This window comes from Lepidochelys kempii, chromosome 6 (assembly GCF_965140265.1).
Source record: "Lepidochelys kempii isolate rLepKem1 chromosome 6, rLepKem1.hap2, whole genome shotgun sequence".
Classification (NCBI taxonomy): Eukaryota; Metazoa; Chordata; order Testudines; family Cheloniidae; genus Lepidochelys; species Lepidochelys kempii.
The window spans coordinates 118,140,761-118,428,680 of NC_133261.1; the positions used below are offsets into that span (position 1 = coordinate 118,140,761).

The following is a 287,920-nucleotide window of genomic DNA, read 5'->3' on the forward strand; positions in this document are numbered from 1 at the left end:
CCCCCGGGGGTCAAACTGGGATTGGGTCTTCTCCCAGCGCTCCAGTCTGGAGGGCTGCAATTCGGGCTCTCTTGGTTAAGGGTCCCCATCTTGACCTGGGCCACATACTGTTCACTTACAGAACTAGCATGGAGACATTCCTTTCTCAACAACCTTGTCTCCCCAACAAGCTGGCCAAACACAGCCACTTGGTTATAGGACTGTTTAAATTTCTTAACAGCTTTCACTCCATCTGAGACCTTCTCAAAGCTATCCATAATGGATCTTTCAACAGGAAAGTCAGTGGCTTCATTCACAACAGAAAATTTCTGGCTGTTAGGAACTGAAACTTTCTTGATTAAATCACTTTCACACCCTTCAGTTGCAGTAAACTACCATGAGGATTTATTTCCCTAGGGCTTTTCTATGCAACAATTCACCCTTCACAGAAATTCTGCCCTTACCCTCTTTACCTAGGGCTTGCTCTAGAGGAACACTTTCCTGAGCAACGACAGACTCTTTCTGGGTCTCACTTACATCCAGAATTACCTCTGGTCCATAAGGCGGATTCCTACACAATCCCCTTTTGGGCAAACTTACAGACTTCCTAGATAAAAGGTTAGAAGCATTCTCCTTTCCTTTGCCACACACAAGCTCAGGAATCTTTTCCTTCTTGCTACAGGTTTCCACACCCTCAGTAGGTAACACAATCAAATCACCTTTATGCTCTCCTTGTGACCTGGCTAGGATCTCACTCTGATTAGACAGAATCTACGCTACAAGCACTATAGTGGCTCAGCTGTGGTGCTCCACCTATGCCGCTGTGGTCTAGATGCTTGCCACAGTGATGGAAGGGTTTTTCTGTCGCTGTAGGAAATCTACCTCTTCGAGAGGCAATAGCTAGGTTGATGGAAGAATTCTTCTGGCAGCCTAGCTGCATCCACAGTGAGGATTAGGTCTACCAAACTTCATTGGACAGGGCACAAAATTGTTCACCACCCTGAGCAATGTAGGTAGGCCGACCTAAGTTTTAGGTCTAGACCAGGCCTGAGACTGAAGACTTTAGGAGACCTACATCAAGGAGGAAGCTCCTGTCTCCAGGGTGGTATTTTGTGGGGAACCTTGCAATTACAATATATGCTGGATTGCTTGAGGAGGTTTGCATCAGCCATCCATGATAGAGGTAGAGAATTATCCTCCATTATATGGTACTATGTGCTCTTTGGGAGGACGATACCACAACCCTAGGCTTGGTCATGTGCCCAACTTTTTAACCAGTCAGATTGGTTATAAAAATCCAAGCGATTGAGAAATTAAAGTGTTGTTCTGAAAGTCTAGCAGATTTCATTCTTGTTCAGGAGGAAAAAAAAGGAATTTAAATAGGGAGTGAGGAAGGAAGAGAGAGGTTGGTACACAAAGCCATTCCAAAAGCATATAACTGGAAATGCTTGAAACAATTAATTAGTTGTACAAAACTGTAGGAAGCCTCAGGGTAAACTTAGAAACCCTACTGCAGCCTGATTAAAAGAGAGAGGCTATCCTAAAAGTTGGTACAGCTGAGTATTTCCATTTCTCAATTGCAATAAAAACGAACCAGATTTCACAGATAGGCTAATGGCCTACTGGGTCCATTCCTGTGCTGCACCCATGCTGAACTGTTCCATGTTGTATGTTGAGTGCTTTGTCCAGTTGAGTTGTGACTGAACAATGTGACTGAACAATGGAATTGTGACTGAACAATGGAAAGTAGGACTAGTCCATTAGGCTGTAACTCTTCCATACCTAATGGAATTCACTGTTATGAAACGTTTCCTGATCTTTAGCCTGAATATCTTTGATCAGCTCCCAGACTGCTGCGCTGGGCATCACAACATGGGGAATAGATGGCCAGCCCTCTGTGGAGAAAGAGGTGGTTAGGGACTATTTAGAAAAGCTGGATGTGCACAAATCCATGGGGCCGGACGAGTTGCATCCGAGAGTGCTAAAGGAATTGGCGGCTGTGATTGCAGAGCCATTGGCCATTATCTTTGAAAACTCGTGGCGAACCGGGGAAGTCCCGGATGGCTGGAAAAAGGCTAATGTAGTGCCAATCTTTAAAAAAGGGAAGAAGGAGGATCCTGGGAACTACAGGCCAGTCAGCCTCACCTCAGTCCCTGGAAAAATCATGGAGCAGATCCTCAAGGAATCAATCCTGAAGCACTTACATGAGAGGAAAGTGATCAGGAACAGTCAGCATGGATTCACCAAGGGAAGGTCATGCCTGACTAATCTAATCGCGTTCTATGATGAGATTACTGGTTCTGTGGATGAAGGGAAAGCAGTGAATGTATTGTTTCTTGACTTTAGCAAAGCTTTTGACACGGTCTCCCACAGTATTCTTGTCAGCAAGTTAAAGAAGTACGGGCTGGATGAATGCACTATAAGGTGGGTAGAAAGTTGGCTAGATTGTTGGGCTCAACGGGTAGTGATCAATGGCTCCATGTCTAGTTGGCAGCCGGTGTCAAGTGGAGTGCCCCAGGGGTCGGTCCTGGGGCCGGTTTTGTTCAATATCTTCATAAATGATCTGGAGGATGGTGTGGATTGCACTCTCAGCAAATTTGCGGATGATACTAAACTGGGAGGAGTGGTTGATACGCTGGAGGGCAGGGATAGTATACAGAGGGACCTAGACAAATTGGAGGATTGGGCCAAAAGAAATCTGATGAGGTTCAATAAGGATAAGTGCAGGGTCCTGCACTTAGGACGGAAGAATCCCATGCACTGCTACAGACTAGGGACCGAATGGCTAGGCAGCAGTTCTGCGGAAAAGGACCTAGGGGTGACAGTGGACAAGAAGCTGGATATGAGTCAGCAGTGTGCCCTTGTTGCCAAGAAGGCCACTGGCATTTTGGGATATATAAGTAGGGGCATAGCGAGCAGATCAAGGGACGTGATCGTTCCCCTCTATTCGACATTGGTGAGGCCTCATCTGGAGTACTGTGTCCAGTTTTGGGCCCCACACTACAAGAAGGATGTGGATAAATTGGAGAGAGTCCAGCGAAGGGCAACAAAAATGATTAGGGGTCTGGAACACATGACTTATGAGGAGAGGCTGAGGGAACTGGGATTGTTTAGTCTGCAGAAGAGAAGAATGAGGGGGGATTTGATAGCTGCTTTCAACTACCTGAGAGGTGGTTCCAGAGAGGATGGTTCTAGACTATTCTCAGTGGTAGAAGATGACAGGACAAGGAGTAATGGTCTCAAGTTGCAGTGCAGGAGGTTTAGGTTGGATATTAGGAAAAACTTCTTCACTAGGAGGGTGGTGAAACACTGGAATGCATTACCTAGGGAGGTGGTAGAATCTCCTTCCTTAGAAGTTTTTAAGGTCAGGCTTGACAAAGCCCTGGCTGGGATGATTTAATTGGGGATTGGTCCTGCTTTGAGCAGGGGGTTGGACTAGATGACCTCCTGAGGTCCCTTCCAACCCTGATATTCTATGATTCTATGATCAGTTTTACTCCTTTACTCTGAACTATAGTCTGTCAGACCTTTTCTCTGCTTAGTGTTTACTCTAGTCAAATACATGTAGATCTCATCATCTTCTCCTGCTTAGCTGTCCAGTGAAGCTATAAATATTATTTTTAATCTCCCTCCCCATGACCAGTCCCTTCAATCTTTTAACTTTGAAAGAGATGCATGATACTGGCCTTAAAACAGTACTAGGAGACAGAAATGCCTAAATTAGAATACTAAGAATGTTTCTCATCTGTGTTTCATGTCAAGTTGTAACCTCTCTCTTTTGTATTTCTCACCTGTAAAATAAGTGCCATGCTACTTACTTTCCTTACAGAATAGTGAAGAACACTTGTTCGGCAAGCACAAAGTTTGGTGCTATTTTTTTTTTTTATTGTCCTTGTCTGAATTTCCTCTAATTTGTCAAAATCTTTCTTGTATTGAGGAACACAGAAATCTACATTGTTCTAACTGCAGTTTCACTAGAGTCACATAGATACAGACTGCCACCACATCCTGGTCTTAGACATGATATCGTGTTGCCAACTCTCATAATTTTATCATGAATCTCATAGTATCTCGTATTTTTAAAGCCCCAGCTCCTGGAGTCATGTGATTAGATGAGAATCTCAACTTCCATTTTTATTAAAAAAAAGTTTCTAGCTCCCCATGACTGCAGAAAAAAAAAAGCTTGAAAATATGAAAACTAAGAAGCTTAGAAAAAAATCAGAAGGCAAATAAACTCCCACCCAATTTATTTTTGAGTCTTATGATTTTTAAGCTAATCTCATAATTTTTTGGTGGGGAGGAGCTCGTTCATGGTTTGTGAATGTTTGGATTTGGCAATACTGCTTATTGCTTGACAAGAAGCACTGTTTCAAATGATGCTATGTAAGGAAAGCAAGATGTTGGGCCTAATGAAAGAATTACTGGGTGAAATTGTATGGCCTCAGTTACACAGGAAGTCAGATTAGATGCTCATAATGGTCCATTCTGTCCTTAAAATACATGAATCTATAAGCAAATGTTCACTTGCCTCACAACAGCAACTCAAAGCTTTATAAAAGTTTGCAAAGAACTCAGCACAGGTTAACTTCCTGATGGGAGAAGAATTTTTTAACCCATTTGTGGGATTTTGTTTTAAGTAACAGGAATGGGAAATACCCACTAATTTAGGAGATGTAGGGAGAAGAGCTTGTCTTTAAAATATGATAATGTTTACAAGTTCCGTTCCCTGAAGATCTTACAACCTAAACAGACAATGTACAGAAGGAATGGATGTTATGTGATTGTTGTGAAGTTGAGCATTTGCGGTTTTAAATCCATATTACTTGTTTGCATTTGCTGTGCTTTGCATGCTGGGGATGGAAGTGGTTTGCACACCTTTTGGAGGAGATGTATTAAGGAGGAACATAGTGGAAAAGATAGGGAAGATTCTAGGGAAGTAGGCCCAGAGGCAAGAATTGGACAACACCAACATTGGTAAACTGAGCAGCTTGGGGAACGTAGAAGAGTGAGCAAGAGTGAGCGGAGCTTTGCAGGAGCTCAGTTGTACAGGTTGCCATGGCAAGAAAAAGAAGCTTAAATTTCATGAGGATGGCAAAAGAAAGTTAATGAGGGGAAATGAAGAGCGGTTACTCACCAGAGCAACCAACTTTTACTGCTGGGAGAAAGTTGTTTCAGCTGAGAAGTAACCTATATAAAAAAAAATGTTTTGCAAACGTGGAAAGGTGAAGTTCACCAGGGGTCTCAAACACGCGGCCCGCAGGGTTATTTTCTGCGGCCCACCAACTCCCTGCGGCCCCCCCGTTCCCGGCCAATGGGAGCGTCGGAGGAGGTACCTGGAGGAGCGGCCAGGGCAACACACAGACCCCTGTGCCCTCCCCCACTCCTACAGGTCCCGGCTGCTTCCCGGAGCGGCACGGGGCAGGGTGGGCAGGCAGGGAGCCTGTCCAGCCCCCAGTGCGTGCCGGGCTGGACCCGCCCCCCCAAACTCCTCCTGCAGCTGAACCCCCTGCCCTGAGCCCCCTGCTGCACCCCACACCCCTCCTGCACCCTGACCTGAGCCCCCTGCTGCACCCCTCCTGCACTCCAACCCCCTACCCTGAGCCACCTGCTGCACCCCTCCTGCACCCCAACCCCCTGCCCTGAGCCGCCTGCTGCACCCTGCACCCTGACCCCAAGCCCCCTGATGCACCCTGCTCCCCTCCTGCACCCCCTGGGGGCAGGGAAGGGGTGGGAAGAGGTGGGGCAGGGGTGGGGCCTCACGGAAGGGGTGGAGTGGGGGCAGGGCCGGGGCAGCGGGTTAATGGTGCGGCCCTCAGGCCAATGTACTTGTCCTCATGTGGCCCTCGTGGTCATCTGAGTTTGAGACCCCGACCTAGAGCAAGTTGCTGGAGCATAGCAGTATACTAGAATCTGCAGTAACCAGTGTGTAAAAGCCCCTTGCATCTAATTCACTATAGGTATGTTTGCTCATTTTGGAATGAAACAATGTGTGATTAATGCAGTTTTAAAGCATTGCTTTTCATATTACTGTGCACCTTAATATGTGCATTAAACCTCAGTAGCAGATATTCCTCTGGGTCCAACCTTAGCCTCTATATTCAAAACTCAGCAAATAATAAGAGTAGGAGGATAGATGTGGATTTTACTCCCAAACTGTGGTATCCAGATGTTGATACAATAGAATGATTTTTGAAGTCAATGCACATCTTGTTTGTCAAGATACAACTCTTCAAAAATGAGCATCAGAACAACACTCCTATTGAGCAAACATACCATATTGTTCCTATTTGCACTAAAATTACATGATTTAATAGAAAGATCTTGTTCATGTTATGCAGTTTACAGAAGCTATCTACACTTATAGATAATCAGTGGAACAATACTATGTAAAACACCATTTGCCTGATTAGAAATGCCCTCCATTTTAGAAACAAAGAAGGCTCTAAATTACAGATTTTGTCCACTACAACCAATCACACAAAAAAGCAACCAAAATCAAACATTCCTACGAATCAAGAGATGAAGGAATCAGAAATTTGCAAGAATGCATCATAAAAGATGGGATATGCAAGGATTTTTTGGGGGGATTTATTTACAGCAAATATATTACAATAAAAAAGCTGAACATGGCTCATATTGTGGTTGTGTAAAAGAAGATACATATGCTTACACTGAACAGTTGTAATTCTCTTAGCACTAACTGAATCAAATGTGTAGACTCAATACAAAAATAAAAAGTAGTACTGGGCAAAGGACACATTAACAGCATACATCTGTGGACAAGAGTTTCAATACAATCCAAAAAGAATACAGACAAGCGATCAGGATGGCAAGAACTTTTTAGATGAACATGTAGCCCACAACATAAGGCTGTCTGGCACCATTTAAGATCTGCTGTATTGAACACAGTGTCTTTAAAAGAATGTCATACAAGATTAAGACACAGAAAATGCAATTATCCTGGTGAACAATCTTGTTACTTTCTTTATTCCTCTTTCATATTTTATTCCCACAATAGTAATGTGTGTTAGAGAGGCTTCATGGCAGACAAATACAATGCAACAGCCGGAGGGTTTTGCCTGTCAAAGTGACTTGCAGCAAGAGACATCTATGCTTTATACAGATATGTATCTCACGTGGGTTCAAAGATCTAAGAACAACACATGCTGAAGCCTTATAATCTCTCTTCATTATCATTAGAATCCTGAATAAAGCAGGGTCCAAATTACTCCAAGGGAATCCAGGCTACAATACAGCAAAACGTCTTCTGCAAGGTCACTATGATACATTAACAGTAGTAAACAGAGTTAATGCTACGTTAACCTTTTTACATTTTCATAAGTGGTTATAAAAACAGAAACTAGCATCTTCTAATCTGTTTACATTTCCTGAGCTTAGTTAAATCACAAAGGAAGGAAACTTATAAAAATCCCAGCTAGTCACCAGCAAATTAAACATGTATGCAACTGGTTTGAAAATCTTTATATTCTCCCTATTTGACACAACGGCCCTTCCCTTTTCATTTAGGCTCCTATACAAGGGTATATAGAGTTAAATTCACTAGCAATGCTGGGATGCTATGGAACTGTTGGGCTTTTTGTCCTCTCTAAGTGCCTTTATGGTAGATTGTGAGATAGCATGTTCTGACTGAATCTTATGAGAGCACCCAAAACCCCTGCAAGTATTTTCCCCTCCTAAATGGAGAAGCACCCTTTGCCTCCAGTTTGGAAAATAAAGCTTCCAGAAACCCAACCCATTACTGAAATTCTCATTTCCCATTTGTCTGTTTTGAGTGTAGTGGACTCCACTGTGCTCCCCAGTCTAATGAGCCACTGCCCTGGCAGCTGGTTTAGTATTCCACTGGGGGTGGGTGGGAGGGGCGTAAAAAAACTATGAAAATCTACACCGAAAAATGTGAGAGAGAATCTCAGCAATAAATAACTCATCTTAGTGGCTTCTTCAAGAGCCAACACTACACCTTTGAGACAAGAGGGTATTCTATCCTCCGGGAGTCAATACGCATGTTTATTTCTGGTGTATAAAATAATTTGTGCCTTGGAGTAAAATCCAGATTTTGAGAATATACTGGGAACAATACTGCTCTTGGGCAGAGTGCTGCAATATTCAAATTCAACCTAACTGGCCTAGGTAGGTATACCATAGATTTGCAGAGGCATAATGCACCTGGGTTGGTATTTTTAAAATTATTATGATGTAACAGCGTGATTTTGCATTCTGGTGCAGAAAGAAAAGGTTTAACTCCATAACTTAATTCTCAGAGCAGCATTTGTGTAGTTACCAAAGCACCAGAAAACATCTGTAGCTTTTCTTATAGAGTACCAGCTTTTCCCATAAGAATTACACTAAGTCTCCTCTTTCCAACCGCACAAATCTTTCCAAAGCCCATTAATTTTGCTACCCAAACTCTGCAACAGCACATGCCGTCTCACAGCCATTGCAGAAACAGGGCTCAAAAATATCGAGCAGACACATACTAGCCAAAGCATTACATTGACTAGCCAAGCCAATATTAAAATTGTGTCCCAATGAAGCCCTGTGTGGGATCAAGGACCTGCTGCTCATCTTACCTCTCCCCTCCCTCCACCCCCTTTTACTGGCTGTCAGGAGGGAAGGTCAAGTGTCTCTGCCCTCTTTAATGTCACTGGAAGTCTGGACAGCACTGTTTCCGTCTCTGTCAGCCCAGCTGGTGGTGATCAAAGGAGCTGCTCAATCTCCTTCTCCTCGGGCTCCTGGGAGAAGCACCAACATCCAACTTCCCTTTCCGTGTGTGAGGCACATTTTTCCAGCTCCCCAGTCAGAGCTGAGGGAAGAGGAGGATGGTGTTTCTGTGATGAGTGTTCTGCCTAATAATAAATGGGGTGCTTCTCACCAGTGTGGGAGAGAGTAGATTCAAACTCTGACCTGTAGCAGCCCTGCTCAGGGAAGACTGTTTTGCTAAGAGATGTGTAACCCTAACCTTCCCTGAGCTGGGCTGGGTCTGGCAGATGGTGCAGCTTCCTTGACCGTCAACAGCCAGGTGAGAAAGACAAAAATGTCAGAACTCCATTGGCTCCCAAAATCATTAAGGTGTTGATCCAAAGCATATTAATGTCCACCGGAGTCTTTCCGCAGACTTCAGTGAGCTTTGGATCAGGCCCTAAAGGTGAGGGCAGAGGGAGGTCAGGGTTGATGGAGTTGAATCTGCCAACACCAGGCCTGATTTTATCCCACAGAGCTAGAATTCAGATGAGTTGTTCTATTTTGGGATCAGACAGCGTGTTGAAGTGTTAGTGTGTTGAAGTGTAGGATTTCAGAGGCCTGAGTCCTGGCAATAATGCTGTTAGTTACTGTATAAAACGAAAGTCAAGCTGAGCCAATCAGGTTGCCCTATGGGTGACCTTTAATTTACCAATAAAAAAGTTAAATAAATTAAATTAAACTTCAGTCAAATCAGAAACTAGCTTATTTACACAAAAAGCTCAGCTTTTTTCTTCTTTTTTTTTTATTTAAAAACCCCTAGACCTTTAGAGATAGGCTGTTCTCTGTGTGGCTGCAACACAGAGCAAGTCTGGTCCCTAACCCAGCCAGAATGCGGCAGGTCACTAACAGTAGCAATAGTCACCCTACTGCACCAACCTCCACCATCACATCCATAGCAGTCCTGTGACACCACAGCAGCATAGTCATGCAGAGTCACCGGAATGAATTTGGCCACAGCAGTGTCTCCTGCTCTCCCTATAGATGCTTTGCCTTTATCCAACCATTTTTTCCACAAATACTTCTTCAGCATTTACAGAGCAGTAGAAACCACCCTTCTGTGACAATGTTCTCTTCTACTGTCAGCATCTCTTGAGGAACACACGACTTTATTATTAATGTACGTAAGCACATATTTAGCTTCTGAGGATTAATTTAATTTAAAGAGATACTGCCATAGAATTATATCTTTTCCCTTAATTTATTTACTTTTGGAAGAGTATCAAGTAGGGAAGCTTGTATACAATGGCAGAGTCACATTAATAATAAAGATTAGATTATCCATTTTTCTCATTATAGCATTATGAGAGAATTAACACCGGTATAGTTCAAAGATGTATGTGGAGGTTTTACTTACTTTATAATTTATTCCTCTTCTATACGTTACTTTTCAGTAGCATGCCTGAAGCAGGATCAAATGAGAGACATGTAGTTTCTAACCACAACATACTCTGCATACAGGCTATTTTTCTTTGTTCTCTGGAAACATTACTTCCATTAATTCCTTCCTCAAAACATGATCCAAAAAAAATTTCAAGTACAATAAACCCAAACTTTATTGCTGGGTTATAGGTCAATGTAAACTGACCAGAATCAACACTCAACTAAAATTCGCTTTACAAAAGTCAGGATTGTTCAGTTACGTCTGCAGATCACAGACAGCTTCTTTCACCATTCATAAAGTCATTGGAATCACAAATTACTACATCTCCTTTGGAAGCAAACAGGACTAATAAGCGTCATCATCGTCCATATCACAGCCGTAATCTGAAACATATAGAGAAAAAGGTTTATAGAAAAGAAAATGTTCCCAAGAATAAGAAAAGTGCAATGAAAATATTACAGCTGTCAAACTATAAATTCAAGCAGTCTCTATGCTGTGTAACAAGTTGGTATGTTTTTAATTAACCAAACAACAAACTCATACATTTTCTTAAGGCTAAGGAGAAAATCTGCTATATGCTCTCCTTAATGAACTCAAAAATACTTGTGAGCCTACATGTATATGTCTAGCACTGCACTTATTAAGAAAGGCTCTTTATGGAGCCTTAGGACCCTAATTTCACGGAGACTTGGCACATAGATATGCGAAATATTCAGCTTAGTTTAGAGGCTAAAGAGATCAAACTTGATTGTCAAAAGTAAATTGGAACATGGAGGTAGATAATCATGCCCCCTTGTAATGCACATTGCCATTTAACTAAACATGAGCGCCAAGAAAAAAATGAATTTGTTTAAATCATTGAAGGATTTCTAAACAGAACCTACCCAGACTCATAGGCAGCTCCAGAACACCCTTCTGTGCCCAAAGATTCCCAAGAAGCAAAATGTCACCCAACAACAAACTTCAACTAGGACATCTGGCTTCAGAAGTCCTGGATCCAGTAGTACTACAAACAGAAACTCTTAGTGTATGTCTACACTGGAATTATAACCCATGGCAGGCTCATGTCAGCTGACTCAAGGCAGAGGCTACAGGGATGTTTAACTGCCATATAAACTTCTGGGCTCAGGCTGGCGCCCAGGCTCTAGGACCCTGTGAGAGGAGAGGGTTGCAGAGCTCAGGTTGCAGCCTGAGCCAGAACGTCTACACCACAATTAAATAGCCCAGCAGCCCGAGCCCGAGTCAGCTGCAGTATAGACATACCCTAAATGGCCAGTTGTGCCTCTTTGCCAATCATTACCCAGAATCCTTTCTGTGTACAGCTATTTAAGAGCAGTGCGGATTTCTGAGGTCTAGGGAAAAAACAAGACATTTGTACGTGCTTCTGTATAAACCAATTTCTTTTCTGCATATTTCACAAATTAACCAGACAAAAATCTCCTTGTTGCAAAATGGACCCTAACTTTTACTATTATATGTGACTGTTTAGTAAATTTAATCTTTATCTTCCACCATCAGTGGGAGGAGATGTGGTGCAGGGTTTCATGCAGAGACACAAGCTAATGAATGCTCTGCAGAAAAAACAAATGTAATCCAAAGTGATTTGTACAGAAAGGGCTAAGTTCATCACCTGAATCTCCTGCAGTTCCCCTCCACTTATCAGGGAGGTCTAAGACCCACGAGTAGACAAACAAAACAGTTCTTTTGCTGGCAGTACATTCTGAACACCTCAATTTTAATTCTGGCAACATTCCTAATTTATTTTTCTTAATAATGCAAATACTCAGCTCTTTCAGCTGCAGTAGAGAACCAGAGAGAGGGTAGTGCAATGTTCTCAGAATGCTTTAAAAATAGTAACACAAAGGAGAAAAAATGCTCAGTGACCTTTAAACTACTTTGCGGGCTTTATTACTACTATTTTTAAACACAGATCCACCCACCCAGATGGGTGCACTTTCTTGGGAACATAATCCTAATAATAAACACTAGTGACAAAGTATTTTTCCTTTGGTTCAGAAATTATTTTCCAGTCAGAAATCAACCTAAAAGCAACACATTCCTTTATGATCAATCCATAGATATTACAAAAAAGCTTCATCAAAGTCTGCAGCTGAAGTAACAGTGATGGGGAGGCTTGAACAATAAATCAATGCTCCAGCACAAACCTTCTTCCCACTTTGCTTTAGCGTATTGCATCATTCTATTTTAAGATAATTTTTGCATACATCCGAAGATTAAAATGTAAGAGGAAGTTTCAAATAAAGAATCAATCCAGCCTTGTCCAACTATGAAATACCACTGCAGAGAGGGTATCAATGTTTCCTGTCAATACAGAAACCTGCTTAAATGATGGCTTCTAGTTGAGAGTCACAAGGGGGGTTTAGGTACCTAACTGCCATTTAGGCATGCAAGTCCAATATTTACATTCTCAAAAATCCCGCTCAAGCTGCTGCCTAGCCCTGTAGGGGCCTAGGCTTCCACTGGTAAAATCCCCTAGACACCTACATTTCTGCATGCACATAGCCACCTCAGTCTTGACACCACTGAGCAACTTGCTGCCTAAGCTCCAGCAGGATTCACAAACTAGGCGTTCACCACCTATCATGCTGGGGGGCCAGCTTGGTAGATGTGCTCAGAGGCTGCCTTGGAGCACATCTACCAGATTGGGCCCCATGCAAACCATAGCCAGAGAAGTCGGTGGTGATGCTTCCCCGCCCCCCCCCCCCCTTTTTATGTAATAACCCAGCAGTTACAGCACTCACACAGCATGTGGGAGACTCAGGTTCAAATCCCCACTCTGCCTGATGTGGAGCGGGGACCTGAATGCAAGTCTTGCACCTCCCAGGTTAGAGCCCTAACCACTGGTTTATAGAGTCATACACACACCTTCTCTGGCACAATGAATATATAATTATTTATACAAAGTGGCACAGCTTGAGATTGAGAGATACCCACTCCAGAACAGCTCATAACCCAGTGGTTGGGGCAAACACCTGAGATGTAGGAAACCCACCATTCAAGCCCCTGTTCCAAATAAGGCAGCATGGGTATCGGAACACAGGTTTTCCACATCCCGGGTCCACGCTCTAACATGAGGCCATTGGGGGTAAGCAACACCACCTCCTCCTCAGTTTTTCTTGAAGAAAGGACTGTCCTAGCTTACGCATCCATAAGTCCACGCCAGGGTTCATGGCTGTGAATCCGGAGTGGAGGTAGGCGTCCATCTCCCTTTGAGTGGCAGGGCTTAGGCCCCACCCTTCTCGTCAGCATTTCCTGCTGGCTAGCTTAGGCAGCTCCCTGCTCAGGGTGCTGGCTTCTGTGAAACCCCTTTTTTAGGCCCCTCACTGTCCCTGTGCATCATACAGGGAGCCTAGCTGCCTAACTCGGGGTCGTGAATTCCACTTGGTAGCAGGACAATGTAGGCACTGTGATGCTCAGCCTAAGTCCTCTTTGTGAATCCCACCCACAGACCTTAATACACACGTGGTTTAGTGAATAGAATACACTGGCTGTGATTCCCGTTTCACAATATGTTTGGTAAAGTCCTCACTTTTCATGACATTTAACCCAGAGATGATGTTTGAAGACTCATCTAATACTGAGGGCTTGTCTACTACACCTGAGAGTTATTCCAGAATAAGGCAGAAAGTGAATTTAAAGTGGAGTAGCTATTCGGGAATAACCCGTGTGTAGACAAGCCAGTATCCTACAGCTAGGATCCCAGGATTTTATTATGGGAAGCCCTCCAGGAAGTTGCACTGTGGCATTAAGGGGTAAATCCTGCTTCTTGCTGCTGGAGTATGTGAGCCTCTAGGAGGACTCCTGCATGGTAGGAATTAGGGGGCAGGGGTGAAGAGACTGAGCAGAGGGATCTTTACATCCAGAGTGCTGCAGTGACACAGATCACCAGCCAGAACTGTTAAAGAAAAATGTAATTTGGATATCAAGTTTTTACTGAAAGCAAATAAAAAGATTTATTTACTGAAGTAAGAATCACCGTGAGCCAAAGCCTTGCTCTTGGTGTCTGACATGTTTAGCTGTTTGCTAAAGTTACCTTTTCATTATTAAAGAAAAAGCACTTTTAAATGTATGCTAAATTATCCTGTACGTGGGGTTAAAACCCCCAGCAGTGAGGAGGGGCCTGTGCAAGCTCACTGCACCACCTAAGCCTCACCCAGGGGCTGTGCAGGGGATGGATGGACAGAGAAGCCGTGCAGGGATACCTGTGACCCCTGCCCCAGACACGCTGTGGAAAGGATCTCCATACCAGCCCTGCACAGTCCAGCATCACACCGATTAGCACTGTTCTAATCATACCCATCACCACTTTGGGTGTTCACATTTCATCTGGTACCTCAAGTTAGCACTGCTGTGGCCTTTTTTTCAAAAATAGCTAATATTTTTTATTTCTCCAATAGCTCTTTAAGAATAAAGCAGCGGTTCTCAAACTGTGGGTTGGGACCCCAAAGTGGGTCTAACGCCAGGGCTGGCATTAGACTTACTGGGGCCCAGGGCCAAAGCCCAAGCCTGAAGACTTCAGCCCTTGGTGGCAGGGCTAAGGGTTACAGGCCCCTCGCCTGGGGCTGAAGACCTTGGGCTATGGCTTTGGCCCCAGGGTGGGCTCAGGCTTTGTTCCCCGCTCCTGGGGTCATGTAGTATTTTTTGTTGTCAGAAAGGGATCGTGATGCAATGAAGTTTGAGAACCCCTAGAATAAAGAGTCCTTTACAAAGAACAGAAGTTGGTCTGGTAATTTCTGCGTCTTCACAATTGTGCACAGTCAATAGGTCGCACTATCTAAAATCAAGACCTACCATTTCCTCCCATTAACTGAAGTGCACTCATGCAGTGATCATCCTCTTCTTCTATTTCTTCTTCCTCAACTTCTTCCTCATGGTTATATGATACCGGTCCACTCTCTACCAGAACATTCTCTGGTTTTTCAAGCTCTGGCCCTTCTGTCTGTGAAACTGGAAAGGTTACCTGTGAACAAGAGAGGGGGATACTAAAGTATACCATTCCTTGTAGCCAACTCTTTTCCCTTAAAATCTCCAAATGAAAGGGTCAGAGCAGCTGGCACTATTGTCCTCTAACAAAGCCAAAGCCCAGCCTAAGAAGCTTAACACTTCTGGGGAACATTCAACGTCCACGGTGGAAAGTACTGTGAATGTGCACGAGAAAGAAATGTTCAGATTTCAAGTATTTCAAAGCCCCGCAAATACTCAAAGTGAAACAGTCAAATAGAGTGAAAGAAAAACACAACCCTCTCACAAGTGCAAGGTAAAACTAGCTTAAGGTGCTTTCGCAGAGCTCTGTGGGGAAGCTTGCAGAGTTTTCCTTCATTATGTTTGGTTCAGATAAGGGCTATTACACAGTGGCACCGCTATTATCACTTTAATGAGAGCAAAATGCACTCTGATATCAGAAAAAAATGATGTGTATTAGTTTTGACAGATCAGGCTGGATTTTCTCGGAGCAGAACCCAGAGCGTGACAATAATTCTCATTAGACAACACTGTTAATAGTGTAATAGAATAACACATTAGCTACACAAACTGGCACCTCTAGGTTATCAGAACAGTGGGTTGGGAACTGGTGGCTCCAAGAGCACATGCCAAGGGTCTACAAAGAGCTGACTGTTCACATCGTGCTGTCTAAACTTTTTCAGAGATGAGAAGTCTCTCTTATTGCTGCTAAGGCCTGCAATTCAGCAAGGCTTGGCAGGAAATGGTTTCCTCATCTGGTGAAGAATTTTGAGATTTTCAACATTTTTCCCATTCAGCACAGGGATGAATCCAAAACAGAGAGAGGGACCCATGCCAGAGCAACCAATTGCCTGGTGGTCAGGGAACTCACCTGGGAAGTGCTCTGCCACGTTTCGAGGAGGGACTTGAACTCAAGTCTCCCACATTTCAGGTGAGTACCTTGACCACCAGGCTTACTGGCTATTCTGAGGTCAGGCTTTCAATCTCTCTTGTTGGAGGTGTTCCACTTTGCATCAATAATTCAACAGAAATTGGAGCAGGGACTTGAACCTGGGTATCCCACATCCCAGGTGAATGCCCTGATGACTGGGCTAAGATGTCCTCTGGGAATGGGACAGCGAGGCAATACCTCCAGGGTAGGAGAGGGTAAAAAGACCTAGCAGCTGGGAAGAAATTCCAAGGAGCAGAGATGGGGACCAAGCATCAGGAAAGCACATGCAGTAGAAGATGAGGATTAGGCAACAAGGAGGCATTTGTAGAGATGATGAGAAGGAGAAAGGGGGGTAAAGTGGGAAAAGAGCATGAGCAATGGAGCAAGCAGGGAGGGAGGAAAACCCAGCAGGGAGATGGAGACCAAAGGAAAAGCAAAAGACGACACTGTCGCTTGTGTCTGAGCTGTGGAAAGTAGTAGCCACGTGAAATTGGCTTCAGTTCCCTGATTCAGCACCACCGGACCCTAAGCCAGAGCAGGAGGGGCCTTGCTCTAATTGAGGTTACTGGAATACTTCCCCCTGCAGCCGTGGAGCTCAGCCCTTCCAGGCCCCTCCCTCTTCTCCCATTTACAGAGGGGAAGCTGGTAGAGGAGGTAGCTATGCTGTCTCCAGCAACTCTGTGATGCTGGATTTTCTCTTTTGCCCAGAGGATATCTCCAGAGAATCTGGCACAGTATGATTAACTCTTGCAGAACTGAGAATGTATATATTACTTGCCACTAGTCATCACCAGGAAAGACTGAAAAGATTGGGACTGTTTACATTCGAAAGAAGATGAATAAGAGGGGACATATTAGAAGTATGTAAAATAATGTATGGTATGGAGAAGTCAGACTGGGAACTTCTATTCTTCCTGTCTCTTTAAACCAGAAGGGGACATTCAAATGAATTAAAAGGCAGCAAATTCAAAACTGATAAAAGGAAACACTCCTTCACACAGTGTGCAATTAAACTGGGGAACTTATTGCCACATCAGGCCATTAAGACCAAAACCATAGCAAGATTCAGAAAGGCATTAGCTATTTATATGAATAACAAGAATATCCAGAGTTATAATAGTTAATGTTAAACCACTTTGGAGGGGATATTAAGCACTAGGCTTAAGCCAAAGTAGAGGTTAGGAGGAAGATTTTTTGCACCTTCTGAATTATCCAGTGCAGGCTGCTCCTGGAGACAGGATCTGATTCAGCATGGCAATTCCTCTCTTATTTGTGCTACAGTAACTCTTAGGGGCCCCAAACAAAATCAGAGCCCCATTGTTCTAGGCACTGTATGACATTGTAACGGAAAACCCCTATCCCAAAAATCTCACCATCTAATTACTCAAATATCAAATTCCACCCAAACCTGTGAGAAATCAAGCTGATCACACAGGCAAACTAAGGATTCCATCTTAGATTTTCTAAGGGCTTGTCTACACTTACAGCAGTGCAGCTGCGCGGCTCTGGTGCTTAGTGAAGATGCGCCCTATGCCAATAGGAGATCTTCTCCTATCAGTATAGGTACTCCTCCTCCCCAATAAGCCCTCCTGTCAACATAGCACCATGTGCACCAGGAGTTTGGTCGGTATAACTGCGTCGCTCAGGGCTGTGGATTATATAAATTTCATTAGACTGAAGTACGTCTGTAGTGTAGACCAGGACAAAGTCACCGAAGAGATTCCTCCAATAGCTCATTGATTGGTTTCTGCACGCCCATTATTTTTAACAGGGACTGGGTACCCAAATCACAGAGAAAACAATCTCTATGTAGAAATAAATCTTACTGTTATTTAGATTTGAATTCCTTTCCTTTCAGTTTATCATGTTTCACCCATCACCACTTTTCCCATACAGAATTATCAAACGGACAACTCCTAAGGTTTTAGGCAAGAGAAATAATAGACAATAGTTTCAGGAAAAACATCGTCTTAATTTATACTAATTTTTATGCTAAAAGTTTCCATCTGCTCTAAAAATTTTCACTAAAGAATGGATGAATATAAAGGAGCTACAACTGATTCATTGTTTATTAAAATTGCACCATCCTAATTAAAATATGACCTTCTTCTAATTATCATGTCCATTTCCAGGCTGTTACAGCGCTAAAAATGTGCAGGTTTTTCTAATGAGCACAGCATAAAAAGTGAAAATGTATTTCCCCAGGCATTATATCAAACTGTTTCTTAAAATAATGTTTTAACCTTTTTAAAACTAGGGTGTCAAACAAATTCCTTTCACCAAACTTCCTGAATCAGTCTCCAGAAAATTTGAACTTTAGTATGGCTTTTAAACTCACATATTTTTTATGGGGTTGTGGAAACATGTTAAATGATCAAAGTTAACTAGAAAATTTTCAAAATGGTGTCAGATTTCACAGTTATATAAAAAAAGATGAATGGCTGACTCAGTTTGTAAATTAGTAATATAGATTTTACATTGTTATGTAACAGTTTAGTCTCTGAATATGGACAACAATTTTAATTTACTGTACTTGTATACACATGTGTAAACATATTTCACAAAGACAGAGTGTAAAGGAGGAGAACATAAGAATGACCCTACTGGGTCAGACCAAAGGTCCATCTAGCCCAGTATCTTGTCTTCCGACAATGGCCAATGCCAGGTGCCCCAGAGGGAATGAACAGGTAATCATCAGGTGATCCATTCCCTGTCACTCATTCCTAGCTTCTAGCAAACAGAGGCTAGGGACACCATCCCTGCCCATCCTGGCCAACTGCTATTGATGGACCTATCCTCCATGAATGTATCTAGTTCTTTTTTGAACCCTGTTATAGTCTTGGCCTTCACAACATCCTCTGGCAAAGAGTTCCACAGGTTGACTGTACATTGTGTGAAGAAATACTTCCTTTTTTTTGTTTTAAACCTGCTGCCTATTAATTTCATTTGGTAACCCCTAGTTCTTGTGTTCTGAGAAGGAAGTAAATAACACTTCCTTATTTACTTTCTTCCAGTCATGATTTTATATACCTCTATCATGTCCCTTCTTAGTCGTCTCTTTTCCAAGCTGAAAAGTCCCAATCTTGTTAATCTCTCCTCATAAGGAAGCTGTTCCATACCCCTAATAATTTTTGTTGCCCTTTTCTGAACCGTTTCCAATTCCAATATATCTCTTTGAGATGGGGTGACCACATCTGCACACAGTATTCAAGATGTGGGTGTACCATGGATTTATATAGAGGCAATATGATATTTTCTGTCTTATTATCTATCACTTTCTTAATGACTCCCAACATTCTGTTCGCGTTTTTGACAGCCGCTGCACATTGAGTGGATGTTTTCAGAGAACTGTCCACAATGACTCCAAGATCTCTTTCTTGAGACCCCATCATTTTATATGTATACTTGGGATTATGTTTTCCAAATGTGCATTACTTTGCATTTATCAACATTGAATTTCATCTGCCATTTTGTTGCCCAGTCACCCAGTTTTGAGAGATCCTTTTTCTAGCTCTTTGCAGTCTGCCAGGGACTTAACTATATTGAGTAGTTTTGTATCATCTGCAAATTTTATCATCTCACTGTTTACCCCTTTTTCCAGATGATTTATGAATATGTTGAATAGGACTGGTCCTAGTACAGACCCCTGGGGGACACCACTACTTACCTCTCTCCATTCTGAAAACTGACCATTTATTCCTACCCTTTGTTTCCTATCTTTTAACCAGTTACCAATCCATGAAAGGACCTTCCCTCTTATCCCATAAAAGCTTACTTTGCTTAAGAGCCTTTGGTGAGGGACCTTGTCAAAGGCTTTCTAAAAATACACTATATCCACCGTACCCCCCCCTTGTCCCTTTGTTCACCCCCTCAAAGAATTCTAGCTGATTGGTGAGGCATGATTTCCCTTTAAAAAAACCATGTTGACTCTTCCCCAACAAATTATGTTCATCTATGTGTCTGACAATTTTGTTCTTTACTATAGTTTCAACCAGTTTGCCCAGTACTGAAGTCAGGCTTACCAGCCTGTAAATGCCGGGATCACCTCTGGAGCCCTTTTTAAAAATTGGGGTCACATTAGCTATCCTCCAGTCATTTGGTACAGACGTTGATTTAAATGATAGGTTACAGATTACAGTTAGTTGTTCTGCAATTTTCTATTTGAGTTCCTTCAGAACTCTTGGGTGAATGCCATCTGGTCCTGGTCACTTATTACTGTTCAGTTTACCAATTTGTTCCAAAATCTCCTCTAATGACACCTCAATCTGGGACACTTCCTCATATTTGTCACCTAAAAAGAATGGCTCAGGTTTGGGAATCTCCCTCACATCCTCAGCTGTGTAGACCGATGCAAAGAATTTATTTAGTTTCTCCACAATAGCCTTATCGTCCTTGAGTGTTTGTTTAGCATCTCGATTATCTCGTGGCCCCACTAAGTGGTTAGCAGGCTTCCTGCTTCTGATGTACTTACACAATTTTTTGCTATTACTTTTTGAGTCTTTGGCTAGCTGTTCTTCAAATTCTTTTTTGGCCTTCCTAATTATATTTTTACACTTCATTTGGCAGAGTTTATGCTCCTTTCTATTTTCCTCATTGGGATTTATCTTCCACTTTTTAAAGGATGCCTTTTTGCCTCTCACTGCTTCTTTTACTTTGTTGTTTAGCCAGAGTGGCACTTTTTTGGTTCTCTCACACTTTTTTTAATTTCGGGTTACAATTAAGTTGAGCCTCTATTATGGTGTCTTTAAAAAGTTTCCATGCAGCTTTAAGGGATTTCATTTTTGGCGCTATACCCTTTAATTTCTGTTTTACTAACCTCCTCATTTTTGTGTAGTTCTCCTTTCTGAAATTAAATGCTACTGTGTTGGGCTGCTGTGGTGTTTTCCCCCTCACAGGGATGTTAAATTTAATTAAATTATGGTCAGTATTACCAAGGAGTCCAGCTATATTCACCTTTTGGACCAGATCCTGTGCTCTACTTAGGACTAAATCAGGAATTGCCTCTCCTCTTGTGGGTTCCAGGACTAGCAGTCATTTAAGGTGTCAAGAAACTTTATCTCTGCATCCCGTCCTGAGGTGACATGTACACAGTCAATATGGGGATAGTTGAAAACTCTCATTATTATTGAGTTTTTTATCTTAATAGCCTCTCTAATCTCCCTGAGCATTTCACAGTCACTATCACCATCCTGGTCAGGTGGTCAGTAATATATCCCTACTGCTATATTCTTATTATTGGAGCATGGAATTACTATCTATAGAGATCTTATGGTACAGTTTGGAGGAGTTAGTGACAGCAATCACGACTCACATTTTGGTAGAGAGAGAGAACGCGTGCATGTGTGAGAGAGAGAGAATTACCAAAATGAGTATCGTGAATATGGTCACATAATTATTAAAAAGAAAAGGAGTACTTGTGGCACCTTAGAGACTAACCAATGTATTTGAGCATGAGCTTTTGTGAGCTACAGCTCACTTCTCACGAAAGCTCATGCTCAAATACATTGGTTAGTCTCTAAGGTGCCACAAGTACTCCTTTTCTTTTTGCGAATACAGACTAACACGGCTGTTACTCTGAAACATAATTATTAACAACTCGTCCTCTGCAATATTACAATCTCAAACCAAAATACATAAATATTAAGTTTAATTATTTAGGTTTCAGAGTAACAGCCGTGTTAATCTGTATTCGCAAAAAGAAAAGGAGTACTTGTGGCACCTTAGAGACTAACCAATTTATTAGAGCATAAGCTTTCGTGAGCTACAGCTCAGTTCATCGGATGCATACTGTGGAAAGTGTAGAGGATCTTTTTATATACACACAAAGCATGAAAAAATACCTCCTCCCACCCCGCTCTCCTGCTGGTAATAGCTTATCTAAAGTGATCACTCTCCTTACAATGTGTATGATAATCAAGTTGGGCCATTTCCAGCACAAATCCAGGGTTTAACAAGAACATCTGAGGGGGGGGGGGGTAGGGAAAAACAAGGGGAAATAGGTTACCTTGCATAATGACTTAGCCACTCCCAGTCTCTATTCAAGCCTAAGTTAATTGTATCCAATTTGCAAATGAATTCCAATTCAACAGTTTCTCGCTGGAGTCTGGATTTGAAGTTTTTTTGTTGTAATATAGCAACTTTCATGTCTGTAATCGGGTGACCAGAGAGACTGAAGTGTTCTCCGACTGGTTTATGAATGTTATAATTCTTGACATCTGATTTGTGTCCATTTATTCTTTTACGTAGAGACTGTCCAGTTTGACCAATGTACATGGCAGAGGGGCATTGCTGGGGGTGAGCTGTCACTTCTTCCTCTGCCCCAGGAGCAGACAAGGGAGGGAAACAGGACATCAGAATTACAATTCTCTCCCTGGCTACCTGCTTGCTCCATGGGGGAAGTCATCTACCACTGGTCCTCAACAGGAGTTGATTACTTCCTCCTGTGTGCCAGTTCAGCTCTGCTGGATAATACAGTGAGGGAGTAGGGACAATGCTGCTTACTCCCTGCCACTGCTCTCTTACTCAATTTGTTTGTTTTTTAGAAGCATATGGATGTTATTTCCCCTCTCCCCAAACTGGAATTCCTGTTGAATATATTAAATATGAATAGTTACCTGGTTTATTGAGAGGTTTGTGTTCACAGTTTCACTTACTCTTCCATTCGGAATCCCTATTTTTGTAAAAGCAAATAATTCCAACTGGAAAACAGAGGGCATCATCTTTGCAATGATCCCACTTATTGCTTCTGGCCTGATCAGAGGGACCAATCCTGATCTCTTTGACTCGGAATTTACATTCCCATAACAGATATCAGAATCCGGTCCACTAAGGTTTGTGATAGTTGCCATAATCAATGTTAAGTATTGGATTATGAGTTAAGTCAATTTTCAGATTGCAGTTGTGTAGAAGGGTTCTGGGAGAGGTGGTAAACTTCACATACCTCTTCAGTTGCAGCCTTTTTAGCTAGTTGTGTAGAAATCAAGGGTCTTAATCTGGAAAGAAGAAAAAAGGCGTTGGTGATTATTAGAAAAGTTATATTGTAAATGTAAAAACACAAGGTCAGTTTGACACAGACTGCAGTCACTTGTTCTCTGGCCAAGAGAACAAGTTTGCTAATGTCATCACACTATGTATTTATTTTATCCTTTCAATTTAAAAATATAAAAGAAAGTCTATGCACAAGCCTTACACACAGTTTAACATTAATTAATATTTACATTCAGTAAAACTATCACCTAGCAACTCAATACAATAAAGGATGGTCTAGACATGAAAGTTGATTCGGAATAAGGTAGGGTGTGTTTTTAAAGAGGTTTAGCTATTCCTGATTAACTCCATGTGTGAATGCTCTTATCCCAAAATAATAGTGTCTTATTTTGAATACATTTAATCCATTTCCAAAGTGGATTAATCTTATTTGGAATACAATTAATCAGGAATTATTAATTTAGGAACAGCTAATCAGAAGAACTCCCCATGTAGACAAGCCCTTAGAAAAAAGGCAAGCTAATAAGCACAACAGTAAAACTCCATCCCATACTCCACCCAAAGCCCTTCTTAGCTCTCCCCAAAGGCCCTATAAAATAGATTACTTTTGCCACATGTTCTGAAGGCCAAAAAATTTCTACCCATTGCTGGCCCCTCCCTCTTTTCTGTTATAGTGAGAAGGACAGATTCAGTGAGCCAGATTCTGTTCCTAATTACACCAGTGTAAATCTGGAATCACTTCCCTTTATTTCAGTGAGGTGATTCCAGATTTACACTGATGTATCGAGATTACATCAGTATGGTTTTAACATCTTATATCTAATCTTGAACTAGACAACAGCAAAAAACAAAAGGATCCTACATGAGCTGAAAGAAAGAAATCCTGGAAGCTGAACTTGAGCATATTTTTAAAAGTATTGCATAGCTGGGGAAAGGACCGCAGACACACATTTGGAGATCAGTCTGTATTATTTTGCCACTCAAGTGCTAAGTGTTGTCATTGCGAGTCATTTCAAATCCTGTTTCCTTATTGCTATGAACACTGTTCTCAACTGAGTTCTGGTTGCTTTGTGTCCCCTCTCTTCACCCAGGTATACCCAGCTATAGAGAATGGTTTGCCTGGTACCTAAATTCTGCTCACACAGGTTCCCGGGCATACCTCTGAATGAAGTCTAAGTTTCATTCACAGAGATGTACACCTCCAGAGCTAAGCTTTCATTTAGAGTAAGATGCTTCTTTCCCTCTATTCAGCCACTGATTCTGGCATTCTTTAGCATACAAACAAAGAAGTTGTTCTCCAATTTAAAAAAAGACACTAAATCTGACTATTCTACAGTAGGAAGCAAAACCCCAGAGAATGAGTGGAGAGTTTTAGTCTTCATTATCTGATAGAGAAGAAAATATTAAAATTCAAGAGACAGGCGTTCAGCTAAGAGTCTTCTTTGCAGCGCTTCAGCACATTTTCAGGATACTTGAACATCTGGGGCAGTCCAAAGTGAACTTGTTTTCAGTGCATCCAACCAAGCTGATGTTTGGGCAACATTTCAAAGGCAGAGTCTATGCGCTTGCACCTACAGAGTGATTTGGAATACAACGGTATTCTTTTACAACTATTGTCTGTTGCACTTCATGATTACCAACATCATCATGGAAGAAGATGATACCATTAACCCAGAGAATGTATTTACTCCCTGTAAGTCCCAATGGATCCTTCGACACACAGAGAAAACATTTGAAGGCACAGATACGAATCTTACTCTGTGTCCGACTTCCTCTTTATGCTGCCCCACCTGAGTTATACAACTTTCCTAATATCTGAATATGTGTATTATACTGTTAATCATGGTTTTCTAATACAGAGTACCAATTTAGATGCACACACGCATGAGAATGCAGTAACAATATCAATAGGCTAGATAAATGAAGGTTGCTGGTAAAATATCTGTTACCCTGTATTCACATACTTGAAAAGCAGTAGATATTAAAGCTCTCTATTTGAAAACAGTGTGATTATTGCAATTAACACTCTATCCAAAAATTAGATTTGTTGCCACGTTATTGAGTGACAACATGCCCCCCAAGAATACCCTGAAGCCTTGCCCCTCCCCAGTTAGAACAAGCTATAAAATAAGCCCAGAAGGCACTCAGAATGTTCTGGCCTTTGTTTCAGAGGCAATAATGCATGCGCTTACACTGAACAATACAATCACTGCTACGCTAAGTACACAGTAAATATTCAAGTGTCATTTTAATTACAAATGTTCCCATAATGAAGAAAAAAGGATTCTGACTTGTGAAATCCCTATTTGTAAACTACAACCCTAAACATAAGGAGCCATTCTATTGCACTTTACAACAACGAGAGACTACGTACTCCACAGGCTGTATTCCTCTACTATGTTAGTGTTCAGAAAGCATGTTTATTTCTCAGTAGTAGAAGTACTGCAGTTCTCAGAGCAAGCCAAAAATAATACAGAAAAAACATATATATGAAGTACTGGAAAGACACTGGGCCTGATTCTCCTCTTCCTTCCACTGATCTTACAGTAGTGGGACTCCCCTGACTTCAGCAGAGTTAATCCCAATTTAAGCAAGAGGACCAGGCTCATTAATTAGTATGTATGATCAACAAACACCAGCAGTGAAAAGTGGAGAACTAAAACCATCACACACAGAGATACATTGTGTCAACTTATTTTCCTAAGAGGATAACTTCTTCAATTAAAAAAAAAGTAATTTTGTCTCTTGGCTGGTGATGTCATTATCTCCACAGAGACCCCTAACTATTACTGTACAGAGCACTGAAAAAAGATTTTACAGTGTTTTTTTTTTTTAAATGCCCTGATGCCCTGACCTCCTTAAAACAGAGCAGCTGCTGCCACACCAACCATATGGAACAATAAATTACTGGCTGCCATGGCTACAGATACTGGCTCCTTCTGCAGTCTGATTTAACCAGGGAAGGCTAGAATATTGTAGTGTGCCATCACTGAAGAACAGAGCTGTTTCTGAGGCTTGAGTGGGATAGGGCATTAATGCTCAAATGAGCAGCTTCACAAAAAGAGGACAGCCAAAGTCCTTTATGCCACTTTCAACATGCATGTACCCCCATCAACACGACTACCTCCCCATCTATCCCAGCTCATCAGACTTGCTGAACACTGCGCTTTTGCTGAGCAGAAGAAATACTCTGAATTAGGAGCTGTTTTGTCTCATATGTTTTGTATCATTTCCTGGGTTAAGACGCATTGTGATATACAGCATGATTCTGTTTAAAATATAATACTTTGACAAAAATGAAATGGCTCTCATGATCTTTCTAAATGCTTCTGTAATCATTCATCATTTACTGTATCTTCTGGTTTTATACATTTGCATTATGAACTATGAAACTGACAGAATTAAATATATTAAAAATAAACCACAAAACAAGCAATGTTGTGAATGGTAAAGCAAACCTACAAAAGGAAAAAGATGTACAAACGCCAAGTGCAACATACAGGTTTCAAGCTAATTTTGAAAAATTATTCATATGTTCCAGTCAACCAACATATATAACATGTGAAATTGATACTCTTGACATTTTTTTGGTCAGAAAGTAATGGCACAGTATTTGTTGTTAGTGTCTGCTCACTGTAGAATCTGCTTAGCTCCAGCTTCAGTTAAGACGTACAAGACAGCATCTAGGTTTGTCCTCCAGCGTAACAATTTAAAAGAAGATTCAGTATAATAGAATCTGACAGGGCTGAAGATCACATAAATTGAACTTTCAAAGTGAACAAATGCTTTGAAAAACAAGCTGACTTTTTTAAAAAGTTTTTAAAACAAACTTTTTATTTTGCTTATTACTTAATAAACAAAGATTATATAACACAGTACATAAAACAGAAAGGAAGTTATGGGGCAATACAGATGTGTAATTTATATTAGGTAATTCATCCACCCAGGGGATTATTATACCATAACAATCTCCTCAATTTAATTCTGGAAATAATAGTTTTAGAAAGTCACCAAAAGCTCTCTTACTGCTGAAATTTAATTTAACCCATCCACATAGGAAACCTCTTACTGCTGCTTACCACCCATACTAATGTTATAGACAGAAGGACAGACAGACAATGAATACATGATGGCGTGATGTGATATAATGGGTTTATCATCACGAGTCTGTGATGGCTGTGTTAATCATGAGTGGAGAAACCTTGAGTAAAATTATGCAGGTCATCCGAGACAAGTGCCAATGAAACCTATATAACCATGCCATTCCATCATACATTCTGTAAACACCACATGTGTGGCAGAAAATCTACTGTGAAGTGCTCTAGAGAATTTTATTGGTGTTGTTTTGGCATCGCTCTCAGTTATAAAGCCAGGCTGTCTTTGTACCAGGACCAACTGAACAGACTTCTGCAGAAGGGGAAAACCAACAATTGTAAACATCTCTAACAGTGACATTAAATAGTTTCCAGGTCAAGGATTTAATGGTGTCCCCCCTACTAGAAAGTTGGGAATCTCCTCTTTTCAATAGCGTCAAGCTACTGCTAGCAGCAAACTTTAAGCCTGCCATTGGTTCCAGCCTGCATAGTTGGCTATCCTAAGCCTCAGACCCATGGTATTTTTGCAGAAGGTGAGGGATTGAAGATCCATATTCTCAGGACAGAACAAAACATTTCTCTGGCAGCTTGGAGTCAATGCAACTACTGCTAAGTAGATGGGTTGCAGTCTGAGTGACACTGGCACCTGGCTCTAACCCATACTCTCAACTGTGTAAACTAGCCCAGGTTTAAAGCACCTCCAAACACAGGTTAGAGGTTTTTCTGTGTGGACAAGGGGTCAGGGCAAAGGCTAAAACCTGGGTAAAGAGCCCAGGTGAAAATGTGCAATGAAGACATACCCAGTAAGGAAACAGTAAAGGGGGTAGGCTTTGCAGTGGGGATGCTCTCACCTGGACAAGGCAAAGCAGAGTGGCTCAGAGCCAGATGCTGATCACCTGGGCTAGCGCTAGAGTGAAGACATACCTCAAGAGAAACATCTACTGGTGAAGAATAAAGTCAGCATCTGCGCTGTTTTCCTAAAGACTATTGCATCTTCTTCAGAACAGACAAGCACTCTGCTAATATACAGGTGCCTGGACACATTTTCCATACCTGTTCTTGTGAGTGAGAAGGGAGGAGTGGATAGGGATGAAAGACAAGACTGAATATTTTGCTGTGTACCTGCAGCACTCACTGATCTCCAAGACCTCAAAAAAATGCTGTAAAACATCAACACGGTGTTTTTGTCACTGACCACAACAAGATATTTTCAACTACAAAAATGGAGGGAGTTCAAATATAAAGCCACGGCACTGAGCCTCAAGCAAAAATAAACCAGAGAGCAGATCAAGGAGAGCCTCTATATGTCTCTCACTCTAAGAAATTACTGCAGACCATGGGAAATTGCAATTGCTCTAGGTCAAGAAAGGCTGGCTCTGGTAACTTTACTGCCTTGGCCAATGCACCTACTTTCTGACATTATGAAAGTGGAAGAAAGGGTTGCCACTTTTCTAATTGCTGGTAACCACAACCCCAAGGCCCCAGTCCCTGCTCTGCCTCTTCCCCCAAGGCCCTGCCTCTGATCTGCCCCCTGCTCTGCCTCTTCCTCCAAGGCCCCAACCCACATCGCTCACTACTCTGCCCCGCCCCCCCGGATCATCTCAAGGAGCCTGCCTGCTGCTTGCTTGGCTTTTGGTTCAGGTGCCATTTAGAGTTGCCAGGTCCCCAAAAACCAGGTGCCTGGCAACCCTAAATGGCACCCGGACACAGAAGGTAAAACCCAGACGGGTGGCAACCCTAGTGGAAGACTTTACTGGATTTGTCAATATGGATGCTGATGAACTCACCTCTTGAGAGCTGTCAATAGCGAAAAGTATTTGCAATTTAAAAAAAAAAATCTAGACTTGATCAAAGCCACTATCCAAAAGATGCCATCCCTTTCACCACACCAGCTGGAGCCTTTTCTGCCTGCTCAAATGAAATGGTGGCAGAAAGGCAGATTTGCATCTTATAGGAAAAGCTTCTTGAAACAGAGGAAGCTGTATAGCTGGGTTACAACTTTACTCTGAAAAGTATGTAAAAAACCACACTATGGCTCCAAATCAGTAAGACACACAAACCTGTGCCTCACTTTAAGTATGCAAGTAGTCCCACTTTAAGTGCTTAACTGCCTTGCTGTACTGGGGCCCAAAATGGTTGTGGTATATAAGGCACGTACCTTGAGAAGAAAAAATTTATGGAAATTATATAAGGCAATCTAAACACCAATCATTTTTACATCCTGTGCTTACAGATACGGATAGACAAATCTTTCTAAATTAACAAATCACACAAACACTTCTATAATCTGATTAGAGCTAAATTACATTGTGAAGATGTGTATTTCCAATGGCAAAGTTCTTAACAGTAGGGTTTTTGCCTTTAATTCTGGTACAAATGTATTATCCCAGATGTAGCTGATGAGGTCTACAAGTATTTGTTTTTGGACAGGTGTTTTTGATCAATCTCAACCTCATAAAAACAGATAATGAGGCCAAAGATGAAAAGGAAAAACATCTAGTAATGTGCAGTCTCGGAGAACAATCCACAGAAACTGTTATACCCAAAGGTGATGCAAGATTTATTGTCAGATCTTTCCTGTTTAAAGTATGTGACATTACAAGGACAAATATCATACTAGACATAACATTAAATTACTTCTTCCTCCTCCACTACCTCAGATAATACAACACTGTTTAAACGAGGTGCCGCTTGCAGGTATATGCAGGGGAACACATTAATTTAAGATTCAGGTAACTGTAATTTCATACAAGTAACTCATCAAAGCACAAGGGTATACAGTAGAAACATCCCCCTCTCCCCATGTGTCTGGTATATATTACATTAAAGAGCAATTTCATTGCCAACCATCTGGAAATCAATGTATTCCAAATTTTATTTCATGATTACCAACATTCGTCTTCATAACTCATTTCCAATTATAAGCAATAAATCATTTCTTCTTGCCTCTAATTTATAACAGCCAATTAAGGGAAATCTCTTATTTAAATAGCAAGTATATCTTTACATTACACATATTTTGAGGTACGCACTGAACATGACTACTCAAACAGCCTAATGGCGATATGGTGGTACACATACAAAGGCAAATACCATACTTTGTACTCTCATGACTTGTGTATCTCAGGACTTTGTGCAATTTAAGAGATCAGTGTTACATGACTGATTTAACTGAGATGAAATTGGTAGTTTGCCACCCATGAAACAGCATGTATCTGAGGTAAGTTTCGAGTCATGACCTCCCTAACAGGAATTGCATTAAAAGGAAGAAGTGGGCCAGTAGTGCAGTCTCTTAAACTAATTAATTTTTTAAAATACAGCTATGAGAGTTAAAGTTGAGTCAAGCCAGCTTTAACTTTCACATTGGAAGTCTGTGACAGAATGTACCTGGTATTCACACCCTACACACTATGGTAATAATCTATGTACAAAGTATGCCTTGTGAGTAGGGCTCCGTGACTTCTGCAGGGGCTAGTGTGGCTGAACCCAGGGCCAGCTGCTCAGGTGGCCCCGGGAACAGCCACACCAGCCGCTGCTCCAGGCAGCGGTCCCTGGCAGGCTGGAGCAGCCGCGCAGTCCATGGCCCCCAGCAGCAGGTGCCATTGGCCCCAGGCGCCCTCCCCAGCCCCGGATGCCCCTCAGCAGCAGCCCACTCGCCCCCACCCAAGATTTAATCATAGGTATTTTTAGTATAAGTCATGGACAGGACACAGGCCATGAATTTTTGTTTCTAGCCCGTGACCTGTCCATGACTTATACTAAAAATACCTGTGACTAAATCATAGCCTTACTTGTGAACTATCATTTGAAAACTCATAATTTGCTGGTCATTACTTTCCTGATAAAATGTGCGTGGCAATATTTTATGCGAAGTTATAAGACTCCACTGTACGGTATTACTAACATATATTCCAAACTGAGGTTGCAAAACAGGTCTGTCTCAAACAAAGGAATGTGTGCTCTGCTTAATTTGCATGTAAGCAGTGAACACAGTCATAAAGCAGGAAGGTAAACAAAGAAAGCTCAAACAGGTGAGGAAAAAGCAGCAGTAAACATCCTTCCCCATAGACTTTTTCTCTCCTCGTATCCAGTTGGAAATGTTTTCAAGAAGGGGACAAACTATAAAAAAAAGGGAAAATCCTGCAAGGCACCTTGCCCCCAATTGCATTCAAGGCATCTGAAGCGACAAAGGAAGCATTCGTTGGATTCGTCCTCTGTTTTGAATTTAACATAATTTGTTAAATTAGGCACCAGTTGCCTAACTTTTATCTTTATTTTTCTTGTAATCATTTCTGACTTTTATGCCTCAATACTTGTACTCACTTAAAATCTCTCTCTTTGTAATTAATAAATTTGTTTTATCTAACCCAGTGTGCTTGAACTGAAGTGTCTGGAAACTCCATTTATGGTGACAAGTTATGTGCATATTATTTCTATGAAAGAAATAATACACTTTATATACACTTGTACTGTGCAGGAGAGGTCTGGGCAGCACAGGATACACATTTATGGGTGATGATCTGGGACTGGGTGTGTTGAGGTCACCCTGCAGCATAACCAATGCTGGTTAGAGCCAAGGTGCGGCTGGCTGGCCGGCTGCAGCCCACACACAGACATAGCTGGGAGTGACTTACATGCTGGAGGCTACAGCAGCAAAGCCTTGCAAAGGGTGCCACAGAGCAAGCACTAACAGTAAGCCACAGTAATGTGTGGAGCTAGACTGTGTGCTAACTCGCCCTGCTGTTTTGGGCCCTGTTAGGAATTGTGTGGTGCTTTGCGTGTATGTATGAATGTCACACTGTCAATGCACCAATTAATTTTGTGGTGCTTGCTGTACATCTATGATTATTGCACTGTTTGTGTCACTGATCCTAGGCGTTGTGTCACTCTGAACAGTAACAGGTCAGTGGGTGCTTTTAGTACAGCCCGGCATTCTGCAGCATATATTGAGAATGAGAATAAAGATAAATTATTTTCTAAAAAATAGAATGTTATTGAGTAACAAAACCACTACAGAAAATTCGATATGATGTAAAAGTAAAAGCATCCACCATGCAATCTGCTTGTAGATGGCCACATTCTTACGGCTGGTCCATAGCTGTGCCTACACAGCCTCTTCTCCCCACTTTCCCAGGAGATCCAGAATCTCCTGTCTACTGCAGGTCGGCTGGGCAGCTGCACACAACAATCGAGATCTGCTAGGTGTGCTTGCCACGCTGGACAATCAGGAAAAAGCATTTCAAAAATGTGCTGGGTTTTAACATTTAAAAGGTGGTGGTGGTGATGGTGAGAGAGGGACTGTTGGGTCTCCATGACACCTGGGCAGTGGAGTTCAAAACTGTGACCAGAGAGGACAGTGTTGGCCATTGTGAAAGCTGCTGGAGGACTGTTAGTGTCAACACTCATGCTGCATCAACTTCAGTACATTGACCCTGGCTCAACGCCACTCAGAGAGGTTCTGTTACTGCATCACCCCTAATGGGGTGCTTACATCAGTGGAAGACAAATTTACGTGTAGACACGTGCACAGGTAGACTAACGCAAGATGGCTTACGTCAACCTAACTTTGTTGTGTAAACTAAACCAATATAAACCTGGCTTAAACCAGAACAAGCATGCCCAACACAGCCTATTGCATTGGGCAAATAAAATCAGTTTAAAATCCCATCTTAAGTTAAACCAGTGCACCTAGGTGTTGAACCTTTAAGAAAGGCTTCCTTTGTATAAAATATTAGTCACTGAAGTTACATAAGCATGAACATCAAACAAACAAAAGCGTGACTAAAAATCCTTTTCCCTCCTAATTGCTTAACCTTTCTTCAGCTCTTGTAATGTCACTGAACTAATTCTCCAGTTATCACAGACATCTTCCAGCCTACAAAGGATCTGAATTGTGAACGTAAAAAACAACTCTATTTAAAAAAAAACATAAATCTTGCCATCTTTATTATACTGATTATTGGGATATGGAGCAAGGAAAGTGGGGAAAAAAAGGTTTAGTTGACTGACTAGGCATGGTGAAATTTGTGAAGTATATTACAAATAGGTGCCTCTATGCTGCTTCATTTATATAAAAAGTTTTTTTCCCCATGAAAATCATTTTTGTCAGCAGATTACTCTGTAGTGTCAAGAAGTTTTTCATCATATTTATGATACACAACAGATATTAATGCAACTATAATATGAATGTGTAAAACATGGAACAAATGCTAATCATCTCAAGTAAATCCCTTCTTTTTTACCTCAAAGAATTTTTCACCTCAGCTATTTTAGTTACTTGAAACAGGTACTGTACAAAACAGTGCAGACTGTAAATTCCCCAATATAGTTTAAATCCTTCTACATTCTGAGCTATGTTTGAAGATCAATAAAATTATACTTTTAGGTTAATCCTACTGCATTTTTTTTTATTTTGAACTTATACCTCAGGAACTCTAAACTAAAAATTCACAGTGAAAAGAGAAAAACTGATATACCTAAAAGACCTCAGCTACTTAAAGAAAGAAGCAGAGTGTTTAATTGGGAGGCTACATATGTGCAGAGTCTTTTTAACCTTTTGTGCTGTACACATCCCTCTCCAAAGCAAAAAGAAGATTAAGCCCAGCCTGAAGTCACTACTTCAAAGTCCACTAGTAATAATTTTGCCAATTTGTTTTTCCATTAGAACAAATGTCAACTAAACCAAAAGCATCAATAAATGCATACATTACAGCATGCAAAAAACAATTTGTTGGAATTGTGTCATATCAGGAAAATAAGGAAAACCTTTAACCATTATCAAATTAAGTTTTAAATCAGTGTAAGTTGCTATTTTTGTTTATTTCTTGTTGTCACTGTGCTCATTTTGTTCTGTAGATTTGAAAAACAAGTTCTGAAGAGTCAGCCAACAACAAATGCTAAATTAAAAGGATGGAATCGCTTTTTTTAAACATATGTCCTGAATCTTTTAAGTTTAGATCTGCTGTATTCTGTATATGGGTAAAGAATGCAACAAATGTTTTAGAAGAGTTTAGACCAATGAGACAACTGTCAGTTTTGGACTAACTTGTAAAAAAAAGTCTCCTTTTCCAGTTGTTTTAATTGCCACACTCTGTATTTTCCTTTATCAGCATTGCAGAATCATTCCAGCTGCCTTAATTTTTGCATCTGTAGAGTACCGTGGGAACATTAATACTTGGCAACGCTACATTTAAAGCGTTTAGGATGACTACACAAATCTGTACTTTCCTTTTCTTGGTTGTTTACTGCAGTATTAAAGTAGATGAAGAGATGGAGGAAGTATTTGTTTTAAAATATATATTTTTATATATATATATATATAATGAACTCTTCGGGTATACTGTGCATATTTTCATGGAAGCTTAGGTCTCTCCGAATAAACCATTTTAATGCCACTGAATCAAATTCAACCATATACATGGCAGACTTACATTTAGGAATTAGTTCAGTAGCAGTTCATGACCCTTTGCTTTGAAGTAAACTACAGCACATTAGATCAAGAATTTACTAGCCTAGAACTATAAAGTTTGCCCCAGTATTAATGGAAAAGAAAAGTGTCAAAGTCACAAATAAACTTTCACTGTTACATCTAAGTTTGAGTTTTTGAACATCTTATTTGAAAACGTTAATAGGAGGCTATAGGTATCTATTTATAATTAAACAAGAAAGGTTCATAAGGTCTCCCAGTGAACAAAATTAAAAACCACTTACTTGAAATGTAAGTCATCCAGATACTGCACAAAGCAAGCTATACCCACCAACAGAAAGGCATTAAAAAGCCTTTAAAAGGTAAAGATTGATCTATCCAATATATTCCCTAAACTGATTTATCAAATTCATATCAAATATATATATTCCATGTGAATTCTAACACCCATGCTGAACAGCATGTGGTAGGCCAAATTCCAACTCCCCACTCAATTCCCAGGATATAAATCCAAAATTAACATTGCAAAAGCAGCATGAATGTGGGATGGTATTTTTGCCAACTGCAGCCCTATACAGAGAACCCTTGTGTGTTATGTGACAACAAAGGGTGGCCGGGTCAGAAAGAATGCAGAGTAAATCACACTGACCATGTACCGTGACCATGCCCCAATATTCCTTCTCCATGGCTTCAGCCAGGGTTGACATGCATACTACAAACAGAGTTCATCAACAATTACATCCCACTGTTCCCCTCCTACCTACCTGTGGTACTTCTGTGGCCCCCATTACCACAGTATCTGAGCACCTGACAATCTTTAGTGTATTTATCCTCAACACCTTTGGGAGGTAGGGAGGTGCTTTTTATCTCCATTTTGCAGATGGGGAACTGAGGCAGAGAGACTAAATGACTTGCCAAAGGTCAGAGAGGAAGCCTCAGGCTAGCACCCTAACCACTGAAGTATCCATCCTCTTCCTCTCCTGTCTCTGTGCTTCCCTGAACAAAAGAAATTACCTAGCCTTATATTAATGATATTTTAATCAGCCTCCCTTCACTGGAAAAATTTTCATTAGTAACAAAGTGCAAATAAAGTTGATCACCTCGAAGTTTACCTACTAACCACCTTGGTCAATGAACAAGCTATGTACTTGGTTGCTTTTACATCATCAGCACCTTTGTGGATCCATTTTTCTTTCTTCTTCTTAAGCATATTTTAGTACTGAAATTTATAAACCATGATTCACAAGCTATTTTCTCAGGATGACAGCATCATAAGTAAGAACTGAGAAGCTAGGTGTACGGTATCTGTCAGACAAACACTAAGTTGGCTCTAGCTACTAATATAAATAGCAAAAAAAGGCTTACGTTTATTAGAAACAGATTAAACAAGTTCTAATTCTTTGCAAATGCTAGAACTACTGTAGATACCTAGCCAACTCTAGCACAGCATGAGTTTTAGTTGTCTATCACTGCACATTTAAACACCTAAGGACTCTGAAATAAACGATGAATTGAATTCACCATCAAAAGACAAAATCCATGTTCTAGCTGCCAAAACCTTTAACAGCCTAAACAGAAAATGTCACAAATAATTTTCAGTAACAGTATAAAAATAAAAAACAACATTTTAAAGTCTTAAGGGGATGGATAGATAGACAGATAGACAGATAAATGAATTTTTTAAACAAGAATCATACTTCAATTGGATTGATAAAGCAGAACAAATTAAGAAAAAAATCTAATATGCAATTTTATTTTTAAGCTCTTCAGTTCTGTTAGGCTCATCAGCCTGAGGGACAAAGTCAACAGAGACATTTTTAAAAAGCAGTGCTGTTTTATTTGCATTAGGGTTCTGGGAATCTTCACTGGTGCCAGACAAAATAAAACAAAAACATTTTGAAGGAAAAAGGCCACACAATTAGAAGTGCTGTTTTGGAGGCTTTTCCATCCCATCTTTGACAAAGTCATAAATTATGCCTTAGGTGCACTTTACACACACACACATCCAAAATCATGTTTAGAATATCATTGCACAGGGATCCAAAGACACCTGCAACTTGAGCAGCTTTCGTGGTGCTGGCAGCAGTCTGAAATTCTTGCTGGTTTGGGTGATGTGACTTTGTAAGAGGAGGGAGTTTGTATACTTTGAGGTTCTTTCCTCATTGTGATTTTAACCCGCACTTTCATGCTCCTCCTAAAAAGACCCAGTGGCAGTAAACTCTCAAGGTTTGCAGGGGCTCGTTTGGCAGACATGAATTACTAGCAAGCAATTTATTGCTGCTGAGCTGATGCAGTTTGTCTATTATGCTTAGGGATATTTTTGTATATATTAAAGGATCAAAAATGGGCTGCTTTATAAAGCACCTATATGAACATTTTAAAAAATGGCATTTTCACATTTAGACTCTATAATGAAGTGAAGTTTTGCTGAGCAAGAAGCTGCATATCTTTCAAAAGTATTGTACAAACAAGTTGTTTCCATATAAGTTGTTTTCACATGAGTAAGCAAACTACATCGAACCACCAGCAAAACAAGTTTTACTTTCCTCTCGTGCTTGCTAAAGTAAGAAATCATGAAAAAAAACACACTAAGGTAACTATTTCTGTTTAAAATGAAAAAATGTCCATGAGAATAGTAATTAGAGTTAGGAAATAATTAGTCTTAGATTTGTTTCTGTAAGACAAACAATTTCAAATGGGTCAACAGAAGCAATGTCAGAAAAAGGTCAAGACAATTCTCTTTCACACTAGGGACAGCTGTTGAAATTCACAGTAGTTTTTCTTTGTTGTTGAGAGAAGAGAGATGACTGCAGTCTTAATACCTGAAGTAGTGTATGAGAGTCAAATGCTCATGGAAAATCAGCATCCTATCTACAAACTTCTAAACCATGTTTTCAGTTCTTTTCAAATTACTAATATAATTAACTGAAATTGAATTCTGAGGAAAAAATTTGGCCCTTGTTCAACCCTCTCCCCTCAAAAAATATCACAAATCCTTTTACACCAGATCTGTATTTGGCCCAAGATGATCTCTATCAGCAGCAGTAAAATATAAAGGCCCATGCAGTCAGCCATCACTTTCTCCAAGGACCTCTATTTACTCACTAAGAGTGAAATTCACTCATGGTGCACAGAGCCAGTACAAAGCCCCTCAGCTCCACGTAAACTTTGCACAGGGCTATGTAGGGACAAGCAGCTGCACAGGGTGCCTTTGCATTCCCAACACATTACAAAAACGTTCCCTGTGTTGGCCCCACATAAGCTGCATGGAAGATCACACTGGGGACAGACTATAGAAGGGGCTATGGACTGGTACATACATGAATCCAGCGGTACCAATACCCCATAAAACTGGTGCCAGAGGGCTGCGAACACTAATCCAGGCCTTGGATCCTGACTCCAGGCTGGGGAGGTGGATTTTACCTTCAGAACTCCTCTACCAACATACAGCTTAAATACTCAGGCTTTGTTCTGGTATAGTCACCCAGGCAAAGCCTACCTTCTCCCACTGTCAATTACACATTCCTATATTCAATATTACAGTAATCAGAGGATGCTTCTTGTTGATCAGCTAATAACCAGTCCTGGACAGGAATAAACTCTACAGCCAAAGTCCAGAATAAGATAGTTACTCAGTTTGAGAGGAAGTAACATTAAGACATTATATAACCAGATTCTGTAGCATATAATCAAATTTTAAATTACAATAAAAAAACCTACCAGAAATGCATGTCACACTACAGAAAGGCAAACTGTTACAAAAATGGGAGCCTCTTTATTCTGGAATAACACTGTGGAGCTGTGCGGCCACTGGTTCCTCTGCCAGCAGGGCCAATCAGAGTGGGGCCAGGAGGGCCATTTGGCCTGGGCCTCAAGCTCAAATTTAGACACTTGTAAATTTTTTGGCAAATAAGAAATGTGATTTGGTAACAGACAATGTTTTTGCACAGAAAAAGTCTAGAAAAGCATTTGTTAAATAAAAAAATATTCAAATTATGTCTCACTCTTTTTTGTTGCCTTATTTTGTTTTTGTGTGTCATCATTTTTTATTTTTATTATGGGTAGGGGCCTCAAAACCTGGAAGTGGCCGCGCACCCCCTGGGATCATCTCGCGCACCCCAGTTTGGAGACCACTAGATTAGAGCAGATAACTTCCACAAAGTTATCCACCCAGTCAGAAGGAAGCAGAGAGCAGTGTGTGGCTGCTCTCTTAGCCCTACTACACACACAACTCCTCCCTACCCAAAAAGAGTCCTAACTCCAAAGGCCCCATGCTCCAGCACAGGCAAGGGGACAAGGAACAGCGGTTCTTCCTTCCTGCTAGTTTCTACCTGGGTTCTTTGGCTTCTGCTTTCTCCTCACTCTCAATAGTGAAGGGCATCATACTAGTCAGAGAAATTAGAGGAGACCATTACTCATATCATCTAGCCAGTGCACACGGTCAAGTTTCTTGTTCTTTGTCACAAAAACGATGGGGCTTCAACCTCCCTTTGGAGACTAAACCACAGTCTAATTATAGACTGCACTGTCAAGACATGCTTTTCTGCTATTCCAGTGAAATTTTCCTTTTCTAAGGTTCATCCTTTTACTATTAGTTCTACCCTCCCATACTACCCTATATCATTGTTCTCCACCTTTGCTGTTTGTTTGTTTGTTTCAAGTATTTGTAGATGTTTATGTCATCCCTTAGTCACTCCTGAACCAAACTATACATACTCTGGCAAAGTCAGACCTGACAGCTATGTGTGCTTATAAGTCACCGTCTCCAGACACCATTATTTTTCTCCTCTGAGTTCCCTCTCATTTCTCTATATCTTTCTGGTGCAGACAATCAAACAACTGAACACAACATTCTAGACTCAAAGTTCTACAGGGAAGAACTCTTCTCCTCCCTAATCCATGATGTGATGTTTCTTGCACATATGGCTCAAACTTAGCCTTAATTACAGACTCATATATAATTTGCTGACCACTATCTCCCCCCTGCCCCCATATCTTCCAGTATTATGGTTTCTACAGGTTTCACTCCCATTTATTATGTGCATTTCAGATTTTGATTTTTTTTTGGGTGCATTAGATCAAATTTTTCCACAATGAATCTCACTTTATTTCCTGCCCTTGTTTCTAAAGCCCTCTAGGTGTAGTTGTTTTACATCTTATTCCTTAATGATGTTCAGAACCACACTCAATTTATTGTCTTCTGCTAATTTCATTAACACTGTTCACCCCTTTTTCCAAATAATTTTTGAACACTGGATCTCACATATCATTACACTGTTCCAAACACCTTTGTGCAACTCAATACCACTACTTGTTGTTTGTTTGGGAAAAGATTGTAGCACTGGGGGAAAAAATAAAAAGGACTTGAGTGAGAGAAAGTGCCTGAAAAGTCTGTTTCCTCAAGGAAACAGGAAAACATCAGGAAAACATTAAAGAAGGTGAAAAAACTATATCTGTTAACAACATTAGATCCTGAAAGATTTTGCTTTTTCTCATGACCTGCTTTGTTAGGTATCTGAAGGTAACTTTTGCCAGGAACAGATGGTGTTCAAGCAGTCAACTGGCAAATGATCTAGAAGACAGCACTGAGATGATGTGTGGAAGTCTGGTCAGTTATCCAAATATGGTATGAATAGGAATGCAGCTGCCCAAAAAGCCTTTGTTTCAAAAAGGAAATGTAAGTAGGACAAAGAGAAACCTCTGGGCAAGACATTTTAGGATAAAGATAAACTTGACTGTAGAATAATCACACTTTGTCCCAAGTGAGTCCATCTTCACAGTGGATGTATCAAATAGTCACTGGACCTTTCAACATTAGATAAAGTGGATGAACAATAATTGGACATATACACACAAAAACAGAGCAGTGGATCTTTTAACATCTGGTGGAACACCTCAAAAAATGGAAAAGGGTATTATAATTGAGATGACAGTGCTCAAAAGTACAAACACATCCTAATCCTCTATGCAATACTTTCAGGTGACCAATTAAATGTTATCTAGATTTTCATATCCAGTATGACATTACCCAAAACAATGTACGAGACTTGCAAATCAGGGACTTTACGTATTATCCATATGACCTGGATATGTAAACAAAACCTTTGTTAGAGAGTTAAGACTGAAAGAATGTTTCAGTGGAGTACAGCTAAAATCCAAAAATTTCATTTCATTTACAAAGTTCTATACCTTTAAAAACCCCAAACATTAAAAAGTATGGAAACAAACAGTTAAGGGATCCAGACAGTTACCAATTCTAAAGACTGAGGCTTACCGTCACCCATACACACTTAACATTGCTTCCTAATATAATTTGCAAAAATGTACTTTGAATTGAAAATAAAGTACTAGGAGATTATTCTTCAAGGGTGATCTCCTAGTAATTTGTTACTCTGACCTTTATGTATATTTTTGCTCATTTTTTTAGGTGGCAATGTTACATTTGAGTGGGTGGTCTAAGTCTGGCGGTGTGATGGTGATGTTAAACATATTTATGAGGAAATCATTATCATTCTATTAATACTTTATTGTGCTTTAAGGAACTAAATTGGTACCTCAGTGGAGACTGTTTCATATATGCACCCAAACACTTCAAAGCCTTACAGATATGAATCTATCACACTGAGAATTTAAATGTATATTTTATGGTTTATTTTTTAAAAAATAACAGACCGATACCATTATGTTTAATTAAGATCTAACATACCACTAATATAATTTAGACCCACGAATACAAGGAAATTCATATCTAATGCTGATCACTCTGTCCTTAATTCACCTGTCTGTAGCACACAGATAAGATAAATCATTACAAGGACCATTGCAAAATGTAGATATGAGAGGGGAATTAAGAAGCATATGTCATACCTTCATTTTGAACTGCTTTGTTTGGGGGAGGGGCGGGGGAGTGAGAGATGTTGCTTCAGATGGGCTCAGCAGCATTAGAATCTTGGGTGCTGTATTCTGCAGCAGAAAGACCATATTAAGCTGTTTACTAAAGATAGCCCTGATACACTCTTATTCATCAGGGGATGCTGGGAACAGAGCAGCTGCTCTCATTCAGAGGATGATGTAATTCTCAATGCTGTCAGGAGAAACTCCCTTTTATGCCCTGAGCTTTCACTGTTCTTTGAAAGCAAGCTTCATACTTCTTTCATGTCATCTACCATTTAATGGACGTTCAGACCTCCCTAGATTGAGACATGGCTAATAATCTGTATTTATTTCATGTCACTTACACTTTCCTCCTTGATAACTGACTTGCACATGATTTTCAGGTGAAACTCAAATGCTAACTAACTTTTTCAGCTAAAGCCATAGATTTTGTTGCATAGCTACCATTTTATAAGGCTTTTCCATTTTACAAGCAACAAGCTTCTACTCCTTCTAGCCAAAACGTAAATGCTATCAAAGAGACAGAAACCTAAACACAACACTTTTATAACAATTCACTGTACATCTACTGCAAACAATTAAAAACATTAAAAAATATTAACAAATATTAAAACAAATTACAGACTGACTCAGCAGCAAGCTTCATAAATTCACATTACAATAACCAGTCAAAAAGGAACGGAAAGTGATACATTTCTGGCTCATCTGGACATTGGCAAAAAGCTCCCAAGAAACCTTGTAATTTTTCAAACAAGATCCTAGCCCATCTCACAAGTCAGGTTTCTCTCTGCCAGATGGTCGATAGGAGTGCTAATGGAAAGAATGAAGCTGAAATAAATCTGCCACTTTTAATCAATCACAGGCAACCGTGTCATTGATGAACTGCTCATGATATGACAATCTGCCTTTGGATAGTTATAAGCAAAAACCTGATAAAATGTCATGCCTACATATTTATTGTCAGTATCATATAAATTTAATGAAGGCATTTTTGTGAATTAAACACCATTCATTCACCAGTGATTTCATGAGTCTCTCTGAAACCCACTGGATAGAAAAACAATGTATATACATTTGCAATTACATGCATAGAGTTTCACTGCAGGAACTGAAAATAATCGAAGTTCACAAGACCCTCTGTCATTATCAAGTTTTCAAACAAAGGCCCCGATCCTGCAACCAGACTTATATACGGAACCCCACTGAAGACAAAGATAGCTCCCAAGATCCACTCACGTGAGCTTCAGTGACTGCCAAGGGGCCCCAGGAGTCTGTTCGTATAAATTCAATCACAGGATTGGGCCCTAAAACCAAACTTGTTACTATGTCTACATGCAATATAATGTAGCAGAAACTCATCTATATTTACTAGACACTACTTCTCCCTATTACCCAAATTATAAACTCCCCATAACCTAAGTTATAAATGAAAAGCGCCTCACTGAATTTCATGGTAATTTCATGGCTCCGATCATAAAAATATTTTGACAAAAGATATTCTTTAGCTCCCACTGCCTTTTGCAAAGAACAAAGTACAGACTTTAATTTGTCCAGGTCAATCCTTAATGTTATTTATTCTTGTTCTGCATTTAACTTGATAACATCTGTCCAAGTGTGACTTCACTGGGGAGTTTTGTTTGAATCAGAACAGCACAATCAGCCCCCGAGATCATTTTAAAGAATATTGAACTGTGTGCATGCATGGGTAGAATACTGTTGATCCATTTTATGGAATGATGAGTGCTGAGATGAGTGTCTTGATCTCTTGAAATTTTAAGGGCTGCATTTTTATTCCAGTAATAATACTTGGAGAGACAATCACTTACAGTTATTGTAGACTGCTATGGCACCATAGATTAGCCTCAGAGTACTGATTTTCATGAGACCACGTGGCACATATGTGAATGATCCACACTGTTTAATCAGTGTGTATTTTAGATGTTTCTGAATGATTTTCCCTTTTAAAAATCCTTTTTTTGCTGTGAATTTGTGAGCAGAACAAAAAATACTTATTTTCCTTTCCATGAAGAATGAAAATCTGTTCTAGATTTAAAGAAATATTGTAGTCAAAACATCTAGGACCTACATTAAACACAAAAACAATAAATAATATTAAGACTCACTGTGAGAAGAGACAAATGAAAGCTAAAAACATTCAAACTCAAGGCTGACACGATACAATAATGAAGACCAAAAAGGGAATGATTTGCTGGTCCATTAATATACCTACCTCGCAGGTAGTTGGAAAAGACATCTGAAATATACCTGTCATGTCTTAATGCCATTCTAATGCAACTAGGTTTTAGGGTGACCAGATGTCCAGATTTTATAAGGATAGTTTTGATATTCGGGGCTTTGTCTTATATGGACACCAATTACCCCCCATCAGCTGTCCCGATTTTTCACACTTACAATCTGGGCACCCTACTAGGTTTAAATTATTCTTTAAGAACTCTCTTGAAAATTGGTGCTTCAAAAGCCGGGTGTGCTTTGACCTTTTTCTTATGGTGGTAAATTGAGAATATTTAAAACCACTCCTGATTTATCCTATTAAATGAAAGTAAACTTGAAAGTAGGCCCAACACCTCTGGAGAACGGATGAGAACAGTAGATGGACTACTGGAGAAACATGGCGTTCTTCACGGTTCTGATGTGTGAGAAGCACAAACGAGCAGGCAGCACTCCAGCAAATAGCCACGCCTCCCCTGAGCTCAAACCACTATGCTCAGCAGCTTGCTTCAGGTGGCTGTGCTGCTTTAAGTGTCACTTATTAATTAAAGGTTTCAGAGTAGCAGCTGTGTTAGTCTGTATTCGCAAAAAGAAAAGGAGTACTTGTGGCACCTTAGAGACTAACCAATTTATTTGAGCATAAGCTTTCGTGAGTTACAGCTTATTTCATCATGAAAGCTTATGCTCAGATAAATTTGTTAGTCTTTAAGGTGCCACAAGTCCTCCTTTTCTTTTTATTAATTAAAAACTAAGTTGGGCTTACTGTATATCCAATTTAGTTTAAAGTTTGAGAGAAGCCAGTACTGCTCAAGAAGCAATGCTGAGTACAGCAGCCAGGCAGAATATGGCATCGTGGGGTAGAGGAAAATTCAAGATTTTGGTTGCCTCCGTAGCAAAAGCCTTATTTAATTCAATTTTAAAATTAATGAACATGAAAAAGGGGACTCAGATACAAGGGGCTCAGAGGTCTCTTTGGTTTTTTACTTATCTTATTTAGACAATAAAGAGACTGTGTCTAGTGACAACATGCCATTCTCCCATCCAGGAAATATCCAACCAGGATGCTTCTGAAAACTAATGTCTGAAGTAAATTTTCAAAATACTCTGGAAACGAACACTGCACAACCAGAGACCTTGTCCAAAGACAACCTGATTAAAGGCTACAATCACTACCTACTTCCACTGACCCACTTAACCCTAAATGCCCATCTCAACACCATTGCCCTCCTCAAAAGCTAAATTGTGCAGAAACACAGTCCAGTCTCCTCTACTATTTAACATGCATGGCTGACTACTGGCTGCTACAAAACACCACAAAACAAAATATCAACAATACACTATATATTTCTTTCTGATCTGGAGCAGACAATACAATCACACAAACCCAGGTGCATCAGTGCCTAAAAGTAGAATCATAGAATCATAGAATATCAGGGTTGGAAGGGACCCCAGAAGGTCATCTAGTCCAACCCCCTGCTCAAAGCAGGACCAATTCCCAGTTAAATAATCCCAGCCAGGGCTTTGTCAAGCCTGACCTTAAAAACCTCTAAGGAAGGAGATTCTACCACCTCCCTAGGTAACGCATTCCAGTGTTTCACCACCCTCTTAGTGAAAAAGTTTTTCCTAATATCCAATCTAAACCTCCCCCACTGCAACTTGAGACCATTACTCCTCGTTCTGTCATCTGCTACCATTGAGAACAGTCTAGAGCCATCCTCTTTGGAACCCCCTTTCAGGTAGTTGAAAGCAGCTATCAAATCCCCCCTCATTCTTCTCTTCTGTAGGCTAAACAATCCCAGCTCCCTCAGCCTCTCCTCATAACTCATGTGTTCCAGTCCCCTAATCATTTTTGTTGCCCTTCGCTGGACTCTCTCCAATTTATCCACATCCTTCTTGTAGTGTGGGGCCCAAAACTGGACACAGTACTCCAGATGAGGCCTCACCAATGTCGAATAGCATTAATAAGTAATAAGCATTTGCATGAAAGGCAGCTAGCTCAAGCCAAACTTTTAGTGGGTACTGGTATGGAGAGGAAAGCACACTGACAAATACAGTAAAGTTATATCAGCACTGGAAATCAACAGCAACTGAAAGGAGACTGCAAGTAATCAAGAAATACATCTGAAACAGACACTGGCCTCACTGATAGCCCTCTATAAAATGCATGTCTTTGTTCAGGGTTTCCATTAATCACAGGCCCAACAGTATTTTGACCATCAGTTGGATTTCCCAGTCTCTGGTCTTCACAATATGCTTAATGCTGCATATACACACGTCTCAATCAATGACCCAAAGAGCTTACGGAAGCTACTTAATGCAGGTTTGTGAAACGGTATTTCTGGTTGCTCATTCTGTATTTATACGGACAAAATTCAATGAAGAAAATATTAAAACCTACCCATGGCATATGTTCCTCTTAAAATTCTGTTCATGGTCATCAAGCAATTGCTATTATACAGATATCTAGTTAATTTGCTTAAGGGCTTAAGCAGCTTAAAAAAAACAAACTACTGCTGCCAGACAGTAAGGGCAATATTAAAATTATGTATAAGTGGTACTGCAGCGGTTTTCAAACTTTTTGAGCTGACCCCCCCGCACCCCGCCCTTTGAGTTACAATTTTTGGTTGCACCCCCTCCCAAACCCAGGGGGACTCGGGGTGGAGGTGGCACTCCCTCACCGAGCTCCACCATGCCAGGCTGAGTTGCTGACATCGCTGCTTCCCCTTGGCCCCCCCAAATGTTCCTCCACGCCCACCTAGGTGGGTGTGCCCCACAGTTCAAAAACCTCCATTGTACCGGGAAGTGCCAAAACTCTCATGCTGGCTGGGGGAGGAGTCAGTCATTATACCATCATGGCTGTCCATTGCTTCTCCCTACTCATGAAGAAAGTGAACACTATTGATTGTTCAATGGAGCCTTCCAGCAGTGTCGTACAGTCAACTGCTTGATAACAGGTTGCGCCAAAGTTTCTGCATCTAACACAGGGGTTGGCAAACTATTGCCCGCAGGCTGGATCCAGCCCCTCAGGGCCCCGCACTGCTCCAGGAAGCATCTGGCACCACGTCCCTGCAGCTCCTGGGGGAGGGGGGGGAGAGGGCTGCACACACTGCCCTTGCCTGTGGGTGGCTCCCCCGCAGCTCCCATTGGTCAGGAACGGGGAACTGCATAAGCGACGCCAGGCTAGATCCTGAACCCTTCCTGCACCCCGCACCCCAACCCCCTGCCCTGAGCCCCCTACCTGCACCCCAACCCCCTGCCGCACCCTGCAACCCTCCTGAACCCCAACCCCCTGTCCTGAGCTCCCTGCATCCCTTCTGCACCACAACCCCCTGCCCTGAACCCCTGCTGCACCCCGCACTCCTCCTGCACCCCAATCCCCTGCCTTGAGCCCCCTGCTGCACCTCGCACCCCTCCCTGCACCACGGCCCTGAGCCCCTTCCCGCACTGTGCACCCCAACCCCCTTCCCTGAGCCCCCTCGTACACCCCGCACACCTCCTCTGCCTCAACCCCTGGTCCTGAGCCCCTTCCTGCACACTGTACCCCCTCCTATACCCCGCACTCCCTCCCACACCCCAGCCCTGCATGCAATTTCCCCCACCCAGATGTGGCCCTCGGTCCAAAAAGTTTGCCCACCCCGACCTAACACCTGCATGTGGGCGTGTTATATAAAAGCTATTTAAGGGCCAAATCCAGATTGCCGTGCCATGTGAGAAATTCCATTGATGTCAAGAGGTGCTTGTGTCAGCAAGGCAAACAGGATCTGGCCATAATTCTTACGTTAATTAAAATCTCAAAGTGAAATTGTATTCTATTTTCTTATTACTAACAGCAATAAATAATCACAAAAATCAGTCAACTTCGACGTTTGTTTCTCAATGAACTGAGAAAAAAAAATGCTCCGCTTACAAATAAAAACTCGTTTTTTCTAGTTGCCAGACCTGCAACTTCAACTTGCGATCCAATTGACACATTAGGTTCTTCCCTTGTCATGCATCGCTAGCTGTAAAAGGTTCTGCAAGCTCATTATTTCCAGTTTCACTTGTCTACCAGACAGTGTCAGGAACTATGGGCCCAAGTTCCCACAACCATGCCTGTGGCTAGCTGGCTCAGCCCTCATGTAATGAGCCCACCTGGGCTGCAGCACAATCACCTAATTGGTCAGCCCCCCCAGTTGGCTGCAAGGAGCCTACAGGTCTCCATTTAGACTCAGCAGCAGCAGGTCACTGGCTGCTCCGTGCTTATGTTCACACAGCTGTGATGGCCCTTGTGCCTCCCTTGTTTTCAGCCTTGCTCCTGCCTTGCTTGGTTCCTGGCTCCGACCACTAGGCCTGACCGCCCACACCCTGGTCCATGAGAGGGATTCAAGTTATGCCCTCACTTGGAAGAGCAAGCATACCACGCAGAACTCACAAAGGACTTGTCTGCGCCAGATGTTACTACGCAGCAAGCCAGGGTGTGAATCTAGAGCACGCTACCTTGCTGCGCAGTAACGTCCGGTGTGGCCACTGCTACAATGCTCATACAAAGTTTCATAGTGCAGAACATCGCAGTGCAGCAAGCTACTGCCCTGAGGTTTCACACTGGCATGCCACAGGTAGAAAAGCCCTCAATAATTCTGTTGACGGGGTAGGCTTAAATAGAGACTGGTAGTGGCTAAGTCATTATGCGAGGTAGCCTATTTCCCCTTGTTTTTTCCTAACCCTCCCCGAGACATTCCGGTTAAACTTGGATTTATGCTGGAAATGGCCCACCTTGATTATCATACACATTGTAAGGAGAGTGGTCAGTTTGGATGAGCTATTACCAGCAGGAGAGTGAGTTTGTGTATGGGGGTGAGGGGTGAGAAAACCTGGATTTGTGCTGGAAATGGCCCACCTTGATTATCATGCACATTGTAGGGAGAGTGGTCACTTTGGATAAGCTATTACCAGCAGGAGAGTGAGTTTGTGTGTGTCATTTTTGGGGGAAAAAAAAGGGGGGGGGCGAGAAAACCTGGATTTGTGCTGGAAGTGGCCCACCTTGATTATCATACACATTGTAAAGAGAGTGGTCACTTTGGATGGGTATTACCAGCAGGAGAGTGAGTTGGGGGGTGGGGGCGGAGGGTGAGAAAACCTGGATTTGTGCTGGAAATGGCCCACCTGATGATCACTTTAGATAAGCTATTACCAGCAGGAGAGTGGGATGGGAGGAGGTATTGTTTCATGGTCTCTGTGTATATAATGTCTTCTGCAGTTTCCACAGTATGCATCCGATGAAGTGAGCTGTAGCTCACGAAAGCTCATGCTCAGATAAATTGGTTAGTCTCTAAGGTGACACAAGTACTCCTTTTCTTTTTGAGAAATAACTCCAGCTCACTCTGTCTTAATTGTGCTGGCTCCGCAGTGCTAACAGGAGAAAAGTTATTTTAGTCACTGAAGTGAGTAGAACTGACGCAGAAGCTGGCAGCACCTTACCTATTCCCTGGGGGAGTGACAAGAGGGGCTTTCTAGAACTGGAGTGCTCAGGAGGAACAGCTGTGCATAGGAGTGTCTGCACCTGTGTGCACCACCCCACTCCAAAATACTCCAGCATAAAAAGAGGAATTGGGGCAGGGTTATAAGATCAACAGTTACAGAGGATTTGGGGCCACTGGATCTATCTCAGGGGAAGAGTCAGAGCATCACTGGCTACTACCCAGCCTATCTGGACTTGGGGCAGGTTGTAAGTGAATTACTTTGGTTGCATGTGGCAAAGATAAATTCCACCCAAGAGCTGGAACCTTACAATCCAGCCTAAGAAAGGGGGCAGCACATAGCTGCATTTCATCAGAAACAGGGGACGAACCAGACTGGGATTCAGTCACAGTCTGGTCCCTGCTTCACCCTGGCCGGGGTGTGTAATCAGCACTTGCCCTTTTGATGTCACAGATTATCTCCCCTTCTCCACTGGGGTCTCAATGCTCTTATAGGAGTTCCTGGGAAGGGGACAGACGGACATGAAGCCAGAGTTCTGCACCCCTTCCCACACACCTGCAGGAGAAGAAAGAAACAGCTGCTCCTCCACCCCCCTTGCAGGGTCTCAGGATTTAGGCAGCTATCACAGAGAAAGGGGGCTCCTCACACCCCTTTCTCCCCTCAGCTGGCCTGTAACAAGACTTACAATTGAGCCCCAAAGGATTAACTAGTTAAGAAAACACACACAAGAAAATTAAAATTCTCTTTCCCCTTCTCATGGTGAACGACTGAAACAGGAATAAAATTGCAGAAAGAAAAGGAGTACTTCTGGCACCTTAGAGACTAACACATTTATTTGAGCATAAGCTTTCGTGAGCTACAGCTCACTTCATCGAATGCATTCCTATACATCCTATGCATCCGATGGAGTCAGCTGTAGCTCACGAAAGCTTATGCTCAAATAAATGTGTTAGTCTCTAAGGTGCCACAAGTACTCCTTTTCAATTGCAAATACAGACTAACACAACTGCTACTCTGAAACCAGGAATAAAACTATCAGTACAAACTATGGCTACTTCTACAAGCGCACTGAAGACTTTGAATCTCAGAATTTCCCCTAAGTGTTCCACACTTCAGGAACCATTTCTATTTTAAATGGCAAATTCCAAATTGTAACCCAATTCTAGTAAAAAACAGACTATGCATAAAACATCCATGCTTCCAAATAGCAATTTTAAGAATTTTTATTATAAAAAAATACTAAAGCAGTTTTTGCATACTGTGATGTGCTCAAAGACAGATATTTCATGTGACTTCATTATATTAATATTTAATATATTTGAACAAAAAGTTAGTAATCCACTCTTGGAGATGGTAGACAGGAAACCACTTTGATTTTAAATGAAAATCCTGATTCAATAAAGACAGCAATTCTTCAAAACATTTTCAGACTAATGAAATAAAGAGGCAGGTTATTAATCTATAGAATCAAAGCCCCTGTTTGTTTTCACAATGCAAAGTTTGTAGTCTGCAAGGCTGACCTACAGCAACATGGCTGCTGCTGTATTGTTTGTGTCAGCGGGTGAAGGCTCCTGCGCAGGGAGGCTGCCATGTCCTGATAAATCACTCCAAAGTACAATGGGACTCTCTGAGACAAGAGTCTGTCTGCAATTTCTTTTGATGTTAAGGACTTTCCTAATCTGTCCAGGTTAGACTGAGACAGATGCAGTCAGGGTCTTCAAAGGTCAGCGAAAGGAGGTTTATTTTTAAACAAATAAGCGCCTTCCAGCTAAGCCCTTCCAGCTAGTTAGTCATTTGATACATTTTTAGCTTCGTCAGATATCTTGCATTGTATGAATTTTGAGTTTTGTTACAGATTGCCTACTCCTCAGTTGATATTTGGTACTTTTGGACTACTGTGGCAATAGGAAAATTATTAGTAGCTTTAAATTAGTCCTTTTTTTAAAAAAATGGAATAAAATTCCAAACACTACAGTAGCTCCATGCCTGTGTCTCAGAGTAAAAAAGTTTAGAAATATTTTCATGAAATTCAGTGCACAGTTTATAGGAGTCTATGTTTTATAAAATATTGATTTACAAAAACATCACTGTTTTCTTTAAATATATACTATACTGGCTTGTCAGAAGAATTTAGAAGGGAGTAATTTGTAAAGAAATCTCAAATGGGACCAAAAGTGACACCCTAATTTTTCCCATATAAAAAATTGTCAGGATGTTTAAACAGTACACAATGTGAAATATTTAAATAAGTACTAGTAATGTTGTAAAGTATATGCTATTTACACAAAAAGTGAGACTCCTTGGAAAAGGTATGTGAACACAGAACTTCTAAACTTACTCTTTAAAAACGGTAAGTTGTGCATATTTAAAATATTTTCTTCCTGTATCTCAAAAATACGGAGATCATTAAATATTCCGGTGTGCTTCTTTTTCTTTAATAAACACTACACAAAGTTGTATATGCTTCTTTTACATCAGTATCACCTGTAAAAAGTTTGTGAGCCAGAGTAAACAGACATACTGGTACACACAGTACTTTTATACGGGTTCTCATTCCACACTCATCACTGTAATATCTGAGCATCTTCCAGTAGTATATTAAAGCAACACAACTAACATCCATGATCCATCACAGGTTTGAAAGCAAACAAATGATGTCCCACTGGAGACTGCAGTAATGCTACTGTATTAAATTATTTTCCCCATAGTTTCACTCCAAAACTGTTCCTTTGGTGCAGTTGGTGGAACGACCGATGCCATCTGAGAGCACAAACAAGAGCAAAAACTCTAAGACTCCGAGGCTGCTGCAGTATCACTCCTCTGGGAGACAGATCACGGGCGAACCGATTTCAGGGTCGTGCACCAGACCCTGCTTATGTGCCTCTCCATCTCTACTCTTGCTCTCCAACATAGGCTTCTGGTATACTTCACATGTGACCAGCTCTGCAGTGTAGAAAAAACACGGAGGGAGAGAAAATGCTGTACCTCGACGAAATCAGTGTTTTAAGCACTGTAATTCCTAACGGACTCCTTCCCCTTTTCTCAGGGCCATAAGAAAGTGGGCTCCATCACGGAAGAGGGAAAGAAAGAGGTGTGGCAATGCACTGAAACTACCTCTTTCACACAAGGCCCTCACAATTCCCTAGCATGGCATCTGGGTTGTTCACCTACTGCATAGGAAGGGCAAAATATGGTTCAGAGTTTGATGACTTACGAAAAATAATGAATTAAAAAGCAGAAGCACAGATACATTTTCTGCATAAATCTTCCCCAAGTCATATTCTAGTAACTATTTCAAAATGTTGTGTTCCATATTTAGTAACAAACACAGCAAGGTAAGGCAGAAATCAGTTACCACAAGTGCATGGGAATCATTACTTGGTAATGGAATAGCACTTATATAATGATGACTGAGCTACAGTACACTAACCAATTTACAACTAATTATCTGGATGCTATGAAATACTATGTGAACCAACCACATATGCTCTTGAGTTTTGTAGCAGATCTTTATAATTTCCACCACCACATGAGCTTCAGTTTAAGAACTGCAGTCATAGTTATGTAATTATTAGTAATTCTCTGGACTGGAACTGTATGCAATATCAAGAAACAAAACCCTTTGTGAGATTTTCCTGTCTCATTTGAGTATTAATCTTTGCGGGAAACAAATATGATACAGCATTTAGCAAAAGTTAACATTCTGTACGTTTTATTTGCTGATCCAGTAGGTTTATTCCCCCCCATCTTATATAATGGGCCAGCTAAAAATACTTCAACCATATTTATGTCCAATTTCTAACAAAATGTAAGTTAACCAACATCAGCTGAAAACATCCAACATCAACCTATGCGGGCACACACGCGCATGAGCACAGTCTTTCCCTTCATTAAGGAAACTGAATATACAAGCGATGTATTCTAAAGGTCAACAAATGGGCTCTGCTGGAGTGGGGCCAAGGGGAAGCCAATTCACGAATGCAATTCCACAAAAATCAAGTCGTTGTCAGCTTGAGCCCCCCACTGTCACAGTATGATATGCACCTTCAAGTTCTAATAACCAGTATATGCAATATTTTCTAGGCTTTGGTTTTGTTTGTTTGTCCCCCTGTTTCTAAAGGAAAAAACTCCTCTTATCAGATAAATTGAGTGAAATTTGAAAGAGAAAATCACAAGGCAACACCGAGCATTTTCTAACACTAAAACTGAAAAGTGAGACTAAGCTGATATGAATTGAGGGGCACTTAACACGATTATCATACGAAGTTACCCTGTGGGCTAGAATTGCTCATACACAGTCTTCAATTCAGGAAGAAATTATTTTATAGATAGTCATTAAAATTCATTCTGCATTTTTGAGCTGACCACATGACCTCAAACTGGACCACAGAAGGAGAACATTTCCTTGAATGGAAGGGAAAAGAGTGATATCCAGTTTGTATTAAATAATAAGGATGCTATAGAATTAAGCAGACTTGACCCAAGTCTAGACTCAGAAGTCAACCCAGATCCATATTTTTTTTATTTTTAAATTAAAAATGGTTGAATTATTTTGGATCTTTGGAACCCGCTATGTGGAAGGGCGCACACTTCCACATATTCCCAGAGGTTTCTTTCCCCAGCTTTGAAGGGGTTATTTTTATATCTCATAAACAGATTTGCATTTCACAAACAGCTTGCATTTAGCCATTTTTTTAATTAGGATATTTAAGGGGGCTTCTGCTCACTCAGATAATGTGTTATGTAGGAGAGAGAGAGATTTGTCATGGAATTTTATTCTTTTAAATCCAATATATTCACTATCAGTGATTCCAAGATCCTTTTACCTACCAAAAACAAAAAACCCCAAAGATGAAATAACTAAACTCAACACCATTAACTAACTAGGAAAAAAGGCATCAAAACGTGGAAAAGATTCTGAGACCTACAGCGTATGAAAAAGAACTGAGGGCAGCATGGCCACTCTTTGGTAACCTCACTCCAAATGTCTGATTCTGTGAGACAAAAATGCACTGCCTCAGCAATTACTGTTTGCAAATTGTTCTGCAGTCTGTGGTGCAAAGGCGCAGTCTCTTCACAAACTGAGATCAACAGAAGCAATACTTAAAGGACAACCAAAACCATTCCTGAAATCTTTGTACAATAGCTGGAAAAGGACTAATTTTCTGAAGCTTACAGAATACTTGCACGTGATTGTGTGGAGTTGCTACCAAGATTTTAGGATAACTGTATTATAGTGGGTGTCTGACAAGGCCAGCCCTCAACCCCATCTGATGGGAAAGAAGAGGTGCTGTATTCTTAACTGTAGGCTGTCCTCAGACTGTACTTAGGGGTTCCATCTTTCAAATCAGCCTCTGGATAATAAATGAGATTATAGCAGAGTGCCAGCAATGCTGTAGTTAAGGTTAGGACCAGTTTTCCATTTAAAGTCAACTCTTCTGAGTGCACGAAAATCTGCATCTTTACCTGGATAGCCTTGAAATTTGGTGTGCCTCATGGGGGCATGAGGTTCAGTTACTGAACCAAATTTGGGTCCATTTGACCATGGGATTCCCAAGATACAGCTCCCACAAAAACAGCTTTTCTTAAAATTGATGTGTTGGCAACAATTTTTTCCACACAGATAGAAATCAAACTAGGGCTGAGATCACTGCACCAAGGTCCCAAATGTTTGAGAGTCACCCCAACAGAGTCCATGCCGCCCACTATCCTTTTGGGGGGAATCAGATTACAATGAGTTTGGTTCTCCAGTTAGGTGAGCTTCAGTAGTTCTAAGGTTCTTGCACCAAATAGATTGCACCACACATTTGCAGGGAGAAGGTAAAGGAGTTGAAAAGTAGCTATGACACACAGGCCTTGAATAGCTCAAGGGAGAATGTTGTGGCCATCTCACCTGAGAAGCACATAGGCAATGTGAGTTCAAATCCAACCCTGAAGTCTCAACACACACACCTAGCAGATACTGGAAGGTAAATGAAACAAAAGAAAACCCTTTGTCTCCCACCACGTGGCAGCCACCTGAGTGCTGCAAAGTAAGGTGGGAAGAGCAATGCCTACTACTTCACTCTCTTAGCTGCTGTGTGTACTGGCATACTTTAACCTAGCTGTTGCGGGGAAGGGTAACCATTACTCCAGTCACCTAGCTCTGGTAAGAAGAGGAGTAATATCTGCTGCTCACCTAATTTTAGGTTAAAAATATCAAATTAGATCAATACATCTTAGGTGTACTAAATTTATTTCCCATTTGTCTCCTCTCAACTACTTCCCCATTATAATGGGCTTCCTGGCTCATGAGGCTTGCCAACAATATTAACTGGTCTACACCATCCCTAGGGGCTTTACTAGATCAGTTCTTTGTCAAGTCAACTGTGAGAGAGTGTGTGCATCAGCTCTTTTCAAGGCCTCTGTAAAGACCTCCCCCAGGTAAGTATTTTTAATAGCTTTAAAAAGGCAGCAGGGCAAATACTGACAAGTGGAAAAACCTACTTCTTTGGTTAAGCCACCATTTCGCTCAGGTTTGTTTTTTGTAAATGAAAACAAGATTAAACCAATTTACATAAATGTGTCCCCAGTAAAGGTTACCAAGTTGGAAGATAGTGGCAAGATTTATTTTAAATGGAGGTGCTTGGTAAATGCTAGTTTTACAAAGAAAAAGCATCAGTCATTTTTATTACACTATCCTTTTACTTGGATCTAAATTATAAAATACAGAAGCAAAACTCAAACATGTACACATTACACTACAAACTCACAAAGTATAGATTACAGAGGACGAAGAGTTTAGCTGCCCTTCACAGGGCATCTCATGAAAAACTCCAGGGGATCTATTTACCAATTAGCTAATATCCGAACCAAAAGCCTATTCTATACTGCATATTCACATATGAAGACATGCAGAAAAATCCCCATCGTAAGTGGGCAACAACAATTAGAGTTTCAGCAAACAACCAAATAACCATTTCTAGCATGCTTTAAAAGAGAACACATTCCTGTTAAAGGACACACTTAACAAATATAACATAAAAATAAGCCAGCTGACTGAGAGAAAGATCTTGGAACTACAATCTGAACAAGGTGCTGTCAGCCCCAGCCTCTCTTCTAAAAGGGGGTTCTTCCAAAAGTGAATTTCATGCCAGTGATCCTCTGCTAGTCACCACACAGAACTAAAGCCAGTAGCACAGCAGAAGACCGAAGTAAAACAATCTCTCAGTTTCAGTAATACCTATGAATTCCAAGCCATGTAGCAGACCTCAAAGTTGGGGGAAAGGGGGAGAGAAGAGATACCAAAAGTAAATTACACAAAGAGATGAAGACAGTTCTGAAAAATAAAAATAAATGGTGGAAAAATTAAAGCATATAACACACACATGGAAAAAACTCACAAGTGCTTCAAATCTGTCAAACACATGGGATTGTATCTCTACAAGCTTTTCTCTCACACAAAATCTTTGACCTTCAGGGAATTCCTGAAGAAATACATCTACCTACTGTCCTTTCAGCTAAACCATGAACTTCAAAATGATCTTTTAAATACTACTTTTTCCTAGCACCAGGAGCATAGCCCTAAAAGACCAACTCTTTCCTTGATAATGTAAATTAACAGAGTGCTTTGTTACCTTAAGAATTACATTATTTGCTATTAACATGGTTCATGAGGCTAATTAACAGTACTGTATTTTGAAACACAGCCTTGGTTCTCTCACACACAGAGTATGTCTACCCTGCAATTAAAAACCTATTGCTGGCCTGTGCCGGCTGACTCGGGGGGCTGTTTAACGGAGGTGCAGACATTTGAGCTTGGGCTGGAACCCAGGCTCCAAGACTCTGCAAGGTGAGAGGGGTCCAGAGCTCGGGCTGCAGCCTGAGCCTGAACACGTACACCACAATTAAACAGCCCTTAGCCCAAGCCCCATAAGCCCAAGTCAGCTGGCATGGGCCAGCCATGGGTGTCTAATTGCAGAGCAGACATACCAATATGTATCATCTGACCTTGGTTTCCCAAGTCTAGCTGATTCACCATCTAAGTGAAAACAAGACATGTTAACCAATGCTAATTTTTCAAACACCCAGAAATATCTTGGATTACTAAACTGAAACTCTATTCTGTACAATCCAGGTAATTGATCTGAAAGGTCCTGGATTTGGAAAACTTGAGCTCCACTTACAATACCAATCTCTTACAAAGCTAAATACTGTACACTGAACATATTATACATCCACAAAACAAAACAGCTCCTGGTTGTTTTGAGTATAGAGAAATAAATCACAAGTCATGACAATAGCAAGATAAGCAATAATGAACATCCAGGCTGAGCATATTTACTTAGCTGAGCCTACGGCATTTCCAACACTGAAATGATCTGCTACTTAGTGTTCTAGTTTTATGTCAATTCCATTCCTGTAACTAAAAATAAAGTGCACAGCATAATTTGTTCCATACTATCTATGGTCCTGAATGTGTGGGAAATAGCTGTTTCCCCCCCAGTAAAAGCACCTACATATTCTACTAATCAACCACAGTGCCAAAACTGCATCTGAAGAGGCAAGTTTCCTGATTAAAAGCAGATGAGCAGCTTTTAAGACCCGCTCATTCCTTGTGTATTTTTGCATGTGTCACATTTCAAAAGATCCACTGAAATGAAAGTGACCTGTGAAATGTATGCCAGGCATTTTTGGAAATATTTTGATCAAATATAATCTAGAACTGAAATTTTTAAGCTAATCAGATCAGAAGGCAACGGTCATACTCAAGATAAGCACAAGACAGAATAATGATTTAAATACAAGAAGCAAAATAACTGTCCAGGCAACGGAGCAGCCATTGGGTGCTGAGTACTATGTAATAGTACTACACACTAACTGGGAATTGCAACCTCTTTTAGTGAGAAGGGGAATGTTGGCTAGGATGCTAGGCCGTGAGACAGATTTGGAAACCCAACAGAAATGGGAACAGAACAGATGCTAATTTAACAAGCCACCCCAAGGCTCTAACACTGCAGCACATCCCTAATACTGCACTGCAATGTCAACAATACGTAGGCCATGAATCCATGGATCTTCTGACTCAGTGGCACGACTGCTAGCAACTCAGCCACATTGGCATTGGTTAGCTGTCAGTTAACAAAATGTAGCTACTAGTAGGATCAATAATTACAAGACAGGAGTGAGGCGATAAACAATTTTTGGAAGTAAATTTCAAATATACTCATTCCTGAAAACTCCACTGAGGGCTTTTGCTATCTTTGTAATAAACATGGGTTCGTTTTCTATTATATAGGCACATCCTTTTGTTCAGAACAACCTTATTTTATCAAAAGAGATTTAGCTGGGCTTTGCAATCCTGCTTCATTTCTTCCAAGACAAGTTTTTTGTGAGATTAACTTGACACATTTATTCCCTTGATAATATATCCTGCCCTCTCAGACATCATTGCCAATTTCAAGTACATGGCAATAAATAGGCTTAAAATTTTTTAAAGTAATGACTTGAAAGGCCCTTCAGTTCCCACATTTTCTTGCTACAACATATTTCGCTTCGCAAGTAATGTAGTAACATTTCAGTTCAAGTAAATGTAAACTATTAAAGCTTCCACCAGACCTAGATCCCCTCTTCTATCACACTAAGAATTCAAGGATATAACTTGGTTCAAAATTGGAACTTCAGCACATATAAAGTGGAAGTTATTTGATTAGCCTTGTAAAAAAAAGAATTAACATACTATCCCTATATAATTATGAATCTGTTTCACATTAAAAAAATATTGCTGAAGACCAACTGGGTAATTAAAATTAAGCTGTGGCAACTATTTTGATAGTATTCAGTATAAATCAAACAATTATTCATGTACTAGATCCTAAAAACCCAGACATACTAAGTAGGAGGAGGTTATTGCCTCATTCAGCGTGTCAAAAATAAAATTACTTGACTCTCCAACCAGACAGTAGTCTTGGTATTCACTGGAGACAAAAAATGATATGCAATGAGAAATTTAATTAATCTTCTTTATATAAATAAACCCTCCAAAATTCTCTATTCATTGACTTCAGTACTAATGTTGATGGGAATATTAAGTACAACTCCAGCATATTTCTTGGAAATGCATTCAAATAAAGTATGCTGTTTTCTAAAAAGCATATAATTCATCCAGTTTGTGGTAAAGCAAAACACTCAAAAATCCAACTAGCTTTTGAGAATATTGGTATATTTGATGATGATACTTTACTGAAGTGCAACATCTTTGCTTGGTTCTTAAAAACATCACTAGCCCAACAAAAATCCAGAAACTGCAAACCTAGCTTTCAAATCAGAGTTTGTTTGCTGTTTAGAAAAGTGTAAAAGGGTAGATAAAGTAAATGCTCTTTGGAATTTAATTTTCCTATTAGTTTAACAGTAATTATCATATCACCAATGAAGCTCTATTAAAAAAAACGTTTACCAAGGAAATAAAATTTTAGCTTGTTTCTATGGAACTTTCTTAACACTCCACCTACTTAAATATTTGTTGAGAATCAATAACTATACAACATTATAGCATTTAATTACTTAGCTGTGAAAACACTGAACAAAACCTAGAAGATCTTTTTATATCTTTATTTTAATATATATACCCCCAAGATTTTTATATCTATATTTTAATATATATATATATAAAAAACAAAGTTTCCATTCAAGGGGCTTTAGTTTGAATCTGTTCTTACAAACATGTAGCCTAAAAGGCATAAGGAAATACGGATTTATACTTGCAAGTAAATGACTCACTTTTAAATAGGATTGGGGGGATTCTCTTTTAACTATAATGTTTAACTATAAAGAGAAGTCCTATGATAATCCATTGTATTTTATAGTGTGAAAGATTTAGAAGGGTAGAGAGTTGAAGATGAGCCAGACACTTCCTTGCACTACATACAGTAAAATGACCCTTCCTGTACTATGATGACCTCTGCTAATCATAGAAGTCAAGTAAGCATGAAGAACAATTTCATTTGAGAATGGAGAGCAAGAAAGACTGTTCCAAATTGAAACTCTGCTTCCCATACAAGAATTCTGCTTTAATCACCCACGACCAATACTACTTTCCTCACTTGTCAAGTTCCCAGTAGCTTGGTCTCAGTACTTTTCAATTAGGCCAAAGAATTGAATCAGTACGTCTTTAAAACTTAACTATCATTCAGACTAACTGAAGTATTGGATTAAAGCATGCTGATCTCATAGATGCTTGTGATGCAAGATGCTGCTGCAGATAGATTACTAAATATTTAAGACCTCTAAAGATAAACTAGCAGGATTATAAATCACTGAAAAATAAATAGCAAGCAGAATCTCTGCAAATGTCTTCTGGATACTGGCATATATACTTCATTCATTTTCTAATGAGAAATGTGAAAAGTTTTTATTATTAATTGCATACAAATTACCATGATTATTGTAACACAGGAGAAGTATTTATCCATTCACCTCTCAGAGGAACAATGCTGAATAAAGGAATTTATGCATGACACAACAACAATGCTGAACAAAGGAATTTCTGGATGCCATATAAGATGTTTGGCACTTAGAGAATGGAAGAAAATCAAAAGGAATATCATAAATTTTAATTGTAGGAAATCAAAATAACCTATTTGCTTGCCGAGTTCTCAGTATTGTTTTAGCAGGAACATTACTTTGGAAGTGTAAGCTCTCCTTACTATACATATCTGTATGTGCACACACCCCACCCCACCCAACTCCCACAGGTTTGCTGCAAAATTAACCACATTTGAAAATGGCTAATCAGTGACAGAGAACTCTGCAACCACCCTCAGGATGTGCTTTGAGTACTCAAAAGGGAAAAACAAACATGGTTTTATTACTTTTGGATAATAATGATTTTTTACTACTTTTGGAAAATAATGATTTGTATTTATCTAGACAGCTTTCCATATTGCCTTATTGTTTAATCTAGGGCTTTTTTTTTTTTTTTAAAGTTCTTAGCAAGCTGAAGGGCCTACTCACTTCAACTGGAGCTACAAGGGCTCAGCACTTCTTAGAATCAGGCCCTGAAAATGGTCACGTGACGATGTGGAGGCATTGTCAAAAACCGCCAGGGTATGTCTACACAGCAACTAGACACCAGCAGCTGGCTGGTGCTAGCTGACTTGGGCTCACAGCACTGTTTGTAGACATCTGGATTCAGGCTGGAGTCATAGCTCTGGAACCTTTCCACCTCGGATGGGCCTAGAGCCCAGGCTCCAGCCCTAGTCTAGACGTCTACACAGCCCCGACCCCCACGAACTCAAGTTAGCTGGCACGGGCCAGTTATGGGTGTCTAGCTGCTGTGCAGACATACCCCTAGTGCTAAATGCTCTGCTCTGATATGCAATTGTTTCAAAGTCAATAATACCACCACAATGCAAGGCACCTCCTTTTAATATCAGCATTCATCTTCTGACAACAGAATCAGAGCATTATTTAATTAGATAATGTAACTCCTGGTTTAAGTCTCAGCAAAAGTTTGTTAAACCTAAATATCTTCAGGGTAGTGTGTGTGAAATGCTACAAATTAATCTTGAATGCTTTTTTGCACTTCTCTTTGCTAACAGAAAACACACTACTCTTGGGTTTTTAAGACCTCACCATTATCATCAACTAAATAGGAGACTTATAATATTCTTACTGACATAAAAGGGTCAGGAGGGAGACGAGGAAGTGAGAATGTTGTTATTAAGGGTATTTCTACTATCTTTCCAGGGAAACATTGTATAAGCATGGAGCAAACATGGTAAATAAAAACAAACAAGGAAAAAATAGCAGACAAGGGAGAAAATCTTTGCTATCACAATAATGTATCTTGCAGAATCAAGTCTCCTAGGAATATCGAGGAATTTAAACAGGCCAGATCTCTCTATTTACACGTTTATTCTTAAATTTTGGCTCTTAAACCAAGGGCCAGAATAAACATCTGAACACTATAGACTCTCACTGTGCTTTCTCTATTTAGCTTCTGGGTCCTGTCCTCCACCTATCTTCTGTCCTCTCTTCACCAGTTCAGTCTCTCCCCCTTTCCCATCTTGAACGGACAGTTACCTGGCTCTCTTCCTCTCTCTGCTGCCACCCTCACTCCCTGATGGCAGTGATATTAGCTTCACATTTTTCCCCTGCTGCCGCCTCCAAGCTCCCCCTATTTCTCATCAAACACACATTCCTTCTCCTCCTCCAAAATACATGCATCAGGCTCTTCTCTTACCACTGTATTACTGAAGTACATCTCTAGCCCAACTCCTTCTGCTAGGGCTTTGATTCCTGGTACTCTCACTTCTTTCTCCTCCTAATGTCCTACCCTCAACCCTGGGGGACTTCATCCTCCATATTGAGGACTGTGCTGTTGCTTCCTTCTCACTCCTCCTAGCTGAGCCTGCCACCAGGGATCAACTCCCTCATTCAACTCACACCTTTGAGCTTGTCTTCACCAACAATACACAAACAAACACACACACACCACCCTAGTAGCTCATTCACAATCTTTGTTTCCGCTACCCTCCACATTTTGTTATCAATTGTAATGTTATGCCTAAACTTAGACTATGTTCTTTGTAGGCAGAACCATTAGAAATATATGAGACAAATTAGAAATGACTATGGATAGAAGAAAAGGAGTACTTGTGGCACCTTAGAGACTAACAAATTTATTTGAGCATAAGCTTTTGTGAGCTACAGCTTGCTTCATCGGAAGCTTATGCTCAAATAAATTTGTTAGTCTCTAAGGTGCCACAAGTACTCGTTTTCTTTTTGCGAATACAGACTAACACGGCTGCTACTCTGAAACTTATGCATAGAAGCAGTTCAAATGATTATCTGAAGCAGACTAATTAAACAGTTGAATATTGCAGATAGCACACACCAGTTTCTTCGTATACTTTACTTCTATCCAACAAGTTTGATTATTTTACTCAATAAAACAGGAGTTTTCATCACAGCCTTAAACATTTGCAAGGCCAGACCAGAAAACTGACATGCATATTTACTGTGAAGCTTTATATTTGTTTCAGAGTAACAGCCGTGTTAGTCTGTATTCGCAAAAAGAAAAGGAGGACTTGTGGCACCTTAGAGACTAACCAATTTATTTGAGCATGAGCTTTCGTGAGCTACAGCTCACTTCATCGGATGCATGCCGTGGAAACTGCAGCCTATATTTGTGTCATCAATTAACAATAAAAGCTTGGAATAAAACTAAAATAAAAGCTAATCAAACAAGCTAGCTGCCATAACAGATGGATACTATCTATTTTTTCATATCAAGTGGAAAAGCCAAAACTTCAGCATTTTAGTGTTATGTCTGTGACGATGAAGAAACCAACTTAGAAAGGAAGGACAAGAAATGTCAGAATTACATTAAGAATAGATGTCTGTGGCTGAAAGATTCATATGTGAATTCTGATTGATTCTTTCACACTATGATGGTTAATCCACACAGAAGCTGTCAGCTGATATGTGGTCTGCAAATACGGTTTCATTGTGGCATTGCATGAAAAATAAATAAAGTCAGAGCCCTAACGTTACTTTAGTCTCAAACAAGCGTTACAATATCTACACTGTCTGTACAGAAAGTTGCATAGACAGCCTCTAAGAGATATAAATGAACAATGGCAATACCTTTTCCCCATACTGTTTACAGTGCTGGCTATATTCCTACTGGCAGTAGATTTTCTTCTTGACAGCTTCTTGGTGTTGCTGCTGTCATCAGTGCTGTCGTCCTCTTTCTTTGGTGTGCTACTTCCTTTGCTGTTCAGGTCCTTTAGCACATTATAATTAATTTTACTTGAGATTTTCTTCTGTTCCAACATTTTTTCAATTGCCTCTCCTGCTGTGCTGGCTTGAATTGGCTCCCGCTTTTTTGCGGACTTCTTTGGCTTAATTAAAATATAAAATTAGTGATTTAGATACAATCAAAATAGTTTTAGCAGAACAGAAAGGTGATCTGCAGTGCTGCTGACTCTGGTGTTAGATGACCCAGTAGGCAGCACGGTTCACCTGGGGTCAGTACCAAGCCCATGCCCCAGTATGGTGTTCAGGGTATTGTACTGCTGCAGGTGCCAGGACTGGTACCAGCTGTAAAATGGAGATTCTGGCCATTTGAGGACATTGTAGAGTCCATGTCACTTTTTCCAGAGACAAGGTGTTCGCTTTTGTATCTTTTGCCAAATGCCACCACATGTCATTACAATTGCTCTACTAAATTAACCCATTAGTAACATTCTGCGTTGTTGCCAAAGAGAAACATAGCCTCTTTCTCAAATGTCATCTACAGGGGGGCAGGGTTGTTCCAATGAGAGGAGAGGGGCTCCCATAAAATTTTATAAAATTAGCCAAAAAGTAAATATACATTTCTCCCAAAATATTTGTTTAAAACTAGACCCATATTGGGTTACAACTCTCCCTATAGTTAATTTCTGCAAAGTGAGGATCAAAATTACCATAGGACTCTTGCTCCATGATTCAGTGAAGAAAGCCAACTGGATTACTGAGTTGGCGATCAGTGGGTAAATGGATTGGCATTAATGCTGGCCTCTGAGCAATTACAGGTTCCAGTTAGATGCTAAGCACTACAGTGATGTTCAGTTGGAGGCACTCTTGTGTGGGTCAAAAAGTTGCAAGTCAAAGTCTTTGACTGACACGGCAACCCAGAACTAGAGGTTGAGATGTTACACTCGAAGATCTTTCTGCCTCTATCTGGCAACTGTTCAGGTGAAGAGAGGTCCCATGTCCCCATTCTAAAAGAGTAGGGAATAACTTTGATGTCTTGCCCAACGTTTTCCTTCTCAGAAAAGTTTAACATCTAAATCAGCAGGTGTATTATGCATCATAGCTGTTCTATTTACTTTCATGGGTCAAATGCTACCTTGAAAATCCCAGGCACTTTGTTAATCAAGTTCTGGCCTGAAGTTGTCAGCAACAGAAGGGAGTCAGAGAAAAACTCAACCTTGTCAGAACAAAAAGGTGGGTGTTTGGGCTGTTTCTGTGCCAGAGGATTATGCACAGTTTTGAAAATGACTAGTGCAATGCCATTTGTATGAATGTAGCCTGAATGAGAAACTCTCAAGCATCAAACAGTCTTTCATTGTCTGGTTTACTTTTTATTGTTTAAGTATCTTGGGGGTGGGGACAATGGGAAACGGTGTCTTTTTCATTGGTGTGTTAAAAAAAGACTAATGGAAAACACACACCAAAAACTAATGTAGATTTTAGCTGCATGGGGAAAATTATGCACAGACTGCCTTGTCACTTGGTCAATTACACAAAATACTAATGCTGTAAATTGTGACTATGTGGCCAATTAGACTGCTTTAAACTGCTAAACTCAGAGAGGACAAGCCACTTGTTAACATAAATGTCACATGCTTTATGAAAGGTAGAACAATGACATTCCTTCAAGTTGCTGTAATGGAGATTTGTTCACCTCTTCTTCCAGAAACCATTACTGCAACAATATACAAAAGTGCTGCAGTTGTAGCAAACTCAGAACAAATACAACATGAATGCCTTTTCAAAAAATCAGGAACATTTTAAGAATAGTTTTTAAACAAAGTAATCACCGAGGATAGCAATCATAAATGCAACTGACCATACCATGCAAAAAAAATGGCCACAACTGCAATGCACACAAGTTCCCTACCTAAGAGAGTTCAGGGAGACTGTAAAGTAGAGTATTGGGCTAGAGAAGCAAACAATGCTCAGGCAGGAAAACGTTACAGTCACCATCTGAAAAGCAGTGCTGCAGCACAGTTTCATTAACATTTAGGGGTATGAGAAAAAGCTGAACTGAATTATTGCTTGGATTGCCCTCAGCATCTTCTAAACCACTGTAAGAGGAGTTTCCAGTAAATTTGCAAATGGACACTGTTAAGCACAAGCGGAATATTTAAGTTGTATACCTTGTGTTCCTTATAAATCCCAAGCTCCTTCTCTTTTGCTATTCTTGCTTCTTTCTCTGAAAGATGACAAAAAGATAGCCAGTAGGAAGGACAGGTATCAGATTGCTTTTTGAGACATATGACCAGAGAGAGCATTTCAGTTATTATGCTTCTTACCCTTTTGTTCCTTTAAATAATCCGCATTTTCTTTCATCCACAGTTCTGCTTTTATTTGAGCTTCCGTTTCATCAAGTATATACTAAAAACAAAATAAAGTTCATTTCTTTTCAGTTACTAACCTGAAAATTGTAGGCAAAAATATAGTAAAAAAAAAAAAAAAAATACAGGTAAGAGCAATTCACATTCACCTTATTTTTAGAACTAGATTAATGAAGGAAAGTTTGTTCAAGGGGCAATAATGGGATAGTAAAGAAAGAAGCGACAAACACTAGCTCGCACAATAAGTTAGTATTTTAGTCCTTCCACTTCGGAGATCTGAGTTCATCCAAATTATATTTTCAGTTCTACTCATTCAGTTTAGCTCAAGTCACTGGAGTTGTGTAGGGCAGGGGGACAGACCAGAATGTGGTCCAGAAACTGCAATATTAAAGTGGCATGATGAATCTCATCCTAGCTTTCGGTTATGCAGATTACAATGCCAATCCAATATTAGGTTCAGCACAACTAGTCTTTGTGTAACACTGGTTCCTGATTGCAGGTTGGGAATGAGGAACATTAGCAGAGCTCTGAGGAGAAACTGCAAACTATTACCAATCATCTGTTTAAGAACATTTTTTAAAAAAGTATTTTGTGGATTCATTAAAACAGTAGAGCCAAGCATTGTAAGTTATTAGCACTTAAAACTAATAACTAACAGCTTGATTCTCTAGCATTTTATGTCTTTTACCATTTCAGATTTTCTTCAAAATAAAACATACACTCAAGTAGTTTATGAGAAAAATAATTCAACTTTAATGAAACTGATGCAAGGAGTCGTCTTTCACATTGGGACAAACTTGGAAAAAAAACATTTGTTCTAATACCAGTTTACCTAGCCAATATTTTCTCTGTTTCATTTGTGTGTATTAAATTTGGGTCATAATAATGAACACACACTCACTCATAGCTGAACTATTCACCCTGCTTGCATCAGAGTTATGGCTTCACTGCATAGTCTAGCAGGAAGAGAAGATGGGTTTGTTCCTTCCCAGCTTCTGTTTAAATTATGGATCTATTCTGATGAGTAACTGAAATGGGCATGGAAGGGTTTTGTATTTACGGTTTCTGTTACTTCCATAGCACATTCACTCCTCTCCATATTCTTCCTAACTGCCTGCTTGGGAGACTCAGCCTGGGTGCTGAAAGTCAAGCGGGGCTCTTTCCTGATCATCCATCACCAAAAATAAAGATTCTGCAGATCAGATTATATTCTCAGCTACATGTATGCAACCCCATTGTTTTCAGTTATTTCGGGACACGAAGAGGAATTTATAGCACTGGGTTTTTGGTTTTTTTTTAACTGCAACTTTTATTTGTAAGCTTAGTATGGTCTAGTGGAGAGGGCACCAGCCTGGGAGTCAGGAGACCTGGATTCAGGCACCGACCTGCTGTGTGACCTTGAGCACGTCACTTCAGTGCTTTTGTTTCCCTTTCAGCCACCATTTGTCTATCTTGTATGTTTAAGCTGTGAGGCCGGAACTCTTTCACTGTTTGTACAGCACCTTACACAAGGGCATCCCTACCCTGGGCCTAAAGCTGGGAGAAAATTTTTGGCCCAAACTTTTGCCGTCTCTCCCCTGTCCCAAAAAAGGCAGATTTGGGTCACCTGAAACATTTCATGAATTCATGTCGATACTGGCAAAGTGTTTTAGTGAAAATGAATATCAAAACAGCTCCTTTTTCACATTATCAAAATGGACCATTTTGGTTTTTCAGGCAAGATTCACAAGGCGAGTTAGGCACCATTCACAAAACTGAGGAGGTGGTCATGCCCAATAGCCCAGAGGTTAGAGCACTCATCTGGGATGGGGGAGACCCATTTTGAATTCCTGCTCTGGAGTAGGGATTTGAACCCAGGCCTCCCTACTCCCAGGTGAGTGCCCTCACTACCATGTTACTAACAATTGTGGGATGGGGCTCACAATCTTTCCTGCTGAAGCTGTTTCACTTTGTATGAAATATTTGACTTGTCTGGGCCAGAGAGCGTGCGAGAGACTCTATAGCTCAGTAACCAGGGCACTCTCCTGGGAAAGGAGAGATCTAGGTACAAGGCCCTGCCCCAATGAATATTTAATTGTTTATACAAAGTGGAACAGCTCCAACAGGAGAGACTGAAAGACCCCCAACCCAGAATACACTATATCTTTGCAGCAGACCTAGGTTTGAATACCCACTCGGGAGCAGAGACTGGAACCCAGGTCTCTTGACCCTCATGTAGACACCCTACTCACTGGGCTACTGGCTTTAAAACGGGTGGCGGTACCACAACCCCTCCTCTACTTCATTTCCTTTGCTTTTATTTTTAAAATGTTTACAATGCCAAAAATCAAAACAAAATGTTTCGTTTGATCCAAAACAAAATATTTCTGAATGTTTTGACTAGTCACAAATTTTTTAAAAATTGGCTTCACTTTAACCCAAAACAAAGTTTCCCCCCCCCCCCCCAGTTTTCTGGAACTAACAGCTAACCAAAAAATCAGTTATTCACCCAGCTCTGCTACACTTTACTGTCATACAGGCAAATAAAATAAGCTGAGTAAGGGTTATGGAAATCATTGAGAGCCCAGAACACCATTTTACAGTCTTTTTCCAGGATAGCACCACACCTTGAACATATCTTCAGCGAGTAGCTACGTGATGCATTTAATACTAAATAAAACTTAAGGTCCTTCCTCTCTAAAATAAAATACATTTCCAATAACAATTACTCCAACATGATGAGAAATGGCAGCAGTAACAACATACTACGATTTTGTAATATCTTACAGGGAATGAGTTAGAGTGTAACAGATTGGCCACATGCATTAGTTTTGGTACCAGATTCCCATAACCCTGGGCATTAACTCCTGACCGTCTATATGCATTACAACCAAATTCCATCAAAGTGGGAGGTTGGGGCACAGGAAGATAAACCACATAAGAAAATATTTTTCTTCTAAGATGAGACTGTAGATAGATAGAATAAAAATCTCTCTTACCCTATCTATTTCAGTGTCATCAATTCCACTAAGATCTAGTTCACCATCTCCTGTATTTTCACCTAAATAAAAGCAATATAAATTTTAGTTAAGATGCATATTCATTGAACGTCCACTCCAATTCAAGTTCTGCTTTTAATTGTATCAGAAGTATAGTATTCGTTATAATTGGTTTGTTAACAAATAATCACCTTTCAGAGGATTACACCCCGCCACCTTTACAGAAGAGATGTACCACACTTTCCTATTGTTTTCATTGTGTGCGCGCACAAATTGTCACCACAGTTAATGAATTCTGACTATGCGCTCCAATCTAGCCCTTTCTCTACTAATTGCTTCACAGAGAAGAGCTAAAAATATTACAGTAATTTTCAGTAGACTTTTTTTTAAAAATTTGCAGCAGCAACAGATGTTTGCTATTAAGTTGATGAAATCACTGGAGTCAGATGATTTGATTTTTCTCTTGTCATCACAGGAATTTCTCCATCACAGTCAAATGGGCCATGAATCCTCTGCAAGTTATGATTAAGAAAATATTTTCTGTTATCAAAGAGGCAACGTGGTCTAGTGAATAGGGCACCAGGCTGGGAGCCACACTAGGGTTTTATTCCTGGCACTAACTCACCCACCATATAACCTTGTGTGTGACATGTAAACTTAGGTGCATTAGTTTTCCCATCTGTTAAATGGGGATTATAAAGTTTACCCACCTTTGGAAAGCACTTTGAGATCTATGAATAGAAAGAACTAATTAAGTGCCAATATTATCAGGTCTCTACTATAGAGTATGCACTACAAATTTATTTGTACTTTTGCTTAGGCTCTTATTTTTATTGACATCGTTTGAAAACATAACCACACTTTTATTATATCCATTAACCAGAACAACTAGACAAAACAGATTCCTAAACTAGGAATGACAGAATTTGCAGGGGCAGATCATTATAAAACACTCTGCAGAGAAAAAGTGGAATGTTAGTTATGTGCTCAAGGATTATGCTGGAGAAGGAAGATCATCCCCCCAAGTTTAATCAACTATGGGCAACTGATTATTTGACTAGTTTCCAATGTACTGTGTGGAAAATCAGACAGACAGTTTTATCATTCTGAGAGACAGCTTGCAGCAGCAAAATATAAAACAAAATGTTGAGGGCCAGTGTGGTCAAACACTTGAGTTTGACTCCCTAGACTGATCTCGAACTCCCAGACCTCCGGGTATTGAGAAGTGTAGAGAATGAACATCAGTACTAGAAGGAAGGGTGGCTGGATGGGTTTTGATGAAAGTTCCAGGCAGTTCTCTTTGATGAGATGGTAGGTTATCACAATACAGGGCCTTGAGAGTTGTGGGGAACGAAACAGTTAAAACAAACAAGGGTAGGAATCATCAGTGTTCCAGAAAGAGACAAAGAATCCCCTGAATAGAAAAAAAAACAAAACAAAAAACTAAACTGGCCACTTGTACTACATGAAATCAGTGACAGGAGCCCAAAGCAAATGGACAATTGTAAATTGATGAAGGGTGAGGTTTTCAAATTGGTATATGGAAGCCGCATGCCCAACTCCCATAGACTTTCAAAATGAGTTGGGCCCTTAACACTTTTATGCTTATTTGAAAATACTACCCTAAATAACCAAAATCAGGTGTTTCCTCCTTCATTTAAACCCTATATGAAGAGAGCTTTTCCCTCAATTAATAATAGTGATTTGGAAATTGTTGCCATCCCAAGCAATCTCATAACTTTGTGCTCTAACTTTCTTCTGAGACAGCCTCATAAATGAAAACTTTATGCTGCAGATGTTATGTAAATACAATGACTGGAAATGCCTCAAAAAAGGTTTCTTGCCACTATAATGTTGTGGCTTTGAACTTTATGATAAATTCAGCAAATGCTGCAAAGGTCATAGGTCTCAACATGTGAAAGTTTGACACCACAGCTTTAAAAATATTTAAAAACAATATTTTAAATTATTCCATACTAACATGTATAAACCTGCTTTTCGCCAGTTCACTGCATCATAGTACAAGAGTGAAATTTCAGCTGCAGAATCACAGAAACGTACGGTTGGAAGGGACATTAAAAGATTATCTAGTCCAGCCCCCTGCACTGAGGCAGGATCACCTAAACCTAGACAATCCTTGACAGCTGTTTGTCTAAGCTGTTCTCAGAAATCTCCAATGATGGGCCAGTCTCCTTGGGAAGCCTATTCCAGAGCTTAACTACCCACAGAGTTAGGAAGTTTTTCTTAACCTCTATCCTAAATCTCCCTTGCTACAGATTAAGCCCATCACTTGTTGTCCTACCTTCAGTGGAAAACAATTGATCCAAGTCATCTTTATAATGGTCCTTAACATATTTGAAGACTTCACAAGTTCCCCCCTCAGTCTTCTTTTCTCAAGACTAAACATGCCCAGTTTTTTTAACCTTTCCTCATAGGTCAGGTTTTCTAAACCTTGTATCGTTGTTCTCTCCTCTGGACTCTCTCCCCAATGTGTTCACATCTTTCTTAAAGATGTCCTAGAACTAAACAGAGTACTCCAGCTGAGGCCTCACCAGTGCCAAGCAGGGGGGAACAATTACCTCCCATGTCTTACATACCACACTCCTGGTAATACACCCCAGAATGATATTTGCCTTTTTTGCAAATGCATCAAATTGTTGATTTATATTCAAATTGTGATCCACTATAACCCCCAGATTCTCTTCAGCAGTACTATCACCTAGCCAGTTATTCCTCATTTTGTAGTTGTGCATTTGATTTTTCCTTCCTAAGTGAAGTACTTTGCATTTGTCTTTATTGAATTTCATCTTGCTGAATTCAGACCAATTCTCTTATTTGTCAAGGTCATTTTGAATTCTAATCGTGTCCTCCAAAGTGTTTGAAACTCCTCCCAGCTTGGTACTATCTGCAGATTTTACAAGCACACTGTCCACTCCATTATCTAAATCATGAAGGAAAACATTGAACAGTGCCGCATCCAAGACTAACCCACTATGTACTGATGCCAGCAGATATGCTCCCCAGTTTGACAGCAAATCACTGATAACTACTCTAAGTATAGTCTTTCAACTAGTTGTGCACCCACTTTCCAGTAATTTCATCTAGACCACATTTCCCTAATCTGCTTATGAGAATGTCATGTGGGACTGTGTCAAAAGCCTTCCTCAAGATGTATCATGTCTATAGCTTCCCCCTCAACCACTAAGCCAGCTACCCTGTAAAAGAAGGAAATTAGGTTGCTTTGGTATAATTTGCTCTTGACAAATCCATGCAAGCTATTCCTTATAACCCTATTCTCCATCAGGTACTTATAAAATATGTAAGTTTGTTCCAATATCTTTCCAGGCAGCAAAATTAGGCCGACTGGTCTATAATTCCCTGGGCCCTCGTTGTTTCCATTTTTAAAGATAGGTAATATGGTTGTTCTTCTCCAGTCCTCTAGGACCTCACCATCCTCCATGAATTCTTGAAGATAATTACTAACAGTTCTGACATTCCTTCAGCTTGTTTCTTAAGTACTACAGGATTAATTTCCTAACCGAATACATCTAACTTATCTAAATATTTTAACCTATTATTTCTCTATTTTGGCTTGCATTCCTTCCCCCTTGTTGTTAATATTAATTGTGCTAAGAATGTGGTCATAAGTCATCTTTTTAGAGAATACTGAAGCAAAATAAGCATTAAATGCCTTAGCTTTCTTGACATCATCTATTATTAGCTCTTCTTCCCCCCTAAGTAAAGGGCCTAGACTTTTCTTTGACTTTCTCTTGCTCCTTATGTATTTATAGCTATCCTGCCTACAAATGTCACTAAAATCCTTGTTCACAATAATGTAGGCCCAATTCTGCTCTCAGAGCAATTCCTTTGCAAGTCAGTAGGAGTTTGATCCATCAAGAGCAAAATCTACTATAATGTCTGAGCCACATCACTTCTTTAACCATACTGGGCACTCCCTCAAAATTTATCAACTTTTTATCCCTACTCCCCAATATGATATCAAAGGGTAGGGAGGACAGCAATACAGAATCATCCAACAATAAACAGAAAATAAAATTGTTCTGTTGCAACCTCTTCACAATATTCATGATGCTGGTATAAACTAAGGTAACAACATTAACTGGGATGACGATAAGTGAGTAGTTACTGTACTCCATCTTCCCAAGAGGCAGCAGCTATGTCAATGAGAGAAGCCCTCCCATTGACATAGTTCTGCCTGAGACTTGACTCCAGACTTATGTCAGTATAACTACGTCGCTCAGGGGTGTGGAAAATCCACATTCCTGAGCAATGCAGTTATACAGACCAAATCCCTGGTTTAGACCACTCTATGTCAACAGGGGGGCTTCTCCCGTCGATATAGCCTCTTGGGGAAGCGGAGTACCTATGCCGGTGGGAGACGCTCTCCTGTCAGCATAGATAGCATCTTCACTAAGCATTACAGCGGCACACTGCATTGGTGCCGCTGCAGCACTGTATGTGTAGACGAGCCCTTAGAAATGTGGTAAGTCACCACACAGTTGGTGTCCATTTCCTTACAGAATCCTAATTTGCCAGACTGAGAATGATAAAATTTCAGGCACTAGGTACAAATTCATGTTGTCGTTTTCAATATAAACTTGTTACAGAAGTAGATGCCAGTTGTTTTCATTCGTTCAATTAGTGACAGCGACAGAAAACTCATTTGACAACTGGTAAATTGCAGAGAAGACTCTGGAAGCAAGTTATCTACAAGAAGCATTACTTTATGCTGTGTAACAGTAGTACAGGGAATAAATGGAGGATACCCTCTCTGCCTACCAATAGTCCCTCTCCTGCCAATTTGGTAGGCATTCATTAAATGCAAAGAATTATTCAGAATAGGAGGCACATTCAAATTCCTAGCTTTACATTCTCCTTAAATAAAGTCTTTTGTTACAAAATACCATTATTAACCGTAACTTCAAAACAGAGAATAGCTATTCTGCTACAAAAATTCCATCGCAATCCCCTAAACACCAGTAGATCCTAAAAGCTGTAAACAGGCAGAGGGATAGCTCAGTGGTTTGAGCATTGCCCTGCTAAACCTAGGGTTGTGAGTTCAATCCTTGAGGGGGGCCATTTAGGGAACTGGGGCAAAAATTGGAGATTGGTCCTGCTTTGAGCAGGGGGTTGGACAAGATGACCTCCTGAGGTCCCTTCCAACCCTGATATTCTATGATTCATTTGTTGTGTTATGCTGCTTGCTCTAGGGCCCAGAAATTTGTTTGCCCCTTCCCCCTTTTTTTAAAATGTCAGGAAAGATTTTTCTCCAATGCTGAACTACTCAAAACGAACCTCTACATGATAATTTTCTCCTTTAATAAAAATAGTTGAAATAATTTATTTATTTATTTGGTAACGACAGATGTGAGCAACATCTGGTCCCAGATCTTCAGAAGTGAGTTAAAAGCAATGATGTGATTTGATCTGGTTCTTACAAGTTTGAGATTTCTTCTTTTAAGGGAAAACACTGCAGGGTACAGATAAAAACAGAGTTCTAAGTTTAAAAAAAACAGTTTATTATTTTTTAAGCTACAGAAAGTCTGTATTTACAGTAAACAGGAAAACAGCACAAGCAGAACTCTTCCTCTCCCTGCCTAATGTCTAGTGCAACCAGAAGGGAGATCACCACTTCCACAGCTTTCAATCATGGCTCTGAATCAATTACTGTTCTGAAACTTGAAACTGACAGTTACCCACCCAGTTCCCAGAACATAAAGATTTGTCAACAGCCTTTATGGTCCCTCCAACCTACTTTGATAGACATGAGGGTTATAAATATAGACATACTGGATTATGTTTGTAAATCTTTAGGATTATTTACCGTTACCCACAAATAATAAATGCACAACAAACCACTTACTAAAAAAGTCATACAGCACCTTCATAGGTGATTTTTTATTAGCCAAGAATACAGTTATTGGATATACAAAAAACTACAGTAAAAAGACAAAGGTTAAGAGCATTTTTTCCTCTTTCTAGTATAGGAGGAAAACAATTTATTGCACGGTCCAGATAAGAGGATTTCCTTACTGACAACAATGAAGACTGAGTGGTTCTCAGGAAATCCTCTGAGGCTTCTAGAGTGGAAGGCAACTTGATTCTCTTGTACTATACTGTAAAATACATCCTCAGTCACGTGGCTTTATAGTAGTCATAGAATTAAAGCACTTTAGCACAAAAAACTTAATTCATGCAACATTGCATTAGTGATCAGGCTCTCAATGCATTAGAAATACTTTATGTATAATAGGACAAAAACAACATGCTTACTCACAACAGGCATTTTCATGAAAACTAGATAAATACCAAACAAAGTAATTGGAGAACAAACACCAACATAAACTGAAATATCGGATAGAGGGATCAAACATCACAGTAGCAAGTAAAGCACCCTGCAAGAGAACCAAAGAACCCATCAGCATCGGAAGGCTAGTGGCCAAACGGGGTAGTGATGCTAAGGCAACTTCTAGAGCTTTAAAGAGCCACTGGCGAGAGAATAGCTTAGAGCAGGGATGATAACTGATGAATCTGGAAGGAAAGGGGGAAAGAAAACGGGAACCGATGAATTGCTGTGAAAAAGACTGGATTAATTGATGTGGGATGAGAAGCAATTTGGAGGGGAAGGGAATTTATGATGGGGGCTAGGGGAAGAGACGGATGATGGAGGGTGGGTGAATAGAACAGTGATTAAGCTTGTGGGTTGAACAGTGCATGGATGACAGAGTGGGTGTAGCTACCTGGTTTGGAACAGAAAGCTATGAAGTACAAAAGTAAGTATGGTGTAAAGAGTGCATATGAGAAAATCCTAGGGTAGGGACATGTGAGAATAAGCCCAAATCAAAACAAGGTATGTGCACGCAGTCTGACTGGACGAGAAGGAGCATGTTGCTGTTTATGGTAAAGTTGGGCTAGCTGATTTTTGAATGGGCTGACAACTTTTCTTGATAATTTTGCAAGGCAGATTTGCACTGTCAATGATTTCACTGCTGATCATTTTAAACGAATGTGCTTCTCCCACAGTCCCAATCCACTTCCCACATGTCTCTGGTAGCCAGAAAGGCCCAACTGTCCCCTAGCCAGTTGCCAAAACCTCCATCTTCTCCCAGTCAATTTAAACAAAGCTATTTATTGTCAACACAAAAGTCTGTCACAAATTGGAATGCAGAAATGCAGGAATAGAGCAAAACAAACGTCACAAGAAATATATTACTGATTTTGTTTCCAGATTTTAAATGAAACTGTTTATTTTTGACTATGCCTCGAACTACATACAAAATTTCAGTCTACTGCAGCTGAGTGCCAAATTTAGGCCCAACTGGCCACAAACTACATGAGGCCATGCAAACAATTTAAACATAAATTACACGTGTAACTTACTGATGCCTAATCAGAGCTAAGGAGTCCTGTTCACTGAGACTTCAGCCTCATAGCTGTCCAAGGGAAAGAAAACATACACACCACCACACCACAAACGGCATGCCACCTCCTCACAGGACCATTCCTGCTAACTATAGATGGCAGAATATAGCACAAATACAGGGTCACCATCTTGCAGAATGTTCTCACTAGTGCAAGGAGAGCAAACTTTAACAACTCTTACTATGAAATATCTCAGACCAAACACCTTACATTTGGACTGAAAAGAGAAGTCTCTGGAAAATGCCTTAAATGGGGCATTTTAAATTTTAAAAAAGGTCTAGTCTAACAAACTGGAGCACCCTCCACCTTCTAGAAGAGGAGAACAACTGAGCAGGGTAAGCCTGCCAGACCTCTCCCTACAAAGGAGCTGTCATAAATATAAAGGGAAGGGTAAACCCCTTTGAAATCCCTCCTGGCCAGGGGAAAGCTCCTCTCACCTGTAAAGGGTTAAGAAGCTAAAGGTAACCTCGCTGGCACCTGACCAAAATGACCAATGAGGAGACAAGATACTTTCAAAAGCTGGGAGGAGGGAGAGAAACAAAGGGTCTGTGTCTGTCTGTAGTCGTTTTGGCCGGGGACAGAACAGGAATGGAGTCTTAGAACTTTTAGTAAGTAATCTAGCTAGGTATGTGTTAGATTATGATTTCTTTAAATGGCTGAGAAAAGAATTGTGCTGAATAGAATAACTATTTCTGTCTGTGTATCTTTTTTGTAACTTAAGGTTTTGCCTAGAGGGGTTCTCTATGTTTTTGAATCTAATTACCCTGTAAGATATCTACCATCCTGATTTTACAGGGGGGATTTCTTTATTTCTATTTACTTCTATTTTTTATTAAAAGTCTTCTTGTAAAACACTGAATGCTTTTTCATTGTTTTCAGATCCAAGGGTTTGGGTCTGTGGTCACCTATGCAAATTGGTGAGGCTTTTTACCAAACCTTGTCCAGGAAGTGGGGTGCAAGGTTTTGGGAAGTATTTTGGGGGGAAGGACGCGTCCAAACAGCTCTTCCCCAGTAACCAGTATTAGTTTGGTGGTGGTAGCGGCCAGTCCAAGGATAACGGGGGTAATATTTTGTACCTTGGGGAAGTTTTGACCTAAGCTGGTAAAGATAAGCTTAGGAGGTTTTTCATGCAGGTCCCCACATCTGTACCCTAGAGTTCAGAGTGGGGGAGGAACCGTGACAGGAGCGAGATCACAAGAATTTTGCTTTCTTTCCATCTCAATATCCTGGTAGGTGTCACACACTGAGGGTGTAGCTGGTGTGACCTTGTGGTTGGAACAAGACGCTGACCTACTAGTCAGAGCAGAATCACAGAGCAAAACCAGAGGCATGGTTCAGAGACACGCCAATGATCGGAGCCAAGAGTCAGGAACCAGAACAGAACCAACGGGCAGAACCGGAGTCCTTGGGCAGGAAACAAGCCAGTGGTCAGAGCATGAGTTCTGAAGAATGGCATACAAGAATGTTGGAAAATGAGCCTTATCGGTTGGTTTGCATCCACTTTTTTAGACTCACCTTACTGTCATGTTACAGTACATTTGGTGTGGTTTAGTTTCTCTTAATAAACTGAGCTGTTCAGAATTCCGAATTAACCGCATGCTTGCAGAATTACAAATACATTTTTAAAATCAAGTATCTGAAAATCAATTCCTCACACAAAACATTCAAGTTCCGGGTAGCGTGCTGCTTCCTCAACAGTTGATTGACATCTCTGACTACTGCATTAGGCCCTTTCACATGGTGGTCACATATAAATTCTCCCATTGAGAGACTATGATTTTAAAAGTACATATTTAACAGTATTTCTGAGAAGTAATGGGTAAGTGGAAATGCTTTACCTGCATTTAGTCTTCTCTATTGAAGTTTTTAGTAAAGTAAACATTTACCCTGTCCTAAGGGTGCTTGCATCTGTAGACCATAACAATTGTGTTTTGTGAATAAGTTACAAGCGGCTGAAAAAAGCATTATTTGGACTGCCTCTGCCCATGCAAAAAAAAAAACAACAAAAAAAACCTATTTATGTTGTTTTGATTCACAGTTGTTAGGGAATCTAGTCAAAATGCAATTTTATGTATCAGATTAAAAGCTTGGGGCCCAATTCTAAGATGTTCATTGTGAGCAGATTCCTGAGCCTGCAAGATTGGGGGCCTTAGAAAAAAGTTGACTCTTGAGTGAGAATCCCTCACCTTCCATTTTTCCCCTCAAGAAAAATAGTTTTTAGATTCTTACTGTCTTATTGCTTTGAAATCAGCCTATAATAAAAAGTGCCATTCTGACTCTGCAGTTCTCTAGAAAGGGGAAGCCATGCATACTGAAATACACTGTTTACACACACACAATCCTAACAGAATGAATCCTTCTTTATGTCCCCAAAATAAATAGTTTCAAGTTAAAATCTCTCAACTAAAGAACAGCTTAACCTTGTCATGAAAAACAGCAGATTTTTTTTTGCTCTAGTTGTATTCCTGCCCTCACCCCACCCACTTAATTTTTTGGAAAAAAGGCCTGCTTAAGTAAACTACTTGAAATTATCCTTCTTTCTTTTCCAAGACCAAAGCTCCGCTGTCACGGCCTTGTCTACAGTGTTAAGATGGCTGCTCTCAACAACATGACAAAAGCTATTTTTTGCTGCTGAAGCCCATGCTCATCAATGGCTAGCCTGACAAATGATCATCCACAAAGATACTAATTAGCTATCACAAATGACACTCTTCAGCGCCAACACACAGAGACAGCACTAGCTCTGTAAGGAAGACAGGAGTCTTCTCCAGCTTGTGATTTTTAGATCTATGATAACAAATACAACAGCGGTGCACAACTTCAGTTGTTCAAGGTACGAAAGAATCCGGAGAGCCACAAGCATCCAGGCAGTTAGTCATTCTCCACACATTAAGCCCCTGCTCCTTTCTCTCCCTCCCGCAACCATAAGGATGAAAATCTTAAAAGTAAGGGAATTTTAAAAATTGGGGTAATAATGAGAATCTTTTCCCGCACTTTTGGTCTTTTTCCTTTTAATTTGGAACTTCATCACTGATTCCCTTCGATCTTTGCCCTCCCACCCCTTTTTAGGCCTTTTTTGTCATCTTTCCTCCCTTCTCCCCCTCCATCTGGTGCCTTCTGGCTCCTATTTTCTGCATATTTTATGAATCTCTGCAGGAGTAGCCAACAGTAGCCCTTTAGAAAGAGAAGATCTGAGGAGAGTAGCTTAATCAGTTCCCCTGTTCAGACCTTCTAAGTGCAAAGTGCTTCTACATTTCATAAGGAGGACTGTGGCTGTATCATGCTCTGGAGAGTACCCAGCAAAGAAAACTGACTAAGATCACACAATCCCAGTCAGTTTCTCTTTGCTGACAGATCCTTATGTAAAACAGCAAGCACTTTACACAAGAGTTAGCTGCAAAGGGAACAGCTGGCTCTGTGTTTAAAGTGCTGAAGCACTGTTTCTGCTGTTGCTGCTAGCAGGCTGAGTAGCCAGGTCTTGCTGTGGATACTAAATGTTCTGCTGTCCACCACAGTAGCTCAGGGTCCTCACTTGGCAGGCACTCAGCCATCTGAGCGAGAGAGCATCTGTATTATTTAGAACTACGTCTATTCCTCCAAGGTGCCATGACTGGACCTGTATTTCTGAGCTTACCACCTTTGTTTTGAGAACTTAAGATGCTGAATCTTCCTTTGATGATATTTTAATTATGAACAAACTTCAGACCCACAAGGAAAATACATATATATTAATACACAAAATCACTACATTGCGTATTAGATAAGGTTGCTTAAGTAACATACCTAACACAAAAAGAAAAGGAGGACTTGTGGCACCTTAGAGACTAACCAATTTATTAGAGCGTAAGCTTTCGTGAGCTACAGCTCACTTGGAAGTGAGCTGTAGCTCACGAAAGCTTATGCTCTAATAAATTGGTTAGTCTCTAAGGTGCCACAAGTCCTCCTTTTCTTTTTGCGAATACAGACTAACACGGCTGTTACTCTGATACCTAACACAAAACCACAAAAGAAAGGATATTAAACATTAAGACATCTAACAATACATACATTCTAGTCCTCCCACCAGAAACAGACCTCATCCCTGGAACTGCCACCAAACACCACAGACAACACACCACTCCCAGAAGACACACCAGCCATTCCACAACCTCATTCCCCAAACTCCCCACATATGAACAGACCAGACTTCCCCTTCTATCACCCATTCTGCACAGTTCTGGAAAATTGTACTCATGTTTAGAGAAGGAGATGCTGAAAGGCTGGCATCCCTACTGGGGCTGTGTTAGAGTTGTGGTACAGTACTGTGATTTTTCTTTCTGGGAGGAGGAGGAGAAAGGATACACTATTTGATTTTTCATTTAGACTTTTCATTCCTTTGCTTTTGTGGTTTGTGCAAGGTATGTCATCTACATAATCTTGTTCCCCTAGTTTTTTTAGATTAAGGACAGATCTTCACCCAAGTGATGCTCCTTTTACAAGGAGCAGAATCTTTGCGAAAGGGTGCAGCTAGCTCAGGAGAACCACTGTCACAAAGTTCCTTTACTTCGTGAAAGTAACTGCTGCTTTGTCAAAGATAATCTCTGTTGCAATACAAATACTGCTGGACTAGGAAAACCTCTTCTCCTCCACCATATCAGCCCCAGTTTTGGATGGAGAGCACATTATTCGGGGCATGTGATAGTAGGAAAAATTATACTGCTCTCCTAAAGCGTTCAACAGTAGAGCTAGTCAAAATATTGCAGACACTAAGTTTTTTGTTTTCCTCTGCAAAAATGAAGCTTTTTCATGTTCTCCATTAGCTGATGATCACTTTGTATAAGATTTCAGTTATGACAAATAATGCTCATAAATTAAGAAAGGAGCCATTACTGTGTTAAAGATCCTTTCATGAAGGACAGGATCTGCTTCTGAGCCATCTGGGCCCTTTCACAAAGAGCTTGATATTCATCAAAATTGTGGTTGCTTTGTCACAGTTCCTATTCTTCAAAAAACCGTTGAGCTGACTCAAGAACTCTGCAGCTTAACAAAGAACAAAAATTTCCAACATTGCTAGCCATTTCTTTCACTAAGATCAGGAAACTCCTGAGCTGGATGAACAGTTTCACAAAGAAGAGGATCCTCAACACTTCACTCCTGAAGCAGCTGAACACTTTCATAGAGTTCCTAGTCTTCAACAAACCAGCAACTCCTAAACAGGCTGTCATGGCCAAGTGATGGACAGACAGACCTAGTAGTTGGAACCAGAGTCCACAGTCACAAGACAGGAGTCAGGCCGGGTCAGGAAACTGGGAGATCAGAAGCAGGAGACAAACTGGAGATCAGAACCATGAGTCAGAAACCAGAGTCAGGCCAGGGCAACATACCAGGGAGTCAGAGGCAGGAGACAAACTAGAGATCAGAACCACAAAACAGATGCCAGGAAATCAAGTCAGGGGAGCTGGAGCAGGAAGCACATAGTCTGGAAGAGGATGGAGCCCAGTTGTTCAGACAGCTTCCTATTCTTGCTGATGGCTTCAAGTAGGGCCTGCGGACCAATCAGCTGCTTCAGGACTCTGCCAATAGAACCTCAGAGGCAGAGCCTCAAACAGGGGCTAGGTTTCATGGGTCCCATGTAAAAAAAAAGTGTCGGAAGGCTCTCAGGTGGAGAGCTGGAGTGCACTCCTATAACTCCTGTGGACCCAGGCTCAAGACCTGGTCATGACACAGACTGAACAGATCTTAGGTTTCAACAAAGCAATAGCTACTACATTGAAGATCCTGGTCACTGTAAAACTGAACTGTTTCATAAAGGTCTTTGTCTTCATCAAACCAGTGGCTACTATTTTATAAAAGGATTCTGGTCATCATAAATCTTGTTCTCCATTGGCTAACCAGAATAAGGATCCAGCTATAGCAAAGAATGCTAATATTTTTGTTTGTTTGTTTCTTAACAAAGTACTTGCATGAGCTCATAGAGCTCACTGAACTCTCTCTCTAGCCATGTTTCTGACTTTCTACAGTTTGTAGTTTTCAAAGCAGAGGGATGTGAAAAATCATGAGACTCGGAAGGAGAACTTTTGGGGGGGGCCAATTTTTGGCTGACTGGAACTCAAAAACTAATTAACCAATTTTCTTGAGAAGTCATAGAAAATTCAAGCTTTACTCAGATTATGGGCTGAAAATTTGGGGCAGATACACTTTTTCATATAAATTAAAGAGGTTGAACTCCTGCTTTAAGTTCAAAAGAGAACACAACCTTCTCATAGCAGCGCTACTGTGACATCACAGTTACTATACATAGTCACACAAACGCCTATGGAATAATTACATACTTTGTTTCTTCCACTGACTTCTTGGCATAGTGACAACGAATGAATCCAAAATGCTACTTTATCAGGTAATAAGAAAAATCCAACTATAAAGCTATAGAAGTCATATTAAATTAAGAAAAGAGGACAGGAGAAAGAGGACGAGAGATTTCTTATCTGAAAATTGTCTGTTATCAGCTTCCCTTCTCATTCATCACTAATTGGTTAATGTCTCCACACACATAGAAATCGTAAGGCAGTCGTCCAATATCGTGACTGGAAGCTCCATGACTAAGCCCCACCCTCCCACCAGAAGAGTTCTTCCAGCAATGTAGTAACATTGCAGTAACCAATTACTAGCATTAAGACAACAACTTGATATAGTGTATTAATTAACCTTAAAACAATGACATGCCTATGTCTCCCATTAGAGAAAATTTTCAATTTGATGAAAGAGAAGTTGCTCACAAAGAAAATTATCAGGTAAGAAATTTCTCATTCAGTTGCAGCTTTTCTCCTCATTCATCACTAATGGGAAGTAGCAAGCAATGAATCTCAGAAGTAGGGGAGGAAAAGAAGCAGCAGAGGTTTAATTATTCTTCCAATAGGATAATAGATAGGAATGGACATCCCCCAAATAAAGGGAGACATTATGTGCAAACAAACCCAGAAACACTTTCCTACCAAAGGATGCTTCTAAAAAAAGGAATGGAAACTTACTTTACAAATCTTCATGAGATGAGGTTCATACACTTTTTCCCCAGTGTCCCTAGGGATTTCTGTGAATAGTTTCCAGCTGCCTACCATGCCAACTATTGTAGAATTTTAACGTCTTGCCTGAAGCAACTCTGAGGCCCTAATACCTTGGCATTTTGGATAGAAAGAGATGAACATAATACAACTGGTATGTATACTCCATATGCTTGAGATACCTCTTTATATCACTTATATGAGGAATGCTCATTTATGCCACATCTTTCCAAAGGAGTGACGGGGTTAGAACAAAATGATTGGCGAACTATTTCCCAGGAACTGTGGAAAGAGAAACTCATCTTGAACAGAAAGTTTTCTGAAGCTATATGAATAAAACTTTTCCTCATGAAGACAGCAGTGTGGTTCTTATACAGATAGAGGAACTAATTCCAAAATTGCTTTTCAGAGGTAATGGTGACTAGAAAGGCCAGTCAAGGGGTTGTTTAGTATATTATTCTGATTAATTTTTGCACCTGATAATACTCAAATGGAGGATCCAGTGAGCCTTCCTACAGAACACTGCTAAGGCTGGTACCCAGGTTTCTATGGTGCTTGGTTGTTGGACTCCAATCAACAATTCTGCAGGAACTCTAGTGTTGCGGAGAGCATCAAAAAATGTGACCAAATCAATGAATGAAATTTCCTAGTTGAGTTCTGTCTAGATACCAAACTGTGCTGGAAGCAAATGGAGATTCCATACTGAACAACACTTCTCTTCTGATAGTCAGGCTTTTAACTGAAGGTGCTTCGAGTCCAGATGAAGGAACCCCTAATTCAAGAAGTCTTGTCTTTTATGCAAGTACAATGTGGGGTCCTTGGCTCTACAGTAAATCCAAAATGCCTTCTCAGGACTAGTAGTAGGACTTCAATTTTTCCTTTTCCTCTTATCTGTGTTCTTTATGTGAAGAGTCTAGAAAAGTAGCAGTTTCCTCTCTACCCAAGATATTTCTTCTATTGTTGTGGAGAAGCTTTGATCTCTGACTACTCTCTGCTTTTGGGAGGGATATAAACACTCATATTTCAATTGAAGTCAACCTCTAACAGTGCTAGGAGTCTTCCCCTGAGTGCACCATAACTGCCCACTATGTGGACTTCCTACGTCATGCAAACCTTCTACTGATGGCAGCTGATACTGGCCACAGCCATAGATAGGATATTGGACTTGATGGACCAATGGGTCAGTCCAATGTGGCCATGCATGTGGGATTCTGAAGTGAACTTGAACGATGTGTATGCTGAGATTTTGGAAATTTACTTTCCAAGTATATTCCCCACCCTGAGCGTGCAGGGGTCTAGTGTGAAAACTGGATTGGCTTTCAACATGCCATTTATACTCACCTGCCTACGAAAGGACATGCAGCTGTGACCTGTAAATGGCAATTTTTAATTATATCAGGTGCATGGTTCTATGTTCTCAGAAATAATTTCTTCAGATGCATTTTGAGAAACCCACTAAGGGGATGAAGCTGACGCATGGCAACAGCAATCCTATCGATTGGAGGACCCATGCAATGAATTTTTGGATCTTTGCACATCTTTACTGGGATGGTAAAATTATGGTCAAAGCCAAGTCTGTTTTGACCCTTTGGGGTGCAATTCTCTACAATGGGTGCAAAAGCTTTTCTTGATTTTGAAGAACTGGTGTTATGAATCCTTTCCAGCAGCCATCCAGTTATGAAATGAGTATGTATGAATCTGGGTACGGCCCTGATTGGCCAGGGGTACAAGAGTGTAACTTGCAACTTGTGCCTCTATAGCCCTCTGGTTAGGATATCCACCTGACATTTGGGAAACCCAGGTGTTCAAGTCCCAGCTCTACCTGATGCTCTCTCTAGCCCAGTGCATATCTAATAAGTTCGCAATCTATCCAGTTCAGAACTTGAACCTGGGTTTCCAGCATACCAGGTGAGTGTCCTAACTACTGAGCTGTTGGCTACTGAAGGTGAATGTATGTCTTGTTCTGAGAAGAAATTCCATCATCCTGGACCTGAGAAACCGTCTCAAAAAAGTTTAATCAGCTGCAAAATGTTTTGGTTTTGGCAAATCAGTATTTTCAGACAAAAAACATTTAGCCAAAAAATTCCTGACCAGTTCTACTGTCAGACACTGAGCCCCTTTCTCTGGCAAAGCAAGCGCTTAGGGCTGATGATCAGAAGGCACAATTCCCATTCTGATGCTGCCTGAAATCTGAGCCCCTTTGCCTGGCAGAGCGAGGGTCCTTGGGCTGAAAGGCACAATTCCCCTTATACTGCAGCCTGAGGCAGGGCTGCACAGGAGTGACAGGCTTCTCCGCATACCCAGACATGCACTGCTTGAGCCTCTGCGGCAGAGAAAAGCCCCAGCAAACACTCCGTAAGGGTGGAAGTCAAAGAAGAAGGAGTTTAACTTCTGATTTTCACCCCACTTGTTCATTAGCAGTTCTAATGCTGACACTTGCTTTTGCGTGTTTGCCAGACTCACCCTTGAGCATTATTAGAATCCCCCAATTCATAGCAGGAAAAAAAGGAGCTGTGTAGGAGCCCAGATACCCAATCCAGGAGGGGGGCAGAGGGGGCGGCGGTTTAAGGATGATTAATAAGTCACTATTGCACAAAAATGAATAAAAATTAAAGTTACAAAACAAAATGGTTGGGAGAAACCAAAGAACCAACTTGTTCCACTGTCAGAAGCAGAAAATCCAGTGGCTTTAGCTGAGAAGGGAGACTTAGCCCTGGACCTTCCAGCAACAACAATGGATCACTTCCAAAGTCTATGGGTGGGGGATATTAACCCATTAGTGACGAATGAGGAGAGAAGATGTGCAACAGAAAAATAAACTGCTGTTTTAAATAAAATCTTCTACTTTCAAATTATAAATGCAAGTAAAAGGAAATTTGGCTTATAGAGTCATCCATTTCTTTCTACTTAACCAATTCAATAAATATCCAGGAAATTCTACTACTAACACTAGTAAAAGATTTAGTCACCTATAAATACATACATACACACACATACATATATCTATATCTATATAGAGATATATGTGGACATCAAGCGGATCATGAAAAGTTTATAAATCTGGGGTGAAATCATAACCCCAATTAAATCAGTGGCATAACTCCCACTAACTTCAATGGGGCCAGAATTTCACGCAATACATATGACAAATCTCAATGCATTATCCTCAGGATTCACACGCCCTGTCCCAAATGACAGTTGGCCCTCCCAAGAGGTTTTTCCTACAACACTTATTTTGTAGTTCACATATTTAGAAAACAGTTAAGATCTTTAAAATTGTAAATCAAGAGGTTACATTCTATTCATTTTGTTTTTCTCAATTTAAACCCTGTATGACACTGAATGTAATTAATTCTTAATTCTATTCAGATGGTCTCGTCACCTATTTAACACCAGTGTTACAAAGGCTGCTAAAAGGTCAAAAACTGTGACTCATCTCTTGTGTAATGAGAAAATAAGATTCATCAGACTTACTAATATTTCTGTGCCATGCAGCCATTTTATTCTGAAATGTATGCTGCAGAATTAAAGTTGTTTTTCTTTTTTTAATTGGATAAAGACTCTCTCCCACTGGGCTTATTACTATCAATGTAAGCCGTACCACATAGAGCACTTTATTATGGCAACAATTCTCAGAAATATGGCTATGTGTTTTTAAACATTTCCTGAATGCTTTAAATATTTGTTTCACATATCTGATTGATTTCAATGTACTTAGTGTTTCATCCACAGTTGATTTCTTTACAATAAGAAAGTTATTTTAAAATAAACAAAAATGCAGTTGTGCTCAGATAAATATGGGTACACCTTCAATATTACTTAGGGTATGCCTACACTGGCAAGTTTCTGCGCCCCAAGTTATACGACTTTTATTAAAACTCTGGAATTAAACCACTGTTGCGTGTCCATACTGTGCTCCTTGTGATGCTGGAGCACACCCACATTAGCAGCTCTCGTAACGGCACAGACAGCAACTATGACGCTGTGCAACTGGCCGCAGGGTGCTTTGGTTAGGGTTTGCAATTCCCCATGGGGCAGGCACAGCATCACATAGGATATCAGGGTTGGAAGAGACCTCAGGAGGTCATCTAATCCAACCCCCTGCTCAAAGCAGGACCAACCCCAACTAAATCATCCCAGCCAGGGCTTTGCCAAACCAGGTCTTAAAAATCTCTAAGGATAAAGATTCCACCACCTCCCTAGCTAACCCATTCCAGTGTTTCACCACCCTCCTAGTGAAATAGTGTTTCCTAATATCCAACCTAGACCTCCCCCACTGCAACTTGAGACCGTTGCTTCTTGTTCTGTCATCTGCCACCACTGAGAACAGCCGAGCTTCATCCTCTTTGGAACCCCCCTTCAGGTAATTGAAGGCTGCTATCAAATCCCCTCTCACTCTTCTCTTCTGCAGACTAAATAACCCCAGTTCCCTCAGCCTCTCCTCGTAATTCATGTGCCTCAGCCCCCTAAGCATTTTGGTTCCCTCCGCTGGACTCTCTCCAATTTGTCCCCGTCCCTTCTGTAGTGGGGGGACCAAAACTGGACGCAATACTCCAAGTGTGGCCTCACCAGTGTCGAATAGAGAGAGGGGAATGTTCACTTCCCTCGATCCGCTGGCAATGTTCCTACTAATACAGCCCAATATGCCGCTCATCTTGGCAACGAGGACACACTGCTGACTCATATCCAGCTTCTCGTCCACTGTAATCCCCAGGTACTTTTCTGCAGAACTCCTGCTTAGCCAGTCGGTCCCCAGCCTGTAGCAGTGCATGGGATTCTTCCTTCCTAAGTGCAGGACTCTGCACTTGTCCTTGTTGAACCTCATCAGATTTCTTTTGGCCCAATCCTCCAATTTGTCTAGGTGACTCTGGACCCTATTCGTACCCTCCAGCATATCTACCTCTCCCTCCAGTTTAGTGTCATCTGCGAACTTGCCGAGGGTGATGCAGGTTTCCCAATCCCATTTTCCCATGGGCATCCTACTACATTGCCAGCTGCTTTTCAACTGAAGTGGGGGGTGAGGGGGAAGGGAAGAGTGTGCGATGGTGAGTGTGTGTGTATGGAGGGGGAGAGAGAGAGACCGTGTGTTTTGGGGGACAAAGTGTGTCAGCATGCTGTCTTGTAAATTCCAACAGCAGAAGGCAGCAACTAGTCCTGAGGAAGGGGGGAGGAGGAAACCCCGAGATCAACCCCCACCTCCCTCCCTGAGCTCTCTGCACAGCAATCTCTCTCTCTCTCACACACACACACACACACCCCAACACCTGCCTTTGTGTTCAACAGCACCCACATTAATGGTTTGATTTGTGTCCCGGAGCAGACCAGCATAGCACACAAGGGCTGTCAGAAACTGTACTTTGAAATGGGAGGGGGCGCATGTCTCCAGGGGTGCCAGTTCAAAACAATGAGCAGTGCAGTCACTTGACGCATTATGGGACAGCTCCAGAAGCCAATTACAGCGCAGAAAGCAATCAAGTGTCTACACTGGCAATAGAGGCTGGAGCCTCTGCGCAAAGAGCCTTACCACTTGTCATAAATATAAAGGGAAGGGTAAACCCCTTTGAAATCCCTCCTGGCCAGGGGAAAGCTCCTCTCACCTGTAAAGGGTTAAGAAGCTAAAGGTAACCTCGCTGGCACCTGACCAAAATGACCAATGAGGAGACAAGATACTTTCAAAAGCTGGGAGGAGGGAGAGAAACAAAGGGTCTGTGTGTCTGTCTATAGTCTGTCTTTGTCGGGGATAGACCAGGAATGGAGTCTTAGAACTTTTAGTAAGTAATCTAGCTAGGTATGTGTTAGATTATGATTTCTTTAAATGGCTGAGAAAAGAATTGTGCTGAATAGAATAACTATTTCTGTCTGTGTATCTTTTTTGTAACTTAAGGTTTTGCCTAGAGGGGTTCTCTATGTTTTGGAATCTAATTACCCTGTAAGATATCTACCATCCTGATTTTACAGGGGGGATTTCTTCATTTCTATTTACTTCTATTTTTATTAAAAGTCTTCTTGTAAGAAACTGAATGCTTTTTCATTGTTCTCAGATCCAAGGGTTTGGGTCTGTGGTCACCTATGCAAATTGGTGAGGCTTTTTATCCAACATTTCCCAGGAAAGGGGGCGTGCAAGTGTTGGGAGGATTGTTCATTGTTCTTAAGATCCAAGGGTCTGGGTCTGTAGTCACCTATGCAAATTGGTGAGGCTTTTTACCAAACCTTGTCCAGGAAGTGGGGTGCAAGGTTTTGAGAAGTATTTTTGGGGGAAGGACGCATCCAAACAGCTCTTCCCCAGTAACCAGTATTAGTTTGGTGGTGGTAGCGGCCAGTCCAAGGACGACGGGTGGAATATTTTGTACCTTGGGGAAGTTTTGACCTAAGCTGGTAAAGATAAGCTTAGGAGGTTTTTCATGCAGGTCCCCACATCTGTACCCTAGAGTTCAGAGTGGGGGAGGAACCTTGACACCACTCTCGAGTGGGGTTTTTTTTGCAGCGCTGCAACTGAGGAGTTTCTGCACACAAAGTGGCTTGGCAGTGTGTACACGTCTGCAGTTTGAGTGCAAAAAGCTGCTTTACTGGGCAGAAACTTGCTAGCATAGACAAGCCCACAGTTAGGAAACAAAACTGAAAACAACGGAACTTTTCAGCCTCTATGCAGCATGGAGTTGGTTTCCTCTTATAAGGAACAGATCCTTCTTGGGTGAAGAAAGAACAGATTGTAATGTTAATTCTGATTAGGCAGCTTTTTCTGTGTGGGTTAAGTGGTCATTTGCAGTCCATTGAAACAAATTGGTTGAGATGGTCAGAAGAGGATACTGTGAGCAATTTGATACAAGGTATACCAGTATAAATCCAGTATTTTAAAAGAATGAAAAGATGAGATTTTGACAATCCGTGATTATTGGCTAAACATGGTTGGAAAGAGATCCAAAGTAAAGTACAAACTAAAAAGTTATATTTCTGCTCCAGTACAGCATCACAGATTAAAGTACTCCATGTCAATTAAAACACAGTATTACCTTTACTGGCACTTTAAAATATGAGAAAGTTTTCCATATTTCAATTAAAAATCAATGTAGAAAACTGAATATTAACAGAAATTATAGCCTACCACTTAAAATACGCTGGTCAAATGAAATGGATAATCTGACCTCCAAATGTTTGCCAGCCACATACTAGACAGAAGCTGTCACACAGATTAAAGATTGGGCAGCAGCAAGCATCTGAAATAGCCCCTTATCTCCTGTCTTCTGAGAGAAGACTCTAGATTTCCCAACAGGACACTGACCCTTGATTTGCTGCATGGCCCTCATCTTTGTATCAGCCTTGACTAGGAGATGTGGGGTCAATATGGAGCTGCCATTCTCCTGGGAATAGGAACACATTATCATTATCTCATAGTGATGCATTTAGGCATAGTAGATTCAAGGACCACCAAATCAGGTGACCTTTTCCGGCACTGAGAATAGGGAATCAATGACTCAGAGGGATATTTGGCTGTTGTTCTGCAAGGGCTCTATAAGTCAACACATAAGCACCTCATCACTAATACCAAACTTGACAGGTAGCCAGTGCAAGTGGGCCAAGATTGGGGGTGCACATCCATGCCAATAAATAAAACAAGTAGAATGCCAATAAACAAAGATCTCTATTTGTGAGGCCAGAATCTCTGCATGCACAAAAATTTAATTCTGGAAATATTTCTCAAGGGTTATAAAACTGACTTCATCAATGCAATGGCATTGGCACCAAAAGTAAAACCTAAATCATTCAGAATGTCAAGACCTGACTGAAAGAAATGGTTGTATATCTGAATTAAACAAGAAGACTGAGGAAGCTTGCCAAAACTGGGGGAAAACCAACAGATGTGAAGGAGCACGTCGTTTGGACAGATATATCCTTCAGAGGAGGATTTATTACAGGGGATACACTATAACCTAGCAAAGAGGAGGGGACAGAAGTTGATAAACTACAGGCAGGAACTCAGTTACTTCACATGAAGGCAGACAACTAAATATTGACAAATTTTATAAGTGCTTTTATATAAATGCTAGAAGTCTAAATACTAAAATGGGTGAAATTGAGTGCCTGGCATTAATGAAGATATTGACATAATAGACATCACAGATACTTGTTGGAATGATGGTAATCAATGGGACACAGTAATACCAGGGTAAAAAATATATAGAAATGACAGAGCAGGTTGCACTGGGGAGGGAGTGGCACTATATGTGAAAGAAAGCTGGGTCAAATATAGCAAAAAACTTAAATGAATCAAACTGTACCATAGAGTGTCTATGGATAGAAAGTCCATGCTTGAACAATAATAGAATGGCAGTAGGCATACACTAGCAACCACCTGACCAGCAGGGTGACAATGAAAGTGAAATGCTATGGGAGGTTAGAGAGGAAACAAAAACAGAAAACCCAGTAATAATAGGTCAATGGGAGGGACTGGGAACATGTCACCTCAGGATGAGATTCAGAGATAACATTTCTAGACACCATTAATGACAGCTTCTTGAAGCAGCTAGTCCTGGAACCCACAAGGGGAGAGACGATTCTGGATTTAGTCCTAAATGGCATATAGGACGTGGTCCAAGAGGTAAATATATCTGAACCGCTCGGTAATAGCAACCATAATGTAATTAAATTTCACATCCTTGTAGGGGAGAAATTGTCAAAGAAACCCACCACAGTAGCATTTAACTTCAAAAAGGGGAACTACACAAAAATGAGGAAGCGAGTTAAATGGAAATTAAAAAGAACAGTCAAGAGTGAAATGCCTGTAAGCTGCACAGAGACTATTTAAAAACACCATAATAGAGGCTCAAACTAAATGTAAACCCCAAATTTAAAAAAACAAACAAAACAAAAACCAGTCAGAGGACAAAAAATGTCTCCATGGCTAAACAGAGCAAAAAAGAGGCAGTTAGAGGCAAAAAGACATCCTTTAAAACTGGAAGGCAAATCCTACTGGAGAAAAAAGAAAAGCGCATAAACTTTGGCAAGTCAAAGGTAAAAGTATAAGAAGGCAGACCAAAAAAGAATTTGAAGAGCAACTAGCAAAAGACACAAAAACTAATAGAAAGCATTTTCAAGTACATCATAAGCAGGAAACCTGCCAAACAATCAGTGGGCCACTGGATGACTGAGGTGCTAAAGGAGAACTCAAGGAAGACAAGGCTGTTGCAGAGAAGCTAAATGAATTCTTTGTATTGGTCTTTACTGCAGAGGATGTGAGGATTCTCACACCTGAGTCACTCTTTTTAGGTGACAGATCCGAGGAACTGTCCCAGATTGAGGTGTCAACAGAGATGGTTTTGGAACAAACTAATAAGTTAAACAGTAATAAGTTACCAAGACCAGATGGTATTACCCAAGAGTTCTGAAGGAACTTCAAATATAAATTGCAGAACAACAACTGTTGTCTGTAACCTATTGCTTAAATCAACTTCTGTAGCAGATGACTGGAGGACAGCTAATGTGAGGACCTTTTTTGAAAAAAGCTACAGAGGTCATCCTGGCAATTACAGGCCAGTAAACCTTTTCTTTTTGCGAATACAGACTAACACGGCTGTTACTCTTAAACCTAACTTCAGTACCAGGCAAACTGATTGAAACTATAGTAAAGAACAGAATTACCAGACCCTCACCAACATATTTGAGATGGTGTCAACAAGCATGTGGTCAAGGGTGATCCAGTTGACACAGTTTACTTGGAATTTCAGAAAGCCTTTGACAAGATCCCACGCCAAAGGTTCTTAAGCAAAGTAAGCAGTCATGGGATAAGAAGAAATATCCTCTCATGGATCAGTTACTGCTATAGGACACAAAGTGTAGGAATAAATAGTCAGTTTTCACTGTGGAGAATCGTAAATAGTGGGTTCCCACAGGAATTTCTTCAACATATTAATAATCTGGAAAAGGGGTAAACAGGGAGGTGGCAAAGTTTGCAAACAATACAAAATTACTTAAAATAGTTAAGTCCAAAGCGGACTGTGAAGAGTTACAAAGGGATCTCACTAAACTGGGTGACTGGGCAACAAACATAGGGAAGTACTACTTCACACAATGCACAGACAACCTATGGAACTCATTGCTAAAGGATTCTTGGAAGGCCAAAAATTAGCTGGGTTCAAAAAAGAATTAGACAAATTAATGGAGGACTGGTCCACCAATGGCTATTAGCCAAGATGTTCTTGGTGTACCAAAACCACTGACTGCCAGAAGCTGGAACTGGATGACAGGGTATGGATCACTCAGTAATTGGCATTCTATTCATTCCCCTTGAAGCATCTAGCACTGGCTGCTGTGGGAAGACAGGATATTAGGTTAGATGGACCATTTGTCTGAGGCAGTATGGTCATTCTTATTTTATTATGTTTGAAATTAACAATTAATATAGTTTGCTTTAGCAGCATTTAAATTGAATCATATTCTAAAAATGACACAGTAGAAGTCTGTGTGTATTGCGTCCCAATGATTTCATATCAGATCTGTCCAGGAGAGACATTTTTTTAAAGTGTTTATTTCTTTTTAAATTACCAGTACTGCAAACTTCACCCTGCTATTTGGAAGTCAACCTAGGTTCTTTCTGGACCATGCATTCTCACCAGCAATAAACACTCTGCAACTAGACTTCAAAATCAAATGATCTTCAAGGGTATGCCTACACAAGGAAAAAAACCTTCCGCTGGCCCAGGCCAGCTGACTCAGACTCGGGGCTGAAAAGTTGCTACGTAAACATTTGGGTTTGGACTGGAGTCCGAGCTCTGGGACCATGAGAGTGGGGAGGGTCCCACAGCTTGGGCTCCAGCCCAAGCCCTAATGTCTACACAGCAATTTTTAGCCTTGTAGCCTGAGCCCTGAGAGCCAGATTGAGCTGACCCACAGCCAGCCACAACCGTGCTGCAGGGTTTTTACACCTGTGTAGAGATGCCCCAAATGCCTAAAAGACCTAGACTTTGCTGATGATGTTGCACTACTGAGTGACACCCGTGAAAAGTTACAAAGACAAATAACTTGGCAAAAAATAGGGCTCAAAATTAGTTATGCTAAAATGAATGTCCTTGAAACCAAGATATCAAGCAGTAACATCACATTAGAAGGCAAAAATATTAAGTAAAAAGAACAGTTCATCTACCTGGGCCATATTAGCCAATGGAGACATCAAGTGGAAATGACACCAACAACAGGAAAGGCATCCACAGCATTTACTAAACTCAATAACGTATGGAAATCAAAGATATAAGGCACCAGAACAAAACTGAGAATTTTCAGTTCAACTGTAATCTCTGTGCTAAGATACAGCTCAGGAGTTGGAGATGTGCTACATTAGACAGAAAACTGGACGTCTGTGAAAATAAGTACCTACGAAAGATTCTGAACATTGGTTGGACAGATTTCATCACCAACAAGAGATCCAAGAAATCACCAACCAGCAACTTGTTTCCATCAGAATTGGAGGGAAACACGGGACATATCTGGAGTGCCTCCTGCGTGTGCCAACCTATAGATTCCCACATGAAGATGTTAAGTGGTTTGAGGAAACAAGGGCACCCCAGAGAAACCTTAATAATCACCTTTAGCTGGGAGGGCAGAACAGTCTAGCTCACCACCACAGAACAAATGGAAGCTGCAACAAATGACAGAGGAACAAAAGAGACTCGTTTCCATCCCGTGCACCAACATTGGAGCAGGAAAGATATAAAATATTTGAACTTTTTTGACAATGCATTGGTCAGAAAACAATGCACTCATATTCAATAGCTGTACTCATTCTCCAGGACCAAAAGTAGTAAAATATAAAAAACACTTATTTTTGCCACCAAATATATTCTGCAAACTCATCTGATCAGTAAGAAGATGCATATTTTTGCACAGTTGCTTTATTACCATATATTCGTGATATATCACCCCAAATGCTTTGTCAGAGGAGTTGGTACTTTAAAAATTAGACTATCACAAGTTTATATGTAAGTAATTTGTTAAATACCAATAGCTAGATTTCATATTGTGTACATTATTCATTTCAAAAGGGAGGCACAAAAAGTAGAACAACAATTTCAACCAAACACTATGCTTTATGAGGCAGGCATGAAATTGAAATAGTCAACAAACTTGAATGTGATGGAAAGAAAGAACAGGAACATCTGTATAGAGAATAAGCTGTAATGGCATGAGGAATTATCAGTCTAGTGCTAGTAATGTGTCAGCTTTCTGCATTTCAATTACTGATTATGCCATACTATAAAATTTGTTTGTAATAAAAGCGAAATGATGACTTTCTAAATCTTTATAGCTCCTGAGTCCCAATGGTATTTTACATGGCTTGTGTGTATGGATTGCACTCTTCCAAATACAGTACTGTGAGGAATTTTGAACCCAGAAAAATTTGTGGCCAGGTTATCAATGTTAAATTTTCTCTTTCAGTGAAGATATCTGAAGTACCCAATGTCAAGTTTTCAAAGACAAGAAGGTTATATGCAAGATCTGTGAAGTGTAATTACACAATACATTTCATGTTAAGAAGAAAAATAAAAGTGTATATTCAGCTTGTTAAACCAAAGATTCCCTTTGTTCTGGGGTGCTCACACTCCATATTATAAGGCAATGCAAAGACCAGACCTGGATTTCAAGTACCAATCCTTACTCCTTGTATTGGAAAAGCTTTGAAGGTAGTAACCTTACATCGCTCTGTAGGTATCCTGAGGCACCAACAGGACAAGGGCTCCTAATGGCATCACTGCCTCGGTGCACTGGGGAGTCTTTCAAGCACCAATACTTCAGTGCAGAAAACTGTCTTCCCTCAATTCCAGCCTCCCAAAATTCAACCCCCCGCCCCGGGAGACAGGCAGCGCATGGGATAAGGGGACTAGCAGAACTACAGGAGAGATGACTGGCCATATGGAGGATTTTGGTGTCTGAAGTGAGGGGACTGGACCACAATGGGAGGCCTTAGGTGAAGGGGAGCCCAGTATCTCTTCCCTGAGGCAGCAGCATGTCAAGGGCTCCCAACAGCCCTTCTACCTTGACTCCTTGATGCACCAAGATAACACTGCTGTTGGAAGTGATGCACTGATGCCATGACGCACTGATGCCTCAGCAGAGGGAACTGAGACCCCTGTTGTAGCTGCCTAGTGCACAAAAGCACCAATACCTTGGCACAGACAGCAGGCTCCTTCTTCCACCCAAGACCCCACTCACAGCCCTGCCCCTCCCCCGACACACAAGTCTTTTCCTCCACCTTCCTCTTTCAACTCCTCCTCCCCCACTGCAAACCCCCAAAGCCCTGCTCAACCCCTCATTTCTCACAAAGCCCTGCTCACTCAGCCTGCCATTCCACACTCCCACTCGCTCCATAATCTCTAGAGGCCAGCTGCCCCGGCTACCTCAGGCTCACCACAGATGACAAGTCAGGGAAGCAAGCTGACAGGATCAAAAAGCAGATGCAGCTGATAGATCTAAGCAATCTCAACAGCCAGTCTTTGCATGGTTCAAAACAGCGATTATGAATACAGAGAATAAGTCTTTACAGGTTTAATTGTAAAACCATAAAGAGGAGCTTATGCCTGAGATATTATCAGAATGTGTGCATTTGCAATGCGTGTGGGGTGGCACATAGGGAATGAAAGCAGAAAGTATGGATTTTGATCTAAATGGTTGGTTCACCAACAGAACCCAAAGATATGGCAGAAACGTAATTCAAAATTCCAAAAGGGAGAATTTTAGAATATATCCTTTGCAAAAGTTAGTAAATCTTTCACTTAAAAAAATTACATGGCAATTTCCACTGTCCTCTGAAAAGTTATTGTGCTAAACTTCAAGACTAAATTCAATCATTAAAGTGTGAAACAGAGGGATTTTATTCCTGCTCTAGGGGCAAATCTCAGTGCAACTGGACCTACAGAATTGAACGTTATTATGGAGGCAGCAGTAACAACACTCATTTCTTTTATCAAATGTAATAAACCACAGTTTGAAAGTAAGGTGAGATGGTGAACTTCATACAGAAGCAATCGCCAAGTTACACGTTATTCAAACATGTTATGCATACTGTACTTAATGAAAACACCAACAGGAAGACAATACTGACAATGAAGCCAGTATTTCATTTTCACTTATTCTTATAGAAGTTATATAGTAACACAGAGTTGTATTTTTGTCTATAACAATAAATTAATAAGAAACATGTATATAAATAACTAAGTATATAAGAAGGAAGCATTGGACATATTTGGGACATGTACTCCCGATGCCAACATACAGACTCCCACTTAAAGCTGTCAAGTGGAAACCAACCAGTGTGAAGAAACAAGTGTGCCCCAAGAAAAACCAAAAGAAGAACGCTTAGCATGAAGAACCCTTAGCCAGAACAGTCTATCTTGACACCTCAGAGCAGATGGAGTCAGCAGCAAATGACTGAGGAATGGAAGAAACTGGTTTTCACCTCGTGTACCAACATTGGCGTGGTAAGACTGTAACGTAATATAAAAAAATAGAACCATCACAATCAATTATTCACTTGTTGCTATGTAACTGCAGTGGTTTGGACACAGAATTATTTTGCTTCCTTTAGTCCATCTGTGAGCCCATAGTAGTCTTTTTCACAATCACTAAATCAAACAGCAATTAAGGAATAGTAAATATGCTGAAACATTGCATCATTCCAGCTACTATACTATTGTTTCCTTCAGCCTTCTGCACTCTGTATCAGCCTTATAAGCCTTGCATATTGCTCCAGCCTTTTTTTTGCTGGCACTACCTAACAGTATTGTTTCTACTTCCTTGTTTCATATGTGTAACCCCCAAGGCGATTACCTAGATTCCTGGGGCTCTGTCTGCTGGCAACTCAGGAAGAGGGAGACTCAGAATCTGCCCGGCAACCAATAGGGAATGAGATGCCCTTCCCAGGGAGCTCAGGAAAGGGGAGAAGTCATTTTTTGAGTCAGTCTGGAGCCAGCCTGAGCAAGGGTAGGACTGGCTGTGTGGGAAGCTGGTGAATCTCAGGGCTGCATGTAGGGTTCTCCCTGAGAACTGGCCTCTAGGGACCTAAAAGCAAGATCCCTCAGCTGGATTTTTTCCTTCTCCACTGGTGACTCCCAGTTTGTACAGTTTTGCTGGGAAACTTCCCCAGCCAGGATGAATTAGCCCTCCAGCTCCCTAGGAGAGACCAGTCACCACATGATCAGCTCTGCTCTGGCTACTAGTCCAGGGCTGCTGCCTGCTGTGAGTGTGTCTGGACTCTGGGCTAGCAGACTACAGTTGTGTAATCTGCACCTTGAGCCCTGCACCCCTTTGTGGTGAGGGGAAATCCTGGGACCTAACTGCTGCCTGAAGAGGATCCCTTCAGCAGTGACTGAGGAGTCCAGAGTCATCTCTAAACCTGAGGATCATTCATGGAGTTTGTAAGTGAACCATCTTTTAGTCAGGTTTCAGAGTAACAGCCGTGTTAGTCTGTATTCGCAAAAAGAAAAGGAGGACTTGTGGCACCTTAGAGACTAACCAATTTATTTGAGCATGAGCTTTCGTGAGCTACAGCTCACTTCATCAGATGCATGCCGTGGAAACTGCAGCAGGCTTTATTTATACACAGAGAATATGAAAAAATACCTCCTCCCACCCCATTGTCCAGCTGGTAATAGCTTATCTAAAGTGATCATCAGGTGGGCCATTTCCAGCACAAATCCAGGTTTTCTCTCCCTCCACCCCCCCCCCACACACAAATTCACTCTCCTGCTGGTGATAGCCCATCCAAAGTGACAACTCTTTACACAATGTGCATGATAATAAAGTTGGGCCATTTCCTGCACAAATCTAGGTTCTCTCACCCCCTCACCCCCCTCCCAAAAAAACCACACACAAACTCACTATCCTGCTGGTAATAGCTCATCCAAAGTGACCATTCTCCCTACAATGTGCATAATTAAGGTGGGCCATTTCCAGCACAAATCCAGGTTTTCTCACATCCCCCCCCCAAATAGAGACTGGGAGTGGCTAAGTCATTATGCAAGGTAGCCTATTTCCTCTTGTTTTTTCCTACCCCCCCCCCCAGATGTTCTGGTTTAACTTGGATTTAAACTTGGAGAGTGGTCAGTTTGGATGAGCTATTACCAGCAGGAGAGTGAGTTTGTGTGTGTATGGGGGTGGGGGGGATGTGAGAAAACCTGGATTTGTGCTGGAAATGGCCCACCTTAATTATGCACATTGTAGGGAGAATGGTCACTTTGGATGAGCTATTACCAGCAGGATAGTGAGTTTGTGTGTGGTTTTTTTGGGAGGGGGGTGAGGGGGTGAGAGAACCTAGATTTGTGCAGGAAATGGCCCAACTTTATTATCATGCACATTGTGTAAAGAGTTGTCACTTTGGATGGGCTATCACCAGCAGGAGAGTGAATTTGTGTGGGGGGGTGGAGGGAGAGAAAACCTGGATTTGTGCTGGAAATGGCCCACCTGATGATCACTTTAGATAAGCTATTACCAGCTGGACAATGGGGTGGGAGGAGGTATTTTTTCATATTCTCTGTGTATATATAAAGTCTGCTGCAGTTTCCACGGCATGCATCTGATGAAGTGAGCTGTAGCTCATGAAAGCTCATGCTCAAATAAATTGGTTAGTCTCTAAGGTGCCACAAGTACTCCTTATCTTTTAGTCAGTCAATCAGGGAAATTGTTTTGGTGACCCCCTACTCCTCCTCAAGCCAGGGAGTAAGGGTATGGGGATTTTATAGCCTGCTGCATATTAAACCTGTGGAGGGACTTACCACGTCCTCCGACTTGAGTCCTTTGGGCTATACTGAACCCAGTCAGCCACCCTGTTAAACCACTGCAGAGAAGATATTGTGGTTTTAGGTCATCAAGGGCCCCAACAAAGTACACGTACCAACAGGACACTAATCTTACATTTGCTACATCAGGTCCCATGACTGTGGAAAGTCACGGGTATTATCAGTGTGGGCATCAGTGACCCCAAAAATAGTGTTTTACCCTGTTATATTTGTCTCCTGTTTAATATAATTACTGTGTTGAATACATTGCATGTATTTGTGTTATTTCTTGGGAGTTTCCAACTATCTGGCAAGTAAGTGGGGGTTAACCTGTGGTTAGAATTTTCCTCCCAAGCTGCCCTGGTGACCCTGCCAGGAAGGAGCGAGGGGGGTGGAGGCACCGCCAAATAAATTCATAGGGAAAAATAAAGGAGATATACACCCTTCTGAGTGGGTGACGGGCTCTAGAAGAACCCAGAGCTGTCCATCAAAACCTGTAAGCAGATTGGCATTAAAGAAGAGGGGGCGCTACATATGCAGTCTCTTATTTTCACTGCTGAACCTGTAAATATATAGGTCTTTCATCATAGAAAACAACCTCTTAATTCTCTCTCTATATATTTTTACTTGGAAACTGAAACCTTATCTTAATTAGCATAACACTTATGGGAATTTCAATCAAACATCACAATCACTACAGCAATAGCTTACATGAAAAAGTAACAATGTATTCTTAGCTGTTTTTTTAATTAAATTTAGCAGCAAGACATGACAGGAACAAGCTCCATGGGACCAACCAGCTCTCTGTGGACCTCTAGCAACTATTCCACAGACCACAGTTGGGGAACTCTGACCTAATACAATTCTACATTCCATGCAAGTAGTCCACAACAAAAGATCCTAATTATTATTACTCTAATCTTAGCCAACCTAAAAGCCGGTTTTATCAGTCACTCTACAGTTTCCACCGCTCTGCAATTAATGAACCTAGGAATATTTCTAAATGCTGAGATTTGAATATTATTAAATGCTTTTCACTAAGTACATTAAAACAAAAATTAAATAGAAAATCTGAAGACTACAGTAACCTCGAGTTGCCCAGCCACTGTGAATCCAGGTCAAAGCATAGCTCTGTTTTTACATACTTTGATTTTAATTGTGAAAGTATAAACTATCAAGTGATTTTCTACTCTACCACACCCAAACACAAACCAGAGTAATAAAATTAAGTTTTCCAAAGTATTTTTAATTGTCAACATTAACAATACAGGTCAATTAGGGAAAGATTTTTTTTTTTAAATACACTTTGCAAACTAAAAATACCTGACTACTATCACACAATAAGAAAAGGAGTACTTGTGGCACCTTAGAGACTAACCAATTTATTTGAGCATGAGCTTTCGTGAGCTACAGCTCACTTCATCAGATGTTTACCGTGGAAACTGCAGCAGACTTTATATACACACAGAAATCATGAAACAATACCTCCTCCCACCCCACTGTCCTATTACCAGCAGGACAGTGGGGTGGGAGGAGGTATTGTTTCATGATTTCTGTGTGTATATAAAGTCTGCTGCAGTTTCCACGGTAAACATCTGATGAAGTGAGCTGTAGCTCACGAAAGCTCATGCTCAAATAAATTGGTTAGTCTCTAAGGTGCCACAAGTACTCCTTTTCTTTTTGCGAATACAGACTAACACGGCTGTTCCTCTGAAACCTATCACACAATGTAACTGCTGGCTATTTTTACCAATAGTCGAGGGCTTAATCCTGCAAACCATAGTTATAGGAGCAGTCCCTACTCCTACACTTACACACATGCTTAAATTTAAATAAAAAACAGTTACTCACCTTCTCGTAACTATTATTCTTCGAGATATGTTGCTCATATCCATTCCAATTAGTTGTGTGTGCACTGCGTACACAGTCGTTGGAAAGTTTTTCCCTTAGCAGCACCCGTCAGGTCGGCTGTCGAACCCCCTGGAGTGGCGCCTTCATGGCACTCAACATATGACCCTGCCGACCAGGTGCCTCCTCAGTTCCTTCTTGCAGGTTACTCTGACAGAGGGAAAGGCAGGTAGGTTTGCAATGAATATGAGCAACACATCTCAAAGAACAACAGTTACGAGAAGGTGAGTTACCATTTTTTCTTCGAGTGATTGCTCATATCGATTCCAATTAGGTGACTCCTAAGCCTTACCTAGACGGTGGGGTCAGAGTTATGGAATCGCAGATTGGAGCACTGCTCTACCAAAAGCTGCATCATCTCTGGCATCTATCCTCCGGGTCGGAGACAAGGTGGACTTGTTCACGTTGAGGAGGAGACCCAGTCTCTCAAATGTGGATGTGACCAGACCAACCTGCGACTCCACCTGTTCTCTGGTGTGCCCCCTGAGCAGCCAATCATCAAAGTAAGGGTATACCTGCACCTTCCTCCTTTGGAGGAAGGCTGTTACCACTGACATGCACTTGGTGAACACTTGTGGTGCTGTCAACAGGCTGAAGGGAAGGACTGTGAACTGATAAGGTTTGTGATCGACCAAAACCATTAAGAAGCATCCGTGAGCAGGGTGAATTGCTATGTGAAAGTACGCGTCTTTCACGTCAAGGGTGGTGAACCAGTTTCCCAGATCCAGAGAAGGGATAATTGTATTGACGGAAACCATGCGGAACTTCAACTTCACCATGAACTCGTTGAGTCCTCACAGGTCTAGAATGGGTCTGAGACCTCCTTTAGCTTTGGGGATTAGGAAGTAGCAGAAAGAGAATCCCTTGCCCCTAAGATCCTGAGGAATCTCCTCCACCACTCCTATAGCAAGGAGTGCCTGCACCTCCTGGATTAGGAGTTGCTTGTGAGAAGGGTCCCTGAAGAGGGACGGGGAAGGGAGGGTAGGAGCAGAATTGAAGAGAATATCCCACTTCCACCATGCAAAGAACCCAGTGATCCGATGTTATTTGGGACCACACATGGTAGAAGTGGGATAGACTGTTCAAAAAACAAGAGGAAGGATCCGGTGTAGAGACAGGTGCACCTTCAAAATGTCTATTTTGAGCCCGATGAAGGCTTAGTCGGGCCCTGGCCCTGTCCGGATGGGGGATGGGAAGGCTTATACTTGCCATTCCTACCCCTGTGCCTGTAAAAATCCTGCCTCGGACAAGGAGGATACGAACACTGTTGCTGTGGTTTGGCCTTAAACAGCTTCCATTGGGTTGCCAGGTATGCATACCCAAAGATTTCATTGTCGCCCTGGAGCCTTTGAGGCTATGCAGTCTGGAGTCAGTCTGTTCAGCAAATAGGCCCAGCCTGTCAATGGGTAGATCTTGCATAGTTTGCTGAACCTTGGGCAGGAGCCCCGAAGCTTGCAACCATGAACTATGCTGCACAGCTATCCCTGAGGACAAGGTGTGCGCTGCTGAGTCCACAGTGAGGCCTGCAAAGAGGTCCGCGCTACTACCTTGCCCTCCTCGACAGTTGCCCCAAACCAGCTCTCTAAACTTCAGCACAGAGTTCCAGGAGTTAAAACTGTACCTGCTCAGGATTGCCTGCTGGTTGGCAATCCTGAGTTGTAAGCCCCCCCGTGGAGTAAACTTTGCGTTCGAATAAATGGGGTGAGTTCTGAAGTGTGGGAACCACTCCTCCCTTGCTTCCAGTGCTGCTTCTGCACCGGTGAACGGGATCGGTGTTGGGCTGGTCCTACGTTCTTCGGTGTCGGGGAGTTATGGTGCTGAAGGTCTCTACCGGAGTCCTTTCGCGGTGCTGCCACTGCCGCCGGGGCACTGCACAGGAGGAACTCAACGCCGGATCCTGTCGCACCAGTGCAGGTTGTGGTCTAGTGCCACCTCCATAAGGAGCTGCTTCAATCTAAAGTCCTGCTCCTTCTTGGTTCGGGGGCAAAAGCCCTTACAAATCCTGCACTTTTCAGACTGATGTGCTTCCCCCAGACACTTTAACCAAGCGTCATGAGGGTCGCCTGTTGGCTTGGGCTTGTTGCAGGAATCATAGAATCATAGAATATCAGGGTTGGAAGGGACCCCAGAAGGTCATCTAGTCCAACCCCCTGCTCGAAGCAGGACCAATTCCCAGTTAAATCATCCCAGCCAGGGCTTTGTCAAGCCTGACCTTAAAAACCTCTAAGGACTTGAACCCCAGGGACTTAGGCATGTACGTCCCCCAAAGAGAACACACAGTCAGGGTGGAAGGTAACCCCCCTCCCCCACCCCCCAGTCCAACAGCTTACTAACTACTAACTAGAACTACAATAACTAAGAACTGAACAACTACAAAATACAAACAGTTTGAAAGAGAAGCTAAGGAAACGTGGAGAGCTTGCAAAGCAAGACGCTACAGTTCCAACAACCGTCACTGGCAGCAACAAGGAACTGAGGAGGCACCCAGTCGACAGGGTCATACACTGAGCATATTGAAGGTGCCACTCCAGGGGGCTCCACAGCCAACCCCACGGGTGCTACTTTGGGAAAAACTTTCTGACAATTGTGCACCTGGCACATGCACACCTAATTGGAATCAATATGAGCAATCACGTGAAGAAGAATTCTCTATTAACGTCTAATTTATGCAGTAATTTATGCTAACTAGATCCAAACTTACTGAACAAAATAAAACTGCTAAAGGAAAACAGAAGCACACCAAAATATTCAAATGTATCTGGCAACTCACTTAAATTGGCTATTTCCAGGGCTCTTGATTATGCAGCAATTTCCCTCAGCAGTTGAAGAGGGAATGAGCACATGCCGTTCCAAAGTAAACTACCTTTACCAGGGATTATTTTAACCTTTTCATAATACATAGGGCAAAATTCCCAAGATACTTTCTAATGCTGCACATTGATTTATCATTCATCATACTTCACCCCAGTAGCTAACCCCTGCAAAATACTGCTTGCACTCTTATATTTCCTTCTTCCCAGGGCAAGTTTTGTGGCTTCTTGACCTAGGTTAATAAGTCTTTATTCACAATAGCAACTGAGATCATGAGGACTCCCTGAACTGAACTGGGGACCATAGTCTTGACATTTCAGATAACATGATGAATTGTTCAAATAACATTCTTCTAACCAGTTATATTTTCAAGTGAAGTCAATGAAACTTCCATGTAGTGTCTATACATTTTCTACAATTCCCTAATGAACAATTTCAGTTTTAATTGCTTTTGTCTTTTCGCAAGACAGGGTTTTATTGGGGGGTGGGATAGCAAGGCAGAAATATACATGCACACAAAGGTGGGGCAGGAGATAGTATATAATCTATACATATGAAAGCTGAGCTATTCCACTTTTTTTTTCCCCAGCCCTTCTCTTGATTCCAGGTCTGTTTGTGTGTCCCTCCCCTTGCCCCCTTAGTGCTCCACTCTATTCTCTTGCACACCTCTCCCTAATGAATCATTAAAGCAGTGGCAGCAGGACACTGCATCTCTGTACTTCCTCTCCTCCTCCTGCAGAGGAATAGCAGCATGGCACCAGCTGAACTGGTTGTTTCTTCCCACCTCCTGAAAGCTGTACTGATGCAAGCTGGTGTGGGGACGCACAGCCTCTGAGGCATGTACCTCTTGGGTGCTTAGGGGGGACTGAGTTGAGGTCCTCATTTGGAACAGATTCTTCTCCAACCTGAGCTGCAGCATCAGTGAGGGAAGAACGAGTTCTACAGCCACCCCTGGCTAGCAACTAACATCTCAGTCTTTCAGAAATATGTAAGATTCTTCAATGAAAATGTGCACACAGCTGTTTGTGTAGACAGGGGTGCACTGGTGTTTTTAGTGTAAAATTATATACACTGTACACAAGATTTACATAAAACTCACATAGACTGTTAAGAAAGAAAATCATGCATCTGTAACTTATATCAAAGACTCCAGCATGGGCAGCGGGTGAACACGGACTTGGTGAGGCTAGTCCCTGGCCGGCCCACCCCTTCTGTCCAGGGCCCTACCCCTCCCACTCCCCTTCCACCACCAGAGCCGTCCCTCCTACCCCCACCAGTCCTGGGCCGCCTGAGCACCTGTCCCCCCAGTGCCGAGTGGGCGGGTGGGCAGGCAGCTGAGCACAGCCCCCAGCATGGTGGGTGAGCAGGCAGCATGACCCCCAGCCCCGGAGTGTCGGGTGGCACGAACACCGGTTCCAGCCACCCTGAGTCCTTGGCTGCAGGCCAGCCCCCAGTAGTGCCCAGGGCAAGGGCACCAGAGCCCTTCCAAAAGTGTGGGCGGGGCCCACGTGGAGGCAAAAGCAGCCCCCTGACTGTGTCCCAGGTCCCCCACCCAGGGCAGGTGGAGGAACCCAGGCTCCCCACAGCTGCTTGCGCAGCTCTCCCCGACACAGCTCCGGGGGGGCACCCCGCCCGCCTGTGGCAGGTCCGCGACTCCTCACAGCTGCCCGCATAGCTCCTACTGTAGCCGGGCTGCGGCTCCAAGGCCCGGCCTGCCCCTGCCCAGCCAGAGCCGGGTCAGGAAGAGCTGTGCAAGCAGCTGTGGGGAGCCGGCATGGAGTCACAGACCCTCCTTCTGTACCCCCGGGCAGGTGGAGGGTCCACCATGGCTCCCCACAGCTGCCGGTGAGGGCTGCCCAGAAGGGCTCCGCACTTGCCTGGCCTGGCCGGGGCTTCAGGCACAAGAGGAGGGCAAGGGGGCAGGGTCTGCCCTGGTGAAAAAGTGGACGGGTCAGGCCTGTCTACTTTCAAAAAGTGGGAGGGCTATGGCTCCCTCCCTCCCCCCCCCCCCCCCCCCGGTTCCGGCACCATTGGCCCCGGGTCCCAGCTACATGGGAAGGAAGAGCTGCAGCAGAGCGCAGCGAGAAGCAGGAGGGCGACTGGGGGTGGGGCCATGCAGGCTATTTGAGTAGGCTTAGCCTTCCCCTGCCTTTGATACCTGCCACCTGTGGACTGCTGGTACCTAAATCTGCATGCAAAGCAATCTATCCTGAAAAATGATCCCTCACTCTCACAGATCTTGGGAGACAGACCAGTCCTCGCTTACAGACAACCCCCGAACCTGAAGCAAATACTCTCCAGCAACCACACACCACACAATAAAAACACTAACCCTGGAACCTATCCTTGCAACAAAGCCCGATGCCAACTCTGTCCACATATTTAATCAAGTAACACCATCATAGGACCTAATCACATTAGCCACGCCATTAGAACACTTCAATCTCTTTGGTCACTCGATTACAGACCTAAAAGTGGCAATTCTTCAACAAAAAAAACTTCAAAAACAGACTCCAAGGAGAGACTGCTGAATTGGAATTAATTTGCAAACTGGATACAATTAACTTAGGCTTGAATAGAGACTGGGAGTGGATGGGTCATTACACAAAGTAAAACTATTTCCCCATGTTTATTCCCCCCTCCTCCCCCCACATTCCTCAGATGTTCTTGTCAACTGCTGGAAACGGCCCACCTTGATTATCACTACAAAAGGTCTTGCCCCTCCCCCCTGCCCCCGCCCGCTCTCCTGCTGGTAATAGCTCATCTTAAGTGATCACTCTCCTTACAGTGTGTATGGTTAACACCCATTGTTTCATGTTCTCTATGTATACAAATCTCCCCACTGTATTTTCCACTGAATGCATTCGATGAAGTGAGCTGTAGCTCACGAAAGTTTATGCTCAAATAAATTTGTTAGTCTCTAAGGTGCCACAAGTCCTCCTTTTCTTTTTACAAGTACTCCTGTTCTTTTTGCGGTTACAGACGAACACAGCTGCTACTCTGAAACCTGACATTATCATACTGTCTGCAGCAAGATCTTCACATCTCATTAACAACATAAGGAAGGCTCAATCACAGATACAATAGTCTATCAAGACTGCCAAATACATGAATTATAGGTGGTTAGGTTTGAAAGGTTTGCTTGCATAAAGATGTATCACCCACTTCTCAAAAATTGTAAAGATACAAGTCCTTCCACAGAAAAGTTTCCAATGAGATGCTCCCATACAGGGAATACATTAAAGGCAAATTCTTAAAATGATTTCCCTGTGTTGCATAGATAAATCTAGCAATTGTGCACCTAAGTGATCACACATTTTAATACTTTCAACAGGAGGTGCTTAAAGCCATCAAAACAATTGCATGCTTAAATCAGAGATAAAGAAAGAATAGTTGGGACTGGGAACATAATTGGTCAACCTGATGACCACGTATATTTAAAATAACATGGGACAATAAATTAGTAGCTTTATTTTTCATATGTAAGTAATTACGATTTAACAGCACTTCATAATCATAGGACTGGAGGGGACCTCAAGAGGTCATTTAGTCCAGTCCCCTGCACTCATGGCAGGACTAAGTATTATCTAGAACAGTAGTTCTCAACCTATTTATCATTATGGGCCACAGGTTAAGAACCACAGCACCCCACCCCAAACTCCCCTACACACCCCTATGCCCAAAGCCCCAGCCCGCCCACAGAGTTGGACCAGGAACAGACCCAAGGTGCAGGGCAGCCCCTACCCTGACCCCTCCATGCGGCAGCCCCGACCCCGGACACCGCCAGATGCCGCCTGGCAGCAGGGCGGCACAGCCCCGAGCCCAGACCCCACTGTGCAGAGCACGGTGGCCTGGCAGCCCCAAGCGCAGACTCCGCTGTATGGGGCAGGACAGCCAGGGCCCTAGACCCCACCACACCAGGTGGTGGGGAAGCCCACAGCCCCGACCCACAGGCCCAGCAGCCTTTAGCATACAGCAGCTGTGTACAACACAATTCACTCAGGACTTCAGCTGAGCCGCAACTGTGTGCTAACTGGGCCGCGGATTGAGTACCACTGATCTAGACCATCCCTGACAGGTGTTTGTCTAACCTGCTCTTTGTCTAGCCTCCCTAGGCAATTTATTCCAGTGCTTAATCACCCTAACAGTTAGGAAGTTTTTCCTAATGTCCAACCTAAACCGCCCTTGCTGCAATTTAAACCCATTTCTTCTTGTCCTAAGCTCAGTGGTTAAGGAGAACAATTTTTCTCCCTCCTCCTTGTAACAATCTGATGTACCTGAAAACTGTTATGTCCCCCTCAGTCTTCTTTTCTCCAGACTAAACAAACCCAATGTTTTTAATGTTTAATTCCCTTGAATTACTAATCTATTAATTTTTAAGTCTTGTTAGCGAGTTTCTTTTGTATGACATTTAAACAAAATGTAAGAGACAAAAAGATGACAAAATAAGAAGAAAACAAAATAGAGTTAATATTAGTTCATTTTTTGTTACAAAGGCCATTGTTTGGGGTAGCTGTTTACATAGGGCCTTATTCAACACCCACTGATGTCAATGGAAAGATTCTCTGACTTCAGTGTGTACTGGATGAGATCAATAGTACGAATGAAGGCATAAATACAAGGGAAATGTATGTAAATGACAAACAATTGGTTGTCAGTAACAGGGAGCACAAAAACTTTGCCATAGATTTTTTTTTTTAATCTGTACTTTACAGTCACTTCGCTCGGGTAGGCACAAGATGGTACTTGCAAAAGTTATTTTTGATTATAAAAGATGTTTACTTTTATGAGGAGGTGCAGCTGCATGTTACCACCTGCTCACACTACACTGTTTGCTAATGTAGCCCTACAATGACTGCTCATGAAAATTTACGATATACCAACGAGCATACCAAAGATAATTTGTATGAATTTGGCATACAATTTAAGCCTTGCATTTTCCCTCTGCCGCACTTAGTTTCAATCCTTTCTCACTTTCCATCTTGGCCAAAATATTTTGAGACAAGCACAACTTGTGCTAAATGACAACAAGGGGAGGACAGGATAATAGCCTACAAATGTATGAAGGCTGTAAATACTAAGGAAGACGATGAGTTATTTAGGGTGGTACAAAGGGACGTAAGTAGGAGTAATGGAAAATAAATTACAAAGAGAAATTTTATATAGAATACCAGAAAAAATGCTTTGAAAATAAAGTCTTTGGTATTTGACTACGACAATCTCCCAGAGAATAGTGGAAACCCTATTATTTGGGGTATTTAAAACTAGAATGAACAAAATTCTAGAAAATATGTTACAAGTGAAAATCCTGCCTTGGCAGAGAAATGTACTGGCTGACCTACCAGATCTTCTCCATTTCCAGCATCTGTTGGGTAGCTATGATACAACACAATTCACTCAGGACTTCAATGCTCATGAGTTCTGTAATAAACTCGTCTTTATGGTTTAGAACAGCATGATCAGCATTCACAGAATATAGTATCCCCTTCCTTTTACAAATTATAAGCATTTCACTAAAATATACAAACAGGGTATACACAAAGCCTCATTGTGGGTGAATTCATGTTTTCATTTAGTACGCAGGAGCATGTACTTCATTGCTACTGATAAGATATTCAACAAGGAGAATCTGGGTTTTCTAAGAAACTTTTAAGATAATTAAAATAGCCAGATCCAAAGCAAAAGAATCAGCCTTGGGCAGGATTCTATGATTAATACCTTGTATAATAAAAAAATCAACAAGATAGAAGCAACTGTAAACACTCAAAAAGAAACCCAACTGAAATGTCCCTCCTGATTAAAGTATTTTTAGAGACAATACAATCTAATGCATCGCTTCTATTGAGCATTATACTGCCTCTTAACTGCATTAATGCAGTAACCTAGTGTGCTCTCTTTGTGATGCAAATTCACTCAAATACTGTGCTTTCCATAAAAAATTCACACATATATTGCATTGACAATTGCAGATTGGGGAATAACCCTAAATGTCCTTCAATATCTAAGCATTGCATTTAAGTCTGGTCTATACTATCAGTTTCTGGGGAGTCTTCTACTGCTGCTGCATCAGTGAGATATTTCCTCAAACAGCTGAAACAGACACAATCATAAGTTGACATATCACATGCAAAAGCCAAGTAAAAGATCTTTAAGGGGACCTACACCAGAGATTTTTGGAGAAGGAAGGTAATTGGGGTGAGGAGGATGGGAGATATCCTTCCCTCGAAGCTAGAGATTTACATATGGCCCCTGCAACCCAAAAGAATCAGCTTTGGGAAGGACTAAAGACTACAACCAAAACAATAACCCACTGTAACACCTAAATTTAATCTTTTATTCATTCTGGGTATACTACATAAAGGAAATTTGAATCCCTGTCACAATGGAGTTGGGATTTTCCAGAGGGATATTTTTTTAAAATAAACATACCAAAACCCAGTTGATCACTTGTAAAAATTAAATGAATCTGGCAGCCCCAAAGACCATAGACCTCTATTTTTTTTACAGAACCGGTAGAACACAGGGGCAGTCACAGACCAAGCTGCCATATATTTCTTTGCCCACAAACCTCAAGCCCGACTTGGAGGAACATATCTGGGAGTGACAGATTAGTTCCATCTGTAAATTCATTCAGTCCTTGGACCCTCCATTAAAATTGCCAATGACAGTGCCAATTGAGGTTTTCATTATACGGACATGTTCACTGGGAACTGGACTGAAACCACAGACTTGTTTTTCAGAGGTCATTGAACAACCATCAGACAGCAACAATTTTCAGCTACTACTGACCTCTGTTAGATCTGAACCACTGATTTTGAGGTGAAGTGATGCATATCCCAATAGTGTGAGCCATCTATTCCTCCCACCATTAATTTTAATTAAACAATCAATTTTTTCTACATCATTTAGCTTGTGCATAATATGGGAAAATAAATTATACTCATCCGCTGCAGTTCTGTGACATGAGCAGTAAAATGGTATAAGGTTGATTTTGTGTGGTCCTTCAGTCTAGCTGTGGAGTAGGATAGCATCATCTATCTTGAATAACTCACATAAACTGTTATAAGAGCTAAATTAAGACACAGTCCATTTAGTTGGATCTACTCATTGAATCTGCTGACTGAACAGATTCAAAGACAGATAAGCTTTATGGAACAGAAAATGTACTGTAATATAGAAAAAAATGAGATTCTCACCAAATATGTTCAGATCTGAGATTCATGAAGGGGAAAAAAATGCTCCATAGAGTTTCAGTTTACATATAAAAAGGCAAACACACCTCCTTGAATCATTGGTTGTGTGTAGTAGCCTTCTGTAACTCATGCAAAATAGAAATTTTCAATTGTTCAATTCAGCTAATGCTGTCCATTCGAGTGCCATTCTATAAAAAGGTTTCAGGGATCAGAGAAAACGAAATGGAACATGCCAAACAAGATATTAACAAAAATGTATATCAAGGGGGGAAAAGCATACGCTATATTGTATGCCAAGTATTTTGAACATTTGCAACTTTACAAACCACTGAAGAATGAATTAAATATAATAGACTGATTCTTGACTAAGAGCAAAAGGAGACAGCTTCCTTGTTTGACTCCAATAAAGTATTTCCTGAAAAATGTTGCGTCTCTTTTGAACTAAAAAAAAGTTACCTAGAACACGGGTATTTAAGATTTTCATTTCCAATTATACTTATAAAGAAAAAATCCACTTGTTACACATTGCTAATTGGAAGTATCAAATAAAACAACATAATGACTGCATTGTTTGAAATATCCATATCAGCTATCATATCAAGGTAAATCTGTTTTACTACGTTTAAGGGATATAAATCCTGAACCTTCCTGAGCAACTTCTGGTACTGGCCAGTGTCAAATACAAAATATTTGACCAGTTGAACCACTGGTCTGATCAAGATTGCAAATTCCTATGTCTCTACACTCTTCCTATAACATTTACATTTCATAGAATTCCTATGTCAACAACCATGCAAGTAACTGGAAATTAAACAGTGAAACCACAACAGTTTGCATAAGTCTGACATTTCTATTTTAAATTTCGGCTTACATTAATCTTGTACTTACTGTGGTCTCGATCCTTAGGGGATATACACTCTTGTATAGACTCTGTTATCCCAAGGCTGGCAGCAGTAGGGAGTGGGCCAAGCAGAGATTCTAGTGCAGGTGGCCATACAGGAGTTTCATTTCCATTTTTGCATTCTCTCCCTTCATTTTTCTTTAATCTATCTTTATCGAGAAGTTCATTACAAAAGTCCTTGTTTAAATGATTAGCAGCTGCTTCCAGTTCTTCATCTTCTGCCTCCTCCTCTCCAAATACGCTAGCAGTATTATCTTCTATAGATTCTGTAATGGGGGGAGAGGGGGGGAAATCAAATAACTTCATACCATCTGTTACTAAACTAAGTACATGAAGAGCAGCTCACTTAAAAAAATAAAAACCATTAGAGAACAATCTGCAGAAGAACAGAGAGTATTTCAGTACATTGTATGAATATACGGAATTTCCAGATGTGCTTTAAAATCATTGCTTTAGCGTTTAAAATATGTCTCTTCTGAAAATAATAAGTTAAAATTGCTTCTATTGTGCAATAATACTGCAAGTAAGTAGTTCTAGTAATAAGAGCTAAATACTTGTCATGATAATTAAGGCTAATATTCAACCTATAAACAGTACTGTGAAAACCTTCTGTGTGGGAATACAGAGGCACAAAGGTACATGCCCACTGGTTTGGGGTAAATTTCATGTTAACCTGAAGTACCAACACCACCCCTGTTAAATTGCACTTGAGAGTAATTTGTCACAGCCATTCATGCCATTACAATAGTTCTATTTTTTAAAATGTATACAATTTTGGTAAATTCCAGTACTACTCAAGTTGATGTCTGATATTTGAAGCATGGTATTTTGTGGGCTGGCAATATGCATTCCATTCCTCAGAGAACTCCAGTCTAAGTCAAGACTTAAATGTTTTGTTGCACCCAACTTTTCACAGCATAATGTATGAAACTGCATATATATAAATACACAACAAAGAAATGGAGCAGTATATAGCATAATAAAAGATCATACAAAATAACGTGAGTAGGATTTGACCCCCATTGCTACTTTTAAAATATTCATCGTCTTTTATATACTTACCATCTTTAGTCAAATTTGCTAATACTCCTTTTGCCTTTGGCCTACTATTTTCTAATTCATTCTCTATTTCATCTTGGTAAATTGATATTTCACCTGTGGCAATTAAATAAAAATAAAAGTTCAGAAACCATTCATGTTATTTGGTGTAGCCAAGTGATACAGTGTATTGAATGGGACTTGTACCTTCAACATCTTCAAGCTTTTTTGACAGCGCTTTCTCAAGCTGAAAAGAAAAAATGAGTAACAGAATGAAATATGAATATGCTACGATTAAATCATTTTAATATCTGTTCCTCTATTAAGAAACTTAAATACACATGGTACTATAGAAAGATGGTAATGTACATTTCTTCCATAAAGTGTTCGTAATCTAGGACAGACCAGACAGACAAAAGACAAGTATCAAAATATTGTTTGAAATAAAGTACTGATTAAACCTATATCTCAACCTGACAGAGAGGAACTTTCACACTGTCTCACCTAAAATGAGGCACCAACTCTCCCCTCTATCCAAGCACAGCTCAGACATAGTGGAGAATAGCAGCTGCAGTTGCAGCTCCCTGATTCTTGGCCACCCACCCCCAGGAGAAGTTGCAGAAGCTGGGTGCCTACTCTAACTTCCATCACCATCGTAAAGTCCATAATGGAGTTAATGCTAGCAGACGATCAGCTATAGGGGAGCTCAGTTGCATTGGAAGAGATTTCCCTTACACAAGGGGAATTCTCCTAGGGGAAATCCGTGGCCATAAGCAGCTCAAAGTGAACATGGTGGACCAAAAAAATCCAGCCTCCGAGAAACATCCTAATGTTAACAGTCATTCTTGTATTTCTCAGTCTAGTATTTCAGATACCTGTGTTTAAACAGGGACTCTCCTCCTCCTCACAGTCCAGCTTGTTTCTCGTACGAAAATACTTCCGAATTCTAACATTGTGGTCCAGAATATCGCATCTTAAAACAGGATGCGGTCATGTTTTGTACAAACTGTATTTTAACACTAAATATAGTATTTTATACAAACTGATTCTGCGGTTAAGTAATAATCCTGTGTTTGTAACAGTATATTAATTTCACTCCAACATACTAAGTCACAAATTCAACATTAGGCAAAAAGATGTGCTAAGAAGAAGCAAGCCTCCATTTCAACAAACTCAATTCTGTGTGAACCTGAAGCAACTTCATTGTCTACACTCACGTAAGTGAAGAGAATTTGACCCTCTCTTTCTTGTTTATTGCAAATTACCTGGATACATGTATGTGCTCTCTGATGGTGCCAAAAAATACTAAAATATTTTATAATAGAGGACAAAACCCATTTTGGGTGATTCTCAGAGGTACACAACATCCACAGCATAAATGGGAGTTGTAAGTACTCAAGAACTTTGAAGAATGTAGTGTTCAGATTATAAATGTATTTCATTCAAACGTTACAAATTAAAAATAAATGAAAATAAAAAAAAACCAGTAATTGCAAAACTTTGGAGCACTAGCTTTCAACTGTCAACCTTACTGACACTATCTGTCAACTGTACTCTAGCATCTCCATATATAACTGATATTTTTAAAAATCATCTAGAGCACACACATAACATACTCCTCTATGTAACTATACTAATAAAACCAATCTGGTGCATATGATTATTAATTGGCTATTTCTCAAAAAGCCATGCTCTATTTCATGGCAACGTTTATCTGCTGACAGACTTTTAGTGGGACCTCCTCTTGGTCTCCACATGTGAGTAAACACATCCCTCCCCTGAACAGGCACACTATTTCAATGCTAACAATAGTGTACACAAGTAACAGAATCTGCACACACAAAGCCCACATGGCTGCAGAAGTTAGAACCTACCACCACTACATGAACAAGCTATGGCAGGAAACCACCACCAACAGATGTGCGTGGGCAGGAATGTAAGTGAAGACTGAGGTCTAAAAATATGACCCACAATGTCTAACCAGGCTTTTGTGTAAAATCTCCAGAGGACATCATAACATTACCAATATTAAGGATGTTCACTTTCAATAGCAAATAACTTGAAACGACATTTAGGACGGTTACAGAATATTTTCATATAAAATACTTGTCAAGCCAGTATTCCTCAAATGAACTAAGCCACACATAAAACCAGTCTTTCAAGTACTGCATGTTGTATCACGAAACAAATTCTATGCAATCTGATTAATGTTAACACCAGTATTTTATTTTTGTATAACAAGAAGTTAGACAAAATTTTAAGTAATGCCTCATTTCCTAACCAAGGGTGTCGCTAGCAAGAACAACATTTGCAACATTTTTTGATCCAATTAACAAACAAGTACTTTTCCAGCTGTGACCTTTGCTAAGTAGGGTAGAAGAGTGAATGTAGCACATATGAGAGGAGCAAAAATCAGGCAGCTCCTCAAGGTTCACATGCAACAAAATCAGCTTAGCTGGTCGAATGAGAGGCCCCAATTTTGTAAGGAAAAAGAATCTTGACACTAGTATGAGGTGGCGAGCATAGTGGAAAGACTCATGCAGAGCAGGTAGGCAGGACGCAACTACAAAAAAGTAGTTAAGAGAACCATGCTCAGAATGGAGATCTGGCACCCACGCCAACATCGTCTTCCCAGTGGGGATGAAGACTGGTCATGGGGTACTGAACCCTGAATCCACAATATAAAAATTAGGTGCTCAGCAGTAAATGCCTTGAAAAAATAAGTAGTTTTACTAAAAACAGAAGTACAGCTGTTGCCATGATATTTAATCACCAACTTCCCCGGATTTGCACTGAGCTAAGCAGTGACTTTGCCCTTTCCCCTGTTCTTGCAGTGGTTGGCTAAGACTGCAGATATGGTTTGGGCCCTCAAAAGAAGGGCTACTATTGACAGGAATCTATTTATGGAATCTATTTATAGTAATCTACTAATTACTATTTATGGCTACTATTGACAGGAATCTGGATGAGTCTGATTCTCTGGAGGAGTTAGTGAAAATGGTGTGGAAGAAATCTTACCGCACCTTTTAATATGTGGCTGGTTTTAATGTCAGGTTTCAGAGTAGCAGCTGTGTTAGTATTAGAGACTAACCAATTTGTTTGAGCATAAGCTTTCACGTTCTCTGTATGTGTGTATAAGTTCCATTCTATGCATCCGATGGAGAGCTGTAGCCCACGAAAGCTTATGCTCAAATAAATGAGTTAGCCACACATTAAAACCAACAGGAGTACTTGTGGCACCTTAGAGACTATCTCCCAGCCAGTACAGAAAAAAATATAAGTTTGTTTGTGGATGCCACCACCTATGCCTCCCACCCTCCCCATGAGAATATGGTGGTAGAAGCAGGAATAGCTAAGGTTAAATTGGTCAGTCATGGCATGGCACACTATCAAGTCCAAAGATGAAAACAGAGACAGAACCACAAGCAGCTCCAAATACAAAGTATTGATAGAATTCACCTCCTGTATCTTTAATTTTCTTTGACCAGCAGTAAATGAAGGAGGATCGCACTCCTCTTCCAAGTCAATCTTCATAAATTCATCTATAGTTAGCTGACTCGTTGGTGTATCTTCAAATTCTGTAAGCCTAACATATATACATAAAATTAAAATACACAATATTTTATTGTGGTATCTTTTAGAACATTCTTTTTTAAACAAGCAGTTTTACAAAAGTTGACAAACTGCTAAATTAAAGATTAAGCGTGTCATCCCAAGAGACTGTGGCTCAAACAAATAAATAGATCATAAAATAAATAAATAAAATAATAAAAAAAAATAATAGCACCCAGCTCTTATAGAGCACTTTTCAAAGGAGATAAATATAATTATCCCCATTCTACAGATAATAAAACTGAGGCACAGGAAGGTAAAATAACTTGCCCCAAGTTACCCAGCAGATCAGTGGCAGAACTGGGACTAGAACCCAGGTCTACTAAGTCCCAATCCATGCCCTATCCACTAGGCTACACAAAAATCAAAATGATTTTGATGGTCTCATCTGTTCCTAAATAAATAAATAAATGACATGACAAATACATGACAAAACTGCCTTTTGATTAGATACAGTATGTAAGAAACAGTAAGTTTTTGTCAAGGAGAGATTCTGGACCTAAGTTCCCTCTAAGCTCTATGGCTGCGCAGCAGGCTATCAAGGGCCATGCAGGTGGGGAGAGGCGCCTCTCCCCCAGCTCTGGCGGGGAGAGGCACCTCTTCCCTGGCCCCGAACTGCTGCAGCAAGAGAGGGCTGGGGAGAATCCTCTCTCCCTGCCGCAGCTTTGAGACAGTCTGCACACCAAGCCCCATATCTATTGCCCCACCCCAGAGCCTGCATCCCCCACACCCCAACCCTCTGTCCCAGCTCTGAGCACCCTCCCACACCCTGAACCCTTCATCCCCAGCCCCACCCCAGAGCCTTCAGCCCTAGCTGGAGCCCTTACCCCCCCATGCCCTAACCCTCAGCCCTGAGCCCCCTCCCACACCCCGAACCCCTCATCCCCAGCCCCACCCCAGAGCCTGCACTCTCAGACAGAGCCCTCATCCCCCCACACCCAAACCCTCTTTCCCAGCCCTGAGCCCCCTGCCACACCCCAAACCCCTCATCCCCAGCCCCATCCCAGAGCCTGCACCCCCAGACAGAGCCCTCACGCACCCCGCACCCTAACCCTGAGCCCCTCCCACACTCCAAACCCCTCGGCCCCACCCCCACCATATATCACCTCCATATTGATGCACATAACAAAATTCATTCTGCACATGAACGTAAAAAATTAGAGGGACTATTGCTCTGGACTGGAACAGCACAATCACTCTAGGTGATAACTGGAAAAACCACATGGAGAAATAAATGCCTACTTTCTGGCTGACTTAAATCAGGGTTATTAATCCTAATAAAAATTCACCAAATTTCCAAACTAAAATATGTATTTATCATTATAGCACAGGAATAAGCTTAAAATTATTCTTAGTATATTAACATTACTGTTAATTTACACAAAGCAGGTCTACAAATAATATAATTTCAACAGTTTTGAAACAACCCATCTTCCCAAACAGAAGACAATGGACTGCAATGGAGAAAAGGGGTCATTTGTTCATTGAATAAATGACACACATGAATACTTGTAAATATATACAGTAAATAGTAATAATATAATTAGCACTTGTTCAGTGGTTCCATTTTAAAAGTTACTATGTTAAGAATATAGAATCTCTCTGAAATCTTTCAAAAGAAAAGAAATTACGTAGGACCAATTTGTTGCATTTTCATCCACCAGTCTCAACATTTGGTGGTTAAGTACTACTCTACTTTCTGCAGATGGAGAAAATGAGACAGAGCAGTAAAGTGTAGAGCTGGTGGAATGATTTTGGGGAGGCCAAAAATGCCCTTTTCACAAGATTGAAATTCTCCATTGGAAAATTTCAAATTTGGCCAAAGAAATTTGATGTTCCTTTAGGAAACATTTACTTTGGGAACGCAAAATGATAGCTCCCCAGCTGATAACCAGGAAGGCTCTTGTCAGTTTCATTTTCTCCCACTCACAAGTGCCTTCCACATGGGCAGCCAGGAAGCCAAAAAATATTGTTTCAGTTCTCCTGAAATAGAATTTTTCAGAATTTGTTCAAAGAAAAATGTCCAGCTTTTCATTTTTTGTCCTGAACTGGGATGAACATTCTTCCAAAACCTGAAAATGTTTCACGGGATGGTAATTCCATTTTTCCAGACAGCTCTAGCTAAGTGGTTTGCCAAAGGACACAGAGCACTAGACCACAATGCCTCTATGCATTATTCTTATTTATATTACTTGTAGCCCCCATAACCCCATTGTTCTAGGCACTGTACAAAGAACATGAGACAGTCCCTGTGCCAAAGAGCTAACAATCTAAGTAGGAAAGAAGCAAAGGGTGGTAAAAAGAAAGTATTATTACCCCCATTTGACAGATGGGAACTGAGGCACAGAGAGATTAAATGCCTTGCCCAAGGCCACAGATAGGCAGCACAGAAACGGATCCCATACCTCCCAAGTCTTAGTCCAGTGCCTTAACCACAAGATCAGCCATCCTCTTGTAGTTAACACTTATACATGACCCTTTCTATCACAGCCTGAACAGTGTTCATAAATTCATATACTAAATACTTATTATATTAGTGTCCAGACGCCACAATCAGGACCAGACCCCACTGAACAAAGTACTGTGCAAAACACAAATACACCTGGTTCCTGCCCCAAATTCGGTTGCTACCTGAGGCCCAATCTTGCAAGCAGTTCCACATGGGTGCACCTGTATGGAACTTGCAGCATCAGGTCTTCAGAGAATGTGTAGTGAGAGAGAGAGGGAGATATTATATATCACACACTTGCATGTGCACATACTTATTTATATATAGCTAAAAAGTAGTGTAACTACTTTCCTTAACTACCTGCTTGAAATATCTCACCATTATACATTGTTTAAATTATGTACAAGATATCAGCCTTTCACCAAATTGGTCAGTGTTTGAGATAAGCCATCAAGTTCACAAATTGCTAAACACTGTAGTCCATACTGCAAAACACGTGACAACATTAGTTTTGCAGTTACGAAATACTGATGCAACCTTAACTGTTGCATGTTAAATTTCAAGGGTGTATGAAATTGTCATAATAAAATTTACTTCCTAGATGAAATTCTACATAAAACTATATCTCACTTTCATTTTGTTTTCACTTTTCATCTAAAGAAAAATTAGATCAGAGTGGCCAGTTTTAAGCTATGTGTAAAGGGAAAATAAGTAGATGTACAAATTAAGATATTATTTGTCTTGACACCAAGTCAAAAAAGGCATTAAAAACTGAAATTTGGCAGACAACTATTTTCTATTTGTAGCAGAAGCAGTAGCAACCACTAGAGTTAAGGCTGAAATGCAACTTCCAATAAAACACAACCCCCCCCCTTTTTTTTTTAAAATGGTTTAGGACAAACCATCTCAAAACAAATTCCTTTGGGGCCAAAATTGTCCAGAGTTTGGTCTGTGCCAACAGGCATCCCCCACATATACTTTTATCCCCCCGGAAAAGTTACAGTAAAATCTGTTCCGCTGTTTTTGTTCAATCCACATATGTACAAAAATATACTTTCCCTCTGTGTTCAGTTCAGAAATGTTGCACACAGCTCAACAACAGCGGAATTTTATTGAGACTTGGTTTGGTTTGTGGATCTTACTGGAGTATAAAAAACAAGGCAAGTCTGAAGGAAACCAAGGCAGCCATCACGCAGCTATGGGCACTAAAATTTTTTCACCTATGCACACCTTCCACAGGGGATTTCTTAGCCCTACCTACAGCTAGGAAGGATGGGGATGCCCAAGTGCTGCTCACTTAGCAATTCAGTTTTTCTGTTCACTCACTGAAAACCAAATTTTCAAGGGCTTTTAAAGTACAGACTACAAACACTTTTGAGAGTTCCAGGAAATGCAAAATCTGAGAGGGATAGAATGTACAAGGTAGGAAAGGCCATGAGACTCCTCCCACCTATTCCCCAAAGAGGGGGGGGATCAGTTGAAGCTGCCATCAAGGACTGAAGAGGGCCAGAAACATTTTTTTAGACATTTCCAGTACTAATACACGACCAACTGACTGACTGCCTATACATACACAAAAGCCTGACTCCAATTCTGGGGAGCGAACAGCATGGAAGAAAGGCACATTGGAGTAGCAATGGTGGAGCTTTGGAAAGAAGAACAAAGCGTTGTGGTTCTGGAGGGAAATTTTAAAGATGCATACACAGGATATGTACTTTTAACATTTTATTTTATGTTGTCTATTACAACTTGTCTTTTTAAAATGTTTTAAAGGGTATTTTAGTACATAAACAAAAAGAGAAAGAGTTACACAGGAATCAGATTTCAGAGTAACAGCAGTGTTAGTCTGTATTCGCAAAAAGAAAAGGAGTACTTGGGGCACCTTAGAGACTAACCAATTTATTTGAGCATAAGCTTTCGTGAGCTATAGCTCACTTCATCGGATGCAAATCAGAGTTCAGAATATTATATCAGATACCAAAGGAAAACTGCATTGTAAGTTACGTGGTATACAGAGATGCTTAATTACTATTTGTATTATCTCTTTTTACAAAGAAATATTTAACACAGTAATTCAAAATTCTAAATAATATTTTTTCACATCCATATAATATTAATTGTAAGTTGAAATATCATTACTAACATTTTGAGCAACAGATTGACTTGAGAGGCTATCTGTAGAATCTGAAGAGTTAGTCAACTGATTTGCCTTTTAGTAAAGTCTCAGAATATTAATATATGTGCCCCATCATTTATTGTCTGAGCTTCCTTCAGAATTGTTGACCCATAGTATTGTATTCAGTAGCATGAGGCAGGTTCAGACTTCAAGTTGGCACAGAGGTGATACAATAGATTGGGTAGACATGATTACAAGGTGTTTGCTAAATAAATCAGTCTATTTTTACATTATCATCCTTTTTTTAAATGCACACACAATATATGCATCAATATCATACATACACCCCACTTTGTAGAGGCACTGAATACAGATATCAGAGAAATGGTTACACACTTTACACGCTACTACTTATGTAATAAACTAATATACTATATTTTATTATTATTAAAGACAATGGTCTAATATTTCACAGGCTTGAGACTATGATGATCATATATTTTTTAAAATATATATTTGTGAATATATCATTAGTATTAAAAAATTAGCACCTTGAAAAGGTATATGCCTGTACATGTGCTTATACTTATAAGCTCTAACACTTATGTAGTTGTTAATCGTAAACTTTAAAGCCCTGCAAACACTTACACTGGTGCTTAACTTAATACACGTGGTAATCCCATTGACGTCACAAATTATCCTTTGGATTCTTGGAATTTCAATGTAAAAGTCCCAACAAACTTTTTTTTTTAAAAAAAGGAATTTGTTACTTCAAGAACTGAAATGTTTCGAGCACTTTATAAAACACTAGTAGCTGAAAGCCATGCTACCGCAAAAGTGTATTTCATAAAATCAGAGTGTCTCAGAACTTAAAAATTAGACAGACTGCAAACCCCAGCGATGACTGAACCTGGTGACATTCTAAACAGAAAGAGCTCTCAGCCATGCTTGCAGCTGTTTCCATCACTTCACACTGACTCAACAGACATTCTAGACTTCAGAGTGACAATCCTGGAATCTTATTACATTGATTGCATTGTTAATATTGGAAATTAAAATACACTTATGAAATTTAATGGTTGCCCTTTGAATACGCTATATGATTTCCATGAAAAGAATAGAAATACAGCCTAACCTTACATTAAGGGAGCTACTCAGATGCAGAAAGTCAAGCACTTAGGGAACTGTTTGCAGCATCAGGGCCAAGACAGTATTCATAAATTGTAATTATTGTACAGAAGATATCAAAGACAGTAAACAAGTAGTGTTGTACGGCTGGTGGCGTAAGGAAGCATCTAGGTATATCTCACTAAAATAATTTCCCTGGCATTACAGAGGCTTTGGGCATCAGTGCACCTTGATTCCGTCTGTTCTCTGCCTATGGCACACCATAGTTTAGGGCATGTTTACACAGCAGCGAGGAACATGGTTCGCACCGTGGGTAGACAGACACCTGCTAGTTCTGCTCAAGTTAGTGTGCTCCACGCAGCAGGATGGCCACAGCAGCACAGGCAGCAGTTGGAGCTGGCCACCCAAGTACAAACCCACCTGACCCACTCATAGGCGCCGACTCCATGGGTGCTCCGGGTCTGGAGCACCCATGGGGAAAAATTGGTGGGTGCTCTGCACCCACCAGCAGCCAAGCTCCCCACCCACATCACCTCTTCCTCCTTCCCTGAGTGCGCCGCATCCCCGCTTCTCCTCCACACTGCTATTTTTAAGTGCACTAGCTAGAGCAGAGCGAGCATGCGTCTGTCTCCCCATGCTGAGACTTGCTCTCCTGACTGTTGTTTAGACATACCCTTTGTCAAGGTTCCTCCCCCACTCTGAACTCTAGGGTACAGATGTGGGGACCTGCATGAAAACCTCCTAAGCTTACTTTTACCAGCTTAGGTTAAAACTTCCCCAAGGTACAAATTAATTTTATCCTTTGTCCTTGGAATAACCACTGCCACCACCAATCTCTAACTGGGTTTACTGGGAAACGTAGTTGGACACGTCTTTCCCCCCAAAATCCTCCCAACCCTTGCACCCCACTTCCTGGGAAAGGTTTAGTAAAAATCCTCACCAATTTGCATAGGTGACCACAGACCCAAACCCTTGGATCTGAGAACAATGAAAAAGCATTCAGTTTTCTTACAAGAAGACTTTTAATAGAAATAGAAGTAAATAGGAGTAAAGGAATCACCCCTGTAAAATCAGGATGGTAGGTATCTTACAGGGTAATTAGATTCAAAACATAGAGAACCCCTCTAGGCAAAACCTTAAGTTACAAAAAAGACATACAGACAGAAATAGTCATTCTATTCAGCACAATTCTTTTCTCAGCCATTTAAAGAAATCATAATCTAACACATACCTAGCTAGATTACTTACTAAAAGTTCTAAGACTCCATTCCTGTTCTATCCCAAGCAAAAGCAGCATATAGACAGACCCAGACCCTTTGTTTCTCTCCCTCCTCCCAGCTTTTGAAAGTATCTTGTCTCTTCATTGGTCATTTTGGTCAGGTGCCAGCGAGGTTACCTTTAGCTTCTTAACCCTTTACAGGTGACAGGATTTTGCCTCTGGCCAGGAGGGATTTTAAAGGGGTTTACCCTTCCCTTTATATTTATGACACCCTTAATCTCCAGAAAGCTGAAATACTTGGGGTTTGGTGAGGTTTGGCCAGGGGTGGTGGGTGGGGGTGTTCAGTGGCCCATGATATACAGGAGGTCAGACTAGATCATCTAGTGGTCCTCTCTAGCCTTAAACTCTATAGGTACGTCTACACTGCAAAAACAAAACAAAAAAACAAAGAAGACCCTGTGTCTGCAGACTTGGGCTTGCGCTATGGTGCTAAAAATAGCCATGCAGACGTTCCAGCTCTGAAGCACAGGGAGGAGGCTGGGTTTCAGAGCCCATCTACACATGGCTATTTTTAGCACCTTAGTGCAAACCCAAGGCTGCAGACACAGACTTTGAGACTTGATGACATAGGTTGTTTTTTTTATGCTGTGTAAGTAAGTGAGAAATTAAAATATTGAAATGTACTGGTAATTTGTTACTAGTTTTGTGGGAAGTAGGTTTAAATGAAATGTTACACATGAAATTGGACCCACAGAAAATGGTAACTTTTTCCCATGAAAACAGAAACAGACAACCCAACTACTAAGGTACTGCATGGCACGGGAAGGACAGCCAAGCTGGAAGTTAGTCCAGAGGATTGAGAAGATTTTTTAGAAGTGATTTCATCCACTTATAAACCACTTTGAAATTATTTGCATACACATTTGGTGGGGCATTAAGTATTTTCGAATTCGATTTCTTAATTCAGCAAAGCAGTTGTTGGTGACTCTCTATAGCTAATGATGCAGGAGAAGGATGTGGACTACCACCACTATCAACAACTCCTCTTCTTCCGATATCTCTCCCAGTTTTCTAAAAGTCACCTTTCCACACGACATCATCTTGAAAGAACCTCAATTGATTCTGACATACGATTGTACCTCCCTTAACCTTCCCTTTCTCAAAATGCTTGAGAAATTCATCTCTCCAATTACCTTTCACACAATTTTAGTGTGGGTTTCGCTCTGCCCACAGCACAAACACACACTTCTCAATGGAGTCATTGCCTTCTCCCTCATTCTCCTTGATCTTAATAGACTTAATATCTTCTCCCTCAATATTCTTAACCTTAGTACAGCATTCAACATTATGGAACTTCTAACCTTGTGACCACCTCCCTAGCTATGCAGGCATCTCTGGTCCTCTCACATCCTGGTATTACTCCTGCATATCAAACTGCTCACCTCTCTACCTCTGGTGGCAGAAGACATTCAGATCAAGATGGAATGCTGCATGCTTGGACCTGAAGTCCATATGAGCTACACACTGTTGCACTGAAAATTGGGGCAGCTGCAGTCAACACAGATTTATACACGCTATGTATGGACTACTTCTTTTCCAAAAAGTTACCCATGCAGCCTTGGGTTGAAGAAACTTTCAGAGTCCATAGTGTAAGCATATTGACCAATTTATCAATTTTTTCTTCCAATGATTTCACCCAGATCTATAACAGCAGAAGCTTTTGGTAATGATGGCTTGGGATTTGTTTTTGTTTTTTTTTTGGGGGGGGGGAGTGTGGGGAGAGGGGGTTGGTCAACAGAAAAATTTTGCTGTAAGTAGAGAGGTTCTCTCTAACCAACTGCAATCCATACACTGCAAATGCTTTGAAACAATTCTGGTGTAACGTTCCACTTTCCTCTAAGTGACATTTCACTACTGTACTGAAGTTTAAAAATAAGATTATTTATTTCCATTGAAAAAACTGCCTCAGATCTTCAAACAGGGATCAGGGCCCTGTTGTACTAGATACTGGACAAACACTGTGTCGCTGCTCCAAAGAGATTACAAGTTAGCATTTAGCAATATGCACCAGGTGAATAAATGGATAAACAAGGGGGAAAATATTGACTGAAGAAAAAAGGAGATAGTGGAGACAGGTGCATTATCTAAAGATATAAATGTAAGGGATAAACAAATAAAAATATTGAGGAATTTAAAAGCCAATTCTTTTGTATCATCAAAACTGATAGAGAAAATAAAAAATTGACTAGTTAATATTTGTACAGTGCCTTGAACCTATGAAGTAATATATAAATCAATATTATTCCAATTAGACTGGAGATGAAACAGATAGAATTTTCAGTGCGTTTATAAATATTTAATACATTTTGTTTCAACAATTAGGATGAGTTGTACTTTTGAATTCTGTGCCTCAAATTACAAAGCTACAAGGCCTTGTGAAGTGATTGTTAAGGTTATTTACTGAAGCCCTGCCAAAAGAAAAAGAAAATGGTTTTAAACCAAACATACAAGTTGAAAGTAATTAAGATCTCTTATTTTAAATGCAAGTGACAGGCTCTGTTGTGTCACCATTATGTTTTGTTGCTTTTACCTTGCAAAATGGGTTTCTTTTTATGATCAGATGAACAATTCTGCAAGGAGAATCTGAATTACTTAATACCCATTAATGTCACACATCTGTGAGCCTCCTGCTGAGAACTACTGTTCTGATAAATAGCATTGGCAGATTAATTGGCCCTAAGGCTAATAAGTAAGGCCCAATACACCCCAGTCTCCAGAGAAGAGGGTAAACTGACCCAGCCTGCACTGTCAGAGGCAGTTATGCTACAGAGGATTAGGATTTATCTCCCAGGGAAGGAGGACACCTATAACCTATAGCAGTGGCTCCATAGGTAGAAAACTGCCATGATTTACACTGAATGGGCATCTCGCCCAGGTGCCTTGACCACACCATCTCCCCAAACCGCACTGCCCACTGTTATGACCATGTAACACCAACCGCAGTGACGGAGTTGAGAGCACATTGTCCTGATCCAACCCCTTCAAGGCACATTTTCTGCCTCAGACACTGGCATAATCCAGGAGCAAATCCACCCTTCAGCAGCAGTTTAACAAATTGGAAGAATAACTCAAATAGTAAAGCACAATCAGGAGGCTCAGAAATACTATTATTATTTTTAATAACTTTGACTACAATTTGTAGTTTGGTTTCAGAATTTTCAGGGAAAAGTACTCAGCAGTATAGATGATATTTTAACATTGTCTATTAGTACCTACAACTAGTCCCATTCCCATCTACACAAAGCGATAACAGTTCTTAATACAATACAGCACAGAAACAGTAATAATTAAAAATAAATAAAACTCTACTTCATATGAGAAAGATATTTAAGCATGTGAAGCAAGTACTTATTAATTCAGACACTTCCATTTAATGATATTTCAAGATTCTAATTCTTGAAAGGAACAAAAAAAACCTTGGCTACAGAAACACTTATTCAAAGGGATTTTTTATTTGCCTTAGCTAAATACCATATAATGTGCTCTTATTTCAAAAACATCAATCAAGTTTTATAGATTCATGATAAATACAGTTGTAATTATAGCTCCCTGAAAATATTCAGCTGTCACATTTACCTTGTCAAAGTAAATAACGCTGTCATTTTAGCTGATGTGTATGACTTGAGTAAACATTTCAAAGCATGAATTTTACAACAAGACTTCTTCACTTAAACTGGTCAACATTAAATTTACTTCCAACTGCAATTTGCTATGCTTATTATTACTCTTAATAAAAATTAACACTTAAATATATCATCTTAAAAGTATATTATTAAGCGCAGAAATCATGAATTATAAAATGTGTATTAAAGAACATGCCCATTGACCAGACAGAAAAGTGATGTTAGTATTAATATAGCCCCATCATCATAGCATACAAGCATCTCACAAACAATGAATTTATCCTCATAACAACCCTGTAAGTTACGGAAATATCATCATTCCCATTTTGAAGATTAGGAATTGTACCACAACTATTTTTCACAACTGAAAAGTGAACTACATTTGAAACTAGTACTTAATATCTAATTAATTAGTTGCACCTAGATGCTCTATTGCTGATCACTGGGTAAAAAATTTCCTCCGAAGACAAAATGTAACAAAATTTTGGTAATATTGGAGATAGACAAATTTACCTACTGAAAGAAAAAAAAAAAAGGAGAGGTTACTTAACTTGTACAGTAACTGGGGTTCTTCAAGATGTATCCCCTGACGGGTACTCCACGTCAGGATGCACACACCGCCCTGTGCTCTTGCTTGGAGATTTTCAACAGCAGTGTCTGCAAGTCTGCGCCTGCATGTTCTGACTTGAGAGTAATATTGCGGGGGGAGGGGGAGGAGAACCCATCACCACTCCAGGTCCTTCTCAATCATGAAAGGACAAGGAGAGACTCTGAGGCCCACTGGGGTACAGAAACCCATTTGGATAGACTGTGTTGGGGATGCAGACTGTTTTGAACTAGGCTCAGAGACACAGAGAATTATAGCATTCAAAAACCAGTCGGAGAACACTTCAATCTCTCTGGTCACTCGATTACAGACCTAAAAGTGGCAATTCTTCAACAAAAAAACTTCAAAAACAGACTGCTGAATTGGAATTAATTTGCAAACTGGATACAATTAACTTAGGTTTGAATAGAGACTGGGAGTGGATGGGTCATTACACAAAGTAAAACTATTTCCCCATGTTTATCCCCACCCCCACCCGTTCCTCAGACGTTCTTGTCAACTGCTGGAAATAGCCCACCTTGATTATCACTACAAAAGGTTCCCCCCCCCGTCCCCCGCCTGCTGGTAATAGCTCACCTTAAGTGATCACTCTCCTTACAGTGTGTATGGTAACACCCATTGTTTCATGTTCTCTATGAATATAAATCTCCCCACTGTATTTTCCACTGAATGCATCCGATGAAGTGAGATGTAGCTCACGAAAGCTTATGCTCAAATAAATTTGTTAGTCTCTAAGGTGCCACAAGTACTCTCTTTCTTTTTGCGAATAGACTAACACAGCTGCTACTCTGAAACCAGACACAGAGAATGTAGTCTTATACATTGGGTGTCACAAATGTACAAGATGCCATGTGACCAGAAAGTTGTAGGCAAGTATTTGCTGTGGTTTGTGGACTCTTATTACATTTTTATAACAAGGTTGGACATGGTGACAAATATGTCCCTGGGTAAATAGGTTCTGACAGTGAAGAAATCCAGAGCGGCCTCAATGAAGTCTATATATTCAATGGGTGAGAGGGTAGACTTTTCCATGTTAAGCGGAGACTCAGTGAATGAAATAGAGATAGGGCTTTCATGTTTGCAGTCTGAACCTTGAGGAACGAATGTCCTTTCAGGTGCCAATCATCTAGCTAGGGAAAGATGATTCCCATCTGTAGCCACGGCATGTGTGGCCTTGTTGGTGGCATCGAGCAATGGTTGAAGAGATGCTTTGGCAACTGTCTGACTTCTGTAATAAGGGCCTGAAATTGCGCCTTCTAATCCTGAGGCAGGTAATCAATAAAAGATGTAAATAGTTTGTGAAGTCATACTTTGCCATAAGGGCTTGGTAATTGGCTACTTTGAACTGTAGAGAGGCTCTTGGCTTGGTTCTAGTCTCTATGCTTCGAAGGCACTGAGTCCGATGTCAAAGACAGCACCACTCTGGAGGATTTCTCAGTGTGCAACTTCTTGGTCGGTGCCACAGTTGGTACCGGAAGGAACAGGAGCATCGGCAGCATCCTTACCAGGACATGAGGTTGCCTGAGATCCAGGCTGCAGGGATGACTTTCCCCTGTTCTTGTCCCATTCTGGGAGGTTGGGTCTTTTCCTCTTAAGGTTTTGACAGTCCCATAAGGCCCCCAGAATCTTTGCTTATCAAAGAATCGAAGGCAGGAGGCCACTCCAATATACAGGGGTTTAATTCTGTCCTTTCTCAATTTCCCAGGTCTGCTTTTAAATCCTAAGGAGATCTTACATTTGGTGGGAACGTGGGAGGTCTGACAGGGTTTGGAGTCTGAGGTCTTGGGCATAACCCATACTCAAGGCTACGGATCAAGGTCCAAGAAGGCCCAAAGTGGGTGACAAAAAAAAGGTGGGGGGGGGAAGACATGCCCCCCCAAAAGCACTGACTGTGCTAAATTAACTGCAAACAAACACAAATAAAGAAAATACTAAGAATAAATAAAATGTAAGCAAGATGAGTAGCCAGCCACGTGGCTAACACAAGCGGACACTGAGACGCTCCATCTCAAGCCCCAGGCGGTTCAGAACGAACTGGAGTGGCAGTGGATCTGCCCCTCTTTATCTACCCGTGTCAGAGCACGTGGGCATCCAGGACACAGGCACGGACCCACAGATGCTGCTGACGAGAATCTCCAAGCAAGAGCTCACAGGCACAGGCATATCCAAACATGGAGCACTCATAGGTACACTACTCGAAGAAGAATGGGAGAATATTTCACAATTTGGTTACTTTTTACTGAATTCATGGGAAAAAAGTTAGAACTCTCTAGCAATCTTCCAGTTGTACTCATTTTTTGTTTACTCATTAATGAAAAATGCAAGCAATTACTAGGTCTTCTTTAGTGTATGTCCTTCTTTTAGTATTTTGATTTCCAATTCTTTACCTTGATATGAAGAATCCAAAAATACTTTTACAGAATAGTGTCTTCAAAATTAAAAGACAAAAAGGTACATGGGAAATTTCCATGTTCAGGTTCTGGTCACAAGCACTTGGGACCTTACATTAAATTGTCATCTTGTTTTACAAGCTTGATTTTTATTATGTTCAGGCCATAGCTCTATTTTATCATCATCACTGTACTACTAAAAGCGCATGACTCTACAGAAAATTTTACAAATTTTGTAAAGCGGTGTGTTATCAGTTACAAAATTACAAGATACACTAGGGACTAAATACTGGGTTAATGCAGTAAACCCACACCATTCGCAGCTTTGCAGATCAAGCATTTACTCCACCTGCACAGTTAAGAACCTTGCTGACATTTCCACCACTTAAATCTTGTGTGATGTTGCGCAAGTCATTTAACTCTGCCTCAATTTTCCCAGTCGTAAAATGGGGATAATGCTTCTCACCCACCTTTGTAAAGCACTTTGAGGACCCGGAATTAGAAAATGCTATGTAAATACTAAGAAATGTTACTTAAAGTTGACCAGCAAACCAAGTTTTTACTTTCATAGTTCCTGGAATTTCTAAAAAGAAAAATAATCCATTACTCTCTCACCTGGCCGCACGCACATGCACACACAAGAACTTACTACTCTTCAGTATCTTAAGTAAAAGATTAGAACAATAAAACTCCACTGACCTTTTCCTTAACGTAGACTCACAAACCTTGACCACTCTGATAACCTCTTTAACAGTACGTCGGAAATCATGCATTCTTGCTGCCACTAGAAGAGCTAGAGAATGAGCAGAGAAAGTCAGTGACAAAGATATTTAAGCAGAGCAAAGAACAAGAAAGAAGAAAACACTGAGCCATGCAAGTACACTCTATCTCTGCTCTCAACTTCAGTTAAAGAACAGCAAATGCTGATGTTCAGCTGTATACTTGAATTCAGGTGATTAAGTTGAATTGTACAAACTTTGCTTCCCATTCAATAAAATTAAGCCAGCAAACTGGGTTCTGTAAAATTCTATGCTTTAGTTGGGTTTGGCAGCCAAAGTGAGCTACTCAAATACAACACAAGAATATAGAATTGTTCCATACACAAAAAAATGTAATTTTTTTCAGTAGCAATCTGGTCTTCATCAATAAATTGCTCTCCTAGAACCTTTACCAGAAGCCAAAAATAAGATATAGATTCCATCTAGGTAGTTGTCAGTACCAGTAAAAGATTATTTCCTATTATTACTATTTGTATTTCAATAGTACCCAAAGGCTCATGGAATCAGGACTCCATGGTGTTAAATGATATACCAATGCAGAGGAAGTCATGGTCCCAGTCCCAACAAGTTTACACTCAGATTTGAAACAAGATACAAAACTAAGTGTCACAAACAGTGAGAGAGAGGGTGAGGGTACCAAGAAGATTGTGTGGTCACATGGGTTATCTGTGTGTTCTGCGTTATTGCAAAAAAACTTTTCTTTTACATATGTACACACTTAAAATTTGCAAATAATGTAAAGTGTTGAGATAGCCTATGTAATCAAACTAGCTTCTTGATAGCCTCACCATATCAGCTATCCCTGACTCAACCTAACCTAAGTTGCTGGGTTTTAGGTATTAGAGCATAAATGGGTCTCTTGCAGAGAAGCGAGATTAGTTCAGGGAGGGCACTTCATGCATGAGGGGCAGCATAAAAGAACGCATATAGATATTTGTGGGAAAAGAGGAGAAATGGGAGGTCAAAGTTAGTATCACTGGCAAGTTAGAGGGGATGGGGACTATGCAATGGGGAATAAAAGTGATTAAGAAAGGAGGGGTAGGTTCAAAGGTGAGGACAAAAAGCTTCAATTTGCAGAGCCAGTAGAGGGATTTCAAATGGGAACGAGTTGTGACATGGGCAGAGCAACAGGGAAGGATGATGATCTTAGCAACTATATTTTGCACATATTAGAGTGAGTGATATGGATACCGAGAGGAGGGTAGAGTAAACAAGCTGCAAGAACATGAGGGCCTGGAACAAAAGTCTTAGCACCATGGACAGAAATAAAAGGTTGAATTTTGGAAATGCTTTGGATGAAGAAGTTGCTGGATTTGAACATGGCTCTGCACATTTAGGCCATAAGAGCAAAGGGTATCTAAACTTCTCAGCTAAGAGACGAAAAGTCACCATCTGATGACTAAACCCCAAAACAGAGCTTTTTTATATAGCAAATCAGATTGGCACTTTGTGCGCTGAACAATTGACACAAGATTTTAGATACCTGCTCCACAGAGCCCCGATGGTCGGCGTCCTGTGTGCATCCAGTCTCTTTTCATCCTCTGTAATAATCTTAGAGCTGTCATTGATACCTTCTGGTTCTTTTCTCCAAATTCTAGCATGTGCGCAAAACGAGGAATATATAAACATGGATCTGCAACACAATAAAATACAATTATTTCTAATCTTGACTTTTAGCTTTTGAAACATGCACCCTGAACAAGTGTACCACAGACATTCCATGGTTGATTTGCTATGTATCTCAGTAACAGAAAACTCCTACAACAATGCCTTTTTTTTTTTTTTTTTTTTGGAGACTGGATCCTTTGACCTGGTGATTCTTTAGAAACACCTTTTTAATCTCTGTACCAATTAACAGCTAAAACACTATTCCTTTTTTGCTTTACAGTTAAACATTTTTAAAGTATCCTCATGGTGTATTCCACATATACTCTTAGGCCACTGTTCTGCAATGACTGGTACATGTGCCTAACTTTATGCATATTATGGACAATAATGGGTGACTCCGCATATGTGTTAACTCAAGCATTTGCAGGATTGGGGGATAATTTAGATCCAAACTTTTTAACATTCACCGGTACAGCAACATGTATACTAACTTATGTGTCTCTGTACCTAACTGTAAATTATTATCCTTTGAAACATAATCTGTTTATAAATAAAATATTACTACCAAAAGTATCTCCACGTATCTCCAAATTTAACCAGCTACAGTTCCTTAATCAAAATTCCATAGTCACCGATTCATACTCCAGCAAAAGAAAAAGCTGTTTATCAGGCACACCAGAACATAACTTCAGCTGGTGTAAAATGTCATTGACTTCAACGGAACTAAGATAATTTACACCAAATAAGTATCTGCCCCTCTATGTATAAGGTAATTTCAAATTTTGGTGTTATCAGCTATAGACTAATAGAACAGCAAAAAGCTGTCTGTATGGGTGGTTGCTTTACCTAAACCAGCTTCTAGTTTATCAAATAGAATCTTTTAAAAGCTATGCTCTATACTTGTTTACTCTTTTTTCCGGGGCATCATTTTCTCATTTCCTGGCAGCCTCTTATCACTTGACCCAAAATCTATGGGGTATGGTAAATTGTTAACTATTACACTCAACTCAATTTCCTTAGCTGATTCCCCATTTGGGCACTTTAACTGATAAACATTCATTTAAATAGTCTTACAGATTTGCAATTAATCAAACCAGTTACATTTTACTACTAAGTTCAAACAATGGATATCCTGTTGCCATTTCCAATTACCAGGACTGCACTACACACCTCCAGCCTTTCCATTTAAAAGTCTGCATATTTTACTTTAAATCAAAAACTTCGAGACATAAGTATTTCTCCCAAAGAATTTTGGGATTACAAAATGGAATCAACTAGTAAACATGATTATAAATAAAACAATAGAAATATTAACTCCCAAAGGCAATTAGTAAGGAAAACAGAATAATTCCCACTGTTCTCCAATCATCATCCATATCACATCTAACATCAGGGATGTCTGTCTAACAATGTATTTTAAGGTGTTTATCACCAAAAAGTAACTGGATTGTCTGAAAGAATACACCAGGGAAATCTACCTTCAAATCCTTCAGTTAAAAAAGAAAAAACCACACCACCACCACTATAAAGGTCTTTCAAAACTATGGTCTCATTTTTAAAAAAAAACTAACAAAAACCTGTTTAAGTCATAATTCAACAAAACAAAATGACCCTTTAAAGTGAAAACTCATTTCTCTAGCTTTTTACATTTCCAATTTCCATTTTACATTATTCCAAAACACCAAATGTGTTACGGTGACAATTCCAAAATCTTCACAAGTTCACTTGGCAGGGTTTATACAAAACGGCTCAACTTAGGTGGGAGCTGAGGCCACTCAGCACCCCAGAAAATCAAGGCCTCAAATGAGGGGAGGAATTTATTATTACTTTAAATTCTTCAGAGCATTTTTTCGCTGTAATTTCTATGAACTGACAAACATTTGCATTGTAGCTTTCCAGGAAATTCTGCCGACATTCATGCCCACAGATCATTTGACAGAAACTAGTTTGTGCTACACATTATTAATTTACATTTTTAAACTAGCGAAACAATCGGAGTCTTGAAAAGTAGTAAATGCAAATGACTTCAACAAAAACAAACACTGAAAAGAAGCTCTCCACCAACCGGCAGACTGCAAATGGCTGCAATGCAATATTAAGAGTATAAGAATTAAATGTAGGTCTAGGATGAATGTAAAACCAACTTCTTAATTGGATGCATACAAGCCAACACATTTTTAAAAAGTTAAGTTAGAAGTAGAATACTGCAGGTTTTTTTAAACTCATTCCAAATAAATGCGCAGATGCTACAGACTGCTCCAGGCTGGCAGAACTCTGCTCCCATACAGAGCCCTATTGACTTCAGGGAAATACCGTGCATTTGCAGGGGTCATTCTGAGCCAAACAGCTTGCAGGATCAGCTACTAGTTATGTTTATTTATGCTACTACAGCTTGCATGCTTCAGAAAGTTTCCCCCCCATCCTTCCTTCCTTCCTATCCTACCTTTGTTGTGACACCTCTGCTTTCAGCAGTACTCATCAAAACAGATGACACACATTTCAGGGTGAAAAAAGAGGTGGCCACAAAATTTCAAAATCATCATTATGAGCCAGAAAGCAAGAATTGCTGGATCATACAAAACAGAGAAGGCATAAATGTGTGGTCTGTGAACAGTTACTGTAATACAGTGTGCTTCAGGAGGTTAATGACAGGCCTTGGTCAGAAATGACTGCTCCTCTTATCACCACCACCACCCCACACACAAAAAAACCCCACAGAAAATGTGGCAAAGCTATAATCCAGCGAAGTGCTAGAAATCAAACTCAGAGGTGAGGGCAATAGTGGTGCAAGTTACACACTGGTAAACAGAGACTAGTCAGGAGCAGGAGTGTGACACCCCAGGTGTGGAAGGGTGATGGATGGGGTTGTAGCTGGGAAAATAACCAACAGGCTGGGGGTTTAAGATAAAGCCCAGCCGTTGCCTTTCCTGCTACAACCCCACCCTCACACTGTCTGGATGTGTGCAGGATACTCCAGTTTCCACGCACTCGGAATGTAGCCCAAGTGTCAGCTGCAGTTCTCACTTACATCCTGAATATCCCTCACTGCTTTTACCACCGGGACCACTTAATGTTTTGTCTGTGCTCTTGCGGCTCCGAAAAGTCCAAACCCTGGAGGGAGAAACGGCCTGACAGCAAGCAGCTTTGCGCGAAAGGCGGCCGCAGAAGGCCTTGGGGCGCCCTCGCTCGGTCCGGCTGGGAACGACTGGCTGCACAGAAACAGGATCTCAGACCCAGACCCAGCCCCCTCCCGTCTTCCCAACCATTTCCATAATCATGGCTTCTGACTCCACGGAGCAGCCTGCCGTGCAAACTTTCCCAGCTCGGTGTGGACGGAGGGACGCCTGGTGAGGGCGGCAGGTACAGTGACCCCGACTTTTTGCGTGGACTGGGGCAGGCCCCCCTGGGTCTCTGCAGAGCTCCCCCGCAGCTGGGCAGCAGCTGAGTCCCAAACTGCAGCGCTGCTGTGCCTCTGCGTGGCATTTCTGCCGTGCCTGCTGGGGCTCCCACTCTGCAACATGTCAGACTTGCTCTGCTGCTGCAAGTAATGCCCGGGATCGGGAAGAAAACAACAGCCTCGCAGGCTCTCTAGGTGCACGGGCGGCGGGGAGGGGGGAGAGAAGGGAGGCTTTCAGGAAGAAAAGTCGCTCCGATCGCCAGCTCTGCCCCCATCTGTTTACTGCCTTCCTGGTTCACCTTGGCTCAGCATCAAAGCCCGAGTCAAGCCAAGCTCTGAGCTGCCCTCGGGCGGGGGGGACGCTGCAGAGCTGGGGGCTCTCCCGGGGAAGTTGAACGCAGACTGCGGATCGCCCGTGGGGCTGGGTTTACTTTGCAGAGGGCCGGAGGGAAGTTGGCGGGGTAGGTCCCCATTGCACCGGGGGAGGGGGGGTTGCTAGTGTAAGGCTCCCCCCGCCTCTGGGGGTGAATTTGGAGCATCAGTACATTTGGCTCCATTGCAGCGGTGGATTTTGGCTCCCTGTAATTTTCCCAAGCGGCTGGGGGGGTGGGGAGGGCGAGCTGGCGGGTAGGAGGGAGCGGAGAAGAATGACATATTGTCTGGGAAGGGAGGGAGCCCGGGGCCGGGCCCCGCCGCTCCCCATTGGAGCAGGCGGGCGTGACGCGCGGGGCCGCGGCTGGCTATTTGAGGCAGGAGGCGGAGGGAAGCCGACACACACACACACACACGGAGGGGGCAGCGCACACGCGTGAGGACACGGGCGCCCGGCCCCGCTGCTGGCTGCAGAACCACAACCGCGCAGGGAGGCGGCAGCGCCCGCGGAGACGCGCCCAGCGGCTCTGGCCTTTCAGGCGCAGGGGCGCTGCGCGGGGCACGGACCCTCACACCGGCCCCGTGGGCATCTGCTCCGAGCAGGACTGAATCTGGGAAAGTTTTGTTCGGCGGGCAGCGCGGCGGGATTCACAGCAGCCGCCTCCCCTCGCGTGCGGAGGAATTACAAGGTGCGGACCGGGAACCGCAGCCAGGGTTTGTTCGGCCCTTGTTTAAATACTGGGGCTGGGAACTTGCTGCTCTCTCTGCAGATGTTTAACCCTTGCCCGGAAGAAGGATCCGAGTCGCCTTTCAAAGAAGATCCAGTGGTTGGCAGCAGCTCGGCGCTGGCTGGGCTTTAACTCCTGGGGGCTTTATGGATTGACTCTGCTACTCCTCCTTTTGGGGAAACACTTTGCCTGTATCCCTCCTGGGGTCTTCCTTTGCAATCCTGCCTGTGGTCTTGAGGCTGGGACCTTCAAGCAAAGGTGAGCACTGGCATCATTCCTTACGGCACTGTTCTGCTCCCTAGAAAAGGCGCTCGGGGCTTCTGAGCAAAAGCCGCAGTTTAAAATCATAAGTATCCAGGTAGTGGGACCTGACTTTAGAATAGCTGTCCTCTTGCTCATGCCACTGCCCCATGGCTGCCTCAATGGCAGGATCATGAAGTGTTTGACTTTCTTTCTTCTGCTTCCAGAGACCTTAAAGAAGTCCAAAAAGAGCGTGAGGTCAAACGGCAAGGTGCCAGCATGCTATGAGGTAGTGCCCCTCTCCCTGAAGAAGATGGCTGCAGAGCTTTACCCTGCCAGCGCTAACACCAATATTGCAAACAGTAATAACGCTGCTGCTGCCACCGTCACTGCTGCTGCCAATAGCAAGAAAAACGCCCTTCAGCTTCAGCAGAGTGCCCAGCCGCCGCCGCCGCCGCAACTGCAAAACCTGAACAACAACAATTTGGAGAGCTCCAACTGGCAGTCCTTCCACCCCACCCTGCGGGAGAGGTAAGTGCCAGCCTGGCCAGAGTGTACAGAGCCTGGGCAGCCCTTGCCCCCCCACCCTGCAGGAGAACTATAGGGCAGCAGCTAGTCCCATGGCATCCCCCTTCTGTGCCAAAGGCAGGGAACATGGGTTGTTTAGCAATGAGCAGCCCTGCCACCCAACACTGGGAGATTCTGGCTCCCCAAGCCAAAAAAACAGCAAGTTGTGGCAGTCACAGGCCCCCTGCAGCCTAAGGCCAGGGGAGTTCAAGTATTGCATCTGTATATTGGCCACATTCTGCTCTCAACTCACTTGTGCAACCACCGACTCCACAGTGAGAGAAAGTATCCCACTGTGTCCCATTGCACCAGCTGTAGCAAGGGGGTGGAGTAGACACCTACTGAAACCAGGACTCAATTTATGTAGCATTAGGTCGCATTGTGGCATCAGGTGATAAACTTGGCAAATCTAATTTGGTTTCTCCCTTCCTGTTACTTTCAGGAACGCACTGATGTTCAATAACGAACTTATGGCTGATGTACATTTTATCGTAGGCCCCCTGGGGGCATCAAAGAAAGTTCCTGCCCACAAGGTTTGTGCAGCTGATATTATTTTTTCCTTCTGCTAGGGTAGTGGAGTTAACTTGTCTAATTATGATATTTTTGTCTTATCTCCAAAGTAAATAAATAACTTATATATATCTTAATTATAATGGGACAGTTTAAGGGATTTCTATTTGAACTGAAGCTTTTAAGTTTCCCCCAGTACCTCTTCTGTCAGCTAGTATGTTTAATTACTACAGCTACATACTAAAGGCATACTTGTCTTTTTTTTTTTAACAGTATGTTTTGGCAGTTGGTAGCTCTGTCTTCTATGCTATGTTTTATGGTGATCTTGCAGAGGTCAGATCTGAAATCCATATACCAGATGTGGAACCTGCAGCCTTTCTAATCTTATTAAAGTAAGTGGTCATTATGAGTCTACAAATCCTGTGGAGAGACTAAAAGTGGTTTATAAAAATCTTTAAAATCTTTTAAACGGCATCTAGGAACATGCAGCTATTACACTTTATTAAATGTGCTGACAAATGTCAAATATGACAAATTGCTACTTGTCAGTTATGACAATTGTAGCTTAATCTCTCAGGGCTTATATTGCTTTTAAAAATACTTGTTTTTTATTCTGTTTAGGTATATGTATAGTGATGAAATTGACCTGGAAGCTGACACAGTGCTCGCTACTCTGTATGCTGCCAAGAAGTATATCGTCCCAGCCTTAGCAAAGGCTTGCGTCAATTTTCTGGAGACTAGTTTAGAGGCTAAAAATGCTTGTGTTCTGCTGTCTCAGAGCAGACTCTTTGAGGAGCCAGAATTGACCCAGCGCTGCTGGGAAGTAATTGATGCTCAAGCAGAAATGGCATTGAAGTCAGAAGGCTTCTGTGAAATTGATCAACAAACACTAGAGATCATTGTAACCAGGGAAGCACTAAACACTAAAGAGGTGGTAGTTTTTGAGGCTGTTCTTAATTGGGCAGAGGCTGAATGCAAAAGACAAGGGCTACCAATTACACCAAGGAACAAGAGGAATGTATTAGGAAAAGCTTTATATTTGGTGCGAATTCCAACTATGACTTTGGAGGAGTTTGCCAATGGAGCTGCTCAATCTGACATCCTTACCCTTGAGGAAACACATAATATATTCTTATGGTATACAGCTGCAAATAAACCCAAGCTAGAATTTCCACTGACAAAAAGAAAAGGACTTGTACCTCAAAGATGCCATCGATTTCAATCGTCTGCGTATCGTAGTAACCAATGGAGGTACAGAGGTCGCTGTGACAGTATCCAATTTGCTGTAGATAAAAGGATATTCATAGCAGGACTAGGCTTGTATGGGTCAAGCTGTGGTAAAGCTGAATACAGCGTCAAAATTGAACTTAAGCGTCTAGGAGTTGTTCTTGCTCAAAATCTAACAAAGTTTACCTCTGATGGATCCAGTAATACTTTCTCTGTGTGGTTTGAACACCCTGTGCAGGTTGAGCAAGACACATTTTACAACGTAAGTGCCATTCTTGATGGCAATGAACTTAGTTATTTTGGGCAAGAGGGAATGACTGAAGTACAATGTGGAAAAGTAACATTCCAGTTCCAGTGCTCCTCTGATAGTACCAATGGAACTGGAGTACAAGGAGGACAAATACCTGAACTCATTTTCTATGCATGATGCATTTTACTTCGACTGTATTCCAGTACTGCTATTCACACTAAAGGATTTTTTTGATTACTACAAACCTCTACAGCAGTGTGGAATGTTAGGCTACTTACCTATCTACTACATCAGGCTATCAAAATAAGTGAAGGAATGCTCTTGAATTTAATCTTATTTTATTTATTCATAAGATATTTGACTTAATTAAAACTGCAACATGCAGAAAAATGTTAAATTCTGCACGTAATGTGCATTTATTTTGTATATAGATAACTAACTCGCAGACTGCAGCTGACTCAAGCAGGATGTTCTAAACTAGAGCAGTTTATGAATCTGTGAAATATAAAACATTTTTACTTGCCCTAAAACCTGTGTACTTGATCATTGCTGATTGTATGACTTGTGTCTATGTTAATATATCTATAGTACAGTTTAGTGGTGGGATTCCTAAGAAAATGATAAACAGAACACTCAGACTACTGAGTTTGTCTATAAAAGGCATAACTATCAGCACAAATACAGAGATTGCTTTGCAAGGTCACTAAAGCTCTCCACAAACAGGCACACTATACAGTTTCTTCCCACCTTGGAGGTGATGTATAAGGAAGCACAGTTTTCTTAAACTTCAGTGACAAAGCAGAACGGTTTGAGCGACTGTAAAGCTGATTTTAAAAAATATCCTAAGCTTTTATTTGAAACCTTACAAGATTTCATTCAGATTAAGTTCTCTGCAGCTACTGCATTTGCTCTTTGTAGAGTTAGGGAAGCTTTAGATTAAACTGACATCTGTCCCATTTTCAAGTAAATTGCAACAGACTGGTCTAATGTCTAGGCCCTTGTCTACACACAGTTAAAAACAGATATGTTAAATTGGTTCAGAAACTGTGTGTGGACTAGGATAATTCGAAACCAATGTATGAAGTAAGAACTTTATGACTCTGTTTTATGTATATTTGGTAAAAGTTACAGTACTAAGCCGCATTTAAATGCAGCTTTATATATATATAAAATCTTTACAATCTACAAAAATCCACTGAAGGAGCAAAGAACTGAAATATCAATAATTAAACTGCCCAAATTCAGATGCTAGCTTGAGAGACACACAGTCTGATAAAAAAAATCTTAAATAGTACATTTAAAATTCCTGATGATGAGGGAGGAAGCCACCTAAACAGGCTGCATACCAAGAGCACCCTCTTTGCTTTTTCATACAGCTGACAGGTGAAATAATCCCTCAAATGTACTTTATCACATATTTACACCTGTTGAGCTAATTCCAGGATACAGACTACAAAAATAACTGAACTAGCTTTTTCTATCATTGGAGATTAGGCAGTTGAAAATATTTACTGTGTACTATAAGCAGTACCCTTTTCTCATCCTTGTAGCAGTGACCTTGGAAAAAGTACAAAACGGGGATTAGAGATTTTTTTTTTCCTGGTGTAAAAAGTACCACTAATATTTAGTTTAAAGGCTTGCTTGTTTTCCAGACAAATATTCGCTGGCTGCTGTAAGACAATTCAATTAAAATACAAACAATAATACAGGACTTCCTGTTCTGTCTTTAGAAACTGCAGTGCAAAATACTAAGGGAGCTGGATTTCCACTGCAAAAATCAGAGGGAGAATATTCTTTTCATCTAGTATTAAGATATGCCAAGTGAACTAGCCCAGTGACTTGGCTGATAGCTGTGTATTGTCACATCTTATCGAGACTCCATGATCACTGAACTCAGTATTTGGACAGGTGATGCTTAGTTTCCAGGGAGAGCAATGTTCTCAAGTGCTCCTTAAGGGCTAGCTGTAAGTAGACTGAAGTTGCCTGTTTGTTGATGACAAAAAAAATCTCTCAGTCCCTCAATGCAGACTAAAAGATGTTAAGTTGAAGGAAATACAGGAGAGAGAAAAATACTAGAATAAAGAGGCAAGTAACAGTCACACGATACCCTTATGAACCAATCCCTTTAAGTGGAGTTAGCAAGGTTTTCTGTGGCTCAGTCTGCCAGGCTTGACAAAGTACTGAAATGTAACACGCATACACTGCTGTCTGGAGCTGCTACTACTAAAAGCAGATTTTAATATATGTTAGATTAAAAACTGTTTTCATACAACATAACCTGTGCTTATTTCAACCGCCACTTTTAAAACAAAATAATAGTAGAAGCAAACGGATTACTAATGTTCTCTCAAAACAAAGCTCCTCATTTTCCATAAATCCTCTTGTATTTCAAGTGTTGACATCAGCAGCTTCAGGTGCTGAACACAGTAAATTTAGCAAATACTTAACCTAATATTGTGTCTTATTTGGTTGAACTGAAATATGACAAGTCTGTACAAGCTTGTAGATAAGCATCTCTCTCTCATGTCAGTCCATACTCTCATTAAGGCTTACACTATTCTTATACTAAGAGGTAGTGAATGACATTTTACTGGAAAAGAAAATAGTGTCAAGCTTACGTGCATTCAACAGCAGCCCCACTATTGTGTTCTCTATTTTAAGATGACTTCTACACTTCAGTAACTGTCACATTTTATCTCTGGACTATGAATTTCATTTTAAAGTGCCCCTTTAATACTGTACTGTGCAAATTTTTGGCCTTCTAAGAGCAATCGTGAAACTATAGTAAAGTATACCCAAGTACTGAAAGCCAACTCTTAAAAAAATACCTATAGCTGGAGCATTTATGCAGAGCTCTCTGGCCAGCAGAAGGAAAGTTTTTCCCAGCACATAGACATTCACCTATTAAAGACAGAAAACATTATTTGCACCTTAAATAGCAAACATTGAAAAAAACACTCCATTATACAGAGATGAAAATCCACCTCTGAAACAAACAAGTGGCTTTTGTTAAAAAAAAAAAAAAAAAATCACCCAGATATTTTAAAGTGAAAGTAATCATTTGATGCAATCGGATTTATAGATCATAGAGGTAAGCTAAATTCTCATTAAAAGATATATGAAAAGTTAAAGCTGTGACACAAGCCAAAACAGAAAATCACTAAAAACACTGCACTACTTTGCAACAGGTTGCCTATTATGCTTTTCAGTGGGCCCCATTTTGTCCTGGAGTACTTGGGCAATTTCCCAGTTTGTCAGTTTATAGCTCAAAACACACATCGTTACATTAAACTATAACTCTGCAGTGGCACTCGTCTCTCCACTTAACAAAACCTGCAAGTTAGTGCAATTTTAGCTTTGTTTAATCATGTAAAGTGGTATAATTAGAATTTCACAAGCACAAACAAAACTACTTTTCCACGCAGGGAGGGAGTGGCACTCAGTGCTCCAAAGATTTTTGCCTTCCCTAATTTTTCAGTTACTATCCTCAGTTCAACATATTGGTTTTTTTAACCTATAAAGCCCTCAGTGCTTAGGAGACCTGGTTACCAGAAAGACTGCCTCTCTCAGTGTTTAAACTGCCACAGTTGAGCTCACAGAGGTGCTCGAGCTGAGGCTCCCTTAATATAAATAAGGGGGAGCTGCTAGCGTGGCATTTTCTGTGAGGGGTCCTCAATTTTGGAACAGTCACCCTCACCTGAGTCCACCAGACCTCAAATTTGTTGACTTTCCATGCACGCTGTAAAAGCTCATCTTTTTCCCCTTCTTTTCTGAGGCCGCTGAGGAGACTGTAGGCTCAGGAGATGTTTATGGGCAGCCCTTTGTTTATATTCCTATAATGAGTTTTAATTTATGGGCTAGGTACTTAGTCGTATTCCAAAAGTTTGAAGAAATGAAATAAAATAATGTATTAAGTCGTGCTTTTCTGGCCTTAGGAGAGGGCTGGATGTTGCTATGCTTCAGTTCCAAATTGACTGTGGGTATTCCTACATGACCATGCTGCGGCCCCAAGGCATAAATACATGTCAAAGTTAAGAGACTCAGACCTCTGACATGATACTAAAAAAACAGTCCTTGTTTTTTATTTAAGTAGTCTATGTTTAGTGGTTTTACGCAGCAGAAGTGTCCCTCTGCCATGCAAAGTGAAGTTGGTTAGTAGAGAGCGAAGTATGCACCTGGGCTATTGAAACATATCAAACAAGCTTACGGAAAAGCATGATGAAGATGCAGGCCTCCTGTTAATAAATATACTCATTCTGCATCAAAAGCTATTTTTAAAAAAAGTCATCCAATTTGAAGTGAACTTTCTTCATCAAAGTATTTTCAGGTCGTCTTCTCCCCTTGTTCAGGATGGGGAAGTGATAGGAGATTTTTCTGTACTTTAATTCTACTTGATTTTTTTTTTTAATTTAAAACCATTACAAGAATCTCCAAGGCTGTCAGTCATCTTCAAAGAGATCATTCAATCTATCACTCAAATATAGATGGGTATTATTTCACTTAGTATATTTAGTGGAATGTGTTGAATATCTCTCTTACACAACCTCTATATATGACCAACAGTGAGACAGGACTAGCAGGTAGATAGATAACTGTAGTGTTATCTGTAGGGCTATGGAGAAAGGATGGTACAATTTAAACCCAGAGAGGAAGTGACCAAAATTGAAATGTGTCCCTTTAATCAAGATTAGCCTTGATGGGTACCAAGGTACAGAAATATATATAGATACCCAATATCTAGCATTTCCTGTAGAATTTGATACTGTATGGTTTATTTCCTTTTTGTGAGCCATGAAGATAGAACAATTTTTACTAAAGCAAAACTATGCCATGTTTCCAAGGGTCTCTCGCTTCCATTGATTTGGGTTCTCTAAATGCACTGCAGTTTGTTTTGACAAACTACAACGTGAAAAAAATCTCTTAAATCTTCTTAGTAGTTTAAGCCTCTTAGTTGGCTGACCTGGAATTATATATCTTAAACCTCATAATTTAGAAATCTGACCTGCAAGAAGGATTTATTATACAAGTCAATAAAGTTACTCCATTTGAGCCAACCACATCATTTTTCCATCCCAAGCCTCACTGACTCACCCAGTTCTTTCATTTAGTCTAGAAAAAATACAAACCAACAGATGAAAATATTTATTATCTCCTGTTTATTCTTTTTTGACAGAAGGCTCAAATACCTCCTTTTTGTCCCCATCTGACCACATAATTGCAGACAATACACTTAACACTCCTCCCCAGCAAATTTTCGATAAAAACATCAATTACAGAGTAAATAAATACCAACAGGCATAAAGACACAGTTTCCCACAGTGAAGTCCTCCTAAGAGTCAAGGATTGCAGGGAGGGGGTCACATTAAGTTTTCAGCAGAGCCAAGTGCATAGTCAAATTGCTGTATCACTGATTCTATCATCCATTCCTGGGTCTAGCTAAAGTCTCCAGATCTAGGACCTACCTGAAAATCTAAATCTAACCTGCTTCTTACTTCACCCACATCATATACAGTATGACGACTGATCTCAAGGTGCAGAAAGCTTGTCCACACAAAACACTTACTAAACTCAAGTAGAAATTGTACTTCAGGGAATTTCTGCTCTAAGATCCTAAGTGCAATCGTTTGCAGCGTTTGGTTACCATTGATTCAGAGAGGAAGTCAGAAAGCGCGGATGCTATCCAGTGGATTGTGTGTTATATTCTGGTTTTTCACAGAGCTCATACATTTTTAATGCTAGTGTAAAAGTCACAGAAAGAACAAGCAATAAAAAACTGGCTCTCTTGGCAAGCCAATACAGATACTTTTGGAATGATCAAATATTCACAGGTACTGGGGCATTTGTCCCTTTATATATATTGAAAATTAAAGAGCCCACAAGGCTAACCCAGTAATCAATAAAAGGCATGTATTACTGAAACATGTCATTTAAGGACCTCTGGTGGTGATAATTTAAGAGGGCTCTTCCACATTTTTTTAATCTCTATTATTAGTCCAAGGTGGTGATATTACAGCTGAAATGATTTTTAAAATCTAGTTTCACATTCACCATTTGCATTTATTTATAATTTTTAGATTTCACTCAACGTAGACAATTAAAACAATTCATTTACAGGTGTGTTTCACTTTCTGGTTCTCCTGCACTAGTACAATTTTTGTGACGGTCTACAACCTTACAGGGAAATGTTTAAATCCCTTTTCTCCAATGCCTCTAGCTAAATTCCCCAAATTTAGAAACTATAATAGCATTTCTATGTCTAAACCCCTAATTTTACAAACATCTTAATTATGGTGATAGAAGAAAGATTATCCATTAAAAAAGATGCATCTAGTATGAGTTTCAATGGTCTTGTTATACTGCTCCCATTTGTCACACAGCTTTAAGGCTGAACACTCCAAATCTAACTGATGTGGTCCCACTCCCTCTCTCAAAATCCACGAATTAAACTGGAAAAAAATAAATGGTATTCTCCTAAATTCTGCCCACTCAAAACCACCAAACAAGATGCCATTCACAGTAGATTGTTCATTTTTGTACGCTTTGATCAGCCATAAAATAGCTGTTTAAATTATCATTAGGCTTCAGAGTCACTGTCCCAGTCAGATGAGCAGTAGCACCTAATCCCTCTCTCAGAGATGTTTCAAGGTATCTACAGACTTAGGCAGAAATCACTGCAAAAGTTCACACTCAGTTCACATTTACAAGGTTCTCTTTACAACCATACAGACCAGACTCTACATTTTTAAAAAGTGAAATCTTAGATTCTGCAGCACAAAAAAGGCATCTTTCAGCTAAAAACTATATGCTTGCCAAGCCACTATGAACTAATCCTTTTTATCCTTATTTTCTTAACAAGGATCATATTCTATCAAGATGTTCTTCCTTATCAACAACCTGCTGAATTATTCCTTAAGATATCGTATTTGAATATGAAGATTTAGTTTCACCTTTGTAGGGGATCCTCCTACCTGTAGAAGGACTAGTTAATATACTCTACATTTCAGATTCTATACTTCTCCAAAGGTGTGGACTTAATCAGTTCTCATTCTTCAGACCTCAGATGTTTTAAGGTGACACCTCATAGGAGAAAGGAAATCTTCTCACCCTTCAATTTTCTTTTCATTATTTCCTTTTTTCACATCATGTCTGAATGTCCACGTTCATAACAGTCCACATGTATATTTCAGCTTTTGAGGACAAGAACAGTGGTCTACTTACCACTGACAAGTGAGTTGAACAGGTCATCAATCTAAAGCATGCTACAGTTCAAAAAATCTCCACAGAAAGATATATGTAATCTGAAATTCACAAGGTTGTTAGATTCACTCCACCCCCTTGGAGGATGACAGCAGCTGACCAGAGTGCCTAAGACAAAAGGTGCCTCATCTTTGATCCAATAAATTAGATAAATTTATTTAACAATGGTGAATTTCCAGAGAGGCTCGTCAAGATCTAAGTAAGACAATCCAGTAAAATATTAAGTATACTGACAGTGGCCTAGGTTGTCTTCTTTTCAGAAAGACCAAGAACTGGACAGTCAGAATTCAAAGCATCTATGGATGCTTGCCTAAATAACAAAGGAAGCATGAAAAGAAAATGACTATTTAAGGATAGTGTATGTTGTTTGGAGAAGATGTACCTGAAGTTATTTGGTTCATTACTATTAACATTTATTGTACAGTGGGGTCTACGGACCACATCCAGGATGTCTAAATTAAATAGATCAATACACAAATTTGTACTTAGGTAATGGAAGCAAATTCAGTCAACCTGGATGTATCATGAAATGAGTAAAAAGTATTAATATAGGAAGCCAGCTACTAAGTATTCTCTCCAAAGGTTTCAAGACTTAATATTAAATGTTTTGTTATCCAGATCAGTAGGTTGAAGCTTTTCATTCTTTGGACCATCACAGCCAGAATACTGTATTTAACCAAAGAAAGAAAAAAAGGACCACAAGATCACAATCTTACACCAATGAAAGCTTGCTGGTTTCTGATTCAAAGAATGACAGACATGAATCCACTTCTTTTTCAATCAGTCAAATCAAAATTCACTTAAGTGCCTTTTTTTCCCATCTTGTGCTGAAAAGCACTTCCTCAATCTAGGTCCTCAGAAGGAAGAATCTACTTCTGGATAATTCTGTTTGCTGTATTACTATTACTCTCTGGTCCTACAACAAAACCGTACGTAAGACATAATACCACCTAAGCAAGGAGATAAAAGAATAATCATTCAAGGCCTGTATAAAGGAATCAGCCAGTCCACTTTTATATAAGTAAACAAACTTCTAGAGGAAATAGCAAGTAGTAGTAAAGATCCACATAAGAAGGAAAATGTCACTTGAGAGAACAACCTTAAGAGAAAGAAGCAAGATTTTTTTTTTTTTTGAAGGTGGAAGCAAAAGACTGCAACAAACAGAATTACCAGTTACTGTACTAGTTTTCCCTTCTTGTACATACTCTTTCCCCACCTGACAACATATCTGACAGTAGGCAGTAACACACAGAGAGGACTTATATAATGAGAAGCACCAATATAGCCATATTAAAGAGAAGATTTTCACTACATAAAATCAGAGATCAAAGGTAAGGTAGAGAACTGCCAATACTACTGTCTGAAGACTGTTGTAACCACATCTCAAGATCATGATGCTACGGTATAAAAGAGGGGGACCCAGGAACAGACTGGCATTTCCCATGATTAAAGGGACAGCCTTTTGATACATTGTGAGATCTGAAATCTAGCTGAGTAGTTCTCGCTGGATGAAAGGTAGGACAGGATCCTGAAACTTATGGGCAAACCCAAACTGTACAAAAAGTTAGGTCAAAGCTAGACAAGTTTCTCAACCCTTTAAACAACTAGACAATGGAAAAGAAAACAAAAGCCAGAAAGGCTACCTCAAAAGAAAACTGTACCTGTAAACAAAACAAGAAGAGAACCAAAATTCACTAAGTGAAAATAGCAGAGAAGGTTCCCAATCAAAGACCCCTGACATATCTACTTCACCAGTTAATGAATATGTAACCCTGTTGCTGGCTGATCAAGTGATTAAAGAGGAGGAGAAAGAACAGCCTCACTCAAGTAGAAGAGCTGGTCAGAACATTTTTGATTAAACGTTTTAGTGTCAAAATATGCTGTTCCGTCAAAGGCAAAACATGTTGCAGAGATACACAGATTTCTTTGAAGTTGTGGACAGGAAGCCTTTCAGTTGGATTCTGGTCAAAGAGGATCCCACCCTAAATTGAAAATGTGACCCTTCTCATCTGAAAACAGATATTTAGACAATTCCACTTAGCAAAAATCATCAATCAAGGTTTGTCAAGGTTCCTTCCCCACTCTGAAGTCTAGGGTACAGATGTGGGGATCTGCATAAAAGACCCCTTAAGCTTATTCTTACCAGCTTAGGTTAAAAACTTCCCCAAGGTACAAACTTTGCCTTGTCCTTGAACAGTATGCTGCCACCACTAAGCATTTTAAACAAAGAAGAGGGAAAGAGACCCCTTGGAGACGTCTTCCCCCAAAATATCCCAAGCCCTACACCCCCTTTCCTGGGGAAGGCTTGATAATAATCCTCTCCAATTGGTACAGGTGAACACAGACCCAAACCCTTGGATCTTAAGGGCAATGAAAAATTAATCAGGTTCTTAAAAGAAGAATTTTATTTAAAGAAAAGGTAGAAGAATCACCTCTGTAAAATCAGGATGGTAAATACCTTACAGGGTAATCAGATTCAAAACAGAGAATCCTTCTAGGCAAAACCTTAAGTTACAAAAAGACACAAAAACAGCAATATACATTCCCTCCAGCACAGCTTATTTTACAAACCATTAAAAGAAAATCTAAAGCATTTTCTAGCTAGATTACTTACTAATTTTACAGGACTTGTAAGGCTTACACTCCTGATCTGTTCCTGGCAAAAGCATCACACAGACAGACAGACCCCTTTGTTCCCCCCTCACCCCTCCAGATTTGAAAGTATCTTGTCCCCTCATTGGTCATTTTGGGTCAGGTGCCAGCAAGGCTACCTTAGCATCTTAATCCTTTACAAGTTAAAGGGTTTTGCCTCTGGCCAGGAGGGATTTTATAACACTGTATACAGAAAGGTGGTTACGCTTCCCTTTATATTTATGACAAGGTTTTATTCCAATACAGAACAAAAAACAAATTTCAAATGTCTGAAAGTTGTCGTGAAATAGAATGGTCATTCTCCATCCAGCTCTGCTTAGTAGATCAAATAAAGAACACACAGCCCCAGTTCTGTACGAGTGCATGCCACAAGGGACAGTTGTGGATCCCTGTGGGTTGCCCAGCCTCAGGAGAAATTAAAGTAAGTCCCCTCCAGTTATAACTTACTTACGCCACCAGCATGAGGTCTGTAACAGACCTTATGCCAGACGAAGGTACACTACTAAAAGTGCAGTTTCTTTGATTTCTAAGTGAAGAATGTGGGACCATATCCACTGGTAGCCCTATAAAGGCATCAGAAGGATTTGTGTCCTTATGGGCAAGTAGTACAACCCTTTGTGCTAAGAACTTGGACTTCAAAAAGCAGATGGTGTAGTCATATCATACGATGATAACACTCGTTCCATTAGTATCTCAGGAGGATGTTAAACAGCAGCTACTAAAGTTAGACATTTTTAAATCAGCAAGTCCAGATAACTTGCATCCAGGAGTTTTAGAAGAGCTGGCTGAAGAGCTCGCTAGACCATGAATGTTGATTTTTAGTAAGTCTTGGACCACTGGGGAAGTTCAAGAAGACTGGAAGAGAGATAATGTTGTACCAATATTTAAAAAGAGCAAAGAGGATGACCTGGATAATTATAGGCCTGTCAGTCTGACATCAATCCCAGGCAAGATAATGGAGGAGCTGATATGGGACTCAATAAAGAATTAAAGAAAGGTAATTACTAATGCCAATCAATATGGATTTATGGAAAATAGATCCTGTCCAACTAACTTGATATCTTTTTTTAAATGAGATTACAAGTTTGTTTGATAAATATTATAGTTTTGTTATAATATGCTTAGATTTCTGTACAGCACACATCTTGATAAAAAACTAGAATATTAAATTAACCATATTTTAATCCATATTAAATGGATTAAAAGCTGGATAACTCATAGGTCTCACAATGTAAATGTAACAGGGAAATATTATTAAGGGGGTAGGTCTCTAGTGGGATCCCACACCGACTGGTTCTTGGTACTATGCTATTTAACCCTTTTATCAATGGATTGAAGAAAACATAAAACCATCATAGATAAAGCTTGCAGGTGACAAATTGAGTGAATAGTACATAATCAAGGAGACAGGTCACTGACACAGAGCAATCTGGGTGGCTTGGTAAATTGGGTGCAGGATAGCAGAGAATGCAGATCACACATACAGGATGGGAGATGTCATCCTGGGAAGCAGTGAATCTGTAAAAGATGGGGGAAGGGGGTTTACATAATCAGAATGCTCACTGCAACACTGACCAAAAGTAGAAGTTATTTTACCTCTGTATTTGGCATTGATGTGACCACTTCTGGAACGCTGTTTCCAGTACAGGTGTCCACAATTTTAAAAAGTTGCTGATAAATGGGAGAGGGTTCAGAGAAGAGCAACGAGAACGATTAAAGGAGAAGAAAACATACCCTATCGTGATAAACTCAAGATGATCAATCTATTTAGCTTAACTCAAAGAAGGTTACAGGGTAATTTGATTACAGTCAACAAGCACCTACATGGGGGGAAAAATACTCGATAATGGGCTCTTCAGACTGCCACAGAATGGTATAACATGATCCACTGGCTGGAAGTTGAAGCTAGACAAATTCATACTGGAAATGAGGTGTAAATTTGAGTGAGTGTAATTAACCATTGGAACATCACTGGCAATTTTTAAATCAAGATGTGGATGTTTTCCTGAAAGATCTGCTCTAGGAATTATTTGGGGGAAGTTCTCTGGCCTGTGTTACACAGGAGGTCAGACTACATTATCACAATGATCCCTTTTGGCCTTGGAATCTATGAATTTAGATTCCAGTGAATCCGATGAAGTGAGCTGTAGCTCACGAAAGCTCATGCTCAAATAAATTGGTTAGTCTCTAAGGTGCCACAAGTACTCCTTTTCTTTTTGCGAATACAGACTAACACGGCTGTTACGCTGAAACCTATGAATTTATGGTTTCCCAAAGAACAAAAAGTGATCCATGAGCCCAAAACTTACATCCACATAGCCTTTCAAAAGGGTGAACCCAGGAGAGCGCCTGGGCAACAGTTTAGGGAGGCAGAGTTGAGTCAGGAAAAAACTCATCTGCCTTCAAAAAGACATAGTCCAGAGCCAGGGACTGAATCTTGAAAGGATGCCAACAATCTACAGCCCTCTCCCACAAAATGGAATATAATCACAGGCTCTGCAGACCTCAAAGCAGAACTATCTTCTACTTCCCTCCCTTCCTCCACCCCCACCTTAATATCTTCTCTCTTCCCATGTGCTTTTGTTTTTCCTCTTGGATCTTATCTTCCAAGAAGGACCTAGAGAAGAAGAAAAAATGATTAAATAAGTTACATTAAGGGGATGGAAGAATGAGGCTGCACTTTATGCTCCCTGTTGAAAGAACAAAAGATGGAGGTAGAAGTGGATGGGGCTTGTTCCTTGACTTTTGGTTGATGTAATTTATCTTCTCTTTTCCTAGTAGTCAGAGGCATAATGGTTACTTTATTGATTTGCTGTAGGATGAAGAGAGGGACGATGACAGATATATTAAATAAACAAAATTGGATGGATGGATGCATGGACTGTCCATCCTGAAGTATTAAGTAATTTACTCAATTTATATGAAGACACTCTACAAGATATTTTGCTTGGCAACATTCTTCAGAGAGAATCCAGATGCCATTCCACCTTCAGGAATTCCACAGGTCCATTGTACCACTAGGAATTATCAGAGAAAACTCAAAAAGGAAATTCTATGGGAGCATCCAAGATGTCATCCACTTAATATCTGCCATTGGCATGTCCTTAAGAGCTGGTCCAATGGTTTTAGAAAAGAAATCAATACAGTTCAAAAGGTCTTGCAATAATTCATTTTTGAGCCTTTCAAATTGTTGTTTTCTTTGATGCACAAAAATAGCAATTTTGTTTCATCAAGAACAACTGACTTACCTTTCTAACAAGATCAGTATATAAAATCTAAAAAATGGCTTAACTATACAGGTTGACACTTTCTGCCTTGGGAATGTTATAAATGAAATTCTCATACTTTAATGTCATCAGTGTCTCAAAACTTGGGAATTTTAGCAGAGGTGTCCTTTGAAAGGAAAAAATTTCAAGGCCATGGCAAAGTACATGGATTTCCCTTTTTTCCCTGGGTACAGTTCATCAATCTTGCACTAAAGAGACCGATCTCAGATAAGCTGTGTTGGCAGCGTCTGTCTACCTGGAAATGTGGGACGTCAACCTGCCTTTTGGGAAGTCAGTAAGAATGTTGCCATTGACTTCTGTGACAGTGAGAACAGGCTCTTAGCTTCAGCACATTCTTCTGCACCAACCAAGGAATTTTTTCATACACTGGTAGATTTTATTTCAGTGCAGTAAGTAGCATGACCCAAGTCAAAAATGTTTAATTTTTAAAACATAAGTTCCAGAAATAATTAAAACAGGAGAGGAACCAAGTAGTAGTATATACTTTTGTGTAACAGATTTGTTTTTTCAACCAAACACAGGGAACCTAGAAGTTGGTATACATTAGAAATCAACATAAGAATGGCCATACTGGGTCAGACCAATGGTCCATCTAGCCCAGTATACTGTCTTCCGAGAGTAGCCAATGGCAGGTACTTCAGAAGGAATGAACAGAACAGGCAACCATCAAGTGATCCACCTCTGTCATCCACTCCCAGCTTCTGGCAATCAGAAGCTAGGGACATCCAGAACATGAAGTTGCATCGCTGACCATCCTGGCTAATACCTACTGATGGACTTATCTTCCAAGAACATATTTAATTCTTTTTTAAACCCTATTATAGTTTTGGCCTTCACAATATCCCTGGCAACGAGTTCTACAGACAGACTATATGTTGCGTGAAGTACTTCCTTATGTTTCTTTTAATTCTGCTGCCTATTAATTTCATTGGGTGACCCCCCGGTTCTTGTATTGTGTGAAGAGGTAAACAACACTTCAATATTCACTTTCTTCACACCATTCATGGTTTTATAGACCTCTCTCATATCTCCCCTCTCTCAGTTGTCTCTTTTCCAAGCTGAAAAGTCCCAGTCTTTTTAATCTCTCCTCATATGAAAGCTGTTCCATATCCCGAATCATTTTTGTTGCCCTTCTCTGTACCTTTTCTGCTTCTTATACATCTTTTTTGAGACGGGGCAGCCAGTGCTGCAAGCAGTATTCATGGTATGGGTGCACCATGGATTTATATAGTGACATGATGATATTTTCTACCTTATTATTTATCCCTTTCCTAATGGTTCCTAACATTCTCTTAGCTTTTTTGACTGCTGCAGCACATTGAGCTGATGTTTTCAGTGAACTATCCACAATGACTCCAAGCTCTCTTTCTTAAGTGGTAACAGATAATTTAGATGCAATCATGTTGTATGTATAGTTGGGAATTGTGATTTCCAATGTGCATTACTTTGCATTTATCAGCATTGAATTTTATCTGCCATTTTGTTGCCCAATCACCCCGTTTTGCTAACTGTTCACAGTCAGCTTTGGACTTAAACTATCTTGAGTAATTTTGTATCATCTGCAAACTTTGCCACCTCACTGTTTACCCCTTTTTCCAGATCATTTATGAATATGTTGAATAGCACTGGTCTCACTATATATCCCTGGGGGACACCACAATTTACCTCTCTGCATTCAGAAAAAGGACCAGTTTGGTTTCCTACCCTTTGGTTTCCTGTCTTTTAACTAGGGCTGCCAAATGATTTAAAAAGTAATTGCAATTAATCATGAGATTAAAAAAAAGTTGTGATTACTCAGTTTTATTCACATTGTTAATAATAGAATACCAATTGAAATGTATCAAATATTTTTGGATCTCTTTCTACATTTTCAAATATATTGATTTCAATTACAACACAGAATACAAAGTGTACAGCGCTCACCTTACATTATTTTTTATTATAAATATTTATGCTGTAAAAAGAAAAAAGAAATAGTATTTTTCAATTCACCTCATACTGTAGTATGTAGCACGGTACTGTAGTGCAATATCTTTATCATGAAAGTGCAACTTACAAATGTAGAAGTTTTTTTAACTACACTCATAAACAAGACAATGTAAAAATTTAGTGCCTATAAGTTGAAGCATGATGGGGCATACAAATGTTTAGCATATCTGGCACATAAATACCTTGCAATGCCGGCTACGACAGTTTCCGGTGACTTAAGTAAGAAGCAGGCAGCATTATTACTCATAAATGAAAACTTGTTTGTCTTAAATTGAAAAGTATTACTTTTGTTTATCTTTTTACAGTGCAAATATTTGTAATAAAAATAATATAAAGTGAGCTCTGTACACTTTGCAATCTGTGTTGTAATTGAAATCAATATACATTAAAATGTAGAAAAACATCAAAATATATTTATAATACATTTCAACTGGTATTCTATTATTAACCGTACTAAAACTGCAATTAATTGTAACTTTTTTTAAAATCTAGTTAATATGTTTTGCATTAATCGCAAGCAGTACCTGCGATTGACAGCCCTACTTTTAACTAGTTACTGATCCATGAGAGGACCTTCCCTCTTGTCCCATGACTGCTTACTTAAGAGCCTTTGGTGAGGGACCTTGTCAAAGGCTTTTTGAAAGTCCAAGTACACGTTTGTTGGTCCCCTCAAAGAATTCTAACAGATTGAGGAGTTATGATTTCCCTTTACGAAAGCCATGTTGATTCTTCCCCAACAAATCGTGTTCATCTATATGACTGATAATTCTGTTCTTTACTATAGTTTCAACCAATTTAACTGGTACTGACTTAATGGCCTGTAATTGCCAGGATCGCTCCTTGAGCCTTTTAAAAAATGTGTGTCATGTTAGCTTTCCTTCAGTCATCTGGTACGGAACCTGATTTAAGTGATAGGTTACATACCACAGTTAGTAGTTCTGCAATTTCATATTTGAATTCCTTCAGAACTCTTGGGTGAATACCATCTGGTCCTGATGACTTAAATTGATATGTTAAATAGGGTTTCAAAACCTCCTTTATTGACATCTCAATCTGGGACAGTTCCTCAGATTTGTCTTCTAAAAAGAATGGCTCAGATGTGGGAACCTCCCTCACATCCTCTGTACTGAAGACTGATGCATAGAATTTATTTAGCTTCTCCGCAATGGCCTTACCATCCTTGAGTGCTCCCTTTCCACCATGATCATCCAATGGCCCCACTGCTTGTTTTGCAGGCTTCCTGCTTCTGATGTACTTAAATTTTTTGCTGTTAGCTTTTGAGTCTTTGGCTAGTTGCTCTTCAGATTATTTTTTGGCCTGTAATTCTACACTTGACTTGCCAGATTTTCTATTTTTCTCCATAGGATTTAACTTCCAATTTAAGGATACCTTTTTGCCTCTACCTGCTTTTTTTACTTTGTTTTTTAGCCATAGTGGCACTTTTTTGGTTCCCTTCCTACGTTTTTTAATTTGGGGTATACATTTAAATTGAGCCTCTATAGTGGTGTGTTTTAGACATTTCCATGCAACTTGCAGGCGTTTCAATTTTGTGACTGTAGCTTTTCATTTTTGTTTAACTAGCTTCCTCATTTTTGTGTGGTTCCCATTTCTTTAGTTAAATGCCACTGTGGTGGGCTATTTTGGTATCCCCCCCACACACACACACACAAGGATGATACATTTATTTATAGCATGGTCGTTATAACCGAGCAATTCAGTTACACTCACATCTTGGACCACATCTTGTGTACCATTTAGGACTAAATCAAGAATTGCCTCTCCCCTTGTGGGTCCCAGGACTAGCTGCTCCAAGAAGCAGTCATTTATGATGTGTTGAAACTTTAACTCTGCTTCTCATCCTGAGGTGACATATACACTTAGTCAATACAATGATAGTTGAAACCCCCCATTATTACTGAGTTTTCTATTTTCATAGCCTCTCTAATCTCCCTGAACATTTCACAATCACCATCACCATCCTGGTGGCTGGCAGTATATTCCTACTGCTATAAATACATTCTGTTGTAATTACAAGTTTAAGGTACTAGCTACTACATCATCTTCCCAAAATGACTTTTATCCCCAACCCTACATTGCTTCAGTTTCCCCAACGAATGGCTTGAAGTCCTCAAATGTCCCTTCTTCCTCCTTTTTCTCATTAGATTACATAGAAAAAAATCTGGAAACAAATCTGCTCTACTGCCGTTAGAAAGCCAACCCTGTTGTATTTGCGGCATCTTTTGAAGATACAATACCTCTGATTACATTTGTTCCATGTTTCATCGTCTTACTTCTCTTTCTATTTAGTAGTAATCTATGTAAGAAATCACTAGATCTCTAGGTTTGAAATGAAATAAACCTCCCACTCCTCCTCCCCACAGCGCACGTGTGCACATGCGCTCTCTCTCTCTCTCGTTATAATTAAGCACACTTAACCCATTCAAAGTTTGTAGCAGATTAGAAGAATGTTCATTATTTTAAGAATTAAAGATGCATTAGATTATTGTAATTCCATCAGATTCCTTTGTGTAATAAATAACCTTCAGAGGGATGCCATTTACAAAGACAGCTGCAAGGACAAAAATAACCTATACCATCCTACTTGTACTGTATGTAAAATAGATGTTTATGATATGGAGACACAGAATGTGTACATTACACACACACACTCATTTAGAGCTCTATATCCACAAGGGCTTTAAGTACACACAACTCAAAATAGATTTTACAAAAATATCACAGTATTTTACAGATCCATTTATACTTAAAAATTATTTCGGTCTTACCAGCTGTTTTAAAAATGTGTGAAATCTGACCTTGTGCCACTACAGTGACTTTGTGATCACTGGGGAAAGATTATACTAAACTGCTGATGTGTTATTTGTCAGGTTAAAAAAACCCAAGCACTTGATTTTTAATTTCACTGAATAATTACTCTGATTTATAAGCCCTATGATTTCCCTGCCCAGAATCTTTAAAGAAATAGATCATTAAGGTTTCCCAAATACCACACATTAGTAGTTCTTCGCTTGTATTCATTTTTAAGGTTTAATATTTGAAACAAAAGATTAAACAACAACAGATACAATACCTGAAGAAGGTCACTGAGGTCAAGTAACATGTCTGTGAAAAAGTCAAGGAATATAAATGCATGTAAAATTTGATAATTTGATTAGCAACTTTTAAAAGGAGAAATAAAATCATTTACATGTGGCAGTGCAGGAATATGGATTAAGTAGTCTGATCCAGCATCCCTGCTAAAGAATCACATTGGTTTCAGCTCCTGAGTAAGCTCTGCCTACCCTCACTATGGGACACAAGGTGCCATTACAAACAAGGTTTATATGTACGAGAAGTGTCTCTAAAAAGACAAGGAATGCCTTGAGTAATGAGCTAAGACTACATATACTGTATATTGTATTCTGGAAATCATCAAATGGCACAAAATAGAGACTTCATTTTCAAAATCTAATCTGTCACTTTTTTCTGTGCCAATTTAGGACCTGATCTCTCATTGTGCAGAAAAATCCGTGGGAAAGGACTAGGAAACTGCTAATTTCAGGGCATCTACACAGATGGGCAGCCCCTCTATGTTGTTGTATGAGACCTCCCCCATAGGCAGAGCTCATTTAAGAGCCATGCTGCCATCAGCTCCTTGACTATACAGACCCTGCCTCTTCATCTCTGAGCAAGATACAAAATATGTAACAGGAACCAAATTAATTTTGCTAGAATGTATATCCACTCACTCAGTCTGCTTCATGCCAGAAGGACTGAGAGTCTTCCATGGGAAAGGAATATGGGTGCAGGAAGAGAATGTCATGTTGACTCCACTCTTCTCTCTCTAACAGTTTAGGGTCAGTATATCAGAATTTTCATTCCTTTCATCCTCACACCATACAGTGGAAGGGAGTTTGGGCCCAAAATGTTAGTTTGAAAATACTAATAGTATTAAGAATGACTGCAGCAACTTAATTATTGCAATTTATTTAAGAAAAAACACATTCAGAACAAAACAGAAAGCTACTAGAGAGAATTTACTGAAGATTTTACTGAAACTGTTGAGTAAATTTACAAATGTTTTCTACTCTTACAGTACTTAAATAAAAGGAAAGAAATAGTAGGGGTAAAAACAAAGATAAAACACTATTCACAACCACCAAAACAATAACCACAAGTCTACCAAAAAGTCTATTTAATAAAAAAGTTTCTTTATACAAATATTTTAAGAACTTTAATTTGATAATTTTAGGCTATTTCATCCTAACAAGTGCCAAATGTTGTGTCAGCTTTAAAAACTTCTAGACTTTGATGCTTTTATCAAGGCTGTTTTTTCCTTAATTACATCTCTCTTAACTGAATAACAGACTAAATATGTTCTTAGCGAGCTGGTTTTAGTTTAACTACAGTAAAAATGTTCTTTTTTAGAGTAAACAAACAATTTAAGAGAAAAAGCAACACGCATAACAAATCAATGAATATGGTAAAAACAACAGTAAGTACACTATAGTTCAGTACATTGTAGTAATATAGGTTTTAGCCTGTTTTTATAAAGTATATTAAACTAATATGGAATGTTAGAGACACATGGTGAGTGAGGTAGTATCTTTTATTGGCCAACTTCTGTGGGTGAGAAAGACAAGCTTCTGAGCTTACACAAAGCTCTTCTTCAGTACAGACATTTTTCTATATAACAGCTTTCTTTTGCTGGGGGGGGGGGGGGGGGGAAGAATTCTGGTAACTATCGGTTTATGCATAAACATTTGTACCACTTACACTCAGCATTTCTATCTCTATCTTATATTAAAACTATACAGATTCAACATTCCAAATTTGTTCTGCATGCATTTGACAAATTCAATCTAAAATTCTACACATCTTATTGTCTTAGCACAAGCGAAGCTTCAATAATGTGGGAGAATAGTATGCCTGGGCATTCAATTAGCTACGATCATATAGCTCATATACAATTAGAAGTCAGCAAAATTCAAATTAGCTAAGAGACTGCTGACAGAAAAGACAACCTGCAAAAAATTAGACCTTTTTAGTGAAAGACAGAAGTCCAAGCAAAGCACTACTGAAATGATCACAATTGGACTGGTGTAAGCAAGACGAACATAAGAATGGCCATATTGGGTCAGACCAGAGGTCCATGAAGCCCAATATCCTGTCTTCCGACAGTGGCCAATGCCAGATGCCCCAGAGAGAATGAACAGAACAGGTAATCATCAAATGATCCATCTCCTGTCGCTCATTCCTAGCTTCTGGCAAACAGAGAGAGGCTAGGGACACCATCCCTGACCATCCTAGCCAATAGCCACTGATGGACCTATCCTCCATCAATCAAAAAAAGGAGAAGTATAAAAAAAACTTGAAAAATGGAAGTGCAGAGGAGCCATAACCACTGACAACTCTTCAAACACAGCCAGACTAGCATTTTACTCTTTCTTTGCCCAGCCCACCCCAACTCAGTAGACACAGCTGGTTTTTAAAACTTTTGCTGCCAAGTAGCCTTCCTGAGTGGAAGCTGCCTGTCAATCCAAATTGTATGGTGATTTTGTTTGCAAACAGGAAGTGGGAAGACACTCCAAAACTTGATTTGGGACACAAATATTTCAGATCGAAGCTTTCAAAAGTGACATGATTTTGAGTGCCTCAATTACTGGGTGCCCAATTTGACACACCTTAGAGGGGCTAGTTGTCAAAGTGCTGAGCAGTCATCCTCTGAAAACCAGTCCCTTTAGGGTGCCTCAGAAGTTGAATACACCCAAAATTGAAGAACTTAAAATTACTAGTCATTCTTGATAATTTAAAGATAAAAGGCTAGTGTACAAATATACTAAACCACCTAGGCTGCCTCTCCCCCTCAATTAATATATCTACTTATAACTTACTCTTAAGAGATTTTATTTTGAAATGTAAAATAAAAAACAATTAATCACAAGTTTCATTACTTTAAAAAACAACTTTTCAATTACTAGAGAAAAATATTTAACACACTGCATACATTTAGAATACTTGATGTATGTTGAGAAATTTACTTTCACTAGAGTTCAGGTACCGGTGATGCAATTTAGCACAATAATACAGCTGTTTTAACCACTTTGCTCCTTGGTGAAGTTGGTGCAAGTGAAGTTGGTTTAAGTGTCCACTGAAATTTAAGAAGAGATCACAGTAAAAAAAGTGGAGTTTCTGGATCTCATATAAGTTAGCCTGCAGCAATCTCTCAGTGATTAGATGTGTGTTTGCCACAATGAAGGGAGGGAGAATGGGATATTTGAGTCATTCAGTTCCAATGGGTTGGCCTATGTTATGCATATGGTGAGAGCAATTATCAACAGGAAGTAGATGTAAAAAACATGTTTTTAAGCTCATTTTTAGAGGGTGGAAAAATTTGGGACAATGTGAAATACAACTGAAAAAAACATATTTTTAATAAACAATATAAATGTTTGCATCGTTAAAGATGACAGAAAACAATAGCACTTTCATGTAAGTACAAAGCTAGCACATGAAAAAGTTCTCAATAGGAAAGAAAGCTGTTAACATCAGAGATACTCATAAAATAGAAGATAACTAGGGCCTTACCAATGTCCCAGCCATGAAAAACGCGTCACGGACCGTGAAATCTGGGGTTCCCCCACGAAATCTAGTCTTTTGTCTGCTTTTACCCTATGCTATACCAATTTCACAGGGAAGAGCAACCTTTCCCAAATTGGGGGTCCTGACCCAAAAGTGGTAAAAGGGGGGGTTGCAAGGTTATTTTAGAGGGGATTGTGGTATTGCCATCCTTACTTCTGCGCTTCCTTCAGAGCTGGGCAGCCGGACAGCAGGGGCTATTGAGTGGGTGCCCAGCTCTGAAGGCAGCGCCCCGCCAGCAGCAGCGCAGAAGTAAGGGTGGTAATGCCATACTATGCCATCCTTACTTCTGCGCTGCTGCCTTCAGTGCTGGGTGCCGGAGAGTGGCGGCTGCTGACTGAGGGCCCAGCTCTGCAGGCGGCAGCGCAGAAGTAAGGGTGACAACACCATACAGGGAACATTCAATGTTAGCTTTTACCAGGAAGCAAGATTGCTATTTGGCAAAGTTATTTATAGACACACATTCAAGATTGATCACACAAAATCTATTTAAAGGAAGAACCACTAAACATAATGCAGTGTACACACACACACACACACACACACACATCCTAGTTAAATGGTCTGATTAAATCTACAAAAGCCAGGAAACTTTCATGTAAATTATCTCATGCTATTGTATCTAAAGTCTTTTGCAGCACATTGCCCTTAGTGCTTAAACAACGTGAAAAATTAGGAACCGTATATGATGGTAAGAACAGAGTCAGCAGTTTGTTATTTGAATTTTCTGGATTTTGTAAGTTTCTCTCAAAACATTAAGATTTTAATCTTTTTTATTGGCATTTTTCTTTTTTTCTTTTTTTACACAGTACTGTATTTTTTAGTATCAGATCCTTCAGTCGAGATTGCAATGTATCTTACTGAAAGAAAGGCATACCCTTAGAAAAGGGACTCACTCCAAAGGATGCATGGTTACAATTCACTCATTGAGAACATGTCAATAAATGGCAGGTAGTGACGGACTATCTTAGGTTCTTTGAAAAGATGGAGGATGGGGAATTTTTTTTTTTTTTTAAACAAACACCAATAGCACAAACAGTAAATATGAAATCAGCTTTGCATGAAACACTTCAGAATTGTGTTAATGCAAAAGAAAAAAAGTTACACTGACTAGAAAAACTGGATGAAATGCAATAAATGAACAGAAAAATTGATGAAAACTAAACTAATTTTCCCCCCAATTTTCAATCAACATAGAAGAGTATTATTTAAAAGTTAGTGCCAAGAGGCATTGTGATAGGCAGTGTGTAGAGACAGTCCCTACCTTTAAAAGTTTCCAGTCTGAACAGGCATGATAGACAAAGGCTGGGAGGGGAGAAAGATGCTCAGAGAGGTGAAGTAACATGCCCCATGTAATACAGCAATTTAGGAGCAGAGTTGGAACTAAAACCCAGATCCCTCAGCTTCCAGTTCAGTAAGCTACCTACTAGATAATACTGCCTTCCAGTATTTTAGTGTAACTGGTGAATTTCTGGTTATGATTTATGATTTGGTGTTTTATAAACTGTCAAATTTTAATTAGCTTTTAGTTAAAATTCATTGACAGCAATTGTCAAAAAATACACATTCCCTCCTCCCCCGTACACTAAATTGCAGGATTACAAAAATACAACTTAATCCACACAAGTATATTTTGGAAAATAAAATCTTAGCAAAAAGATTAGTCCTGACCCTGAAATTCTAGGAGGAAAGTTTTCGAATACAGCCTTCACATTTGCAATTTTCCATATGCAAAAAAGTAAGTCTGCACACAGCTGTTGTCCTTGAGCATGCAAATCAACTTGATGTCTAACTACTCAACTTGTGAACATGAATGTCATTTGCACAAAACCCTAACTTTATGTCTGTGTAGGCAAATGTACATGAAAAACAGAACCTAATGTTTTTTAGAAATAATCCTTTATTTCATATGTTATATGCTGAAATACTTAACTATTAAAGGCGGAAAAGCACCATTACACAACTCCTGTCTAGGTTAACCATTTAGCTGAAGTAATTCCACTGATCTCAACAGATTTGCTGCCAGCATTTTTTCCTAAATATATAAAGAACGTAAGAAAGATAAGGCAGGAAACACATTTCCTGAACAACATCCCTAACAATCTGGCAGGTCTTCTGATGGTGATCCTGTTCACAACACTGCATCCTTTGTTTCAGTAATTAACATTTAATTAGTAGAGTTAATTCAAAATTATACAAGCATTTAATTAGGCCTATTAAAAAGGAGACAAATTTCCAGTCTACATTAATACACCAGCCACCCAAATGTATGTGATGGAAATACACAAAACATACTAAAATTCAGACTTTACAAAGTTAATGCTGTAAGCTTTTCTTAAACATCTTCACATTCATTCATCATTTAGGGTAAAATTTTCAAAGGACCCTAGTCCAGTTTGCTTTCAATGATTAGGTACTTTGAAAACATTACCCTTAGAGAGGAAGACCTCAACAGAACAAAATCTAGAAGGCCTTACTCCTACTATCATAATAGTACAGATTATTTATAATAGCACAGTCAATTCATACTACTGTTTACAAAACAAAATATATTCCCTGTCCCAAAAAGCTTGTATTTACCACAGATGAGAAAGTCCAACCAAAACAAGAGGCTGCAGTTCAAGGAAGGGAAAGAGGAAAAATAAATGGTGAGAAAAACAAGGAATTATTCCCAGAAGGTCAGGTTTAAGGAGGAATATAAAAGAGGGGTTGGCAGACAAGAAGTGAGACATTGTTCCACTCACAGGGAGCAGAAGTATAGAAGGAGTGAAGCCAAGGATGCAGGAGACAAAAAACGCAATACAGCATGAAGACTGGGAGAAGAGTGAGGGGAGAGAAGGAAGGGAGTTCAAACTTGTAAGCAGGGATACAATTATGCAGTGTTCAAGGCGAGGATAACAAATTTGCTAATAATGGGCAAAGGACAAGAAATTAATGAAGATATTCAAGAAAGGGGTGAGAAAGACATGTGAAGAGCCAGACGGAGAACAGCATTATAGCAGCAGAGTTCTAGATAGATTGGAGGAGAAAGAGGAAAAGAAAAGGGGAAGATCCCTTTCTCCCTGTACCCAAAGATTACACAAAAGTTGAGAGCCTGTGAAAAGGAAGGATGAGGGAGCTGTCAACAGTGGTAGAGAAGAAAGATGAGGAGGAAAGGTAAAAAGCTTGGGTTTGGAGGTCAATTATTTTGGGACGGCAGTGGGACATCTAACAGGAAGTGCTGGAAAGATGTCTGGAAATGGAAAGCAGAGAGGAGGGTGGGGAGAGGTGGTTGCTGAAAACATGCAGGGCCATCCTTACCCATACACAAACTACACATTTGCGTAGGGCACCAGCAAATTTGGGGCACCAAATTGCCCCAAATTTCCTGGTGCCCTACGCAGCTGCGTGCTGCTCCAGCAGCCAGCCTGATCCCCCGGCCAGCTGAGCCAGCTAGGAAAACTGCCCCTGCTCCACCCCTTCCCCAAAGCCCCCACCCCCACTCCACTCCACTCCACTCCTTCCCCTGAGCTCAATCCCGGGAGACTGCAGCAGGGGTCGGGCTCGCCTTGCACTCACCGGGCAGCAGGAAGTGGAGCAACCCAGTCCCAGCCCGTGCTGCTGGTGAGTGCTGGGGGGCGGTTCCCCCTTGCCCCAAAGTCCCAATTATCCCCCAAGTTGAAATATCATTCTGGGGTGGATTAGCCTTTTTCACAACTGCATCTCATTGTTAGCTCATATTCAGTTTGTGACCCATTATAACCCCAGACCCTTTTCAGCAGTACTACTACATAGCCAGGTATTCCCTATTTTGTAATTGTGCATTTGATTTTTCCTTCCTAAGTGTAGTACTTTGCACTTGTTTGACTGAATTTCATCTTGTTTATTCCAGACCATTTTTCTAATTTGTCAAGGTCATTTGAATTCTAATCCTGTCCTCCGAAGTGCTTGCAACCCCTCCCAGCTTGGTATCATCTGCAAATTTTATAAACATACTCTGCACTCCACTATCCAAGTCATTAAAGAAAATATTGACTAGCAGCAGACTCAGGACAGACCCCTGCAGGATCCCATTAAATACATCCTCTCATCTTGACAGAAAACTATTGATAACTACTCTTTTTCAACCAGCTGTGCAGCCACTTTACAGTAGTTCCATCTAGACCACATTTTCCTAGTTTGCTTATGACATGGTCAGGTGGGGCTGTGTTAAAAGCTTTACTAAAATCAATAATACACCACTCCAGAAATTTTCCCATACTGGAGGCCTCATTCCCAAAAATGACAGTGTCACTGAAGAAATTTATGTCATTTTTGTTATTGTTAGATTGATGACTTTGTGGTGATTTTTGTTGGACAGAACAACATTCAAAATTGAGAAGTTTCTTGTATTAAAAGGCCCACCATGATTGCATCAATAAATTTCCAGAGTCTAGCACAATGAGAAGATGCAAACCGTCAGTCACTTTGTTACAAGCATCTCTATATTAAATGCATGTATGTATATATAAGCACACACCTTTTTAATTATTTGAATTTGGTAATTGTCAAGAAGTGCCAAAAGGAAGTCCTTAATCCGGAGGATGGGTAGTAGAAGGGCACAACATTCCACCAGCATATTTCAAATTGACCTGAAGACCCCATCTCTTGGGGTAAGAGTTCAGTCTCCATGTTCAATCAAATCTGAGAGACCTCCGTTGAGGCTGAAACTGCCAACCAGAGTGTCCAACACTCCACTAGGAGCTGGAATGATCAACCCTTTCAATTCAGGTAACCAAACTTTTAGTTACCACTCTCTTCTGTCATAATCAAAACAGGTGTTCAGGTTAAAGGCTCCATTATATCAATACCAATCCCCGCAGCCATTTACCATTCTTTCTTATGGAAATAGCATGGTGCTGAAAAGTTGGTTGCTTAAAAACTGTATATTAGCAATACTCATAACTTAATACAGTATGCCATTTTTACCCTTGTTGAGATTTTCAGAGCAGCCCAAAGGATTTAGTCATATCTTTCATCAAAATTCACGGATGTGTGGCTAAATTCCTGCACAGCTTAGAAAATCTCAGAAGTGCTTACACTAAATATAAAATTTTATTCTATACAAGAACAGTCATATTCTGCACTAATGCATGAAAATTCACTTTGACATTCCCTCACTTACTATAGTATCACAGCCCCCACAACTTCATACATTCAAGGTGTTCAGTGTCATCAACTGTTTGGAGTAAAACTTTACAACAGCTACTAAAACCAATTGTGATGTACCGAGGTAGCAAAAGTAATTCAAACATGACGAAAGCATGAGAAAAATTTCCAAAAAACTTTGCTGGCAGTACTGTACCTGTAATAATACCCTTTGAAAAAAATGAGGATGTCTAGCAATTGTTTCTAAAACATTAATGTTCATTAAGAAAATGAATGTGAAAGCACTGATCCTGGTGACCACATAATTAGGGTCTAATGCCACATCTATCTTTTTGCAGAAATGTACAGTAATTAGTTAATATACTTATAAAAATATTAAGATTTAGATCTGTGCATGTGCGTGTGTAAAACATACATAAAGTGTAAAATATATACAGTGTATATATATTTTACACACACAGGCATACATATTAATATTTTTATTACTTTATACGGTTATATTATCTATATTGGAAATACATTATGGTGCATGAGTTTGTTATGCTCACATTACTCACAAATGGCAAAAATCACAAGTGGAAGTTAAAGGTTTTCTCAAACGTGTGCTACTAAGATCTTTACCATACTGAAGCATCACAGATTCATAGATACTAAGGTCAGAAGGGACCATTATGATCATCTAGTCTGACCTCCTGCACAACGCAGGCCACAGAATTTCACCCACCCACTCCTGCGAAAAACCTCTCACCTATGTCTGAGCTATTGAAGTCCTCAAATCGTGGTTTAAAGACTTCAAGGAGCAGAGAATCCTCCAGCAAGTGACCCGTGCCCCATGCTACAGACGAAGGCGAAAAACCTCCAGGGCCTCTTCCAATCTGCCCCGGAGGAAAATTCCTTCCCGACCCCAAATATGGCGATCAGCTGAACCCTAAGCATATGGGCAAGATTCACCTGCCAGATACTACAGAAAACTCTTTCCTGGGTAACTCAGATCCCACCCCATTTAACATCCCATCACAGGCCATTAGGCCTATTTACCATGAATATTTAATTACCAAAATCATGTTATCCCATCATACTATCTCCTCCATAAACTTATCGAGTTTAATCTTAAAGCCAGATACATCTTTTGCCCCCACTGCTTCCCTTGGAAGGCTATTCCAAAACTTTACTCCTCTAATGGTTAGAAACCTTCATCTAATTTCAAGTCTAAACTTCCTGGTGGGCACTTTATATCCATTTGTTCTTGTGTCCACATTGGTACTGAGCTTAAATAATTCCTCTCCCTCTCCGGTATTTATCCCTCTGATATATTATAGAGAGCAATCATATCTCCCCTCAACCTTCTTTTAGTTAGGCTAAACAAGCCAAGCTCCTTGAGTCTCCTTTCATAAGACAAGTTTTCCATTCCTCGGATCATCCTAGTAGCCCTTCTCTGTACCTGTTCCAGTTTGAATTCATCCTTCTTAAACATGGGAGACCAGAACTGCACACAGTATTCCAGGTGAGGTCTCACCAGTGCCTTGTATAACAGTACTAAAACCTCCTTACCCCTACTGGAAATACCTCTCCTGATGCATCCCAAGACCACATTAGCTTTTTTCACAGCCATATCACATTGGTGGCTCATAGTCATCCTATGATCAACCAATACTCCAAGGTCCTTCTCCTGCTCTGTTACTTCTAATTGATGTGTCCCCAGCCTATAACTAAAATTCTTGTTATTAATCCCTAAATGCATAACCTTACATTTCTCACTATTAAATTTCATCCTATTACTATTACTCCAGTTTACACGGTCATCCAGATCCTCCTGAATGATATCCCGGTCCTTCTCTAACTTGGCAATACCTCCCAGCTTTGTATCATCCACAAACTTTATTAGCACACTCCCACTTTTTGTGCAGAGGTCAGTGATAAAAAGATTAAATAAGATTGGTCCCAAAACTGATCCTTGAGGAACTCCATTGGTAACCTCCCTCCAGCCTGACAGTTCACCTTTCAGTAGGACCCGTTGTCGTCTCCCCTTTAACCAATTCCTTATCCACCTTTCAATTTTCATATTGATCCCCATCTTTTCCAATTTAACTAATAATTCCCCATGTGGCACTACTGAAATCTAGGTAAATTAGATCCACTGCGTTTCCTTTGTCTAAAAAAATCTGTTACTTTCTCATAGAAGGAGATCAGATTGGTTTGGCACGATCTACCTTTTGTAAAACCATGTTGTATTTTGTCCCATTTACCATTGACTTCAATATCCTTAACTACTTTATCCTTCAAAAATTTTTCCAAGACCTTGCACACTACAATGAATATGCAATGTGTTATAGAGAAAGTGTTAGGAATATTTTAGAGAGTGTTTGTTTGGTAATTTCGTTGCGGTTTCTTTTATGTATTTGGATTATTTTTGTACCTTTTGCCTTTGAAGCCATGTGTCTTAATTACCATGTGTCCAACTGCACAGGTCTGAAAGAAACTAAAAAGAAACCCGATAATAGTCCATGTGGTTATAATGTCATGTAACTCAGTACAGAATTTTGCTCAGTTGTTGAAAAAATGCAAGGCTGGGTCAAGAGCAACACCACAAATGGAAGAAATCCACACTGTATGTTGGACCTCTCATTTAAAGTAAATCAGTCCTAGTTTTCACCCCCAATTATCCAAAATGCTTGACTAAGAAGGCAGTATGACAAACTTTAATTTCTTTATTTGGTAGTGGACTGTATTCAATTTTGCTCCTATTTGTTCTACAATGACTTACTATCTGAAAGTTCTCAGTGTTTGAAAAGATTCAGGAAGTGTCAATTTAAGATGCTACCACATTTATCAGTGACTCATCTTCAGGAAGTATTCCGAAATGAGTAATGGAATGCCACTCTTTTTATTACGAGTGTGTGTAAACATCCCACTGAAGATATAAAAGCTTTCATTAAATAATTTGTTGCAATTCTTCTACACATGTCACAGACTTCACTATTCTGTTGATATTATTTTCAATATTTACTGCACTTCAATCGGAAAACACAAAGCATTCCAATATAATGCAGCATGGCATCAGCTGGTGAACAGCACAATAAAGCTAATCTACTTGCAAATACTGTAGTATTTGTCAAGTTTTTAAAGAGCAACAACTTCCATTAAATGGTTTTAATCAAGATGGAAGATAAAGAATATCTCCTTGAAGTTTCATTTTTAAACTTTTATCCCTAAGTTACCTTTTTTAATCCTCTGAAGATGCCAAATACTTATGTCTCTCTTACAGCACAGAAACAGCTCTTTCATAATCAGTTTTTAATGCACTGTAAACTTAGCTGCTGAAATTCTTCATGAGAAAAATCAGGAAGAATGTACATATCTGCCACTGGGGAAATAAAGCTACCAGTGATAAGTGGGAAAGATCTAGTCAGGCACCAGTGTTGCAGTACTTTTATTGTGACCAGGTACTGTAATTTCAAATAGCTCTCTAAAGTACACTGATTGCAATCTGTTAAATACGGCTATACTCTGAAAAGTGACTAACAATACTGTAGGTTCATGTTTACAGCATCTCACTGATTCTATGTCATATTTGCTCAGCTTACAAATAAAATGCCTTTTTTCTTCCTATGTCCCAGCCCTATAAACTCAGTCTGAGATGCGAGACTGTTGAGCTCTTTCCTACACATTCCTCAGCAATAAAGATGACTCACATACAAGTTATGTATGCAAGTTATACCAGCGCACACATTAGCTTTAGGTGGGGTTGCACAGGCGTGCCCAAAGGGCATGATTGGATCAACTGATTTAACATGCAGCTGCACCAGAAAAACAAGATGAAAAACAGGATTCGTGTACCTGGCTGAGGTTTGAATCTTCTTAGCAGATGACTACTCTTGTTTATTACATAGAAGGGATAATCCTGCCATCCAAGTTAATTGCCTTCTGCAAGAGAGCGTTAGTGCACCGTACACTGATGCTAAATGAAGGAGGGGAAAGAGGCTGATTTTACAAACAATTAAATGGCAGCTCATTATGAAGGTACAGACAAATTCCTACACAAAGAAGGAATCCACCTACCAGCGACTCCTTTACCAAAAAGGTATCTGAAATATTTATTATGGTGGAGCAGTCACAAGGCCATACGGCATAGCAAGGTTGCACCAGGATTTTCAGTTTTAGGTAGGATTTACCCTTAGACCTTTGCCTATTACAAACAAAAGTACTGTGTTATAACAAAGTTTCACTGCTTGCTCTCCACCACATTCCTATTAACAAGAGCTCAAAACATTTACCTGATATCTGGTAGTCCTGAGACTAAGTCTATTAGCCAGGATGAAATACCTATCCTGCCACACACTTCAAACCCACACCTTACTCCCTTTTATTTTAAAGAATGTGCAGTTGTACTATATTGCTCATTTTCTGTTTAATAAAATTTTAATATGTAACTTACTATGTCTTTCTTGCTGTTTATCCCTTTTCTCTCCACTTTCCTATAATATATAAACCATGGCTTATATTTTCTTGCACTGTGTTCTATGTCTGTTTCCTCTACATTCTCTCCCTCTTTCATTCTTTACATTTTCTGCTCTACCTCTTTCTCTCTCTCTTCTGCCTCTCTCAAATCTCTCATCTCTATCTGAGAGACAGAGATTTAGGAGTGACACCCGATTACCGGATGAGTAACTGGAGGAATAACGGTCAAGAGCTGAAAATCTAAGTTCCCCACTAGTGCTAGGACAACGGAGCTGGGATTCTGGTCAGGCTGCTGTTCCTGAACCCTGCTTGAGGGCTCCATGTTTTGTGGCTTCCCCACAAACATTCCATTTTCTCTGGCTCCTGCAAGAAGCAGCAGCATGGCAGTGTCTGTGTCTGTGTCCTTACTGTATGTTCCATTCTATGCATCCGATGAAGTGGGCTGTAGCCCACGAAAACTTATGCTCTAATAAATTTGTTAGTCTCTAAGGTGCCACAAGTACTCCTGTTCTTTTTGCGGATACAGACTACTCTGTATGGCTGCTACACTGAAACTCTCTATATGCTTTGCTCCTTCCACACTAGAACCTACTGTCTGCTTTGTGGGTGGCAATTAGTGGGGGGGAACAGGCTTCTCTAATTCACCTTTACTCCAACCTCTATTTTAGGGTCCTCCTCTCCAGTGATTTGCTTCATTGCCCGATTCCCTTCTCAGCTTTTCAAAGTTGCAGCAGAGTGAAATTGACCAGATGCTCAATTTCGCTGATGCCCATAGGGTTTCCAATAGCAGTAGTCTAAACTGAGACAGACTAGATACCTTCATTCTGCTTTATCTTGGAAAGACAACAAACAGAAGCTGAGACATGGGTCCCGCTGTCTAAGACAGGCCGTGTCTACGCTACAGGGGCTGTACCGGCATAGCTATGGTGCCGTAAGCACGCAAGGATAACCCCATAGTGTATGCTGACCAAAGGGGTTTTTCCATCTGTGTAGGAACACCACCAGCCTGAGTGACAGTAGCTAGGTCAACAGAAGCACTCTTCCATTGACCTAGCTGTGTCTCCACTGGAGATTAGGTCAGCAAAGCTACATCGCTATGGGGTGTAGATTTTTCACACCCCTGAGCATTGTATCTATGTCAACCTAAATTTTAAGTGGAGACCAGGCCTAGGAAACCAACACTGCATCATATGAGTCCAACAGAAAAGCATAGAAAGCACCATCATTTCACAACAGCAGTAGCTGGCTGCGGGGCTGCAGACCACAACTCCAAGAAAAAGATATCTGTTCTAACCTCGAGGTAGCTAACATGAAGTAAAAGCCTAATGAAGACAATGCAGTCTGTAGTTCTTACACAAGTTAGCACGTCAGGGTAGCCATAAGCTCCTCCATAGTTTTTAACTCAAACAGCCTACCTCTATGAAAACTACAAACTGCCTTGTCTTCTCTAGGATTTTACCACATTAGTTAACTCAAGTTGAGTACACATTTTTTCCTTAGTGACAAGGCCGAAACTACTGTCCAAGGGCACAGAAGAAAAAAGGAAAAATAGTATAAAATGGGTGAAGGAGAGAAAGTTTCCTCTCAAGTTCAGGAAGATGAGATAGAGTCAATGTTTGGATTTCTGTTTTGTACGTGATACAAGGCTTACATGTTTCAGATATCTCCTACATTCCCATGTCATCTTGCTGAAAGTTATTCTTCTCTGATAAGGAATTTTTTCCTTCACATTATAAGTTTATCACATGGAGAAAACAAATTTTGTGTAGTCTTGAGACACACTATATACATATAAGATTATTCCTTTAGCGCAATAAAAGATCTGATTTTTCACTCTTGTTAAGACAATTGTGCCTATTCCAAATGTGCTTTCCAATATTAATTCACAGTACGTGGCGATATAAAATGCATGTATCCAAAGTGCACCACACCTTCCTTAATCCAAAGTGAAGCTCAGAGCCACTCTGATTTTTCCTCAATGTTTGTGCATAATAGGCTTAAATTTTTATTTAAAAGGATGACAGGACAGAAAAGAAGCAGGATACATCTCAATTTTAATTAGTAGCCGCTTAGATTAAACTTTATTCTCAGTAATGTTTTGATACTTTCTACGATAATTCTATGTGTAGCTCCCAAACAGGAAATATATTTTAAATTTAATGAATTCACTTACAACTGACCTAGGAAGGTGAAAGTTCTACAATTCATATTTTATCCCAAAGTGTTTAAAAGGTTTACAAGCTTGAATAATATGCGTAATATACAAAATTCAAAGCACATATCACTTTGGTTAAATGTTTCAATATATTATTCTAATCAGAAAGCCAAAATAGAAAAGGCTATACAAACAGTCTGCTGCAAATGTTCTGTTGCTTAGGAAATCAAAATTCTGATAATTTTTTCAATTCATTTCCCAAACTGTTGAAACTAGGCACAATGCAGAGGTCATTCCTTTGCTCTCCACAAAAGAGGGACACTTGCCACATTTTTCTCCCATCATGTGTGCTTACTGGAACTAAACTGACTAAGACTCAAAGGAAAGTTTTTATGTCTTCTAAAAAGGACACAGATGTGCAAAGAAGAAAAACAGATAGTGAAAAGGCTCCACTTGCAAGAATACTTGGCATGAAATTACAAAAACACTAAAATAATAATTTAATAGTGTTGCCAACAGAATTTCTGGATGCAATCTGTTATGCAAACAGTTCCTAGTAACAATCCTCTGAAGAAATCAAATTGCTGTCAGAAAGGTACTCTTGCAAATCTTCTAGACTTCATACTTCATAAAAATATATTACTTAAAGGAACGCATTAGGATATAAAAAAATCAATATTTAGACCTCTTTCAAGCTTTGCTGAAAGTGTTTGCAACTTTTTAGCTTAAGTCTTAGTGAACTGCTATAATAAATACAATATTTTTCTTTTATTAATTTAGAAACTTAAATAATGTTCTTATTGCATTCCAGTCTGATTTCTTCATTATTAATATGGAATGGTTCTAATTGCAGGTACATCAATGACATGTAGTACTCAGATTTTCCTAAACAAATCTGAAAGTTGGATAATATTGCTCCTATGTTATGTTTTGGGGGGTATTTTTGGTTGGGTGTTTTGTTTGTTTTTTTGAGGAATATGAAAATGTGCTGGGAAAAAACATTCAGATAAGACTTAGGAAAACAATGAAAGTAGAAGCATTCTGTTAGAAGATGACTAGCTAAAACAGTATTGCTGATTAAAGCAGAAGTGCTTTGTGTTTCTGGAGCCACCAATTACAACTATGGTACAATATTTAAATATGTTAATGGATGTTACTACAATGGATTTTACTGCTCCTGTTCTATATGATTTCATATTATATAAAACAGTTAACAGTGTGAATTTGTCTTCAGAATTAATTCTCTCTCTATTAAAGAGATTAATGATATTTTCTCATATCAACTCAGTACACTGCCTGTTATTAAGTACTGTTATTCCCAGGATAACCCTGGGAGTTAGAGATTTAGCTGTTGCTAACAATAAGACCACCTAATCATTTACTTTTTAACATAAAATTTAAGATTTCTAAATATTTAAAAGTATAGTGAACTATATTTTAACACCCTGGCAAGGATCTATTTAAAGCCTACAGATATTAAAAATAAATCTAGAGCCTAATTATCAGATGTGCTGAACAGCCACTGAATTCAGTAGGTGTTGTGGGTACTCAGCAATCCTGAAAATCAGGCTTTTAATTAATCTGCAAGGACATGCTGTATCTCATTCTTGGAACGCAAGCTGGTTTTTTTGTTTGTTTGTATAGTGCCCAGCACAACAGTGACTTGAACTCTGTCTAACTACACACTAACACAATACAAATAAATAATAATACCGCAGTTGCGCTGTGGTGTGAATCCACAGCAGCTACAGAGACTTCAGTGAAGCTACTCTAGATTTTCCGTGGTGCACCAGAGAGCATAATCTGCTCCTTTGTTTGTTGTATTTCCTCTTTACCAATCCAGGAACTGTAGAGTTATTTTGTTCTTTGCTGACAGAAAAAAAAAGACTAACCATTGATAAGACTTATGTACACCGAATCCGTTGGTAACAAAGTCTATGTTTCTCAGCAGTAGTCACGCCAGTAAACACCAAAACTGTACTAGGAAAAGAACTGTTCACAGACCAAAAACCCTGCAACTGCATCCTGCACCCATAAAATGAAAAACAAACAGTTTTGGAATGAAGTTACAAGAGAGGATTAATTTGACCCTCGCTCCCCAGTATCTTCAACAAGTGGGGGAAAGCAAAAACCAAAACACAGAAGCCAGATAAATCTGATCTCTCTGACAGGGCATTCACCGCTATTGTTTTCCCTTAATCTGCTGCAGATATTTTGTTCAATACCACATGATGGAAAGTTCACATTTTCAGCCACCCGGATGCCACCATACTGCCAAAAAAAACCTTGGCCCAATTCTGTACCACTGGAGTTAATGACAATTTTGCCACTGGGATGGGAGCAGGGCCCAGTCCATAATTTGGACCTTATATTGCCAGTGCCAGTAATTTCAAAAGTTTCTATCCTGAGTTAATGACAATTTAGCAGTGCAACAGCCTTCTGATATGTATAATTTTTTAAACAAAATATTAGTACTTTTTAAAAACAAATTTTTCCTGCCTCTTTGAAAACTATTAACTCTAGAGATCAGCATCCTTATGTGAATGTCCAGGATCCTGTACCACACATCCTAAATTGGTCAGTTACTAGTACTGCACTTGCAGCAGCTTTTCCCTCCCCTTTTGATTTGACCAATGACACCAGAACATCATCCATAACTGGCAGGTAGCACAAAGCTTTGAACAGGGAGATCGCAATCTGACATTATAGCCTATGACAAACATGTTTCCCTTTTAATTTTTTTAATGCATAGAAGTCTAATAAATTTATGACCCAAAATAATGGAAAGCTGAAACCACCCTTGAAACAACACAACCTGTAAGAATTATCGTCCCACTGTAGCATAATAATCCACAAGGGAAAACATTTTCAAGGGACAAATCTCTTAATTAGAGGACCTGAGGGCCAAAACCTCCCAAGTGCTGAACACTTCTGTGAATATCTTCCTCCACATTGAAGGAGCGAGCAAATTTCATGACTTCATACTGTATCAATCTCTATACAGCTCAAGACAATACAATTTTGGGTTTACACTCCAGAGGGGGTGTCCACCTGAGTGCCTGGCAATTCCCTGAGCTGTCTTCCCACACCGAGCTGATTGCAGACTCTGTGATTCTACAGCTGGATGTGTCTCTACCTGTGTGCGCACGTGCGCACAGCAGGACAGGGTAAGGGAGTCCAGGCCTGTGGAACGGGCGGGCTCAGGGGGGCCCAGTAGATCAGGTGGCACCATGGAAGGGGGGGTCCAACCCATCACAGTATGTCTACACTTATACCGCAACAGTAGCGCCACAATAGTGCTTTGGTATAGACACTACCTACGCTGACGGGAAGTGTTTTCCCATAGGCTTAGGTAATCCACCTCCCCGAGAAGCTGTAGCTAGGTCAACAGAAGAATTTTTCCGTTGACTTAGTACTGTCTACACCTGGGGTTAGGTTGGCATAGCTACATCTCTTATGGGTAGGGATTTTTCACCCCGAGAGATGCAGCTATGCCACTGTAAGTTCCCAGTGTAGTTCAGCCCTGTGTCAGAGTTCTCACTACAGGCAGCCAGAACTGGGGCAGGGCAGACATTGTCCTGTCTGGTCCCATGGAACTTAACAGAAAAAGTGACCAGAACCAGAAGATGCAGAACCCTCCCGCTCCTCTTGATCTATGCTACCAGGGAGCAAATTGGGGGCCAGAGCTGCAAATGAAATATGGGACCTCCGTAAGGATAGGCTTGGGGTCACTACTGTGGTGGGGAAAATCCCACCCCCAATCCACCTCAACAGGACAACACGGGCATCTCCACAAGAGAATTCTTGCAGAGATTCCCCATTAAGTCACCTCGTATGGTTAAAAGCTGCAGGAAAAGATAATGTGGGCCATATTTACTATTCTATAGAAGACTGGGATTTGTCTGTAACAAAGGACACGTTTTTCTCAAGAAAACTAATTGAATTTTAAAAATTGGAAGAGACGTTTTAAAAACAAAAAGAACACTGCCACTTTATGTATCATTCACCCTACAAAAGTTATTCATAAAACAAGAGGGTGGATAGTAGGGTTGGGAAATATTAAACAAAACATTGCATCATTCGCAAAAGCTTTCATGTACAACAAAAAGGATTACTGACTAAATGAAATATCCCTTGATTAAAGCAAATTAATATTCCACCTGGAAAATACTATGCAAGCCTCTTTGTTTTTGAATGACCTCTGGGCCAAGTACAGATCACAGACTAACCAGTAAGTCAATCGAAAACCAAGTCTCACTCTTCCAAAGCGCTCTCTCGGGAACTCTAGCTAAACAGTTAAAAAGCTCTGTTTCCATTCAACCCAATATGTAGGGGTGGAAAAGCTTTTCAAAACATTAAAGAGAAACAAGTGAGGTCTGTTACCATTCCAAGAAGCAAATTAAGGTCTAAATTCTGAGATTGTCAAGCACCTGCAACTTCCATTAAAGTCAGTGGTGCTGGCTGTGCTCAGCACCCCTCAATGTTTGGCTCTAATGGTAGGATAACCAGTTTTACCAGAATTCGCTGCTTTGGAACTTTTAAAACCATTACTGCCTTTTTGTATATTTGTTATGTTATGTCTTTATAGCTCACAGCAATAGTATAAATACATTTTAGAGGGCTATTATAATACATGTTCCTGCAAGCAGTTCATCTGAATGCTGCTGAAGTACCAGGTTTAAATAATAACTGGCAAGCCACTTTTCCTTTACAAATATTAGTATGGAGAAGGAATAATGTTAAAAAAATATTTAATAAAGGGCCATAATTGCTGTATTGAAGGTTTGCATATCCAGTGAGAAAAGAAATTAAAACAGTGAAAAATGGAACAATGAATCAAAGTGATCTGGGATAATCTTACCCATTTTGATAAATTCATCCAGGAGCTAAAAAGAATAGTTTTAGTTTGGATTATTTCAAGTGGCATAGATTTGTTTGCTAAATTGTTACTTAAAAACTGCATCATACTACGTGAATCTAAAAGTTACTCTAATTAATTAACTAAATAATAAAGGAAAATTAAACGCATGGCATTCCAAAGAGAACAACAACTTTATTTTATCTGTTTCTGAATGGAATCTAGTCAGCTATAACTCACATTGTACCATTAGATCTGGCCTGAATTTTCCTAAAAGGTCATCCCATAGCCTGGCTGATGACATATTTGTACATGGATGACAAGTATATTATAGAAGAGGTAAGCTAATAAGTAGGCCATAAAACACACACACACTCTCTTCCACCAACTTAAACCTAACATGGCCAAAACTGAATTCTTCCTTTCCTCCCAAACTGACCCCACTCCCACAATGCTATAACTGCTGACAACACCAACATCCACCCTACCACCCAGACCCATAATCTGGTCCAGATTCCATCTCCCCTGACCATCACATCCAGGCTTTGTTCAAATCTTTGTTTCTTCCTCCTAATACTTCTAAGACGCCACCTTCCTTGTGAAGGGGATGTTCCACTCACATGCTGGGAAAGGCTTAATATGAGGCCAATTAACCAGCCTGCAAAGTCTGGCGGGTGGGGCAGGCCTAATTAGAAATAAAGCTCAGGGCTTGTTTCCATAAAAAGCTGAGTGAACCCATTTGAGGAAAGGAGATCTAGAGGAGAGGAGGTAAAGAGTTCCCGTTCTCTGGGAAGCAGTATGTAAGAAGACTGAGAAGGATAGTACAGGCTACTGCCCAGGTAAGCTGCAGGCCTAAGTGGAGCCAGGGGCCCTGATGCGCTGTAGCCTGCCTGTACCCCTGAGTAAGGGAAGGAGGATTCCAGTCCCTGGGCTATGGGATTGATGGAGGCACAGAAGCCTCTACTTAGGTAGGAAGACAGTATATAGTAGCAGAGGCATGCCTATGATGAGATGGTTGCTCACTGAACCTATCCGGAATGAAGGCTTGGTTAGTATCCATTTCTGTAAATGACTCTGTGGGACAGAACTCTGCAAAGGGACCTGTCTGGAAAGCCAGGACACTCCTATGGCCGGAGTAGGCCAAAGGACAGTGAGGGAAACTGAGGCAAAGGCTGCTGCAACACCACAGCCAGCCAGGAAGAGGAGTGTTGGGGTGACAACTTTGCCACCCCCTCACATCTCAAACATTGTAACTTGCTCCCATCTAGTCTATCTAGCCCTCCCACAATCCCTCCACTTCTATATATGGAATTCAAGCTTCTCGGCCTGACCTTCTGAACCATTAACAGCTTTTCTACTTCCTATATATCCGTTCTATCCTCTCACCTCCTGCCCTCTCCACACCACTAATGACACTAGCCTCATCTGCCCACTTGTCCACAGTCTTCAGCCAAGATATTCCATAATGACTAGTGATTTTGTGTGCCCAACTTCAAGATGGGTGTCCAACAATTTATTTAAAAAAAAAAAAAATTTAAAATACCCCTTTACGGTGTCTGAAGTTGGGTAGACAAAAATTGGGGCACCCAGTCATCCATCATTTTGAAAAACTTGCCTGAGTGCTTTCTTCCATGCTGTTCCTTATCAATAGAATGTCCTCCAAATTAATCCTGAATAAATCTCTTCTTCTATGACTATACAAAATTGGCAATTTGACAATGGAAAGATTAAATACAATTTGAAACCAACAATCTGTCAAGGGGGGGGGAATCTAAAATGGTATATAAATGTTGCATGTTTTGATGGTACCCCTCTTCCCTCAGCCATCACACTTTGCCTGTCTGTGTGGGACTGTGTATTTTTCGCCCCCGAGTGTGTATCTTTACTTTCATAGAATCATAGAATCATAGAATATCAGGGTTGGAAGGGACCCCAGAAGGTCATCTAGTCCAACCCCCTGCTCAAAGCAGGACCAATTCCCAGTTAAATAATCCCAGCCAGGGCTTTGTCAAGCCTGACCTTAAAAACCTCTAAGGAAGGAGATTCTACCACCTCCCTAGGTAACGCATTCCAGTGTTTCACCCCCCTCTTAGTGAAAAAGTTTTTCCTAATATCCAATCTAAACCTCCCCCACTGCAACTTGAGACCATTACTCCTCGTTCTGTCATCTGCTACCATTGAGAACAGTCTAGAGCCATCCTCTTTGGAACCCCCTTTCAGGTAGTTGAAAGCAGCTATCAAATCCCCCCTCATTCTTCTCTTCTGCAGGCTAAACAATCCCAGCTCCCTCAGCCTCTCCTCATAACTCGTGTGTTCCAGTCCCCTAATCATTTTTGTTGCCCTTCGCTGGACTCTCTCCAATTTATCCACATCCTTCTTGAAGTGTGGGGCCCAAAACTGGACACAGTACTCCAGATGAGGCCTCACCAATGTCGAATAGAGGGGAACGATCACGTCCCTCGATCTGCTCGCTATGCCCCTACTTATACATCCCAAAATGCCATTGGCCTTCTTGGCAACAAGGGCACACTGCTGACTCATATCCAGCTTCTCGTCCACTGTCACCCCTAGGTCCTTTTCCGCAGAACTGCTGCCTAGCCATTCGGTCCCTCGTCTGTAGCTGTGCATTGGGTTCTTCCGTCCTAAGTGCAGGACCCTGCACTTATCCTTATTGAACCTCATCAGATTCCTTTTGGCCCAATCTTCCAATTGGTCTAGGTCCTTCTGTATCCTATCCCTCCCCTCCAGCGTATCTACCACTCCTCCCAGTTTAGTATCATCCGCAAATTTGCTGAGAGTGCAATCCACACCATCCTCCAGATCATTTATGAAGATATTGAATAAAACCGGCCCCAGGACCGACCCTTGGGGCACTCCACTTGATACCGGCTGCCAACTAGACATGGAGCCATTGATCACTACCCGTTGAGCCCGACAATCTAGCCAGCTTTCTACCCACCTTATAGTGCATTCATCCAGCCCATACTTCCTTAACTTGCTGACAAGAATACTATGGGAGACCGTGTCAAAAGCTTTGCTAAAGTCAAGAAACAATACATCCACTGCTTTCCCTTCATCCACAGAACCAGTAATCTCATCATAAAAGGCGATTAGATTAGTCAGGCATGACCTTCCCTTGGTGAATCCATGCTGGCTGTTCCTGATCACTTTCCTCTCATGCAAGTGCTTCAGGATTGATTCTTTGAGGACCTGCTCCATGATTCTTCCAGGGACTGAGGTGAGGCTGACTGGCCTGTAGTTCCCAGGATCTTCCTTCTTCCCTTTTTTAAAGATTGGCACTACATTAGCCTTTTTCCAGTCATCCGGGACTTCCCCGGTTCGCCACGAGTTTTCAAAGATAATGGCCAGTGGCTCTGCAATCACAGCCGCCAATTCCTTCAGCACTCTCGGATGCAACTCGTCCGGCCCCATGGACTTTGTTTTAGTACATTGCCCTCTCCTGCTCCCTTCATCTGCTTCTTGGTCCTCCTCGAGTAAAGCTTTTGGGGGCATGGCTGCCTCTTATTATGCGTTTATACAGGGCCAGACACAGAGTGCGCGTGATCTAAAGTGGGACCACAAATATGACAGATCAAGAATAATCTACACCACCCTTAAATGGACATAATCTCAGAATTGGCAATATATGTATTTATGCCTTTCCAAGCTGCATTACGAACTTTCAAATGTTCAAGTTTCAAAACAAAAGGTTAGATACGGGCCCGGGGCGGGCGGAGGGATGGTTAATTTTATGTCAGTACTAGACTTTATTCTCAACTGCAAGTTGCTGTTTTTGAAACAAAAGAAGCTAATGACTCGGCAAAAGGCAGACATTTTATACCCCAGAACCTGAACTCATTCTTTCAAAGCAGACCATTCAGATCTGTAGAGTTTTTCAGTACTGTTGAACTCTTAGTATCACTTTAGTTACTGAATGAATGTTTACATAACAGATTTAAAAAACACCACATGGATAAATGAGTCATATGGCCACACACACTACCACCTCTGAGGATCCAGATGTCAGTAACCACAAGAGGAAAGAGAGAGAGAAGCTTGTGACGTTCAAGTAAAACGATTGAGTTTGTCTGTAGGGGCTTATTCACCCTAGTGTTTTATAGTGGACTAACACATTGGAAGTTAACTTAAAGAAAAAAAGGAGAGATGAATTTAGGTACTTGTGAAGTGTCAATTACTGCAGTATATTTTGCATACGTACAAATGGAAACACTTTCAAGATGGATGTTTTAAACTTAGCTAATTTTTGTTTTGTTTTCAAGTGCACTCATCAACGGTTACATAGACAGCTACAGCTCTCAGCACTACAAAATGCTTGCTTGCTTATCGCAACCATACTATTAACAATATTTTGTACTTTTTAAGATACCACACTACGATCAAGAAAAAAGTTAGCGTCATTAGGTAGTTTCACTTCACAACTGTAAAATACCACTTTTTCAAATGTCAGAAGGCTGAGACAACACTTGCAACATTTTAATGAATGCTGGCTTTAAACTGATAGTACTGAGTCAAAGTGGGACCCAAAGTTTAAGGTTTTTTAATATGAAATTTTTAACATACCTAAGTGTAACAGGATGTTTAACTTTCTGAAAGTGAAATTTTATTAACATCACAGGAACAGCGATTTTTCAAGTTTTCGAACACCTGATGTGTTTTACCTACAGATCCAAAAAAATAACAACGTTCGTTTTGCTCAAAAGCGAAAGGATACGAGGCGTTCCTTCTGTCCTACACACCAAGTAGAGACATGCAGCGATTACATGGGTCATCTTTCTCCCACGGGTTAAGTGCTTGCTCACCGCCATCTTGAAAAAGTTAAAGGCAGTATCAAGACAATGCTGGTTGAGTTGCAACTGGTTTCCCAAGTGATGAATTTGACGTTTCCCTAAGAAAAGAGAGAAAACTCTTAAAACAATTTTGTAATTAATCCACTTTTTAACAAAGGCTCAAACTTCAGAAAAACTCTGCTTAGCAATTCAAATTACTTGGCATTTTGTTGCAGAAGAATGTCTTTCTTTTAATAAAATAAAGAAAGACTAAGGCAGCATATAATATAGTAAGTTATTTTCAACATAGAACAATTTCTTAGATCATACAGCTCCATGGAGATTATGCCCTACGTTTTCAAATGTGTCCGCTATTTTTGGGCACTCCATTTGAGACATTAGACTGATTTTCAGAGGGGGCCCAGCATCCCACTGAAGTCAACCAGCGTTTTGGTACTCAGCACCTCGGGGGGGGGGAGGGGGAGGATCAGGGCCTAGGTCTCAATTTGTGCAGAACTGAGGCGACCACATTAGTAAACATCAAAACCGTAGGTCCATCCTTCTTCGTTTGGATGAGATAGCATCCACGGTGTGTTAGACACTTTTCCAAACAGAGGAAGATTTGTCCCAAAGAGCTGGAATCTGGCACTTGATCAGCTTCAGAGATGAAGTTCTAAAACAATCTTATTGTGGTACACAACTTTAATTGCAAAAAAATTATACACTTTGTGGCAAATCACCCAAAACTGATGAAATATGAGGTTCTCTTAACAACACACCAAAGCCATAAGGAAAGGAGCTTATGTCAAAGCTTATTCATGGTTGTCACTGATAGGGCAGAACTTCCTTCCTCTGAACATATTCAGAGAACAGGCTTCATTTAAGGTTTAGCTGCCAAACTATGTTGATTCAGGAAAACAAATGTACATCTCTTCTAAGGTGAAGGCACTTTAGATGAGTCATGACAGGAAGTGGCACAGCTGCTAAGACAGCCATGAAAAGCAAGGTCCAGCCCTCTCGCAAAGCTCTAGCTATGGGAAACCATGCTAAGAAGGGAATGTGAGGCTGACTTGGTGGAAAAGATGGGAAAAGTCATGACGAAAAGCATTGGGTTCACTAACATAATCAATGGGTCAGACAGTAACACAAAAAACCACACTTTAGTTCAATACACCAGACAGATGTTTCCACTACATGTTCTTACAGGAAACATGCATCCATTAATTTCACAGAGATATTACAAACTTATAAGCATATTTTATGAGGTGAGTGTAAAATTTGCCACAGGGCTTATCCACAGTTTTTTCAATTAAGGCAATACAACAGTGACAACATAATTGTCACAAAACTACCATATCTGTAATTCTTTACTTTGTGGCACCTACTAATCAGGCCCTTCATACATAAGCACCACTAACCATATGTTAAGGGCGGTGCATAGTATCTGAAAAACCTTTAAGTCAACAAGAAAATTCTGACTTGGTTCCTGTAAAGACACTCACTGAAATCTAACTATGGTTCAGTGTAACTCATCCCAAGCAGAAAGTTGCACATAAACAGAGAAAAACAGAACTATGTCAACTTCACCTATGCACCAATAGGAGTTATGTACACTCATCAGCCCATAACTGCTCTGGGCAATTATGCCTCACCCCATTTCTGTATTAGACAGGAAGCAAAACAGGTTTCATCTCCAAAGTTTTTTCAGGTATGTATTATATAAGCTATTGGGAGCTGATCCAAAGCCAACTGAAGTTAATAGGAGTTTTTCCAAGAATTTCAGGTCCTTGGTAGCCAAAATATTTCAAATATAGTCTTCTCCCAAAATTAATTTACTGGCTTACATCTCCTCTCTTCCCCTTCATTGTGTTTTCTCCATAGCCTGCACCCTTCCAACAAAACGTCCTCTATTTGTACCAGAGACTTCTCATTCCTCCTTGTTTCCATCTTGCCCTTTTATTCAGGGATCTGCTTTAAACTCCTCCCATTCTACAAGCCCATCATATCAACAACCTTGCTTGTGTCTAAGAATTGTATACGACTCCCTCTGAAAAACACTGACGCCTGCAGAAGTCCCAAGAGACAATTACTTAGGTGCTCCTTTTCCCCAGGAGCTGAGTGCAATGACTCTACGGAGCTCCACACCCAGGTTGATACTGGGGCAATTAGAAAATAAAAAAAATAAATATTGGAGAACCAACTAAATTGTCAAATAATATTGTTAATTAAGGAAATGCAGCAACTGTACAAAAGTGTGTTTGGAGTGTGCACAAGACGCTCACTGATCTGGAGAAACAACCCATTTGGGAAAGATGATCTTTTACTAAGCACTCTATTCAATAATCTTTGTGGGTCTAGTGGAAGATTTAATTCTATGTACTAGCATTTCTTCAGCTTGCTTTTGCACATTTTATTGGTAGTGCACAACACAGAAAAGTAAGATGCTAGAGCAAGAATACTGTAGCACTGCAATCCACCATCAAAAGAACCAATTTCACTCAATGTAGGAAACCTAGAACAAGGAGGAGAACCTTGGAGAGTGGCTACAATGCTTTATGCTGGAGATGTCCTTGCCCCCACCTATAGCACTGGAGGTGGAAGTGTTCTTCTGTTTACATTGTGACCAAGCTCTCAAAGATGTGTATTAACATTTTGCAATCAGTTTCCTATTTCCTTATAGGAAACGAGAGAAGTCATCTTCAATGAAAAACAAAACACCATAAACCCACAGAAGTAGTAAATTCCATTTTCCCCAGTAAACCTAGTATGAGGCTGATATAATTTAAAACAGTTTGGGAACATGAGTGTTTCTGGTTGGATTTATCAATAGCAAAAACTTCACAGTTACCACCAAGTAGGTAAAAACTTTCAGACTCTCCATCTAACTTGCTCTTCATTTCAAAGAGGTGGCTTGACGTTTTCTTGGCCTCACTATTTACATGCAAGGACTCTGCCACCTTATGTAATAAGTTAGTTCACCCTTGCCCTTTAATGCCACTTCTTTGGACAGGTTTCAGAGTAACAGCCGTGTTAGTCTGTATTCGCAAAAAGAAAAGGAGTACTTGTGGCACCTTAGAGACTAACCAATTTATTTGAGCATAAGCTTTCGTGAGCTACAGCTCTGAAGTGAGCTGTAGCTCACGAAAGCTTATGCTCAAATAAATTGGTTAGTCTCTAAGGTGCCACAAGTACTCCTTTTCTTTTTACTTCTTTAGACAGTATTTCCCAAAATACTAACTGCCAAATACAACAGCTTTAATGGTAGGAAAGTAAACTAAAATCACACAGAAATTGTGCCCATTCTCTACCCAGGTCTTTAAATCATAACAATCACACTGATCAATGCAGATCTTTCTTTCGCTTTCTATTCAGGATGTGCCCTATAGCGATGTGATGACTCACCGGTGCGCACCTCCAGCTGGTTGTCTTGGAATTACCTCTTTTCCAGCTTTCAGAGTGCCTTCTTCAGGCTGGTGGCTTGCCTACCACTGACATCCATGTGCCTCCCGGACCCTGGTGCCCTTTACCCTGGGGTTCTGCCCCAGAAGTACTCCCATACTGTGAGTCTCCCCTCCCATAGGAACCCCCAACCCTCTAAACCCACCTTGCCTCAGTGGCTACTGCCAGTCATCATCCAGCCCCCTTTCCCTGGGGCGGACTGCAATCTGTAATGGCCACTCATCACTGGCAAGCGGTTAGGACCAGCTGCCTCTGCCTGTTCCCAGGCTGCCCCTCTGCAGCCCCAGTACCTTTCTGGGCCTTTACCAAGGCCTGCAGCCTGGGGGTTTACCAGGCTGGAGCTCCCCAGCTCCCTTTGCCCTTCCCTGGCACTGCTCCACTCTGCTCTAGGTACCTTGCTCCCAAGCAGCTAGCCCTTCCCACTCCAGGACTAGAGTGACACTCCTCCAGCTTCTGGCCCACAGCCCTCTTATAAGGGCCAGCTGGGCCCTGATTAAGCCAGTCATACCTGTGGTCAGCTTCCCCTAGCTGTTCCTAATCCTTTTCACTGCTGCAGCCCTCTCCAGGGCTGCTTTTAACCCCTTCAGGGCCAGAGCGGGGTAACCACCCCACTACATGCCCATTTTAAACTTCAGTTTCAGTTAAGATGGGGCACAATAGTTGGCAATTAGGCTTCTAGCTTCTTATAAAGGGAACACAAAGTATCTTGTATTCCTTTTAGCTCCTTCCTATACGCCAAGACTGAAGCATCTTCACTTAAAAGATATCAAGAACAAACCTTACCTAGTAAATCTTGTTGTTGCCCTAACACACCAAAGCAGACTAATGTGTTTTGCCTATCTTCCATTCCATTCTGCCTACCTCACCCGTCTGATAACTTCCAGGGCTGTAATATGTAACTCTGAATTTGATTTGTTACCAATACTATATCAATTTAACTTTTCACTTTTGAAGGGCAGGTGCCTGTAACCACCTAACTAGGGCATGAGAAAAGAATCTGCTGGAACAAATTTTCTATCCCATGCCTTTGTTGCCACAAGCACAAACAAATGAAATATGAGTAGCAAGTCTTCAGTGGATAAATATATATGGAGGGGAAGACTTGAAAACACATCCAATGAAGCCAAAATAAATACCTTCCAGACCAACAATAAACTAAAATTCAGTATTTAATACCATAGTAAATAATTGAATGGAGAAAGGAGGATAAATACACTACCTCCTTGAGGACTCGCTGCCTGAAGGCCGAGTACAAGGCATAAGCTGGCTATACTGCTTTGTAAAAATATGCAGACATCTCCTGGCTGTTCTCCTTACTCAAAGATGTTGCTACAGCTCTAGTGGAGTGGGTTACAATTTTATAAGGACAATTTACTCAATTCCTTGTAGGACTGGTAAATGCAAAATTTAAACCCCGTAAGAAGGCCTATGAAGGAGGTTACAAAAAGTTTGAGCTTGATTCAAAGCTGAAGCAGAAACTAGTGGATGCAAAGAGGGGGCAGAGATGGTCTGAATGATAGGCAAAGATGCTAATGGCATCATTTTCTATGGACTGGAGGTAGAAAATATGGATGTCAAGAAGGTCTTGAGAGGAGTAATTAAAGCAGATGATGAGAGGAGGACCTGGCACAAGAATTTTTAGCATTAGAAGAAAAGAACAGTTTGTAGAAATGATGCAGAGAAATGGCAGGACTTACAACACTGTCTGGGTATGTGGGGCAAGGAAGGGGGAGGAGTCAAAGACAACTCCCAGGGTATGAATTTGAGTGCTGGAGAGGAAGGTGGTTGATGGTGAGGGTAGAAAAGCAGTTTGGTTTTGGTCACATTAAGATTTAATAGAACTTGTTAGCTCCATTTTTTTTTAAATGTTTATTTTTTCCTCACTGTCTGAATAAATTAACGAAGGAAGAGAAAAAGGACACTGAAGGAGAGGAAGAGAAAAGAAAAAACTGAGTGGTGCATAGTGTGTGGACTGTAAGGAAAAGAGGGAGGATGTTGGATGATACAATCAATAAGCAGATGGAAAAGAACATCCGGAGTTCAAATAGTAAAAAGCAGGCTAACACTGACATCAAAGTGCTGCAAAGGGAGAGAGTGAGACCCGTCCCTGGGCCTCTTCCTGCTCCACTGCTGCAGTTCCCAGCCCTTGGTGGGGAAATCCCTGCTACTTCCCACATCTTGATGAGCTGCTGATGCTGTTTACTCAAACTAAGCTGTGTTAATCAGAATTTGTAAACTCAACTGTAAAAGGTTGATTGATTACTCTGTAATCCAAACTAATTTAGGTTGTTCATGATTAATTTTGAAAGCACATTTTTAATAGAAGTTGTGTTATCTGATATTTTTTCACCCAAGAAGATTCTACTGCTGAGATAAAATAAATACATGTTTAATCCTTAAACAGCTGAAAGGCTGTCTTGCTAGTGAGAAGTGTGAACACACATTTATCTTTAATGAAAGGTATTCCTTAGCTATCTGGCATTAAAGGATTAGAAAGAAAAAAATCACTCCAAGCACTTCAAGACAGAGCTATTGATCATAACAGTGCATTGTTCTTCACTCCTATCAAAGCTTATTTATGTTTGGTTTTAATCTCTCTATTTTGTTTGGACAGTGTTTTTACATCAGATCACGTTTATATTCACATTTTAAAATGGCATAATTATTCTTAGTGATTTCTACAATGCATGTCTACCATTTATAAGTCAGTTGTTACCCTTCCCACAACAGATGGCACGTTACTGCTAATCTGCACACTTACTCCATCACCCATCTACGTACGTCACTTCTAGATTGTTCTGGGCAGAGGAGGAGATTTGCTTATGACTAGTGATCCGACAGTTTTAGAAAAGATTGCTTTTTCCCCATGATTTTAAAAGATTTTTTCAGCCATGCCAAAAATGTCAGAACTTGCTCTACAGAAGTTATAAACCACATTGCATTTAACAAAAAATAAATTTCATAAATCAGCAAACTGAAGAAAATTCAAAGTTACAGCTCATTGTCCATAGATAATTTTCCCAGGCAAATGCCATCAATTTCTGCAGAATCTGAACTTCTGTTTCATTTTAAACACTAAAAGCTACGTTTCTATGCTATGTAAAACCTTTCAATATAAACAGAGTACAAACTGATGCAGTGGCATCGGTCTGCTAGCAGTCAGCTCCAGTGACTGTGCAGATGGTGAGAGGTTTTCTAAACTGCAGCAGAGTGAAAACTAACAAGAGCCTTGAGTTCTTGAGAATCCTGTGGGCAACAGTGAAACTGAAAAGAATCCTGTTAATTACATTCTGCAGCAGTCTGGGAGACCAGGAACAGTAGCAGAGGAGCCAGGCGTTGGAGTTATGCAATGAGGAACTACAAACTTATGCTGGAGAAAGGATAGAGCAACAAAAATATTCCCCATTGCAGCAGCTATATAGCTGAGACAGAGATAGATATAACACTCCATATCTCAGCAGCCACGAGCCTAGAGGAAAAGGAGTAACAGATACTCCTCCAATCAAGTCACAGAAACCATGGGTCTTCAGATTTATCAGATGTCTACGAGATGGAGGCTGATATGAAAGATGAAGAAGCCTCTGGGAAGTCCAGGGGAAAACACCCTGGCACATAAGAATGACCATACTGGATCAGACCAGTGGTCCAGTATCTTGTCTCTGACAGTGGACAGTGCTTCAGAGAGAATGAACAGAACAGGGCATCTAGCCCAGTATCCTGTCTTCTGGCAGTGACAAGTGCCAAACACTTCAGAGTGAATGAACAGATCAAGGCAATTATCAAGTGATCCATCCCATCATCCAGCCCCAGCTTCTGGCAGTCAGAGGTTTAGGGATGCCCAGGGCATAGGGTTGCATCCCTAACCATCTTGGTTAATATCCACTGATGTGCCTATGCTCCATTAACTGATCTAATTCTTTTTGAATGAGAGTCAACAATGTGATGCACTTGCAAAAAAGATTAATATTCTGGGGTGTATTAACAGGCGTGTCATACACAAGACACAGGAGGTAACCGTCCCACTCTACTCAGCACAGGTGAGGCTTGAGCTGGAGTACTGTGTCCAATTCTAGGTGCCAAACTTTAAGAAAGATGTGGACAAATTGGAGGGAGTCCAGAGAAAAGCAACAAAAATAATAAAACGTTTAGAAAACCTGACCTGCTAGGAAAGGTTAAAAAAGTAGGCATGTTTAAGTCTTAAGAAAAGAAGACTGAGGGGGAATCTGATAGTCTTCAAATATGTTAAGGGCTGTTATAAAGAGGACGTTATCCTCCATGTCCACTGAAGGTAGGACAAGTAGTAGTGGGCTTAATCTGCAGCAAGGGTGATCTATGTTAGATATTAGGAAAAGCTTTCTAACGATAGCAAAGCTCCGGAATACGCTTCCAAGAGAGGTTGTGGAATCCCAATCACTGGAGGTTCTTAAGTACAATTTAGACAAACACCTGTTAGGGATGGGTCTAAGTTTACTTGGTCCTGCTTCAGTGCAGGGGGCTGGACTTAATGACTGAAAGGCTCCTTCCAGACCTACATTTCTATGATTCTATGGTGGATGAGGAGGCAAAAAACATAATGGAGGGGGTGGGGGGGTTTGATGAGAAAATAATAGAGTTACTGAAAACTACACAAGAGATAAACATTAGCTACAATGGAAAGATAAAGAAAGAAAAGTGAAGGGAAGCCAGGAAGGAAAAGGAGGTATAACAAAAGTAAGATGTCTAAAGTTTAATACAGATTTAGAACATTTTATATATAAAAGATGATTGACAGCAGTGCCCAGCTGTTCTATTCCCTCACACAGAAGAGGGCTGGTGGCACAAAACTTGGTCCTGAGGGTAGTAGGTGTCAGGTAATTTTTCTTGAAGTCCTAATTAAACTCTATCCTTAATTTATCACCTTCCAACTGGTGTGGCAGAGCTCCGACCTTGTCCCCATGGGTCCCACGCTTCCAGGGCGGTTTATGCTAGCTTCAGAGGCTCACTGCAAGCCTCCACATAGCTCCTCTCTCTCTAGGGCCAGGAATATAGTTTACTGAGCCCTTTTCATCATAAGCCAGCAAGGAGGTTGGTGAGAGAACTCCCACAGTCTCTGTTGCTCCTACAGCCTCATAACAAAACAGTTTAGCCTCCTGTCCTGACAGGGGCCTGTTTTCCCCTCCCAGGAGGTGTTTCTGTAGTGGTGGGTTGCATGGGAACCTGGGCCCGCCCTCTACTCTGAGTTCCGGCCTAGGGACCCTAATGGTAGCAGCTGTTGGCAGCCAACCTTTTACTGCCAGAGTTGCTACATTTCCCTGGGCCACTTCTCTCCTGCTTCTCCCTTCTTCACCCTTACCAATGACTTGAAGGTGTCTTTATTAACCAGCCCTTCAACCGCATTTCCTCTCCTCTGCCTGACTGGAATGATCCGTCTTATAGTATCAGAGGGGGCTTAATTAGAGTCAGGTGGTCACATTAGCTTAATGGCCTCACCTGACTCTTTTTAGGTTAATTGGAGTCAGGTGTTCTCATTAGCCTGGAGCAGCCCCTGCTCTGGTCAGTCAGGGAACAGAAAACTGTTAATCCAGTGGCCAGTATATCTGCCTTCTGCTACTCTGCTGTACCCAACTGGCCTGGGTCTATCACACTGGATATTGCAGTTACAGATGTTACATATGAATTTCACTACATGTAAATGATGGAGAAAGTTAATGACTGAGCTTCAGCCTCCACGTTTAAATTTCCCTTCTTTTAACTGCTAGTCTTAGATTAAAAATAAATTCAGGCTAAATTGCAATGAGTCTTGGCTGTAAAATGATGTGCCCTGGTGATGTTATTTATCAAACCAGTCTTGAATGCTATCTGTTGCGGCTTTGAACTGAAAGATTTGTGCTTAAAGAGTGTGTGGCACATATTTCATTAGAATTACAATTCCAAAATTTCTTCAGATTTTCAGACTGCGCAAGCAAAGATTTCTTAAAATGTAATATGAAAACTATGTACTTCAGCATGGCTGGTATGCCCCATAACAGAAAATAGTGTTAGCCCATTTATATGGGTAATGTCTGTCTGAATATGAAAATACATTTAATCCTTGCCATTCATTTGAATCTACCCACACTTTTGCATCGATGACCTCTCTGGAAGGAAGGGGGGGGTCTTTATTCTTCCCTTACATTCCTAATCTAGCTAACAAAAAGCAGAAAAACAAACAAAAGAACATAGAAACAGCCACACTGGGTCAGACCAAAGGTCCACCTAGCCCAGTATCCTGACTTCCGACAGTGGCCAATGCCAGCTGTCCCAGAAGGAATTAACAGAATGTAATCATCAAGCGATCCATCCCATCACCCATTCCCAGCTTCTGGCAAACAGAAGCTAGGGACACCAGCCCTCCCATCCTGGCTAACAGCCATTGATGGACCTATCCTCCATGAATTTATCTAGTTCTTTTTTGAACCCTGTTATAGTCTTGGCCTCCACAACATCTTCTGGCAAGGAGTTCCACAGGCTGACTGTGCATTGTGTGAAAAAATACTTCTTTTTGTTTGTTTTAAACCTGCTGCCTATTAATTTTATTTGGTGACCCCAAGTTCTCGTATTATGAGGAGGAGTAAATAACACTTCCTTATTTACTTTCTCCACACCAGTCATGATTAGAATAGTCCGCCACCTGAGGCGGCCCTGCGGTGCTGGTGGGCTCACTTGATCTTTAGCTGTTGGGGCTGCTTCGGGTACTGATGGCCCTAGAAAAGGTCAGTACCTTTCCCAGGGTTCAGGGCAAATCTAGGAGGGCTGAGGGGGTCTGACCTCAGTGGTACCACCGTGAAGCCCCAAAGTGGGCGCATGGCCTGACATAGGTCCTTTGCTCACAGTTCCCTTGTTTTTCAGTGCCAGGGGGCTCCTTTTCTTTTGCCCCTTCTTCAGCACCGGCGAGGGGAAATGGTGCTGGGCGGAGCCTGGTGCTGGTGGTGCGCTCCACACCAAAGGCGAAGTACTCAGCGTGGGGTCCACAGTGGAGGGCTCCAATACAGGGAAAGCACAGCCTCCATGAGGAGGGCCTTCAAGCGGATATCCTGCTCCTTCTGTGTTTGAGTTCGAAAGTTTTTACAGATCCGACACTTATCTTTCCTATGGGATTCCCCCAAACACATCAGGCAGCTGTCATGGGAATCCCTAATAGGCATTTTCCTGCTCTATGTTGAGCATGACTTGAAGCCGCCGGGAGAGCGGGGCATGCCCCGTTCGGGGACGAACTCCCAGCCAGAACTCTACGTACACTAACCTAACTCTACTAAACTATGTACAGATAAGAGAACAAAAGGCTATAAAGAACTGCTAATGCTTTTGCAATCTGCAAGACAAGACACTCCAACCAACCGTCACGGTCATTAAGAAGGAATTGAGAGGGCATGGGTCAGTGGTGCTTAATATACAGATGCATGAACGCGGCACTCAAGGGGGTGCCGCAGCCAACCCCACGGATACTGCTAAAGCAGAAATCTCCGACAACTGTGCATGTGGGCGTGCACGCACCTAGAATGGAATCGACATGAGCAAGCACTCGAAGAACAAGATCATCCTCTAAATATGGATATCCAGAATTAGTTAAATTATTTATACTCCGTATTCCCTGGGGCTGTAAGGCATGGAGAAGACTTCTGCTGAAAATGAGTACTGGTTAAAGACAGGATGGCCAATATGTAGAAGCATTTGGTTAATTTACATATTGATGGCCATGTGGTTGCCTATCAGAGCTCATTGCAGAGATGAAGACTCCTCCGCGCTGAGACTGTAAGTGCTCCTAAGGAATGGACTTTGCTTGACAGAAGGAAGAACCTTTACTGAATTTACTTTGGGAATGAATCCTATGATAGCTGTGAGAACAATTTGTCTGAATTAAAAATATAATACTGGATATCATTAGAGAAAGCTCCCATCTTCATACGATTGTCAGATTGAAGATAGCCATTATTAAAGTCTACTTTAATGGATGGAATATAGGATGACAACTTATTGGGGTGAATTGGGGTAGCATTATAAGAACCATTATGAGGCTCCAAGGTTGTGCTCTATGACCTTGTGGTCTGGAATCAGGGTATTTGTCTCAAGGAAGCATTTAATGTGAGGATTTGTATAGACCTTTTTCTTTTTCTCCAATTTAATCATGAAAATCATTCAGGCTCATTAACATAATAGAACTTCTTAGGGAATCACCTATTTGAATATAATTATATAACTTGCTTTGTGGTATTCTCTGTTAATGATTTTTTTCCTTTTAAGAAGGAATCTCTTTGCTTCACTTTTCTTATATTCCAACTCAGAAGCCTTTTTGGGTTGAAAAGTTAGGCAAAAAAATGCTGCCAGTTGACTGATGAATGATTATATAAATCAATCACCTTTAGCTTTTTTATTTTCATCAGTTATAGACCAAGGTTTTCAAACCTGAGTGCCTGAAGGTAAGCTTCTAAATACATTTTAGGTTCCTAAATGTAAGACTGTTTTTCAAAAGGTGCTGAGCAATTGCATCTCACACTGAAGTCAGAGATTTCAGCCCCATTTGTGGATGAGCAATAGCTCTTTGCTACTCAGCAGATCTACCAAAAAGCAGAGGGGCAAATCGTTACTACTTATTTAGGGTGTCTAGTTTGCAGTTTAAACCAATAATCACCAATGCAAAAACTGGAGAATCCATATTTATAAAACTCACACCAAAAAATTAATTTTTGAAATGCTGCACTTTCCATTTCAGAAAATGTCTTTTTTTTAACTAGAAAGTATGAAACAAGAAATATATCCATGATTTATTATCAGAAAACGCTCAAAGCAAGCCAGCATTTGATTTTTATTTCATATCCTACAGTTACAATGTTCAATTGACGACAGAAAGAAGTATAGCTGATTAATTCTTTTTTGATTAAAAGAAAAATGTAGACAGCTCTCACTTCTATTTGTGTAAATCTAAAATAATATATATTATACCCAGAGTGGTTATGACATTGACAATATTTAAGCTTTTAAGAGCATTACCAGTTATAAGCCTGTTTTCAGTTACTCATAACTTTCTATATTTTTAAACCCATTTGTCTGATGTGTTCTAGGCTTAGTCTCTGTCCATTGATGGTCCATTCCCTCCATGTTTGCTTAAAAATGGGTCAGGTGTTTGAGTACAAGGACAACAAACCTCACTATTTGATAAGAAAGTATTTACAGCTCCCATGATTTCCCATCCTAATGCAATTCCCAGAGCCTGACCCTTACTAGCTTGTTTCCCCAGATAACTTGTCTCCTAGGACTCTACATAGTGGAGCTATCATCCTACCGGCAACTCATACTTAATACGGAATAGCTTTGGAGAAAACTGAATGGAACTTGGTTTTTCTCTGTATGATCCTTCCCCCGGTTCAAAGACTTCCTAAGTAGGGGAAACAGCCATAAGCTCACTGAACAGAGTACAACAGAGGGGGGAAAAGTCAGGCATTAGAGACTTAGAATTTCTATAGAAGCCTCCTCCTGTAGCAAACTGGAATTTATCTTACCTTCAAAAGTCCGAAGCTTGTGTACCTAAACTAAATGCCATCCAACAAACATAATTCTAAAGTTACTTCCAACTTATATATACAAACATGATTCTTCAGTCTGAGTCCCTTTGATGAAAGATGTATGAGGCAGCTATTGTTATATCCGCTACTATTTGGCAGAGGAGTAGGGGCCTTGTAAGTCAACTTCCCAATGAAGAAATCACTGGTCTGTAGTATGGGTATAGTACTAGTGCAACTTATTGTATTTACACATTACATCAGTCCTAGAACAGAGATAACGGCATACAGGCAATCCCTTTCCAAACTCTCGATCAAACACCAACTCTCGGTTTTCAGGGAGCAGCAGCTCTGCCTCAAGAAATGACTTCGAGATTAAGGACAGAGCGAATTCCCTTTTTGCTTGTCACAGCTGCCAAATAAACTACCAGGGGACCAACACCACTACAACATTTTATTCCAAGACTGTTTCCTTATATGCTAGTAAAAACTTGTAAAAATGTGTGTAACAGCACTATCTAGTGACCTTTGCTATAAGAATATTTTAAAACATTACTGTGCATTCTCTCTATTAATGTGGGATTTGAGTAGAAGAGCTGATTTTAATTCTGGTCATGAATAATCTGAAAAATGTCAATCAAAATGCATGCCTCAATAAACAGAGTAACAGCTTGAGACCCCACTAAAAAAAGAGCAATTCTTTTTAGTGCTAGGTTTAGTCAATTTCTGCTGGTAAGTAGGGAAAGCTCTCAACAGCCAATTTAAGAAATTTAGGCATTCCTACGAATGCTTTAATATATCAAAGTTGATTTATCATTTGTCTAAAGAACAGTTTTATGTTCTGTACTAAAGGACATCTCTGAACTAGTGGCAGTCGAGCCCAGGTTATTAAAGTGACAGCCTTTAAAGCGGTTAAGAGTTAAGCAAAATGAATGAACCACTTCAAAGCGTATAGGAAATGTGTCTACATTTAAACAACTGTTTTAGAAATATTGTTAGGCTATTAAACTCCATTGCTGTTCAAGATGAAGTGTCAGAGAGCATTTAATATCACATTGAAAATTCTTCAGAGAGCTTGAAATAGAAAAGTGCTTCCTAAAGATGCAGCCCATCTAAAACAAAAAAGGCCTGGTCTACACTACAAGTTTATGTCGGATTTAGCAGCGTTAAATCAAATTAACACTGCACCCATCCACACAAGAAAGCCATTTTTTTCGACATAAAGAGCTCTGAGAACCAATTTCTGTACTCCTCCCCAATGAGGGGATTAGTGCTGAAATTGACATCGCTGTTTCGAATTAGGATTAGTGTGGATACAATTCAAAGGTATTGGCCTCCGAGAGCTATCCCACAGTGCACCATTGTGACCGCTCTGGACAGCACTCTGAAGCACTGGCCAGGTGTACAGGAAAAGCCCCGGGAACTTTTGAATCTCATTTCCTGTTTGGCCAGGCGAGCTCATCAGCACATGACCATACAGTCCCAGAATCGAAAAAGAGCTCAAGTATGAACCAAACGCGAGGTACTAGATATGACCGCTGTGTGGGGAGAGGAATCTGTGCTATCAGAACTATGTTCCAAAAGATGAAATGCCAAAACATTTCAAAAAATCTCCAAGGCCATGAGGGACAGACGCTACAGCAGGGACGCAACACAGTGCCGCATGAAACTTAAGGAGCTCAGACAAGCATACCAGAAAACCAAAGAATCAAACGGCCACTCCGGGACAGAGCCCCAGACAAGCCACTTCTACGCTGAGTTGCATGCAACTCCTGGGGGGGGGAGGGAGGATTGGGGGGAGCACCACCACTACCCCACCCCTGTCCATGGACTCCAATGATGGGGTACTCTCCGCCATGCCTGAGGATTTTGCGGATGGGGAAGATGAGGACGACGAGCTTGAGGAGAGCACACAGCACACCATTCTCCCCAAAAGCCAGGATCTTTTTATCACCCTGACTGAAATACCCTCCCAACCCAACAAAGCCTGAGAAGGGACCTCTGGTGAGCGTACCTTTTCACATATAATACATGTTATAAAAGCAAGCATATTTTAATGATTAAGTAGCCCTGAGGACTTGGGATGCATTCGTGGCCAGTACAGTTACTGAAAAGTCTGTTAACATGTCTGGGGATGGAGTGGAAATCCTCCAGGGACATATCCATGAAGCTCTCCTGGAGGTACTCTAAAAGCCTTTGCAGAAGGTTTCTGGGGAGAGCAGCCTTATTCCGTCCTCCATGGTAGGACACTTTACCACGCCATGCTAGTAGCAAGTAATCGGTATCATTGCATGACAAAGCCTGGCAGCGTATGGTCCCAGTGTTTGCTGGCATTCAAGCAACATCCTTCCTTCTCTCTCTTTGTTATTCTCAGGAGAGTGATATCGTTCATGGTAACCTGGTTGAAATAGAGGAATTTAATTAAGGGTACATTCAGAGGTGGCTGTTCCTACTGGACTGTTTGCCTATGGCTGAAAAGAAATCCTCCCCACAGTTAGCTACATGGGGATGGGGCCCATTGGCGCTGAGCTGTTCGCATTTGGCTAGCAGGGATCTTCCCTGATACCAGCCACGTGGTGGGGTGAGGGATAAAGCGATCATCCCAGAGAACTGGATGGGGGTGGGGGGTTAGTTTGGTTTCTGCTGCTGCACGTTAATAGGAAAATCGCAGCACTAAATGGCCAACTCAATGTGCTTTGCTTGGTATGGGAGAGGAGGGTGCTGCTGTTATGAAGATTGCAGAAGGCGAAAGACTATGGCTTACCATGGCCACCAGCAAGCCGAATTCTGTTGCCTGGCCCTGTGTGGGTGACCTCAAACTCCAAAGCCGCAGGCACTCAATATAAGATGCAAAATGCGACCTTGTACCAAAATCACATGTGCTATGTAATGTGAATAGCATTGTTCATTGTGAAAGAGTATAGCCATTGCTCTGTAAAATGTATTTTTTTAAATACTTCACTCCGTTTTTTTCCTCCAGCAGCTGCAAATGTTTCAAGCCTCCATCCCAAAGGCTATCTCAGATAAGGCGGCAAAAAAACCGCACACGCGATGAAATGTTCTCTGAGCTCATGCAGTCGTCCAGCACTGACAGAGCTCAGCAGAATGTGTGGAGGGACACAACAGCAGAGTACAGGAAAGTGGCCAATGAACGTGAGGAGAGGTGGCGGCAGGAAGATCAAAGAAGGCATGAGGCAACGCTGGGGCTACTGCTGGATCAAACGAACATGCTCCGGTGTCTGGTGGAGGTTCATGAATGACAGCAGAATCAGACTGCCGCTGCAGCCCCTCTTTAACCACCCTCCCTCCTCCCCAAGTTCCATAGCCTCCTCACCCAGACACCCAAGAACGCAGGGGGGAGGCTCTGGGTACCCAACCACTCCACCCCAGTGGACAGCCCAAGCAACAAAAGGCTGTCATTCAACTAGTTTTAAAGTGGCCTTTTCCTTCCCTCCTATCCTCCTCTCACACCCCACCCGGGCTACCTTGTGAGTTATCTCCCTATTTTTATAGTCAATTAATAAAGAATACACATTTTTTAAATGATAGTGACTTTATTTCCTTTGCAAGCAAGCTGTGATCGAAGGGTGGGGGAGGGCGGGTGGCTTACAGGGAATTTAGAGGCAACCAAGGGGGCGGGTTTTCATCAAGGAGAAACAAACAGAAGTGTCACAGAGTACCCTGGGCAGTCATGAAACTGGTTTTCAAAGCTTCTCTGATGCGCAGCACTTCCTCCTGTGATCTTCTAACCACCCTGGTGTCTGGCTGCGCATATTCAGCAGCCAGGAGATTTGCCTTAACCTCCCACTCCGCCATAAACGTCTCCCCCATACTCTCACAGAGATTGTGGAGCACGCAGCAAGCAACAATGACAATGGGAATACTGGTTTCACCGAGGTCTGAGCGAGTCAGTAAACCTACACTTGCCACGGTACAGTGGACGCACACCGCCGAATTAATGTGCTTAGTGTGGATGCATGCACTCTACTTTATACAATCTGTTCCCAAAAATTGACTTCTGTAAAATCAGAGTACTTTCATAGTGTAGACATGGCAAAAGGCAGTGACAAAAATCCTATTAGAACAAGATATTTCTCATCTTTTTCCTTTTTAAATTGCATGGATAAATTATCAGTCAGCCCAGCTGGGGGAAGGAGGGAAAGATGTATATAGGCCTGAGGCACTGCAAGAAGTGTGTCCATCTGCTAGCAGCAGTCAATGAACAGAACATTTTTTAAAAGCCTCCCACCCAACTTCAGTCAAGCCAAAATACTGGCAGGCAGGCAGGCAGAAACCACCACCACCACCACCCTCCACTCTGACTGCGAAGGCTTGCAAGTACCAGGACTGTGGTATACAAATATACATGTAAAAAAACACTGTTGAATCAAAGGGTGAATTGATTTCAGCTGCAAACCTCTCTGTCAATGAGAACACATTTATTCTTTTCAGACCAAGGATGCTGACAAACTTCAAAAAATTAGATTTTACTTCATAGGCTGCCAATAGAGACAAGAAAAAGTTTATCCAGTCTGTGGGGAAATATTGTCGTTTTGGGCATACAGCTCACTGCTTTACTATCAAGATACACAGTTAAAAGACATTACACTGACAGCACACAAAATCAAAATCTTCACCACCCACAAAACGAATATAGAAAAGAAATTGAAGTGGGTCAAATTCTCCTGAGCCAAGTCAAGAAAACTGTTTGCCCATGAATGCTCCATGGGAAAAGGAATCCTTCCCCACAGCTTGTAGAATCCCAGCAAATTTACTCTAGAGCACCATTTCTCACTTGAGGCCACCAGGGGATTTCCCTGAAGCCACAACAGCTTCCTGGGCAGTTATGGGGGGGGGGGGTGAGGGGGAGAGGGGCCAGCAGCAGCAAAGCATCAGCCCCTCCCCCTTCCACTCCAGCAAAGCATCAGCCCCTCCCCCTTCCACTCCCTCCTTGTTGCTCCTGGATGTGCCACTCTGAACATCTCTGGAGACAGGTGAAGGAGTAAGGGGAGTTCTCTACCTTTAGGAGAAAAGGGGAACTTAGGGAGCCTTAGTGGGGCTCGGACTTCAGCCTTGGGGTGGTTGGGCGGTGGAGACTTAGGGAGCCTGGCTGCAGACTACTGCTCCAGCCGCCAAACCCTGGCCACACAGCAGGGGGCTCCAATCCCTGGCTCTGGCCGTGTGGCACTGACCCCCAATCCCGCCGATGGCCACTGGCCCCAGCACTGACCCATCTGCGTGCTCCGACCCCAAGCCCTAGTCACTGACCACAGGTGCCAGCCCTAGGCGATGACCCTGAGCTCCAGCAGCTGCCGGCCCTGGGTGCAGATCTCCGGTGCTGGCCTTGGGCCCAGGGGTGCTGGCTCTGGATGCTGACCCCTAGCCCTGGCCATGCGGCAACAGGTGCAGACCCAAAGCGCCAGCCTCAAACCCTGGCAGCAGCCAACCCCCAGCCGTGCGCTCCGACCCCCAGCCCTGGCCGCCGACCCCAGGCACTGCTCCTGGATGTCAACCCTAGGTTCCGGCAGGTGCTGGCCATGGGTGCCAATTCCCAGCCCCAGACGCAAGACCAAGCCCCTACAGCTCCCATTGGCTGGGAACAGGGAACTATGGCCAATGGGAGCTGCAGTGCACAAAGACACGTGTCCCCCTCAGGGAAGCAGGGGCACACTGGCTGCTTCTGGGAGCCGTGTGGGGCCAGGGCAGGCAGGGAACCTGCCTTAGCCCTGCTGTACCACTGACCAGGAGCCACCCAAGGTAAATGCTGCCCGGCTGGAGCCCTCACCCCAACCCTCAGCCCCCTCCCGGAGACAGCACCCCGAACCCTCTCCTGCACCCCAGCACCCTGCCCCAGCCCAGAGCCCCCTCCTGCACCCAAACTCCCTCCCAGAGCTTGCACCCCTCACCCCCTCCTGCACCCCGACCCTTGCCCCAGCCCAGTGAAAGTGAGTGAGGGTGGGGAAGAGTGAGCGACGGAACGAGGGGGGATGGAGGGAGTTGGATGGGGCCTCGGGGAAGGGACGGGGTAGATCCTGGTTCGCACTTAAATTCAAAAAGTGATCTTGTGTGTAAAAAAGTTGGAGACCACTGATATACATGTATATTTATTTGTTTTTCCTAAAGTTAATTAAGTATTTGAGGAAGAAGTGTCAGTGCGGCCACCAGCAACCCACCCCTCCAAACATGTGGTGGCGGGGGTCCCCCATCCATCGCGCCTGGCCTCTGTTGTCCATCAGCAAGAGTTGGTGGCCACACTCTGAGGACACCAAAAAATTTGTTGCAAGAATCCCTGCTCTACAGTCACTACTGCAGTGTGATAGGGCATGGCTGCCTTGCTGGCCAAGCGTAGTGTGGCTGGCATTGCCTGCCTCAGTTTCCCTCCACAAAGTTGGCTTCCTCTACTTCTCACACATCAATGCCAAATGATAAAGTTAACCCCATCTAGGGTAGAAAAATCCAGCTAAAATATCCCAAACAAACAAAAAGGATCTTCTGCCCTCTAGGCCCTGTTCCCAGACCCTTTGAGAGTCTTTCAGGCTCTGGGATAGAGCACTCTTTCTCTGCTGGGCTCTGTTCCTTGCATCCTTCCCTTGCTCCGGTACAACGCACTGGGCCTCCAGAACGGCTGCTCTTGAGTACCAGGCCTCCTGCAGGCTCAGGATATTCCACAGCAGCCTTCTATTTGCTCTGGTTCCAACCCCCAGACAAATCTCAGTCCAACAAAGGCCCAGCTGACCATTAAGCGATCATCTGACCCGATTTAGTCCTACCCACTCAGGCTGGGAAGCAATTCATTATGGGACAGGTGTGGCAGGTCCCATCTCCCCTTAAAGGGGTGAGTCACTCTGCAGTTTCTGCAGCAGATACATCACCCATATCCAGCAGGCCCATGAATTTGACATGTATAGTCAAAGATCTATGGCCCCATCCATCCCCAAAAATCCTTTGCATACTACCACTGAAAGGGCCCAACAGAGTATACCTCTGAAGCGTGTAAAATGTGAAACCCACTGCGTACACTCCCCATGTCCTCCTCCATGCAGCAGAATCACACTAGTCTTGTATTAGTGGCCTTTGGCCAGTACATGCCCATGGGCGTGGTAGGATGTAACCCAGTGAAAGCATCCTTACACCATCCTGCTAAAATGTCTCAAGCTCATTCAGTGAAGTGAACTGAGAGTACATTTTCAATGTGTCCAGTGAGGAAGTAGGGGCTGCAAAAAATGTTGTACATATAGATGAGATTTTTCTCACAGAAATTATGAGTTAGTTTGCCTGTGAAGTCACCAGTCACATCTCAAACACATATTAAATAAATGCTTATGGATGATCATCATGCCCTGCAGCACATTACAGTTATACTGAACAAGTGCTTCTTCACGAGCTATGTCTGCTCATAAGCCATTAGGATGTGTTAGAGGATCTCTTATAATATGGCCAACCTGAATAATAGTTCACTGCATAAAACAAGTGGATATTTTAAGCACTCTGTATGCAGTACATGACTTAACATTAAACTACTCAGACTGTAAATGTGAACTGTTCTTTTAAGTACAGTTTCATCCAAGTCCATTTGCTTTTAGTAATTTGCCAACACACATGGTGCACATCTAATAATCTAAAGGGAAAATGCTATCAATTTAATGGGAGTTTGGCTAGACTTAAAAACTGCTTTATGGTTTAAAGTAGTAATGATTTTCTCATTATACAAGAAAGTACCATTGCATTCAGCTTGGATATAAAACCTATGATAGAGCAGAAACATTTGATTGACTAGAAACAATTTACTATCCACAGTACATTAGAGTGAGTTATGTGAATAGTGTTAAACATGTATTTTTATTTGCATAACAAAATCAAGCTGGGAAGACACAGAATTTAAGATGATATAGCAATGTACGTTAAAGTTATTTTTTGAACTCACTCAACAAATCTTTCCCTTCAAAACTAAAATTATTTTATTTTAGGGGCTTGTTACAAAATACAGATTACAAGCACAAGAGATTATTTTTGTGGGGGAGAGAGGGAAGAGGGATTATGTGCAGTTACCTACTTTCTGGCAGGGTATAAAACTATGAAGAGAATCAGGCTTATGGATAATCAAGTCTAAATTCATCTGACTTTAAATGGTACTGTATAAAATTGCTGTTTGTTTGTTTGGTTGGGTTTTTTTTGAAGTGTTAGCCCACCAGGTATACTATTTTGATATAAAGGATCTTCCTGAGACACAAGTTCCATTTACCTACAAGCCATTTTTTGAAAGAGATTCACTGTCAATGAATTCCTCAAAATGTGATACATATTGTTCTAGTCTAAGTTTTGGATCATATGGAGACAAATATGTTTTAGGTTAAAAGAGAAGATTTTGTAAAGGAACCTGAACTTTGGTGTTTTTATGTAAGAACGTTCACAAGCAAGTACTTTAGAATCAGCTCACCCTTTAGCTTCTTTCTTGGAAGGCAAATAAGATTGGTGTTTCCCTGAGGCAACTTATCTTACTCTAGCCAAATAACGAGCTAAGAGAGAGTAAAGAGGTAGTAGGAGAGAATAAAGAGTAAAAGGAAAGAATTGTCAATGGTTCCTTCAATTCAGGGGTCAAATTCAAAGGTCAATTCCTTCAATTCAGGGGTCAAAACTGGGCCAGCTCACACTGGCTCAGAAAACCAGTATTTTTTTTTTTTTTGAGACTGCATCACAGTCTTCAGATTATTTTTTTAAGTAAGTATAAACCTTATAGCAGCAAAGAATCTTCAAAATATGAACAAAGTGTAAACCAACAGAGATGTCTGCTTAAGCCTACATAGAGCCTAAAACAATAGCTCTGACAGATGTGAACGGCCCCATTTTAACTATTTCCCTGCTGAGCAAACAAAAAACAAAACAAAAAAAGGAGAAATTATGTCAGAATTTAAGGACAGAAGGGAGCACCAGATCATCTCGTCTGACCTCCTGTATATCACAGGCCACCAGATGTATTATGAAGCAAATCTTATTTTGGGATCTCAAGAGAGTAGGTGGGTGTGACTGAGTGCAGAGTTTAGGGGAATACTAGTGAGAGGGCAATCCCTCTCCCTTGCACAACATAGCGGTCAAATTATCTCCAGCAGACGTAAATCTTTTTGACTTGACATATCAAGATATCCTAGTTCTCTGCGTTAAAAAGTTATGGGACCAATCAGCGTGCAGAATGATCTGAAAGTATGTTTGAGTCAAGTATCACTGCAGAAATCCCATACAAATTGGAGTAGTTGTGCCAATTGAGCATCTTTTTCTTTCTTAGAATATTCAAACCAACCAACATTTAATCTCGCAAAAAAAGTTTTAAAGTAAGTTTGACAATGATAAAAGCAGGGGGAAAAATTAGACGGGAAAGTATTTCTAAGATTATCCAGAGAAGATGCTGGTTTATCAAATGGGTACTTTCTTAATTCACTACTCCTTCTTTACTCTATGCCATTCCCTGTTTACTCCTCTGAGCCTTCTTACCTTAGTGTTCCAGTGTCCATCTGTTCCAGTGACAGTTTCTTCTGTGTTCACGGTTATTGTGCATCCCCGTTGTCTGGCTCTCCTACCAGACTGGGAGCTCCATTCTACAGAGCTACAGTTTGGAATAATGTATTTAGATGCTGTTCTTCGAAGTCTTTAAAAAAAAACGACAAGTGATTCTTCAAGAAGGTTCTGAAAGAAAGGGCAGTGACCCTTCCAATCAGTTCACCTGGTTGAGTTCCATACACAAGGGGTTGCATAGAAAAAGATGTAGTTACGCTTGTGCAAGAAGCTGGTTAAGGCTTGTGTCACTGGTTTAGCAGGGACAGTAGGGCAACAACGAGCAACAGATGGGCCTTGAAGAGTTGTGATGGGCCTTGAAGGAGAGGAAAGGGAGCCTAAACTTGCTAGAGTAAACAGGGCGAGCCAGCAGAGCTACTAAGCAGTTCTGGTTCGGCCATGTAATGATGAGATACCCAGGTAGAGAGGTCAAAAGATAGTGACACTGATGCAGGACTGGAATGGAGCAGTAACTCACTGGAGGAAACCAGATTGGGGAAACAGTAAAAAGATAAGATCACCCCAAGAGAGAGAATGGGCCAACCCATCAAATGAGAGGCTAAAAGACTGATCATAGAGACAGGAGGAAATCACATGAGAAAGCTCTAAGTCAATGACAGGAGGAGAAAAAGGGAGGGAGATGGCATATCTTCTGCTATCATTGTTTGTATTTTTGTTTACTGAAGTAAGTGTCCTTTTTTCTATTCCTTTTAACCCATTTCTTCATCCACAGCAGTCTACCAGTGATACTGGTAAAGGGAAGAGCTCTCTATAAATGCTTAAGATAAACAAGGTGTACCAAGACACCAGTGATGGCAAAACAGTAAGTTTGCAAGTACAAAAGAAGAGAGACAAACATGCATTCAGAGAACTTCTTCAAAAGTTCCTTATTGTTTAGCCATGAATATAAAAAAAACCTATTACCTACATTAATATTCATAACAGGAATAAGCAGAACATTGTCTTAAAGAAAGGAGTAAAAATACATTTCAATAGCCCGGAAGTTACATTAAATATTAAATTGTACATAGCTACAATCCTCAAACTTCAGTTTACCCGAACTCAAGTATCTATGCCTAGATTAAAAGTATCTAAAGACATAATTATGCTATTGACCACCTTTCCCATTTCCCCTCCTTTCTAACCACTGAAGACTGTATGAAAGCATCAGTGCTCACAGACATAGTTGGAAATAATTTCTTCTTGAATCTGATATGGATATAGCAAGAGCAGATTGCCTGCAAGGAAACAAGAATAAACCAGCTATTTAGAGAGATTACATAATCTAGTGTAGTGTTTCAAAATGAATTTAAAGAGACAAGAGTCCTGAATTTCATTATTGTAAGTAAGTAAGTAAGTACCTATAAAATCCATCCAACACAAAATGGATTTAAAGAAGTTCAGCAGACGAAGACATCACTGTCTTTTTATAAAAAGAAAACCTTATTGATGGGTCCCCCCCTCAAATTAGAATACTTTTGATCCAGTTTAATTAAGTGGACTGCAATTATATTAATACTTTATTTCTAGCTCTTATTCATGTTTGGCGGGTAATGGCACCATTTAAGTGGCTTCATTTCTTCCAACGTAAAATCCATTAATCGAAAGCTGAGATACAGTTCTCGCCTCACAGATGTGCAGATTTGGAAAATAAATCTCAGATTTGAACAAAACAGACTTTTGAGGTCCTCAGTACCAATAAGAAAGGATATACATTCTTATTTGTTGATCTTCTGTAACTGAGTATTAAGTTCATTAGCAAAGTACAGTATATTATAAATGAAGCTCTGGTATGCAGATATTGACAAAGGCAATGAATATCATATCTATCATAATATTTTAGCAAATTTAAATAGGTCTCAAGTTTTATAACTAAAGCTACTTCCTGGGTAAATAAACACAGGTTCATCAAAAACAGCCAGAAGATATGAACCACTATGAACTTCTGTTAAAAATAGCAAGAAAACAAGCAGCTAAGGCACAAATGATGTGGGACATTAACTCTGCCTACTGTACATACAACTGAGCAGGGTGGATAAAAATCAATGACTGTTTTAAAAAATAAATAAAATCAGATTTTTTTTTTATTTAAATAGGATTATTTTGATAAAATAGTTTTTTCCTTAAAAAGCATCTAAAGATAGTTTTTAATTAAGATACATTATAGCTCAAATATATCTCATCATGGAATAGGGATTATAAATTCTATAGTATGAGACAATATATTCATTTAATGTTAAGAAAAGTTTTGTAAATGAGTTCCAACAATTCATGGATTAGGAACCCAATCTTATGGGGTTCCACAGGCTTCTGGAAAGATTATTTAGGTTAATCTTTCTATCTACCCAATGGAACTCAGTGCTCAGTCTAGAAGATACCATCAGAGATGCTTAGTTTTGCAGTTCTCAAACTGTGGATTTGTCTCCAGAGGTAACATGCTTGTTAACATGGGGGGGGCGAGGGGGTAAAATAAATAAATAAATAAATATAATATATCTAGAGAGGTGAGAAATGACAGACCTCTCAACTCTACTGTCCCTCTAAAAATTTGTGTACACAGAGTCAATCCCTCACCTCTCTCTAAAAGTGCAAAGTTTCAAAAAGTTCAATGAATAGAAGATTGTTGGAGGCGGAATAGATCTGGACAAGGAGAAGAAGTCTGGAGATAAATGTGAGAAGCAAGGGACACGTGCTTGTTTTGTTATAATATTATATGTTTGTTGTTGCAGAGAAAAATCCAGAATACATAACGTTGTTTTAGTTAAATAAAACAATTTAAATGTCTGTCTGGTGATGTTCTCCTCCTAATACAGCCCAGCAAGAAAATCCTCCAAATATTAATGATTAACCTGTTGAACTGGAGATAGTTCACCTCCCAATGACTTCATAAATATCTGCTTCAATTACCTTTGGTAAATGAAATAACCAAACAATCATTCATTTTCTGATATAGCTGTAGAACTAATCTGAAAAGTTTTCAAAATAAATCACTGTTTAAAAATGTATAGTGTGTACCTTCTAAAAATGAAATCTACATCTATCTCCGAGTTGTGAAGAATATGTATTAAGGTTATAACAACCAACAAGAATGCACTTTTATGTAGAAAACCATGATTAAATCGAGTCTTCCTGACTAGTGATTTAAATCAAATCCCCACCCTGCAACTGAGTCTAAACTTTTCAGGCCTGAGACCTTTGTTTGGAAGCTATATAAAACAAACAAACCGAAAAATATTGCAGGAAAAGCCCAGAACTGCTAACTAGCATGTGTTTGATATTTCACTCCTTTGTTCTTCCATTTGGGAGCTATCAGTTGCTACATGCAGGTATTTAAATGAAAAACTACTTTTTACCAAGTTCAGAACAGTCTATAATCACAACACTTACACAAATGATAGCCAGAGTGCATAGCAATTTATATTTTGCTACTAGTTTGGCCCATTCTGACCACTATATGAAGTGATTAAATTAGATATAGTTGGCCAAAGTCGACCCTTTGGAAAACAGTGAAATTACCGCAAAGATGAATTTGGTCCAGCAGTTTCTGTTTTTAGCAGACTGTTGTCCTATTGCTGGATCTTCCCCTACATTATGTAAAACATACAGTATTTCTGCAAGAGTAGGCTTATTGACAGCCATGCCAGAATTCTCAGACTACACACAGCCTCAGTCATATTCTTCCTAGCTGCTCTAGAATACATTAGGTGACAACCTTCAGGATTCCTTGAGTTCCACAACCTGTCTCTGCTTCCCATGGACTCATCTTTTCTCTGGCAGCACTCTTACAGAACACAACCGGAAAGAAAAAATTGAGTATTTATACTATTAAAAACAGCAGTACATATCCATGAATGGAGAAACACCAGTGTGAAGGAACAAATCCATCTCCTAGGAGGTATTTGAAATAATTAAAGAAAAAATTCATGCCTCTGTAGCAAACTCAGCTTATTTCACCCGTCCATTTGCAACTAGATAAACTTCACAAATGCAAATTTTATGGGATGAGTGCACAACTCAATTACTACACATCTATTTAATATTTCTTTTTCAAATTAAACTACACCACCCAAGGACAAGAACACTGCTTTAAAAAAAAAAAAAGTCATGTACCAATGACTTCATATTTTCTAGGCGATGAACATTCACCACACTTTTCTTTAAAAAATGCAAGGTAATGTAAATAATTAGGCCACTATACTATAACTATAGATGTAATGATAAAATCATGACGAAGGGCACATGCTGACAGAGATTTTATAACTTTGCTCCCATAGCTCAGTTTGTCATTATGGACCCTGTAAAACTCAAAATATACCAGCCAACCTCCTCCCTATGCAGAAGCAAAAAGAAGGGCCTTACCAACCAGGATACCTGTATGTGGACTACAGACTGTTCTTGCAGTGTCTTAGCAAGCACACTGCTGTGTACACTGAGAAGGAGTTTCTAAGACAGATTGGCAACTAGCCAGATGCAAACTTGCTACAGAGATTTGAGTCCAAATTCCTTTTTCTTGAATAAAGGAGGATACACGTGATGGAGTGGAGGTAAGGATACCATGGATAACCTCAGATGAATGCAGTCTCCAGAGTAAAATATTGACTGTTGTAAAACTATTCGAAAGAAAGTTTCAGTTTAGGTAACTATAATTACTTGGTGCAAGACTGGAACTCTGAAGTAGCACAAAACAAGGAGGATCATAGTTAGGGCCCTACCAAATACATGGCCATGAAAAACATGTCACAGACCATGAAGCGTGGTCTCTCCCCCATGAAATCCAGTCTTTTTTGTGCTTTTACCCTATACTATACAGATATACAGGGGAGACCAACGTTTCTCAAATTGGGGGTCCTGATCCAAGGGGGGGTGTCACAAGGTTATTTTATGGAGGTCACGGTATTGCCACCCTTACTTCTGCGCTGCCTTCAGAGCTGGGCGGCAGGGAAAAGGCAGCTGTTGGCCAGGCACCCAGCTCTTAAGGCTGTGCCCTGCCAGCAGGAGCGCAGAAGTAAGGGTGGCAAAATACCATACCATGCCACCCTTATTTCTGCGCTGCTGCCTTCAGAGCGGCGGCTGCTGACGGAAGGCCCCGCTCTACAGGCAGCGGCACAGAAGTAAGGGTGACAACACCATACCATTCGATCCTTACTTCTGTGCTGCTGCTGGCAACAGCTCCGCCTTCAGAGCTGGGCTCCTGGCCAGGAGCCACCGCTCTCCAACTGCCCACCTGTCAGCAGCGACGCAGAAGGAAGAGTAACAGCACTGCAACCCCTCCACCACAATAACTTTGTGACACCCCCCGCCCACTCCTTTTTGGATCAGGACCCCTACAATTACAACACCATGACATTTCAGATTTAAATAGCTGAAATAATTACATTTACTATTTTTAAAATCCTATGACCGTGTAATTGACCAAAATGGACCGTGAATTTGGTAGGACCCTACTTATAGTAAAGAGGTTCGTCACACAAGTGGCCAATATATACACAACTCCTAGGGTGGAGGATGCTCAGCATTATTTTCAAGCAAACCCTTCATACAATTCAGGAGTTACATTGTCAAATTCCAGAGAGCAACATCCAGTTCTGCTCAGCACAACACACAGCCTCAGAGAGTAACTGAAAAATAGAAAGTACTTTCTAGGTTCTAAGGACTCCCGAAAAAGAGGAGGCTAGTATATTCAAAGAGTAATATTTTTTTCAGTATTTTACTTTTCTGAAGTTAACGTTACAAATATTGTGAAGTAGATAGTCGTTGTACATAACAGCCACTTTGTTTAAAACTTAAATATCTGTCCAAAATTAATTTTTAGTTAAGGTTCATTCCTTCACGTAATTAAACTTCACTAACAAAAATTCTCTTATTGATAGAATTTTCAAAGTCTCATGAGGTGACCATGTAACTTTGGGCCAGATTCTGATATTGTTGCTCACACTGAGTAGCACTTTACTCCACTGGTAGGCCCACAACATGGTGTATGGTACCATTCAGCATGAATAAGGGTAACATAATCTAGCTCTATGTCAATTATTCTACAATTATGTATTTGTGCAGATCAGTGTTATCCTTCCTGTTTGTATGCAGGCACAATTTTGGAAACCAAGATTTCCTTTTCTAGAGTTGTGTGTAAAAGCCTCTACTGAGGAAAAACATCATTTATTTTAAAATATTCTAGGAAATTAGGATAATTGGTAAGATATTGATGGAAGCCCACCTACATCTCCCGGTTAATCACATCACCTTTTGAGAGTCTTTAATGTGACAAAAAAATCAATCAGCTGTCACCTCAAGAACATAAGGCAACACTGTTGATTAGCCAACAAATGGCAATGTATATCTGCGGATAAAAAGTAATAACATCTAAATCTGGAAGATTATTCCATTTCTAAACAAAAACCTCTTTCACTGATTAAAAAATTCAAAGGGTCATTTTCAATTATACAAACAACATTAAAATGTATACCATGCAAACGCTGTGATTTTAGGTTTCTATATACCTTTTCCCTTATACCTTATTAATACCCTCTTTGGAAGCCTGAAATTAATTTCTTCTTCCTCTCTCTCTCCTCCCCAATTACAGTTTTTTATTGTAGGTATATTTGAATAGTCTTATTTTAAAACGGTATGAAAATAAAAGCAGAGGAACACTTATGCTCGGAAATAAATGTGCATAAAGCACTTAAGAACGTCGCAAATTGATAAGATAAAAAGGTACAGTAAGCTATCTGCTAATAAAAAGTACAGTGGACCTTCCAACCTTGAAAAAGCCCTTTTAAAATACTGTCAAGTGCCATTGTCATTTGTCCAACTATATGATCTCAGAAGGCAGATTTATAATAATCCAACAAGAGAACAATATAAAATCAGCAGGAGGGAGAATTACAGACTTGTCTACTCTACAGAAAATAGTTACGCTAGGGTTTGAGGTCACATTCAAAACTAAAAATTAAACATCAATCGCATTTATGTTGAGCTAAAAATCATACAATAACAAGACTAAAGTTTGCAAGTACCATTCTGGAGAGTCTGTGCTCGTGATTCCTTTCCCAAATTGACATGGAATCCTCCTCCTAATGATGGTGTTTTACCAGCACCTGTGGGGGAGAGGGGGGCGACAAAAACTAACAATTATCAGATACAACTAAAGCATTAAAATAGATCTTACAATGCATCCTTTTCATTCAATACTTTTACAATGTATGATCGGGCAAAATTATGGTCTGGTAAGGGTGGTAACATAGGGATTTGAAGGGTGAAAGGCATAGCATATAAATTCAGTAGGGACCTACCAAACTCAGTGCTTTCCCCACAATCTCTCACCTGGGCTGCTCCAAGGTTAGCTAGTGTAACAATGTGCCGTCCCTTACTCCAGAAAGAACATTAAGTCATAATCTAGCCCTCAATTGTAAAATCTTTCTCGCAGCAAACCACAGAACAATTGCTCATTTATATTTTGTTAGAGAAAGGTTAAATACTGAATTTTAATAGCTAAACATCTACATTACAGAACAGAAAATGTGGTCAGTGTGCAAAAGGTTCTGTGTTAAGGCTAGTATATACACACCTTGTACATTGAAAACGCTGCAATATAAGTCAAGCACCCATACTGTAGCTTGGGTTACAGAATTGTGTGTCTGGAATGTAGAGTCGATGAAGCAATTCAGGTATTAAAAAAGGAGATGGAAGGTTAGAAAGTAACAAATCTCAGCAGAGTTGGAGGCCTTGTCTACACAACCTGGGTAAGTCTACCTAAGTTATGCAACTCCAGATATGTGAACAACATAGCTGGAGTCAAAGTAGCTTAGGTCAACTTACTGAGGTGTCTACACTGCACTGTGTTGATGGGAAATGTTCTCCCATCAATTTCATAGAATCATAGAATATCAGGGTTGGAAGGGACCTCAGGACGTCATCTAGTCCAACCCCCTGCTCAAAAGCAGAACCCATCCCCCATTAAATCATTTACCTTACTCTTCTCATTCCGGTAGAGTACCAGGGTCCAAAGGAGAGCGATCTGCAGTCATTTAGTGGGTCTTCACTAGACCTGCTAAATTGCCCCCCGGTGCTTTGATTGCAGCAGCGTCAATCCCAGCTAAGTGTAGACATGCCCTCAGATTCACTCTTACTTTGCTAAACTAGCATATCCTAAGGGACAGTTGCTGCACTGAGTGGCTTCAGTGTGAGCACGCTACTTGAAATCAACGAGAATATTCACAAGCGTAAGGGTTGCACAAGTAGCCCCTAAACTATTAGTGATGAACAATTGGATCCTTTCACAAAAGATGATTTTTTTCAAAAATAACCATGGGGTTAATGGTTTCAGAGTGGTAGCCGTGTTAGTCTGTATCAGCAAAAAGAATGAGTACTTGTGGCATTTTAGAGACTAACAAATGTATTAGTCTTTAAGGTGCCACGAGTACTCCACGTTCTTTTTTCATGAGGTTAACGTGATGAGTTGGACCCCTTGGGAAACCACCTGATGTGCTGAGATACCACCAAGTCTACCTGTTCTGCCAGCATGGGTCCCCTTTAACCTGTCTTGCTGAGCCAGGCTATTAAAGCCTCCTCTAACACACACAGGCAGAGCCACACCCAGCTGCAGATCAGCTCTGGGAAGACTCAGTTTAAGGGACTTGCTCCAGCACTCAGATGTACTTTGGAGTACAGACCCAAAGATATATTATGAAATTCACACCCTCCCCTCAATGTGGAGAGAGGTATGCACACTTCTTGCTCCCCTCCCCCAGTTAGAAATTACAGAAACTGGGTTTAATAATAAACAAAACAAATTTTATGAACTATAAAAGGCAGATTTTAAGTGGTAAAAGGGGTAACAAACAGGTCAAAGCAGATTACTAAGCAAATGAAATCTAACACGCAAACCAAGCTAATTTCGCTAAAGAAATTGGTTACAAATAGTATTTCTCACCCTAATATTGTTGCAGGCAGTTTGCAAAGTTTCTGTGGTTCAGAGTTCCAGTTATATTTCTTTTCAGACCTGACCCCTGTCTCAGTCTGGACTCCCCACTTGCCTTCCCCTTTGCAGTCTTTCTTCTTGGGCAGACAGGCCATGGAGAGGAGGAGTCTTGTTTGCCTTCCTCTCCACCCTTAAGTAGGATTTACATAAGGCAGCAATCCTTTGTTTCCCAGACTTGACCCCCCACCCCCAGTGGAAAGTTACAAGAAGTCACAGGTAATGCTTTAGTATCAGGTGACAAGACCACCCGACTCTGTAGGATCACAGCGTCCATGAGTCAGTGGCAGTATGGAGCGTCCACAGGAAGGCCAAGCTTTTCACAGTCCATTGTCCTCGCTGATGGGCCGTCCACCCTGTTTGGCTTTTCCATTGCTGTACCTGAAGTGTTAGCAGTGGGCGTCACCCAAAGTAGCATAGTTGAAATACAGATACATAGACAATATTCCTAACTTCAGATACAAAAATGATACAGGCATACAGATTGGATAATCGCATTTAATAAATCAAATTATCTCTCTCATGAGCCATCTTGCATAAGGTATATCTCAGTTATGTCATATTCATATCATAAGCATATTTTCATAAAGATATGGAATGACACATTAGTTACCTCAAGCAGAAAACTTGGAAAATATCAACTTTAACAGCAAATCAGACCAAAATACTAAAATCCTGTAGTACTGAATACGTATGCTGTTAAGTAGTTAATTATCTGAAGAATATTTTGGACTTCAATAGTCCTCTCTTTAGGGTGAGAAAAGGAGATGATATGTTCCTATCAACCCCTCCACCCCCCCATTCCTCCAAATTTAATGAAACTACATACTTCCATCTGAGTACAGCTGTACAAGACTCTCTCTAGAGCCAAACACCTCTCTACACTGAGACTCTGGCTAGTGGGATACTTCCCTCCTTTACATATCATTTGGAAGTAATTCAAGGCATTCTCTCCCACACACACGTTGAGTATGATACCTCCACAATAATGTAAATTCAAGAAGTGAAGAACTGAACTTGGATTCCAGATTGTTTCAGCCAAATGGAAATATGCTGCACTGCTACTGACTTGCTGGGACAGTGCCCGCTCTTAAATGCTTACATTAAATTAGTTGGAAAGATGCACAAAAGAGAAGACACAGTTCAAAAACACATTCCTATGAAAGCTTTCTGGACAACACTTTTAAGCTTGATTTTTCATACAAGCGTATACAACCCTTTGAATCTGGTCAGGTTTTCGATACTTTCCACTCACCCTGGTAACAAACCAACTTCAACGGCCCCTTCTTTAAGGAGCTCCTTTCAGTCAAATACTTCAAAGGCTCTAGATGTGGGGGCTCCACAGTTTAATGTTACAGTTCACAACCCTCATTAAGGAACCAAAACATTCACCATGGCCTCTGACTCCCAGTGCCTGTGTCTTTAACCCAGGGGTCTCACACACGCGTATTTTCTGCGCCCCCCCAGCTTCCCGCAGCCCCCCCAGCGTTTACCTAGAGCAGCTCCGGCCCAGCGCACACCAGGGGCAGGGCAGGCTCCCTCCCTGCCTGCCTTGCCCCTGTGCTGATCCGGGAAGCAGCCAGGACCTGGCGGAGGGAGGGCACAGGGGTCTGTGTGTTGCCCTGGCCGCTCCTCCATGTACCTCCCCGAAGCTCCCATTGGCTGCAGTTGCCCATTCCCAGCCAGTGGGAGCTGTGGGGGGTGGTGCCTGGAGGTGTGGCCAGGGCAACACACAGACCCCCGTGCACACAGTCTCTCAAAGGTGAGAAAATATTCAGCAATATCACTGGATTCATCATACTGTGGATATAGTCGCTCCCATTTGTGGATTGTTGGGGAAAGATTTTTAGGGTTATCCAGTATATTCTGCTGAGCCTTTGCCTTCTCTATCTCCAGTGCATACTTCCTCTCTTTTTCCCCTCTCCTCCATTTCTTTTTCCTTTGCCTCCATAGCTCTCCTGTGGGCAGCCTCCTGGGCTTTCTCTGCCTCCATAGATCTGGTGGGCAACCTCCTGGGCTTTCTCTGCCTCCATAGCTCTCTGGTGGGCAGCCTCCATTTCTTTTTCTTTGGCTTCCAGTCTGGCTAACTCTGTTTGGTCTTGCTTTCTGTCATCCTAGCCCCTCTGTTTTTAACCTAGCTATTCCCAAGAGTAAGAAACAAAGAAAAAAAAAAAACCTGTCTTGTAAAATTTTGCTGTGCTGTAACCCAATACGCTTGTGTCTCTGATAGCTGTTCTAAGCTTACAGAAAAATCCTTTTGTTATGGAGATGCTCTGTCCTTAGGCAAAGAGACAGAATAAACTCTAACTGCTTTCAGCTTAAAACCTGCTTCCAAGCAGCTCAAAGGAAAAAAAACCTGTCCTTTTAAAATCCTGCTGTGCTTCTGTTTCAAAATGATCCTGGTTCAAAATGATCCCACCACTCTGCCACCATGTCAAGGTTCCTTCCCTACTCTGAAGTCTAGGATACAGATGTGGGGACCTGCATGAAAGACCCCTTAAGCTTATTCTTACCAGCTTAGGTTAAAAACTTCCCCAAGGTACAAACTTTGCCTTGTTCTTGAACAGTATGCTGCCACCACCATTCGTTTTAAACAAAGAACAGGGAAAGAGACCACTTGGAGACGTCTTCCCCCAAAATATCCCCCCAAACCCTATACCCCCTTTCCTGGGGAAGGCTTGATAAGAATCCTCTCCAATTGGTACAGGTGAACACAGACCCAAACCCTTGGATCTTAAGAATAAATAAAATTCTTCTTTTAAGAACCTGATTGATTTTTCATTGAAGAAACGGTAAAAGAATCACCTCTGTAAAATCAGGATGGTAAATACCTTACAGGGTAATCAGATTCAAAACACAGAGAATCCCTCTAGGCAAAACCTTAAATTACAAAAAGACACAAAAACAGCAATATGCATTCCCTCCAGCACAGCTTATTTTACAAGCCATTAAACAAAAGAAAATCTAACGCATTTTCTAGCTAGATTACTTACTAACTTTACAGGAGTTGTAAGGCTTACACTCCTGATCTCTTCACAGCAAAAGCATCACACAGACAGCCCAAAACCTTTGCTCCCCCCGTCCGGATTTGAAAGTATCTTGTCCCCTCATTGGTCATTTTGGGTCAGGTGCCAGTGAGGTTACCTTAGCTTCTTAACCCTTTACAGGTGAAAGGGTTTTGCCTCTGGCCAGGAGGGATTTTATAGCACTGTATACAGAAAGATGGTTACCCTTCCCTTTATATTTATGACAGCGTAGTATAAACATGTCATTGTCTGTATGAAATTTTAGTTTGTACTTACTTCGCTAGTGCTTTTTATGTAGCCTGTTGTAAAACAAGGCAAGTATCTAGATGAGTTGATGTACCCTGTGGAAGACATTTGCATACCTCCAGGTTGCAACATACCCCTGGTTGAGAACCACTGTTCTAAAGAAGTGCACAAGATTTCATTTAGTATTAAGAGGTCTAACTACCAACATGCATTTCAAGATTGGCTCCTGCTGGTCAGTATATATTGCTATCATTTCTCTCTTTTAAAGTACAGCAAAAAACTAGGGCCCTGATCCTGCAAACACTTACACTCATGCTTAAATTAAGTAGGTGAGTAGTTCTGTTGAATTCAACAGAACAATTCAAGTGAGTAAAGTTAAGAACATACGTAAGTGTTTGAGATACAGCTAGAGCTAAGGAGAGTTGAAAATAAAATAAGTTACTCTTAGACCAAATAATGTGTAATAGAAAATATTCTAATATTAATTATTTGTATTATCATAATACCTAGAGGCCCTAGTCAAGATGTGCTAGGATCTGTACACACACACACACGCACACTAAGAGACAGTCCCTCTCCCAAAAGCTTACAGTCTAAATATACCAGACAAAAGATCAGAAAAAAAAGTGTATTGTAATCCCCTTGACATTGAAGCCCATCTACTAGTAAATGGTCCAGCTCTGCATAAGCCAAACAGGCACAGCAGGTAGATAAGGACTTTCAGTTACTACCAAAATCAACTGGATTCGAACTTGTAATTTAGACGTAAAAGATTATCTCCCTATCCACTAACATCTGTGGAAGATTTCACCTATTAGGACTAACAGCATAGAAACAATTATGTTTCTCACGTTTTATGCTTTTTCTACCTTCTCATTCCTTATTGCTAAGAAAGTTTTCATGAACATGAAATTAGAGTGGTGCTAAAAAATATGTACCACTGGCAAAAAAAAAAAATCAAAGTGGAACCAATTAAAACAACTCTACAACCAACAGAACACCACCTCCAGGAGAAACCACTATACCATGACCTTCCACATGGCTGTTACATGACACCACATCATCATCAACCCATCAAGACTACTGAAGGATCTGTACTCTCCAAGAGACTGAACTTCTGTCCCATCATAGAACTGGGTATCATATGAACATGTGGAAACCTAGGAAAATTCTTCCACCGACTCCACCTCAAAGTATTTTTCACAACAAAGATGATACCACCCACAACTACCACATCCCACTGACAGACATAAGAAAAAAGAATCGTCTGACGGGACATGCCTCAGTGGATGAAACCACACATTGGATGATTACACTGATTGTTTCAGGAGGTAAAAAATGGACACTGAAATCCTCAATAAAAAATACTTCCACCACAATCTCTCTACCACTGAGAGGACAGCTACACAGTCCCTGAAATCCAAACCTCAGATAGTGACCAAACCAGTTAACAAAAGGGGGCACTATTGTAGTCCTTAATTATGATGACTGACAGTGAGGCCGACAGACAAGTCTCTGGACACCACCTACTATAAAGAACTCAAAAGGACCCCAAAACTCATCCTTCTTGATGCCATCAGTTATTAGCTCTCCTTCCCCACTAAGTAAAAGACCTTCACTTCCTCCTTGCTCCTAATGTATTTAAAAGACAATTTAAAAAAGGTTCTTTATGTTCCTTGCTAGGACTAACTCGTTTTGTCTCTTAGCCTTTCTGATTTTGTCCCTACATGCTTGTGCTATTCTTCTGTACTCCTCCTTAGCAATTTGTCAATGTTTCCATTTTTTGTAGGATTCCTTTTTGATTTTCAGGTCATTAAAAAGCTCTTCATGGAGCATAGCCACCAACTTCCCCTCTTTCCCCAGGTGCTCGTTCCCCTCTCTTCCCCCAGCCCCGCCCCCATTCCAACCCCTTCCCTAAAGTCCTCACTCCAACTCTGCCCCCTCCCTGCCCCTATTCCAACTCCTTTCCCAAATCCCTGCCCCAGCCCTGCCTCCTCCCCGAGAGCGCCATGTTCCCGCTTCTTTCTTCTTCTTCTTCTTCTTCCCATGAGACTTTATCTGCCAGTTCTCTGAATTTGTTAAACTCTGCTTTTTTGAAGTCTATTTTCCTTATTCTGTTGCTCTCACGCTTTCCTTTCCTTAGGATCATGAAATCTATGACTCCATGGTCACTTTCACCTCAACTGCCTTCCCACTTTCAGCTTCACATCCAATTCATCCCTGCTGGTCAGAATCAAGTCTAAAAATGACAGCTCCCCCTGGTTCTTCCACTTTCTGAAACAAAAAGCTGTCCTAAGAACTTACTGGAAATTTTGTGTTTTGCCAAATTACTTTTCCAACTGATGTCTGGGTAATTAAATTTCCCCAGTTACTACCAGTTATGCAGAAATTTCAACTCTTTCTCTTCCTTTAAAGCTTCCCCATCTTGTGTTATACATCAAGATATACACATTGTACATAAAGGTCACTTCTTACATGTGATGATATGCCCAGCTCCTGCTGAGCTGAAATGGGAACAACACACGTATCTAAATGAAGAATTTGGCTCTGAACACAGGTAGGACAGTTATGTGTTCATACAGTTTAAATGTAAAGTCTAATTTTACAATCAACTAAGCTGCATAAAGTTTCACTAACCATCATAGAATCATAGAATATCAGGGTTGGAAGGGACCTCAGAAGGTCATCTAGTCCAACCCCCTGCTCAAAAGCAGGACCAATCCCCAATTAAATCATCCCAGCCAGGGCTTTGTCAAGCCTGACCTTAAAAACTTCTAAGGAAGGAGATTCCACCACCTCCCTAGGCAACGCATTCCAGTGTTTCACCACCCTCTTAGTGAAAAAGTTTTTCCTAATATCCAACCTAAACATCCCCCACTGCAACTTGAGACCATTACTCCTTGTCCTGTCCTCTTCCACCACTGACAATAGTCTAGAACCATCCTCTCTGGAACCACCTCTCAGGTAGTTGAAAGCAGCTATCAAATCCCCCCTCATTCTTCTCTTCTGCAGACTAAACAATCCCAGTTCCCTCAGCCTCTCCTCATAACTCATGTGTTCCAGACCCCTGATCATTGTTGTTGCCCTTCGCTGGACTCTTTCCAATTTATCCACATCCTTCTTGTAGCGTGGGGCCCAAAACTGGACACAGTACTCCAGATGAGGCCTCACCAATGTCGAATAGAGGGAGACGATCACGTCCCTCGATCTGCTTGCTATGCCCCTACTTATACATCCCAAAATGCCATTGGCCTTCTTGGCAACAAGGGCACACTGCTGACTCATATCCAGCTTCTCGTCCACTGTCACCCCTAGGTCCTTTTCCGCAGAACTGCTGCCTAGCCATTCGGTCCCTAGTCTGTAGCTGTGCATTGGGTTCTTCCATCCTAAGTGCAGGACCCTGCACTTATCCTTATTGAACCTCATCAGATTTCTTTTGGCCCAATCCTCCAATTTGTCTAGGGCCCTCTGTATCCTATCCCTGCCCTCCAGCGTATCTACCACTCCTCCCAGTTCAGTATCATCCGCAAATTTGCTGAGAGTGCAATCCACACCATCCTCCAGATCATTTATGAAGATATTGAACAAAACCGGCCCCAGGACCGACCCCTGGGGCACTCCACTTGACACCGGCTGCCAATTAGACATGGAGCCATTGATCACCACCCGTTGAGCCCAACAATCTAGCCAACTTTCTACCCACCTTATAGTGCATTCATCCAGCCCATACTTCCTTAACTTGCTGACAAGAATACTGTGGGAGACCGTGCCAAAAGCTTTGCTAAAGTCAAGAAACCATACATTCACTGCTTTCCCTTCATCCACAGAACCAGTAATCTCATCATAGAAGTTGATTAGGTTAGTCAGGCATGACCTTCTGTCATAAATATAAAGGGAAGGGTAAACCCCTTTGAAATCCCTCCTGGCCAGGGGAAAGCTCCTCTCACCTGTAGACGGTTAAGAAGCTAAAGGTAACCTCGCTGGCACCTGACCAAAATGACCAATGAGGAGACAAGATACTTTCAAAAGCTGGGAGGAGGGAGAGAAACAAAGGGTCTGTGTCTGTCTGTAGTCGTCTTGGCCAGGGACAGAACAGGAATGGAGTCTTAGAACTTTTAGTAAGTAATCTAGCTAGGTATGTGTTAGATTATGATTTCTTTAAATGGCTGAGAAAAGTATTGTGCTGAATAGAATAACTATTTCTGTCTGTGTATCTTTTTTGTAACTTAAGGTTTTGCCTAGAGGGGTTCTCTATGTTTTTGAATCTAACTACCCTGTAAGATATCTACCATCCTGATTTTACAGGGGGGATTTCTTTATTTCTATTTACTTCTATTTTTTATTAAAAGTCTTCTTGTAAAACACTGAATGCTTTTTCATTGTTCTCAGATCCAAGGGTTTGGGTCTGTGGTCACCTATGCAAATTGGTGAGGCTTTTTATCCAACATTTCCCAGGAAAGGGGGGGTGCAAGTGTTGGGAGGATTGTTCATTGTTCTTAAGATCCAAGGGTCTGGATCTGTAGTCACCTAAGCAAATTGGTGAGGCTTTTTACCAAACCTTGTCCAGGAAGTGGGGTGCAAGGTTTTGGGAAGTATTTTGGGGGGAAGGACGCGTCCAAACAGCTCTTCCCCAGTAACCAGTATTAGTTTGGTGGTGGTAGCGGCCAGTCCAAGGATAACGGGTGTAATATTTTGTACCTTGGGGAAGTTTTGACCTAAGCTGGTAAAGATAAGCTTAGGAGGTTTTTCATGCAGGTCCCCACATCTGTACCCTAGAGTTCAGAGTGGGGGAGGAACCTTGACACCTTCCCTTAGTGAATCCATGCTGACTGTTCCTGATCACTTTCCTCTCATCTAAGTGCTTCAGGATTGATTCTTTGAGGACCTGCTCCATGATTTTTCCGGGGACTGAAGAGAGGCTGACTGGCCTGTAGTTCCCAGGATCCTCCTTCTTCCCTTTTTTAAAGATTGGCACTACATTAGCCTTTTTCCAGTCATCCGGGACTTCCCCCGTTCGCCACGAGTTTTCAAAGATAATGGCCAATGGCTCTGCAATCACAGCCGCCAGTTCCTTTAGCACTCTCGGATGCAACTCGTCCGGCCCCATGGACTTGTGCACGTCCAGCTTTTCTAAATAGTCCCTAACCACCTCTTTCTCCAGAGAGGGCTGGCCATCTATTCCCCATGTTGTGATGCCCAGCGCAGCAGTCTGGGAGCTGACCTTGTTAGTGAAGACAGAGGCAAAAAAACATTGAGTACATTAGCTTTTTCCACATCCTCTGTCACTAGGTTGCCTCCCTCATTCGTTAAGGGGCCCACACTTTCCTTGGCTTTCTTCTTGTTGCCAACATACCTGAAGAAACCCTTCTTGTTACTCTTAACATCTCTCGCTAGCTGCAGCTCCAGGTGCGATTTGGCCCTCCTGATTTCATTCCTACATGCCCGAGCAATATTTTTATACTCTTCCCTGGTCATATGTCCAACCTTCCACTTCTTGTAAGCTTCTTTTTTATGCTTAAGATCCGCTAGGATTTCACCGTTAAGCCAAGCTGGTCGCCTGCCATATTTACTATTCTTTCGACACATCGGGATGGTTTGTCCCTGTAACCTCAACAGGGATTCCTTGAAATACAGCCAGCTCTCCTGGACTCCTTTCCCCTTCATGTTAGTCCCCCAGGGGATCCTACCCATCCGTTCCCTGAGGGAGTCGAAGTCTGCTTTCCTGAAGTCCAGGGTCCGTATCCTGCTGCTTACCTTTCTTCCCTGTGTCAGGATCCTGAACTCAACCAACTCATGGTCACTGCCTCCCAGATTCCCATCCACTTTTGCTTCCCCTACTAATTCTTCCCGGTTTGTGAGCAGCAGGTCAAGAAAAGCTCCCCCCCAGTTGGCTCCTCTAGCACTTGCACCAGGAAATTGTCCCCTACGCTTTCCAAAAACTTCCCGGATTGTCTATGCACTGCTGTATTGCTCTCCCATCTTCATAGACTGAATAATAAAAATAATGCAATGTTACAGCTGGATAGTTAAAACTCCACAAAAAGTCAGTAAATTCAGCCATACTACAAATGCTGTATGTTTATGGTATACACTTAAAGACAAACAATAACATTAAGCTCTTTGTTTAAGAAAAACAGAACTAGCAACCACTACAAGGCCAAATTAACATTCTATTTTAATTCGAATTTTTACATTTCTTGACTCTCTTCAATTTTTAATTATGCAGCTTTAACAATGAACTAAAACTCTTTTCTCTGTTTTAAAAATTTGATTTCCAAGATTTACCAGAAATATAACCCAGAGCTATTTCAGGGCACACAAGCAGAGCCTGTTATGTTCCTTGATCCATGAAGTGCAGATGCAGCCCTGCAGAACTTAGGAACTCCACAAGAGAGGGTTGCAGCCTTGGCAAGTCCCCTGTGCATACTTCCATAACTCTATGCAACACATCTCTTCTGAAATGAGCACTTCACAACTCTACAAAGTCATCTACTAAATATTCCCCATACCACTTAAACTCTCAGCTTTATTAAATCAAAACCTTCCTCTCTTCCCAGGTTTAGGGATAGTCTGTGACGGTTAGCTACAAATGCTGGGTAGAGGGAGGTGTGTGAAGATGCACCACCCCAGAAACACTTAGAAATTGTACTGCAGGCAAAGATCTTTCCGCAGGCCACTCCCTGCAGGCAGTCAGATCCACATTTTGCACATGCTGTTGGGATGGCCCAGAATACCCCGAGGCACCTACCCATACTCCACAGCCAGCCATGCCTCTACTTCTTCCCTCCCACCTTTTCAGCATCATGCTCCCCAAGGAGCAACAGAAGCAAGCAGTCCATGCATTCTGGGGCTATTGAGAGTGGCCCGACATTGCAACCTGAGCAGGACAAAACTGAGGGTGGGAGAAAGCTGTGTTTCTTGCCTCTCTCTCCACCCATGTGTGGGCAAAGAAGGATCACACACAGTCTACACAGTTTCAGCCAAAACATTAATTTTTCAAAATTAATGGGTTAGGGAAAAGAGAGGGTTATAATGGAGGCTTTCTTGCAGCTTTAACTAAGAGTAACTGTTGCTTGATGGGACCACTATAGTTAACTTGTTCAATATCTTCATAAATGATCTGGAGGATGGTGTGGATTGCACTCTCAGCAAATTTGCGGATGATACTAAACTGGGAGGAGTGGTGGATACGCTGGAGGGGAGGGATAGGATACAGAAGGACCTAGACCAATTGGAGGATTGGGCCAAAAGAAATCTGATGAGGTTCAATAAGGATAAGTGCAGGGTCCTGCACTTAGGACGAAAGAACCCAATGCACAGCTACAGACTAGGGACCGAATGGCTAGGCAGCAGTTCTGCGGAAAAGGACCTAGGGGTGACAGTGGACGAGAAGCTGGATATGAGTCAGCAGTGTGCCCTTGTTGCCAAGAAGGCCAATGGCATTTTGAGATGTATAAGTAGGGGCATAGCGAGCAGATCAAGGGACGTGATCGTTCCCCTCTATTCGACATTGGTGAGGCCTCATCTGGAGTACTGTGTCCAGTTTTGGGCCCCACACTACAAGAAGGATGTGGATAAATTGGAGAGAGTCCAGCAAAGGGCAACAAAAATGATTAGGGGACTGGAACACATGAGTTATGAGGAGAGGCTGAGGGAGCTGGGATTGTTTAGCCTGCAGAAGAGAAGAATGAGGGGGGATTTGATAGCTGCTTTCAACTACCTGAAAGGGGGTTCCAAAGAGGATGGCTCTAGACTGTTCTCAATGGTAGCAGATGACAGAACGAGGAGTAATGGTCTCAAGTTGCAGTGGGGGAGGTTTAGATTGGATATTAGGAAAAACTTTTTCACTAAGAGGGTGGTGAAACACTGGAATGCGTTACCTAGGGAGGTGTAGAATCTCCTTCCTTAGAGGTTTTTAAGGTCAGGCTTGACAAAGCCCTGGCTGGGATGATTTAACTGGGAATTGGTCATGCTTCGAGCAGGGGGTTGGACTAGATGACCTTCTGGAGTCCCTTCCAACCCTGATATTCTATGATTCTATGATTCTAACACATGGCCAGCACTGTATGTTTATGAAAGAAAACACTACTAAAAATTAGAAAAAAGGCTGTATTTTAATATCCTTTTCTCTGCAGATGCAGAATAAAACTTGTAAAGAATACAGAATGTACCAAATCAACTGTGCCATAATCCAGGGTTTTTACTAACTAGACTGGGAGATTTAATATAAAAAAATTAATGAGCTTTCCATTTAAGTTAGACCATGAAACCCAAAAGCAGTGTAGGTCAATGTTCCATTGCAATTCATGTGTGCAACAGCATAGGATTTAATAGTTTGACTGCACAGAAATCTTTAATCAAAGTCTACAAAGTCTATAAATGAAAGTCTTCTGTTATATTCTCCCATCAGCCGATTTTAACAGACAAGCGAACAGATCTTCACACACCATAATCTACTAAAATGCTTACGTGAATAAACTCAGCAGAGACACGTTTTCCAGTCTAGAGCCTTCTAGCTGCACCCCACCCTCAAAAAAATCAGCTCACTTTCAAAAGAGGGATGTGCCCACTTTCCACAACGTTTCAGTCTGAATATCATACAAAAATCAATGTGGACCTAACACAATGTAAAGGATTCAGCATTTTCATAGCTGCCAACAATATAGTCTGCAGTATTTCAAGCAAGCATTTGTTGCTATCACAAAGATAGCACATACAGGAAGATGCGCTGCCAGGAAGAATCATCCACTAAGTCTGATGCAAGATTGCCACCTTGAGGAATCCAGGAGATAAGCATAAGGGGGGAAAGTTACTGTTCATAAATTTCTAAAACTTGAATTTTTCACTTATGTCCCAGACAGATACCTCCATACCATAAAAATAAATAGCGTCTTCGTTCTCCCCTACTATCACCACCATTATATTTATGGATGAATTTGGTACTCGGGAAAGTGAAAAACTAAAGCCAGGCAAAATATTGGCATGTGTTCAAGCTGCCCAATAAGAGTCTGCCAATCCAGTAGGGTTGCCAACTTTCTAATCGCACAAAACCAAAAACCCCTTCCCCGAGGCCTTGCCCCCGCTCACTCCATCCTCCCTCCCTCCGTCACTTGCTCTCCCCCACCCTCACTCACTTTCACCGAGCTGGGGCAGGGGATTGGGGTGCAGGAAGGGGGTATAGGCTCTGGGCTGGGGGTGTGGGCTCTGGGTGGAGCCAGAAATAAGGGGTTTGGGGTGCAGGAGGGAGCTCCAGACTGGGGCCAAGGGGTTCAGAGTGGGGGAGAGGGTGCAGACTCCGGTTAAGGGTGCAGGCTCTGGGGTGAGGATAAGGGGTTTGGGGTGAAGGGGGGAGCTCCGGGCTGGGACAGGGGGTTGGAGTATAGGGGGGGCTCCAAGAGGGAGTTTGGTGCAGGAAGGGAATCCAGGCTTGGGCAGGGGGTTGTGGTGCAGGAGGCGGCTCAGGCAGGGAGTTAGGGTGCAGGGTCCCAGTGGCGCTTACCGCGCTGTACGTTCCCAGGAAGCGGCCACCAAGTCCCTGCAGCCCCATGGCGCATGGGTGGCCAGGGGGGCTCTGCATGCTGCCCTCGCACCCACAGGTGCTGCCCCTGCAGCTCCCATTGGTTGTGGTTCCTGGCCAACTGGAGCTGTGGAGACAGCATTTGGGGTGGGGGCAGCACATGGAGCCTCCCTGGCTGCACATGCGCCTAGGGTCCACAAGGATCTGGCGGCTGCTTCTGTGACCCACAGGGAGCTACGGCAGGCAGAGAACCTGCCTTAGCCCCAGACCCCAACTGTGCCCAGGCTTTTACGGCTCAGTCAGCAGTACCGACCGGAGCTGCCAGGGTCCCTTTTTGACCAGGTGTTCCAGTCAAAAACCAGACACCTGGTAACTCTACAATCCAGTACAGTCCTAACCCACATCTCCCTCTGTTTTGGAACCTTAACTATGGCCTCACCTCTCTTATGGATCAAAGTTAACATTTTATGGTGTCAGTCTGTGTACTAGCCTTTCACCTCTGGAGATCCGGATCACAAAGAAGAGCAATTTTGGTAGCACTATCCTTGTACACAATTTTGCACATCAGGTAAAATAAAAATAAAAAAGCTGAAAAGAGCCAGTAGAATCTACTCAAAAAGTGTCCAAGACTGCACTAGGAGCAAGTGAGAGGTCAGGATTGAGGTGCATTGGGAGATCATTGTGGGAAAACTTGAGAACAATTAATGGCTCAAATCAATAACCTAGATTCTTGACTTCTATAAACATAGTAACACAATACATAAGAAACCTTTAGCAACATTTGTGAGGTAATTTGCCATGGACAAAAATAAAGTTAATATCAATACAAAAAAAATAAATTGGTTAGTCTCTAAGGTGCCACAAGTACTCCTTTTCTTAATACGAAACATTTTATTCTGCCAATTATAATTGTCTCAGTAGTGAGCAATGTACTTCTGCATTTTGCCTACTTATCATGGTGGATAAAAATTGTGATTTTTTTTTAAGATAGAAGAGTTTTATTTAAATTATTTTTTCATTTAAAGCAGATTATTAATTTGCATATGGCTAGTTCTTTACTTTCCTCCTATTTTCTAGTCTTAAATTGCTAAAATGGATTTTTTATGTATTTCTTTAATTAGTTTTCTAGTTGTTAGAATTTCAGATTTTACACACGGACAACTTCTACTAAGAAGTTTCGCACTTAAAATGATTTTCTATCCCAAAATAAAAAAGTCCAAGGCATAAGTAACTTTTCAGGCTACAATTTTTGAAATTTTTTTGCATAAAAAGTTCACAACTTTGTTAATCTATTGAAAGTCTAAATAACCTCACACTGTTTAACACTAAATCCGTTTTGTTTTGATTATATGCCACGAAATTTTTAATTAAAAAAATCATTTTAGTCCCTGATGCTGCAGGCACTTCTGCACATTATAGTCCTACTGAAGTCAATGGAATGACTCATAGCTTCCAAGGCCAGAAGGGACCACGGGGATCATCTATGACCTCCCCTGTATAACAGACACCAAAGAAATAATTCCCCCAAATAATTCCTGTTTAAACTAGAGCACATCTTTTAGAAAAACATCCAGTTCTGATTTTAAAATTGCCAGTGATAGAGAATCAACCATGACCCTTGGCAAATGGTTCCAATTGTTAACTAACCTCACTGTTAAAAATTTACACATTTCCAGTGTGAATTTCTCTAGCTTCAGCTTCCAGCCATTAGATCTTGTTATACCTCTCTCTCCAAGACTGAAGAGAGACCTTTATCAAATATTTGATCCTCATTGACTGATCAAGTTGCCCATAAACCTTCTTTTTTGTTAAGCTAAATAGATATCTCGAATCTCTCACTGTAAGGCTCTTCTCTGAATCCTCTCCATTTTATCAATATCCTTCTTGAATTGCAGGCACCAGAACTGAACGCAGTATTCCAGCAGTGGTAGTACCAGTGCCAAACACAAAGATAAAATAACTTTTCTACTCCTACTCGAGATTCCCATTTATGCATCCAAGGATCACATTAGGCTCTTTGGTCACACAGTTGCACTAGGAGCTCATGTTCAGCTGATTATCTACCACAACACTCCAAATCTTTTTCAGAGTTACTTCTTCACAGGATAGAGTCCCTCATCCTATAAGTATGGTCTACATTCTTTGTTCCTAATGTACAGTATGTACATTTATATTTGGTCATATTAAAACACAGATTTTGTTTGCTTATGCCCAGCCCACAAAGCAATCCGATTGCTCTGTAGCAGTGACCTATCCTCTTCATTATGTCCTCCACCAATTTTTGGTCATCTGCAAACTTTAACAGTGATGGTTTTATGTTTTCTTCCATATCATTAATAAAATATTAAATAGAGTAGGGCCAAGAACCAATCATTCCACGACCCAACTAGAAACACCTTGTTAATTTTTATTCAATTTTTTTAATCAAAATATTGTGCGACAGTAAATCAAACAGCTTACAGAAGGTGAAATATACTTAGAATACACTTATCTTTATCAACCAAAGTTATAAACTCCCCAATCATGTGAATAAAGTTACATACTTGCAGGATAAGAGCCTTAATTTTTCAATATATTCCCCCTAAAAGCACTTGTGTAAAATTCAAATAAGATGCCCTACCACTAGTGGCCTTTTTTAAAAAAATGTATTCATAATTTAGTTCATTTTCGTTCTTTTAATGTAAAATTGCCATAGCACGAACTTTCAAATTAGCTTTTACAAATCTTCAACCTGATTTAAATGATTTTTAATCATGTTTTAAATCGCTCTACCCTGTTGACTAATATAGATGTATCACATTATCAATGTGTATTACTGATATTGCACATATTAATATGCATTAAGAACACATCTACATGACATTATATTGTGCGTGTATATATTTCTAGAAGTTACATGGCCTGAATTGGCCTATGAGTTTCTATAATCCTGTTCGCCAATGGTGAGTATCCCATAACACTTTGCGAAGCTAAAGTCAGTCAGCCTTGCCATTAGAAGATAGGAACCTTGTCAAAGGCAAAATGCATTAATCTTCTGTAGCAGCAAAGGAGGTAGCTGCACAGACCAGTACCTGGAATGCTAGTACCTGAAACAAAGATAAGGTAGGTACTGAACAACTAAGGAATAGGTACAAACTAGTGGGTGGGATTATAGTGACATGTAAAGAATTTTATAACTCTGTGTTCTAAGTGGGCAGCCTAGCAAGGTTGAAGAGCCTTGCCTGTCTTCAGCATTCTGGTTTCTTTAAAAGAAACCCCCACTTTTAGCAGAAAAACTTACAATGGATGAAGGCAACTGATAGGGAGTTTGGCTGTCGGAGGAGGCTGATTTCGCCAGCCATTGGGGTATTTTATAGGAATTGGGATATCGTCCACAGCAGCCTTTAATAGCCCCAAAACAGAAGGGGTTTTTTTGGTGGTGGGGGAGCTGTTCAGTGGCAATGTCCAGGTGGGAAGCCAACCTCTGCCTCTTCAAGCTACTGGGAAATGGAAGCATGTGGGGATTTCTACCAAGGTGCTGTTTCCTGGACAGCATATACAGACTCCATCTTTTGGATCAGTGGCTAGCAGGTTTCTGATAAAACTGAAACCTCCTCCACCCCTACACCAACCTTCTCTGGCTGACGGAATTGAAGAGGAGCATTCACCTGCTCTTCTTCCCTCCCATCCTGTGACACACAGGCCCACACATGGCTCACCACTCTGTGTCAGCAACTCTTGCCAGGTCTGACATACTCACTACACCACACACACTGGTGTCACGATATTTATTTAAACAATGACATGTAATACATCATTTGGTCATTAATGTCCCCATGAAATGTTTGTAACAACTCTAAGTGAAATTAGGGATATTCTCTGACATTGTGTCCTGGTCACTGTGAACAGACAAAGGTAACAAAACAGGTTTCTTCTATATAAAGGGAAAAGAGACTATGGCAGATGTCCTGTTCAGGAGAAAGGGCTCTGACCTGCTGCCTCCGGGTCAGCCAGTGGCTCAACCTCCAGCAGCTTAATAAGGGGAGGTATGATCCTAAAAGCATCCCAGTGCCAGACAGCAAGGGGCTCCTTGGACCAGGTAATGAGTTTCAGTTGGCCTGACCAATTCCGTGTACCCCAACTCACTATGGTTACAATCGGTATCTAAACAGTGTCATGTAACATCATAAGAAAACTAATAATTCACTAATCATTAATATTTTTGTGTGCTATGTGTACGCAATGTGTACTAAAAGTTATGGATATATGCTGGAATGACGACTAAAATGTGTTTAAGCCAGGCACATCAGGGGGGTTGGTAAAAGAGTCTGCCCTAGACAAAGGAATGTGTATTTGCTTCTCTGACCTGACCAGCGCAGTTGTCAGGCAGAGAAAATGAAGGTCCACTTACATATTAGGTGAACAAACTATCAAGCTAACGAACAGGAGGTGACAGCTTCCAGCAAGGAAGAGTAACTTTTTCTGGGCTATGAAGACAGAGGGGCTGAACCTCAACTGATAAGCAATTCAATCAACTGAATGCATACAATATTACTGTATTATAAGTTTATCGAGTGAGATATTTTATAAAAGCCTTTGACAAACTGGTAATTAATATCATAAAATGAATGTATTAACGCTATATAAGGAATTATGGATACTCATTAATATTACACTTTATGGTCTGTGTCCATACAAAGGAAGAACAGGTCTCTTCCAAACAGAAGGGAATGTCATAGCTATTTACCTGTCTTCTATGTAAATTAAGCACGGTAGAATCAAAACAATGGAAGCCTCATTTACATACAGGTGGATGGGAAGACCATAGAAGGGAAAAACAGCATGAGGTCATCCTGCCTCTTGAAACAAGGTCATAGAACTTTGAAAGATATAAGCAAAGACAGAAACCATCTTTGGCATCCATTGCTAGACAGACACAAGGGAAGGAAACTCCTGCAAGCTGAGAAAGATGGCTCCTTCAACTAAGGGGGGACTGAAGTCTCTGGAAACTGAATATAGGTGAGAAACTTGCTCAGGCAACGATCTTTCACCTAGGAAGACAAGGGAAACCAGCCCCCTGTGCTTCTGGGGAATGTCTTGACTGAGAAAAAGTCAGCCATGCCTGGAAAGAAGAAAGACTGGTAGAAATCTAACTAGAACAAAGACAGTAGCTTGTTAAGTCTCAGCCACTGGAGAGCATATTTTGTTTTGTTTTACTAGTAACTCTATCTTCTTTCCTTATACTTGAGCTCACTTAATCCTATCTATATTTTGTTAATAAATTTGTTTTGTTTTTACTGTAAACCAAACTCAGTGCTGCATTTGAACGGAAGGGTGTATTTCCCCCAGTTAAGTTAATAACCTGTAATGTGCTTCTGTCTCCTTAAGGAGCAATAAACCTTATTATTTCTCTAAGTGGTTCAGGTGAGGGCTGGACACTTCAGGGCACACAGTTTTGGGGAAATTCAGGACAGGGAGCATGTTGCTGGCTGTAATCAAGGTGGAAGACAGAAAGGGGCTGCAGACAGGCTGCTGGGGTCAGAGCTGCTTAAGCAGGGCTGTCTAGCACACAGACACTCAGGGCATGACCTGCATGCGAGCAACAGCAGCAAAGCATTTTAAGGAACTCAGGGTTCAACCAAGTTCTATAAAAGCTTTATAGGGGCTTGAAAAATTCACTCACTTGGAGTCAAAACAACATTGACTACAGATAATATGGGAAGTTTCAAAAGTCACCCCCCATGTGAATGCAATGACAAGAAGCTACAGAGATCACTCTACCTTTGGTTAGTTGATGAAAGACTGAAATGGCTGCCAAATGCACCTGGATGGAGTTAATCTTTAAATTACACTCAGCTAGGTAAAGAAGATATTCAAGTAGTTTTTATGCAGGGCAAGCAATAGGGTCTTCTTGGACCCTATCGCATGACATGACAATCACACAGAATTGTGTATCTTTCCGAAAGATGGCTTCCGGGATGTCAGAAGAACATGACACACCTGCTCAGACACACCATGTCAGGCAACCTGTCCAGGACAGGATGCTCTGGTCTCAGATCACATCTAGAACCAGAGACTCTCAGCCTGATGAGATTAACCTTGGCCGTTTGCAACAGAATGGAGAACCACAATTATGTGCTAGCAAGGAGCTATTAGGACCATCTAATCTTTCTTTCTCCAGAGCCTTGCCAGGATCTTTGCTACCAAAAGGACTGGAAGAAAAGGACATAACAGCTTCTTTTTCAAGGGAATGGAAAGGCATCCCTAGCAGTCTTTTCTCAGTACCAGGAACAGAAAACCAGTAGCTGCTTGTCAGGTGAGTGGTGAAAATACCTACCTCTAGTGTCTTCCACTGTAGGAAGAGCTAATCTGTGACTCCCTGATCACAGATCACTCATAAGAATCTATTACGGATTAATTTAGTCTGCAATCACATTCCCCTCTTCTACCAAGTCCATGGCAACTAAGAATATTGTTTTCACTATTGCTATTGGACAGACCTCATGTCCATTCCCACAGGGCTTCCCAACAGAGGAAGTATGACCTGATGCCTCCCTGCTTATTTATATAAACAGTGGCCTCTTTGTTTGTTTGTTTGAACTACCTCTGGGGAAGATTTGGTAGACCACATTACAATATGTTGCAGATGCAAACCATCATCTGACTGCATCTCTGCATTGCAGCTCAGAATGTTGGGGCACAAAGGTCTAGCCAGTCTTCCCTCTGATCACAATTGCCTCCACCACCAAGCTCTTGTTGGGAAGACTCACTCTTAGCCAGTGGCAACCTCAGTGGAAGATGTATTTTTTTTTTCTTGATCACCTTCAAGACAAGGGCAGCTGCATGAAGGGTCTGCCACATTTCCCTCAGCTCCCCCAAAATAGGGTGCAAGAACACAGCAACTTTAGTACCCAGGACATGGACACCTTTCAATTTGACTCCACTGCATTCCTGGACTGGTTTAAAATTCAAGATTGGTCGAAGCAATTGAACTGCCTCTGTAAAAAACTGGGGAAAGTAGGGTCCTTCTCTGCAGAGTCATTGCCTTGGTGCTTCTTTCTAGTAGAAAAATACTGGAGCATTAGAAAAGTCCTACAACTCACTCAAATCCAAATAACAGTTTTTACCAGCCCCATTCTCAGCATTACCACAATCAAGTGTTTGCAACGGTCTAAACAAAGGGTTCTCACAACACAATTTTTTGGTGACCTCAGAGTGAGACCACCAACCCTTGCTGGTGGCCGTTCTGACAATTTTTTTCTAAAATACTTAATTAACTTTAGGAAAAACAAATACACATATACAGGTCCAAATCATTGCCATTTATGTATGTCTGGAGGTTATTTCAGAGTCAAAAATAATGGACAGTTGCCTCTATTCTTTACTGGACCTAAACACAATAGAAACACAAATAAGGTGCTTTGCATGTTTTGCTTTTTTGGTTGATTTTTTTTTTCCAGACTTGCTAGTTGGTAAGTCTGCTACTGTGAAAACTGATAGTTGTTAATATCACTTTTCACAGTAGAATTACTCAGCCCTGGCATGCTGGGAGACAAAGTAAGCCATGGATGGGAAGGTGGGCAGGGAGGATGGGGGGCTGGGTGGAGGAGGCAGCGGGGTTTGGAGTGATGGTGAGAGATGAGCCTGGGGTCCAACTGCACAGCTGGAGGAGGCAGTGGGGTCAACGGCGATTTGCGGGGGTGAGCCCAGGGCCAGAACCTAAAGCCCTGCAGCTGGGGGATAAAGCCCACTGCCACACAGCCAGGGCCTGCCACCCACCACCCTAGAGCTGAAGCCCTAGCCCCACTGCCCCTGGTAAGGTGGAGAACTCACACTGGTTGCCTGCTCCTACAGTGTTTGTGGCTTCAGAAGTGCGTAGAGACCAGCCCCTGGCGCTGCACCCCACACCCCCAATCACCTGTGGTATGTGGCCATGGTGGCCGCATGTGAGAAACGCTGGTCTAAGCCATGGTGGAGCATAAGTACTCTGGGAAACACTGACACTGGATATGCAACAGTGCTCAGTGCCAGAGGCGTCAGTGTATCTATCACACGCATCTCTAGCCTCAACACTTACTATCAGGCTCAAACATTGATCGTGACAGTGCACCTATGCCATGAGATCTCAACAGCTGACAGGGAAAAAAGAATGCGTCAAAGCTGATGCTTCGGCAGCCTCAGAGAACCACAGTAATAAAGCCAGGTTAACTATATGTCGATATCAAGAATCAGAGGATCCTTCTCCACTTTGAGCATATAAATGTAGGATGGTCAGATCCATAATTGTGTCCTTCATATGTACAGTACAGACCCATTTACGCGCGGTCGCGCCATGCCTCCCAGTGCTACCTATTTAACACACGAGGCTCGTTAACATGCATCTTTACCACCGACGGGGGGCGGGGAAGGGGCAGCAACGTTAAAGCGCTGCCCCGGCAGCGCTTTAAGGACGGTCCTTTGCTGCGGCAGCACTTTAACATTGCTGCCCCTTCCCCCACCCTGCCCCATCGGCAACCTAAGCGGTAGGGACACCAACGTGGGAGGCAAAAAGGGCAGGGACGTTAAAGCCATGGCAGCGCTTTAAGGATGGTCCTTTGCCGCGGCAGCGCTGGACCACCGACAGGGGGGAGCAGCAACATTAAAGCGCTGCCATGGCAAAGGACCCTGAAGCACTTTAAGTTCCCTGCCCCTTTTGCCTCTGCTTGGCGGCAGGACAAAGGGAGCAGCTGCCCCGGCGATTTAAAAGGGCCCAGGGCTCCGGACTCCGCTACCACAGCAGCGGCATCCAGAGCCCCGAGCCCTTTAAATCACCACAGAAACCCCGGGCGGCGCAGACCAGGCGGCCTGGAAGGGCTGGCTGGGGGATGCTGACCCCAACCCTGCCCCTTCCACCCAAGGCCCCACCCTTCCGGGGGCCAGAGCCGCCTCTGCCCCCGTAAGTGTCCTGAATTACTTTCACCCCGGTGTAGTAATAATAATGTTTTTATTAGATTAGATATTTGAATTTATATTCTTGCAAAGCACTGTTAACAGATAGGCCTGCAGTATTTGGGACGTTGTGACTACATATGTAATCCTAGATAATTATACATGTATACATAGATTATCTTAAGATATTTCAGCATGGCCCTCTTAACCCGCGGTCCGTTAACACACGGTCGTGAGGGCTTGGTGCCCAACATCCGCACGTAAACAGGTCTGTACTGCAGCTTCATGAAATAAAGGGCTTCAAAACATGCACTTTGGGGTACTGCTAGCTCGTTCTCTCAATGTTTCCCACCTCCCCTCTTATTCATTATTTCTTTCAGATTGATACAAAAAGAAAAGGGGACATCTATCCCAAGCTCTAGCACCCTAACACAAGTTACAAGAAAACTAGCAGCCTTCTCCCCAACAGAACTCAACTACATTTGAAACACCAAATTTCCTAAACCCATGCAAATCTAATCACCACCACGACCAGCTTCCTGATGAACCAGAGCTCTCTGACTTCAAGCACCAAGTCCCTGAATGCATCATGGAGCTGGTGTGTGGCACAGCTCTCGGCTTCACTGGCCAGGTCTATACTGACACACTGGCACCAAGTCAGAGGGATCAGCATTCGTAGCTGACACATAATTTCGCTTTAAGGGTTTACCCTTGGAAGCATTCTGCACCAACCTCATGCCAGACTTAGGCCAAATCTACACTATAAACTTACACTGATATAACCACATCACTCAGGGGTGTGAAAAATCCACAGCTCGGAGCAATGCAGTTATACCAACCTAACTGCCAGTGTAGACAGCAGTGTCGATGGGAGGGCTTCTCTCGTCAACACAGCTACCACCTTTCGCAGAAGTGGACTGACTATGCCAATGGCAAGGCTTGCCTGTCTGCACAGTAGGGTCTTCACTGAAGCACTGCAGCATTTTAAGCGTAGACTTGCCCTTAAAAGGAGTAAGATTGAGATAACATTTGCAGATGTATCCAGCAGCCCTGCAGATCATGGTCAACTCCAAGGCAGACAATGTAACAAATACCACCACACAGGTGGCTGGGAACACATTACCTTGACTCAATGCTCTCTATACTGGTTCCCCACTGAACAGAGTCCAGTTCACGTTTGCTGTGTTGATCCTGAAAGCCCTGAATGGAGTTAGAGCTAACTATCTGAGTTCATGGTCCTCTCTGTGTCTGTGGCCATGACCTCCCACATGTGCAATACACCAGTGGAAAAAAGAAACCTGTTAATCAATAAGGCATACAATAAATCCTTATCACCAGTGTTATCAAGAGGGAAATACCTGTGATGTGTTAAGTATGAAGACAAAGCACCTGATATGACAGGTGTGCCGAAAGTGCCCTAAATGATATTTGACAGTGCAAGGATTCAGATTCAAAATTTTAAAAATCTCATAACCGCCAGAGACAATTTTCATAAGAGGCAGACCAAGACTATGGAACTCAGTGCCAGTGAAATGACTACTAAGGCTACGTCTACACTAAGCACCATACAGCAGCACAGCTGTACCGCTGCAACAGTGCTGCTGTAAGGTCTCCTGTAAGAACTCTCCCGCTGGCACAATTAAACCACCCCCAACAAACGTCAGTAGCTATGCCAGCAGGAGACACTTCTGCCAACAGAGCTATCCACACCAGGGCTTTTGTTGGTGAAACTTATGTCGGTCAGGGAAGTGTTTCTTCACATCCCGACCAACAAAAGTTTTGCCGATAAAAGTTCTTGTGTAGACAAAGCCTTAAGTTTGCTAAATTTGGAGCTTAAATGCAAAACCCACCTCTTCCACAATGCTTCCCCACAATAATACCCCTCACTTTCATAAGTATATAAAAAAAATTAAGGCCTAGCCTGTGTCTTGCTGGTTGGGAAGGAAGAAATAGTTGCCATGTTCAGTCATGGGAGGCCTCTGGTACTACAGTGATGTAAGAACAAAGACACGGTCATCTTGACGTAGGTGGCTGGGGGAAGCAAGCCATGTGCTCACTAATGTCGTACAATTTTATTCAATTCTTTAATTTATTCTTTTAATCTTTTATGGTTCTGGCTCTATAGTCAGAACTCAAGTCAAAGTTACACTGACTTCCAGGAGAGTTGGGACAAGTGGGGATTGCAGCCCTGAGCCCCAATTTTCAGCTGGGGTGATGTAAATCCTTCCCATCAGATCCTGAGACCAGAATCATCAGAAAAAGGATCTAGACAGTAACCAGTTCTTCCCTGTAAGACTATCAGATCCAGACAGTCCACCACTCATCTCCCAACACGACACATGCAGTTGTTCCTACAAGGCTATTTCCAGCCATCCCAAGGAGGGAGAGCAGGAGGGCAAGAAGCAACCAGCGATAGAGCATCACAGGCTCTGAGATTTACCATTTATTTGGGGGGTAAGCAGGTAGCTTTGTCTAGTTAATGTTTTTGACATTTTGCTGACATTAGAATGAAATCATATATCTGATTTTCTTCTTTCAGGTGTCTGGAAACTGCTGTGAGACAGTTCCTTGAAAAACGTGCAAACATCAGCAATTTAAGTAATATTATGTTATTCTTCCATGTTTCTCCTTTAGAGTTGAGACCAGCACAGCAAATGTCTCAACTACGCTTAGCCCTGAAAGAACAGGGGGCGGGAAATGTTCTCAGCAGACCTAAGACGAAGGAAAGGCCTCTACTGCTCTCAAACCTGATAAAAGGGGGAAGAAAACAGTAACATGCTGACCAATATTGTCTCACTGTTTCTTTGTAGTCCAATCTCTCTGTTTCCAACCGTCTTATACTTAGATTGTAAGTATACAAAGTAAGCCTCTTGGGGGCAGGGACTTGCTGTGTTTGTACAACGCCAAGCACACTGGAGGTCCTGGCCCATGACTGGGGTTCCTAGGTGCTATGGTAATAAAAGTAAATAATAATAAAATAGGGAGAAACCATAATAAGTTGGACCAGTTCAGCTAGAGTGGCACAAAAGATTTCATCCCAAGTGCTGGAGCCAATCATCATGGGGTCATGCTGGGAAAGTACTGCACGCAGACAGGGTGTTCCACTCAAGTTTGCAGCCAATGCCTTTCCATCTAACATAGACAGGGCCTACTTGCCTGACCTAAAGCACTTTTTTAATAAAATTTAGTTATAACACCAATCCATTCCAAACTATGTTATAACATGGCCAGGTGGGCCACAAACACTTTACAGTGCTTGTTAGACTTGTTTTTTATACTGTAAATGGGACATTAAGTGTGTAGAGAATGGACTGGCTAACAGTAACACAGGCACTTAGGGCTAAATCCACAAAAGGCCTTAGGCATTGAAACACTCAGTGTTGCAACGCCCAATTTTTAGGTACCCTTGCCACTCAGTGGAATCCACAGCCCTAAGTTAGGTGCCTAAACTCCTTATAAAACGCATATGGGGAATTAGGCACTTAAAAATGTAATCCATCAAAACCAGCAAACTAAGCGGGTAGGCGCCAAGGCTAGCCAGTACGAAATGCCATGAATACAGGTTGGCCTAAGCCGGGCTCCTCAAAAGGTACTTAGGTGACTAAGTCCGGGCTGGAGGGAACCACTTCCCTCCACTCAGGATGCACAGGATGAATTTGTGTGGGGGGGTGGAGGGTGAGAAAACCTGGATTTGTGCTGGAAATGGCCCACCTGTTGATCACTTTAGATAAGCTATTACCAGCAGGACAGTGGGGTGGGAGGAGGTATTGTTTCATGATTTCTGTGTGTATATAAAGTCTGCTGCAGTTTCCACGGTAAACATCTGATGAAGTGAGCTGTAGCTCACGAAAGCTCATGCTCAAATAAATTGGTTAGTCTCTAAGGTGCCACAAGTACTCCTTTTCTTTTTGACAGTTGTGAATGCTCTCCTGGAATTAGGTGCTATTATTAGCCCATGGGTTAGGGCACTTACCTAGGATGTGGGAGGCCTAGGTTCAATTCTCCCCTCTCCCTCATGTGGAGCAGCGATATGAACCTGGCTCTTCCAGGAGACTGCCTTAACCATTGGGCTATGGGGTATTCTGGGACAGGTCTCTCAATTTCTCCTACCCAAGCTGCACCATTCTGTTTAAATATTCACTGAGACAGAATGAGAATGACTCTATGGTCCAGTGGTTAGGGCAATCTCCTGGGACAGGGAGATCCAAGTTCAAATCCCTTCTCCACATCAGGCAGGGGGACTAAACTCTCTCTCATCCTGGGTGACTGCCCTTAACTAATGGTCTAAAAATGTAAAGGGGAGGACACACCCCTCCTTCCATTTTGTGTGGGTGTAGGAATGCTCTGAGAATGCCTATCGGACAGATGCTTAAACTGAGGGCTGTGTGCGCGCTCACTTTTGGAAACTTTGGGTGCATCTTCACAGCATAGTTAGCTCAAGTTATCTGCATCATCTGACCTTCAAACGTAAGCTAACAGTTGTAGTGAAGACAAACCCCTAGGCACCTATGAAACTTTAAAAGAGGAAATGTAGGAAGCTACAGAGTTAGGTGGCAGTTGAGCTGGGGTTTTGAGAAGCTCAGTGGCACTTGAACTCTCAGTTAGGTTCGTATGTCCTTTTGTGCATCTAGCCCAGGTATTCTCAAACTGGGAGTCGTGAGCTGTCAACCTCCATCCCAAACCCTGCTTTGCTTCCAGCATTTATAATGGTGTTAAAAATATTTAAAAGTGTTTTTAATTTATAATGGGGGGGGTGTCACACTCAGAGGCTTGCTACGTGAAAGGGGTCAGCAGTAAAAAAGTTTGAGAGCCACTGATCCAGCCCTTAGACCCCCAAATCCTGCATCTGAATCTGTACGGACACAGGGGTCTGCCCACACGGCTCCAACTGCAGGATCGGTATCTTTGTTTGCATCACTGCTTGATAAAATATTTGAAAGTCATCCTTCAGTCATACCAACAGACGGCTGGAAAACAAAGACTGGAGAAGAGAGATATTCACTTCTCTCCATCTGCTCAAGAGTTCCCCAGCCCAAGTTTTACTCTTGAAAGTAACAGCACAAAACAGAGGAATCAATTTCTCACCCAATACAAACCAGACGCCAACGATGGCATCCGACGATTTAGACCACTGTGGGGTGGTGTCACTTGGAGAATTCAGACACAATTACTAAGTGAGCTATAGCTCACGAAATCTTATGCTCAAATAAATTGGTTTGTCTCTAAGGTGCCACGAGTCCTCCTTTTCTTTTTGCGAATACAGACTAACACGGCTGCTCCTCTGAAACCTAAATTACGGACCTGTTCACCTGTCAAAAACCTATGTCAGATGCCTGTTGTGCCAGACAACCAGCGCTCCCCTGCATGCTGTCCCTACAGCAGTGTGTTGAGGCGGGGGAAGCCGTGCTGGACGACACCCCCAAGCCGGTGGGAGTGAATGGGGAGGGCTGCCCCACCACTTTACGGAAAGCATTGCCCGTCCCTGCGCGGCCCCCAGCCGGGACCAGCAGAGAAACCCTGGAGCGCCCGGCCATAGAGAGACGTGGGGCGCCTCGCCTGACCCCCCCCCCCGACACACACACACACACACACACACACCGCCCCCCTTCCCACGCTCACCGTCCAAGGACACGAACTGCCCCACGGCCGAGGAGCCGCCGCCGCTGTTCTCCACGAACTGCACCTCGGAGACGATGATGTTGTCCTCGAGCACCGAGCCGCAGCCCGTACACACCGCGTCCCCCCGCGCCGCGTCCACCTCGATCTCCGAGCCGCCGCACACGGCGCACACCCGCCCGCCCGGCATGGTGCCTCTGCCCGCGCGCCGCCTCTCGCGCTAGCTCGCCTCGCGCGCTGCCGCCGCCCCAACCGTCTCCTCCACCTCCCCGGGCCGGGCGCCGCTGAGCGTCCGACCCCTCTCTGGCCGCTGCACCGGTCAGCGCACGGGGCAGGCCTCGCCCGGGCCGGCTGGGGGAGGAGCCCAACGCTCCCAGAGCCCGGGCCCCACTCCTCTCGCGAGAGCTCGCCAGATACTCGCCCCCCTCCCCCAGGTACCTCCGCCTACAGTCACCGCCCACAGCCTTCCGTCACTCTCTCCCCAAGCACCGGCTCCTCGCGCTGCACAACCGTCACCGCCCCGAGCCCCGCAACCTCCCCAATACCACCCACAACTCCTCAGCCCGTCACTGTCCAGAGCCCCCCTACAGCTCCCCCATAGCGCTCCAGCCCGTCACTGCCTCGAGCCCCCCAACGTCCCCAATACCACCCACAACTCCTCAGCCCGTCACTGCCCAGAGCATCCCCACACCCCACTGTCCAGAGCCCCCCTACAGCTCCCCCATAGCGCTCCAGCCCGTCACTGCCCCGAGCCCCCCAACGTCCCCAATACCACCCACAACTCCTCAGCCCGTCACTGCCCAGAGCCCCCCTACACCCCACTGTCCAGAGCCCCCCTACAGCTCCCCCATAGCACTCCAGCCCGTCACTGCCCCGAGCCCCCAACGTCCCCAATACCACCCACAACTCCTCAGCCCGTCACTGCCCAGAGCCCCCCTACAGCTCCCCCATAGCGCTCCAGCCCGTCACTGCCCCGAGCCCCCCAACGTCCCCAATACCACCCACAACTCCTCAGCCCGTCACTGCCCAGAGCCCCCCTACACCCCACTTTCCAGAGCCCCCCTACAGCTCCCCCATAGCGCTCCCGCCTGTCACTGCCCAGAGCCCCCCACTTCCCAGAGCCCCCCTACAGCTCCCCCATAGCGCTCCAGCCCATCACCACCTCGAGCCCTCCAACCTCCCCAATACCACCCACAACTCTTCAGCCCATCACTGCCCAGAGCCCCGCTACAGCTCACTGCCCAGAGCCCCCCACAGCTCCCCCACAGTGCTCCAGCCTGTCTCCGCTCCAAGCCCCCAACCTCCCTAATGCATCCCACAACTCTTCAGCCCATCCCCGCCCCGAGCCCCCCAACCTCCCCAATACCACCCACAACTCTTCAGCCCATCACCGCCCAGAACCCCTCCACACCCCACTGCCCAGAGCCCCCCTACAGCTCCCCCATAGTGCTCCAGCCCATCCCCGCCCCGAGCCCCCCAACCTCCCCAATACCACCCACAACTCTTCAGCCCGTCATCGCCCATAGCCCCCCACACCCCACTGCCCAGAGCCCCCCTACAGCTCCCCCATAGCGCTCCAGCCCATCACCACCTCGAGCCCCCCAACCTCCCCAATACCACCCACAACTCCTCAGCCCGTCACTGCCCAGAGCCCCCCTACAGCTCCCCCATAGCGCTCCAGCCCGTCACTGCCCCGAGCCCCCCAACGTCCCCAATACCACCCACAACTCCTCAGCCCGTCACTGCCCAGAGCCCCCCTACAGCTCCCCCATAGCGCTCCAGCCCGTCACTGCCCCGAGCCCCCCAACGTCCCCAATACCACCCACAACTCCTCAGCCCGTCACTGCCCAGAGCCCCCCTACAGCTCCCCCATAGCGCTCCAGCCCGTCACTGCCCCGAGCCCCCCAACGTCCCCAATACCACCCACAACTCCTCAGCCCGTCACTGCCCAGAGCCCCCCTACACCCCACTTTCCAGAGCCCCCCTACAGCTCCCCCATAGCGCTCCCGCCTGTCACTGCCCAGAGCCCCCCACTTCCCAGAGCCCCCCTACAGCTCCCCCATAGCGCTCCAGCCCATCACCACCCCGAGCCCCCCAACCTCCCCAATACCACCCACAACTCTTCAGCCTGTCACTGCCCAGAGCCCCCCCACTTCCCAGAGCCCCCCTACAGCTCCCTCACAGTGCTTCAGCCTGTCACCACCCAGAGCCCCCCAACCTCCCGCACCCCCCCCATAACTCTCCAGCCCATCACCGCCCAGAGTTCCTCCACCATCACCCCTGAGATCCCCCAAACCTCACCAACCACCAGTCAGACTGCCCATAGGCCCCCTCATCATCATCCCCACACACACACCCCTCCAGCCCCTTCTGGTACCCACAGCAGACCAAAGCTGCCATTTTCAGTGTCTCATCTTCACCTACAGCTCCTACACCTCCCCACAGTCCACCCCCTCAATTACCTCCCACCACAGCCACCCTTCCCCTCCACCACTGCCCATAACCCACCCCCAATCACCACCTCACTGCCCCCCTTCCTTCCAGTTTCACCTAAGTATCCACTCACAACCACCCCAAATGGCCCTCAGACCCCCTCTGTCTCCTTCCTATAGCCCCTTCCAGACACACCACTATACCCTCTATATCCCCCAGGAGTCTCTGTTGTTTGGCATGCTGCTGCCCCACACTCTTCACATTTGGATCCATAGTGCATCTGTCATTGCATCATTTGCTTCCTAGCACTAGCTACACACAGGCAGTGGGACTAGAACCCAGAACCCATGACTCCTGAAAGCACCAGTTTCTAGCACTTGCTCTACTACCTCACCAACAACCACATACCACACAACAGAACCACTAACCCAGGAACTTATCCTTGCAACAAAGCCCGTTGCCAATTGTGCCCACATATCTATTCAGGGGACACCATCACAGGGCCTAATAACATCAGCCACACTATCAGAGGCTCCTTCACCTGCACATCCACCAATGTGATATATGCCATCATGTGCCAGCAATGCCCCTCTGCCATGTACATTGGTCAAACTGGACAGTCTCTACGTAAAAGAATAAATGGACACAAATCAGATGTCAAGAATTATAACATTCATAAACCAGTCGGAGAACACTTCAATCTCTCTGGTCATGCAATCACAGACATGAAGGTCGCTATCTTAAAACAAAAAAACTTCAAATCCAGACTCCAGCGAGAAACTGCTGAATTGGAATTCATTTGCAAATTGGATACTATTAATTTAGGCTTAAATAGAGACTTGGAGTGGCTAAGTCATTATGCAAGGTAGCCTGTTTCCTCTTGTTTTTTCCTACCACCCCCCCCAGATGTTCTGGTTTAACTTGGATTTAAACTTGAAGAGTGGTCAGTTTGGATGAGCTATTACCAGCAGGAGAGTGAGTTTGTGTGTGTATGGGGGTGGGGGGGATGTGAGAAAACCTGGATTTGTGCAGGAAATAGCCCAACTTGATTGTCATGCACATTGTGTAAAGAGTTGTCACTTTGGATGGGCTATCACCAGCAGGAGAGTGAATTTGTGTGTGGGGGGGTGGAGGGTGAGAAAACCTGGATTTGTGCTGGAAATGGCCCACCTGATGATCACTTTAGATAAGCTATTACCAGCAGGACAGTGGGGTGGGAGGAGGTATTGGTTCATATTCTCTGTGTATATATAAAGTCTGCTGCAGTTTCCACGATATGCATCTGATGAAGTGAGCTGTAGCTCACGAAAGCTTATGCTCTAATAAATTGGTTAGTCTCTAAGGTGCCACAAGTACTCCTTTTCTTTTTGCGAATACAGACTAACACGGCTGTTACTTTGAAATCTACTACCTCTGGTATTTAAACTTAAATCCTCTCTCTGTGCCACTGACTAACAGGTCCCAATAATTTTATCAGGTTTGAGTTACATATACACCATTAGGTACTAATTATCTCGTACTTGGTATTTATAATGTAGTGTTTTACATTTTCCAAGTGTAGTACAAATAATTTATCCTCAACACCCCTACCAGGTGTCCCTAAGAGCGTAGCATGAATGTAAAATAATTTGCCATCTAGCTGTTACTAATCATATGAACTATTTAACGTATTAATAGGAACATTTTCTGTAGTCACTAAAATTCTCATAGCCTACTAAGTATATGCACACATACCCTTCTTAGCACACTTTTATCATGTGGGTTCCCTTTGTTACAGCCAGAGATATGTTTCAGAGTAACAGCCGTGTTAGTCTGTATTTGCAAAAAGAAAAGGAGTACTTGTGGCACCTTAGAGACTAACCAATTTATTTGAGCATAAGCTTTCCTGAGCTACAGCTTATCATACACATTGTAAGGAGAGTCATCACTTTAGATAAGCTATTACCAACAGGAGAGTGGGTTTCTGTGTGTGTTTTGGTGGGGGGAAACCTGGATTTGTGCTGGAAATGGCCCACCTTGATTATCATACACATTGTAAGGAGAGTGATCACTTTAGATAAGCTATTACCAACAGGAGAGTGGGGTGGGGGGAGAGAAAACCTTCTGTAGTGATGATAATCACCCATTTTTTCATGGTTTGTGTGTATAAAAACGTCTTCTGTACTTTCCACAGTATGCATCCGATGAAGTGAGCTGTAGCTCACAAAAGCTTATGCTCAAATTAATTGGTTAGTCGCTAAGGTGCCACAAGTACTCCTTTTCTTTTTCCAGAGATATGTGTAGTTCTCCCAGGGTTACAGGGATTTTAAAAAAATATTCACTATCTATAGTCAATTACACAAATTACTACAGAAAAATATGGACATGTTCATTGATAAAGTGGCACATTTTAAGGGCTAGTCCTTAGGATCTTAATATAGTATGTAGCATTTATATAGTGTTTTACATATATTAACTAGTTAATCTTCACAATACCTCTGTGAGATAGATAGGAATTATTATCTCTTTTACAGAAGTGGAAAATGAGAGATGAAGGTTAAGAGACTTATCCAAGGTCATGGATGGAGGCACTACCAGAGATAAAATTAGACCATGGGTGTTTTTGGTCCTGCTCCTGACTATCAAACCTCACAGAATTATAAGAGCCAATTAAATTATCTTGCTATTTGTATTGATCATGCACAAGAACTAACAGAATAAATAATATTAAACTAAATATAGTACCTAGCACTCAAGGGATATTTTCCAATGTATGGCAGTCCATTTACTGAACTCTGGGGAGCACAGCCTAAACATTTAAGGTGACAAAGTAAAAGCAATGTAAAGTGCTCCATATGGGCTCTAAAATAATTCATTCTTACTGCATCACTCTATCATACCTCTGTGTCTATTTCCAAATTGCCCTTCGATCTTTGATTGTCTATTTTTTGTTCCAGTGAAGTAGTCAAAAAATTGCCAATATATTGAGTTCATACTTTTACCAAATAGGTGCCAGCATTCAGCTCCTGACCAGTCTGATTAATAAGAGTCAGTGTGGTATGAAGGAATGTGCACATGGTAAGAAATTCAGGAAATCCTGAGATCTAGTTCAGTCTTGGCCACTGATTGTCTGTTTGGGTGCTTGGGACCCAAATTTTCAAAAGTGGCTGCAGATTTTGGATGTCTCCATTTTAGAATGATCAACTTTAGACACCCTGCTCTTGATTTTTAGAAGTGCTGGGCAACCACAACTCCAAATTAAGTCAATAGGAGCTGCCTGTTCACACCTCTGCAAAATCAGGATCCAGATGTCTCAAGTTATGGGCTACGAAAGAGAAATGATGGTCTTATGGTTAAGGCACTAGAGTGGGATTCCAAAGATTGGGGTTTGAGTCCTAGTTCTGCCACAGGTGTGCTGTCTAACTTTAAGCAGGTCATTTAATGTTTCTGTGCCTCAGTTTCCCATTTGTAAAACTGGAATGATAATGCTTCTTTTCTCTCATGTTTTGCCTTGCCATTTCAGATTGTAAACTCTATGGAGTAGCAAGTGTCTCTAACTATGTATATCTGTATAGCAGCTAGTACAATGGGGGTCTGATCTCAGGAGGCTCTAGATGCCACCATAGTACAAACAATAAATAATAAAAGTTAAATACTCCAAATTACTGGAATATTTTGAAATGTGGACTATAAATGTTGTACTACATTTCAGTGTATAGAGCAGTATGAACAAGTCATCTATATGAAATTTTTAAAAAGCTAGTGCTTTTTATGTAGCCTGTTGTAAAACTAGGCAAATATCTAGCTGAGCTGATGTACCCCTGGGAGGACCTCTGTGTGCCCCCCGAGGTTCACATACCCCTGGTTGAAAACCACTGATTTAGATAATGGCATAGAGAGTACATTTACCAAGGTTGGGGATTATACCAGCTGTGAGGGGTTGGATGTGCTTTGGAGGATAAGATTAAAATTCAAAATGGTCTGGACAAACTGGAGAAATGGTCTGAAGTAAATAGGATGAAATTCAATAAAGACAAATGCAAAGTACTCCATTTAGGAAGGAAAAATCAGTTGCACTGCGGAAAGGGATCTGGGGGTCATAGTAGATCTCAAGCTAAATGTGAATCAACAGTGTAACACTGTTGCAAAAAAAACGAACATCATTCTGGGATGTATTAGCACAGAGTTCTTCATTGCAAGGCCAGCGAGCCAATGGCCGCTCCGATCGACCCTAAGTGCGGCTCGCTAAGTTCCTTCTAAGCTGTGTGGCTGTGTAGCAGGCTATAAATAGCTGCACAGCAGCTCTAAAGGGCCACACAGCAGGGATCTGGAGAGGAGCAGAGGAGGAACTGGGGAGGGGAGCAAATTGGAGTTTGCAGGGCTGCTATGGGCCTGTTCCCCAGCCCTGGAGCTCCCTGCTGCCAGAGGGGAGAGAGGGGCCCCTTTCCTCAGAGTGCCGTGCTGCTGCTGGCAGGGAGAGAGAAGCCCCTTCCCCAGAGCTAGCTGCTTCCAGCAGGGAGAGGGCTGGGGGGAGTCATAGAATCATAGAATATCAGAGTTGGAAAGGACCTCAGGAGGTCATCTAGTCCAACCCCCTGCTCAAAGCAGGACCAATCCCCAACTAAATCATCCCAGCCAGGGCTTTGTCAAGCCTGACCTTAAAAATATCTAAGGAAGGGGATTCCACCACCTCCCTAGGTAATGCATTCCAGTGTTTCACCACCCTCCTAGTGAAAAAGTTTTTCCTAATATCCAACCTAAACCTCCCCCACTGCAACTTGAGACCATTACTCCTTGTCCTGTCATCTGCTATCACTGAGAATATTCTAGATCCATCCTCTTTGGATCCACCTTTCAGGTAGTTAAAAGCAGCTATCAAATCCCCCCTCATTCTTCTCTTCCATAGACTAAACAATCCCAGTTCCCTCAGCCTCTCCTCATAACTCATGTGTTCCAGTCCCCTAATCATTTTTGTTGCCCTTCGCTGGACTCTCTCCAATTTATCCACATCCTTCTTGTAGTGTGGGGTCCAAAACTGGACACAGTACTCCAGATGAGGCCTCACCAATGTTGAATAGAGGGGAACGATCACGTCCCTCGATCTGCTGGCAATGCCCCTACTTATACACCCCAAAATGCCATTGGCCTTCTTGGCAACAAGGGCACACTGTTGACTCATATCCAGCTTCTCGTCCACTGTAACCCCTAGGTCCGTCTCTGCAGAACTGCTGCCTAGCCATTCGGTCCCTAGTCTGCAGCGGTGCATTGGATTCTTCCGTCCTAAGTGCAGAACTCTGCACTTGTCCTTGTTGAACCTCATCAGATTTCTTTTGGCCCAATCCTCCAATTTGTCTAGGGCCCTCTGTATCCTATCCCTGCCCTCCAGCGTATCTACCACTCCTCCCAGTTTAGTGCCATTCGCAGACTTGCTGAGGGTGCAATCCACACCATTCTCCAGATCATTAATGAAGATAATGAACAACACCGGCCCTAGGACCGACCCTTGGGGCACTCCGCTAGATACTGGCTACCAGCTAGACATGGAGCCATTGATCACTACCCGTTGAGCCCAACAATCTAGCCAACTTTCTACCCACCTTGTAGTGCATCCATCCAGCCCATACTTCTTTAACTTGCTGACAAGAATACTGTGGGAGACCGTGTCAAAAGCTTTGCTAAAGTCAAGGAATAACACGTCCACTGCTTTCCCTTCATCCACAGAGCCAGTTATCTCATCATAGAAGGCAATTAGATTAGTCAGGCATGACTTTCCCTTGGTGAATCCATGCTGACTGTTCCTGATCACTTTCCTCTCATCTAAGTGCTTCAGAATTGATTCCTTGAGGACACGCTCCATGATTTTTCCGGGGACTGAAGTGAGGCTGACCGGCCTGTAGTTCCCAGGATCATCCTTCTTCCCTTTTTTAAAGATGGGCACTACATTAGCCTTTTTCCAATCTTCCGGGACTTCCCCCGATCGCCATGAGCTTTCAAAGATAATGGCCAATGGCTCTGCAATCACATCCGCCAATTCCTTTAGCACTCTCGGATGCAACGCATCCGGCCCCATGGACTTGTGCACGTCCAGTTTTTCTAAATAGTCCCGAACCACTTCTTCCTTCACAGAGGGCTGGCCACCTCCTCCCCATGCTGTGCTGCCCAGTGTAGTAGTCTGGGAGCTGACCTTGCTCGTGAAGACAGAGGCAAAAAAAGCATTGAGTACGTTAGCTTTTTCCACATCCTCTGTCACTAGGTTGCCTCCCACATTTAGTAAGGGGCCCACACTTTCCTTGGTTTTCTTCTTATTGCCAACATACCTGAAGAAACCCTTCTTGTTACTCTTAACATCCCTTGCTAGCTGCAACTCCAGGTGTGATTTAGCCTTCCTGATTCCATTCCTACATGCCCGAGCAATATTTATATACTCATCCCTGGTCATTTGTCCAATCTTCCACTTCTTGTAAGCCTCTTTTTTTGTGTTTAAGATCAGCAAGGATTTCACTGTTAAGCCAAGCTGGTCGCTTGCCATATTTACTATTCTTTCTACACATCGGGATGGTTTGTCCCTGTAACCTCAATAAGGATTCTTTCAAATACAGCCAGCTCTCCTGGACTCCTTTCCCCCTCATGTTATTCTCCCAGGGGATCTTGCCCATCAGCTCCCTGAGGGAGTCAAAGTCTGCTTTTCTGAAGTCCAGGGTCTGTATTCTCTGCTTTCCTTTCTTCCTTGTGTCAGGATCCTGAACTCGACCATCTCATGGTCACTGCCTCCCAGGTTCCCATCCACTTTTGCTTCCCCTATGAATTCTTCCTGGTTTGTGAGCAGCAGGTCAAGAAGAGCTCCACCCCTAGTTGGTTCCTCCAGCACTTGCACCAGGAAATTGTCCCCTACAGTTTCCAAAAACTTCCTGGATTGTCTGTGCACCGCCGTATTGCTCTCCCAGCAGATATCAGGATGATTGAAGTTGCCCATGAGAACGAGGGCGTGCGATCTAGTAGCTTCTGCGACTTGCCGGAAGAAAGCCTCATCCACCTCATCCCTCTGGTCCGGTGGTCTATAGCAGACTCCCACCACGACATCACCCTTGTTGCTCAGGCTTCTAAACTTAACCCAGAGATTCTCAGGTTTTTCTGCAGTTTCATACTTGAGCTCTGAGCAGTCATACTGCTCCCTTACATACAGTGCGACTCCCCCACCTTTTCTTGCCTCCCTGTCTTTCCTGAACAGTTTATACCCATCCATGACAGTACTCCAGTCATGCGAGTTATCCCACCAAGTCTCCGTTATTTCAATCACATCATAATTCCCTGACTTTGCCAGGACCTCCCTGCTTGTTTCCCAGGCTTTGTGCATTTGTATATAGGCACTTGAGATAACCCGCTGATCACCCCTTGTTCTCAGTATGAGGCAGGAGCCCTCCCCTCTCACACGCTCCTGCTCGTGCTTCCTCCCGGTAACCCTCTTCCCCACTTACCTCAGGGCTTTGGTCTCCTTCCCCCGGTGAACCTAGTTTAAAGCCCTCCTCACTAGGTTAGCCAGCCTGCTCGCGAAGATGCTCTTCCCTCTCTTCGTTAAGTGGAGCCCGTTTCTGCCTAGCACTCCTCCTTCATGGAACACCATCCCATGGTCAAAGAATCCAAAGCCTTCTCTCTGACACCACCTGCGTAGCCATTCATTGACTTCCATGATTCGACGATCCCTACCCCGGCCTTTTCCTTCCACAGGGAGGATGGATGAGAACACCACTTGCGCCTCATACTCCTTTATCCTCCTTCCCAGAGCCACGTAGTCTGCAGTGATCCTTTCAAGGTCATTCTTGGCAGTATCATTGGTGCCCACGTGGAAAAGCAGGAAGGGGTAGCGGTCCAAGGGCTTGATGAGTCTCGGCAGACTCTCCATCACATCGCAAATCTTAGCCCCTGGCAAGCAGCAGACTTCTCTGTTTTCCCGGTCAGGGCAGCAGATAGATGACTCAGTCCCCCTGAGGAGAGAGTCCCCGACCACCACCACCTGCCTCCTTCTCTTGGGAGTGGTGGTCATGGAACCCCCAACCTTAAGACAGTGCATCTCATGCCTTTCAACTGGTGGAATCTCCTTCTGCTCCCTTCCCCCAGACATATAATCTGGGCCACTCCCCACAATGGTACCTGTGAAGAGAACATGAAAACGGTTACTTACCTGTGTCGGCGTTGCTGGTACATGGACGTTCCCCCTTCTTTTTCTGGAGGTCACATGTTGCCAGATTTCTTCACCGTCCTCCTGTCCACGCTGCGCAGCCTGCTCTGAATCTTCAGAACCTTGTGTCCGTAGAAGCATATCCTGACGTCTGTCCAGGAAATCTTCAGTTTCTCTTATGCAACGCAGGGTCAATACCTGTTGCTCCAGACCTTGAACCTTCTCTTCCAATATGGAGACCAGCTTGCACTTTGTACAGACAAAGTCGCTTCTGTCCCCTGGAAGAAAGACAAACATGGCACATCCAGTGCAGGTCACAACAGCTGAACACTCCCCATCCATATTATCTTCCTACTATGAGCTTCCTCAGGAGATGCAGTAATTACTCAGAGAAGTCGTTAGGGTGTAAGCCTCAGTGGGCTCACTCCAGGCGAACTCCCAGGTAAACTCCTGCTGTTTGCTGCTCTGCTGCCCCCTGCTGCTCAGTTGGTTCGCGGGGCACCGGCTTTTTTTAAACAGCCAGGCTCACCTGTAACAAAGACTCCCAACTCCCGCCCTTTTCAGCCAATCAATCAAGCACTCACTCAAACTTTCAAGCTGCCCTCACTACAAACACTCCGATCCTCTCACCAAACACACACTCAGATACCCAGATACTCACCAGCACAGATCCCAGGCAAACTCCTGCTGTTTGCTGCTCTGCTGTCCCGCACCTCCCTAGGTAACGCATTCCAGTGTTTCACCATCCTCCTAGTGAAAAAGTTTTTCCTAATATCCAACCTAAACCTCCCACACTGCAACTTGAGACCATTACTCCTTGTTCTGTCATCAGTTACCACTGAGAACAGTCTAGATCCATCCTCTTTGGAACCCCCTTTAGGTAGTTGAAAGCAGCTATCAAATCCCCCCTCATTCTTCTCTTCCGCAGACTAAACAATCCCAGTTCCCTCAGCCTCTCCTCATAACTCATGTGTTCCAGTCCCCTAATCATTTTTGTTGCCCTCCGCTGGACTCTCTCCAATTTTTCCACATCCTTCTTGTAGTGTGGGGCTCAAAACTGAACACAGTACTCCAGATGAGGCCTCACCAATGTTGAATAGAGGGGAACAATCACGTCCCTCAATCTGCTGGCAATGCCCCTACGTATACATCCCAAAATGCCATTGGCCTTCTTGGCAACAAGGGCACACTGTTGGCTCATATCCAGCTTCTCGTCCACTGTAACCCCTAGGTCCTTTTCTGCAGAACTGCTGCCGAGCCATTCGGTCCATATTCTGTAGCGGTGCATTGGGTTCTTCCGTCCTAAGTGCAGGAATCTGCACTTGTCCTTGTTGAACCTCATCAGATTTCTTTTGGCACAATCATCTAATTTTTCTAGGTCCCTCTGTATCCTATCCCTACCCTCCAGCGTATCTACCTCTCCTCCCAGTTTAGTGTCATCTGCAAACTTGCTGAGGGTGCAATCCACACCATCCTCCAGATCATTTATGAAGATATTGAACAAAACCGGCCTGAGGACCGACCCTTGGGGCACTCCACTTGATACCGGCTGCCAGCTAGACACTGAGCCATTGATCACTACCCGTTGAGTCCGACAATCTAGCCAACTTTCTATCCACCTTGTAGTGCATCCATCCAGCCCATACTTCTTTAACTTGCTGGCAAGAATACTGTGGGAGACTCTGTCAAAAAGTCAAGGAACTTGCTAAAGTCAAGGAACAACACGTCCTCCGCTTTCCCCTCATCCACAGAGCCAGTTATCCTCTGGCCCCAGCCTCAGGGCAGCCTGCCTGCACCCCAAACTCATCCCCAGCCCCACCACAGAGCCCGCACCTCCAGCCAGAGCCCTCACTCTCCCACTGCATCCCAACCGTCCGCCCCAGCCCTGAGCCCCCTCCTGCACCCTGAATCCCTCATCCTCGGCCCCAGCCCACAGCCCTCACCCCCACAGCCCAACCCTCTGCCCCAAACCTAAGCCCCCTCACATACCCCAAACCCCTCATTCCCAGCCAGAGGGGTGAAAAGAAAACAGAGGAACAAATTGACCAACGAACATTTGGACTGCCTTACTAGGATTGCGATGACAGATTACAAATATTGCATGAACAAAGTCAAGGAGGAACAGGCACACTTTTGCTCATCCAGTTTTTAAAGTAAGTTTTGCATCATTATGCTCTTTAAAAGTTTACTCACATAGGTGCCTTTTTAATTCCATATATTTTCCTGGTTATTATTTTATAACAGGAGTATGGTTTTATTGTACAAGTAGACTTTGTTTTAGTTACACAAGTGGCTCTGTAACATTACATCATTAAGGAGTAGTAAGCAATGTGTTAATTTAGTAGTTGATGTGGCTCTCACGTTGAAGGTTTTTTGCCAAAGTGGCCCACACTTCAAAAATAGTGAAGAACACTGTATTAGCAGGAGTGTTGTAAGCAAGACACTAGAAATAATTCTTCCATTCTACTTTGCACAGATAAGGCTTCAACTGGACTACAGTAGGTGTCCAGTTCTGGGCACCACATTTCAGGAAAAATGTTGACAAATTGTAGAAATCCAGAGAAGATCAACAAAAATGATTAAGGGTCTAGAAAACAAGACCTATGAGGAAAGATTGAACAAAATTGGGTTTGTTTAGTTTGGAGAAGAGAAGCCCAAGATGGGACACAATAACAGTTTTCAAGTACATTAACGGTTGTTACAAGGAGAAGGGAGAAAAATTGTTCTCATTAACCTCTGAGGATAGGACAAGAAGAAATGGGCTTACATTACAGCAAGGGAGGTTTAGGTTAGACATTAGGGAAGCAAGACATGAAAAGTAATTATTCCACTCTACTCCGCGCTGATTAGGCCTCAACTGGAATATTGTGTCCAGTTCTGGGCGCCACATTTCAGGAGGGATGTGGACAAATTGGGGAGAGTCCAGAGAAGAGAGACAAAAATGATTAAAGGTCTAGAAAACATGACCTATGAGGGAACCTTGAAAAAACTGCGTTTGTTTAGTCTGGAAAAGAGAACACTGAGAGGGGAGGACATGTTAGCAGTTTTCAAGTATGTAAAAGGCTGTTGCCTGTTACAAGGAGGAGGGGGAAAAATGTTTTTCTTAACCACTGAGGATAGGACAAGAAGCAATGGGCTTAAATTGCAGTAAGGGAGGTTTAGGTTGGACATTAGGAAAAACTTCCTAACTGTCAGGGTGGTTAAGCACTGGAATAAATTGCTGAGGGAGGTTGTGGAATTTCCATCATTGGAGATTTTTAAGAGCAGGTTAGACAAACACCAGTCAGGAATGGTCTAGATAATACTTAGTCCTTCCATGAGTGCAGGGGATTGAATTAGATGACCTTTCAAGGTCCCTTCGAGTCCTGTGATTAGGAAAACCTTCCTGTCAGGGTGGTTAAGCACTGGAACAAATTGCCAAGGGAGGTTGTGGAATCCCCACCACTGGAGGTTTTTAAGAACAGGTTAGACAAACACCTGTCAGGAATGGTCTAGTTATTACTTAGTCCTGTCTTGAGTTCAGGGGCCTAGATGACCTTTTGAGGTCCTACACTTTTATGATTTTACGAAAGGTGCCCCAGAAGTACAAAATATTAAAACCCAGGTTTTTTTTAATTCATTCTGGTCATTAATTCCTGAAGGCATGGAGCACAGTCAGTTCTTATCCCATAAGCCTTTGTTTGCATTAGCACTCATCCAATCTATAATAAAGACACTGTGCCATTCTACCAGTTCCATAGTTGGGTAGGAAAGAGAATGGGAAATATATAGTATCAGGATGTTTGTTCAGTCTGCTTTATCTACCAGCATTTGAATCACTTGAATTATTTGACTTAGTGCAGAAGAGGAAACCCTATAGACTCACTTTCAAAATCTGTTTCCCACTGAGTGGTCAACACATAGCCAAACATCTGATGCAGCTCTCCTCAACTTGCCAATTTTGAATACCATGTCAGTCTTTTGTCTTTCCCTGACACTGAGCAAGTGAGGGCACTGAGATTGAGTGGCAGTGTGTCAGAAGTAACCTTTTATTCAGGACCTTGAGTCTGCCCCACTCCCAGGGCAACTCCACTCTCACACTGTGCCATATGACACATCTCACTAGGCAAATACACTGTGTCACTCTCTGATTAATTATTCCAGAGCATCACTGGAAGGCAATACAACCCACAGTTGTCTAGGCTACAAGTGTGGCAATTACCTCACAAAGTGTGACAGAATCCTCAAATAAGGGGCACTATTTAAAAACAGCATAATAAGAAACAAATAATATGAAGTTCCTTTCTTCAGCACATTTAGGGCCAGATCCTGGTCCACACTAAGGCTGCTTTGCACTGTTCCAGTAAATTGAGGATCCCCGTGGGTAAAGTTACTAATATAAATATTGGCAGATTCTGACCCTCTATAACAGAACAATAATATTGGATAGTGTGACATGATGTATTTTTATTGCTTCTTTTCTTTTTTCCCCTTCCTTTATACTTTATTATTAAGGCAATTTGCATGAAAAGGGGATCTTTTAGTTTCTTAAGAGTCCATTCACTCCTCCTGCTTATTCTTCTCCTGAAGTTATAACCTTCTGTTTGTGATATAATCATTCCCACAGCAGCCAAATGTGATGTCACAAAGAGCATTCTGACTTTGGGTAGGGTATAATCAGCAGGAAAAAAATGATCCTTTTTGTAAATAAAAGCAAAAAGTGTATATATATAGCAATAAGAAACACAGGAAGAGAAATATAGAACACATACAATAAAATAGACAATTTGTCTCTAAAATGTGAATAGAATATCTTCTCAACGTTTACAGTGAAGTATCAACAAGACTTTAATTCACAGAAACAGCAATCGCCAAACCAGATCAGACCAGGGGATCATCCAAACAAGTATCCTGTCTCTGACTGTGGATAGAACCACATGCTTCAGAGGAAAGTGCAAGAAACCCTGCATCAGGCAATTATAGAATAACCTTCCTATAGAGAAAGTTTCATTGTAACCTCTTCAGTTAGTGGTTGGCCTAGCCCTGAAACAGGATTTGAGATTTATATTCCTTCTAAAAAAACCTGATATGATTTGTTTCTGTTTGTTTGGATTTTTTTTTTTTTGCTCTTTACTAGAAGTTCCCTCTACTGTGTACAAATGTACAATCCTTTTTTGCATCTTACTTGGCCTTAATTTTAAGGTGTTGCAATGAGTTCCACAGACTAAGTGTGCATTGTATACACAAGTATTTCTTTCTATCAGTTTTAAATTTGCTGCCTTTCAGTTTTACTGAATGTCCCCCTTATTTTTGTATTATAAGAAAGGGTGTACAGACATTCCAAACCTTCCTTCTGTATACCATTCATTATTTTGTATGCTTAATCATGTATCTACTCATTCATCTTCTCATTAAAACAATCTCAGAATTGTCTTGCTTATGTAAGCTAGGTACTGATATAGATAATAACTGGGACAGCTAGAGGGTGCTAGTGAGAAGAGGAAGTACCCCACCAAGTTGAGAAAAACTTTCCTTTAATGTAGTACTAAATGAGCAGAGGAGTTTTAAATTTTGTATTATAAAGTGAATATAGTGCTGGCCAAATTGCCAGCCCTGAAGACTGAAATTCTTTCTATACTGACCAATGCTGTACAGCACGGGTGTTTGCTCTGCAAACTTTCTTATACCAGCCACACAGCCAAGGTGCCTCAACTCTTTTCCACACAGACTTCCTGAGAATATAGTTTATTCGTCACACCCATAAAATCCTTGGTCTTTCTGATGAGCTAAATAGTCTCTTTTTGCCCAATAAGAACTGGACTGCAGCCACCACCCATTTCATGTAAGCTCCTAAATAGCAATAAAATAACAGTTGTTAGTAAACAGGCTTAAACTGGATTCAAACTAGCAACCTACAGATGAAAAAAACCTAGAGAAAAGAACCACTTCCCCGAGCCATTCAGCCCTTCTAATGCAGAAAGAGAGAAAAAAAGAAAGAAAATTAAGCTGCTTTTCATGTAATCTATTGTCATATTTTATGCACCCTATTGTCTTTCCTAAGTACAACAAACTGGTGAATGAGGTTGCCTGCTAGCACAGGCCAACCCTATTTCCTTCCTGATGTTAGTTGAGATAAATTGTTTTCAGCTGCTCAGAAATGAGAGAGTGAGATCCACTGCTTATGCTAGTGTTGAAGGAATGTGGATGTGTTACACTCTCACAAGACCAGATTGGAGTAAAAAGGGAATTCAGAAAGTACAGGCCCTGCTCCCAGTAAAGAATGCAGATGCTTTGGGGAATAAGCGTAGGTGAGTCAATGACATATTGAAGTTTTCGCACAAGAAATTAGTTTCCTTTTGTAAATTTAAGGAGCTGGTGGAGAAAATAGTTAGGATTCAGACAATGGGAAAACATATTCTCTATATGCTGTATAACTGATGTATTTTAGCCTCATAAATTTAGCCTCACAACACCCATGTGAGGTAGGGACATATTTACAAATAAAAAATCGAAGACACAGAGATGTAAATGTCCTGATATGCAGAGGTGCTGTGGGCATCCTCACCTCCCAGTTATTTCAACAGAAGTTGCACTCAGTACCTCTTAGAATCAGCCATAAGTGTCTTGCTTACAGTCACACATAAAGTTGATAGCAGAGCTGGGAACCCAGTTCTCATGATGCTTAGTTCTGTGCTCTAGTCACAATACACCCAACGGCAAATTTAAAGCACTGCAAAGAAAAAAAAAAAAAGGAGGGGAAAACTAGCCATTGTTTGGACAGGTTCTCATGAACACCTGACAAACAAGAGAACTTTCCAAAAGTTGCTTATGATTGGGCTGAATTCTATTCCTGGATTTATTGAATGGTGAAAATTCATACCTTAGTACAACCCAGCGGAACAATCTAGGCAAGTCCTATTACAAGGAAGCATTAGTTGAAAAGTAAAATCTTACACATCACAGCTTCTTTGAATTAAAGCCTTTGAGTATGGAAAGTCTTGACTGGCCATATTCATCAGTCTCTTCAGACCTTTTCCATGAATTCCTCTGCCTATAGAGTAGGTGTCATATTAACTCAAGCACATCTGAGTAGCTCTGAGAATACAGGGACCAAAGACCTACACCAATTTACATCAGCTGAGAATCTGGCTCCACAGGATGCAAGTAAATCAGCCAATGGGAATTACACCTTAACCTACAGAAGAAGGCTAGGAATCATGGTTGTTTTTTCTTTCTGCATACTCACTAACTCTGATACAAAATACAGAGATTAAAGGAAAGGTTGTTTGGTTTGGGGTTGTACAAAAATAAGGCATAGATTATCCATTCAGTCTGTAAATTAACACACAACTTCTATGGAATGGGGTCATATAAGTAAGATAGAGAGACAGAGAATTTTGAAACGGATTAACCTTATAAAGCGATAGCAATTGAAAAGATATTTTACTGTCAGAATGTTTTCAAGAGTAAATATTGATATACAGTACTAGTAACGGACAGTAGGGGGCACTAAAGGAAAAGGAAATAGCTTTTAAGTCAGACCTGGAGAGGTAATGCTGAATGGGGTTAAGTTTATCATTTCTTTTATTGGTTTCATTTTCTTAATCTGTACCTTTTTTGTCTTATTTACCTATCTTTCTATTCTTGGCATTCAGCACTAATTTTTAATGTTTTTGTATCTAATATACTTCCATTTGGGAAGGCCTACTGGTAAGAAAGTATTTTGGCAACCATTACGTTGTGTGGTAGCCGATAGTGTTAACAGAAAGTTTGAACGTGACTTGAGTGCAGTTACCATTTTGTCTACTACTGTTTAAAAACAAGCATACCTTGAATCTTAAGTAAGTGGCTAAGAAACTTCATGGCATCCTCACTTTGACCTCCACCTTAAATACCAGGGCTCAGGAGCTGTATCTTCTTGTGTGATTTTTAACTGAAGTAAACAAGGCGGGCTTTATGAAAAACCCCTTCAATAGAGCAGCTTTCATCCTCTAGAAACTCCTCCCTTCCTCAATTATTTTGTATACTTGTGTTCTAGCAGGGGCCTTAGCAACAGAAGGCTGTGGGATGCTGTAACTACAGAGAGAATGTAGAATGTGCTGACAGCAGGGAAGCATGGAATCTGGCAGTTTGGGAAGGATGTTTTATTTTGTCCTCTTCCATAAGGCAGCTGTGGTTAGGGTTGTGTTACTTCTGTCAGTTTGGGTTCTCACTGAAGGAACTTAAGCCATCTAAAGATTTGGAGGCTTTTGGCAACCCCTTCCCACTCCTGGCATAAGTGGGAGGAGAAGCAAGGCTGGTGGGGATGGTGTGTAGTGGAGTTGAGTTCTGCTTCTCTCGCACCTCTGCTGGCGTCGGGGATCTTATTCTAGCAGTGTAAATTCAAGCAGGGTCCCTCCTTTTCTAATTTCCACCAGGGCCGAGCAATCTTGAGGCAGCCACAACCATCTCCCTGCAGCTGCCATTCTCCACTACATCCAACCACAGGCATTGCTGAGGGTCTGGATCCTAGTCATAGTGTATTGGAGTCTGGATACCCTGAGACTCTGATCTACAGTAGGGTTCAGTGGAGTACCAAGAGCTATGGGAGCCAGTGCCTTCCTTTCTCCACTATTGCTGAAAGGGAGCAAGAGTGGAGAAAGGTAGACTCCCACTTCCCTGAAGATGTTTGCCATGAAGGGGGATAGGGAAGCAATGCTCTCCCTTGAAGACAGAGATGGGGAGTGGGGTCCAGCATGCGGCCACTGGGATAGAAAGGAGGGTTTGCCTTATCATTGGCTCCCCTCACATAAGACATTGCTGGTAAGTAAGGGGTCGCTGTGTCTGCTGGGGCATGGAGGCTAAGTCTTCCTCAGGGTTCGTAGACCTCCTTGGATGTTCCCTTTTGGGGAATCACTTATCCCTTTTTCATCAGCCCTATCCTTTCCTCTTCTCTTTGTCCTAGCCGAACTTTCTCTAATGCCTTCTCGGCAGCTTTGGCTATTCTCCAGCAGCTCCTCCCTTTCTCCTTGGCTTTACAGTTTCATCACCTTTTGATCCTTCTCAATTAAATTTCTTTGCCTTCAGACACCACTCTGCACTTCCATAGCACCTTCCAGCGGAGGAGACCCACATGCTTCAAAAGCATACACTAACATGCTCATGCTCCATACTCTTCATTTCCTCAGCCTCATGTCTTGCCCCAACACCAAGTGGTGGGACCTCCTACCGCCTGTGGAGGATGAGGAGCCACGGTGGGCCAGTCTATATTTCACCCTGGTCCCCCGGCCCACTGGGAATATTAATTGGCAGCTCTTTCATGGAGCCATGAGCATGGGCGTGTACCTGGCATGATTCACTCCTCTCTCCGACACTTGCCCCTTCTGGGGTGTGAGGGAGACCCTGATACACATTTACATCGAGTGCGCCAGGTTGCAGCCCCTTTTCCAGCTCCCCCCGGAACTTCTCCTCAGGTTCTGGCTGCACTTTTCCCCACATCTCCTCATATTTGCATGAAGTCACGAAACTTCCTCATCAACCTCCTCCTGCCGCTGGCTAAGGTGGCCATCCATCATACCAGGAGGAGGATGTTGGACGGGGAGGTGCTCTGAGACTGTAGGGCCTATTTCTGCTGCTCCCTTAGCTCAGGTATGCAGGCAGAGTTCTTCTGGGCTGCATCCACTGGCTCCCTGGACGCCTTCAAGGAGCTGTGGGCGCTGTCTGGGGTTCTCTGCTCAGTGTCGCCCTCTGGCTCCCTGCTTTTGACCCTACGACCTCACTTCTGTCCCTGTTTTATCATTTGTTGCCCTCCTAATTCACTTGAGATCCTGATCTGGTAGTTTCTCCCTTTAGGCTGGGGGCGGGGGCCTTTCGATATGGGCTGGCTTGCACACACACACACACACACACACACACACAGATTCTCAAGAGGAAGGTGCAAACAAACATATGCATGATTGTTAGCCTCCACTTTTTTAAAAATTTGGAACTAAATGTCAAAAGGTCCAGTCTACAAAAAGTAAGCAGCATAACAGAAGTCAATGGGAGAATATGAAACTCTTTTATGCTTGGAAAATAAACCAGGAAATCTCATAGCACATTAGCAGACTTAAAGGTTAAAGTTAATGCAGCTAAAAAATAATCCCATAAACTGATGGCTTCATATCTATTTGTAAAGTGCCTAGGAGACTGTTGGTGCTATACAAAAAATAAATAACCCATAAACAGAATGATGAGAAGAGATGGTCTCTTAAACAGGAGTCTAGCTAGTTTGCTTGCTGTCTAAGTTCTCATAGACCAAACTCTTTCCATTGTCACTTCATGGGCAGGAGTCTGCCATCATCAGAATGACAGTCTACAGCAGTATAAGCAGCCTCATCCCAGCACTAAGATGAAGTGGTGAGAGGAGGACAGAGACCATGGAAGATCTGGGGTCCAAAATCTAAAGCATATCTGTTCATGATACTGGCATAACCCACTTAAATGCCAGGTGGCCACATGCTTCACAACTGACACTTTCAAGTCTTCCTCAAAGATAGCACTAAACAGAGGGCATTACCATAGTCACAGAGATTATCCTATTTCTCCTCTGCCATCAAGAAAAACAGACTGAAAGCAGTCTGAGGAATTCTTCTTCCAGGAATTCATCCCATGAATACAGAGAAAAGTCATAGAGGCACTGGTGGCAATGTTGACTGGTTTTAGGATGGCCAGAGACCAGTCAAGAGATTCGTCTCCCTGCCCGCATCTACCATCGGGATTTAAGATCGCCCAAAAAAAAAAACCAACAAGGGAGTGTAGAAGTAAAACACAGGTATGTTTATTAGACCAACAACGGTGAAACAATGTAAGTAAATGGGGTATGCTATAAAGGACTCCCAACACAGATAGGCAAGGTAAATAGGTAAAGGTGCCACTATAACTATACTGACTGTGACCAAAAAGGGTTTACTCCCTCCCCAAGACGTGTCCCAGGTAAGGGGTATGGAGGACTTAAAAGTTCTCTACCATTTCTTGCAGTTTGTGTCTAGAGCCTCATAACCTCATGACGCAGATCGCAGGGTCCGGAACCGACCAGGTGATTCAGCAGGGTGAGGAGTAGACCTCAGGCAACAGGTAGGTGGTAACTCTGCTTGATGCTGGTGAGTCTTCTTCCTCCTTCCCTGTGTTGTCATGAGTGCAAGTAAGATCCAGGTGAGAGGGCGGCAGCTAGCAGCTCACCCTTGTGTGCAAGTGTGTTAAACCCTCCCACAACCCTAAGGCACGGTGCTCTGGCCTACACACCTAAGAACACACTGCTGTGGTCCAGCACTCTGCCACTCAGATTGGCCACCCCATCCTATAGCCTTTATATGCCCTGCTGTTACCGGGCAGATTACGTGTCACTTGGTTTCCCATCTTTTCGGTAGAAAGGGCGGGAAACAATACCCGAGGAGGGGGAAGAAGGGCAGCCAAGATGGATTCCTAGTTGTTGTTGCCAGAATTTCAAGATGGCGTGTGGATATTAATGCCAAAACAGAAATTTTTCCCCCTACAGCGATAGGGGTAAGTATTGCAAGCCCTGTGACTGATGCTCTCCTTCTTGGATCGTAAACTACCACGAGAACTGGAACCTCAGCTAGCAAAGAATGTCATCACCTCCTTTCTTGAGGAGAGTCTACCAGGCACCCTCCAACACGCTAGAGTCCCACCAGTACTAAAGAACCCATCACCAGGCACTACAGACCTCACAAACTGCTACCTAGTTTCTAAATTCATAAGCAGAGCTATATTAAAGCAATGCTGGTCCCTAGCCACACGACCCACATGGCTCCAACCTTACAGCCATGCCGCCGCATCACATTCCTCCATCCCAGAGAAGCTGGATAATGAGATGGGGGCCTTTTATGCATCCTGCAGAGGCAGCAATGTGCCAGGAATGAGGGCCTCAGCAGGGCTAGTCTCCAGACAACCTCATCAGTCCAGCTGGCCTGCAGCAGGCTGCCTGATTAGCCAGGCAATCTGACAGGCTGCAGAGGCCAGCAGGCTGGCTCTTAAGCCAGCAGCAGCAGCAGCTTGCTAGCTTCTCAATGCTTATATTCACCATTATGCCTACTGCTGTGTTACTTGATTCCTCTCTTGCACCCAGCCTTGTCTCTGTCCTACCCCTGCCTTCAGCCCCCCCCTCGCTTGGCTGATACCCTGTTTGCGCCCACTTCCCGACCTCAGGTTTGACCCTTGGCTCTGGCTCCTGACTATAGGCGCTGGCTTGACCCTGGGCTCTGTTTTCTGCCTTCTGCTTTGACCCTTACCTTTGGCCCCTGACTACAGACTATGGGTCTGACCCTAGCCACTAGGCCTGCTCCCTGCTCCAACCACTAGGCTAGACTGCCCTCGACTTAGTCGGTTGACACAGTGCCCCTCTTGAGAGCAGCAGATGACCTCCTTCACCCCCCGTGAACTAACCACAGCAGCCAGTGTGTCTGCTTGGGTGGATGCGAAGCTGGGCACTCTCCTCCTCAAGCCACGCACACATACCCCCTCTGTTGGGATGATGTTGGCACCTGTTATGCTCTCCCAGAGCAATAGGTCATGCAATTAACACCTGAGATGAATGATGCAGTTTATACCTCTTGGCTATTGTTTCAGGCTATCTGCAGACTCAGGCAGGCATCACTGCTTTGGTTACACTCAGGTTATATTTTTGTGCTTTTTCTACACAATCTCAAGGGCTAGAAATGTACTTTTTTATATAAATGAAATCTGAGACTCTGCTATAACTCCAGGAGCAGGGGTCCTAGGCATGGCCCTATTCTGCCTACTGCCTGAATCCAGTTTTCTTCATATGAAGATGTGGCCATTGACCCAAAGAGTTTACAATCTAAGACCCAGATTTTCTATGGCTCATAAAGGGTCAGGCTCCTCTGATGTAAACAAAAATGCCAATGGTCCATTTACTGCATCAGAAAATTTGGTCCTAAGTATTGACTTCTTTCTACATGGTATGTTTTGTATCAGATTGATGAAAACTGCATGTCAAATCTTTTTCTGAATGAGTGCAATAGAGAACAGAAAGTGTGATTATAGTTTGCTATTAATTTCTATAGCATCAATACTATGGCAGGTACTTCAGGGTGTCCTATGCATCTTCACTCCAGTATCTACATGTATGTGACATTTAATGAAATTCAGACTTACTTGTGTGATTTGGTTCAACAACAAAGTTGGAAGACTGAGACTGTTCCTATTTTGCCTGTGAAGTCCCCCACATATATAATCCTAGTGAAAGGATTTTTATAAGTGACATTAGCAATCAGGTGTGCACAAAAAAGAATAAAGTGGCAGCCTGTGGCCCTCTCCTCCACTGCACTAGATAGTAACCGTAGAGAGCTTTGCCTAACACAGCTTTGAATCACTACTGACTTCCAATTCATGCTGCTGAAGACACTACTGATATAACCAGAGTGGTCTCATTATGTAATCAAACAAGCTGCAACAAAAAATCTAGCTGAAAGAGCTATTCATGGAGCTCACAGCAAAACCAAGCCTATTTAAAAGTATGGGTATATATATATATATATATATATATAATGCAGAGTGTGAAAAGCTTTTCCCTATATATACCATGACTAACAGTTACTGTACAATACAACAGTCTTGTAGACACTCCCTATAAAGCTGCCTTTCATTGATGCTATAATATACTGTGCAAGCTGGCTCAGAATTAATGATTGAAAAGTAAGATTGCTGGCAGTTCTGGCATATAGCACAGAAAGAGGCTCGGAAAGAGGAGTTTTCTTCTCACGTTCTCAGGGAATGAATGAGCAACTGCTAGGCACTCTCACTTAGCTCAGTATGTGTATCCCAAACAATGTAAGTTAAGATTTTTTTTTCAAACAGTAGAGTCCACAATTAACTTTCAAAATCAGATATGAAAAATCTAAGGGTGTCCATATAGTTAATGCAGATGTCTGGATGTAGGTGACCTAAACCCAAATGTTCTCTTTCCAGTCTAGATCTAAATATCCAAACCTGCAGGTTTAGGTTTTCTCCATACAGCTTTTCACACAACTCTAATACAAAGATTCATGGGCTGTTGCCTTTTCAAGAATGAAAATCCCATGAACTTCAAACACTATATGGCCCACATCCTAGGTTGAGAAGAGGCCTCTTTGCACAGTACCGTAACTGGTATCTGGGTGCAAAGCTCAGGTAACTGGCCATGCATATATCATCCCGGTGCAGGGGACTCTTATGCCACCCCTCCCTGCAGCATGTGTAAAGGATTTGGTCATGTGAAAGGGGACATGGCTGGATCAATGCTGCCTTACTGGCACCTCATGACCTATGGCAGACAGTATGGCTTAGAACAGCCATCACAAAAATTAGCAAGTTCAAAATAAGCTCTGGAAAAGCAGCACTTCTCAATGTGTTAGCAACAAAGATTTTTAGAAGATTTTGGCTTAATAGCCTCAAAGTGAAATTTTCTCGCATAGTTTTGGAAAGGCCATGCCAGCTCAGAAGGAAGAATTTCACAAAAGCAAGAAATACTCCTTGGCTGCAGGCTGGAACAGGTAAGTGTCTAGTTTCTCAGCACTTCAGCAAGCCTGAAAAACAGCCAGAACAAGGATCAAACATACTTAACAATTGAAAACTGCAGGAGAGAAGGAGTACTTGTGGCACCTTAGAGACTAACCAATTTATTTGAGCATAAGCTTTCGTGAGCTACAGCTCACAGAGAGTTTCACTTATTGCCTTAATCAACAAGGACAAGGACAAGGCCACCAAATCCCATTTTAGTTGTGACCAGGAGCAAAGACTAGTGTCCTAACCTATTGCACCCCCTTCTCTCCTTCCCATAGTATTTAAAAAGCACAGAAACACTCAACTTTCCTTGGACTGCTTCGTTGTGCTGTTTAATGAATGAGTCACTAATAAATATTCCTGCATTTGAACAATAAGCAATTTCTGCAAAAGCCACCATCACCCCATAAAATGTCTGTGGCTTTCCAAAGCTCTGAACTAGAAAATGGTATGTTTGAGCTGCAATGAACAAATCTGAGTTTCATGCTTCCAGTTCATCAGGAAATAAAGGTTATGATTAATGTGCCTGCATTAGCCCAGATTTCAAGAATTTAGGGAAACTCACTGGGAGAAGCTGTTGCTGTTCCATATGCTACTGAGGTCAAATCTGATTTTTCTGCTTCCACTGCTTTGGAAAAGAGAAAAACAGCTTGTCAGTCTGGCCTCTTGTGCAAATAAAGAGTTCAGGATGGAGATCACCTAACACACAAGGAAATATATTAATTAGTAAGCCCAAAGAGTGTAGGAGAAAGAGGGAATGGGTGGTCTCATGGTTAAAGCAGTATTGAACAGGGGCCCAAGATATCTAGGTCCAGTTGTGGGCTCTGACACAGACTTCCTGTGTGATCTTGGGCTAGTCACACAATCTGGCAGGGTCTCAGTTCCTCATCTGTAAAATGGGGATAATACTATTTAATTTTCCCCCACCCTTTGTCTTGATTGTAAACTCTTGGGGACAGGGGCTCTCTCTTATTTGTTTGTGCAGCACCTAGCACAGTGGAGCCCTGTTCTGGATTAAAGCCTCAAGGTGCTACTACAATAAAGGCCTTACTTCAATTGTGGGATGATTGTCAAAAAAATTGTGGCTGAATTGTGGACAAGCCATGGAAAATTGCGGGAAAGTAATAATGGACCTTATTATTTGCGGTAATAAAGTCCATTATTATTTTTCCATGATTTTCTGCTGTCGCCTGCCCAGGGCTGAGAGCAGGGGTCTGAGGCTGATGGGGGTGGGGAGGCTCCCACTCTCAGCCCTGGGGTGGCTGGGGCTCCTACTGTCAGCCCCGCACACAGCAAGGCTCCCGCTGTTGAAATTGCAGTCGAAATTCAGCAATATCGCAAGTTAAGCAGCGCCTTAACTATGATATAAATAATAGAGAATGGAACATGTTAGTCAGCCAAATATATGGATTGCTACCAGCTCCACTATAATAATAAGGGAACAAAGGAGCGGTAAAGTGCTGTAAGAAATGAAAATGGAGATGTAAACAAAGGCAGAGATATCCATGACATTGAAGGGGAGGATGAGAAGCATGAAAGACATATTTAAAGAGGAGAGGGATGTGCTCTAAGAAGCAGGCAATGGAGATGGTTTTAGTTACTGCATTCTGGTTGGACTGAGGGGAGTGAGATGGAAATTAGGGAGGCCAGATGAGGGGCGGTCACAATAGTCAAGGCAGGAGATAGCCAAGGCATGGACAAGCATTTTAGAAGGGTCAGATTTGTTTGTACATTGGAGAGAGAGAAGATTTAATAAGACCCTGAGTATGAGGAGAGAAAGAGAGGAAGAGGCAAAGGGGAGGCTGGGAGAATTGTCAACAGCACTGGAATAGGGAGGAGGAAGATTCTGTGTTGGAGGAAAGAAAGGAGTTCGGCTTTCACCATTTTGAGTGTGGCAAGACCTCCAGTATGAGGAAAAGGAAAGACAGAGGCATGAAAGTGGACTGAATGGGAGAGTTCTGTACAAGACCTTGCCAGGGAAAATACAGCTATATTGTTATGTGTGCATAGATCCTTCAGTGAGAGAGAAATAAGGACAGTGGTTTAAAAATAACAATAGTTCCATCAATATTTAAATATTTGGCCAACTCCTCAGCTGGTATAAGGCTTGCTCTACACTTAAAAGTTTTGCCAGCATAGCTATGTCAGGAGCGTGGAAAAAAATCACACCCCTAACTGAATGGCTGTGCTGGTTAAAGCCTCAATGTAGAAGCACTTATATTAGCAAAAACATGCTTTTGCTGATGTAACCTATTTTATTCAGGGCGCTGGTAGAAATTATAACAGCACAAGAGCTCTTTAGCTTGTATAAGCTGCGTCTCCACTAGGAGCTATACCAGCAAGCCCTTTCTAGTGCAGATAAGGCCTAAATTGCCATAGCTTCATTTACTTTAATTTGAGGCCAGCGGAGCGACACCCATTTCACAGGAGGAACACAGGAAAGGTTAACTGTCAGCGCTTCTCTGGAACTAATGCCTAATCCTCAAAAATACTGAAGCACAATGCATAGCAGGGCCAGGAAACACTCCGCCCTCTAACTGGGCAAACATACTTGGACAGTGCACAACATAATTATAGGTTAGGTGTGCTTTGATATTATATTAACAAATACAGTACAGGCCCGTTTACGCGCGAATCCACTTAATGCGCAGTCGTGCCTTGCCTCCCAGTGCTACCTATTTAACACCCGAGACTCGTTAACACGCGGTACAGGAACTTGCTAGGTCGCTCTACAGATTTGCTCACTAACTCAGTGACATAGAAATCGGGAAGAGCAGAGCGGAAACGTGTTGTACGTCTCTACCGCCAACAGGGGGGGAAGGGCAGCAACGTTAAAGCGCTGCCATGGCAAAGGACCCTGAAGCACTTTAAGGTCCCTGCCCTTTTGCCCCCCCCTCGGCCACTGATGAGCAGGGCGGGACAAAGGGAGCAGCTGCCCCGGCGCCGGCGATTTAAAAGGGCCCGGGGCTCCGGATGCTGCTACCACAGCAGTGGCGTCCGGAGCCCCGGGATCTTTAAATCAACACGGGAACCCCGGGCAGCACAGACCAGGCAGCCTGGAAGGGCTGGCTGGGGGATGCTGACCCCTAACCCTGCCCCTTCTGCCCGAGGCCCTGCCCCTTCCGGGGGCCAGAGCCACCCCATACCGGTAAGTGTCCTGAGTTACTTTCACCCCTGTGTAGTAATAATAACGTTTTTATTAGATTACACATTTGAATTTATATTCTTGCAAAGCACCGTTAACAGATAGGCCTGCAGTATTTGGGATGGTGTGAATACGCATGTACTCCTAGACAATTATACATGTATATATATAGATATCTTAAGATATTTCAGAATGGCCCTCTTAACCCGCGATCCGTTAACACGCGGTCGTGGTGGCTTGACTCCCAACATCTGCACGTAAACGGGTCTGTACTGTAGGTCTTTACTCAGGGGTGAAAGTAACTTAAAGGACTTGCCGGTACTCCGGAGTCCTGAGGAAGGTGCGGGGCCTCAACTGGTAGAGGCGTGGCCTCTATCGGAAGAGGCGGGGCCTTTAAATCCCTGGGCCCTTTAAATCCCTGGGCCCTTTAAGTCAAGATTTAAAGGCCTGGGGCTAGGACTGTGGTAACAGCAGCTGGGAGCCCTGGGCCCTTTAAATCACCCCCTGAGCTCCCAGCTGCAGAGGTGACTGGGAGCTCTGGGGCTCTGGGGCGATTTAAAGGGGGCAATTTAAAGGGCCTGGGGCTCTAGCTGCCACTATCACATCAGAGCCCCAGGCCCTTTAAATTGCCAACGGAGCCCCGGGGGTCCAGCAGCAGGGCCCAGGGCTCCGGCTGCTGCTACCCTCCAGGGCCCTTTAAATTGTCCCCGGAGCCCTGCTGCTGGAGCCCTGGGGTAGCAGCGGCGGTGGGGCTCCGGTGGCTATTTAAAGGGCCCGGGGCTCCTGCTGCCTCTACCGCCCTGGGTCCTTTAAATCGTCCCCGGAGCCCTGGGGTACCAGCAGTGGGGCTACAGCGGTGATTTAAAGGGTCCAGGGTGGTAGCGGCAGCAGGAGCCCTGGGCCCTTTAAATCGCCACCCGAGCCCCACCGCCACTACCCCAGGGCTCCGGCAGCAGGGCTCTGGCGGCAATCTAAAAGGCCTGGGGCTCCAGCCGCTGCTGGGAGCCCCAGGCCCTTTAAATTGCCACCTGGGGAAGCCAGTCCGCCCTGGTACAGCAGGGGTGGCAGGTTTGTAGACATTTTGGTGGTGCCCAGAACCTAACCCTGCCCAAACTCTGCCCCCCCAACTCCACCTCCCCACCTGCCCAAGGCTCTGGGAGGGAGTTTGGGTGGGGGAGGAGGTCTGGGGTGCAGGCCCTGGGCTGGGGCAGGGGATTGGGGTGCAGGAGGGGTGCAGGGTGCAGGTTCTGGGAGGGAGTTTGGGAATGGGAGGGGGTGCAGGGGTGAGAGCTGTGGGGTGAGGCTGGGGATGGGTTTGGGGTGTGGCTGGGGATGAGGGGTTTGGGATGTGGGAGGGGGCTCAGAGCTGAGGCAGATGGTTAGGGTGCGGGGGGGTTAGGGCTCTGGCTGGGGCTGGAGATGAGGGGTTTGGGGTGTTGGAGAGGCTCAGGGCTGGGGCAGAGAGTTAGGGTGTGTGGGGATGAGGGGGATGAGTTTGGGGTGCAGGCAGGCTGCCCCGGGACTGGAGCCAGAAAGGAGGACTCCCCCCAGCCCTCTCCCCACCAGCAGCAGCGAGCTCTGGGGTAGGGGCCCCCCTTCCCCCCAACAGCACCACTGTCACTGCATGTGCTCCTAGGGCCCCTCTCAGGTCCAGGAATCTCCCTTGCCTCCCCTGTGGTGGGTGCCGTGGGGCAGGGGCTGCCATCACATGTGCACCTCGTCCCCTGCTGCTGCCCCTCACTGTAGCCTCACTGGGGGTGGGGGTGGGGCTGCCCCTTTCCCAGCATGCGGCAGGAGTGGTGACTGTGGGCAGGGGGTGCGGCTGTACTGGTGGAGGGTCCCACCAGAAAATGAAAGGGTCTGAGGGGGAAGGGCAGGGTAAGGGCAGCCTGCCCTGCCACAATTGAATGGGGGGCACTAGGACCCTGTGGCAGCAGTTGATGCAGTGAGGCAGCATGGAGCTGCAGGGGAGAGACAGGGACGCTCTGCTCCGGGACCCAGCAAGGGGGGGCCAGGGGACACTCGGGGAAGGCGTGGGGGGGCAGCAGGTGGGACCGGGGGAGACCCGGCCCCGAACATTGGTGGAGCCGGGCCCCCGGGCCCTCAATATTGCTGGAGCCACAAACCCACATAACTCACCTCTGGTACGCCGTACCGGGGTGTACCGGCTTACTTTCACCTCTGACTTTACTTTAAAAGGCATTAGAAGTACTCGCTCAAAGGATTATCGCCTTGATTCAGAGGCCAGCCAAGGGACAGCTGCTTTCTTGGCCTGGCTCTTTATACTGGTGATACTGAATCTGCCTTCTACTAATTTGCCTGTTTTTCGAGAAGACTGAAAGGGCTGTGTGACAGGGTGCTGGGAAACAGCAGCTGATGCAGCACTCTGGTCACTGCAACTCCACGTAGTCGCTCTGGAGTAGTCCTGATTAGGAAGACCTGTGCCTAATTGGTGGATTGGGATGGGCTGCCTTGGCAAAACCATCTACTCCCTTGTGGAGATGCCTGTGCTACTCATCCTATTTGTGTTATTCCTCGTCCCTCCTTTCTGTCTTCCTCTGTCAGCTAAGAGCAATCTGACAGTTATGTAACCAACTGTGATATGGTGCCTGAGACACATTGTACAATGAAACCCCGAAAACGGTCAGATTCTACTCGTCTCACACAGTTGCAGCTGCCTTTGCACTACAGAGGATTGTATTAATGTCGCATATGGCACATTCTTCTCACAGGAGAGTTCTATATTCATATGTGTAAACAGAAAAGGAGGACTTGTGGCACCTTAGAGACTAACCAATTTATTTGAGCATAAGCTTTCGTGAGCGAAGTGAGCTGTAGCTCACGAAAGCTCATGCTCAAATAAATTGGTTAGTCTCTAAGGTGCCACAAGTACTCCTTTTCTTTTTGCGAATACAGACTAACACGGCTGTTACTCTGAAACCTGTCATATGTGTAAACAGTTAGTTAATAAATGCAGTACTGAAAGATGATGCTCAAGAATACGCAACATAGTTCCTGAGTTCTGTCGGAGCAACAGAATTTCTTATTGTGCCCTGCCAGTGGCTCCTTCAGGTTGCTGTTCATATCAGCTCTTACCTATGGCCCAGACCTATCTGTAAATGGGAATACCCACAGAGGTGATTAGAAAGGCCATGAGATTTCCGCATGGAGTTTCCACTGGACTGTTCCCTCGGGGAGATGAGTTTCATACACACATGGAATAAATGGGTTTAGCACCAAAAACTTGCAGATCCTCTAAGATCTGCCTAGATCTCAAGCAAAATACCAGCAGCTATCTTGGCCACTGTTCTCCTTCACTCCCATAAAAGCCACAGGGCCTCTCCCAAGCACTCTCTGCCCCCAGAATTCGCTTTGGGAGCTTCAACATTGTGGATGGGGTGCACACCTGATCCTGCAACTGAGACAAACACAAAACTCCCATTACATCATTGGGAGCTTTACTCAGGGAGTGAATGAGCCTCAAACATACAACAGTATGAAGTCAATCAGCACCAAGGGTACAATAGAAATATATAGACTGTGGTCTCAGCTGTACATCTTGCCTGACTGTATCTTGTATCCTGGTATCATTGTGTTTCATTGTGGGAGCAAGTGCAAGGTTTTTGGTGGGAAGGTTCATATCCAAGCACTGAATGTGACAGATTCAGCATGCACATGGGCCTTTGAACTGGCTGTCTGGAATCAGAGCAAGGAATCAGTTTTGCAGACCTGCTCTGGAGTTTAGTCACACTTTGGTCATTGGACAGACAGTGTTTACTCAACTTATGGATATAGAGAATGGGTCAAAGTTATCCTTGTGGTGTAACTCCATTGGCTTCAATGGATCAGGGAGTGGCTTGGTCCAGAGACTCCAGAAGACAGATGCTGTCTTGAATAGACTGAGGCTGTACTTCCAAAGAAAGAGATAACTTCTCTTCCTTGTCTTGGATTTTGGCAGCTATCTCAAATGAAACTCGTACTGACATGTCCAGGTCTAACTCAGAAAGGAATCCTTATGCTGATGCTTTGAACATGGTGTTTATAAGGGCTGTCCTAGCTGAAACAGCCAATCTCTGGGGCCTTGCAGAGTTATTGCTCAGGCCTAAGGAACAACAATCTATTCCTAGGCCAGAATCTGCAGCTTCGTATCATCTCTCTTCCTTTTCACCATAACAGAAGGAGAGTTGGGGGTCAACTATTTTTATCCTTACAATCTGGCATCTTTGCTGTAAACTGCACATACCTTGTAGCAAATGTTTATAATGAGGAATGAAACACAGCTATTGTACCCAATACATGAAGTTCTGCTGGAGCACGGTGAATTACAGGCATTAATCTAACCAAATGCACTTACGCCCCCCCAGGAACGCTTTAAAGCTTTGTTTAAAAAATCCAGATTGTGCAGGGCGGCCCAGTGGCCATTTCCTGCCTAGGGTTGCCAACTTTCTAACAGCACAAAACCGAACACCCCAGCCCCACCCCGCCCCTTCCCTGAGGCCCGGCCTCTGCTTTGCCCCTTCTCCAAGGCCCCGCCCCTGCTTGCTCCCTCCCCCCTCCCTCTGTTGCTCGCTTTCTGGCACCCTCACTCACTTTCACCGGGCTGGGACAGGGGGTTGGGGTGTGGGAGCGGGGTGAGGGCTCTGGCTAGAGGGTGAGGGCTCTGGGGTGGGGCCAGAGATGATGGGTTTGGGGTGCGGGAGAGGGCTCTGGGCTGGGGCAGGAGTGGAGGGGGGATATGGGCTCTGGGCTGGGGGTGCAGGCTTTGGGTGGGGCCAGAAAATGAGGAGTTCAGAGTGCAGGAGAGGGCTCCAAGCTGGGGCATGGGGTTGGGGTGCAGGGGGGGGTGAGGACTCCAGCTGGGGGTGCAGGCTCTGGGGTAGGGCCAGGGATGAGGGGTTTGGGGTGCAGGTTGGGGCTCCAGACTGGGGATGAGGGATTCGGAGTGCAGGAGCGGTGTGGGGTCCAGCTGAGGGTATGGGTTCTGGCGTGGGGCTGGGGATGAGGCATTTGGGGTGGCAGGAGGGGGTTGGGATGTTGGAGGGAGGTGTGGGAGGGAACTCTGGGCTAGGGTAGGGGGTTAGGGGTGCGGGAGAGGGTGTGGGGTCCCAGCAGCACTTGCCAGGGGTCCCAGGAAGCAGACACCAGGTCTTTGCAGCCCCTAGATGCATGGGCGGCCAAGTAGGCTGCGCACGCAGCCCTCGTCCCTGCAGGCGCCACCCCCGCAGCTCCCATTGGTCGCAGTTCCTGGCCAATGGGAGCTGCAGAGCTGGCCTTCGGGGCAGGAGCAGCATGCAGAGCCCCCTTGGCCTCCAATGCATCTAGGGGCTTCAGGGACCTAGTGGCCGCTTCTGGGAGCCGCGCGAAGCTAGGGAAGGCAGGGAGCCTGCCTTAGCTTCGGACCGCCGCTGCACTGCCAACAGGACTTTAGTGGCCTGGTCGGCACTGCTGACCGGATCCCCCAGGTCCCTTTTCGACTAGGCATTCCAGTCGAAAACAGGATGCCTGGCAACCCTATTCCTGCATCAAGCTGCTTCTGGGTTGCTCTCACTGTCCTTGGAGTCAGGAGGACTACAGAAGTAGCAGGCACATCATGCAATGGAGAGGAAGTGGCTAATGTCATTCAATAGTGCCCACTCTCAATGGTTAAGGGGAGCCACCGTCAGTTCTCCTTGGGTGGTAGGATGGTAGGTGCAGCGTTGGCCTCGACTGTGGAAAGGCAGCACGGAAATGGGGAGAGGAAGGCAAACAGGAGGAACTGAAAGGATCTTCAGAACTTCAGCAGGGATGCAGAGGCTGCTTCCTTTTCCAAGCAGGGGAAAAGGGGAGTGGAACAAAAACATCTGGTGAGCAAATAGTCTCTAACTAGGGGTGGGTAAGGCAGTAGCTGGTCCAGGGAAAGGCAAAGGGGTTCTCAACTTTTTCTTTCTGAGGCCCCCTCAACATGCTATAAAAACTCCACGGCTCACCTGTGCCACAACAACTGTTTTTCTGCATATAAAAGCCAGGGCCAGCATTAGTGGGTACCAAACAGGGCAGTTGCTAGTTGCCCACGAAGCTACATTGCTCAGGCTTTAGCTTCAACTCCGAGTGACAGAGTTCAGGGCCCTGGGCTTCAGGCCCATGCAGTGGGGCTTCAGCTTTCCACCTTGGGCCCCAGTGAGTCTAATGCTAGCCCTGCTTGGTGGAGCCCCTGAAGCCTGCTCACGGTTGCCCAGGGGGCCCCTGACCCTCGGTTGAGAACCATTGCTTTAAGCTACCAGTTCAATTCCCACCTGATTTGGTAATCACAAATAGTCAAAAAAGTTGTTATGTGCTGCCATGTGTGAAATCCAGTTGGTGGTCTCACTCCAGCTCCCAGCAGGCAGGTGTCCACATCAGAGAGACCATCACCCCACAGCTGGCACCTGCCCCTGGTTGGCACTATCAGCAAGAAAGGGCAACAACTGAATGGACATGGAGATTACCCAATGTTCTCTTGCCCTAGGAAGACAATGTGGTCCAGGTCAGGTCAAGGCACACCACCTAGGCAGGGTGTGGGATCGCTGCTGCTGCTGCCTATGGTGTAGCTAATCTGTGGGGAAATAGAGGAACGGGCACATTTTACCAGCACTAAATTCACACAGATAGTAACAAAAGAAAATTCTAGGATTTCCGATTTTGCAGAGGATGAAAAATCTCTGAGCAAGTCTGGGGATGGGCTTTTTGTCCCCTAAAAACCCAGAAGGCCTTTTGCCACAAGATGTTTTGTGCCACTGGAGTGTTCAAAAGTCAAAAAATTACTCTTCTGAAGTAGACACGCAAGATGGGTGAGATAATGTCTTTTATTGGACCAACCTCTGATGGTGAAAGAGACGAGCTTTCAAGCTACACGGAGCTCTTCTCCAAGGCTGGGAAAGGTATTCAGGGTGTCACAGATAAATGCAAGGGTGGAACAGATAAGGAGTGAATGCATGTTGCAAGAGACCATTCCAGGTGAAATTAGTCAAATAAAAGATATTACCTCACCCACCTTGTCTCTGATAGCCTGGGAACAACACGGCCACAACTCTTCTGAAGAACTCATTCTATCTAAGGCTCATTTTCACTGAGCTGTTTTCCCTAAGGATTCAGCCACAAACAATAAATATTGCTTCAAGCTGGGTGCTGGAGAATTCCTTGACAGTCTGGAGCTGGTGATTTTTTCTGCCTATCTGCAGCTGCTGCTACAATCTCTGGATTGCAAATAGCAGTGCTTCCTGCCGGGTTTTTCCCGCTGCTGTGCTTCCTCTTGCACAGGGAAATGACCAGTTGATCCGAACAGAGTCTCTACACCTTCCTGTGATGCAGCTGGTGCTAGCCACTGTCAGAGACAGGCTATTAGACTAGATGGACTGCGCTCTGATCCAATATGGCAGTTCCTATGTTTCTAGTTGCAGACCCACGTGGACCTCTGATCCTCAGCATGAAGAGGGTGCAGGCCTCCTGTGCTGGCTCCCCAAAACCATGGCTATAGTCCTCATCTGTAGAAGGAAGGTGGGCAGGATTGGCTCCCAGTGACTAACAAGGCCTCAGCCTGCCTCATTTCTTTCTACCCCTTGATTCACATAAACTACAGATTATAACCCCACTGTTCCCAGCTGCCTCCCAATGGCAGCCACTAACTGCTGAGGGCTAGAGTTCAGAACTAACCAATGGCCAGATTACTTTCTCTCTCTCACAAACCAGCTTCGAAGCTGAGACTGTTTCTGCCAAGTTTCTGCCTGGCATAAATTTAAACAGCACAGTTATACATGTCTAAAAATAGCTGCTTACAGAGGAATGGCTGACACCCCCTATATGGTGGAGATGAATGGTAGAGTCTTCATAAAAAGCCCATCAAGACGCTGGGCCATGCAACTGGCCATGCTAAATAGCAGGAATGTCCAAAGCAGCCATGAGGAAGTGAAGCACATGGTAACACAATAGAAGTCATGGCACAGAACCCTGTGCTTATAATGGACACGACTGTCTGTTTTTAACATTTATGGACATTTGTTCTTGTACTTCATACAGGAAATCTGGCTCTTGTGGTTTTTATTCCAAGACACATAACTAGTTTGGGGTTCACTTTTTTAAAAACCTATTCATGGAAGCCACCAACCTGCTGTAATTCCCTGATGCAAACTATACACACAGTCTGTGCAGAAAGCCAGGAGCAATGTTTCATGACTCTTGGCTCTACCATATCATTATCAAGGGTGGATATTTCTGAGCAAAATTCTCCTGGGCAGAACAGCAAGGGCTTGATGAATTAAAGCTTCTCAAGCGCCCTTTCTGACTCACTCTCTCTTGTTGGAAGTCTGATTCACTGTCATGTGGGACAGGCCGCAGGGGCCTGCTGACATGCTTAAACAAGCTTGGATTGCCTGTGTAAGACACATCAAACTCCGCTTTCTCCAAGATGATATGAGTCTTCTCTGACTGAGCAAGCTTTCAGCCTACCTGCAGGCTCTGGTAAGCATCCTGCTGACTAAAGAATCTGAGTATTGGAATTTCTCAGTCCATTCCAGAAAGCACCAGATTGCTTAAAAGATTACCATAAAATATCAGGCCCAAATCCATCTGTAAGGGCTGGATTTATGTTTTCCTAAGTTTTTTGGCTAGAAGGCAGCCTCAGACAGGACCATCTAGCCTGATCCGCAAACCACAGGTTTCACCCAGTGAGTTCCTGCAACAGTTTGTTTCCCAGAAGTGCCAGACAATTTGATCCGAAAGAAGCCATGAGTTCAATGGGAGAGGCTTCACAGGCAGAAGTAACTAAGTGTGAGTCTGTTCCAGATCCTCCCTTTGTCTTCAGAAATCACTTGCTGGAATGGCCACATATGCCTCAATACTCCATGGCCAGAGATTATTCACCACTGGCTTGATTGATGAAGCTGGTTCTCCCACGTAGGCCAAAGGGATTGCCTAGCACCTGCTATGTGTGTTAATAGCTGCAAGACAACCTCTCTCACCTCTGCAATTCAGTAGCAGACACATCAATTGATTTTGAGATTCATAGAAATGTAGGGCTGGAAGGAAATTCAAGAGGTCAACTAGCTTGGCTCAGTCTAGCTGCAGGGACCAGCTACCCTGTGACACTCCCTTACTGCAGATTAAGCCCATTATGTCTTGTCCTGCCTTCAGTGGCAGGAACAAGTAAACCTAGACCATCCCTGACTGGTGTTTGTCCAACCTGTAATTAAAAGTGCTGGGAATGCCACAACCTTCCTTGGAATCCTATTCCAGAGCTTCACTACCCTTATAGTTAGGAAGTTTTTCCCCGATATCTAAACTAAATCTCCCTGTCACTGAGCCGGGCTTCTCCCTAGCTCCAAAGTATCCACTGCCATGCCCAGTCTCTTTCAAGGAGGTTTATTTTCTTAATAAAAGTACATAAGCAAGCAGAAAGACAGCCATAACTCAGTCCTTATTTTCAGGTTTTAGCTCCACCCCCTTCAGGAGCCTCGGGCAGGTTCCCTGGTCTGGCCAGGTGCCAGTGCTTCTCCCTCTCTGGGGCAGCAGCCTCTGGGCTGTCCCCCTGCGTAGCTGCCCCCCCTTGCTCCAGGGGACCCACCACAAGGGTTCGCACCATTCCAGTGTGGCCCTCCCTCCCCAGGCCACAACTAATCTCACCTACCAGCAGCCCTTCATAGGCCTGGGCGTAGCCCAGCCCTCTTTAATTGGCTGGATTGGACTCCCCAGCTCTAGTTCAAGAGAGCTCGGCTCAGTCTAGCTGCAGGGACCAGCTACCCTGACACTCCCTTGCTGCAGATTAAGCCCATTATGTCTTGTCCTGCCTTCAGTGGACACAGAGAGCAACTGATCACACACCACTTTATAACAGCCCTTAACATATTTGAAGACTGCTGTCAGGTCGCCCCCAGTCTTCTTTTCTCAAGACTAAACATGCCCTGGTTTTTTAACTTTTCCTCACAGGTCAGGTTTTCTAAACCTTGTATCATTGTTGTTGCTATCCTCTGGACTCTCTTCAATTTGTCCACATCCTTCCTCAAGTGTGGTGCCCAGAATTGGACACAATACTTCAGCTGAGGCCTCTCTGTGCAGTAGAGCGGGACAATTACCTCCCCTGCCTTACATATGACAATCCTGTTAATACACCCCAGAATGCTATTTGCCTTTGTCACAACTCCATCACATTGTTGACTCATATTCAATTTGTGATCCACTCTAACCCCCAGATCCTCTTCAGCAGTCCTACCACCTAGCCAGTTATTCCCCATTTTGTAGTTATGCATTTGATTTCTCCTTCCTAGGTAAAGTACTTTGGATCTGTCTTTATTGAATTTCATCTTGTTGATTTAAGACCATTTTTCTAATTTGTCTAATTTGCATGTGGTAGGCAATGTCTGGCCCGGAGTAAAGCCAATATATAGCGTATCGGGGTATTAGACTCATTCTGCAGATGGGGCAAATTGCATTTTTAATTCAGGGGCATGGGCTGTAGCTAGAAAGCTGTGGCCATGTACACCCCTCCGTCCATGTAGGGTTTTCACTGGGAGCTTTCTGCACAGATCAAGAGAAGAAAACCCTTCTGTAGTCACCAAACTCCTACTTGTTGGCCTAGTTTCCCCGTCATGCAGTGGGGAAAAAGCGCTGTAGGGTGCTATGTTCACAGCGTACACACAGAGAAGTTAGATAAACACATAAATACTCTTGCTGGAAGGTTGCAAAATAACATCTTTATTCCTTACAATTCAGAATGATAACATACAAGAGCCCAAAAACAGAGAGAAAGAAATCCGACTGCTCCCTAAGGCAGCGAGGCACAATTCACTTCACCTTACTATAGGCTGTCTGCCTCCAGATTGACTGCTGCTAGACCCAGATCACATGCTTCCTTACAGAAACCCTTAGCCTGCAAGCAGGACCAGGAAAAATCCATTTAAAGTGACAACCTACAATTTCAATACAGTTTTCAGTACACCACACAGGGGACTTTGAGGATTCCCAAAACCAAGCAGTGTCTGCATTTTGTATGTGCATTGGCCCTACCAAGTTTTTAGAAAATCTAGCCCTTGAAGTGTCATCATTAGACTCTGATCAGTGAGATAAACAGCCTCCCCTGAGTGTATTTTTCAGGCCATATGTGACAGCATTAAGGTCATGTTACACACGATGCAATCTTACTTTACTGATTATTTTTAGAAAATAAAACTTTAATACTGGCAAAAACTCAACGTTATGAGGATGAGATAAATACATCAGTGGAGGGGCCAGGTGTTTGGAACTTCTGCTATATATTCTAGCAGCAATATGTTTTTCATGAGAAAAGGACATTTACCTAGGCCCATATCTGATTCTTGTGTATTTGTCTTCTCACTAACTTGCCTCCCTAAACCAATGCAGAAATGCATAATATAGAAGTGTTTGTTCTGAACAAAGCATGTTGCATTCAATGTCTGTGTACATAAGGGGACTGTAGCAGTCCCATAGATAGCATTTTAAACAATACACTGAGATGTTTAAGTTTTCTTCTCAGCTCTCAGAAAACTCTACCCCTCGTTAGTTTTCTTTCATTGTTAGAGCCAAGGGGTGAAATGCTGGCCGCATTGAAATCAATGGTAAAATTCCCATTGACTTCAAAAGGGCCAGGATCTCACCACGGTTTTCTGCTAATGGTAATGGTAACAGAATACAGACAGTTTTATAGGTAAACCCTTGTAATTTCTTATGATTAAGAGAAAAGTCACGACAGGTGGCAGGCAATAAACAAAAATTCACGACGCCTGTCTGTGACTTTTACTAAAAATAAGGAGGGGGGGAGGACCCCGATTGGAGGCTGACTGATGCCTGAGCCCCATGGGGGAGGGGATGACTGAAGCCCAGCCCATGCTGTCCAGCACCTGCCGCTGTTGCTGACAGCTCCTGAGCCCCCACTGCAGCTCCGGAGGCTGGGAGCTTCAGGGCACCTGAGGTGGTTAGCAGCTGTGGGGCTCCTGCTGCCCATGGTGGCTGGGAGCTCCAGGGCCAGCAGCTGGATGCTCCGGGGGCCCCCTGCCACCCATGGTGGCTGGGAACTCCAGGGCCCCCACCACCTGTGGTCCCTCAGAGCTCTGTGGCTGGCAGTTTGGAGCTGCAGGGTCCCCATGAGGGCTGGGAACTCCAGCCCCACCAACCCAGGGGTGAAGCGGAAAATGTCACAGAGGTCTCTGAAAGTCACAGAATCCAAGACTTTGGGACATAATTTTATCCTTACTTATGGACTGATGAGCTTTTTATTTCATGATGATGACATCCCAAATGCATATTTTAATTGGTATTAATTCTAGGACCTATTTTTCCCACTGGTGAAAATGAAAGATAAGAGATAAATGCTACATAATAAATACTTCAGGTTAGCTCCTCATCTGGAGTAAATCAGCATAGCTCCCTTGATTTCAGTGGAGCAACACTGATTTACAATGACTGAGGATCTCCCCCATATCTTCAAATAGTGGGATTCGTCTTTGCTATTCATTTATCAACATTTGTCATGCATTAGTCTGGAGAGATGCATGTGTGCAAAGCTCAGTGAAACACTACAGAAATCAAAAATGAGTAAACACAATACATTAAAAATGTAAGAGGAAATTCCCATAAAACCATCATTTCCAGAACTTTTAATCCTTCTAGGAATCTTCTAGCAATGCAAATTTTAAAGGAATAAATAATAATCATACCTAGCTCTTTTGGTCTATAGATCTCAAAACACTTTACAGAGGGAGTCAGTATCATTATCCCCATTTTACAGATGGGGAAACTGAGGCACCAAGTGGGGGAAATGACTTGCCCAAGGTCACACCGCAAGTCAGTGGCCGAGCCGGGAACAGAAGCTAGGTTTTCTAAATCCCAGTCCAATGCCCTATTCACTACGCTTCACTACCTGTAACAAATAGCCTCTGCTCTTAAAAATGAAGCTTCAAAGTGGTTTACTTAACACATGCTAGAATTACCCTCAATGCTAGAGGGCGCCATTTCTGTTAACCATTTTCAGAGTAGTCCCCCTCCATAGTTGCTCTCGAGAGTACCATGCTCGGGCGACCGATTCCAACTTGGGTGCCTCTGTGGTATGACAAAGCCAGGTCATATGAACTGACTGAGGAACCGTTTCTCTTTATTCTTTGTTCTTCCTCCTCCTCCTCCTCCTCCATCACCCCAATAGGCATGAGAGTGTGGGGATTGAACTTGCTGCGAAGGGCTCCAATGATGCCAACCCTGTTTCGAAAGGAGTCACGGATGTAACTGAAGCACCAGGGCTAAGGAAAACTGGGGTGCAGGGGTGGAATTTGCAACTTTATATGGAAAATTGCGAAGAACTTTACCTGGGTCAGGCATTACCTTGAGGGAAAAACTTCGCCTCTGTGCACAGGGATCATGCACCAATTAAGTCCCCAAATCCCGCTCTCCCACCATGCAGTGGGACTACATTGGTCCTGCTGGGTCTGGGAAGAAACATGGGTGCAGGGGCCTTCAGTTAAGTACATCAGACACACCACCCCCCTGTTAAGGTGGAAGGGCTCTTTAAGTGTCAACCATCCCTTGCAGAAATACAGCCAACATTCATGGAAACAGCTCCTTACTTGGGTGTAAGCTCAACAGTTGAGTAGTCCGGCAGGTTCTTGCTGCTGCTGGTTGGAAGGGTTCTGCCCCGATGCAGGTAATGGTTCTGGAAGAGATACTCAGCATTGTCTTTGGGCAGGGGCAGTAGTGTACTGAGCACCGGCGAGCGCTGGCCAACGACACTCTTTATTGCAGGGCGTCTGGCATATATGCTCCTTCAGAAAAAACAAATGAGGCTTTTGTTTGATCTGGGTGGTGCAGTGCAAACTCCCCTATGTGCCAGGATAACAAGCAAGGAGTGGTACCTGTGATAGGGAAAGATAACTTTCCTCTGATCGGCAGAGACATCTGTTTTCTGCAGGTCGGGGCTGTTCTTCTCTCTCAACGCGGGGTTAAATATGTCAGAGCGAAGAAGCCTGCCCACTTCTTCCTGAATCTCTTGGAAGTACTTCCGTCTGAACACCACCCAGGCCACGTATGTACAGAAGTTGTAGAAGCACTAAACAGAAACAGAGACCAATCTTACCGCATATGGCTGTTCTATAGAGAAAGCCACAGCATACAAAGGGGAGGACCAAATTATCTGCTGGCGTAACTCCACTGAAGTCAACAGAGATACATCAGGATAGAATCTGACCCAGTATCACAGCATATTCTTTACAGTAGAGACTTGTGGCACAGTAGAATGTCTCTTAATGTGACACTTCCCATGACTGATGGCTGTTTTTAGAATCAAACACCCTGAGTCCTGTTCGATATGCTTGTGTTTCAGTTGGAAACAGTAGTGTCTCCCCACACTGAGTCACTGCAATGTCATAGGGATTAAGTGGAGAATAGGACATTACGTTTTAAAAATTTACCGAGAAGACTGGAAATGAAATTACTTACCGAATACTACTACGAGAAATGAGATCACCGCATCTCATCCTTGCTTGGCAACTTCAGTATTAAAAGACCAAAGCTCAGATGTTCACCCAGTTAGCGCCTGGTTAAATACCAGGGATACTTGGCACAGGTTGAACGTGTCCCCATTACATAGAATTTCTGCTAAGAGCTGGTCTATGCCAGAAACTTACATAGCTATAGCTACATCTCTCAGGTGTAAAAAATCCACCTCTGAGATGTAGCTGTGCCGACCTAACCCCTGGTATAGACAGCACTAGGTCGATGGAAGAATTCTTCTGTTAACATAGGGTATGTCTACACTACCTGCTGAATCGGCGGGCAGTGATCGATCCAACGGGGGTCGATTTAACGCATCTAGTCTAGACACAATAAATTGACCCCCGAGCGCTCTCCTGTCCACTCCTGTACTCCAGCACTGCGAGAGGCTCAGGCAGAGTTGACGGGGGAGTGGCAGCAGTCGACTCACCGCAGTGAAGTGAAGACACTGCAGTGAGTAGGTCTAAATATGTCGACTTCAGCTATGTTATTCATGTAGCTAAAGTTGCATAACTTAAGTCGATCTCCCCCCCATGCCCCCACCCCGTGTAGACCAGGCCCTAGTAACAGCCTGTCAGTGAGGTGGATTAACTATATAGTCGGGAGAACCCCTCCCGTCGGTGTAGGTAGTGTCTACACAGAAGTGCTACGGCTCCGCAGCTGTGCTGCTGTAGCATGTCAGGTGTGGACAAGCCCTAAGTAAGCTCATCACAATCCACAGGAGTCCAAAATATCGTATTGGTTTCAAATGTTTTCTATGAATCTGGTGAAGTATGGTATCTGGAAATTAACTGTCAAAACCTGTTCACAGGGCTATTCCTGCATAGACATCCGGAAACGTTACTAAGAATGATGGGAAATGTTACTGTCATCTTTAAGACGGTTACATTTCGGAATCACACAATGCTAGGCTGCAATTGGATTTAACCCGAATGGAAGTTTCAAACTGAACTCTATTTTCTTGCTGATTTTTTTCCTTTCATCACATGCAAACTGCTTTGTTATTGTAGGGTTGCTCATGAAGACTTTGAGCTGCTTTGTTTTATTTTCTGTAGGGACAATGAGGAACAAAATGGAGGCCTTCAAAATTTGAGTAAAAGAGCAAAACACAGGACAAAATTGGTGGCTGACCCATTTTCTCAGTGTATTGTCTCAGCAGGAACAATTCTGAGGACGTGTGTGTTAGTGACAATTTAAACAACTCACTGCTTTCTCCACCACTAGTTATTCTGGCCCAGAGCCTCAGCTGAAGACATACTGATTTACACCACTAACTTCCACAGAGCTAAGTCAGCTTAGACCAGCTGATGATCTGGCCCAATATCTTAAGCCCAGGGCAGTTACCTTTTGTGATGCTTCCTCGCTTCATCTTATTCTAGGATTAGCGAAAAAGCTCAGTGTCTATCCACGAATGTCTCTTTCTTACCTCAAAGAACTCTCGGTCCTTCTGTGTTGATGATGTTTTTCTCCTAAGACAATCAACAATAGCACAAAGTTAATAGCTGGAGTTATGCTTTCAAGTCTCTGAACAGCATACTGGACACAAATCATATGAAGAAAAGGAGTACTTGTGGCATCTTAGAGACTAACAAATTTATTTGAGCATAAGCTTTCGTGAGCTACAGCTCACTTCATCGGATGCATTCAGTGGACAAGTACTCCTTTTCTTTTTGCGAATACAGACTAACACGGCTGCTACTCTGAAACCTGTCATTATGCAAGGCACTGAATTTAGACGTATGGAGTGGAAATCTATCAAGGTATTTTTCACTGAATGCATCCGATGAAGTGAGCTGTAGCTCACGAAAGTTTATGCTCAAATAAATTTGTTAGTCTCTAAGGTGCCACAAGTCCTCCTTTTCTTTTTGCAAATACAGACTAACACGGCTGCTACTCTGAAACAAATCATATGGCTATCACACAGCTGACTTTTCAACAGCACAGTAAGGCTGGTTGCTGAGCAACCATCTTTA

The 287,920-nt window shown here is 42.1% G+C and overlaps 3 protein-coding genes across 17 annotated transcripts in view; 1 reads left to right on the plus strand and 2 right to left on the minus strand.

Annotated features, from left to right (window-relative positions):
* Window positions 1-6,527: 6,527 nt before the first annotated feature.
* BRF1 (BRF1 general transcription factor IIIB subunit) lies at window positions 6,528-243,575 on the minus strand. Of its 6 annotated transcripts, XR_012159588.1 has the most exons (20): window positions 243,196-243,575; window positions 213,920-214,000; window positions 184,332-184,505; window positions 159,454-159,485; window positions 144,006-144,078; window positions 133,762-133,911; window positions 132,199-132,292; window positions 117,755-117,881; window positions 114,503-114,542; window positions 114,320-114,412; window positions 113,245-113,523; window positions 69,915-69,935; window positions 69,205-69,266; window positions 66,185-66,266; window positions 66,029-66,084; window positions 63,750-64,006; window positions 22,975-23,026; window positions 14,933-15,101; window positions 10,094-10,503; window positions 6,528-7,257 (listed from the first exon to the last, which is right to left on the minus strand). XR_012159588.1 is itself a non-coding variant. In XM_073349847.1 (19 exons), exons 1-19 carry the CDS (start codon window positions 243,380-243,382, stop codon window positions 10,466-10,468), a joined length of 2,067 nt encoding a protein of 688 aa, XP_073205948.1. In that variant the 5' UTR covers window positions 243,383-243,575; the 3' UTR covers window positions 8,234-10,465. The 6 variants fall into 6 exon arrangements, 5 of the variants coding, with proteins under 5 accessions (XP_073205948.1, XP_073205949.1, XP_073205952.1 ...); XM_073349847.1 differs by lacking the exon at window positions 6,528-7,257 and having other exon boundaries at window positions 8,234-10,503; XM_073349848.1 differs by lacking the exons at window positions 6,528-7,257; window positions 69,915-69,935 and having other exon boundaries at window positions 8,234-10,503.
* On the plus strand, window positions 136,877-143,528 carry BTBD6 (BTB domain containing 6). 4 transcript variants are annotated; one of them, XM_073349854.1, is made up of 5 exons: window positions 136,877-137,246; window positions 138,426-139,154; window positions 139,633-139,723; window positions 139,974-140,092; window positions 140,322-143,528. In XM_073349854.1, the coding sequence occupies exons 2-5, from the start codon at window positions 138,781-138,783 to the stop codon at window positions 141,352-141,354; spliced, it is 1,617 nt and encodes a 538-aa protein (XP_073205955.1). In that variant the 5' UTR covers window positions 136,877-137,246; window positions 138,426-138,780; the 3' UTR covers window positions 141,355-143,528. The 4 variants fall into 4 exon arrangements, with proteins under 4 accessions (XP_073205955.1, XP_073205958.1, XP_073205954.1 ...); XM_073349857.1 differs by having other exon boundaries at window positions 136,879-137,246; window positions 138,851-139,154; XM_073349856.1 differs by lacking the exon at window positions 136,877-137,246 and having other exon boundaries at window positions 137,888-138,641; window positions 138,851-139,154.
* Window positions 243,576-282,135: 38,560 nt separating the features above from the next.
* PPP1R36 (protein phosphatase 1 regulatory subunit 36) overlaps window positions 282,136-287,920 on the minus strand; it is a 23,060-nt gene continuing 17,275 nt past the window's right edge. For 6 of the 7 annotated variants that reach the window (XM_073349877.1, XM_073349879.1, XM_073349876.1 and 3 more), the window contains 4 exons: window positions 287,374-287,416; window positions 285,311-285,504; window positions 285,026-285,220; window positions 282,136-284,660 (listed from right to left, as the gene is read on the minus strand). In XM_073349877.1, coding sequence (XP_073205978.1) covers window positions 284,426-284,660; window positions 285,026-285,220; window positions 285,311-285,504; window positions 287,374-287,416 — 667 coding nt within the window. In that variant the 3' untranslated portion in view covers window positions 282,136-284,425. The remainder of the gene's footprint in view (window positions 284,661-285,025; window positions 285,221-285,310; window positions 285,505-287,373; window positions 287,417-287,920) is intronic. The other variant, XM_073349883.1, reaches the window with a different exon arrangement.

Bases quoted from the DNA above. Each gene is read 5' to 3' on its own strand.
- BTBD6 (XM_073349854.1), top strand. From the start codon at position 138,781: ATGCCACTGCCCCATGGCTGCCTCAATGGCAGGATCATGAAGTGTTTG. The intron at 139,155-139,632 runs GTAAGTGCCAGC...TGTTACTTTCAG, and splicing joins CACCCCACCCTGCGGGAGAG to GAACGCACTGATGTTCAATA. The intron at 140,093-140,321 runs GTAAGTGGTCAT...TATTCTGTTTAG, and splicing joins GCCTTTCTAATCTTATTAAA to GTATATGTATAGTGATGAAA.
- BRF1 (XM_073349847.1), bottom strand. From the start codon at position 243,382: ATGCCGGGCGGGCGGGTGTGCGCCGTGTGCGGCGGCTCGGAGATCGAG. The intron at 133,912-144,005 runs GTATTTTTTTAA...ATTGTGTTGCAG, and splicing joins CATAAATGCTCCAGCTATAG to ATCCATGTTTATATATTCCT. The intron at 15,102-22,974 runs GTATGTGAAGTT...TCTTGTTCACAG, and splicing joins AAAAGGCTGCAACTGAAGAG to GTAACCTTTCCAGTTTCACA.